Source organism: Calypte anna, chromosome Z (genome assembly GCF_003957555.1).
Source record: "Calypte anna isolate BGI_N300 chromosome Z, bCalAnn1_v1.p, whole genome shotgun sequence".
Taxonomy (NCBI): domain Eukaryota; kingdom Metazoa; phylum Chordata; class Aves; order Apodiformes; family Trochilidae; genus Calypte; species Calypte anna.
Window position 1 is genome coordinate 10,748,370 of NC_044274.1, and position 241,284 is coordinate 10,989,653.

A 241,284-nucleotide genomic window follows, 5' to 3' on the forward strand; every position below is an offset into this window, starting at 1 on the left:
GAGCTAGGCTCCTGTGGGTTCATAGGAGACCTCTAGACAAACTTGGCTGCCTTATGGGAAGGTGGATTCAGATAGGAATGTTTTCTTTGACATCTGTGTCAAAAGGGTTCTGGTGACAGAGTATCTGGCTTCTTGCAGTCAAGCTTGCCATGGATGCTGCAGGCTGTAATGAGATTAAGAACTGGGCTTTTTCCTGTGGATATGTCTGTCCAGGTTTGTTTTCAAGGAGCTCCTGGGTGCACAAGACAGCACCGGTGTCATCAGATGGGAACAGGAGGTGGTAGTTGGCTGGATGAGAGCTGCAGACTAGAGGGGAATGGCTGGGAAGGGGAAGAGGCAGACGATGGATAAAAGATCCTGTGATATGAGCAAAAATCTTTCTATCCAGTACCTTTGTGAACCTTCAGATATTTTGTGTGCGTGTGCATACATATCCCATGGGAGATAAATGGGTAGCAATTAAGGATCAAAAGCCAGTGCAAAATTATGGCATCGGCCTGACATTGCTTGCATTTTGGATGCCGACTTTTTCTAGATTTGTGCAGTTGACAGAATTCCATATTTTTCTAAGCAGAATTTTCTGTGTTAATGTGTGTAGCTCTGAACATGAAAGCAAACAGCATCTGGAAGCAAACAACTTGTAATGAGTGCCATTAAGAATTTCAGTCTGCAAACCACAAAATGATCCCTAGCGCATGTAAATGACTCTGCCAATCTGTTTCCTTCTGACCCACCAAGCATAACAATGACACTGGGTTCATTTTCCCTCTTGGGGGTGTCTTGCTGCTCACACCTCACCTCCATGAGCAGGTTCACATCAGCATCTCCTCAGGAGGTAGGAGGACCTTCGACCACCATAGGCAATATACAAGCCACTCAGGGAACAGCCATCTCACAGACAGGAGTCATTCCTCAAGCTCTGCCAGCATTTAGACAAGGGAAACAGCCTCCCTAATGACTAGAAATCCTGAAAGCATCAAATAATTTCAAGCCAGACTCCCAGGGGAAGAGGAATGGCATATACTGCACTGGGATTTGTCCTGGATGCTGGAACTAAGAGCAGTAACCTAAAGAAAGGGCTGTAGGGTCTCTGACAAGTGCATGTACATTCCACCTTGGCTTTATACACTTAGCAGGAAGTGTAAAGGGTCAGAATTTATGCCGGGTTCTGCCCTAAGACACTCTCGTTTAAGCAAATGTCATTTCAGGCAGGTTGCTTCTTCGTGGCCTCTTATTCCTCTAGAGAGCCCTCTGAGGACCAAAGAGGGAGGGCAGCAGCTGTCCTAGGGTGCTGTGGGCACTGCTCAGGATGGAGAGGGGGACTGGAGGTGTTGGTGGCACTTGCTCCTTCCCTTGGGGTGGGCTTGGACAGGCTTCCCAGGTGAGGTGAGGGATGGCTGTTGCATCAGGGTGTACTGCAAAGGGTGCAGGGTGTAACAACAAGGCTCAGGGCTGCTTGACCCTATAATAGCACTTGACAGCTATAATCCAGTAGCTGGGGACTCCTCACTCCTCAGCTTTTGCAGCTTGCTGCTGAGGCAAACCTCGACCATGGCAGGATCCTTGCAGGCCCTTTATCACAGGCCCAGTGTTTAAACAACCATATCTGTGCCAGGCTATTTCTCTCCAACATTTGCTGATTTTCCTAAGCAATTTTATGTAACCAGCTGGGCTGGATTTCCATTAGCATGGAGCAAAGGTTTATTGTCCTTTTTTTTTGCTTGTGATAGAAAAGAAAGGTAGGTGAACAGTATTTTTCTCTTTTTTGTTAATTCAAATTTTATTTATTTTTGCCATCAGCTCTTGGGAGAGGAGAAAAGAGCTTGTGAATGGTGTCTGTTTTGGCTGCAACACAAAATGATAATACCCAGCCCAAGAAACAGAGGATATATGGGACTGTTAGCTACAGTTTTGAATTTTGCTTTTCTATTTGCTTTTTCTCAATTTGTTCTATTCAAAGGAGCAGCAACCAGTATATAGAAATAGTCCCTAAATGTTAATAATCCTGTTCAGACAGTACTCCAGGCATTCCTGGGGAGGATTTCAAGGGGAGGTTTTCAAAACCTGCCCTCTCAGACCTGCCACCAGGGATAAAAGGTGAAGTTCAGCAACACATATATAAGTTATTGAGAGGTAGAGTTGATGAGAACAACAGCTTCTAGGTTGTAGTGCTAGGCATCACATGAGCATTTAAAGGACTAGATAAACTTCTCTTATCTTTGCATTTTAAATCACTTGGAAAAGGACTTTTCTAAATCTTTTGGGGAAAAAAGTGTCAAAGAGAGGAATAAAAATGGGACCTGGAGACCCCTGAGTGAAGCAGGGAGGACAGAACTGCAAAACGCTTGCTTACTGCTCAGCCCTTTTATGAAACTGGTGCAGAAAGTGTTCACAACCAGGCTTCAATTCTGCTGTTGCAGCTCTGGAAACTTGGTGTGTGTGACTGAGGGAGGGTGAGCCTGCCCTCCTGCTTTCCCCATTCTTCACATAGCAGGAGAGCACAATAAGAATGCATGTCATTTGGGCTCTGGCACCTATGGAACGACTGGGCTGAAAGGTTAAAGAGCCTGTTTGCATAGGAAATGTCAGTCATTTGGCCACTTCTAGAGGGCTAGTGGCTCTCAGAGACTGTAGGAGGTTGTCTTTTCCTTGCAAGGTACTTTGTTGCTTTAGAAAGTAATTTTACTAGAGTGTTATAAAAATTCTCTGACAAAACCCATGTTGCTCATAAATGCAGTTGAATGCCCTCCCATATTCTTCACGGCACTTACCAAGACATTTTTTTTTTCTTTTATGTAGAAGTCCCCCTTCTCTCAGATAACAGGTACACTGCAACACAAAATCACACTGGAAGGGAGAAACTCTGGCCAGCTGTACCACAGCAAAGCAAGAGGGTACCCTTGTGTGCCCAAGGGGTAACAAGGTTTTCCTTGTGCCTGAGATACTCCTTGCCAGAGGTTGACTGCCTCTGTGGCTTCTGGCTGTGCTCTCGGGATGGTGAAGCAGGTCAAACAGGCAGAAGAGCCCTTTGTGGTCCCATGGTGCTTCTTCCTCAGAGCCCATCACTTTGGCTCTGTTTGCCAACAACTTTAATTTTGACAAATAGCTCTTCTTTTATCTCCAACAAATGTTCTTATTCAATGAATAAGAGCTACCAAAGCAAGAGAAAAGTTATCCCCTCAGGCTTCTTTATTGAAGACTAACCTTTTGCACTCCTCAAAGGTCTGTTAATGCAAACAGAAGGAAAAATGAAGACACAGCTGTAAGGCAGGAAACTAGTCTGGCTGTGGTGAGGGGCTTTGTACCTTGCCAAATTAAAAATTAAAACCAAAATATCTGATTTCTCTAGAATAAAATTTATTCCCTCCATTTTTAAATGGGAACCCATAGCAAAGTGGAGTATGGAATGCCAGAATGGATGTGACATATTCCTATTAAATGAGAAGGTGACTATCCCACAGGACTGTGTCTATCTGTATATTTAATCTCCAGTCATCAACGTCAGGAAATACCAGCCCAATCTTGAAATGATCTGCTGTGCATAATGGGTGCCATTCATGCCTGAGAGGCGTTAACTCAAACAGAAAGAGCTCCAAAACAGAAATCATACAGTCGGAGCCAGTGATGTCTGGACCACTTCAGAAAGATGCCTATTTTAATTCTGGTAAATCAAAATTAGAGAGGGGTTTTGTTGGATCTCATGGCAAAATATTAGGAAGAGGAAAAACTATGTTTGAACTGAAAGGTGAAGTTGGAAGGAGGATTAAGAAAATGAGGAAGCTGGAAATAGGGGCTGCAAAGGGGTTCCTGTAAAGTACCACATCAAACTAGCAAGCTCAGTGTGAAAGGGACAGGGCTGGGAAAAAGGGGTAGTGTGGTTGTAGGGACAGGGCTTCTGACCCCAGAGATTTCTTTAGTCCTGTGTCTCCATGCCCCTATCTCCAGACTCTCAGATATCAGGGCGGTGTGACAAGGGAGTCAGAGATAAAACATAGCCAAGAATAACTATTGCTGAAAGGACAACTACTGCCAATCATAAAGATCACTTCAGTCTAAGGCAGAGGCTTTCAGAGAACCTGAACATCCTTCAGCTCATGCATATGTAATGGCACTTGCTTTTAAGGGAGCAACAATAGTGGCAGTGTCCATGCTGACCAAGTGAGGGGTCCCTAGCAGACAGACCCAGCCCCAGTATGCATGGTCAGATCCTGGGGGTCTGTACTTCACCCTGACCCTGTGCTTCTGGCTTTGCTGAGCACTGCTTAAACAGAGACCCCATGCTGCATGTGTGCAGTAGCTCTGGGTGCACCCTGCAGCACAATCCCACTGTACTGCTCAAGGACAAAGCACTGCAATATGAACAAGAAGTGCTGTGTTTGGGGTGCTTGGGATAATTGCATGAGAAATAGGTTCAGTTCTATCATCTCCAGCATGAGCGGTTGAAAGACTTTTCTACAGAGCAGCTGTAATTGAAAGGTCAGTTCCCATGGAAGCTGCCCTATTATGCAGAGGGGTTTTTACCCTGAGATGAACAGATGCTTCTCTCCTCTCCAGTCTTTTGAACATGGATTTGTAATGTAAAAAACTGGCAGATCTCTTTGTGCTATCTGTAGAAATGGTTATGTGGTGACAGTATCCAAGCATTGCATTGCTGCTAACATATTTATAATCACGATAGCCCTTGTCTTTACCACCTCCTTCCTGAAAGTATTGTCACAGCCTCCATTTTGTGGATGTAGTGAGAGAGACTACTAGACTTTAAACCCTGTTGTTTGAAGTCTAAACCCTACCCAAGTGCCCACGCTGTGCAGGGAGGAAAGCTAAATGGCTACAGAGAGTTCCTGAGCACAACAAAAGGAAAGACTCAGTACAGAGACTTCAATGGCGTGGTGCCAGGTTGAGAAGGACTGTTGAAGAATCTCTGATTCAAATGGAAATTCAAATGAGGCTGCTGGTTAATGCCTTAAATTGCAAGATCACTGTCACTCGCAGATGTCACCAATCCTTGTGAAAAGTCAGGACAGGCACAATGGAAAGAAGATGCTCAAAGTTACTGATCAGAGTGTGGCTGGCTGTTGGGCTGGGCTGCTGCCCCTCACTGCCCTGTTCACCTTGCTGCCCTGATGGTGTAGGAGTCCTATCCATTACCAGATCTTTAAAATTTCGTGGGTATCATCCTGTTTGAGCATTTTGGAGTGTTAAAACCAACATTTTGTTTTACCTATAACTGAGAGGACTGTAGGCTTCTTCCTTGCAGGTTTCAGTGCATGTATAGTGTTCCTCAGCTACTGCACTGAATATGAGCTGTGATAAACTCCAGAGAAAGTTGCATTTCAAGGTGCTATTGAAACGGGTCCCTCACACATGTAAGACACAATGCAGTGTTGTGAAAAAGGTCCTATGATACCCTAACTTTTCAGCAGATGTTACATTTTATTAGTAAGCAAATAAAGCAAAAATAGCAGTGAAAGAGATTTCAGAAGCCTGCTACCTTTACAGTCAAATCTGAGAGTTGCTCCCCAACATCAGGACATGAATCAACTGCTTAATCTACATTCAGCACCTAATTCCTACCAAATGTCATAGAGTAAATTAAAAGCTTTTTTTCCTTATCTTTAGAGCTTAGCCCCAAAAAACCAGGTCTGAGATGATTTTTTTTGTCAGTTGCATAACAGAAAAATGGTTTAGCAGATCTAAACCCTTTGATTTAAAATAAAGCCCACGTGCGTTTGCTACATGCCAAGTTTCAGCTTGAGCCATTCCTCAGGAGTAGAAATACGAAACTCAAAAATGCAGAGGAGCAAGAAGGGAGGAAGAAAACACAGTTTACTTAGACCGCAAATGTAGCCCCACTATTGCTCTATGAACAGGGAAACTAGCAAATGGGCAGATATAAAACAGCTGGGAAGCTGTGGTGATGGCAGTATCACCCATTTATTACTTTCCTATCCAGCAGCAGGTGAGCTGAGACTGATGGCTGGGGTCAGAGCTGCCGGAGAGAATTAACTCTTTCTTTGCAGGAAGTGTAAACTGGGAATCAATTCAGAGCTGGCAGTAATATCTGCTTCCTGAGTTTGGAGTGTACCTCGGTTTTGTTCAGAAAGTCACGTAGGTTTAAGGTGTATGAAGGATACCATAGTGTGCTTGACGTACTTTGTATTTCCTTTTTAATTCAGGAAGACTCTCCATTAAAAAGAAATACAGTGCTGACAGACTGTACTGCCTGTGCTACCAGAGCACGCTGTCAGCTGCGGAATTTAGATGCAGTCTGCTACAATGGGATTTGGAGCTTTGCTTATAGTTAAGTATTTGTGAATCTGGCACTCCCTTTTGTGGATTTGCAGAAACAGACCTGGACGAATCATTTATGTTCAAGAGACTGAGGACAGCACAAGAAGTAGTGGATGTTTTTTTCTCTTTCTGTTGCAGTGTTTTTTATCACTAAAGTACTTTTATGTTTATGTCAGGAAGAACTAGAAAAAATAACAGAGAAAGATGCATTTGGGGAGTGCCACTTGATCTGGAGAAACATAAGGAAATTGAATTCAAGGACCAAATACAATTTAGAAGAGAGTAGTTCTACCTTGCAAAAGTTTCAATAGTGGCTTGGTCCTTCTTCGAGCCTCTTGGAAGTGGAAAGGAGAAGAGAGGTAAAGGTAGGCAAACAGACAAGTAACCACTGTATTTGAGGACCAGAATTATACAAATCACATCTTTTGATTAGATAAAGACTGGTAAAACACTTGTGTCTAACTAGGCTGCAGAACTACAGGAAAATCATAAAACCTGTGATAATCCCAGCCTTCGCAGTTACTCCTGGTATTAAGATATCTCATCCTAGCTACAAGATGCTTGATTGCCGTACTTGCTAATAGCACATTACTATGATGTTAAAACACGTATGACATTATCAGACCTGTATAATTTATGGTATGATAGCATTTACAAGCTGTGGGCAAGATAGGGGCTTGCTGTACCAGGTGTTGTGTGACTCAGTGGGTGACAACGATGACCTCAAAGGCTTTAATTTTTAATTAGGCCAGGTAGTGCTATGGGGCTTGGTAGAGGGAGAAGAGCAGTGCTGACAGGATTGTGTGTGTCTATGTCAGAAATTAACTCATGCACTGTTTAAAAGTTTTTGTTTGGAGCAAGGCTGCAGAGGAAGACAGAAAAGGAAGGGCAGCAGAATAGCTCAGGGACCCCTGAGCAGATATTTTGTTGATTAAAAGCTCTGAGGCTCTGTTGAATGCAGAGGAGCATTTGAAAAGGCAGAGGGTCTGGCATTCTACCCTAAGTCACATGAGAGATAAATGACAAGGGCTTTTTTAGAGAAAAACACTAACATTCACTGAAGTTAACTGAAAAGGCAGTATTGTGCCCAGATCACAGGTGGGGCAGGCTCTGATGATGTATGGCCAAAACACAGAGGCTGGTGTTCTGGAGCCCCATACCTGTCTGCCACTGCTATGCTTGAGTAACAAACACCTAAAAAAGCAAACCAGAGTTCTGAGTTTAGCAGCATTTCAGCAGCATTTCAGCAGCACTGAGGCCAGTTCAGGAACAAGAAGAGGAGATTCCTTTCTCACCTGCCTCAGTGCTGGCATTAGCAGCTCCCTGCACAGACTGACCACATTCACACACCCCGTGGAAGTGTTCCCAGCCCCTCCAGGCTGCCCCTGGTAACGCTTTTAGCACACAGTCTGCTTTTTTTTTTTTTTTTTTCCCATTATGTTTTGCCCTTTCAAGTGGTCCCTTGGTATCTCAAGGTTTACATACATTTTTGATACATTTCCTTGATACACACTGTGCAGCAAACACAAGGCAGGAAAAAAGGCAGTAAAACACACTGTGATGGACACAGCAGAAAAATCTTTCCTGTCTAGGTATGAAGTTTGGGAAGGTTGGTGTCTTTTGAAACACCCAGCTAGAATTGTTTTTCTCTACCCTTAGTGTAGACTTTCGAGCTATTCTAAAGAATAAAACAATAGCAATCACATTTTATGACACTTTGCTGTTGATTTTCAATATCAGAAAGTATTTGTTTGTCTTTGGATCCTTTGTTTGGAACAAAAAGTATGTTCTGCAGTGTTAATGGTTATTTATAGGCTGGGATGAAGCAGCACTAAAAGCATTAGAAGCTAACAGAGGACATCACTGTGACTAGTCTCAGGGGAGCCCAGGGAGTGGTTCTCCCTGAAACAGGCAGCAGACCTGTGAAACACCTTACCAGATGAGGATACAAGGACTTTGCAGGGGTCTGAGAAAGTCTAGGCAAGCTGAGAGGTAGACTGGGGATCACCAGCATCATATCAGGCTCAGGAAACCCTCAGAGCTGGTCACACTTTGGAAGTGACAGGGTACTGAGGAAGAACTTAAGACACAACAACCATGCCTCCTTGTCCTGCTCCTGCACTTCCTAAAGTGGCTGCTACAGCTTTTTGCTACGGCAGGGGATATGGAGGGCTGCTGCTGTGCATCAGTTGAGCTTATGGTGATAGAGCATGGCCCAGGTGGTGTGTAAATGGTGGGGATTACTCTCCTGCATAGATGCAGGCAGCATACTCTATGTGCAGTAAGTTCTCTTACTTTGAAGGTGTAGAACAAAAATGAAAAAAATGAGAAAAAGGGGAAGAAAAACCAACAGCAGCAAAGTACCCAAAAGCCCCCAGCTAAGTACAGCTCTCTACCCTAAGCTGGGACATGTCCAAGCTTGGCTATGGAAAAGGACCAGGGTGCTGTACCCACTGGCTTGACCTGTGGTCTACTGGCACCCATGGGTGGTCCCCTGGCCTTTCCACCTGCACACAGCACCCGAGCAATGCTGGCTGCAGGTGGCAAACACATCCATCCCAATGAAGGCCATGCCAGTGTGCCCAGCTGTAGGTTCCAGCTGTGTTTTCATATAATCATGGAACTGTTTGGTCATATAATCATGGACCTTTAAGGTCAAGTCTAATCGTTAATGCAGCACTGCCAAACCATGTCTACCACCAAACCGTGTCCCTCAGCACCACATCTACATGTCTTTGAAATACCTCCAGGGATGGTGATTCAACCAGCTCCCTGAAACAGCCTGTTTCACTGTTTGATAACCTTTTCTGTGAAAAAGTTTATTCTAATATCCAATTTAAACCTCCCCTGGTAGAACTTGAGGTCATTTCATCTCATGTTATTGTCAATTGGGAGATCAACCCTGACTTGGCTCCAATCTCCTTGTTGTAAGAGCATAGTAATGTCTCCCTTCTACCTCCTTGTATGCAGACTAAACCATTCCAGTTATCTTCTGGGTAGACTGGATAGCATAAGACTTGCTCTCCAGACCCTTCACCAGCTTTGTTGCCCTTCCCTGGACACACTCCAGCCCCTCAATGTCCTTCTTGTAGTGAGAGGCCCAGAACTGAACACAGGATTTGCGATGTGGCCTCAGCAGTGCCTGGTACAGAGGGACAATCACTGCTCCAGTCCTGCTGGCCACACTGTTGCTGGTACAAGCCAGATGCTGTTGCCTTCCTGGCCACCTGGGCATATGCTGGCTCACATTCAGCCAACTGCTGACCAACACCTCTGGGTCCTTCTCCTCCAGGCAGCTTTCCAGTCACTCTTCCCCAAACCTGTAGTGTTGCCTGGGGCTGTTGTGACCCAGTGCAGGACTTGGCACTTGTTGAACCTCATATAACTGGTCTCAGCCCATCAATCCAGCCTGGCCACGTCCTTCCTACCCTCCATGCACAACTTGGGGTCATCTGCAGGGTGAGGGTGCGCTCGATCTCCTTGTCCAACGTTCATTGGTAAAGATACTAAAGAGAACAGGCCCCAATACAGAGTCCTGGTGAACACCTCTGGTGACCACCCACCAGCTGGATTTAACTCACAGAATGGTTTGGGTGGGAATGGACTCTAAAGATCAACAATGTCCAACTGTCCTGCCATGGACATGGACACCTCTCAGTAGACCAGGCTGCTCCAGGCCCCATCCAACCTGGCCTTGGACACATCCAGGGATAGGGCAGCCACAACTTCCATGGGCAGCCTGTGCCAGTGTCTCACCACCCTCACAGGGAAGAATCTCTCCCCAGTATCTGACCTAAGCCTCCCTTTTCCTGCTTTGGATTAATTCCCCCTTGTCCTACCACTTGTAAAAAGTCCCTCCCCAGCTTTCCTGTAGCCCCCCCAGGTACCAAGATATGTGTGTGTGTGTGTGTGTGTGTGTGTGTGCGTGTGTGGAGTGTGTGTAGAGACTGTGTGTGGGAGGGAGAGAGTGTGTGTGGAGCGTATTTGTGGAGTGTGTGTGTAGACAGTGTGTGGGAGGGAGGAGGGGAGGGGGGGAGTGTGTGTGTATGTGTAGGGAGGGAGGGAGCATGTGGACTCTATGTGTGTGCGTAGTGTGCGTTTCTGTGTGTGTGTCTGTGTGTGTGTGTCTGTGTGTAGAGTGTGTGAGTGGAATGTGTGTGTGTAGAGTGAGTGTGTGTGTATGTGGAGTGTGTGTGTCTGTGTGTGTGTGATTGTGATTTTGTGTGTGTGTGTGATTTTGTGTGTGTGATTGTGATTGTGATTGTGATTGTGTGTGTGTGTGTGTGTGTGTGAGAGAGAGTGTGCCCCGCCCTTCCCCGCCCCGCCCGGGCCGGTGCCGCCCCCACTCCCGCCCGTCCCGCCCTCCCGCCCTGTGGCAGCGGGGCGGCATGAGGAGAGCCGGGGGCGGCCGGTGGGGCCGTAGCTGAGGCGCGGCTGCCGCCGCCATGTCGCTGCTGTGTGTGCGAGGTGAGTCCGGTGGTCCTGAGGCAGCAGCGGGGTGGGGATGGGCTGGGCGGTGTCCGGTGCCGGGAGCGCTCGTCCCGGTGGCCTTCTGCCTCACTTGTGGGGAGAGAGGTGGAGCCGGGTCCTCAGAGGAGAGCCCGAGCCCGAACCCGTCCGCCCCGAGCAGCTGCCGCCACAGCGAGCTGTCAGCCGGGCACCCCGTTCCGGAGGGGGAGCGGTGCCGGGAGACCGAACGCGTGTGCGGGGAATGGGTGTCCTGCCTTAGAACAACTTCTGTCTCTCGGGGAGAGGAGACAAAGCGTCCCGGTGACTTCCCGGCTCAGTGGGGTGCCCGCCTTCCTGCCCATCCTCGGGCTGCCGGCACCAGGGCGGCTTGGGGAACCGGGAGAGGCGGGAGAGCAGGTGCGATGTTGGGGAGCAGCCATCCCGCCCGCGGCCGAAACCCCGGGGGAAGCCGTGTTTGACTTTCGTAGTTGGTTGGAACACGAGTTGAAACGCTGGTGCTGTGAGGGAAACCGTGCCCGGAGGAAGCGGGCTGCTGCCAGTGGCAGTTCTCACTCCCTGCCTGCTCATTATAACGCGTTATTGTTTCAGATACATTACCAGTTATCTTCTCATCCTGCCATCAAGCCGCGTTCCCTTGCTGAACAGGTTGCTGGAAGGTGGCACTTTCTCTGATGGGCTGGATTATAGTGCCAGCAGCTTGATTTTCTATCTCAGGTTTTCAATTTCTTGGTCTCTTGTATTAAAGAAAAAAAAAAAAAAAAGAAGAAAAAAAGGAAAAATAAAAATAAAAAAGAAAAATAAAACAAAAGAAAAGGAAAAAAATCCCTGGGGAAAACCATCTGCAAGGGCTCATGCTTCTGGGATGTGTCTGCTGTCAGTGTTCTGCGCTGAACGCTGTGGTCACAGGGTGTCCCCGGACCAGCCGTGCCCTGCGGCTTAGAAGTATGGTTTTAATGTTCTCAGCTCCTTTGCCAGGTGTGGTAAAAAAACAAAGTGGCACTGGTGTGCTGCTCTTTTGCCAGCTGTGGTAAAAAAAAAAAAAAAAAAAAAAAAGTGGCACTGGAGTGCTGCGGATAGTTGAGCTTTTCTTTCACTCACATCAGATGATTTGATAGGAGATCTTCATCCTGCTGTTTGCCACCTCTTTGAATCAAAATCCTTGTGTTGAGAGCGTTAATAAAGAGGTGCCAGGAGAGTATCTTGAGTGTGTGTTATTCTGGGGAGAGCGCTGTTCTTGCAGGAGAGTGGTTTTGAATTGAATTTCATCCCTTGTATTAAACGCTGGTGGTGTTTAAGGAGCTAGGGGAGGCACACAATTGTGAAGCATGTCTTAAAATTGGGGTTTTTTTGATGCAGTTCTGTCTAAACTGAAGCATGTGTAGTGTCTGGTAGACCTGTTTAGTTAATTTTGAGGGACTCTTATGTCCCATCTGCTAAGAGTTGTGAAAGAACCGAGATGGATAAATGAATTGATGAAAATATCTTGTCTCTCTCTTCAGGGTCTTAATTCTTGGTCTGAAGAGTCTTTGGGACAAAAAGAGACATTGGAAAAAGTTGCCAGGGAAGTTGTGGATGCCCCATCCTGGGAAGTGTTTTAAGGACAGGGTAGACAGAACTTTGAGCAACCTGAAGTGGAAGGTGTCCCTGCTAAAGCTGAAGAAGAAACTTGAAGTGGCTGGTGGCTGTGTGTGGAGATAGAGAGTTAGTGTGAAAATTTTGTCCTTCATTTCTATCTGTTTCCAGGTGTTAAAATAATAGAAAATACCAGCAGTAATTTAGGTAGATACTGAGTGACTTTATTATAAGAATGGAAATTCTGTCAGTTTACTAAACCTGAAGTAACATGTTTTCTGAAATGGCCATGACTGCAAGAGTGAGCTGGTGAGATCGCACAGGTATGACACATTGAACATAAAATGCAGGTATGCTGAGATAGAGCAGTCTGGAAGTGAAAACAGGTACCAAGAGCTGAGGTAAAAGAATAGTTTTCATGGCAAGGGGAAGAAAACTGTACTAACTGTCACTACTTTAAAAGAAGTGACACTTCTCTTGATTTTTTCTTTGCACTTAACTAATTTTGCTGAGAAAGTAGTGCAGCTGTTACTACGATGGAAAAGCTGTTTTTTCCCCCATTAAAGATGATGCACATACAAGACTGCATAGTAACATGGGGTTGGATGCTGCAGACCTGAGATTAAAAATGGAAGACAACAAAAAAACATGTGAAAGAATTGTAGGCGATTGGGACACTGTTAAGAGCCTCTGAACTGCAGTTTAACAGATAAAGGGAAATGTGGAAAAAACCCTAAGTGACAGTGTAACAAGAAGCCTGGCAGCCAGATAGATAGTGTTGTAATTCAATTATTATTTTTTCCCCCTTGAATTATGCACATTAATAATATCTTAATGAATGGCTGATCTAAAACAGTGCACACTGAACTTATCTGACTGCTGCCTTTGTTCTTGAAAGAGCAGCTAACATCTGTGGCTTCTTGTTCTTATGGTTTGTAGTGCATTTCTTTTACATTTTCTACTTAGATGTGAAAAATCAAGATTTTTTTTTTTTTTTTTTTTTTTAAATGTTGAAGTATGTCTTCTGTACAACAACCTGACAGAAAATCTAAGCTCAGGGGAATTTGGGGAATCTGGGCTCACCTGCCAGTCTTCAGAGCATGTGTGCAGTGAGCCAGCAGTAAGAGGCTGTTGTAGGAGTAAATTAAGGGATTCTTTTGGAGCAGGAAGGTGTGCAGAGGGTGTAAGTGAAGTGAAGCAAAAACCAAATCCTGAGTATTACATGAAAAAGGCTTTTAGAAGAGACTTCTTCATATTTTGATTCTGTTTCTTAAGTGCAAAAGAGATGCATGGGCTCCTTTTTAGAGCAGCTGTGTCTGGATTATGTCTGATAATCTTCTCTTGGCATAGTTTGCTTTATTAGTTTACGTTTAGTGTTGTATTTGTGGAAATAGCACATATAAAACTAATCCCAGTGAAGCAGTCTAGGTTTTCTCATCAGTCTTGTATTATTAACTTTCTTGGATGTCTCTTGAAAGTCTTGATCTTAGCTCAGATCTGAACTTAATGTTTTTTTCTTCTGATCTTTCATGTTTTCTGAGTTACAGATAGAAATAACTGTTCTCTCAACACAGCTTCCGTGGGCCATAGCAAAGGAGGACTCTGCTGAGGCTGGATCACCCTGTCACAGGTGCTCTGTTAGCATCATTGTCCTGAGACATACATCAGACCTTTTTACTTGCTTTATTACGTCTCCAACTTGTGGTATCTCAGGATGGTAATGGTTCTCTTCTAGTTTTCCTTCTCTCTGCTTTTTAACAGGTTATGCTGTGTCTTCAGTGCTCTTTCAGTGCCTGGTGTTTCAACCTGTCTTTTCCATCTGATAATGATAGTAAAAATCATGTCTCTGTCTCATGCTGTCCCTATCCTGTTTGGTCTATCAGTCTCTGACATTCTTTGCTATTGCAAGGACATTGGCAGTGGGCATCTTCCCTCCTCCCTGTGCACAGTACCTGGCTTAATCCCAGGAGGGCATAGTGCTTATGCCTGATGCACTTTTGTTTTGGGGCCAAATCCACAGAATCCATGTGAGATTTGGGTGCTTGGGGTATGGAGGAGATAGTCATAATCACTGAATGGTTTGGGTTGGAAGGTACCTTAAAGATCATCCAGTTCCAGCCCCCCTGCCATGGGCAGGGACACCTCCCACTGGACCAGGTTGCTCCAAGCCCCATCCAACCTGGCCTTGAACACTTCCAGGGATGGGGGAGCCACAGCTTTTTATGGCAATCTGTTCCACTGTCCCACCACCCTCAAATTGAAGAATTTATTCCTAATGTCTAACCTACATCTGTCATCTTCAAGTTTTAAACCATTTTCCCTTGCCCTCTCACTACACACCCGTGTAAAAAGCCTACCCCAGCTTTCTTGTAGGCCCCTTTCAGATACTGGAAGGTTGCTATAAAAGTTAGATCATCTTTCCTGATCTTGCACAATAAAATTTTAAGTTGTTGGCTGTTACGTGAAATGACAGCATGTGGAGGTTTGAAACATTTTTTTTTTCTCCTACCATTTATCTTGCTGCTGCTCTGAAGTGCTAAAAAGCTCCCTTATCTTGTGATGCTTTTGGTCTGTCAGAATAGCTGGTGTGTTGGAATACTACTTGGTGAACTTAACTGTGCATCCCTGTAGTGCCAGCAAAATTCATGTTCTGATGTCTATCCACCACACTGAACTCTGTTGAAATCCCAGTGAAAGAAGCAAACAGGGAAAATGAATGTTAGCAGTGGCAGAAATGAAAACATGTTCATCTTGTGTTGTAGTTAGAAATATCCATAACTAGAAGCCTGGAAGTCATATGTCAGGACTTCTTCTTCATGTTTAAAGGATTTTTTTTTCCCTTCTGATGTAATAACCTCGACTTTCAGTGTTCTCTGTAAGCCTGACTGCAGTGCTTCCAGCTCTTTCTGTCTCAAGGGTGAAGGTCTCTAGCTGGAGCTCCCTGTATTGCACATTGTACTTGTAAACAGTACTCTTAGCAGTAGGGTAGTTGTATTGCTGCGACAGTATTCTGAAATGCTTGCAGAATTGGAAAACCAACCGTACCTATCTCTCTGTAGATCAAAGTGGAAAAGAACAGAATTGGACTCTAATAGTGATAGAAAAAGAGGTTATAAAGATAGGGTAAGAAAAAAGGAAGTAATGCTTCATGAAGAGTATGCTGTGTAGGTATGTTCAACTCCTTTTCTTTGGTTGCAGTTAGGAAGGTACATGTCTACATAGTATTGGAACAAAATAAAATGCATTAGAAACTTGGATAAAAAGAATCTGCTACTAATGCAGCTTCTTTGAGTACTAAGTGCTGTGGTTATAAAGCTGTAATTGTTAGCTTAGTTGGAGAGAAAACTTTTAAGCTTTCCAGTTTCTTCTGCTGCTAAATAATAGGAGTGTTTAACCTGTAAACCACATTTGGCTTGTGATGCACAGAGAGCTATTAATGATTCAAACCTTCACCTCTTCAGCTTTGGGCAATGCAAATGCAAAATTTTCAACAGTGTGGTGTCTATTTTTTTTTTAGTTTTAAGGACTAAGAGCTACTTGTAACCTCTCTCTTGTAATATTCAGTGAGATGAAGAAAATGTGCAGAGCTGCTCTCTGACTCTCAGCAGCATCTGCTTTCTTCTTGCTAACTTGGTGTCCTCTTAGTTGACTCCTTCAGTTGGGGGTCTACCAGCTCAAATTTACTAAAGTTTTTATTAACTTATTGTTTTAATATACATCAGAGCCCTGGATTCAGTCGAAATGATGGAAGATCCTAACTTTGAACTGTAACATTCCAAGAGCTAGAACAGTTTACACAATGGCATATAAAGTCTAAGCAAACGAAACTGCTTTTTTAAATCCAGGACCTTACTTCAAATATTTGACTTGGAGGCATATAAAATGCATATGCCCAATGGCAAATGATCCTCCTATGGATGTCCTCCTGCATATTCTTTTTTGGTGCCCTGTGATCAAACTTTACTTGATGTTCTGAAAAAATGGTTTAGTCACTCAGTGACAGGTGTTCTCAGTGCTTTTCCAAGAGAGCTTAAACCAGAGTGATGAGTCCAGTAACTCTTGCATTTTCATTCTTATAATTCATTGCGTGGTCTTGCAAACAGATGAGGAGCTGCTGTGAGGGTGTGCACAGTCTTCCCTTATTCTGCCTCTTTGATAGACTGAAGTCTACTAGTGCCTGCCATTGTCTTGCTGTGAAATATGTGAAAATGTGTGAAATATGTGAAAGCAACTTGATATTCTTGTCTCTTGCTAGATAGAAAGACTTTCTGCTGTTTATAGTTTGAAAGGTTTCTTTTTAGCCTTTGAATTTGTTCTTCTTTGCAGTCTTTGTTTTCTTACTAGGCTTCTAAAGTTTCTACAGAAAAGCAATTTTTATTTAATATTCTTATGTTGATATAATCATCATTAAATGGAGAAAAAATCTGCTTCGTTCCTCTTGCCAGCTTGTGTTTCTGTGTGCATGCATTATCCATCTTTGCCAAATATTGCTGAAATAATGTCTTGCTTGTCTACTGTGACCTGTAGAATTTCACAGATGCTTTCTGCGATACGGGTTCACATCCTGTAGGTATATCCTGGGTGTTCAGATCAGATGTCTCTGCATTTAGCAGGATTTCAGATGGATTTGCTTTTCACTTAGACCCTTTTTATACTTGCCTCCGTTGCTGTGCAAAATTTCCCTCTTATTGGTTGCCACTTGCTGGATTTCCTGTCCTACATGGTTTGTGTAAGTGGAAAAGCCCAATCTAGGAGTGAAAATATTGAAGCAATACTGGTACTGGGGATACCTCACTAGTCATGACTGGTTTCACAAGTGGTTAACCATTACTCTGTTTTACTGGCTTTCCACCATATTACGTGATTTCCCACTTTACTGAGAATGTCTTGTGCTGGCAAATCATGTGCCTAAATTCTACATGTTAAGTCTTTTTTTTGTTTTGTTAAGTCTTCCCAAAACAATGTTGATCTGCACATACTGTTTCTTTTAACTCCTTACAGGTTGATTGCTGTGTTTGCTTTTTCATACATTTGTCTGAGATGCTCAGTGACCTAAAGGCACCTCTCCTCTTACAAGCATGCCCTAACCTTGGGTGTCATACTGTGCTCTCCTTGGAGCCTGCTTTCTGATTTCTCAGGATGCATTTAAAGCAAAAGTCAGTGGTCTGCAGAGCTCTTCACTGATGGCTGAGTGTTGGTTCTCTAGACCTTCTGAATTTCATCATTGGCATCTTAGATGTTTTACTGATGTGTGTTGTTGGGGCATGGATGGTGCCCTCCTGTTGCGGAAAGTGACAAGAAATTGAAGCATAGTACTTGCGGGTTTGCTGTCTCTCTGGCAGCTGTAAGAGGGCATCTTATGACTGAAAGGAAAATATGCCAGCTAATGGTTGTGACTCAGTTTATCTTCTTTCTAGCAGAGTGCTCCTGAGTGAGCTTATGAGATGAGTTAGGTTGGGATTTGGAAAGAATGGTAAAGGAGTTGAGTACCTGCACTCAATCTGGAAGCCCCTGTTTGGAGACCCAGTTTATGGAAATCCTATACTGAAAGAAAATTAAATTGAGGTGTTGACAGATATTTATATCCCTCAGCCTCTCTTCACAAGATTTACTTTTGCTGGTCAGGCTTAAATTTTTAAGAGCGTTAACATGGCCAGGCAGGGTTGCATGGGCAAGAACAGTGATTAATGGATTAAAAATCCTGATATTTTTTTTTTCTTTCCCCCTATCTTTCTTGCCTCTGTTTGGGTAGTTGGGACATTTAGAAACATAAAGGAATGATATTTCAACAGCCTTGTTCTGGCCTCAGGCCTCTGGTCCTCTTCCTAACAATTGAATATCACGTGTGATTGGAAAATGGATTGGACTGGGATGGCGTGTCTGAAAAGGAGGTGTCTTGTCTGAGATAATCTTGAACCTGTAGTTGCTGACAAGTCTTAGGAGTTTTGCTTCCATCCTTGATCATGTCCCTTTAAGGAATATTGGTTTTAACCTTATTACCTAAAGCTCCTGTGACTTAACTCTCTTAATTCTTTACAGCTAAATGCTCTGCTAAACAGACTGCAGCATTTCAACCATGGTTACTAGGTATAAAATAACTGCATAGTTATTCTTTTGAGTATTGGCACACTCAGTGCTTATTTTTGCAGCTCAGGCCAGTATATTAATACTCAGTTTATGAAACATCAATAAAACCAGATTACCTGCTAAAGGACTTCTCGGGTCATCCCTCTGTCCAGATGAAGTCTGCAGCGTATAACCAGCCTGCTGTTGCCTTTGCTGGCCTCTCCTGAAAAAAGAAGTTTGGGTCTGGAGCTACGTATGGTGGCCCTTTAAACCCTCATTCCTTTCAGCTTTTATGGCAGCACAGTGGTGCAGGCCCTGTGGCAGGGACACAGGTGTACTTGAATAAGGTAAAGTGAACTGATGAAGGAGCTGCATCACCTGAAACCTGTTCTGCAGAATGATGCAGGCTGCTGTAGTCCAGAGCCTGGGCTGGGAGGAGGATTGGTTGGCTTGGGAACAGACAAAGCTTACAGCTTGAACTTCTGTGATGTTTGTTATAGCCAGTCTGTCCTCTGTAGTTGTGCTGCCTATTATGTGTTTTTGTGTTTCCAGACATTCTCTCTGCTCAGCTGAAAAGGGCAGCACTTGAACCATGGAATGGGGTGGGTAGTGGTGCCATGCACAGAGAACAAACCCCAGGGTCAGATCCTGATTTGGAGCCTCATGGGCTGCTGAAAATGCTCCGTGCATCTAAAACTCCGTGTGACTGTTCCCTGGCCAGTTCTTTTGGCTTGGCATGATTTTTGGAGGTGTCGTAGATTTGTCTTAGTTTTTGTGCCACTGGGTGGCTGACTGGGGCCAGACAGCTGTATAAACCTGAAGCATGGGGAGCCATGTGCTCTACTGTACTGAGTATCAGCATCTTGAGGGTAACCAAAATGTAAGGCAGTTTTTCAGCACATCCTTGGCAAAACTGTTCAAAGACTGCTGTTCAAACTGAATTCTTTCAGAGTCTTGCAAGGTTTTTTAAAAATTGTTTTAAAATATATTCTAATGATACTTCAAAACAGTTCCATATAATCAAGAGGTCATGGAAAGGCTGGCATGAAGGACCTCTGGGTCAGATTTCCCTTAAGCTATGTTGTAAACTGAAAATCTCTGCTTAGCAAACAGGTTTCCAAGGAATGAATACATATATATATATATATATACACACACACATATATAAGAATATGTAGATATTTAAATTTCTAGAGAGAAATTCTTCTGGGCGGCTCATATAGAGCTTGAAACGTGCTTTTAGGAAAAGTCCACCAGACTTTCAGTACCTCTGGTGATTCACATTAGGTCAGCACAGAATCTTCTGTTTCAGCAACCTTTGCAAATGATGTCCCTGTGTAATATTATGTCTGCAAGTATTTGCTGGAGATCTACAAGTTTTTATTTGGAAGTCTTTAATAAATGTTTTTTCCCATAAGACTAGGAGTACTGGACACTAGTTGAGATGATGCCAGGGTAGCTTATCAGTTTTGGATGTGGAAGGAAACTGGCTAAACTGCTGCACACGCTTTAGAAAATTATGTGTCATTCTTATTTTGTTCACCTTTGTAGGTTTATGGATTATTCTTCATTATGAGGTTTCTTTAAAGGTAAGCATGTGCTGTTCTTAAGTTGATTGTTTGGCCTGTGTGAAAGACACACTTTATGTGGCTCCTCTTTGGACGTGTTGGGGTCTGTAAATTACTAGAAAACAGAGATTTCTGTTTATTTTGGGATTTGGGAGTTTTAATGATATCAAAATCTTAATGCCATTTCATATATCAATGAATTTGTGGTTTTCAACAAAATAAATTCTTATTCTGCTTCAAACATTCCCCAGCCTTGAACTTGTGATTTGAACCGACTTGACTTTGGCACTCAACGTGCATAGGGAATGAAGGGGAGGGAAAAATAGATGTGAAACAGTAATTTTACTCCAGCCTTTCCTGTCTGTTATAACTTGCTGCATGTGCAAAATTTTACTAGGTATTGACATATCAAATGAAGTAAGTGGAGTCTGTGTATCCTCCATTCTAGTAGGAGTTTTTTTGAGATTAACTGCTTAGAAACTTCGTAAGGCCAGAATGGATTGTTGTAATCACCTAATATGACCCTCTGTGGGACATAGTACTTTTTCGTGAAGTGAACTGGAGTCTTCTAGAAAAAGATCAGATTCTGAATCAGCAGCTGTGTGTTGAATACCATCCTATATGACAAATTTATGCTTTTTACACTGTCTTGAGCTTCAGCAGTTGTTGTGGGTTCCCTTAGAGGGAGGAGCTATTATGAAATTTGTACTCCCTGCCAATACTTAAGGACTGGGGAAAATGGAGTTTGGTAATGGGTGTTAGGAGTAGAGGTACCTGGCTGTTGTGTTAGGAGTAATCTGACTGCAATGGTGTTTTGCCTATTTTTCCATGGTTAGAAAGATCAAGATGTTCCATGACCTACTGGATTTCTGTATTCAATTAGTGTTTTGTTACACTTTGGCTACGTGGGAGGAGTGTGGTTTTAACAGAGCTCTACCAATAAACCTTTAGTTCAATTGTAAACTTTGCATTTGAAGTTACAGCTCTGTATATATCACACACTTCACTCAAAGATTACAGAGGTGTGCTCAGGCATTTTTGGAGCAGAGCAGCACATGGCAGAACTGAAGGAAGTGCTACAGCTCTATCAAGTGAACAGTGAAAAGCATTTTAGTTTGTGATTTTGAGTTTGTTTCAAAGAGAATGCAAATGCCCTAGTCTTGTAAAGCAAAGCTTGTGACCACAGTCATGAGAAGGGGGCTGCTGTGTAGGACCTGGAACCAGACCTCGTTGAGTTAGAAGGGGAATGGAGGTTATAAGGGGAACAGGGAAGTTGGAGGGGATGCCCTGTTTTCAAAAGAGAGTAATAAAGGTGACTGGGAAAATTCCACTCTGTGCTAGTGATGCAAAATTGTAAAGCAGCATTAGTGTGGATAAAAAAGAGAACCAGCTGGGATGAAATTGCTTTGGAAGAGCTGATAAGAGATTTTGCTGTGATAGCGCAAGAGATCTACTGCACGTAGTCCAGGATTTAAATGTGGGTAGAAATCTCATCATATGGTTAGAGAGAAGCATTTCTGGGTATTGTCAGTGCAAGAGACTAACTGCTACACCAGAGAATGAATGCTGTTGTTAATGGCTGGGGACAGAGACTTGTGTTATCTGGCAGTTTCATTATCAGATAATGACAGAAGCCATAAAATCGATGAAGTTAATTATAGGCGGTGCTGTAAGAATCACAGAATGTGCTTCAGGGAAGATGGACATAGGCACAAAGTTGGTTTGAGTGACCATAACTCAGCCTAGGTTAGCTTAAACAGATAAACCTGTAGACCAGCTACTGGTGGGCCTCTAGAAAACCTGAAGGAGCTTCTTGGTGAAATTAAGTGCTTGGATACAGAGGAAGGCATGAAATTCAGTGAAGCTACAGAGGTAAATATTAGCATCTCAAATAATAAGAAAAGGCTCCACCTAGAAAATGACCCCAGAGCTGGTGATTCACCTGATCATTGCGTCAGGATACAGTGAGCAAACACAGAACCTCTTGAGAGGTGTGGGTAAAAAAATCAGGCTGTAAAGGAAGGTGTATCTTGAGGATCTGAAAGCCCAGAGCTAAGGCAGGGGCTTCCACCTCCGCAGACAAGGTGACGTCTTGCAAAGGGTATTAGAACAGATAACAGAAGGTGCTTTGGTCACATGAAAAGGAGAAACAGCCAATCCCACAAAGGAAGGAATCCAACTGCTGTGCAGAGAGACAAGGAGTTGTGTAAGGATGAGCTGTGTATGATCCCTGAACTGCAGGAGTTTTCTTCGATGAGGGTAGCCCTGAAAATGGCACACACATATATGGAGTGGGAGCAAAACTTTTAGCACCTTGAATTTGAGTCGGGTATCTGTAGCCCAGAGTGCTAAAATGTGCAAACCTGAAATCTCTTTTCAGTTAGCAGAAGTTTGACTGCTGCTGTAAGCAAGCAGTGGCATCGTCTCCTAACTAGAGAAGAAGAAATGTGACTTCTGTGGGTTGGCAGGAAGACAAAGAGATGGGTGATAAATATAGGTAAGTATGGGTTCAAGGCTTCAAAAACAAGGTCAAGGCTGACATTGTGCAGGTTTTAAAATCAACTTGAAAGAGAGAATATTCCACTTTATAGTGGAAGCAGTGTGGAAAATCATCGGATATAAAATGTGGCATGGGTTTGCAAAAGGAATATTGTGCTTGCCTAACCTCTTGTTTCTAGATGAAAACATTTGGACTTTTGTAACATCTCACAAATCACCATAGTAGACTTTTATTTAAAAAAAAAAGTGGAATCGGCAAACAAAATGTCAAGTGTATAAGGAACTGGTTGTAGCAGAGCTAGCAAGTAACACTCAAAGACTGGTGGGAGAAGCAAGTAGATGTCATCCACTTGTGGTGTGGCAAGAAAAGTGGGCATGTGTGTGTCTAAGACTAGGCCTAATGGCATAATCAGTTTGGAAGTAGAAAAATATAACTTATGAAGGATTCTGTGATGTTGAGAACAGTGATAAAGTAAATGAGTCCATATTACATAGAAGAGGTATGCACTTACAGGCAAATCACAACAAGAATTTCTGAAAAAAATTGCAAATCTTGATAAAAGAAGAGGTGCTGGGGAATCCTTCTGATTCAGAACTGTGGTGTCAAACAGCACAGAGTAATTGTGAGAAGGTGACACCCAGCTGTGCTGGAGAAAGTATTCCTGACAGAAGGGGAAGGACAGAGGCGTGGGTAATTTGTCCTTGCATGCTGTGAGCTTGCTTAGAAAAGATGAACCAGCACTAGAGTTGGTGATCCCCAAAGGGCCTGTCCAGTCTTAGAATCCTCACAACACTAACTTCATTACTCTGTGAATTACTATGACAGCTACTTGCCATGGACACTGCAATTTTAAGGTAAAATTTTAGCATCTTGCTTAGTTATACACTTTAATAATAAATAGACCAAACTATGTGTGAGGGAACTTGCTTATACTCAATTGTTACCTAAGGCTGTTTATTTTAGTTAATGATTTTGATACTGAAGACTTTTAGCCTGATGGAATTTCAGTTTAGTTTTTAAGGAGGCCCAAGTGCAAACGAGGAGCATAGGCTACAGGAGAACAGTCATGGGCATAATCCTTGTCATTAGCACCTAGTTGTGGTTCTGTTTTTTTGTGTGCATGCTGTGTCAAAACAAAAGTATTTGCAGGTGAATGCTTATGTGTTTGCCAGACACAGCTCCTTCAGGTACTGTAAAACTTGTGTGGGAGCAGGTATGCTCTGCTTCTCCAAGGTGGAGTTACAATCATGTGCTCGCTTGGGTATCAGTCTCTAAGCTGAATTTTATAAAACATATTCTGTCTTTATCAACTTAAACATCCCCAAACTATCCTTTTCAGCTTCCTTCTGGGGGAATATTTTAAGTGATCCATGTCCCAAGACCTTAATTAAACAAACAAACAAAGCAAAAGCAAAGGCCTTGGTGTCAGTCTAACTTTTATTTTTCCTTAATTCGTAATCAGTTTATTTCTTGCTCCTAGATATTAATATTTTCTCTGGTTTGTGAACGCAAGTTGATATTTTAAGTAGTACAGTACTAATACTTCTTGTTTTAGAACTAGGCCAGTCCTGCTTTATTATTTGGTGCAGGGAAAAACAGGTGCTGTTTTTCCTGGGAGCTTATAATTTACTGTTGTATGGTGGAATGTTTTTCCTTTACAAAAAAAAAAAAAGTTACTAAATCTACCACAAGTGTACTGTTGCTGTAATTTTTAGTTTCTCTTTCAGTGAATATTCTTGACTTCTGCAAAGGAACAATAACATTTGTTAGGTTTTAGCTCTTTGTCTTTCAGGACAAGCTTGTGTTCATTCCTGCTTTACAAGTAGCTGTGTTCCAATTGGCTGACTGCTTGTAATCCTGCAGCTTAAATCAAACCCACCAGAAAACACACTAGGACTGTGATTAGGTGGTGATAACTTCTGGTGTGGTTAGTCAGAAAATCTTGCTCCAGGGCGCATCTCGTTTAAGCTAAATTTGAATGGAGAGTATGGAAACCCAAGACATTCAGGAGATTATGCAGCTGACTTCAGTGCTTTTGTTGACTGGGGAGGGAGGCACACGCCAGCCAGAAGGCAAACACACAAGTTGTTTTATTCTGTCTGTGTAATTCTTCCTCTTTCTTCTTCGTTTGGTACCAGAGTGGTTGTCTTCTAGCAGCTGTTTGCTCACTATGATCAGGCTGTGTGGTTTGACCTAGTAACTCTGGCAAGATGCTCCTCATTTAAGTGACCTTTACTTCTATGTACAGTGTATGAACAGCAGCTTTGGGTACTTTGTGTCTTGGAAGAAATTATTTTGTAAAGAGGTGTAACTTACTTTCAAAATAAAAATTAAAAGTCCTTCAGCTTGTCCTGGTTTTTGACTTAGTTTTCAGTTTTTCAAGGTTTTCTGGGTTTGTTTTGTGTTTCGTTTTGGTGTTTCAGCATTTTTGTTTGTTTGTTTGTTTGGTGTTTTGTGGGGGGGGTTTTGTTTGTTTGTTTGTTTGCTTTGGGTTTGGGTTGTTGGTTTTTTTTTTCACTAAAGCTTTTCTTATAAACTAGTTGAACTCTAGGTTTGTCAGCAAAGCCAGTTTACCAAAGCAGACTGGCTCCTAGCAGACTTAATACGTTATCTGTCTGTCTCTCTTCCTGCCTTCTGTTGCAAGGATATGGCTTTTATTATGCATCTCTCCTTAGTCTTTGACAGATGGGGCCATGTATGAGTTGCAGTCTGTTTTGCGTAAAATGGAGTAGTGTGGGTTTTGGTCCCTGATTCAATTAAGACATTTCCACTAATTTAAAATAACTTATTCTGAATTACAAAGAGCTGGAAAGAGTTCATGCCACTGAAAATTGGAACCCTCCTTTATTTCCTGCCCAGTAGCATTTATATATAGAATATCTATATCTAAAAGTTCTCTAAGATTTGATGGACTTTTTTGTTTGTTTGTTTTCTTTTGGTTTTTTTTGTGTGTGTGTTGTGGGTTTTTGGGTTTTTTTTTTGTTTGTTTGTTTGTTTGTTGGGTTTTTTTTAAGCATGCTCTAACAAAATACTTCTGAGAGAGTCACAAACACAGTAACTCACGCCAGAATATTGCATCCAAGCTGCTTTTTTATCAATAAAATAAAGGCTAGTGGGCTGTTGGAGAGAAGAGGCAGCCTGGATTACTGTACAGTTCACCTCTTCTATGTGGAACCAGGTCGCCTGACAGAGTTGTCGAGGTTGCCAGCATCAGGAGGATTAACCTCTCATAATCCCTCTGATTTGAATAAGAGATTTTGTTCCTGTCCTCACTGCTCAGTTCAGAGCAGATGCTGACCAGAAACTTCAGTGAATCTTCAGCAATGTGTCTGTGTTGGTCAGCCAAAACCAGAAGAAATAGGTGACAGAGGATTTCTCGTAGGTCTGCTTTTTAGCAACTGATTTTAGTGTCCGGATTGTGTGTGTAAGTGGAGCTCCTCTACAGACAGAATCCATGAATTTGGCTGCATATTCAGTTTTTCCATCACCACGCTCTGCTTCCCCACCTGCCCCTTGGAAAGCAAAATGTGGACAGAGGAATCATCTCTTGGTTTGTAGGAACAACATAACATAACTTCAGTTTGTGCTTGTTTTTCCCGTTCTCAAGAAAAATGTAATTAATCAAGGCCAGTCAGTCAGAGGTGATGCTCACCTGACTGTGCTGGGTCAAGCCACAGCTTGGAGGGATTATTCAGTCAACTAACAAATGTGTATCTACCCCTGAGGAATGGTGGTAATAGTTATAAGGGACTGTACTCTGCCTTGAGCCCCAGATCATTGGAGAAGGATTTTCTTTCGTGTTGTGTGGCTGTCGGGAGGTTGTTTGTTTTAGTATTAAACCACCCCCCCAAAAAAAACTCTGTTTGTCATGTCAAACATGCAGTGAATCATCTTGCTTCTCTTTGTGGGTAACAGTCCCCTCCCAATCAAGAGTGATACAGGTTTGCTTTGTTGCCTTCTTACTTAAAAATGATGCTAAACTGTGAAGTGAGGTCCCTTAAACAGCTGTCCCCCATTGCTATTGTAATACCAAAATGAAACTAATCTGAAATTAGATTATGTTTTGGCATGCTTGAGTCCTGGTTGTGCTGGGGATGAAGGAGATCTGGTGGTAGAACACAGTGTATGGAACTCTGCTTCCCAAAATGTCACCCCTATGCCTGGAAGGTAGGGAGCTGAGGGCATATTAATTTATAGGGTAAGTACTGCTGTATCACAACACCATGCTTTTCCCTAGGAGGCTTCTAGGAGTCCCTATGGACAAGATACCAGGCTGAACAGGTGTGTTCTTCAGCCTTTCCTGTCATCACATGAGTTTTCTTTGTTAGCTGTGGGGTTACTGTAAACTGTTGAAGGTGTGCAGATAGCCCCTTGGTCTGCAGGGCAGGAGATACCTCCTCTGAGAGTGTCAGAGGAGTGCCAGTGAAAGATGCCACTGTTGTCAGGGGGCTCTTGGGGAATTCCATCTGTCAGCTTGAGCATTGGAACTATCGGAGTCGTTCAGAAAACTGACAGAACTGACATTTTGGGAACACAGAATTACAAATTTGACTGTCTTTGTCATGGTGCTCGTGGGAGGAAAAGTAGTAACAACAAAGAAAACGTCTGCAAGATGTCACACAAAGGCTCTGTGGAGTATTAATTTGTGAATACTCTTGTGTGACTTGGTTGCAGTTCCAGGTAGAGACACAGGGCAGGAGACCTGATGCTTCAGAATCTTTCCTGGAGGAACATCATCATGTCAAGATAGCTTGAGTGCTCCTTGGGGGCACCACCAACGCTGCCTCAGGGCCCAGGTCTGTGGGTTTGAGTAGCAAATGGATGTTGAGGTAGCAGGTAGGAGTGAAGTTAAATTTCAGGTACATGCCAAAATACCTATGGAAGGGTCGTGAAGAGGCAAATCACAATTCTAAATAAGCATCTGAGTATTCTGGCCTCTTGCCTTGCTAGAATTTACTTGTCCATTTTCATTGAGGTTGTAATTGTTGTAAACTAAGTCGATGCACAGGTGAGTAGTGAGGAAAAGGGGTCTCTAGAGAGCAGCACACAAACTTGGTGTATCTTTGAGGCACCTTGTGTCCCAGCACAGGCTGTGGGACTCTTCAGAGGTGGAGCTAAAACTTTCTGCACAGCCTTTAGGGATGACAGTGAGACTGATTGTTAGAGAAAAGATGTTTGCTTACGGGCAGGCTGTCACTCCAGCATTCCTACAGCTGGCAGGAAATGGTTTATGATCCTCCGTTCATTCTAGTAAAAAAAAAAAGTGACTTGAACTTGGTGGGTTGATCTGGTTTGTGTTGGCTGGGCAAGTCTGAGATTGCCTGCCTGCCAGCTGAGCTGTGGCACCATGCAGACAGGAGAAAGGGAGATGGATCTCTCTGTAGTCTGAAAGAGTGTCTGCAGGGATATTGGGAATTCCAGTGTGAGATGGTCTCCTCTCCTCAAAGTGCTGCATCGTTCTCTATCCTGTGCAGCTTTTAGACACACAAACTGCCTGCACTAGGAGTTTCTGCACTTCTTCAATTTCCAAGTGTATTTCATGTAAAAACTGAAAAATATTTTATGGGCTGTTGGCAATCTGGATTCACTGGCAGTGCTAATTTGTCTCAGGGGGCTGCAGAGTTCAAGGGTTGCATGTTTCTAATTTACTGCTCCCCAGCATCTCTTTCCATCTTTTTTAGCTGTATCATTTGCTTTGATTATGCTTTTATTTTCCTCCTAGATGGAAGAGACAATATTGCCCAACTTAACTCAGGTGCTGCTTTATCTAAAATCAGTTGTATGCTTCCTCCTGCCATTCCAGAAGCTTTTTCTGGGATCAGCTGTAAGTAAACTTCTTGGAGCTTCCTTACAGCAAAGGAGACATTTGACTAAAGGCTAATGCTTAGTGCAATAATTATTTGAGTTGTGGTTTACAGGATAGCTCATCAATGTTTTAAGCATTTTATTGGTTAGATCTCCTGAGGCTTTTTGGCTAAAATGATCTGCATGTTTTAAAATGCTAGAATCCTTTTTGTGCTGTCTGACGGTCATGGAATATTGACTGTACTTTACCAGGGTAGTTCCTGTTCTGTGCTACCTTTTTAGTAAAAAAGCCTAACCTAACCCTAACCATATCCACAGACAACTTCAGAGATAAAGGGAGTTTTGGGGTTTTGGGACCTGCTGCTGTGTGAGTCTTCCTCTCTTCCTCCCTGTGAAACTATCCTGTCCTGGCTTTTCTACTTCAAATTATGTTTCCAAAACAACAAATAGTAGGATGGCCTTGCTACTTGTTACTATTTTCCAGGGAAGTTACTGGCGTAAGGATCCTGGAAAAGTGATCTGATGTGTACTTCAGGGAAGGAACCGGTTGCAGACCTCTTTAGTTTTCCCCTTGTATTTGTTCCCTGTCCCAGTTGCTTTCTACAAGTTGCATACATAGTTACAGTTCCCATTTTTGCTGTCCTGTATCTCCTGCTATCACAGAATGTCAGGGTTGGAAGGGACCTCTGAAGATCATCAAGTCCATCATCCCTGCCAGAGCAGGACCAGAACTAGGACAGGTCTCTAGTAAGGCACTGTTTCCAGTTGTGTTTCTTGAAGCTCCAGGTGGGTGTTTTTGTTTTGTTTTGCTTTTACCCAAGACACTATTCACAGCTGCAATCCCCGTGGTAAATCTTTTGCAGCACTATTTGTAGTTTTAAAAATTGCTGTTGCATTCACTCAGTGGTGAATTTTTGTTGCTGAAATAGTTCAAAGAATATTTCGCTGAGTTCTTGAGCTATGCAACAAACAAGAATGTATCTGAAACTTTTCATTTCAGGAGGCTGAAAATCTGCGTGAAGCTAAGTCAGTGTGTCAAATCAAATCTGGTAACAGATTAACCTGTAAACGAGACACAGATGTCTCTGGCTGTCTGAATCTATTTTGTCATTGAGAGTGTTTAGAAGCCTACTTACATTAACTGCCTACTACATTACACCATCATAGAAAGTAAATTGAGTTGTCACCTTTTCTGTTTCATTGAAATATCTTTTAGAGAAGTAGAGTCTTCTAAGAGAGGGCTATTTTTGCTGGTGAGGAGTGAGTTTTGTTTAAAAACAAAGCAACAAAAAACCCAAACAAACAACAATAAAAAAAGAAACAAAACCCACAAAACAAACCAAAGCCCCCCCCCCCCCCCCAAAAAAAAAAAAAACAAACAAAAAGACAGAATCCCCCAAGATAAACAGTCCTTGCCAGACTTTCTGCAAAGTTGCTTCTCTGTTCCAGGTATACCTTGAGAATGTGGTTTTGATTGGAGTGTTTGCAACTGCCTGTAAGGGTTTCCTACCAAGTTTTGAAATTTGTTCTAAGCTACCTGGTAACTTTGGTAATAATGGAAGAATTGGAGCACTGTGGAGCTCTGGTAAGCTCCAGGTGAGCTGTGCTGCCTGCATTTTCTAAGTTCTATGCCAAAGTTGAAATAAAAAGTAACAGTATCTGCAGGAGGTGTGAAATCACTTAGTTCCCAGAAGCAATCAAGACTGTATGGTTGAGCAAAACAGTCAGGTACATCTTTCATCTGGAAACTGGTTCAGCACAGATGTTAATTGCAAACTTGGTCAGTTCTGTGTAGCTTGACCATCATGTTGTCCTGCCAGCTCTCCCAGGTTTGTGTGAGTGGGATGATGGGGTATAGTCCAGGTATCCTTCTCCTGTGTTATGTCACTCTGGTGCCCCAGGGCTATGGCAGTAACATTGATTTAGACAACAATTTATAGCTCTAATGTATAAAAGCTAGCCTCTTTCTGGGTAAATTTCAGTACTTTCCTCACCAAAGTTTGGCTCGTTACAGCTGGTGGTACGCTGATCCTGGGGCTGTGAGATGTCTGGCAAGAAATGTTGGGGTGAAGCTTAGTAAACAGAACTTGGCAGTAGCTGCAGTGTTCCATTGGACTCCTTGTCAGCCCTGAGGGATGGGGGCTCTGGGGCTGTGGAGGGGAACAGGGTGGATGCATTCTGCCTTTCACAGACTTATTTCTGTCACATAAGTCTGTGACAGCTTTATGCTTGCAAGCCCTGAGTCTTAACTGTCCAGAGAACTTAGAGATGATCAGGAGAGCATCTGGTGAGGTTTGGCAGCATGGGGGATCGTTCTTTATCTAGTCCTTTCCTGAATTTTCTTGATTAAATGGTGCTGAAGTTAAACAGGGTTAATGTTGAGTGTGTCTCCTCTCACTGCAGGAATCTGGGAAGCCCTTCCAAGCAGTAGCACGTGTCCCAGCTGCTACCACTCACTGCCCAGTGAGCAGAAAGGCTTGAGTGACTGAGAGAGCTGTTTGCTGGAAATTGTATTGTAAATCAAATAAACTTAGTAGCTTTATGTGTCTCTGGACAGAGTAATGAATTTGTAGATCGTCTGAGCAGGAAGATGGTAATTCATGTGGATCCCATAGGAGGGGTTTTAATTCATTCTCAAGACATCTGGCAAAATGGAAATCCCTTTGGTAGAGAAATTTGCTACCACAAACAAGAGAATAGAATAGATTTTTTTTTTTTGGTTGTTTTTATTTTTTTTCTCTCCTTCCTGAGAAAAATCCTGGAGTGGCAGCAGTTGCTTTTTAGATATGGTTGGTTATGGAAGTGAGCATACCTTCCTTTTCTTTGATATGGTTCCCAAGGCCTTGATAAAGGAAAGCTAAGTTGTCCTGTGGGCATTTAGAGTGGTCAAATTGAGGAAAGCTCTTTGCTGCATGAATGGGAACTGCCATGCAAAAGTGGTTTGTTTTTTCATTTTGATTAACTATTAAAAATTAATAAGTTCCTATTGTGCTCATTCCATTTATTCTGTACTGCTCATCAATCAAGCAAATTGATCTCCCTGTTCAGTAAATTTATTGGTACAAATGGCTTGCTTTTGCATATGTATGGATTCCTTCAGAATTGTCTCAGTCAAACAAATGGTGAATTTTTTAAGGACTGTGTCAAGTCAGAAAAATTCAGCCCCTGGATGCAAGGTTGATTCTTCAAGTACTGATGGAAACCTGTGCTTTGTTCCTGTTCTCTGCTAGCTAAGAAGAATAGTGGCATTTTGCAGTGGCATTATTCCTTCTGGTGGCAGAGCAGTTCTCTAATCAGCCCTCCATTTACATCAAGCAATAACAAAATGTTTTCTTCTGTTTTCTGTGAATGCAGTCTCAGCTTTTATGTTGGTACATGGAGGTACCCACTGTGTTTCTGTCACACCATTCTTGAAGAGAATATGCTGGTGCATTTCCACTCAAGTGGAAATGTCTTTATGTGTAAGCCAGTGGGCTTTTTTTGCCCCGGCAGGAAGATAATAGCATAAAGGAGTAAATCTGTCTTAAATCTTCTATCTTTCAGTGGTCCTTGAGGCTGAAGGAATCTCTTGGCTCAGTAACCATCCCAGCTTTGCTGCAAGGAGATCTGCCCCAGCAGACCTGGCTCGGGGCTCTCTGCAGTTACAGCAGGGTGACAGTGGTCCCTGAGGCCTCCTGTGCAATTATTCTTTCTCTGAGATGGTTCAGGAAAATCTTTTCCTTCTGAGTGAAATTTAGTTCTGACTGTATGAGAACTGGATGGAGTTTTCTTTTTTTAACCTCAGAAAACCAAGGTAACCGTGACATGTCAAATCCTCATAACAAGCTCAGAAAACCTTTGAAGTGCTGTTTTAGCTAGCTCTTTCCCCCCTCTATTTTTTTTCTTCCTTTTTCCTTCCTTTTTCCTTCCTTTTTCCTTCCTTTTTCCTTCCTTTTTCCTTCCTTTTTCCTTCCTTTTTCCTTCCTTTTCCTTCCTTTTTCCTTCCTTTTTCCTTCCTTTTTCCTTCCTTTTCCTTCCTTTTTCCTTCCTTTTTCCTTCCTTTTCCTTCCTTTTCCTTCCTTTTCCTTCCTTTTCCTTCCTTTTCCTTCCTTTTCCTTCCTTTTCCTTCCTTTTCCTTCCTTTTCCTTCCTTTTCCCTTCCTTTCCCTTCCTTTCCCTTCCTTTTCCCTTCCTTTTCCCTTCCTTTTCCCTTCCTTTCCCTTCCTTTTCCCTTCCTTTTCCCTTCCTTTTCCCTTCCTTTTCCCTTCCTTTTCCTTCCTTTTTCCTTCCTTTTTCCTTCCTTTTTCCTTCCTTTTTCCTTCCTTTTTCCTTCCTTTTCCTTCCTTTTCCTTCCTTTTCCTTCCTTTTCCTTCCTTTTCCTTCCTTTTCCTTCCTTTTCCTTCCTTTTCCTTCCTTTTCCTTCCTTTTCCCTTTTTCCCTCCTTTCCTTCCTTTCCCTTCCTTTTCCTTCCTTTTTCCTTCCTTTTTCCTTCCTTTTTCCTTCCTTTTCCTTCCTTTTCCTCCTTTTTCCTTCCTTTTTCCTTCCTTTTCCCCCTTCTTTCCTTTTCCCCCTTCTTTCCTTTTCCCCCTTCTTTCCTTTTCCCCCTTCTTTCCTTTTCCCCCTTCTTTCCTTTTCCCCCTTCTTTCCTTTTCCCCCTTCTTTCCTTTTCCCCCTTCTTTCCTTTTCCCCTTCTTTCCTTTTCCCCCTTCTTTCCTTTTCCCCCTTCTTTCCTTTTCCCCCTTCTTTCCTTTTCCCCCTTCTTTCCTTTTCCCCCTTCTTTCCTTTTCCCCTTCTTTCCTTTTCCCCCTTCTTTCCTTTTCCCTCTTTTTTCCTTTTTTTTTATTCTTTTTTTTTTCCTTCCTTAGAGTTACAAGGGGATGAGAAGGGTTTCAAAGCACAGTCCATACTGATGTTCTGCTGTGGCATATGGCATTGCTTCTAACAGTGTACCACTGATGCTGCTGGGCTCCTACAGGGATCATGTGAAGCAAAACAGGAACTGAGTTAAAGTCAGGGGTGAGATCACTCTGCTTTGCCCATCCTGGAGTACCCTTTGGGCTCAGGTGGGGGGAATCATAGAATGTTAGGTTGGAAGGGACCTCAAGGATCATCTGGTCCAACCATTAAAGACAAGGGTTCCTTGCCCTCAGATGAGAGGTGTGGATATGCATGTACAATATTTTGTTTTCCAGGGAGGGCAAAGGTCAGGGTGGGATTCCCAGGAACTGAACAGTGCTTGTCCAGTGTGCCAGCCTCTCATGGATTTATACATAGCTTCCAAAATGTGAGTAGGAAGTGCCGAGTTTCTCAGTACGTGTGCTAGGGGTGTTGGTGTGGGGTTCAGACAGCACAGTTATTACCAAAGGCTCAGTTACAGGAAAAATAAGGGACTTGGGATGTGCTTCATCCCAAATGGGACCCCTTCCTCCTGCACGTGTGCTGCAGGGTGCACAGGCTGTGAATTTGGTGTGCTGAGGGTAGCATGAGCTGAGGTCTCTTATTTCTGTTGCTTAATGAACCTTTGCACCTGGTGCTGTGTGTCGTGGTGCACTGATGTCTCAGCACCTGGGAGAGGTGAAGTAAGCACAGAGTCAAGTGGAAGTATGTACTGATTCTGCTGTTCAGCTGGAGACAGCTACTATGGAAGTTGGAGTGCTCTTGAAAACACAGCACCACCACATCTGTGTTTCACAGGGGGGAGAGGAAGCTATTTGTCAATGAAAACCCATCTTGAATCTTCTGTTTTCAGCCTTGTATTTCTTTTTAAAAGCAGTAATTAAACTGCATCTTTTCATTCTTCTGCTTTCTCCCGTATCCTCTCCATGGCACTTCATCTGTAAGGACATAGATTTTGTTGTAGTGTGGGCTGTGACCAGCTCCTAAGTCATGTGCTGGATTTAGTTAGGATGTAATCTTTTGGCCATCTGCTCAGGCACTCCCTGTGTCTGCATCCCTCTCGTTTGCAAGCAAATGTTTAAGGTGATCCCAAATCTGCAAATGTTCAGAACATCCAACTTCCCTTTGACTGAGCACAACCATGTTCCTGGTTAGGAGGTGTGAGCAATGAGACGCCTGAACCTCACAGTAATTTGGTGTGCTTGATTTCAGTTCTCTGACTGGTTTCCTAGTCAGGAAAAGTTTCTCTTCCATGCTTACTGAAAAAGAAGTGAATAGCAAGGGTTTCTCTATAAAACTGATTAAGAATATTCTGATGTATGTTCTGCTGCTGTTTTTCCACCCACCCACAATGATTCTGGACTTTTTTTTTTTTTTTCAATCTCTGCCTTGTATGTTCTTTTCTGAGCCTTTCAAAGCCTGTCCTATTCCCCATCCTTTTGTAACTGGCAGCTGTAGCGCATCTGGAATCCTGTTGTGGCTTTTTGTTTCAGCTCAGCTCTCAGGATTTCTAATAAATAGCTCATCAGACTGAGGTGCAATAGCTGTGCTTTTGATATGCCCAAGTCTTTTTTTAGTGAATAAATGAATCTTTGCTTGCACAGCGAGATCAGCTCTGTCTGTCTGCATCTGTATCAGCACTAGCACAGGGCAGGGCAAAGCTCTAGTTCTCCCTTCCTAATTTTGCAGCCTTTCCATGCAGTTCCTCTGTCCTTCCGATACCAAGTTGCAGTAGGATTTCTGTTCAGCCTCCTCAGTGCTTGCCCCTGAATGGCTGGCCTTGCTGTGCCACCCAGTTTGCTGGAAGAAACCTTCTGAAACAGAGTGGGATTTAATGTTTCCACTTAGTTTGAAAAAGGTGCCTTCTACAGAGCCCAGAAGTTCCTGCAGGAGCGAGTCAGGAACTCTCTCATTTGGTGAGTTTTGACTTCAGGTTTCTACTTGGTGGCAACACAGAAGCAGCTTTAGCTCTGAAACTCAGTGTTGCTGAGTGCTCTCGAGAATGGTTTCCTTTTGTGGTACAAGTGTTCTTTCATAATATGTACTTCATATGTATTTCATAATATGTTTTGCGTGGCTTGATTTCAGCCTCCTGTCCTCTTGCCCCCGGAGTACCAATGAATTTTCATCCATGAAATGAATTTTTCACAGTGTTGCAACACTGTGAGTAATTGACTATTAATGCATCAGCCTTCTTCACGACTTGTTTGCTCCTTTGTGTCCTTCCTTGAGCTCTTGACTAGACAGAACAAGCAGGTGTGGGTACAAAGGTTTCCCCAGGAGAGCTGAGCTTGCTGTGCCTCTCTGAAGCTGCTGCCCTCCGGGGCTGGCATGGTGTGTTCTGTTCTGCACCAACCTCTGAGCTCCCTGGGCTGGTGAGAAGAATGGGGTTTGGCAGCATTCAGCAGCTCTTCCCAGCTCCTAGGAACTCACCCTGTTGTGTGAGGTACCCTGCAGCCTCACAGCCAGTCCTGGTTCTGAGATGTGGTGGGAGCTGCATCCTTGCAATTATTTGTAGACACACAGAGGAAGTGCTCCTCCGTGGGCTAACAACATAAGAACACGTCTTAGCCACTTTTCATGGCAACTTTTAAGACATGTTGCATACTTTTTTTTTTTTTTCCCCCTCTCTGTGTGTTACTGGTGATGTGAGACTCCCAGGTTTGGGACCCAGCTCTTATTTGTAAAACCTGCTTCTGCAGCTGAAGTTGTAATTTACTACATGTGGGTTGTCTAGGGACACAGGGGTTCATTCCTAGTAGATACTGAAAATACAAGGCTCCAGTTTTGTTGCTTAGGTCTGTAGCAGGCTTGTAATCTTCATTTAGCCTTGCTGCTGCCCCAGGATATCCCTGCTGCTTCAGCAAGAACTGTCCCAGGGCTTGCAGCCTCACATGGCCGCTGTTTTCTGCAGGGTTATAGCTGCCTTTAATTAAATGAACCTCTCAATATTTAGAGGCTGAGACCACAATGTACAGACAGCATCTGTCTCTTAGTTTACGTATCATTTGCTGCAGAGGCAGTGTATCATCTCTGTGTCTTGGAGCCACTGGCAGACTCTGATTTTTTTGACAAATAATTTCCACACTAGAGCTGCCTCTGCTTCCCTGCTAACAGCAGTAGCGTGAGTTACGAACAGGAAGAAAAATCAGCTGCATCTTACTGTGCCATCCTCTGCTTTCTTAGTCCTGTTTTTCCTTCCCTCAAGCACGTGCACTTCTTTCTTTGTCTCCTTTCTCTTTCAAAGGCAGGGGGGGAGGGATCTGGTGGGCTGGTGTCAGTCCAGGGCAGTATTTCATATAATTCCTGCATTGGTGAGGTATTCAGATGCACTTAGAAAATGGGTGGTTTGCTGTGCCTGTTTCTCAGTCCTTGAACAAATTGATTGATTTGGAGATTAAAATGGAATCTGCATCTTCAGTCAGCAGCAGCACTGGCTGCTGTTTTATTTGCAGAAAAACTGTATGTTTTTCTTGCATTAGGCTTAGCATTAGGGGTACTTCAGGCTCCATACCTGGGAGAAAAAGAATGTTTTTCATTTTGGACCTAAAAGCTCTTGGGACTTGGTACACTAGGTAAAAGCTACAGCTCTTCTAACCTATGTTTGAGATGTCTCAGGCTCATCCTGTACCTGGTACAGCACATCCTTCATTCAGACACCTGCCTGGACTGTAAATGCTTGAAAAGGTGAATTTTTCAAACAGCAAGGTTGTTCTCCAGCATCACTCTCCATTGCATCTCTGTGCATATCAACATGTAAGGGCTGTTATTTTATTTTTGCTTTTAGTGTTCTTTTCTAGAACATTTACCTCATAAGTTAGACTCAGGGAGCCTGTAATAAGTTCTGAGTGCTGTTTTCAGAAGAAAACTTCATTAAGGCAGTTTTAACATCTTTTTATTTGCAGGAGTATCTTGCTTCCTAGTTTAAATGTGTTTTCTTCTTAGTGTTAATTTTCTACTGGGGAAACCAGCTGGAGCCTAAAGATGTCTTCTCTTAGTGCTTATACTTAGCAATACCAGTGAGGATATGTAAAAGAGAAATGTAAATAAAATCTCCCCTATGTAGACATGGATCTTCTTCATCTGGTGAGACAAGAGCCAGTGCTGTTTTATGGTCTAACCATTTTTTTTTTTGATAAATCTTGTCCTTGAATTAAATAAAATGAGGAAAACTTGAAAAAAAATTATGTTTGAGTTTAGACTACTGGTTGTTAATAGCTGGTTAATTTGATTTACAGATGTCATACTACAGAGCTATTATTCAGGCTTGATTATTTACAAGTTGTAGTTGAAAGTCTGAGTTGTTTAGAGATTCTTTGTTTTTAAATAAATGTCTTCTGTAACTTTGTCATTGAGGTAGCATGCAATAACATCTTGATAAGCAGCAGTAAGTGCTGTCTGCAAAGGACTGGTTTTGAAATGGCTTTGAGTTATCCATATCATACTGCTTTATAATAGTTAAACCTATGATTATATTTTAAATGCATTGATTTAGAGAGGTGAGATGGAGTACAGAAGAGATTTTGCCTCCTATTCTGCTAAACTGTTGCAATCAGTGAGGATTTGCAGCTACCAGGCCTCTGCTGGAGAATATGGTCCAATCAATGTGATGCTCTATGTTGCTTTGATTCAAATGAACTGTTGCAGGACGAAATCACTAACAGCTTCTTTTTTTCTTTTTCTTTCTCTTTTTTTTTTTTTTTTTTTTCCTTTTCTCTTTGCAGTCAAAAAAGCTAAACTCCAAGGACCACCAGGTAAGCCATGCTCTGCTGTGTGTTTGCAGCATTGGTAGCAATGGTGATACCTGCTCTCTCACTCCTCCTCATGCTGCTCCCTCCAGTTTTCATCTACCTCTTCTCTGCTCCTCTGTGTTCTCATTAGAACTGACAAAGCTACCCTGAGAGTCCAGGCACCCTGGGTTAGAGAGCTTGTGGATGTGACCTGATGTCATAGTAGTGAAAAACCTCTACCTGCTTACCTGACCCAAGCAGATGATGGTTGAGGAAAGATATTCCTTTATTGTCGCCACTTTCCATCCCACCCTGCTCTTTCCTATTACTGTTTTTTTGTCCCTGTTAAAAATGGAATCTGAAAATGTCCACTGAGCAGAACTGGTGCATGCCTACCTGGACTCAGTGCCTTCTTGATCCTGATGAGTGTTGCTGCATGATACCACAGAACTTATTCATAATATTATGTAGCAGTCCATAATGGCTGTGCTTGGGATTGAAATCTTCTCTGCCAGGGTTTGTGTCTGCAAAATAAAATATATACAAAGAGCTGCTGACATACAGCATTTACAGTCTAGAAAACTATTTCACTGGGGTGCAGTAGCTAGCAAAGAGTTTATTAGCAGGTAAATAAATTTATTGAATGAAATTTGATGCACAGTTTACAAAAGAATAAGCAGGTTGCTACGGGAATAGTATGTATTCAGGCATTTAGATCTGAGCTGTTTGCACAGGTGTATTAATGACTTTTTCACCATTATTGTTTTGATTTAGTCATCCTCAAGTTACAGCTGAAAGCTTTCTATGTCTGCTTGTACATACTCCATGCCAGGTCAAGTTCTGTGTGTGCATTAACCTTGAATTACCAGGGCTGGAAAGTCTTGAGTATCAGACTTGGAAGGGACACTGCGTATAGTTTCACCAACAAGTCCAATATGTAGTTAGATATGAGGATGCAAATGTAGTTAGATATGAGGAGATTTGACTTTCAATGACTCCAGTTTCTTCCTGAGCTTCTGGATCACAACATCAATAGGCAAGGGAAGAGCAACAAATGTTATTTACCTGGGCCTGAGCAAAGCCATTGACACTGTCCCACACCACATCCTGGACTGCAAGATGGTAAAACATGGTTTTGATGGATGGACCACTCAGTGGGTAAAGAACTGGCTTGATGGCTACACCCAAAGAGTGGCCATCAATGGGTCCATGTCCAAGTGGAGGCCAGTGGCAAGTGGAGTCCCTCAAGAATCAGTACTGGGACCAGTCTTGTGTAACATCTTTGTCAGCAACATGAACGGTGGCATGGAGTGCACCCTCAGCAGGTTCACTGATGACCCCAAGCTGTGTGGTGCAGCTGACACACTGGAGGGAAGGGATGCCATCCAAAGGGACATTGACAGGCTGGAGAGGTGGGCCCATGCCAACCTCATGAAGTTCCACAAGACCAAGAGCAAGGTCCTGCATCTGGGTTGAGGCAATCCCAAGCACTGATACAGGCTGGGAAGTGACTGGATTGATAGCAGCCCTGAGGAAAAGGACTTGGGAGTGCTGGTGGATAAGTTGAACATGAGCTGTCAGTGTACACTTGCAGCCCAGAAAGCCAACCAGATCCTTGGCTCCATCAAGAGAAGTGTGGCCAGCAGGTCGAGGGAAGTGATTCTCCTCCTCTGCTCTTGTGAGACCCCACCTGGAGCACTGTGTCCAGTTCTGGAGCCCCTGTTACAAGAAAGACAGGAACATGGACTGGAGTGTGTCCAGAGAAGGGTCACAAGGATGATCAGAGGGCTGGAGCACATCTCCTGTGAAGACAGACTGAGAGAGTTGGGGTTATTCAGTCTGCAGAGGAGAAGGCTCTGAGGAGACCTCATTGTAGCCTTCTGGGCTACAGCCTTCCAGTCCCCCTTCAGTTTCTGAAGGGGACTGCAAGAAAGCTGGGGAGGGACTTCTTGGGATATCAGGTAGTGATAGGATTCTGAATGGATTCAAACTAGAGGAGGATCGGTTTAGATTAGATGTAGGAAGAAGTTCTTCACCGTGAGGGTGGTGAGATACTGGAGCAGGTTTCCCAGAGAGAGGGGGAAGCCCCATCCCTGGAAGTTTTTAAGGCCAGGCTGGACAGGGCTCTGATCAACCTGATCTAGTGGGAGGTGTCCCTGCCCATGGCTGAGGGGTTGAAACTAAAGTCCCTTCCAACCCTGAAAATTCTATGATCATGTAGTTTCCCTTTCTTCCCTTTCTGTTAGGATATTTGAAGCAGGATGCTGGGACATGCTGCAGTAGCCCACAGCAGTGATACGTGTGATTTTTAGCAGTATTAAAATCAATTGTGATCTAACCTATTCTGGGAATAGATGCAGCAGAACAATGAAGTATTAAAATGTGTACACAATTTTCCAGCTGTTTAGCATCTATTGTGCTCCAGGTTTGGTGAGACTGATGTATAAGTATGGTAACTGATCCTTATATCCCTTAAAAGGGGGTTTGTTCATTTTCAGATGCTGGTAATTGAACTTTGTATGTGTAGCAAAGAGAGAGCAGCAACTAGGAAAAAGGTTGTTCCAGTCTTTTTCTTCAAATTCAAATAGAAAGCAAAACATCTTAATGAAGCCTGTATTACTAAATTTGAGTGTTGTGTGGTTCTTTTAGGTTTAAGCAATACAGATCAGTTTTAGCTTTTCTGTCCCTGATGGGTCCAGTTTTTTATTCCACTTGTGGGTGGAAAACCAGGTTGGAACTAGGAGGAGAGTTGGGTCAAAAGGAAGAGACATGGTCAGCCCAATTGCTTCTTGCTTGTATGTTTTGCAAGTTTTTCTGCATGGTCTGGGTTGTGGGCCCTGTTCCCTCAGACTGCCTCTTCTTCCTCTCACCTGCATTTCAGTAATCTGTGTCTTACACACAAAGTGTCTCTGTTCTTCAGGATTTTACACTTCTGTTGTCCCTGACTTACTGGAAGTGCTTAGTTGCCTAAGCAACTATTGTTGCTTGTTTCTGCTTGAATTTCTGGGGAAAAAAAAAAAAAAAAAAAAAAAAAAAGAGAGAGAGAAGAAGATTGAAAATTTGATTAAGGTAAAAAAACATCTTGAGAATTTGGCTGCTTAATCCAGTGGTGTCTTCCCAAATGGGCTTCTTGTTTTGGGTCTCTTTGGGATGCAGTCTATTAACTGAAAACCTTTGAATGTTATCTTCACATGATGAAAAGCTACACTGAAGGAGATAACTTCTTGCCTCTTGTTCCCCAGATAAATTCAATACTTACGTGACACTGAAAGTTCAAAATGTCAAGAGCACAACAGTGGCTGTACGAGGTGACCAACCCTGCTGGGAACAGGACTTTATGTTGTAAGTATGGAGTTGTGCAGTGCTGAGATGCTTCTGGTTGAGTCCTTCCACAGCACTGACATTCATCTGGAGCTACTGTTGTGTTGCCCAAATTGGAGAACTTCAGGTGGTAAAGTGCACAAGCCTGGTGACAACCTAGATCTTTTCTCTAGTACACAATGAGCTGTGCTGAAAAAGGTGAGTGTTGGACAATTGTCTCTTCTGGTGCCACAGCCTCACTGGAGTAGCCTGTGTCCTTTAATAGTGTCAGGTTGCCTGGGCTCCTGTTCCTACACCTCTGTGCTGGAGTGCAGCAAGGTCTGGCTGCTGTCACAGGGCCAGGGAGACAGAAGCAGGGAGAGTTAGGAAGGGTAATAGGGCAGGGTCTTCTTCATCCAGGGCTCAGTCCCCCAGTGCCTGAGCAGTGCAGATGGAGCAGGCCTAAGGATCAGGCCAGTGTCTGCTGAGGGATTAGGTCATCAGAGAAGTCATGGAAATGAGGCAGACCCAAAGTCAAACAAGGAGTGCAAGTTAGCAAGTCAGGTTCAGGGTTCTGTCTGGCAGGGATGTGCTCTACCTTAACTTCAGTCAGGCTTTCAACACTGTGTCCCACAACACCTCCACAGCCAAACTTAGTGTGGATGGGATCATTGGACAGTGCGATAGAATGGGAACTGGCTGAAGAGCAGAGCTCAGAGAGTTGTGGTAAGTGGGGTGGAGTCCAGTTGGTGGCCCACGTTTACTGGTGTTCCCCAGGGGTTGGTGCAGGGTCCAGTCCTATTCAGTACCTTCATCAATGATGTGGATGAAGGGACAGAGTGTACCCTCAGCTTGTTTGCTGGTGACACAAAACTGGGAGCAGTGGCTGAAATGCCAGAAGGCTGTGCTTCTGTTCAGCATGACCTGGATAGGCTGAAGAGTTGGTTGGGAAAATTCCTAATGAAGTTCAACATGGGCAACTGTAGGGTACTGCATCTGGGGAAGAACAGTGCCATCTATCAGTAAAGGCTGGGGGCTGACCTGCTGGAGAGCAGCTCTGGAGAAAAGGGCCTTGGAGTCCTGGTGAACAAAGGTTGACAATGAGCCAGTAGCTTGCCCTGACTGCCAGAAAGGCCCATGGCATCCTGGGTTGCATTAAGAAGAATGTGTCCAGCTGGTCAAGTGAGGTTGTCCTTCCCCTCTACTCTGTCCTGGTGAGCCCACATCTGGAGTATTGTGTCCTGTTCTGGGCTCCCCAGTTCACCAAGGACAGGGAACTACTGGGGAGAGTCCAGCACAGAACCGCTAAGATGATTAGGAGAATGGAGCATCTACCATATGAGGAAAAGCTGTTGAGAGCTGGCACCTCTGACTTACTCTGATACTTATAGTCCTGACATACAGTCAGGGGTTTCCAGTTGTCTTTTAGAACGATGGTTTTCTAGGCAGTGGATGAGTGACTCATTGATACATTACCTCTGCTTCTGTTTCTATACTTTTTTTAGATAAAGTGAACTAAATTTACTAAATCCCATTCTTCCAAGTTCTTTTCTCTGAGCTTAACACAGACATTGCTGTTGTGGGAAATGATGTGCTTATCTTGTAGAGTCAGAGCCAGCGCTGCTGGTTTTGACTGGGTCTAAGGTGTTTGTATAGTAACCATAGCAAGAGAACCACACAGGATTTTTCTGAGTGTGTTTCCTGTCCATGAGCAGCTGGTTCTCTGCCAAAAGTGGGAAGGTTTTATCCCTTGCTGACAAGTTCACCTGGGTCGGCACAGTGTTACCAGCGTAGCTGTTCTCCCATCTCCCTAGTTTTGTCTTTTTGGAGCAGCCCATGAGGAGTGTGCATCTGTGTGGAGGGTCTGAGCCCATCACCCAGCATCTCCTGTGAAACCTGTGTGGTTCAGAATGCTTCCATCTTCTGAACTCTGTAGTTCCTGGTCAGGTAGAGGCCGTGTCTATCACTGACGTAAACCATGCAGGACTGGAGTAAGGTTGGGACAGGGAATTGTGTCTGTCTGCCAAATCACATGCCCATACCTGAACTACTAACTCATTCTTCCTGTGATTTGTGTTTAGCTTGTGAGCAGGAACTAGTTTTAAGCATGGCCAGCTACACAGGAGACTGCTCACCAGTGATTTGACAATGGGCATTTGTTTGTGTTGGATGGCGGCTCTCACGATTGCTCCTCCTCCTCCTTCCTCTCAAACCACTCCTGGAAGAGTTCCCTGTATCAGCTGGGAGTTTAGCTAGTATGCTGTAAGGGTCACTGTGTTGCTCAGTAATTAGTTGCTAGGGGATATCAAAGCAGAATATTAGCTGAACTACCTCGCTATTACCTTCCCAGCTTTACCCAAGCAACGGGCACAGTTCTGAGGTTCCTTTATAACAGAAGTGTTAGGTGTGACAGGGAACATGTTTTGCATAATCCTGTGTGCATTAAGTTGTCCCAGGAATTACAACACTAATATCTCACTGCTACTTTTCCCTGGTTTGCTCTTTTTCTTCCTGAAGTTGGGAAATGCTTTTGAACACAGTGGAGTTTTCTCCATGAGGGAAGGATGCTTTTACTGCTTGTGTTTACTTCTTTTAGGAGGCGTAGTAAAAGAATAGACTGCAATCAAGAAAATGCTTTCTACCTGTGTTTGTTGTTTTTAATTCCAATCTCCTTGTGAGACATAGCACTTCAGAATGTGGCCTCTGGAAATGTTTTTGGACACAAAAGTTTTAAGTTTTTGCACTTAAGTGTGTTTGGACACATTTTCTAATTTTGAAACTGCTTTGAAGTAGCTGCATATTTGCAGCAAGAACCTCTCAAATGAAAATGCTACCTGCTCTTTAGAACATGGTGATTAATCTGGTTTTGAAGTTGTTAGAAATGTCTTTCATTTAAAATTTGTGTGTGGGTTGAAAGAGAGGAGGGACATCAAATTCCAGCCTTGGTTCTTTTGTTCCTTGAAGATATTCTACATCTGACCAGAAGATGGAGAAAGGGAGACACAAAGGCAATGAAACCCACTGCACTGAAAATCTTTGGTTTTAATTTTTATCTAGTGACCCATCCTGTGGAGTTCTGTACAAAAGCCTGCTGGGTGTCTTTTGGTCTGTCCACCTATGCTGAAGCACAGAGCGTGCATTTACTGTATGCCTGAAAATAGAATATTACTTTCTTCCCTTTCTAGCCTCTCACTAACCTAGGCAACAGAAAATCAATAATTTTTGTTGTTATTGCACGCTTGTGCAGCCACTAATACCATCTCCCAAGAGTCAAGCAGTGGAAGGGCAGAGCAGTGATGGTGCAGGTGGATAGCTGTTAGCTTGGCCATCTTGTGTAGCCATATCCAAAGAGAGTCAGCTGGAAACTCAGTTTCAGGATGCTGGCAGTAAACTTATAGTAAGTCTGTGCAATAGCTTCGTTTTGAACTATGTAGACCCAGTCACCCATTAGGTGGTGGGTGACACTCCTGGTACTGGACCCTGGACCTCACTTCCTGTGTCTGTAAAAAAGAACAGAAGCACTTGGAATTAGAAAAGTTGTTAATGTGCCTTTCTGTTGGTTGTAAGGTTTGTCTTGAACCTTATTATTATGAGGATTATTTGTCTTGAACATTATTATTATGTAGAAATAATAAAGAGCCTAAAGCAGAATTAGACTGTGTTCTTCCTCACGTGTTGCCTTTTCTCGTACAGTGAGATCAGTCGCCTGGATCTGGGCCTAATTGTTGAAGTGTGGAACAAAGGACTGATCTGGGACACCCTGGTTGGGACCGTGTGGATTGCTCTGAAGGCCATTCACCAATCTGATGAGGTTAAACTGACATAAAACTTTATTTTGACAACTCGGATGTTGATAGTTAATGTGTTACAAATGTGGCCTGGTGCAGCTCAGGACCATAGTACTCAGCAAAACTTCCACTTGCAAAACCAAGCAGGCTGGGTGGAGGAAGAGGGCTGCTGGCATTGCACTGGGGTATTGTGGTTTTGTTGTTTTTTGTTTGTTTGTTTTGGTTTGTTTTGGGTTTTTTTAGGGGATACTGCCAATAGTGGTGCCAAAACTGAGCTTAAGTAGGTATCTCTGGTCTTATTCTATTCACGTGGACTCAGAGAACATGGCTTAGTCTATTAAGGAATATATATAATTGGCAGTTTTCTGAAGTCTAAAGGACTAACTCCTTAGTCTGATGGCCACATTTTTATAAATTTCTGGTAAAGGCAGAGGGTTTTCTGATATCAGACAACCTGAACGTCATGGTAGGCCCAGAGCACATATACACCATCCCGTTAGGGTTTTGGTTGCAGTGTTGTGAGGCATCTAGTAGTGCTCATATGAATTGAAAAAAAGTAGAAAATGGAATGTACCAATGCCTGCAGCTGGTGCTCAGTTCCTCTGACTATCTCAAAACTTCTTGCTGTCTGCCTGTGAGAAATTACCTTTTCAGTTCCACTGAGAAGGATCTGCTAGGAGGTGTTTGCTGCTTGCCTTGGTGAAGGCCTATGAGATTTGGAAGAAAATGGATGTAATTTTATGGTAAAATCAGGTATCAGGTTTTCTCAAAGGCTCTGCCTGGAGACTTTTACCTTAGCAGATGTGGGAGTCACTGTATAAGAACCTGCCAGACCTGAAGCTTTACTTGTTGCTTTTGATTCACAGGAAGGTCCTGGGGAGTGGTCAACGCTGGAGGCAGAAGTTGTAATGAAACATGATGAAATATGTGGAACCAAAAACCCGACCCCTCATAAAATTTTACTGGACACAAGATTTGAATTACCTTTTGGTGAGTGCATTTCTGTAACAATCTCTGTAACAGTCGCTGTTAGCGGAGAGAAAGTGTTCTGGAGCAACTTGAGTTTTATAATCAAATTGTGCTTGTTCAGTTTGGCCAAAATAGTTAAATGCTGATTAAATAACTGGTGTTCGTTTCTTGTTTGGCTTCTTTCTAATAAGATCAGAATAAATAAGAAAGACTTGATGCTCTCGGAGGGCGGAAATGTTTAGCCTATCAGTAGTTTAAAAAACTATTAATACTATTTCAGGACTGTGCAGTCAAATGTTTTGTTCCTCAGCAGAGAACATTCACTTCTTTCTATCTAGACAAATTTGGGTCTAGAAGAGGTCAAGTGAGTTTGAGCTGTTTTGTAGTAGGTGCACTTAAACCCTATTAGAAATGTGCAATTCAGTTAGTGAAACATTAATGCTTAGTGCTCCTGAACATTATCATTAGCTGAGTATATAAATAACTTGGGTGTTGTAGGAAGAACTGTCTCTCTGGCAATTACTTGTGCTTGGAAAGTACAGAATGTGGAAAAATAGCTAATTGGAGCAAACTTAAGTAAAGTTGTGTGTTTTGTTTGTGACTTTGTTTTTACTTAAATAAAAACCAACCAAACAGAAAAACCCAAAGCACAAAACAATCAAAATCCCAAAGGAAGGGTTTAACCACAATGCATCCAAGGCTAACATAGGTTCTCTTTCCAGCTCTTAGCTGAGTCTTGGGACCAAGAGCAAAGATTGTTTCTAGGGCTAGTGGTATTTTTATTCTGCAGTGGGCACTTAAGTGCTTCAAAGACCTCTGTCATTGCATGGCTTATCTCCCCCTCTCTGCCTGTTGCTTGCCCCTGGCTGTGTGAGCATTTTGCATCATGCTCTAAGCACTGGTGGAGCATTTGTGCACCCTCTGGCATTTGGCCAGCAACTGTCAGGAGTGGCCATCTGTTGTGGAAAAAAGTTAAGTCATCTCTTGGTCTCATACCCCACTTCCTGGTGCAAGGGGTGATGCAAGCTTTGGCCCTGCGGCACTAAAATCAATATAAATTGTATCTGGTGCTCTGGGAGCTCAGCTGGGTGTACAGCTGGGTGTTTTGCATGCACAATTGGCTGGGTTGTGCAATTCAGGGTGAACACGGTGTTTTATAAATATAACAGGTGATGCTTTGTAAAAGGGAATAAGGTACCTGACATCCCAGCTGTCTCGACAACTAAGCTGTCTGATGTTGGTCTGTAGCCATCCCTCTTCTTCATGAAAATGTCCTGGTGATTCACTGCTGTCACCCTGTCACTGGAACATGTATTACTGAAATTGCTTGTTATGTAAGGAGAGGAAAAACTCACTTTCCCTTATGAAGTGAAACACTGGATCTTTGGAGGAGGTGTTCAGGCTTCTGAGAGGAAAAGAGCACTGCACATGTAGCTGAAGGCAAGGCTTGCAGTTTTCTTATCAAAGTTCATTCTGAGATATTTACTTGTAGGATATAACTGCATTAAAAGAAAATGAAATTTTGATCTCTCCGTCTATATTCAAAAAGTATCTAGAAGAACATGTGCTTTCTTCTGCAATCCATGTTTTAGACTGCATTACACTTTCTGCTACACTAAAAAAATTTTTTTAAAAATTATCAAAATGGACTTAGTATAAACCATTACTTGTTAGAGCATCAAGATTTTAAAAATAATAAAAAAATTCAAGTAATACTGTATTTTCTTCCTACTACTATGCTCGAAACACAGGACTCTTCTGTTTTTTTTTTCTTTTTAACAACTATTTAAAAATGTACGATGTCATGTAGGATTCTGAGAAGTAGGATGCCATGAAGAAAAATGAAAACTCTAAATAAATAACAGTCTTTTTTTTGCTTTTCAGTTTTTAAAGCAACTGATAGCATAAAGCACATCTGTTACTTACTCCTTTGCTTACTGTGCCAAATATTGAACTAACCAGAACCTCCATACTGCTGTATTGAAGAGTTTTAATTTAGATTGTGAAAAGATGTCTGCCTGTCCAGTGTTTCATAATGTCCTGGATAAATGGGTGCACCAAGCTCTTCAAGGATTCTGTTCCTCCTTACCTTTAGAGTGCCTCAGTTTTTCCTGGATCCTCCTCCATTTTCAGTCTGTCCTGCTATGGCAAGGTCAGAAGCAGGTTAAAAAGTGGTAGGCACAGAGAGTGTGGGTTACTCCTCCAGAAGATAACACCTGCTCATACCAGCTTCTCTAGTGGTGCTTCCCTTCACACCATACCTGTTGTATGGGAGCTCCTGCCATTACACTTAGGATAGAGAAGGACCCTGTAAGATAGATTACTCTCCCTGTCTGTGGTGTAGTGAGACTTGAAGGGATGCAGGGAGTTTGCTCAGCTCACAGCACCATCTCTGCACCCCTCCTGATGGGTTTGCAGGTCAGTTTTCCCCTGAGCAGAGGGTAGCAGGATGGATTCATAGTGTCCCACTTGTTAGGACTGTGCTGTCCTGTGAGCTGGGAACTGCTGCTTTAAACCTACACAGGGAACTCTAACAGGGCATTGGTCTGCCATGGAAGTTCTTTAGTCAGTGACTCTGTTACTGTAGAGGTAATGTTTTAATAACAGCATGTTTGCAGTGACATTTAGGAACACTGTGTATCACATTTTGTTTCCCAGGTGAAGATGTGCTGGCTATTACGCATGAGAACTGGAGTGATGTAGGTGCTCATGCACAGCTTGTGCTGCTTTCCAAGCCTTGCAAAATACAGCTGTCTGGGATAGGAGCTTTGACAAAATAGGGATTTCTTCACTTCTGTGCTTTTATCATCGCTTCTGGCTGCTCTGTTTCATGTAGGTTAGATGCTGCGTGTGGACGCAGTACCACAGCGTACTCAGTTGGTATATTTAAAATGTTTCATTGTATTTAGGTGGAACTTGAGAAGTTTTTAGGGGGTTGTAAGAGGGAGAAGTAAATTTGAAAACCAGAAAAGCTAAAATCCTTGGTGTAAAACGTAACTGCGTATGCAAAGAGGTTTAGGAACCGTTTTGTTGCTTGCACTAGTACATTTACACCAGATTAATTTGCTGCTTCTACTTCTACCTGATATGTTCAGGATTCTTCCTCACTGGTATGTCTGCTCCTGGTACTCTACTAGCACCAACTAAAGCTGAAATAAATGCAGAAGGTGCTGATGCTGCTAGTGGTAATACATGATGAAGGCAACTAAGATTTTTTTTTTAAATATATATATATATATGAAGTTTATCTAAGTGTTTACTAGGCTTGGAATTGGAAAAACTTTCCTAACAGAGGCTGGTGCGAGTTGCATTTTCTCTTCCTCGTGATATAAAATAACCTTTCCTTAGTTCATCCAGGAGTTAAGCATTGTTAATGCCCAGATTTCTAATGGGACAGAAACCATCTGTAATGGCCTTGGTATATTACTCATGTGTCCCATTGCATGTTCCAGATGCAGCTCTGTCTTGGTGTTCAGTAGTGTTGTTAGTGTGACATTAGCTTGTGGTGTACAGGGGAATGGTCAGAGCTCTGGGCCCTTCTGCAATGAGCATCTGTGTGTGATGGACTGTGGAGCTGGACACCAGACTGTATTAACATTTTCTGCCAGCCCTGTGCTCTTAAGTGTTCAATCTTGCAGAAGCAGAATGACTGAAAATCTTCTTGTGTAACAGTTCAACAAAGCATGAGCATTTGAAATGTGAAGTGCTAGAGAGAGTGAGATACCAGCAAAGCATTTTTATGCTTGGTAGTCTTTTAAAAATGGGAATAAACTGCCTTCCCGATGGGAGGAAACAGTTGTTAGCAAAGTCATGCTGGACCAGCTTTCTCCACTGATCATTTCTGTTTCTTCTCAGGGCCAAGACAAATACAAAGAAAGGGAGACTGATTTTCTTTTTGGTTGTTCTATGAAATTTGGTTGGGAGAAGACAGTCTTGCTGTTATTCTCTTGATGTAGTGAATATGAACTGTCACAGACTTTCCAAGATGATGCTTTCCAAGTAGTAAATTCTACTGTTTAAAAGGTCTCCTTTTTAGAAGTGCAGTGGCTATGTGCAAGTCCGTCACAGTATGGAGTACTCAAAATTACATTTGGCTCACAAATTACACCAGTCTGGGTTTGTGCCAGGCTATTTCTAGTAGGTAATTGGACTGCAAATGCTTGTAGTGTTCTCACCACTCCTAGACTGGGAGCATGCTGATCTAAGTCTGGCCATCAGGTAGAGTAAATGTGCTTTGTTGTTCTATTGCCTTGGGAACCGTACAGAAAGAGGAATGCTCAGCTGTGCAAAGTTATTGCAGTGAGAACTTGTGAAGATTTCTGTACCTCTGGGAGTGGAAGAAATTTGGGCTGGGAATTGAGAAAGCCAAGTGAAGGCCTGTAGCAAAGTGGGGAGCAAAGGGATATAGCACTTATTTCCAGCTCTTGTTCTCAATAGTGCCTGCCTGAGGTATGCTCCAGCCAGGGACTCACTACCTGGAAAAAACTCAGGTGGCACAAGGTGCTGTGCAAGGAGTAGAGCAAGGATGACCAAGCCTGAGGTGAAGAAAAGCTTTTGGGCTGAAACTCCTGGTTGTTGCCAAGCTAGAGATCTTGAAGTGGGAATACTGTTGCATCTAGGTCTTAGTGTGAGTGAAGTGGTCTGTACAGATGCAGCAAATTCTGCTCTAATTCTTCCTCAGTCTTGTACGTCTCTGTACTCCTGTGTCCCCACTTCTCTGATGGTGCAGTGTATCCAGCAGTGTCCTGGGTGAACTTCTAAGTCTTAATTGCTCTGAGTAGCCTGCCTTGTCATCATGGGTCTGCCAGTCTCTGCTCCTGGTTGAACCTGTCCATGAACTCATTAATTCAGTCCCCTGCCCTGCCAGCTATGGGATCTCCTTTGCCAGTCCTGCCCTAGGGAGCAACCAGACCTCACTGCTCTATGACAGAAGGAGGCCAGAGAAGAAAATGATTTCAGCTTCCAGGTGAAGGCAGCAGTAGGAGCAAAGACAGTGAAACTTGCAGCCATTCCATGTTGCTGTCAAACTAAGAAAACCCCAAAGCTAGTGGACAGATCTGCCTTTCTCCTCTCTGATCTTGTTCAGCAGTTCTGTTTCATGGATGTATGGCCTTGCTCCTCTTGTTTACCAAGGATGGTGTCAGCAGAGTTGTCAGGTGGCATCAGATGGCCTCTGTTTAGACAAGTTCTGCTTCTTATCTTGTAAGCAAAAGTTAATGTAGCAGCCTAACTTGGACTTGAAATCAAAGCTGAGCAGTGATGTAAGTGGAAGTTGTCTTGCAAGCAGTCAGGTTGTGATCTCTGCCCTACAGATTTCCATTCTTGTGTTCTGAACAAGGAGTTTCAATAAGGCAGCTGAATGAGGCAAGACACAAGGTGGATGGTGAAACTAAAAAATTTTATAGACTCCTTCCTCAAAAAATCAAGAATTCAGCCTCATTGGACATTTACTCTTCTAAGAAGATAACTGAAGTTCATAGGTGATTTGCTTCATATTTAAGGTTTGCTGTGCAGTAGCTCCATTGTCATTAGTATTGATGACAAGGATTTCTCTGAGATCATGAAGATGTCCTTAAAGCCACCAATATTTAGGCAGTAGCAGATTTTTGACTTCCATGAGAAGCTGTTTCAATAGAATAGCATCTGCACTAAAAATGAGGTAGCTTCATTTATGAAATGGGCACCTTGGACAGAAGATAAAAACAACAAATCCAAGAGACACGTGGTGCTCCTTGGTGCCTAAGCAAGCTGCTAAGCTGTGGTCTAGGACAAAGCATTGAGACCTGTCCTGAGAGATCTGCAGTTTCTACAGTGTTTGTGGTAATCCATTGCTTCATCTCTCCTAGATCTCTTTGATCTTGGTTTCAGGCTCCAGGTGGGGTTGTTTTGACTCTGACCTTTAGTCCTCAGTTCATGAGTTTTTTTCGTCTTTTAGACAAGTAGTGGCTTTCAAGGACAAAAATCCATAGATTTGGTTCAATATTTGGATTGCCTCAGGTCTTTGTTGGCATTTGTTCTCCTAAAATCTTATCAGGTTGTATGCTGGTAACCCTTCAGTTAATCGATGTCCTCTTTATACATCAATTCTGTCCATATTTCCTTTGAATGTCATCCTTCATTTGTCTGAACCTCATCTAATAAACCTGTGCAGCTGTGATCCATAGCCTCAATGATCAAATACATGTATGGTTTTCTAGAGCTCCTGCAATTGCTGAAGACTCTCATATTTCTCCTGCTTTCTTCTAAAAGCATATAACAAAGCAATGTTCTGTACATCAGAAAGAGCAGGTTCTACCTATTATTAAAATAAATTACTTTGGTCTCTCTTCAAGTCAGGAGAAATAAGTTGTCTTTTTTTCTATTTTATGCAGGTTTTCTAAGGCCAGCTACTAAATTTCCAGTTCCCTAAAACTTCTTCAGGTGGGGCTCACTTGTCTGGGAGAGACTAGTTGAATAAACATATAGTACTGTGTCTGTTTCAAAGGTGTAGACTATTAATTTGTAGTCCAAGGAACTGACATGCTCTTTGTTCTTCTTGAAAGTGTGTTGTGTTTATTAGTACACTGGGCACTGGAATCTCCAGGTGTTTTGTGGTGACTGGCTTCATAAACTGACAGTTTATATGTCTGAGAAAGGACATACAGAGGACAGATAACCCGTTTAAGTATAAGAAGAAAGAAATACTTGGTGCTTTCTGAAAGTATCCTGAGTCCCAATGGAATGCTTACCTGCCAATAAATCTTGTTCTTGTTTCTCTCAAGAACAAGAGTGGACGTAACTTTTAGAACCACCTTGTCTTCAGGAGACCATCCCAGCTTCCTTCTCCCAGTCTTGTCAACACATAGCTTAGCATGTCATTGCAGCTGTGTTCCTGGGGTACAGTCCACTGCAGGAAAACCAGCTTGTTAAATGTAATCCTCATGGATCCTAGTGAGACTCCTGAGAGAGTGAAGAGCTACAGGAGATGGGAAAACTAGCTGAACTGCTGTTAAACTCATCCTTACTTGTCATCATTTGGCATGGTGAGTCCTGTGGGGCTCATGCTGTCCAGCTGGAGCAGTCAAAGCCTTTGTTTGCCACTTCCTTCCTGTGTGAGCTGTGAAGGTTCTGTGTTAGTGCAATTTCAGGCCATGAACAGCCGAATTTTAGAAGTCATTGCCCCTTCTTGGAGGCAAGAGTTACCAGCCCCTCCACGGTCAGGGGGATGTTGAGTGGCTACAAAAAAACCCCAAAAGAAACAAAACCCCAGAACTTTTTCTCCTCTTTCCAATGATGTTACACTCACCATCCCTAAATTATTTATCTAATTCTCCTGGGCTAAGAACCTGACTGATGTTTTGTATTCTTTCAGGGGGTTATTTCCCTTGTTTCCTTTCACCTCTTGCTCTGTTTCTTAACCACAGTTTGTACCTAACTTGCCTTGGGTTAGGCTGTCCACAGTTGTTCAGCTGCCCCTCCAACAGGGTACTTTGAAAGATGAAATTTTGGGTGCAGAAGTCTGTGTTCCCTTCAAACCATTAGAACACTATATACAGGACATCATTACCTCAACATGTAAAATACAAAATGGTTAACCAAATGTGATAATGCTTGCTATTTGCTATCAGTCATCCACTCAGTAAATCTTCTAGAAGTTAAAGGGGTTGTTGTGATACATTTCAAAGTGGTGTTCAGAGTGGTGTAAAAATAGGAGTTTGCTGTCATGTGAATATTACTGCCTGTAGCCCTGCTCATTATCTCAAAAAATTTGGCTTATTGACTGGGAAGAGGACACTATTTCTTTTAGATACTTAATTCGTATTATGTCAGGTATGTAAATAAGATGTGCTACTTAAAAGGAGCCCTTGTTCTTTTGAGGCTATAAAAGCCTCCAGAGTAGGTTCTTGACCTTCCTGTGTGTTATCAAGAATGTAGCAAATGTATTAATATAGTTGTGAAATGGCTCTTCATAAAACTAATGCCTGAATTAAATCTGAACCAGTCTGTCTTACTCTTTTCTACCTTTGTGCAGTGTGCATTTGGTTAATCAGCTTTAAACAAGAAAGCAATGTAAGCCCTTGAACCACCTTACCATTTACAATGTTTATTTTTAATCAGAGTGCTAAAATAAGATAGTCCTGTAGCTTCAAAACTATTTTTCTGATGCCAGCTTAGAATGCCCTCCCTGTTTTAGTGCTACTGTTGATTAATGTGAATTTACTTGATCAATAAAATGGTGTGACTTATTCTTTTGGTATAGATATCCCTGAAGAAGAGGCCAGATACTGGACCAGAAAATTAGAACAAATAAATTCACTTGGAGATGATGAGGTAAATATCTAACCTGAAAGATGAATGTAGCCCTGAATGCCTTGTGACTTGCTTTTGGCCTTTGTATTGGGTCCCTGTGATTACTCTAACTAGTCAAGGTTGATCCCTTACCAAGTCTTCTATTAACTGTTTAGAGAATTATTTTCTCACTGCTAGTGCTAAGGAGAGAAACATTTTTCTGCATGCTAGAAGTGCTCAAATAGAACTGTTCTGTTGATGTGCATGCAGGAACATTATGTTTTATCTCATAAGAATATTAAACTGTTTTTGACAAGCTGTGGTAGGTTCTCTTCATTTATGAAAGTTATAAAAAAAAAGTTATAAAAAGGACATTTTTGCCGTTAGCTGCTTCTGGTAAGAAGACAAAGCAAGGGACTGAATCTTCCTTGGAACTGAGTACTGTTAGCTAAACAGCTATAAACCAAGTTACAATATCTTTTTTAGCAAGACTAGAAGAGTTGAATGGTTAAATCTTGTCTTTACAGTTCATGCATTTTGCAAAGTAAGATTTGACATACTAATGCCTGTACCAGAAGTTTAGCATTTAAAAAAACCAAACACCTTTATGTGTTGATGTCAGCCTCATTAAGTAGGAATGTGATGCTTGCTTAAACCTTTATTCTTTCTAATGTAAGACAACTTGTAAAGTGTTCTGTGTGTGGCTGTAGTCGGCTTTTAGGGTTCATTAGTCTATTCTTTTCCAAGAATTCCATTATTCCATTCAAGTAATACTTATTCAAATGATTTGGTTTACTGTACAGATGGAGAAAAATAAGGTGGGTTTTCTTATTGGCTGAGGACAGATGAGTGTTTGGGTGGATGAAAATGTAACAGCTTCAGGGAAACCTCTTCTCCCTTCCTAGAAGTTTGAGAACCTGATGGAGTTGGCAACAAGCTCAGTCTGTTATTTGGCCTGTCAGTCATCCCGATGTGTGGACTGAGGCAGCAGCCTGTTCCAGGTACTTCAGTGAAGCAGAGGTGCCCTCTAGTGCTTCACTGAACTGATGCTTGCTGCTTTCTGAGGCTTGCTGTTCCCTCGAGTGTCATCCCTATGCACTGCCAAGTCCACGCTTTTACCAAACACTGTAGCAGAATCATCTCTCTTTGTTTGTGACCTAGTGATCTCAGATTTATTATGGATATTCACTCTGATAAAATAACAACATCTGTGCAGGGCCTGACCTAAGGTTCATCTTGTTCAAAGCCTGAGAGTGACCCAGAGTGGGGATGGTATCTTCCTTGCATATTTCTCTGATTTGCAGAGACTTGTAGCTCAGGAGCTTACAGAACCAGAGACAGTATCTATGTGTTTTAAGAACGTGTGAGATTTTTCTTCTGTGAAGGTCAGTGGCCTTTTGCTCACACCCAGCTCAGTTATGCTGTGGCAAAGGAGTTCAGCACCAGAGTTGTGTATTGCCTGAAGAAACAACTTAATTGTTCTGTGCCAACAAACCCTATGTTATGAAACCAGCTGAAAGCAGGCTTATCTGGACAAACTGAATCACTGATGCTTATTCATCCACTCTGTGACACTCATCTTTACATGGCTTTTGGGATGCAAAGTCCTAGTCTGCAAAGTGATATTTAGTGCAGGATAACTTTGTGCCTTCACCTTTTCTGTTTGTTCTATCTCCATTTGAGACAATGGATGAACAGACTAAACTTGCACAGTAGTATTCAAGAAGCAGGTTCACATGGAGTTTCTATGGTGTCAAAACAATGCCTTCCAGTCTTCATTCAAACAAACACGTAATATTCAGTTTTTTCCTTGGAACTGCTGTTAGATATTGTGCTGATACCTGAAAGAGAAGAAGCTACTGCCATTTTTGGATCTCTGTGTATAAGAACTCAGAACCCATTGGTGTCCTGTTCTGCTGAAATTCCTTCTCAACAGATTTGCTTTCACTGCTTTGTCATACAGTCAGTGCTGTGGGATCCAGCACTTCTTTTTTTCACAGTCCTGATTAACTCATCAGGTTGGCAGTTTGCTGATGTTAAGACTGATAACCACCTTTCAGGGTGCATTTTAAATAGCAGGGATCAGAAGATAGCCACAGGGGAGGTCTGTAGGTTTTCACCTTCCCTGTAAAGAGCTGGTCATTAATCCCTGTCAAATCCAAGGAGAGGCTGTCTTGTGGCCCTGCTTTCCACAGGTTGCAGCACTGGGCTGCTAAGTCACCACTTCCTTTGTCGTTGGGCCTTTTTTTCCTAAAAAAAGACTGTTCTTATTATTTAACTCATTTGTCCTAATTTTCTCACATCTCTATGTAATACGAGACAGAGGAGAGTAACAAAATAAAACCACTGGCATTCCCCTAGGGAGTGCTCTGATGCTGTAACAAACAGCTTTGTAAAAAGCCAGAGCTGGCTAATTGAAATGCCTCTGTGCCCTCTAATTTAGTACTTTATAAATGAGATGAAAAATTCTTAACTTTGGGAGTGCATACAGTGAATCATGGAAGAGTTTGTGTGTGTGTTAGCTGGACAAATGCTGTGTTACTGTCCTGCAGGCACACTAAAATCATCTGGCTGCTTCAGTCAGCTACTGCTGTGTTGCTGTGAGCCCACCAGAGTTCTGAACTGTTCAAGCTGTGCTTGAGTATCTGTCTGCAGATGGGTTTATCCTCAGTTCTGAGCTTCTCATCACAGTGACACTTTGGTGTGGAGAACCAGATCTCTTAGGTGTATAATTTGAGGTCTCAGAATTAAGAATAGGGCCTGTGCTTGTAGTAAAGCAGATTTCACCTTAACCACCTGTGGACTTTTTAATGCTTGATTTTGGAGTGAAAAAAGAGGAGACTTCTGAGAGTGTGATTGATAAAAGGAGAATATTTAATGCTTTGAGGATATGAGGGAGGTTTTATCTGTGGCATGCTGTACTTTCAAAGCTGTATCATAAAGCTACCATTTGTTTTCTTACCAGTCTGTGTTTCTTCTTTTTTTTTTTTTTGTCTCTTTAGTATTCCATTCAGGATAAAGTCCAGAAGCAACCATTGCCCAGTGCTGCCTCCCAGTGTTGTAAGTTAGATTTTATTTCTTTGAAACATTTTTTCCCTCTGTATGTACTCTACATTCTCTGGCTAGTTGTCACACAGTGGTTCATCTGAACAATATTTTCTTGTTAAAAAGTGCTGTGAAGCCAGTAACTTCTGTTAATTATGAAAACCTGTTCCTCAAAATGGTGGTCTACAGCTTCTGATGCTAGAAAGTGAAGTCGAAAATTGAGTGTTTACCCTGTTTCTGTGCTCAGGTGTGACAGAAACAAAAATGTGTTCAAAGTCACCTAGATTTTCAGACCCAATACCACAACAAGTAAGAAAATGCTGAGGTTTTTTCATATAACTTGGTCAGTCTTTGGTGTGTTTAAGCATCATGTGTTGAATATTATTTATATGACATTTTAAGAGGAAGAGAATATATGTGAGAAAAGTACTGCTGGTAGCCTTTTTAAGCATGTCAGAGGTCTGTGTACTTGATGCCTAATTTCTTTGATATCACTTTTAAATGCTGTGTTGATGGATGAAAAATAGTTTTACTAATTTCTGCTTATCTCATCTTGCATTTTTTTATGCTTCTGAAAGCCTGGATGGAAAAATAACCTAGGACATACTATATCTGATGGTCTGCAGAATTAGATTTCTGAAACACTGCTTTTAACCTACAGTAGATGAAAGCTCAATGATGTGTCTTATGAATGTCTTATCTACTTTTGGCAATAACAATAAAATTCAAGTCTCATAATTTAAAGAAATCTTTTATCTTCAAATCCTGTAAAATGTGCATATTACGCTTTTCAGGCTGTTTATTCATTAGGCTGATTACTGGATTTCTACAAAACTGTTACCATTAGGAAATGTTAATTAATGTTTACCTTTCTTGGTAGAGTTAATTTATCTGTGTATTGTTATTGTGTTATCTTAAACCTATGTTCCACAAAACATGGAAGTTAACCAACTGAGTGTGGTATTCAGCTGGAACGTGTACTAAGCCATGTGAAGCTATTGAGTAGTAATGCCTAGCTAAGACCAAATGATTTTAAAAGAGTGTATGTAAAAATAAAGCACTTTTTTGTTTGTTTTTAAATAGTTAGAAGGGTACAAGTGATTTGTAAAGCCTACACATAACAAGTGTTTTTGGAGAAACTAGTATTTGAGTAAATCATACCAGCATAGTATTCAGTATCCCTAAATGTAAAAAAAAAAAAATAAAAAAAATAAATAACAATCAGTCTGATACAAAGTGTCCAAGAAATAAATGTGTTATTTGCTGGAATGACTTTCCTGGCTATGTGCTCTGAAGTTTGCTTTTGTTAGAGGGAGGCTGGTTTGATTGACTCTTCTCAGTATTGGGATGTGTGGGTAGGAAGGGAGGAATGCCTCTGTGTAGGGTAAGTAGCTGCCCCTGTTCCCATAGCACGGTGCTTTCACATCCACAAGCTCTTGTAGCTTGTTTTTTCCCTGGGGAACCAATTCAGCTCTTGCAAAGAGACACAAAGTAAAGAGCAGAACTGCAGATACCCTTTTTGTGGCCTGTTAATGGACTGCATCTTGCTTGAAAGCAAACCTTTATACTAAATAATTTAAGAGCCTTGTGTTGAACAATTAATATCACTTAAGAATTAATTTAATCATTGATGGGATTAAACCAGTCATTAGAATTGGTGATGAATATTTAATAGAAATATGTGGTTAATGTTTTCAAGAATTTTCTAGCCATTCAATAAAGATTGTGGCATGATATGTACTTTTGCTTATCTCCTGCCTGCCTGCAAATATCAAACATCTATGAATATCTCTTTACACGGACAAATATAAAATAGGCATTTAATGTAGAAGTGCTTTTAAAAAATGGACTCTGCCTGCATCAATCTGTGTGTAAGAGTTCTAAGATTGCCTGAATGTAGCAGAGTCCTTGAGAACTCAATAATTCAATCCATGAGCTGCACTGATTATTTCTCTTTTGAAAGCTGACCTGACCTTTGCATGTGGCACAGGCCTTCAACCCCCTTTTACGTAGGAGCAGGGTGGGTGTTTTTTCCTCAGCTGAAACACATATGTCTGGAGTGTTCTTGCTTACATTGTGTTTAGATAATTGATAAGTATATTTTTGGAAATAATAAAAATAATCTCGGGAATATTTGTAAGACCATTGAATTTTCCATAATGGTGTGCTAGATGAGATGTGGTTGCTGGTGGGAGCAGGACACAATCGGCTGGACAACAGACTAGATATTTAGAAGGGGCAGAAAACCTCATGAGCATGAGTATTTTTTGCCTCATGTCTTACCAAATCCTAAGGAAAATACCAAGTTATCTTAGAATCTGCTGTGCTATAAAGCGAAGTGCAGCAAAATACTCCATATAGCTTGCATTCCAAGAAGTATATGGTATAACTGCACATCACTGGTGTCTCTTGCAGCTCTTCAGAAGATGCTTCCTTGTTCTAGATAGGCAAAATCCTACTTCAGCAGGCAAGTTCAGGTCCATTAAATGCAGAAATACATGTCCTTGCATTTTAAAATTAGATTATAATTCTGCTCTGTTCTGCTTCTGTGTTTTTCACTCATGTCTGTTCCCTTTCTCAAGCCCATCTTTTTGTACCATTATTTCCCCCTATCCTGCATGGGTGCAACTTGTTCTGTTATCTCCCGTGAGTGGGGAAAGGAAGAAGGATGGAGCAGGGTATGAGAGAAAAAAAGCTGAGCCATATCTGAAAGCCAGCATCTTATCTGTGAGGGTGAGTTTGATCATGTGTGAGCTTTGGCACTGTGCCATGGGAAATCTCAGCCCAGCCTAGGCACTCAGATTTCTACAGAGATTATGAAGCTTTCAAGGCCTCATTCACAGTATCAAATGGTGTTTTGTTCTTAGATGAGTATGAGCTGTGATTTCGTAGGTAGTGTGGAATTCTGGCTTCCTGTCTATTCTTAAGGGAGGCAGGTGGGTCTGTTCTTGTACACACAGTCATTTCTAAGCCCCACTAATTTTGGTACTTCCTGTCTCTTCCTTCATCATCTTTAACCATTTCACTTTACCTCACCACTTCTGTGCTTACTTATGTATTGTGCCCCAGAAAGATCACGTTTCCAGTTGATTTAACTTTCAGTGATGCCCAGCAGTAAGTAAAGCACTATAGTGCCCACTGATCCGATTCTTTTAGCATTTCTATTAGTTGTAGTCTTAATTCTTAATTTCCTGATACCTCATTGTTGGATAATCCCCATACTGGCTTTTACTCCTTACAACATGTAACTGAATGTAAATTAAAAAGGAAGCAAACCTTTGTTGTCTGGAAATTCACTTTAACGGAAGCAGAGTGAGGAAAAAAAAGTTACTTGATTATTTTGGCATTGAGTCAATAGCTCTTAAGTTATTTACTGTGGTAGCTATAGATTTATTTTCCTTCTATGCTCAAGATCATTTATGTCTGCATAAAAGTCTGTTCTGATCCATAAATGAATCACTGCCGGCATTTTAAAAGCATCTCTGACTTATGGTTGAAACTGTACAAACTGGGATGAGAAAGGTGTTCTGTATCTGTGCAGAAAGAAAAGATTTGTCAGTGTTCCTTAGTATCAGCTACTGTAAACACTGCCCTGTACCTCAGGGAGTTTACAGATCTGGAAGAGAGCAGGTTTGTTAAGTGTGATTCTCAGAAAAGATAATCCAAGTGCCGTTGAATCAGTCAGTTGATTATGTTTTGTCTGTCCTCTTATCTTTGACAGATAGTCTTTCTGAGAGGGCTTTATCCTCTCTGCTTGTATTTTTTTTTCTTCCACTTCCTAGAGTCTTGCTTCCTTGGTTTTGCTCTTTTCACATTAAGACCCTGACAGACCACAGCACACCACAGTTCAGTCATGCATGTTCTGTAAAAGCCCTGTCTACCAGGGCTTTGGGTTTGACTTTGTTTTTTTCATTTTGTGTTATTTGTGCGTTTTGCTGTATAATTTTTTGGTTTTGTGGGGTTTTTTGTTTTTGTTCAAGCATAAGGAGGTAGATATTTTCCTTGGCTCTGGATTGTGAGTTGATGCAATGAGGAAAGAAATTTTTTTTTTTTTTTTAATACACTGGTATACCAGCAAATATAATCAGAGCTATCTTGTGCTTGGTCTACCAGTAGATCAGGAAGAAAGGAGCAAGACAACATATCCAAGAGAGTATGAAGGAACCATACATGTTGCCTGGAGTGTGTGTGTGTGTGTGTATATGTGTTACATGCATGCAGGAGAAAATGCTACACGTTTGTTGTAGATGCATAAGCAGCTTTTTAGCTACTTGAAAATCGTCCAAATATATGCACATTATAGGAATGGGTGTAATTCTGTTTGTTGTATTGACCCTTATTTCCCAGCAATATTTGAAGAACTCTCATTTCCGCAAAATGTGTAAGGCAAAATTCTGTTAATATCTACACATTCATTTCAAAAGTACCAACAGCTGACTATAAGAGGTTTATTCCTAATGTCCATTAGGTCTCTTTTTAGGACCTCAGATTCCACTGGTGAATCTGAAAGGTTTGTGTGTTCCTCTGACTGACTGACTGACTGACACACAGACTGACACAGACTGACTCTAATCTGAAATGATGGTCCTGTCCATGGCACTGATGAGGAGCTTTGTCTACTAAAAAGCCAGGTGACTGCTTCCCCTGCACCTGACTCTTCAGCAAGCCCAGATGACATCTGCGCTGGTTCTGTGTTTAGGGTGCCACTCTGTGGATAGAAGCATCTCTGTGCTGCCATTAATGTGCCATTGGATGGGGCTCGTGAACCCTGCTGCTAGAATTTACAAAGTGTGGGTGGTTTGGTTCCAGCTGAGGTGTTGGCACTGAGTGCACAGATCTGGGAAGGCTTTGGGTCCAAGGCAGCTGAGTAAAGCTTTTGATTTAAAGAGCTGGGTTGGCAGGAGCTGCATTGTTTTCATGGAATGAAGTGATAGTCATCCAATGTTTGAGCATGTACACTTGCCTGACTGTCTTGTGCCCTGTGGTTTATTGTAGTCAAAGAAGATGGTGGCTGCTGTCCAACAGTGTTTAACAGGGAGAATTGACACGATGGCAGCAAATGTACTATTAAGAGAGATTTTTTTTTTTTCCCCCTCTTTGGTAACACTGTATAAAAAACCTATATGCTATATGAGATGCTGAAGGCTAGGCAGCATCAAAATTCTTTTAATCAGGCTGCAACTTGATGATTATAATTATTTACAGAGATGTATGGTCTGCAGCAGTGCACTGGCAGTCAGCAGAGTCGGCTGTGATTGCTGGGGGGGGGATGCTGATCTCCTTGTTATACAGCTGTAGGTCTAGATTCTTGCATTTTTTTTCTGGTTGCCAGCCTGGTTCTGCACTTCAAAGCAACAGAGGTCAGAAGAAACCTATGGAAGCTCTAGACCAGGCCATTTTGGGAAGAGTAAGAAAAAGGTGAATAATAAAGGATGGGTGACACTGAAGATGCTGCAGCAGTCATTGAAAAGCTGTGGTCTGGGAAGAGTAAAGCTACCAGCCATACTGCAAGCAGTGAGGCTTACAACAGTCCTCAGAAAATGTTCAGTGTAAGCATAACTCAAAACAGGACACATGAAGGACTTTCTTTTTCCTTTTTTAAATTTTTTTCCCCCTAATTAAGCTAAGCAGGGAAAAAGACTTCACTGTACAAATGAAACCATTGTACGAGCTGTTTTGTTTTAGTTTGCTGATGGGCTGGGAAAGCAAGTTCCCCAACCTCTCTGCTTCTGGATGACTGGCAGCTCCTGTTCCTCTTTGTCTAGGACAAATCTCACCTGAGGGACTTCTTTTTGTGTGGCTTTGAGGTACTTACTGCCTGGTCTGGCTGAAGGCATGATAGATCTGCTTGAAGGAACACAGATTCAAGGTCTTGCTCTAAAATGTCTGTCTGCATTTTAAGGATAAAGCTGCTACTACAGGATTGAAAAAGTACTCTGCAAATGGAAACTAAAAATAACAATACTGGCTATATGAAAAGATTAGGCAATAACAAAATTTGACTTGCTGCTGAGCTCTAGAGGAGAGCAGATCAGTGACGTTGCTACTAATCCTCTAAATGTCCTTTGTTAGCTGTTGTTTTCATACAGTATGAGTTGTATTCTGAAAGGTGTTGACAAGGAATTAAAGTTTTGATTTTTAAATAAGCCCCAAACCCAAACCTGTTCTTAATGCTGCTAATACTGACATGTTACTTTAAAAGCAGTGATAAAAAAAAGTGCTTGGTTTATCACTCTAGGTTTCATAATTTGATTAATGCTCTTTATGATTTTTTTTTTTTTCTGCTGAGGATATTTTTAAGGCCTCTGAAACTTCATTAGTCATCCCTTAATGTCATAGCATTAACAGAAAATTAATTTGAATTTGGTTACCGGAGTGGAATATAACCTTTTTAAAAATCAGATAATAAATTTTTAACTGAGAAAAATTATTGCTCAGCATTATACACAAGCCATAAATAGACGTCCTGGAGCACTGATGCTTCTACTGAAAGTCCACGTTTGAAAATCATAAGAAAAAAACGCACCACATCTTTTATCTCAGTTGCTGTACAACAGTATATTCCAGAAGCACATTTGTAATGTTAGGTGATCCGGTACAATCCAAGTATTTAATGAGGTGTAAATAAAACTTTTGTTAGTTCTTTTGTTTACATCTCTTATCAGAATAGTCAGTGTGACTCAGTGGCCCAGAAATTTGAAGATGAGATAGCTGCATTAGATATTACTGCAGTGATTAAAATGTTACTCTTTTTCTATTGAAGTGGAAATAAAGGGGCATTTGGCCTGATTGTTTTTGCTGTAGTTATTAGTGAGTTGTAATCGTGCATACTCTCAATGATGTAGAAGTGATCCAAGCCCTGCTTAAATTCTCAGCTCTCAGGCTGATGTTTTTTAGCCACAGTAAAGGTAGTCAGAAGGGTTATTTCATTTAGTGACCGAAGATACTCCAAAATGTCAGCGTAAACTGAGTGCTAGAGTAGGGAAAATGCTGTGAAGAAGAAGGAGTGATGAGGAAGGAGAGCACTTTACTGTCCTAGTCTAATACCTGTCCTTGTTTCTGTCAACTTCTAGCTTGATTCCCTCCTGTGCTTTCTGATCTCCTTTTGTGCAGAGCTCTTAGCTCTCATCTGTGGTGTTCCAAAATAGAATTAAAAAAAAAAAAAAAAAGCAAAAAAAAAGCTGGGGCACCTCTGCTATGAAGACAGGCTTCAGAGAGCTGGTTGGGGTTGTTCAGGCTGGAGAAGAGAAGCCTCTGGTGAGAACTTACAGCACCTTCCACTTTCTGAAGGGATTGCAGGAAATCTGGGGAGGGATTTTGACAAGGGAAGTGATAGGATGAGAAGGAATGGCTTTAAACAGAAAGGGGTGAGAGTTACATCAGTTATTAGGAAGAACATTTTAGCATGAAGCTGCTGCTACACTGGTCCAGTTTGTCCAGAGGAGTTGTGGATGGCCTCATCCCTGAGGTGTTCAAGGCCAGGTTGGATGGGGCTTGGAGCAACCTGGTCTTATGGGAGGTGTCCCTGCATTTGGCAGCAGAGGTGGAAATGGTAATCTCTGAGGTCCCTTCCAACCAAAACCAATCTGTGATTCTATGATTCTGTGATGAGCTGAAAGTGGTGATACTTGTTATAAATCCTTCTTGGTCATCCTGCTTACTGAAAACTTAACTTTGTTCTAAAAAACAATTCAATTTTTGTTTTGTGTTTTAGAAGTGTGTTCCAATAAAATTCCACGTGTTTAATTTAGGGAGGTACATTGAATACTAGAATTAGATACATTTTTATGAAATCTGTGACCTGTGTGCTATGTTGAGAGTTTAGAAACTAAAGGGAAAGGTTTAATGAACATAGAAGAATGAACTGACCAGGACCTTCCTAGATCTGTTCATGTTCAATAAACACTTTTTTATGGTAGCAAATATAGTGTAATTTCTGGAGCTCAGTTTTGCTTTTATATTGTTTAGATGCTCTCTGTCTTCACTCAGCATGGGATATAGCAGGAGGATTAAATAATTTATCATGACTGTAAGCAGTGGACAATAGTAAATGATAATGTTCTGGCAGGGATATTTGGTTTCAGCCAAGCTCAGACACTTGTAAACAGAAATAAAACAAAACAGCATGCGGGCAATTAAATTGGACTGCATTAAATACTTGGAATATTCTACTTTTCTGTAGTGTCCCTGATGATCCAAGCTTGACAGTGTGAAGTGAGGAGGAGGAGTTCCTCCTTGAATAGTTGCATAATTGAGACACAGAACAAGCATATGTTATGTTCAGCTGACTGGGAACTTAGATATGCTTTATAAAATGTGTTAACGACAAGAATGTTGTAGCTTCCAAATCACCAGGCTTCTGGCACCATTTAGTCCTTAATTGGAAGTTTATATGAAACCTCATTTTTTGAGTACTGAAACTTACGAATACAAAATAATGTGATAACCAAGACACACACTGTTAGTGTCTAAGAGCACATGGAGTAATTAGTCTGATTTATAATCCGTTCCAGTGTTAATGTATGTTATTGTTGTATGTTTTTAGACTTGTCACTTTGCATTTTCTACCTGTATGGACTTCTTGGTGTTCTCAAATCAAGTCTGTACATGCTTAGATTTGTTCCCAGGGGTGATCTGGAAGGGATTTTTTTTTTTCTTAACAATTTGAGGTTATACGTATTATTTTTATGAAGCAGAAAAACAACTTTAAAAGGCTAAAAAGAAATTTTGTCTTCATTAACCTTCAAAATACCAAGACTGTCAGTCCAGGTCTTTGGTGATTGCACTGAAGGACAAAGATGTATACTTTTAGTTTCTGAATCTTAAGTAAAGCAGCATATGTGTTGAATTTTTTAGTAAATTCATTTTTTATCCAAAATGTTAGACACTGAAGTCAAGTCGGTGTTAGTAAAAACAAACAAAGCAGAGTTTTGAGATTCTGGCTGAAAATCCTTTGCTGTTACTGCATCTCTTTCTGTTTGCTCCTGCAGCATTGCCTTCTCAGTTTAGTCTCCAGTTGTAGTGAGCCCCGGATAGCCAAAATGCAGCTTCTTGGTGTGAGAAAACCTGCAGAATAAGAAGCTGGTGTCTGAAGGCACCTGCTGCTTTTCTCTCCACCCTGCCCTGCTTGGGCTTTGACTGCTATTTGTCTTAGGCATGGAAATAATGGTTTCTAATTTACTTTTCAAAGACCATGGGGTTTTCATGATGTTTATGAGGAACTTTGCAGAATCATGTTAGATGGGTACAAAGCTGGCCCATGGGTATCACTGTCAGTTTGAGGACTCTGTCTATGGGTGTTGGTGATGTTTCTTCTCCAAAGGCAGACCTTGTATCTGTGAGGCTTTGGTTCTGGCACTTGGTGGTTTTTTCCTTGTTGCAGTTTGAAACCGTAAGTAGTGTTGCACCAACCATCAGACCATTTGTTGTAAAGGAATTAGGGGCTAGGAGCAGTCTGGGGTGGTTTCTGGGGTGAGGCTTTGTTTTTTTCCTCAAAGATCCACAGTGGTTTGCACTGAGGTTTGTGTAGAGGCTGTCATTCTGGGAGTTTTATCTTTGGGAAAAGGGAAAGGACAGGTAAGCTCCATTTCCTCTTTAGTTTTTTTTATTTGCCTTCTGTTTTTTGAAATTTATAGTATCTTCTCATATTTCTTCCCCTGTTGAATTGGGGTGTTACCTCTGCAGTTGTTTGTGAATAATGACATGAGTTTAACTAGCAGGTAGTCTGAGGGCAATAATGCTGTGGTACTGCAGTTTTTTCTGAATCTTTAATATTAATCCAGGCAGCAAATGCACTGAGTATTGACTTCCTTTGCTTCTTACTGTTTACCTGAGATAGGAACCTTTTTGATAGCAGGAAATGCTGAGGTTGCTATCTGTGTGTTAGTGGCTTGAGATTTTCAGGAATTAGATAGACATAGATGATTGTTTGAATTATACATTGGCAGGAAATTGTGTTCTCTTTAATGTGAACTACTTATTACCACAAGCAAAGCTCTTTCTTATCAGCCCTCTTGCCATGTTCCTCTCTGATGCTCCTGCTCTCCCTGCCTCGTTTCTGTACCTTTTCTTCTATTTGTCTCACCTGATTTCTCTTTGCTGCATGTGTTTTACTTTTCTTTGCCAGCTCGGTTGCTTGTTCCTCCTTCTCCTTTCCTTTTCTCTTGGAACAGACTCAGGCCTCTAAAACCTGATCATTAGGCAATACATGGATTGTTGTTCTTGTAAAAAATAAATCTGAGATAATAGTCCTGTGGTCAGGGCCATGTAAACAGTGGCTGGTGGATCCTGGCAGGCTTCTGATGCATCTGGGTACATCTTCCTTTTGCTAGCATGGCTGGTTCAGATGCATTGTCCAGGCTTGTCACACGTGCTGCTGTGGACCAGAGAAGCAGCATTTGTGATGTCTCAGGCTGTAGTCATCTTGTGCTTGGCTCTCTGGACTTCCATTTTTCTCACTGGTTAAGTTCTGTAAACAAGAGAAAAGCTTGTATTTGTTATGCCTGTAGACATTAGGGGAATAGCACTTTGATACTCCATGTATACTGCATGTATTCAGCAGTATGCCAGTTCAATATGTGGCTTTATCTAAATCAGTGCTATAAAAAATACTGAATTTTTCTGTGCACATACGTGGGCAGAGCTGCTTCATTTAATGACCAGGGCAAACATACATGGCTTACTTTTTTCCTCTGATTGCTTCTGTAGGAGTCAGAAGCAAACGACCTACCTTTAAAGCTCTACTAGATAATAGAAGTGTCATTTAAACTTGAGCCATGGTTGTGCCTGTGCAAAGCACCACATGTGTGTGAGATCCTGGAGTCCAGGAACCCTGCAAGTACTGAGATGTATCTGAGGAATTGCATTGCTTTATAAACATTTTATGTCTGTGAAAGAAGGAATTGCATTGCTTTATAAACATTTTATGTCTGTGAAAGAAGGAACAATCTGACTGTAGCTTTGATGCTTCATTAGTACTGAGATAAGGAGGGAGGACTAAACCTGGGCTTCCTTTTTTTCTCCCACTTTTTTTTTGTTTCCTGGGGTAGTCCACATTTTTATGGTTTGGTGGGTTTTTTTGTTTTTTTCTTCCTGCTCAACGTTTTCTCCCTTGAAAAGGCACCAGAGCCCTTCTGTAGTACTTGTGCACAGAGACTCTGGGCCTGGGGAAGCCAAGTTAATCACTAGAACCTGTCATGGTTTAGCTGGTCTTATGCCAAAGATTTGTTTTTTTCAGAACTATTTTTTGCTATTTTTAGCTAAAAGCAAGAACTGTCCTGTTCTAACTTTGTTAGTGAGGTCAGGGACAGGGATATATTGCATCCTCTGAGATATCCCCTTCCTGGAAATCTGTGGAACTAGAGATGAGGCTGGTAGTCAGGACAGAAAGCTCTTGGTTGTTCTCTGGATTTATTTATAATGGGTTGCTTGTAGATAGCAATACTTATGTAAGCTTCACTTTTCAAAGTGTTTTTACATAGTGTCTACTAGAAATGATGCTTCTGAACCTTTTCTTGGAATTGCAGTTTCATGGATGCTTCCAAGCAGCTCTGAGAGTTGTATGTAGTAGTTTGTTGCCTCTGTCATATCGAGTATGACCTTGGGTCAGAATATGGATATTAATAAATAATCATTTGGCCATCTTACCAACGTGCAGCTTAGCTTTAGTATGGGTTTATTGTTGCCTGTAATTTAAAATAGAGGGAATTGCTTGCTGTTGTAGAATGAACTTGTGACTACTTACATCCTTAAGATGCTGTGAAAACTCTTAAGCTTTTTGCCAGCTTATATCTAGCTATGAAGGTACTCTTTGCTTAATGCTGTTTTACACATACAAAGATTCTTCATGCTATTATTACTGGTGGTGCTTTCAACACAGAGTTACCTTATTTTTGGAATGGGGGCAGAAGTGTGGAGCAACTTTGACTGCTTGACTTGTACAGTTTAGCCTAGAATTTATTGTTCTTAACTGGACTTTGGTTTCTCGGTCATTCTGTCTGTAACCCTCATAATGTGTATACTAGGAAATACAGTGCTTAACTGTTCTTGCTACATAGTGTTCTGATTAATATTTTGTCTACTTGTGTTAATAAATACATAATCACTAAATTATTCTTAAAGCTTATAGTGATCTTAATCTTCAAAGTGTCTTATAAATAAGCAAATTGGACAGTGAAGAGGAAGCCTCAAAATAAATTTAATGTTGTATTTGTAAAGACAAGAAATCTATTACATTTTTAAGCTTATCTATAAGGCATTTTAAATACGTGAAAAGTATGGTTGTGATTTATTTCTCTAAGCTTTATTTTTCTATTCCCATTCTCTGCTGCCATTTGTGTTACATGCAGGCAACTGGAGTTATTTCGGATGGGGAGAGCAGCTGAGTACGTAACAGTTTGATTTCTTGCAAGTTTTCTGATCCTATAGTGATACGGCATTCTTCAGTACAAGGAAAGTGGAAATATTTATGCATATGGAAAATATGTTCCATTGTATTTTCTTTTACTGAGTCTTCATATTTGTGTGGATGGCTGTCCATTTTTTTAACTGTCTCGTTCTGTTTTCCCCATGTTTTACATTTGTTACTTGTGCCATTTACTGGAATTTGAGGATGAGACAGAACCAGGCTGTTCATGTTTTCCTCCTTTCAAGATAATTCCATTTTTTTGGGTGTAGCCTTCTTTTTTGTTGGTCTTCTTTCCCGTGTCACCTCAAGTCAATGTTGCCAGTAGCTGAAAAATACAAGGGAATAGATAGTAGCCGTTCTACTTAGGTGCAAAGAAATGCTGGTAGTGACCACAGAAATTCCAAATGCTACAAATATGAGCATTCTGAAAGCAGAACTGGCTGGTAAACACCAGGGTGGCAGAAGGTTTGTAGGTATTGTAGCATATTCAAGCTCAGATGGTACGGTACCATGGCAAAAAGTGGTAGAGCTTTGCTTTAGTGCTTACCAGGCTCAAAAAGGTAAAACTTGGGTACTGCTGCTGTCTCATATGTGGAGCTGATGGCCACACCTGAAGACTGGTGTGTGAACTATTGCAGAGGCCACACAGCCCAATGTTTTTATTTAATTTTTCTGCAAAATGTGCATGAAGGAAGTATCTTCCCTTTCTGGAAGTCTCACAAGTTCCAACAGACAAGGCTTCTGCTTAGCTACAGTGCATGGCTTCTACTGCATGTAAGACCTTGCTCTTAAAACAAATGTTTCTGTTCCTTGTGTCAAAAAAAAGCTGAGGGTGTTGCTGAGGTGCATGCAAAGAAGGGTGCCTGCGACCACTGCCAGGAGGGAGGAGATTCTGCCTGATACCTTTCCATTTTTGACATAATGCCATTTGAAAAGGATACTTACTGCTGCCAAGTAACTTAAGTCTATTGTCTGACTAATGTTACAGTGCATTTCAGATATGTACTTGTTTTAGATGTCTTCCACCACTGACTTTCCAATTTCTTCTCCCACAATGTGTTTTGTCCTCCTTGTTCTCTTGCTTGTGATCAGACCATAAGTTCTTTTGGCATCAGCAGTGTTGATCAATTTCCTCACATTGTCCGTGTTGGATGTCTTAATTGTTTGGTATTATTCTCAGAGGTGTGTTAAGATCACTGGGAATTAACTAAACTTTTGTATGCTATTAATACACACTGTCCTAAGTAGTTTTATTTTTTTGTCCAGTTTTGTTGTGTTTGGGAGGCAAATGGGGTGGCTAGACATCAGTCAGTCAGAGATGTGGGAGGGTTGTGCAGAGAGTGTTTCTCCTGTCTGTATGAAGTGTTGGTGCATGGTGTTTTGTTTTAAAAACTGTTTGTATTCGTGGTGCTCACTGTGTCCCTTTAGTTCATCCTTCCTGTACCGTCCTCTTTGAAATCATCTTAGCAATGTTATAAGCTGGCTTGGGACAGTGTTCATGATGTTTCTAAGTAAACACTGTGAGCCTGATGATGTGATGAAAAATACACCTTGACTTGTAAACTTTAAACAGCAACTGACAAGGAAGCATCAGGAACAGCTTATTGGTAGCTGTAAGTTTTTTTCCTGGTGGGAGTTTCTTGCAACAGGAGTGCTATAGCCCAGAGCAGTGCTAGTGGGGCAAGGGACACTTTAGAAAAGCTGTCTTGAGCTGCTGACCTGGTTTCATTTTAGGAAAGGGAAGGACTTAAAGCACTAGGGTAGGTGTTCAAGGCAACCTTTGCACTTCAGGTAGCCAGTCTGTTTCTTCACTGTTGAGTGTTTCAATAGCAGAAACTGTTTTTAAGTGGGAAAAACAAGGTTATCAAAACTTCTGAACTGAAGACTGACTATTGCTTAGTTGCTGTCTTAAAATTATGCAAATTTCTAATATATTTTTAAGTGGTGAGTTGAGGCCCATGGGATGGATCATTGGCCTGCAAAGTGATGCTTAAATAATTGCTCTAAAGTTTTTGATTTTTTTTAGCATGGAAAGCTACAGAAGAGCCTCAAATGTCCCTCTATCCTTTCAGGGTTTTTTTCCCTGCCTTGTTACTTCAGTAGTCTTCTTTAAACTTCTGTGCATTTTGATTATAAGATTTCAGAGAATACTTGATTGTCAGAAGTGACCATAGTTTGGTAGGTGGTGGAATGTTTGGTCTGAAACTTAGGACAATAAGTTGTTGGCTGCTCTTATGAAAAACTATTTAAATGGATGGAGGGTGGGATAGGTGAGGTGCAAAGGGCCTGGTGTGGAGGTGGCAAAATCTCTTCTGGCCTTGGACTGTAAGTCATTCCTTCAGCTAGTAAACTTCCTTCTCTTTTATGGTTTTAAAAACAGACAAAAGCTGTGAGAAGCTTACTGGCTTATTTTGCAAAAGTAGTGGGGGTTTTAGGATGCACTCACAGAAACTCACAGAAACCTCCTTCTTCCCGAGTGCCTGACTTTTGTGCACTTACTGCTCTTGTTCCAATTTTTGCTCAAGTTTGTGGAGGATAATTATTATCAGGGACTGGACCTCAGCTGCCAATAGCTGATGACAACTCAGTGGTAGAAAAGCAGGAGGCAATTTCAACTGAATGCAGTCTTTTGAGAGGAACACCTGCTGTGCATTCGGAGCTTAAAACAAAATTTTTGAAAGTGCATTCATCAAGCCAACTGTAATAATTTTGCTGTTAGCTTTCCTTCTTGTCCTGAAGCTTGATGTAAAGAAAGTTGCCAGAGGTTAGATGTGACTAATAGAGCGGGTGTGACAGGTCTGTGCAATATGCTGTTGAGATCAGTAAATTAAAAGCTGTTTGTGTTCTGCCCTATAGCAGTTGTGTAATTTCTGGAGGCAGGAGTGGGGAGGAGTAACAGGGTTTCCAGGAGGCAGTTTGCTTCAGAGGACCTATGTCCTTTCTTGATTTTCCCCACTCTTTATAAAATCCTGCTGTGTGATATGACTGTCCAATACTTTTTCTTCTTATGCTGCCTATATGCATGAATATTCAATTATTAACATATGAAGAGCATGCTTCTGCCCTTCCCTGCAGCCTTACTGTCCTACTCTCCACACAGTGGGTCCAGTGACAAAGAATCAGTTTTCATCCCTGGTGAGCTCTTAAGTACACGTGAATTTTCTCAAGCAGGGGTAAAACAATTCCTTTTCGTTTATTGTTATGGATCTTGTTACTAACCTACTGATCTTCAGGGACTGAGGCTAAGCTAAATGTTTCCTCATGGGAGATTTGGTGAATCATACAGTTGAAGAAGATAGGGCTTTAATTTATCACACCATATGTGTGTGAGGGTTATTTTGCTGAAGCATGGATTTAGGGCCCAACCACTTACCCTTTTGAAGAGATGCTGCATCTGTAAGTTCTTGTCAGTGTCTTCCTTAAATGAAATTTAAGTGTCCGGTATGTTAATGAAAGGGATCATCACAATGCACAGGCATTTCTTGGTTTACTTTCTTCCAAAAGAAATGTATGCTATAAGCCAAATTGTGGGCCAGGTTTTGGTCCTTTTCATCAGACTGAGCAATGTCTTTTTTTGTGAACACTTCTGTTAAATCAAATGAGATTGTTCTGCAACCTAGAATGATCAGGAGTTTCTGGAGCTGGCCCTTATTTATGAGTCAGATGAGGATTTCTGCCTGGTATTAACATCTATGGATGCTGTAGGTGCATGGCACACGCATCAGAGACACAACATGTTCATTTGACATTGATGGTAGCAGCTTCTTTTCAGCCTAGCAGCCCAGCTTCTTTTAAACATGTCATCAGGGGGGCATTATGTGTCATGACCTCTAAGAGACTTCCTCTTGCTAAACACCAGTAAGAACTGGGAGAAATTCTGGTGCCACATTTAATAAGCACATGTGCTGTAAATGTTTGATTAGCATTTATTCTAATTGGATAATTTTAGATGTTGCTTATAGATACTGTGGTTCATATGGGAAATCTGTGTTTGATAGTGCAGAAGTGAGGTCCATGACTGGTTAACAAATCCACACAGCTCTTCTGTGACAGTCTGATCAGGGATTTTGGAAATGTCTGGACCCACTGGCTCTGCAGAGTCACTGACCCAGAGAAGGCCTGTGCTGCTTCCTGATAACCATAACAGTAAATCTTTGCACACCCTGATATGGTTTAGCCCAATGTTAGTGAGTTACTGTGTTCCCTATTGTTTTGACCCAAAAAACTACCGCTGATTTGTATTTGTTTTTCTACTTTTCTGGTGGGATAAACTGTTTATCCAGTGTTTCTGATGGACTGGTATCTTTTACCAGAGCCTGTAACTCAGCTGGCCTACCTTAAGTCCATACAAGCAATTGTCCAAACAGTGATTATGCAGCCATCACTGGGAAAACTTTGCATCATACCAGAGCTTTAGTTAGAGTTTAACTTAAATGAGAGTTATGTCTGATGCAAAGAAGAAATTAGTCAAGCAGCAAAATGAGGCATGAAAAAAGCCTTTGAAACGCTGTTTACGTTCCAATAAAATTGCTGTGCATTAGACAGTAATGGCTCAAGTGTTCAGCAATGACATTGCTTGGATGACTAATAGCTTGTTACCCTTCTGTGGATGGTGTGTGCCTTGTGATCTACATACAGATCTTGCTCCATACACTGGAAGTTTGGTGCTTCTCAGAATGATCTGGCACTCTTGGCATACCAAATTGTTTTTATATAACATGCCTGGAGTGTTTCTCCTAAGCACTGAACTGTAATAGAATTGAAGGGCATTGTGCTTTTAATAAAGCATAATAAAGCAGTGTATGATTGCTTTTCATTTCTGTTCTATTGTGTAGAACCTGACAAGAACTATGCGGCATTTAGACTACTAAAAAGCTGAAGAGTTAACTGCATTTTCCATGTGGACAATAAAATTGAATTGATTATTCTTAAAAGAGTAGAGCCAGGATTTTTCAAGTGGTTTGTATTTTGCAGATGTGCTTTCTGCTGGGGTTCTTTTCTACTCATCCATCACTTTAGGAACTGAAAAAATGACTAAGAACAAACTTTACCCTAGATTAAAAAATGGAGATTGAATTGGAGATGTGGGAAGTGCCAGGGAAGTACAAGGTGTTCCCTGATGCTGCATTGCATCTCTTTGGAATCTCAGCAATTAAATTATGGTTTTTTTTGCTTGTTTGTTTGTTTTTAAAGATCTGGCTCGAGAACAGCACTTCCACTTGATTGTTCAGCTCATGGTGCATGTCTCTGTAGGACACATACTGTTGTATAAATTACCAGAGGGGCCTTAATCTGGTTGTTCTTTTTTAGACTGACTTTTGGTGGTGGAGTGAATGATGGCTGATCTTTATTTGCACTTGTTTCAAGCATATTAATGGTGCATTCCACTGCCAGGTGATGTGTGCATTTCACTTTAAGCTTGCAAAGATAACCTTGCATCCTGCACAGCCAGACATAGCCAGACACTAATATTGGTTTTTTTAGTACCTTTCATTGCTGTAACTCTGTGTTCTTTTTCTGAAGTGTTAGCAAGCCAAAGTGTTTCTACTAGGAGAGGGACTCATTGGGAAAAGAGCTTCTTTCTTTGTGAAAGCTATCATTAGTGTTGATTACTGAACTCAGACTGATGTACCTGTGTGTGTTTTGTTTGTTTGTTTGTTTCGTTTTATTGTTGTTGTTGTGGTTTGTTTTTGAGTTTTTTTGCTCTTGTTTTATTATTTTTTTTACCCCCTAACAACTAAATGTTCATTTTGACAGCAGCCAAAGAGACTGAATTTTGGCTGTCAGGGTGGTCTGCTCTGTGGGGTTTGTTTGTTTTTGGTTTTTTTTGTTTTTTTTTTTTTTTTTTTTTTTTTGTGGGCTTATTTTTTTTAATGAAAACATCTTAATTTAGCTATTAGGAGTGACTAAAGAGAAATAAACTCCTATGACTGAAAGTGGGAGAGAAGGGTTTGGAAGAGATCACTGGAATTCCTTGCTACCTACCTGAGAGAACTGAGGGTTATTACCAGCTGCCAGATGGAGAGACAGATCCATAGCAGAAATAGCATTTCCTACAGGGGCTCCACTGTCCCAGGGAGGCATCTTGGCAGAGCTGTGCCCTTAACTGCTTTTGTTTCTCAGCTTTTGAAGATGCTGACAGCGCTGTGGATGATCGGGACAGCGACTATCGCAGTGAGACCAGTAACAGCATCCCTCCTCCTTACCACACCACCGTGCAGCCCAATGCCTCCGTGCACCAGTTCCCTGTCCCATCACGCCTGCAGCAGCAAGGGGTCCTGCAGGAATCCTGCACCAGCTCCTTACGGAATCATGGTCTGGATTATCGAGAGCGTTTGGCCATCAGGTGGGTGCTGTCTGCTGGTGGGCAGCGCTTCTTTTCCTCTTGATTTTCCACGGGATACCCAGAGGGTTCCAGGCCAGCTCAAGGGCTTTGAAAGGCTTCTGACAGGAGGGTGTGATGTGTTGTGTTAATGCTGGCACTCTGCTCTGAACCAGGCAAAACAAAGATGTTACTTCAGAGCAAGAAGTTTAGTGAACTGCCTTTTACAGGTACACACACGACTCCGAGGTGATTCGTTCTTGGTTCTGCTTTCACCTCACCTTCAGATGGCCAGAGCACTGTGAAATTAGTTTTTTGGGTACCATGGCATGGATGGCCTCCCAAGCCAGCAAGAGAGGGCCTAGCAGAGGTACCCTGTTAGGTGTTTGTTTCTTGGGGCAGGTTTCTTTTCTGTTCTAGGTTAGTTTTTGTTCCTCTGCTAGCTCTGACAAAACAACATACTCAAGAAGAAAGTGCCAATTAGAATGGTATTTTAAATTTTTAAAAATCATGTTGAATAGTGTGTTTTCTGGTTTCCTTTGAGCTGTGTGGAAGGTATTTTACTTACTCTATATTAGCTTTTGGACGATAAATCAGTAGCTTTACAACTGCTTTTATCTTTAAATAGAAAGCACTAGACCATAACTTGCCAGGTTCAGTGGCTGTGAGCTGGAGCAGGGTGTGCTGGCAACTGCAGAAACTTTGCAAAACTGCTCTTTGAATAACAGATTGGTTAAGTGTGAGGGGGAAAGCAGAAGAGATTAGACAGTGCTGGTCAGCTTGGTGAGAGTGGGTGTGTAGAGTGTGGAAGAAAGAGGCAGTCGCTTAAACTTTGTTGCAGCATTTTATATGCATTAAATTGATTCTACCTCACCCCCCTTGGTAAGAATGTTCTTTATTTTGTATTTCCAAAAGCCTGAAGATGAATTCAATTGCCCTTGTGGCTGTATGACCAAGACTAAATTTTACCCTTTTTGCATTATGCTCTTCAATGGTAAAAGCTAAAGTTGATTTTTTCACATGCCCGGCAAGATTTTTTGGTAGATACTTAATCTTAAAACTTAGAAAATGCAAATATGCTTTCCTGAGAAGCTATATGGGATTGTCTTTCATACCAGAAAGGTATTATTAATGAGAGATGGATGAAAAGAAGCATTTAGGTAAATATCTTGTATATTTCCAAAACAGAGTTGTAGCTGAGTATTGCAAAACCAAATTGTGTTTGACTTTTGCTCCTAGCAGCTCCAAGTTCTGTGGACCAGGCAGTCACCTATGAAATTGATGTTCTTGGCAGACCGCATTTGGTGATTGCTGAGGAAATGACAGCATGTAGGAGGCTGTCCTGGGCAGACCCAGAGAAACCAGACAGAGTTCTGTCAGAGCCTGCCTTGAATTGGGCAAAACGTTGTCTGTGCCAAAATGCTTCAGTTGAAACTGGCTGTTTTTTGGTTTTGTGGGTTTTTCCCTGACACTTAGGTATTTCTGAAAGTGTTTATGATCCTCTTTGTGAGCTGTTACATGACTGTGTTCCTTTGATGGAAGTACATGAATGTTATTCCACCCCACCCCATCTCCTAAGGATATCAAGTATTATTCTTATATGCCCTTGGAGTGTATTTTGTGCCGAGAGCCAGTTTGACTTCAGAATCGCACACCTTCCCTTTCGGTTTTGTCTCTTTTAAGCACTGACTTTTCTCTGCAATGTTCATTTTGTGTAACCACGTCTCCTCCATGTCTCCCTGCTCTTGCTCTCTTTACTTCCAAGGCGATATGATAGCATAGATTCCACTGTGAGTGGCCGAGCTGACCTAGAGTCCACATCTGAATCTAGCCAAGTGACGAGTCGCCAGTGCTCAATAGAGAGCAGGCGCTCTCCAGATCTGTCTGATAGGTGGGTTAACCTCTTTGCAGCCTCTCTGCTTGCCTCGTGGCTGTTGCTGCTGTGAAGTGGTCTTGTGATCTGTTTCAGCTGATACTTGCTGTTTGCCTTGGCTCTGTTTCAGATCTGTGAGAGTTTAACGCTGAGCTGATGTCATAATCTTTTTTTCTCCTCTCAGGTGTCTGGCTTCTTGCTTTATTTCGAGTAAAAGGAATGCTCTGTAGAATAGCTGGGGAAACACTTATGGCAAGGAGGAGGTCTATTAGAAGGAAAAGTAATTTTCTTTATGCCTAAATTAGTCAATTGTTGGTTCAGCATTTACAGCTAATGGCTCTTCAGGCATTCATATAGCTCCCGTTGCTTTCAGATGAGATTTGGAAGGGCTTGATCCAGTAACTATGGTGGCCCCTGGGAGTGTTTTAAATTTCACTAGCTTTTTTAAGAAAATAATTTCAAATGCTTGCTTAAAATTGCAGGCAAGATGTGTGCTAAGTGTTCTGAACTGCATACAACAGTGTTCATTTAAAATAACAAGTATCTTTCCAGTTAGTGTAAGTTAGCTAATACTGGTTTAAGTGAAGCAATTAAACTGGCAGTAGTGGAAATGTGATGACCTATTTCTCTTTCAGGCCTAGCCCATCAGTATCTCATATTGGCTGAGGCAATTCTCAAGGTTAAGACTCTTGTGTTAGCAGTAGACGTAAAATGCCCATGTGCCCTTTGCCATTCCCTGTTTTTATAGGGTCAGGGTAAGTATGCCCTCGTGCTACTTAGTTCTCAGGTGAGACAAAACTGTAGTGCATCTTTCAGATGAGAATTTTAAATTTTTTTTACAACCACTTTCTGCGTGTTTATTTTTATGTAGGCTGGCAGGAATTCTATTTTTTTGTGAGATATAGATAGAGGAAGCTTTCTTGCTATTAGCTTTTGGATTGTTGAGCATCTGAGATAACCTTTCTAATCAAGGGCTAGGAGTTAATCCCAAAATCCCAAGGATCATTTCCTTGGGTTTCTGGGAGACTTCAGGTTGTTTGATAGCAAAGCACTACCTGTTTTAAGTCATTCTCCCACAGTGGACAACTGTAGATTGTTGGATCTGTTTAGGTACATTCTAAATGGGAAGTAAGGGATCATGGAAAGCACCTGAGGCTTAAGATGGTATAATATCCATTGTCAATGTTTTGTTTTGCCTTCTGATCCAGTAACAGCTCTGAGGATTTTAATTTTGTGTTGGCAGGAGCTCCCTGAGGGGCATAAGCTTCAGTGTCAGCCCTCACAGCAAAAAGAAGTGGTGGAGAAACTGGAACTCCTTTAGTCTCTGGTGTGCACAGTTTATGTTCTGTGCCCTGTTTCCACTTCCCTGGAGTCTTGCATCTTTGCAAGAGACTTCTGCAACCACTCTTGGGAGAAACAAAGTGCCTATGTGCTTTATGAATACCACTAAAACAAAAATCTGCAGTCTAGAGTGACCGAAATGCATGCATATCATAGTGGAATGGTGTGTGTGGGCACATCTCAAAGTAGCTCTGTTACTGTAATAAGTGACTTTTTTCAGTGTGCCTAAAAATGTAACAGCAGAGAACTGGTACATCCAAGGCTATGAGCCCTCACTTGATCACAAAAAGCTGTTTTCCTTCGAACATGCATTTCTAAATTCTGTGCAACAGTAACTGGTAGATTATCATAACTCATGCTGCTTTTTTTGAATATTTGATTGAAGTGTAATGGTGGTAGATTGGCAGGTTTTCACTTTTGTTATCTCTGGATGTTTCTGATTTTAATTTTCCTTTATTTAATGCATGGTTTTTCATTGCTTTTTTTCCTGTCCTTTCTAGAGCTTTTTTAAAAAAACTGTTATTTTCCTTTCCTATTTTTTCCTGCCTCTCTCCTTTTCCCTCCCACTCCTTTTATTTCTTATCTTAGACAAGAATCTCTAGCTAAAAATGAAAGAGTCAGGATCATTCCGTTTAACTCTGAAGACGGAGAAGAAGAACAGGAGAGTAACTATGAAGAGCTAGGAAAACTGCTAATAGAGGAATTCTTAGAAAAGAGTCATAAAAATAGAAGTTGGCAGGAGACAAGCATAAAAAAGATGCAAAATCTCTCAAAAAGAGAAAATTTCAACCACTGTGAAAGATCAAGGTGCTGCAAAAATGTGTGTGTGGAGTCAGTATCTGTAGATGTCCCTAGGTATCCTCAGGAATATGACACAATAGATAGGAGAAGGAAAAAGAAGCTGCGACACCATTTTGAAGAGACTGAACAAATAAGCCTCCAAAGTAATGAAGGTCCACAGTTTCCTAGGGAGAAAATTATTTATTTCAATGGTGTGGCAGGTGATGCTGAACCAAATGATGAATTCCCAGTATATGATAGAATTGGGAAATATGCCAGCAGCTTTGAAAATAAGGAAGGGTTGCCTGCCTATCCCATCCTGCGTCCATACAAAAATGGCTTAATGGTTAAAAGTGGCAAATTGCCCCACAGACAGGGTGTGAACCATGAGGGCTCACTCCACCTCAGTTGCAGTGAAGACATGAAACTCATGGGGATGCCAGATAACACTTTTGTGCCTGTGGATATCCTTGAAGAATTTGACAGCAGTGCTGATGAGCTCCAGTACTCGCCTGCTTCAGAAGATGAAATGGGGGAACCATCACAAACATGGTGTGATTCTGATATCAGCCATTTGAGAAACTTCACTGTTAATTACCCTGCAAATCTGGGTTTCCAGTTGAAGGACAGCTGTGATAAAAAACACAAGACTAAAGGGAGCAAGCATGGTCATCCTATGCAAGACTTAACGCTGTCTCCTGTTGAAGAACCCAGTGATGAGTACATAGACACGATGGATGAGCTACAGTGTCTTGTAGAATCAGTTTCAGAATACTTGGCTGAAAAGGAGGAAGAAATCAGCAAATTTGGTACATTGCCAGAGAGAAAAAACATTGAGAGTGTATCACTGAAGCAGGATAATGCTGGTAGTTCAGTAGAAGGCAGGAAGCCTGAGGAGACCAAATGTCCTGCTGCAGAGGAGAGTACCAAGGGCAAATCTGAGTCTCTCCCAGACTTGTCAGGTGTAAAGAATACAGTGAATTCCCTGTTTAGCTCTTTCACTGAAAAGGTGGGGTCAAGCACAAAACAGCTCACAGCCTCCGTTGAAAAGCTTGTTTCTTCCACTCCAGAGAAAACAGAAACCAGAAACTCACAAGAAAGTGGAATCTCAAATATATTTTCTAGTAAGCCCAAAAGTGAGAGTACATCTTCCGGAGTGACAGCAGATAACAAAACTGATAATAAAGACACCAAGTTCTCCATTCAGGCTTTGCTACCATCCCAGGTGGGTGGTGAGAAAACAGCCCAGAATGTGAATACCAACAAGCCAGAAACCACTGTGGTGGGCAGCAAGCCTTCTGCATCACATCATCCCCAGCAGTCACAAGGAGCTACTGCTGACAGCCAGCAGAACCAACAATCGGTTATGAATTCTGTTCTAGGCATTTTTAATCCTCTAAAGATCTTCTCTGAGAAGGAAGTGCCAAAACAGGAAGTCATGAAAGAGGAGCACACCAAAGAGGACAGCCGTGCTGTGAAAGTTGATGAGGTAAAGAAAAGTGAGAGACCATCTGAACAGACAGAAACCAGGACCAGCAGCGTTGTTCCAGAGACACGAATGAGCGAGACTCGAAGCGAGGCAGGGGTAAACGCAAATAGCACTTCTGTATCTTCAGTCTTTGGCAGGCTCACAAACTCAGTCAGTTCCTTCAGTCTGAAAACCACTTTTGATGGTCTCTTGGCTCCCAAGCAACAGGATGTGCCACAGAAGCAGCCAGACTTGCATCATGTTGCAAACCAGCCAGATGCCACTGTGAAAGAAGGTGCAACCACTGCCAGGGAGCAGCCTCCTGCAAATAGCTCAGGGAATCAGCATACAACAGGTCAGGAAGTGGGGAGCAAGCAAGACATGGAACCTACTGCACAGCCTCAAGATCAGGCTGCAGCATCTGAAAGTTTTTTCAGTCCACTCAAAAAGTCTTTCAGTCAATTACTGCTTCCTTCTGCTGGACAAGGACAGAAAGAAAGTACTCCTGGGCATTTTAAAGGCCATAAGTCTGAGGATGATGTAAAGCAGAATAGTTCTTCAAAGGAAGAACATACATTTCCTTTCACTGGAAAACTTCCTTTTTTCAGTGGTTTAGGTTTTTCAGAGAAGCAAGAACGTACAAATGAGAAAGGAAGCTTTATCCCTTCATTATTTAAATTTTCTTCTGCAGAAAATGTAGCACCTTCACAGGACCAAAGAATTAATCAGGGTTCTAGTGCTATTTCTTTGCCTGAAGACAGAAAGAGTAAATCAGAAAATTCCATTTCCTCAAAGTTCAGCTCTCTTCCAAATTTATCAGACCATAAGGAGGAACTTGTACAAACAAAAAACATTAATAAAGAAAGCTTATCTAGTGCTGAAGTAAATAGAAAAAAACACCAGGAGAGCGCTTCTGTTACCTTTAAGGCTGGAGAAGAGCAGCAGAGAACTAAAAGTACTCAGGAAGAAACTGGAAATGCAAAGGAAGGTTTAACAAGAGAAGGACTAGATGCACCAGGCTCAAATGAAAGCTCAGCTGAATCCATCTCTTCAGCCAGGAGGCCAGAAGCTGCAAGTACAGATGATACACAGAAGAAGCACACACCAGGTTTTCTTTCTGGGTTTCTTCAAATTTCTTCAAATGAAAAGGCAGCTCATAATCAAGATTTGCCTGCTAAAAGTGAGGCTGATGGTCAGAAAAGCTCTTCTCCTGGATTATTATCTGGCTTATTGAAATTTGCTTCAAGTGAAAACTTGTCTGAATGTAAGCAAGACAAGGTGAAAACAAACTCTCTAGGCTTCATGAAGCTTTTTGACAGAGGTGAGGATTCTAGCTCAGAGACAAAACCCAGCAACTCAGGAACAGCCTCTGAAACTCAAAGCAGCACTGAAGAAAAGCAGGAAGGTTCCAGCTTCTTAAAAAATTTCCTGCCCAAGCCAAAGGAGAAACTGGATAATGTGAAAACAATGGAATCTTCCAAAACTACTGACCACCTGTCCAGTGCAAGAGTAAATAAAACAACTGAGCCCCATCCTCCCCACTCCGAGCGTCCTGTGTGCCCTGATGCTCAAGACAAGGTACAAGACTTATCTGGAAAGCCTGTAAATGGTAGGCATATCCCTCATCGGGATGCAGAATCTAGAGTTTTTCCAGCTCTTTTAAACAAAGAATCAAATAAATTTCTCGGTTTGACTGATAAAAGCTATAACCTTACGGAGCAGTACTCAGCTTATCAGGAAACAAGAAGCCACTCTAGCTTTGAATGGGAATATGAAGTGGGGGAACTGGCTGATGCTCGTGAGATAGCAGTACCAGTTTACTATGTGTTAAACCAGAACTCAGTTCTGCCCCCTCAGTTCTTGGACTGGCCCGAAAACAATATGGTAATGAATCTCTGTAAAAAGGATGGAAATGCAAATGTGATGGACTGGCAGACTAATACCAGTTTTGATGGACAGAGTGTAGATTTAAGTATGATGTCGTATGAGTCATTTGACCAGTTAATGTTTCAAGATGTCTGGTCAGAAGAAAATGATGTATGGACTGCTAATTCTCTCAATGAAAGTTATAGTAACTTTACACCCTTTGAAAGAGATGGGAGTTACTCGTTTGAAGAGTTGCCCATGGACTTAAGCTACTCCTCTGGTTGTGATGGAACTATGTGGACTCTAATTGACCAAGAAACTTTAAGTATGGATGAAAGTTTTAGGTACTCATCCTATAGCCAGGAGTATCAGGAGTGGCTAATGATGCTTGAGCAGGGTATATGGTGGCCATCAGAAGATGGTGACTGTGGATACTACATGTACAGTGATAACCATTATGTGTATTCTCTGCTCACTGATCCTACTGGACAGTATGTATATGTGTGTGCTCCTGAAACATATCCATACCCAGACTGCTGGGACTACAATTTTCAGAGGGATTCCATTCCAAGAGCTGTACTAGAAGACAACACCATTGCTGTTTGTGGTTTTAAAGTCCCTCTTGGCAGTGAAGATGAGCTGTTTTGGTTTGCTGAAGAAGAACCTTTAGATGATTATACAACAAATAAGCCTCTGGATTTGTCAGTAGCTTTGCAGAGGAGTGATCAGCTAATGAACATGAATTTGGAGACTTTTTCACAAATGTTTGAAGAGTCTATTTATTATCAGAGAGAGCAGCCATTAGACTTCTCAGGCTATAAACTTCAAAAACTCAAAGTAGATTTCAGACCTGAGAAGGAAGTGCTGAATTATTCAGAGGAGTCTCCACAAACCCTTGATCTAAGAACATATTCCAGAGAAGATAAATCACTGAGTAAGGAAGTCCACAGCAAGGAAATGGATAAGGCTGTCCCAGTGACGACTGGCAGTGGGTCATCAGGATTCTTTGGTTTCCATCTGTTTCAGTCTGCTCCTAAGGCTGAAGAAACTGTGGCATCTACTGAAAAGGTAACAGAAGCAAAAAAGACTGAAGAAGATAAGAAAACTCCAGTGAACAAGGTTAGCTCTTTATTTTCTGCTTTGGGTGGACTAATTGGAAAGTCTCCGGGTCCTGAGCCTGAGACATCAGAAGACTCTGCCTTGAAGAAAACAGACACACAGTCAAAATCATCTGAAAACAAAACTGATGTTTTATCACTTTCATCAAATAAAAAATCAGATGAGACACGAGCGGGGCAAAAGGTTCCTGTTACATCGGAACCGAGAAGAAGTACTACATCAGAACTTAATTTGGAGGCTGCTAGAAGCATAAAGCCAGAATTAAACCAGAATGAAAACATCAGTGTAAAAAAACCAGGATTAAAAAGATCTCCTTCTCAATTGAGCCAAACTGCTCCAGATGGCAGGTCCATACGAGAAGAGACACCTGGTAAAGCAACACCAGTTTCCAGACATCTTGAAAGGCATGCAAGTATAAATGAACCCAGCCAGGCACAGCCAAATCAGAGCCACCAATCCACTGAACCTGAGGAGACATTATTTAAAAGTGCACTGAAATTGTTCAGTCTTGGAGAAGATTCTCCTGCAAGCTCAACTGCCAGCAAAACTCAAACTCCTGGATTTTTTGATTTCTTTAAAACACAAGTAGGCAAAACACCACAGGCATCACCAGATTTGGAAAAAAATCGAAGTGATAAACAAGAAAAGGTGATACAGCCAGAACAGAAAGAAACTTCTAGCATCTCATCATTATTTGGAACCCTCGGAGATATCTTCAAAGTGGAGGCTGTGTCTTCTCAACCAACCCCAAGTACTTCAACTCTGCCAAAAACCAATAGCAGAACTGTAGCTGAATCAAGACAACAAACTGAGAAGTCTGGGGGTCTCCACAGTGCCAGTATGCCCTGTCTATCCTCCACCCCTAAGGATGGGGTGAGAACAGATCACATGGACAGGCACATCTCCCCTAGTCCTGGGGTGCAAATGGAACAGCAAAGTAGAACAACTAAGGAGGAGTCTTCTGAGAGTAAAGAAGTGCCTCCTGGAGACAGTTCACAAAAGCCCATCACTATCAGTGCAGGTCCTGAAGTGAGCCAGGTGAGTCAGTCAGCTGTGGAGCAAATCAGTGAACCCTCGGTTACACCAAAGCAGCAAGGAGGAAGTAATTTAGGAGGCACAGTTAATCAGGCAAAACCAAAGCCAGATCAGACACAGAAAGAATCAGGTTTCAGTTTGCCATTCAGCCTTTCTAATATCACTGCTTCAATATCACAGCCAGCAAAACCAAAGCCAGATCAGACACCGAGCGAGTCAGGTTTCAGTTTGCCATTCAGCCTCTCTGGTATCACTGCTCCGAAACCACAGCCAGCAAAAACAAAGCCAGATCAGAAACCAAAAGAGTCTGGCTTCAGTTTGCCATTCAGCCTTCCTGATATCACTGCTCCAAAATCACAGCCAGCAAAACCAAAGCCAGATCAGGCACCGAAAGAGTCAGGTTTCAGTTTGCCATTCAGCCTCCCTGATATCACTGCTCCAAAATCACAGCCAGCAAAACCAAAGCCAGATCAGGCACCGAAAGAGTCAGGTTTCAGTTTGCCATTCAGCCTCCCTGATATCACTGCTCCAAAATCACAGCCAGCAAAACCAAAGCCAGATCAGGCACCGAAAGAGTCAGGTTTCAGTTTGCCATTCAGCCTCCCTGATATCACTGCTCCAAAATCACAGCCAGCACAGCCAGCCAGTAAGGGCATATTCTCCTTCTTCACTGGGCCAGATGAACCAAAGCCTTCAGCACCTGCTCCTGCTCCTGCTAGTGGGAAGCAGCAAGAAACAGAGGGTGTGTTTCGTCTGCCCTCCTTCTTTTCCAGTGGTCCAACTGCTGAGAAGAGATCAGAGATACCTCAAAGGAGTACAAGCTTTAGCTTCTTCAGTTTGACATCCTTTTTGGATGAAAAGCCCCAAACTGCTCCAGGACAGGCCAGTAGTGCAAAACCAGCCAAACCGGTGGACTCAGAGAAGCAAAATATTTCTGCTGACTCTGGTGTCAAAATGAGCAGTTCTGCCAGGCACCAAGATGCAGACAATAAAAAAGAAGCTGATGATATTATTGCAGCAGTGACTGGCAAACAAATGCCTGATAACCTCATGGTCCCAGAAAATGAATCGAAACTTCTGGCAGTGGAAAATGTAGAAAGTGTTGCTGAAGTGACTGGCTCACAAATGTCTGAAAACCTCATGATCCCAGAAGATAAATCAGAAATGTTGGGGGACGAAAATGTAGAATGTGCTGCTCTGGTAGCTGAAGAGCATGACTTAGAGAAGCCTCCACAGGTTGATGATGCTACAGAAACCAATTTGGCTTCTTCTGGTCTTTGCCTTGAGACTCCAAGTGTGCAGGAGGATTCTCAGGGCCCACAGACTGTTTGTTTAGGGGCAAAAAATGATACTTTGGGCAGCACAGAGAAAATGGACAGTATTGCATTTCCTATTGATAAAGAAGAGCCTTATTCTTCAAAAGAACAAGCTTCTGAAAATAAAGATTGTAGTGAAGCCTTAGGTCATGAGGTGGATTCTCAGAGTCTGAATGACTTAACAAGTGACATAAAAAATGAAGCAGGCTCTGAAGATGTATGTGAGTTGCCAGAACAGAAATTACCTGAACAAACTCCTGGTGACGGGTTACAAGAGGCACAAGTGCTGCACTCTCCTCCTAAAATGCCTGAGGCATCTAATTTGCAAAACAAACCTAGGGAACCTGACAGCGATAAATCAGTACTGGATTCTTCAGTTGAAATGTTTTCAAGTTTCGTGACAAAAATGAAACCGCCTAAAACATTATCTGGTTTCTTTTCCCAACCTCAAGCTACTGCACCTCCTACTGCACAGAAGAAAAGCTCCTCTTTCTTTGGCTTCTCATCCCTCCCAAGTGCCCCAGCACCAGCTTTCACAAATGATCTGTTTGGCATCTTCAAAGGTCCAAAAGAATCTCCAAAAGAGATGCCTCCAAAATCCACCCCTAAACCTCAAAACAGTAGTATGAAAGGTGCCGCTGGATCTGTTCCAGTAAAGGATTCCAAGGTGACACAAAATACAGGTGCAGCCAGAGAATCTGAAAGAGATGCCCCGACCTCCTTAGAGGCAGATACAGTACCTGTTTCAGCAGAGGAGAGCTCCACAAAAGAGTCTCCTATGAAAACAGAAATGGAGGGAAATAAGAAATCAGAAACATGTAATGAGGAACCCTTGAGTGTCACTCCAGAAACAGCAGGGTCTAGTGAAAATCAAGCCCTTGAGGTGCTGCAGTTAGATACTGACACACAGGCCTTTGAGATGGTGGATAATAAGCCAGGCCAGTTTGATTCCTGTAATGCAGTTGATCCAGTGCAGGCTGAGGTCACTGAACTGACTGATACAAACACATGCCAACCAGATGTGGGTTCTTCACATGGAACAGAGGAAGAACCTGCTTCTGCAGATAAGGCACCTGTTGGTAGCCTTCAGACTGGTTCTTCTGATAGGCTTGAACTGGAAATGGAAGCCTCAACTAATGAGGCAGACACAAACCTTTCCCACCAAGATGAGAGTGCTACACTTGAATCAGAGTCCGCTGTTACAGAGGATCAGGCCAAGGCTGTTTCTGATGAGCAGGACGTGATCAGTAGTGAAAACAGAGAACCCACAGCTCCAGCTGATGAGCCCAGTGTTCATCTGCTCCAGCTGAATGAAAAGAAGAAAAGTGAAGCAGAACAGCAAACTGCTGAACAGGAGAAACCTTTAGTAATTGATGAGGTGCCTGCAGAAGGGATTGATTCTAAATGTGACTTGAAGAAACCGGGTGAACCTGGTAATGTTCCTCCAGAAACAAACAGCAGTAAACCGGTCTTTGAAATACCAAACATACCTAGTTTGCCAAAATTCAGCTTTATGTCATCTGCGGATAGTGGAAAGCCATTTGGGTCATTCTTCTCTCAGCAGTCACCTTCTGTTAGTAAAGCAGGGGCAGATCAGGGCCTCATGTCCAGCTTTAAGAAACTTTCATCAACTCTCTTTGAAGGAGGTAGTGAAGAAAAGGTGAGTAAGCCAGAGAGTGCCCAAGGAGCAGTATTTGGGAAAAAGCTAGATTTCTCCTTTCCCTGGCAAAAAGAGAATAAGGAGACCTCTGCCAAAAGGGAACCACATGTAACACCACAGGCTTTGTCAAAACCAGATGACAAGGTGTTAGGAACAGTCAGTTCAGATGAAAACTCAAAATCAGCCTCAGATCAACTGACTGATGCAAATATAGAAGTAAACTTGTCTTCAAAGCAGCCCGATAGTATAGACAATGAACTTTCTGAAGAACCATCTGGTGCAAGTGCTGTTGATGATACACCCAACAAAGAGCTGGGAGAGAAGTTTGATAAGGAGTCAGAAGATCAGCAAAATGTGATTTCAGGTGAACCACAAAAAGAAGATGAGGCAGAAGGGCATGCACCAGATGAGCCTGAAAAGAAGGAAACTGAGCTTGATTCTGCTCCTAATGGAGCAACACTTCATCCTAGCTCACAGGCTGCAGATCTGAATAGCGTGGAACTACTGAATGAGAAAAGGCTAGTTACAAATGAGGCATCATAAATGGTTTCAAGTTTTTGACCATTTATAATGCAATACTGTAGCAGTAGATATTGGCCTCGAGTCTGATGTTTGTAGTTTTGTGTCACCCCTATTTGGTGTCAAGTGTTTGTAGTGGTACCGATAGCTGTCACAGAGGATGTGACAAGCTGTAGTGACTGGTAATATACAAGCCCTTAGATCATTTTCTCACCCTTTTCCACTCTTTTTTTCTCTAAGTGTAATTGGATTTCCCATGTTCTTATACTGAGTCCCACTGAACAAGATGCTTCTAGTGCAAATTCCATTAGCCTTGCACTCTCTGTCTTAACTTCGCTGCATTCAATTCACTTTGCTTTCTGTTTGGAGATAACTATGTTGTATTTGCTAAGAAAAAAGGTACTAGTAGGTAGAACATACTGGAAGGAATGAACAATTTGTTTTCAAAATGCAAGTTAAAGGCTTAATTTTAGAGAGAAATTTTACTTATTAATAATCTATTCTAGGAATAATTAGGTTCCTTTCACATGAGTGAAGATTTCGAAACATTAATTGATGCATCAGTGAAGATATTCTAATGCTTGCGCTTCCTAAAATCTGTGCAAAGGTTTTTTCATGCAGTTAGGAAAGCCACTAAAGAAAGGTATTTGTACTCCATGAGTATGTTTTCAGTCCTGTGCTTGTGTTGTTACAGGTTTTGTCAAAAAAACAAACCAAAACAAACCAGTGGCTTGCTAAACTTGTATCTCTGGGTGATGTGTGTCCTGGTTTGAGCCAGCCAAATGAAACTTGTGGCTCTGAACATCCAGTTCCAACACTGGAGACCCAGAACTTCCTATCTGGCTTCAGATTCTCTAATGTGAGCAAGAGAGAGCAACGTTAGTGCTCCTCAGTTCTCAGCTGCAGTTTTCCTGACTGCATGGTGAATTTCCAGCCATTGTATTTTGTGTGAGAATTCTAGGAATTCAGTTCTGGAAGTGGTGTCTTGAATTAGAGAGATCACACCCTCTTGGCATTGTGTTTTTATGTAAATTAAATTATTGAAAAAAACTGTTGGAGCAAGACATGGGCTCCCCATTGAACAATTGCTATGTTTTTGTCAAAGGTTTTAAGTTTATGGTCCTGACACCCTTAATCTTGACTTCAGTGTATTTTACCATAAGTGTTAAATAAGTAAATAAATAAATAAATAAATAAATTTATAATAATGAAAGTAATTGAAGAAATAGAATTAACAATAGCTTAAAGGAGCATGATAGAGACCTTAGCTGCAGTGAAGCTGCAGAAGACAGAAACACTTCCACTCTGAATTGCTATTTTTCCATCCTTGCTCCTGTTTGGTTATTAGAATATCTTCACTGGCAGTTTCTAGCTGATGCAAGGTGAAGAAATAGTCAGTTGGTACAAGAAAGACCATTGTCATATATGGTCTATATACTGGCAGGCTGTGTCTTAATTATTTCCACTGACTACCAAAATTTTGAGGTTCCAAAATCTAGACTTAGTTGTGTGAGTATAATAGTGAAGTCTGTCTGCACAATGTGTCTTTACAGTAATATTTAGTGTCCCACGGAGTTTGATAGCTGTGCAGATTGCTTTGTGTTTCTCTAAGCCATTGTTTTTTCTGATGGGCTTTCTTGTTCTCTCATAGTCCTGCTGACAGCAGTAGATATGACTCCTCTTGTAATGTCAGCCAGGGAAGCTCTCGCCTGAGTGAGCCGGATCATTCCCATGAAAGTGCCCATGGCTCTGAGCAAGATGATGATCACCAGGAAAGAGAGTTGAATCATTCCTACCACAGTCTGGGCAGCTACCAGAAGGATGGTCAGGCATGGCTCAAGGAGCAAGAGGAGCCTTGTGGCAAAGGGGAGGAGGAAAAGATCTGTGAGACAGAGGAGAAACTTGCAGACCATTCTGCCCCTAAATTGCCTCTGGAACCTGAGAAGCCCAAGGCTGTTGATGCAGGACCCCAAGTGAGGTAGGTGAAACTATTAATGAGTTCTTTCAACTAATTCAAAAATTAACTAATTCAGTTTCCTCTCTTTGCTGTTTCCCAGGGCAAATCATACATGCTCTGCCTACAGCATTCTCTAACAATTAACATGATGCTGCTGATCTGTGAGAGCTTTATGTGCTGAACCAGTTATTTATGAGACACAGGCTAAGCATAAATTGTGTTTATTCTCTGTATGTAAAGAGAAATGTCTGCTGGTGCCTTGAAGCTTGTTTGCTGTATTTTCCAGTTTTCATTTGTTGAGTGTAGTCTGGTCCACAGATCACTGCTGCCATTGCTCACATGTGGGAGCAACCACGAACTACATGTAGTCATGGCTAGAGGTACAGGAGTTCCTTTCTTGTGTTGTAGGCTACTGCAATCAGTTGCTGTTTATGTTTGTAGGTTGTAGAGCTGCAGTATGAATAGACATGTTGCTCTGACTCACTGTGGCAGCTTTTCTTGTCCTTGCACTTGGGCTTTCCAAGCTGTCACCAGTACTGAAAACAGTCAAAAGTATTTCAGCTAAGTTTTGGGGATTTTGTACAGTGGGTTTTGTACAGCTTCTACAGGAATTTTAAAATTCACTGTTTAACTTAAGAACTGTTGGGTTTTGGGTTTGTTTGCTTGTTTTCCCCTTGAGGTAATGAAGTCACTGCATCCCCTAGTGTGGATATGGTTATACTTTTGTGAGTGTGAGGGCTCATTTTTATCTGGTTCAGTTAGATCTGTGGAAAGCTGTCTGTCTGTACCCTTTGGGAAGGTGCAGATGGTGTCACAGTGATGTCTTCTGTAATGACAGAATTAACCACAGCAGTTCATGTGTAGGCAACCCTTACACTGAAGATATGAAAAAGGAAAGTAAGACTAGAAAAACTGTTAAACTGTTTTTAAGCTCTGACTCACTTTCCTCTTCTCCTTATAGAGCAGCAGGAGTCTTGTCCCAGAATGGCTGCCCTATATTTGCTCACAGGGAAGGTTGTTCACATAGTCTATTTCAGGCTAATAAGGGGATATAACTTGGATACTCCTGTATCACTGACTCCTTCCTTCTCCACTCTCTGGTACTGATTTTCTGTCTCCATGGAGGATGCATGGAACTGAACTCTGAATGTTGATCCTTAGAGTTGCACCTGGTAGATGTGTAGGATGGTTTCATGTTGCTCTCAGTTATATTTTTTTCTTTACTGTCAGCAGTGTGGGGTGCTTTGCTGGCAGAAGGATGTTTGTTTTGATAGTTTACACTTCAGCAACACAAAAAAGAAAGAATGCAACCAAAGACCCAGTGTATAATGAGTTTAGGGAGTGTAAAATGTCCCGTGGGGCATTGAGATGGGGCACTACTGCCAGATGCAGATGCCCTCTTGAAATACTGTAGAAAAAGGTGAAGTGAGAAAGGTGCAATGAAAGGGAAAAAACACAGTTGAGCCCTGTTGCCAGTATTTCCACTGAAGAGGGATGAACATTTCTAGCAGTAGGGAAGAGGCAGTGGTTAGAAAGGATCTGCAATGGGCATGGAAAACCTTTCATCTGCCTCTGTGTAGTGTGTACAGTTACAATACTAATGTGTTGAACTGACTTGATCAGGTAGCTGGAACTGCTTTCCTGGTATTTTGACCAACACCATCTTAATCCTGGGGCCAGATTGTATCCTAGCTTTTATCTTCAGTGACTCAGTTTCCAAAAGTGCCTGCGTATAAGGAAACCTTTGCTTTAAACCTCTTTACTCCCAGAGTAAGAGCACGGCTGTGCTGACCAAAGCCTGTTGGTTTGCTGAAGCTGTGATTGCACCGTGCAACATCGAATCTCCAGTGCTAACAGATGAGTGGTTTTCATTTAGTGATTTTGTTTTTCTCATCTTTAAGCTACGATGGTGACAAGGAGCCACCACCCTTTCCTCCAGCAAGAGCCCATTGGATTAGAGCCATTAACAAAGTTCGGCTGCAGCTTCAAGAGGTAGGATGTAATATTGCTGCCCACCTTCTTTCTGCTGTCCGTGTCTGGTTGAAGGTTTCATTTCTACTTCCTTGTAATACACCTCTTGCAGTTTTGGTATTGAACAGACTAAATATTTGATCAAATGTATTGTATTGGACTGCAGCATGTTGTGATGGTCTCAGAGCTACCTTCTTCTACCAAGTATTTTGAATGTTATTGTCTAAAGACAATTACTGATTAATATCAGTAAACATGCAGGAGAAGAGAAATTATCTCTGAATTAGAAATAGCTCTGTAAACAGTATTAATAATGTCTGTGACTAAATGGTTCATGTTAAATTGTTAAAAATGAAAGCTTTCTTTCAAGGCAACTTGAGGATAGCTTGTTAGCTTAGTAGGAGTTACTGATACTATTTGTCGTGTGAAAATGTTCCCTGGAAAACTTCACATCAAATATTTTTATATATATTAATTGAGAGTGGGGGTATAATTAGTCTTGGTATTTCCATCTCATGAAAGTATGATTTAAAAATAAATAATCTTGATTTGGGAAGTCAAAAAGAAAAGGTTGTGACATTTTCTTTAACAGTATAAACAGTCTTGTTGTAGAAAACAGCGATTAAGACCCAAAAAGTTGTTGTTTTTTTTTTAAAAACGTCTTATGCTTTCATCCATCTGTATGCCCACAGAAAGATAACATATGGTGTTCATATTCTATAGATGATAAACTATTGCCTACTATTCAAAATGCAGGGTTAATGTATTTCACTTAGAAATACTACTTTCTTCCATAGCTCTCTTGTTTTAATAAGAAATTATTTTACAGTGTCTATCTATCAGTATCAGGACTTTTCTTTCTTGTATGGATCTGTTGCAAATTTTAGGAAATTTTTTTTTTTTTTTTTATCTGGGGCATCTGATCTGCCATAGCAGAACTACTCTCCCTTGACTTACCTGGACTGTGAATTCTTTCTTATGTAACGATTACTTTGCTACTTCACTTCTGAGCAGAGTGATTCAGGTCAAAACTGTCAGCATGAAATGGAAATTAAATTTAAGAGATGTTAGTATCTAAGAAGAATGGGAATTTCTATTGTGGTTTTGTAGAGCATCAAAGCAATGGTTTGGTTCTGTGCCTTATGGAAAACAAGTGCACAAACATACCAGCAGGGACAAAAGATTCAATTATACCTGTCTCTGGATATCTTTTTTTTTTCTTCTTCTTTTTTTCCCTGTGAGAGCACACAGTGATTCAGTATCAATCTTTGTGTTCCTGCTGAATTTGAAGGAAGGACATGCTTTGAGATCACTGTTACAGAACTTTGGGTTGGTCATGTCATGATTTTTTATTTGCTGTGGCCACTCCTAACAACAAAATTCCATTAAAACAAAAACCAACTTTCCATCAGCCTGCTCCAGGGCTTAGCTTTCTTTGCTATCTAAAGGCTTTTCCTAACCTCTGATCTATCTTATAAATCTATTCCTCACTATTGGGACAAAAGGAAAAGGAGCAGAACCTATTCCCTTCCTCCCTGTAATAGTGAAGGGCTGCTTGCTCTTTTAGCCTTTTCTTGTGAGTTTTTCTTCTAGGCACTCCAACACTGGATGTAGAGACTGATCTGTCCAAAACTGTGAATGTAGAAACCCATCTGAGAGCCTGCTCATGTGCACTGCAGAGCAATGCAGACTTTGTTCTCCAGGCTGTGATCCTGGTATCCCAAGGTATCAGTTATCCTGCTGTGATGATGCCTTTTTATCTCAGGCTAACACTGTTGTATAGTTACCCTCTTATCATTTCCAGAGCTGAGGCTCCTTCTGAAAAACTGCTTTGTCAGTTGTTCCCTAGCCCAATTTGTGTTGGATTAGAGCTGAGTATGGCTTTGCACTTGTTTTTATAGAAGTGTTTTTTGTTTTCTTTTTTTCAACTTCTTAAGCACTTTGCTGTCTGTCTCTTCCTGTTATGCCTACAAATCCTTGAAGTTGTATGTGAATAAGTTGTGTAGCACCCAAGCTGCCAACTTCTGTGCTTCCAGAGCTGCCTGAGGGACTCTGCTTGATACTCTGAGTTTGACTGCCCTCAGTATAATTTTTTCCAGTGTGTTTGCATCTATTTCAGCAGTTTCATCCAGGCCTCGGGATATAAAACTTATACTGTTACTCTCCTACTCCTAAAAATAATTGTCTTAGAAGGAAATTAAATGAATTTGACACAGTTCTACTCTTGATGAAACCATGCTCACTGTTATTTCACTCCTTTTTATGTTGTAGAAGATTTGCAAATAATTTGATTATTTGTTCCAGTCTTAAGTTCCCAGGAGGGGAGGGAAAAAGTCAAGTTAGTGCTTTCATCATTATCCACATCCTCCTCTTCCTTTTTTTAAAGCATAAATGCTTGCTTTGCCCTTTTCAGATCTTCAAATGTCTTGCCTGTTTTTAAAGTTCTTAGCACTTTGCACTTGTCAGTGTTGCAACCTTGTACCTGAGGATGAAGATTTATCAGGTCAGCTGACTTAGAAATAACTACCTTTTCTGTTTGCTTTCAAATTTGTTCTCCTTTACTGAAGCCTGCTTTTTTAATGACTTGCTGAACTTTTTTCTTTTTCCCCAAAGAACTAGAATTCTGTCAGCTGCTTGACTGCAGTAGTCCCTGTCAGTGAGGACCTGAAGCAATTAAGGCATAAAATGTTCCAGTCATAATGACACCTGATTATAGCTGTTCTCTTCCTTTGAGTAGGAGCCATGATTTGTCATTTTGTGTGTTCACTGCTAGGTGTTTAATTTTGTGTATTGACCTTCTGATTTCTTTCCTGTGTAATCATGCTTGTCCTTAAAAACTTCATCAAGAAAATATCTGCATTTCAAAGTTCAAGCCCTCTGAAGAGCTTGTGATTTTTTTGACTGTTGTCTTATTGGATGTACTTTCCATCCTCTGCACTGGGATAGCTTGTGATTTTTTTTTCTGATAGTGCTGTTTCATTATCTGTTAACAGCTTCCTGAACTTATAGTCATTTAAGCCTGTTTCTCATGAGCTCTAGTTTTTCCAGGTTTTTATTGGATTGTGTTCTTGAATTGCCTTGTTTTTCTGGCTCATCTAATTCCTTTCTTTTCAAGCTATCAGGAAGACTGTCAGTTTTCTCATATGCATCCTCATTTCTCTCCATACTTTTGCTAAAATATAAAAGAGAGTCTATGCTAGTTGCTTTCTGCACCTTGTGCGTCATCAGCAGTTCATTCCTAAGTCTTGTTTTGAACTCCACTACGTGATACAAATACAGACTATCCAGATAAGTCTTAGGATTTGTAAGGTCTCTGGGATGATAGTTTAACTGGTTGGTAGTTAGAAAAGCTCCTGTCTCTTGCCTCTGGTTACCCCATTAACACCTCACCATCTTCAGTCATTGCCTAGAGGCTTTCAAGAGGATTTTCCTTCTGTTTTGTTCCAGTGCTTTTAACACAGCTGCTTACCTTCTTAATGTTCCAAGTGATCCCTCCAGCTCTCTTCAAAGTTCCCCTTCCTCAATGTACAGTTAAATTTCAGCAATACACGGTGAGTTCCATCTCACTGAGCTGAGCTACTGGATTCCTCTCACACAGACAACCAACATGGTTCTTATGACTCTTAATTGCTAATGATCTGGCTGAAATTTGAAAGAAATAAGAGATTTAAAAAAAAAAACTAAAAACATCCAAGAAGTTTCCATATGTGATGTGATTATAAATCCCCAAAGCAGTTCAGCCTCCTACCTGAGAAGGGATTAATATTCATGTGAATAATGTAAATACATCCTACAGGACCATGAGTCAGAAAAATGTAGTATTTTAATTAATACTTGACAGTTATGAAATGGCACAGAAATTTGTAACTGTGGATGTTAAAAGTTTTTGGTAGCATGCACAGTTTTTCCCTCACTTCTGCTGTTTTGCTTGTTCTCTTTCTGTGTTTGTGAGGAGGAAACTTAATTATGACTGAATTAAAGCAGGGTTTTCATCCTAGAGAGGAATGACTCAATAATTCTCACCTTCACACTTAGAACACAAAGCGGGATTAATTGATAGCTCGTTTCTGCAGTCCCTCTGTGAGAGCTTCGTTTGCAGAACAAACACATAGCTATTGCATCTTCAACTTTCATCCCTTCTGAACTGAAGTAGCCTTCAGCTAGTGACACAGCTGTGTGACTTTTAAATTTACACTAATTTGAATCTGAGTTTTCCATAACACATAAGAATTGGTGGACTAGAGAAGGAAAAAGAAATCAGTCAAGTCACCAAATTACCTTTCTTACCAGTTCTTTCAAGTACATTTGAGTATTACAAGCGTGTGGGGTCTGTGATTTCATCCACATGTATGTGTTTATGGGGGAGAAAGTCTTAGGCATAATTTTCCTCTTCTATCTGGAGATTAAATATATAAATTTGTTTGTTCTCATTTAAAACCCAAAGTCACTGGGGCAGTGTTTCCTTTTAGGTTTGCTTTCTTCTAGGTGTTATCGCATACCAGTTACTTTGACTTTAGTATTTTTCTTTCTCTGTTAAATGACAATAGTCTGTTCTTTTTCACTGTTATTGAAGTATATCATATGTCATGGTGGCAGATGTGGTTCAGGACATTGTTCTTCCAGGATACCATAAGCACTTGTAGCTGAAGGACTGAATTAGTGTTCTATAGTGCTACAGGTACCCAGCTGTAGCCCCAGTCTTATTTTTTGCATGTCCTTTAGTGATACAATTAGCACTTCTGATCCAGCACTTGCAAATATTTAAGAACCATCAGAGTCTCACTTTTAAAAGACGTTGTCTAGGGGACAGTATTATATTGCTGACTTTGGAGTGTGAAGCCCCAGTTTAATTTTGAAAATATGTTGAAAAAACACCACTATTGCCTTCTAATATAGCTGTGGGGTGCCCTGTGGAGTCCCTTATGGACTTTGCTATTATTGAGGAGATCAGCTGGGCACTAACTAGTGCCAGTTTCATTTGCTAGTTTAGTTATAAGTTACCTGCCTGCCCACACTCCCCACATGTGAATCCAGACCCTCTGATCAGTTAATCCATGTACCTGTGCTCCATCCCAGATGGGTAGTGGAGGACACACCTGCTTTGAGCTAGCCACCAACAGGTGAGGAACTGTTCCTTTCCACCTCTCATGAACTGTGCAGTCCATGCAATAGCTTTCTTTGGGCATTTTATTTCCCTTAAGCTTTGTTTCCTGTGTGCTTTTTCATCGGTCCCGTGAAGATGAGTAAGCTCTGCATTTTCAAAGCCTCCCACACAGTGGCAAAGAAGCAAACTGAAGCACTGTGACTCTATCAGGGAGTTACCAGAAACTTCTCTTCATATAGAAAAACTACATCCCCAGTGAAATGCCTTCATTCTTTTCTACCTGCTGTATTTATGAAGGCTATTTTTAACCTCCACCAAAATTCTATTACCGCTGACCAAATGTCACAGGGATCAAAGCAGGTGGGGATCTGTAGAAACTGTGCTTTTTGCTCATGCAATTGCTGCTCCCACGCTGGAGAGTAGGTCTGTATAGGTAAGATGAGATCCAAGGGTTGCTGCCAGCTGTAGGGCTGTTAAGTGTCTGTGCTCACACTGGCAGACAAGTGCTATCTGCATACCTTACCTAGAAAACGTGTGTGGCTTTCAGACCTCTCAGGGATTGCACAACAATAATTATTTAGAAAGTATTTAAATACAAATGCAGTGCAGGTGTTGTTATCTTCCCGTGCCATAATGTTATTTCCTTCTGCTGCATCTGCGTTTGCAGACTAGCAAGTCTTGTGGGATTCCCCAGAGCCCTTCATGGCTTTCCCAGAGAAGCTTTCAGTGTGGGGTAATGCCCCAGTGGTTAAATAACCTTTATCTGTGTGTCTTCTTGTCTCTCTGTGAGGGGATGTTCAGCTAACCTGCTGCACTCAGAGAAGGAAAAGCTTCTTTCATATCAGTGTCTTAAATAAGATATCTACATACCTGCATCTCTTTGGAATAAAATGTGTGTTTATTTATCCTTAATAATCCTTAATACCTGCATCCTTTTTCCTTAAATATCCTTTAATTATCCTTAATGAAATTCTCTGAGACCTACTATCAGTTTTTAACCTGCTCTACGTCGAGGTGTTATAAAATAACAAAGAGATAATTATTTCTGGGTACACACAAGAAAATAGTGTTGTATCTTTGTTACCTGCTGTTGTGATTTTTTTAGTCTAAGTTTGATAAACTTGTGTGAAAAATCAGCAGACTTTCTCTTTCCAGAGTAAATATGCTAAGATCAAGAGAAATGGTTTCGTGTGAGCAACATCCTGGTAAGAAATGCTTTTCATGATGACAACAGCAACTATGAACCTATTCAGCTGCTAACAAGCTTTTCTGCAAGCTTCTCTGAACACATCAGTGTACTGACATTAAACTTATATTCACCTTTTCTAGAAACCAGTTTTGGTGTTGATGATCTGTATTCCCCAGCACACAGTACCTCTGACCCTTTCACTGACAACAGAGTTCCTTCATACTATCCTGCTTCTGGCTAGAAAGATCTCAAATTCTTTCCAGAGGAGATTTCTTAGTCATAACAGAAGTTCGCAGTGTCCATACCTAACTGTCCTGTAATGCTATTTTACTTTTCCACTGCAAGCCTCCTGTAGGCCTTCGAGAGGAGAGGTTGCCTCCATGAGGACATGAAGAATATTGATTTTCTTTTCCCCATCCATATTAGTTTTGAGGACCATAGCTTTGTTTCTCTGTTTGTATTGTAAACTCTACACACCTGTGAGTCAAAATTCTTATAAATGGAAATGAGAATCCAAGTGTAGTATTTCTCCCACAGTTTATTCCATTGATATCCTTAAAAATAAAAGGGAGATGTTAATGCAACATCTGGGTTATAGTTTACAAACATGGGGTGTTCCACTATCAGATGAAGCTCCTACTCTGTGCCAGCTCCTACTCTGTGCACATTAAATTCAAGTAGTATAGCATGGCTGAAGTGAATCTGTCTGTCCTCTGACTTGTAAGGTCATAATGGCAGTACTAGGATGCATGTGAATAATCTGTTATTGCACCATTTTAATTTTTATTTTGCTTAAAACACTTTGTGTCTAATCGAGGCTTCCCATAGTTTAGAGAAGTATATTGGCTGGTGAACTCTAACACTCCTCCAGGGAATAGCTCTTCCTGGCACCCACTCCTGCTTGGACATCTTAGACCAGAGAAATATTGCTGTTCAAATTCATCATGGTACTGCAAAACAGATTTTAATTCTAACAGGCTGGTATTTTCTGAAGGAAAAGGCATCTTATTCACCTTCCTTCTGTCCATGGGAATTGTACTTCTGCTGATCAGAAACCAAGATGTGGGTGGCTGCAATTGGCTGGCAATGTGGATAGATGACCTTGTTTTGTTCAGCTCCTAGGTTCTGAATTAAACTACATACCCAAAATTGCTGCATTTTTGTCTCTAATATAATTTCTTTTAGGCAATCTGGTCACAAAAACTTCTGTGTTTATTGCCTGAATTGCGTTGAATATTGCAGGCTGAAGGGACTATCCATGTGCTCAGAGCTCCTCCGAACTGGAATGAGCTACAGTAAGCTATTTTCCCCTGCCTGGTACTGACCAGTTTGCATTCATGTTTCTACCAAAACTTTCTGAATACTGACTTGCACAACCTGCTGCAGCAATTGTCTGAAGCTTTCAGGAAAAATGGAACCCAGATCTGTTTGGAGAGTTGAGCAAGTCCTCTAAATAGTATATTCTAAAGGCTGGAGGAGAATACTAAAAATATGGGAGCTGAGGCAGCTGTTGCCACCTCATGCAAAGCTTCCCTCTTTGCACTTTGCTCTGGGGAGGTAATGGCAGAAAGAGTTACAGCCCTGTAGTCTGCAGATAGAGTCTGTTGTAGCTGATGAGGAGTGGAGTGCAGAATCCTGCAGTGTCTTGGCTGCCTTGACACACCATGGCACAAGGTGCTGATCAGCAGAAACTGCTTTATCAAGCACTGGAGTAAGTCAGTTCCTCCTGCTCAGAATAGGGGTGCAATGGGAGAGGTGGGTGGGGGGACTCCTACCTGCCACAATCACAGCACTTTAAAAATAGTGTTGGCTGTTGGGAGAAGCCAGACTTAGCACTCTTATTTTTAAGGCTCTGTGTGGGAGGAGGGGATATTTCCCAGTATTTCGTGTTACTGAAGCAATCTGTACAAGAAATGCTGCACCAGAGAGATAGCAGTGGGCCTTGGCTTATAAGGCACAAGACTTGAGGAAAAGATGAGCTAACCAGCACTGGCTGAGAGCATCATAAATGAAGTGTTAAATACTTGGGCAGTGTTAGCAGGCGGTTTGGATGTCATGACTTTTCAGAAAAAGACATTAGGTCAGAAAAAGGGGTTTGGTACATCATAATTTTGTCTTGTTGTTTTGCTTTTACTTGTTTCTTGTTTTCCAAGCTGCATAGTTACACAACTTGTTTAGATGTAGGGCAAGATCACCTTGTATGCTTCTGAGCTGATTGTTGGAATTGTTTAAGGGTTGTTATAACTGGAATCTTCTAGTACTCTGCATCTGGATTTAAGTAAGATGATGATTGCTTCCTCTCCCCCCTGCCCCCGCCTTGCCAATTGTATAAGTGGCATTTGGAAGTCAAAATGCTGTTAGTAACACATAATGTAATGCCTGAAGACAGCAGGACTCCAATGCTGGCTGCTGCTACATAGCATGTAAAACAGGGTAGAATTTTTATTTTTTTGCACATTTTAATGTCAGTGATTTATTGAATTCAAGCTACTTGAAGGTCTTGTGATTCAGGAAATGAATGCTGTTAGGAGGTAGTTCTTGCCAGGTGATATGATCACTTTCTTTCTATCCAGACTCCTTACTTGGTAACCAAGCAGAATTTATAAGTTATACTGTGGCCACCAGCAAGTTTTCTACTGGTCAGATGAGCCTGAATCAAGGATCTAGGTCAAGCTGTAGGTTCCTTCCCGTCCCTGTGATGGCTGATCGGTGGAACTTTCAAATGGACTTTTTGGTGGTTCCCTTTTGGCTTCATTTGAAGCATGCATGTACTTGTAAAGTTAGGTTGAGTTCTTGCTCTCCTCAGAATTGTCTTTCCTTGGAGACTATCATCTGGTTTTATAATGTGCATCCTCTGCTGAAAGGTGCTTGGGAACATCAAGGTATCTGACATCTGTTCTGGAGGGACCGCTAGCTGAATGCATTGACAGCTCTGTCCTTGGTGTGCTTTTTTTGTCATAAAACTGAGGTGAAATTCCACATGTAGCTTGAGATTTTCATCCATTACTCAAGTGTTCAGGTACCAGATACGAGAAGGGTTGTGGTTTGAGTGCTAATTGACTGGGAAACTGTAGGCAGTGAGTCTTGCTGTACAGGGTGGCTTGTGCCCTTGGGTTTGTGGGATGATGAGATACCAGGTGAGCAGCAGTGGTATCTGGACTGTGGGAGTGTCCTGTTAAAAACAGGAGGGTCCTGTTTAATCCACTCTTCCTAGACCAGGAAAAGAGCAGGAATAGCTCTACTGGGTACCTATAGGTTCATTTAGTCTGCCCTCTCTAGGGTGTGAGGCTGTACGAATAATTGGGAAAGGAAGCATCTCTGCCTGACAAATGGGAAACCACTGAAGACACCGCATGATGCTTTGTGCTATACTGTGACAGACCAGGTGGGCAGTCGGTCTCATCTGTCTGTGTTTCCATAATATTTCCAGCATGCCATGTAGGAAGCCAGGAAACAACTGGAGAAGATAAAGGCTATTGCAAAAATCAAAGGGTAGGTTGAAGAAGGGGGGCAGGGGTCAGTCCTGGGAGGACAGATGCTGAGGATTCATGAGATGAGACCTAGCAAGTATGGCTTAGCTAAGCAGACTGGAAGCTGAGAATGGATGTTTCTTCCGTGTACTAATAAAGCAGGAGAGTAAATACTGGCAAGCTTACAGCTATTTAAGCTAAAGGTTAATGTTAGTACAAGAACAGAAGGGTATAAGCTGGTTATGAACGAACCCAGGCTAGAAATCAGAAAGTGATATTTCTAATTGTTAATGAACAGCTTCCAAATGGGTTTCTTTGCCCTTTCTGTTTCTAATTAATCTAAAAATGGGTCTGTTTATGAAAGCAATTACATGACAGTTGCTTGTGGGAGCAAAGAATAGGACTTCAACACCCAGGAAGCCTCTAAGTAGGCTGTGAGAAATGTCTGTGGAACCACAGCCTCAGTAACTGCTTTTCATAGTGTGACCTCCCCATGTTCACCCTGCCCACCTTGCCTGCTTTTGCAGCTCATCTGTGCCATGTTACAGGACCCCTTGGGAACCAGAGTACAATCAGAGGTGTATAGGAGAGAGGTAATCACTACTTTGATGCTGCCACTGAAGTAGAATGGTGAAAATCATGTTGCAGCCCCTCTTGGGGGGTGGCTTTATCATGCACTTGCATAGTAGATGCTCAGGATGCTGCACTGTGTGAGGGGTTTGTTGGGGCATTGTGGTTATTGGTGACTCATTCCTGGTAAGGAATCTCAGATATCTTAGATACAATTTTGCTTTCTGACAAGTGTTCAAGTGGTAACAATTTCAGAAAACATGGTTTAGTTTGTAAACAGGTTTGTTCTTAAATGAGATATTCAAAATTCCCCGTGGCATTTCAAGTTGCTTAGATAGACAGTAAATTCCTACTGAAACTATACTCATCGAAAGTTTGTTTGGATGTTGGGTTTTTTGTTTGATTGGGGTTTTTTATTTGTTTTGTTCAATAAAAAAAACCTGAAAAATTCTTTTCTTGGAGAACTTGAAAAGAGAATATCAAGACAAAATCAATGATGTGTATTAGAAAGGAGACAATAGAGAAATCCAGCTAGAAGGGAATTTAGATTTAGCCTTGAATTGATTTCTCTATTTAGCCTTACTTTGGCCAGTGCTCTAAGTTGTGACTTACATAATTTAGGGGTTTTATATAGGAAATACAAATATTTGTATAGGAATGTAGGAAATACAAATGGGGATCGCTTTATGTAAAATACCAGTTTATTTTAACCAAGTCTCCACCTGTTTTTTATTTTTGTTAATGAGTCAGTATTCACCTTGTATTTTAAGATAACGCACAATTATGACAAACTGTTATTAAGAAACTGAGAGTGCTAAATTTTATTGCATTTTTTTCCTGCTTTTTTTCAGTGTATCATGTTAGTGCAGTAGGCTGAAATGGATGCAAGTATTTTTTTGCTCTCTCATGTAACAGGTACTTGAAGGATCCGGTTTTGCCTACACAAATATCTATAGACTGTCTGGTGTATTCACTCGGAATTATGCCTAATTTAAGGGAATTAATTTACAGCAAGTACAACTCTCCTTCATACCTGTGTGACACGGATACATGTTACTCATTCTAATTATTAAGTCACTCTATTTTTAGCTCTCAGCAGTAATAGCTAGTTAATATATAACTGTACAGCTGGTAGAATCACCTCTTTTTCATCCCATCTTTACATCCACTTCTCCCCAGTTTGAGTGAAGCTGGAATGGCTTCTGTGACCTGAGGGCAGAGAGGAGAGGCAGCAGCTGCTGGAGTGACCCCCTGCAATCTCTGCTGAATATTTGGGTGTGTTTGGTCACTCTGTGCTTGTCCATCACGTCACAGACTCCGCAAAGGGGCTAATTGACCTCTCAGTCACTTGACTTAGGTCAGCTATCTAATCAAACTCTGGTTTTTAGTGCAATTTTCATCCCCTTGCAGAGGCTTTCTAAATCCAGGTGTAGTCATTCTTGACATTAAATTAACGACCTGTCCCCCCTGATCAGTGGAGCAGGCTGAGTCGGTGTCTAGACCCAGTTAATTCAGGCCCATTTGTCAACTGCCTTTACTGAAGGTGTGAAAGCTGTGTCTGGGCTTACTAATATGGGTGAAATTGCTGAAGTCAGAGTCTTTGTCTACAAGTGTAGCTGTTGCCTCTTTTGTTTGTTCAGTGCCTACAATAACAGTGTCCTCAAAGACTGACAGAGGCTTATATGTGTTTCATAACAAGTATTTATGGAGTATTTTTATTCATTAATTGACTGCTGCCTTCTGCAGGGAACATAAATGTAGAAAGTTATTCCTATCTACAGAGAAAAACATATTTTTTCAGCCAGCAATCAGAAGGACAGAGGAAGGATAATAAAAAAGATCATTTCCCTGCCTGTAGAAAGTTGGTGCATCTGTAGGAAACAAGGAAGCAGGCACCAGGAGAGGAAGCAATCTGTCAGCAGAAGTAGCTGGGCATCAGGCCATATGGTTATTTGTTGATGTTCTTCTGCCACACCATTACATGCTGCTGGACAAAATAGTGGTGGTTTTTGAAAAGGGTTTTTGCAGTGCCTCTCCCTGGGATCCACGAATTGATTCCTAGTTCTCTGATTTAAGATTTTGGAAGTGATCCATCAGAGCATGAAGCAAAGTAGCTGGACGCTCCAAAATGAAAGTACCAAGGAAAGCTTTTGTTATCTTCAGATGGCTGTTTGAACACAGAAGGTCTTGGCCTGGCTCTGCCCTCATTCTTGACTTGTAATGGAAGCTTTTGCACTTCATGGATATGCTATGAAAACACTGATTAATGTTTGAATTACTTGAGTAATACAGTGAGGAGTGCAAAGAACTGTCCTTAGCCGACTGCTTGTGAGGGTGATATAACTGCATGCACTGATGGGGCCTGGATATGATAAAGTAATGCGTGTGGTTCTGCTTCAAAATAACATGAAGGAAACAATATTAAATACTTTATTTTTCAGGGAATAATAGGACATCCTCTCCTTTTCCTGAGAAAGGGGCTTACCTCCAACTGGAGAAGAAATTGTCTTCAAGTTCATAGTTGATGCTGCCTTTTAGGATTACGGCACTGAATTCCTGAAGCCAAATCCATTTCTGTTGTTTTTCCTTTCAGCAGAATGCACAGTTTTGTCAGAAACCATTTCCCTGTTCTCACTGTCAAGGCCAAGTACAAAAGTGCTGTCTTTGTGTTTGAACTAAGCCATTATGTTGTGGAAATCTGTGTTGCCATGCAGACCATCCGTGAGGGGTAATGCACCTTCATATTTTGTTCCTAGAGAAGTGAACCACAAGGGATGGTGGTTCTCAGATAGCACCAGGGTGCCTCATAGCATACCAAGATTCCATACAAAGTTGAAGCAGTCGTATTAAGACACATAGGCTGTCTGTGTGCCTTACTGTGTAGTTTCCTAAATGCTACAGATTCTGGAATGACACAGGTAGAGGAGCAATAAAACCTGGGATGTATCTGAAGAGATTAACTAGACCATCTATGTTCATTAATAGCATTGCCAAAAAATCCAGGTGCTCCCTCTTTCTTAAAACATTCTGGGATAGAGATTTTGTAGCTTTCTTGGACAGTTCATGCTCACTTATGTTTAGGAGCTTTTCCAGATACCTAACAGCTTTCCACTGCTGCAACTTAAACTGTTATTTCTTTATCTGTATTTACAATAGAAATGCTAGATAGTTTACTTCTTTTCTGTTTGCCTCTATGAGTTAATGTTTGAATGCTGTCATATCTGTCTGAGGTCTACATTTCACAGCATGTGCAATTTTTCCTTCCCAGATTTCTTGATCAAAAAAGCAATTACAGCTTTAACCAAGAGTATAATTTCAGGGTTTTCCACCCCTAGCTCATACATTTATGTAGATGCCTTTGCATTTTAGTGATGTTGATTATTTAATTAGATGTGCAATTAAGACATTGATTGTAATTCTCCAATTTAATGAACTATCAACTCCTTATGTGTTGGATGCCATTGGTAGGGAGAGAGATGTAATTTGAAGGAGAAAGCAGCAGAGGGAGAGTTTTCTCTGCAATAAATGCTTCCTCACTGCCTGTTGACCCAAGGTAGTCAAGCTAACTCTAATTTAAAAGCCAGTATAACAGTTGTTTCTGGAATGAGGGTGCCCAGCTGGTAAAATTGTTGAGTCATCTGAGTTGCAGAGGGAAGTGTAGGTTTGCTTAAAATCTACGTTTTTAACTTTTCAGTTAAAAATGGAGAATGACAGTTCAGCAAGAGAAGGGCTTTCACACTTTCAGATGGGTAGCCAAAACCCAGGACAAGAGTCCTGGAGGCATTTGTTTTTTTCCAGAAGCACATTTAAGGTAGGCTTTGTGGCTGTAATTGTTGGGGCACAAGGAGAGAACATGCTACTGCAGACTCTCTCACCTGAGGCAGCTTTGCTTTCACTGGTGTCTGGGAGACTGGAATTTTCTGGATGAGAAATAAAACAGTCTCTTCTGTGAAGTGTTGGTTACAGAGCTGATAGTATTAGGGTTTGCATCCCAGAAGTCAAGAGTGAAAATATCCATGTGAAAACAAGAGTGGACAAGCAGGCTCAGCCTGTGTGGTTAAAGGGCTTCCTCACATCTCTTAGGAAAGGTTTTGTCATTGTGAGTAGCACTGATGACTACAAACAAACCAAGTGGAGGATAATTGTAGTCTGAGCTTTTTCTAACCTTATGACCAGCACTTCCTGAAGGATTTGGCACCTTCAAAATTCCCATGTCAGACTAGAACTGTTCTGTCACCAGGAGGAGTTTTTGGCTGGTGTGGCAGCAGCAGCCTTGTAGGAAGGGAGATGGGAGGACTCAAGGCAGACAGCTGTAAAGTGTCTGATGAATCTCTGACCAATGGAGTTTCTCTTAAACTATGAAGTGTAAAGATGGCTCTGCAAAAACATGTGTTAGGTTAACTTTTTTTTTTTTTCATTACCCTTATAAAGATCCCACTCCTTGAATCTTACTAAAGTCTTGCCTGTGAAAATATCTTTTATTCTTAGCCTATGTGAAAGTCTCTCTGTCTATTAGTTCAGAAGTGTTCTTGTCTCAGAGCTCAGAAGACAACCTTACAGTCAGATAATGTTAATACACAGAGCATAATTATCTTCTGTATGAAGACAAGTCAGACAGTAGTTTCATCTCACCTATTCACATCAATTTGGCTTGTGTTGCCTGTCTTTGAACAATCCCAATACCTCCAAACTTTAGCAGTTTTTTGGACATGGCAGTGCTATTCTTGTTGTCTTTCTATAAATCAAAGCATTCAACTTTTTCTCTTTTGGGAGGAAAAAAACCCTTTTTATCAGGAGAGAAAACTTTCAGGCAAGATTGTCTCCTTTCTTTTATTCAAATGTTACAAGGCCAGTCTCTGGCCATTATCAGTTTCTAAGGTGTTTGGGGTGCTGTAGGAGGTACCTGTGTCTTTGTTCCCTCCCAAGCCTGCCAGTTTACCTTTGCACCTTACCTTACCCTTTCCTAAGGGTACAAGAAGGAATCAGTGCTTTGGATGACACCTTGCTTCAAGAAACTTATTCTTTCATCTGAAAGCAGTGTCTTAAGCATATGTTTTATACCTGTGTTCTGGAACGATTGTAATGGTGGAAACAGTGTTGTCTGGGTTGTTTTTAATGCCTTAAAATATACATTTTTGTCTCTTCCATGCATCTGTCTCAGCACCACTGCTTACTTAGGCTGTGGTGATGCACAACTCCTCAAAGCCTGATGTTCATTGAGGACTGCTGCCAAACACCAGGTGGTCTCTGCTTTTCCATTAGCACTTCAGTCCTTATACTGCTGATTGAGTTAATCTTCTTGTGCCTTTGAAGAAGATAATAAATAGCATTTTTTCTCTGCTGAATCAACCGGTAAACTTTAAACTGTGTATTTGAACTTAGAAGGTCTCCAAAACCTAGATCATCTTACTGAGAACTTGGTCTTGAGGGACATGTAGCAGTCAGTTTCACTGGGGAGAGATGGTTCTTATTTTTCTTTCAGTAAAACAAATAAAGTAATATGCTTAGAGAGCTCTTGGGTCAGGGATGTCTGAGGCTTTGAGGTGATTTAAACCTGAATGCAGGTAGGACAGAAGTTATCTGTTCCATGCAAGCTCTCTCCATTGACTTTTCTCTCTACTCTTTTAACTTTTCCCCACCCTTCTCCTTTGTTTAATATTTCTGTTACGTTCTTACCTCTAATTTACTTAGCCCTCCAGTTTTGTGCTTCCTCAAGAGCCAGGATGCTGGAATTGTCTTGATGGGTATTTCCTCAGGGAGAAGGGGTGAGAGTGTGGAAGATGGAGGAGTAGGACCTGTGCTCAAAGTGCACTTATTCTCCTTTGGTTAATTCACTTGTGCTCATGAAGGAATTGCTTACTTTTACAATTTTATCAGTAATTCAGTTCTTTACAGGAAGCTGGAATGAAATAGATAATGAGGATTAAGAAAGAAGAAAGAGTAATGTATACCTCACAGACATCAAAGCATTTGGCCTATATAGCTGAGCCTGGCTTTATCAGTTTTAATAATTTCCTGCTGGCTCAACCTAAAATTAAAATCTTTTGGTGAATTAAAAAGTCACAGTAAGAAGTATTTAAAATTTTAAGTGGAAGTTTATTTCTCCAGTAGAAGGCAAATAACTCAGTCCTCTGAGCCTCAAGGTAAAGCACACTCTTTTTCACAGGATTTTTTTACAGGCAAGTCGTGCCTATTTTTCCCAACTCCAAATTATTTTTGTTATTTCAATAAAAAACCACATCACTCAGAAGCAGAGCTTCTCTCAGCCTCCTGTGCATTAAGGGTTTCTAAATGTTTGAAAGGTGCAGTGTCCCTCACTTCTGAGGGCAGCTGTGTTTTGTATTTCTGTATCCACGTTTTCCTCTAGAGCTCCTTGTGAGCTGTCATGTGGGCCATGACATTTTCCAGCACTTCATTGCTCATGACCTTTTTTTTCTTTTTTCCCTATGTTTTTTTTTTTTTTTTCTGTGCTCTTGTTCTTATAAGGCAGCCATGGGAGTACTGAGATTTTATCTGACAGTGGCTGGAAAGCTACACAGGCTATTTGGATCTCAAGAGCTGTGGCTGGTGGGTTGTGTTTGGCCCCAGTGAATTTTATTACTTGCATGTGCTAATGTCTGATATTGATGGCTGCAGGGATGGGCAAATATGAGGAAGAAGTGTGAAGAGCAAAGGCAGTGATGGCATGATTACATTGACTCCAGTTACAGTAGATCTCTGTAAAAAAATAAAGCATGTAAAAAGCTGGGAGGCTGTCTTAAAGATGCTCCAGGTGTTATGGAGAGTTAATGTGAACAAGAGGGTGTTGTCTGACAGATGCTTAATATTTTTTAAAAGCTGTTTCTGTGGAAGAGACCCCTGGCAGGAGCTTTTTTTTGTTCTATTCATATGCAAAGCTTTGAAGACACTGAGTGTTGCACAAATCCTGTGTTGCACTTTTATGTTCTCAGTTGGGCAGTCTTAATCCTTATGTGGATGAATTTGTTACGGAGCTTTGGCTCTGAGCTCAAGTGCTTTAATTGGTGTATTTAGTAGCAATCATTTATATTGCAGTGGAACATGGTGACTTGGGTAGGAGTCCTGTTCTCCTGGCAAGGTGCAAACATATGAGACACGTGGGGTCAGGCCCTTAGAATTACTTAAAGCTAAAGCACTTCTGAATATCTAACATATGGTGCCCGCCTCTTCAGAAAGGGAAGGAGCAAAAAGAGGGAGGGTGTAGAGGCCTGAAATTAGTAAATTGTCTCAAATCATCTGCCCTGACAAACTGGACATTGTGCTTGGGTGGGGTTCTCTTCTTGCAAGGAGAGCCCCTCACTGGGTATCCAGCCTGATCATCAGGACACTGTCCCTGCCCATATGGAGTTGTGGCCAAGAGCCATGGCCCTGTGGAGGTGAGGTCCCTTCTTCTGGAAGTGCTGGGTAAGGCCACTGAAGAACATGCACGCACAGAAATAAGGATCATTGCTTGGTCAACCTGGCTGTAGGGACCAAGTGGCCACCTGGATCTCCATGCCCCACTGATTCATTTATGGAACACTTTAAAACTAAACACCAAGTCTGTGCAAGATATGACACTGAGCCCCACATCCTCCCCCTGCCCAAAGGTGGGGTCAGGTAGCATAAACAATACAGACTGGGGGTGTTTTGGGTGTGCCTGCCATCCAAGGACAACAACATCATGCATGCCAAGATCATCACTGGGTTGTGGTATCTTTTCTATCCCTTTTCTTCATCTCTCTCTGTTTCTAACCTTTTTCTTGGAACACGAGGGTAATATGACTTCTAACTTTGCTAAGTTACTGTAACCTTGAGTAAGTTTTGCTAGTTGTAGCCCATAGCTTTGAAAGTAATGTTTTGCTAAGTTCTGCTAGTTGTAATTCCTTGCTTTGAGAGTGTAGTGTGGTATGTTTTTTACAAGCTTCATAACCTTATTTAACTTTTAAGTAAAGTCATGTTTTGTATATGCCTCTTGAGTAATGGTATTTACTCTTAGAGAACTGCACAGGGAATCCAGGAGGTTAGTGTCACTGGAGTGGTTGTTAAAAGTGTTTAACCAAGAGAGAGCTGACCCTACCTCTGGGGAACTCCAGCCATACCCAGCTGGTGGGACATGACAAGAAGTTTTCTGGAAATTGTAGGACAGGAGTGACCACAGAGGAATGCCAGCCTTGCAGGGGGTCTGGAAGGAGGTTGGTGGCCTGGCTGCTGGGCCTGGCTGCACAGGGCAGTGCTGTGTCTGCACATGGAAAGATCAGAGAGGTACTGTTCATCAGTGGTGCTGCTGAGACAAAGTATTATGAGTCATGGCAGTAGTCCACCTTTATGCCAAACTTCTGTTTATGTCCATTAAACAAATGAGATGACTGTGACACCTGCATGGATGTTGCCAGCTGGTGCTTCAGAAAGGTGGTGGGATGGAGCTGTGGGACCAAAATGTGGAAAGTGCTGGGGGATATCCCATGCAGCAAGGGCAGGGCTGGGAGCACAGTGATGTTTGTGGAGACAGTGGTGAAGAAATTTGGTACTGGTGTAGGTAAGAGACTGGGGGGGAGGGGTAGGGAAGTATCATTCACAGCAAGGCTGGCTCACAAGGAGGTAGGAGGTATTTGAGCAGATGGGAGGACTGTGGCATTTCCACATCTAAGTCATATAGGCCTTTTCAAAATCCCACCTCATGCTGTAGAAGGACTGTTTTGAAAGATGCAGTGAGTTGTCCTTGAGCAAACCTAGGAAATGTGTACAGCTCCCATACAGTGCCTTTGGTGCTAAAGGCAGAGAAACAGCATTTGGAAAGGAGGTGGGTGCTTGTGTTGGGTGCATGAAGAAGGGAGACAGGATGAAGGGAGCATTTGTAAAAAGGAGGATGTGAATGTGTACCAGCTGGCCAGGAAGGTTTACTTAGCAGCAGTGTGTTGGATGCCCCTGAGGCAGCTTGTGGGGCAAATAAAAGGTGCCTTAAATTCAGGGACTTCTTGCAGGATGAGTGCCTGCTGCTGTTCACTCTCAGGAGAGAAGTGCTGGTACAACGTGAGTGGGTCTGATTCTGTGCACAACACTTCAGCAGTCATTCTTTTATGTAACAATGTGACTTTTATTTTTGGGAAACGTGAGATCAACCGGTGCTCAATCCCCCACACTCCTCTCAGAACTGGTACTAGTTTTTCCAGGGGGAAATTGGATACGATTCATTTCAGTGAGGACGTTGCTGAATCTTGAGGGTTAGTCTGGGGGTGAGCATGTGGTATAAAAATAAACATCTATATGAGAGTTGAGTGGAGAAGCCTTTTGGAGCTTTTTAATTATGTTGAGTCCTGGGCTTTTTCCCCCTGCTTTCCTGCTCCACAGTCCTGCACGATGCCAGGAGCCAGGCAGAGTGCTTTTGCTGCACAGATCTGCTTGCTGTGCTGTACTGCCTGCTCTCATAATGCCGAAGGACTGCATTTTGTCTTTAGTCAGATTGGCTCCATCATTTCGTATTTCCTTCTGAATGGATAATAAAGTGGGGAATCATTTTGAGGAGAGGAGTGTTGGTGCGCAAGTGAAGCGGGGAGGCTGCGTGTGTGAGGAGCTAGGCAGTAAGCAGCTGACGAGGAGGAGTAAAGTAGCAATAGCTGCACAGCTTTCTCTCTGCCTCTGAAGTACAATATTTTCTGTTGAGTCACAACTGAGGAGAAGGATGAAGTTTTAACTATACTTGGTACTGCCTGAGAAAGGGAAAAGATGCACTGTGGCAGTGAGCTAAAGAATCTCTGTTGAGGGATGCTCCTGGAAGCCAACGGGATTTCTGCATTTTTGGCTTTTCAATTCATTGGCTTCTGCTGGTTTTTTTTTTTTTGCTTTTTGGATTTTTAGTAGCTGTTTGCATTTCTCCCTCCCCCCTTCAAAACATGCCTTCAACTTTACCTGATTTCTCATCCTAGTGCTGCTATGGAATGGGATGTTCTCGGTGCCTTTTAACATTGCTTTCCCTGATACATGAAATGGGACATCAACAATATGTTGATAATCTCCATAGTGAAAGTTCATTATCTGGTGAACCTTTAACAAGATTAGGAATCCTTCAGGACTTGTCTTTTCTATGAGAACAAGCTGTTGTATCCTGTAGATTTCTATTAATTGTATAAATTTTCTTTAAATTTTAACCTTTTGTTTTGAAGCAGAAAGGTAAGTAAATGGTTGGAGAAATTAAATGGCTATGTGTAAAATGCTACCAGGAAGAATTGTTCTTTATTTCTAGAGTGGGCATAGTGTGTGTGTGTGTATTTAAGCAATACAATAGCTCCATAGCAAGCTGACTGGATTTAAACACGTGCTTTGTAAAAACAATTTACTCTTAGTATGTTCAATTGTATACTCTATTTCTTAGTTTTCTGTTCCCCTGTTAGACACTAATTGTAGATGTCTTATTATTGGTATAATTGAGGTTGTGTCTGTTTACTTCTTATACTTTTCAGTTTGGAGGGATTGTACCTCAGATGGAATTTGATATCAAAATGACTATTTGAGGAAGAATTGAAAGGAAAATGGGGTTTGGGGATAATTTAAATTTGATTACTTGAAATGCAAATATCTTGAGAGTAATTAAATTACTGGTTTGAGTCTTCCTTAAAATGTCATGTAAAACAGGCTTGCTTTTATCCTAGAGTATTTGTCATTGGCCTGATTTGCTGTGCTGAGAAGCTTGTGAGCTGATGAGATGAAATGACTGGCATGCAGGAGCAATGAGGATGCTGTACAGGCTTGTGAATCAGAGCAGATGGTGTGACTGTTTCAGATATCTTTTCAGTTTTCATTCCTTTTATACAGGCAGCTTTCTTTTGCTAATGGAGCAAGCCTTTGGGGGGTAAACGTCACGACTTAATACAGAATGCTAAGATTTTCTGTCCTCAAGATGAAAAGGAGGAAGCTTGTAGAAGTGAAGCTACAGTTTTAGCCCAGGAGGATTTTAGTTGCCGAGTGCTGCAGTTTAGCAGCGTGAGCTGGAAGACCCTAATTATTCCATCAACTTGCTTATGTTACCTTCACCAAGCCTGGCTGATTGCTGCTGAGTGTCTGCTCTGAAGGAGTGCAGGACAGGCTAGAAACAACAAGCAGGATTGTGTAGCAGTAGTCTGTGCTTCAGCTTTGCTAGCACTGTCCTAACAACAGAAATTGGATCTCCTAATTTATCTCCCTGGGTTGGTGAGTGCTGCCTTCCTTCCCTACCTGGGTGTCCCTGTGAGCTGAGACACTGTTATCTGGAAAACTAGCTCCAGACCTCCTCAGTGAGTAATCAGAGTTTTGAGAAAATTCTTAGGCATGAGTGTTTTCTGGTGGCTCTTGTCAGAAATACAGCCGTCAGAGTTCACACTATTGCTTCAGCACTGGTTTGTAAATTGGATTACAAGTAGAGGAAAGGTACAGCATGTTCTGTTTCTGTTTGTTCTAAGGCAGAGTTTTTAGCATCCTTGAGCACTTTCATAATGGTGCATGTTAACCTTATTTGAAGTAGAAGCAGTGGCTTTATTCTGGCAGTTCTGTCTTCTTTTCAGGGGTAGTGGAATACTCAGAAATATTTGCTCAAAGCTTAATAGACATTTCTACAGCACTGATCCAGCTAACTTGCCCACGTGCTTCAGTCCTTGTGCTTCAGTTTTTAGTGTTATTTCTTTTAAACAAAAAGTTGGTTCTTACTCCTGGCTCACCTCTCCAATGCAATACTTGGTCCTTAGAATGCTGATTTGGCAAAAATCTGTTTTAAGGAACATGTAGTGCTTTAGGTTGTTATAGGTAAACCATGTGCTGGTTGATTCAGCTGTGTACAAAACCCCCATGCTCTGGAAATAAGGGGGCTGAACTTAATTGCTTCTCGATTTGCTCTTAAACTGCTGGTAGCTACTGCTCAGGTTTTGTGTTTGCTGCCAAGGGGTGAAGTAACTTTACATAAGAGTGACAGCTGTGATTTCTCATCTTTTTTTAGCAGCCAGTTATCCTTTTTACCTTTTTCTCAGCACAGGCTGCTCTCAGAACTGGGCAGGTTCCTTAGACTTAGGTTGCTGCCGGCTAGGCACAAGCCTTGCACTTACACAGCCAACAGCTTCCAGCCTGTGCCTTCCTCTTCACTTGGGGACAACTGCTATTTTTGTCTTGCTGCCTTTTCTTGGCCACCAGGTAATGGCAGAACTAATTTGTTACTGAAATCAGTGCATCACTGTGCCAGCCACTGCTACTTTTAGCTTTCAGAAAAAGCTGTGATAAAAGGATGTGGCTGAATGAGGGAATGAGCACATTTTAGAGGATGGTGGGGCTTCCTGATGCTGAGGCACTCTCTGGGGGCTCCCAAGACAGCTGGACTTAAAAGGTCTGAACATCTCAGTCCTTTTAAGTCAGTGCTCACAGGAGTGATGCCGAGGGGACAGACAACGTTGGTGCCATTTTACAGAAAGCTGAGACAGACTTAGCAACTTTTGTAGTGTACCCTACATTTGTAGGGGGGTATAAAGATGTCAAGGGAGTCAGTGCTATCTCCTTACTCTAATACACAGCAATAGTCTTTAATTACATTAATTTCATTTTACGCTATTTTGCCAAAAATTGTTAAGCTGCAACACTTCCATGATTGTTTTACCCTCATACTTAGTGATTTTTACTGTCCCTTCGCTTTGTAGCCACACTGATAAACTTGCTGGTACAGAAAAATATTATTCAGTGGTGTTATTGCCTCAGTTTGCCTGTGTAAAAGCTAAGAATAACACCTGTGTGGGAGGTGCAGAACAGTGTAATTGATTCAGCCATTATGCAGTGTTCCCCAATCAGTTTTCCCCCATGAGAGTGACTGGCCAAATTTGACTTTTTTTTTTACATCTACCAAACTGCTTTGGAAAGGTTTCAAGTGTGTTTTTTCTGAAATGTGACGGGCAGGAGGGCTGGCTCTCACTGATCTCGTCGTTGAAGTGTTCTGACAGAGCTTTTGCTCAGCTTTATTAAAACAAAACTGTCAGAACAGTTGAAACCTGGCAAACCTCATTAGAAGTCCTTAAACATTTCAGAAAGTTACACAAGTGGGATGGAGTTTTGCAGCTCTTGTGGTAATTCCTGAACAAGAACCTAGGTTGAGGCTTGGCTGCAAAGGGACTGTGAAAGAGTTATGAAGGAACTGTATAGTAGTTTCTTTCTTCATGTTGTTTTATTTGAAAAATAATTTTCATCCTTTTTAACTGTCTTTTCAACAGCATGAATGTATTTCCTCTTTAAGCCAGTGTGAAATGCTATGTGTCTCTTCTGCACCTTATTCTTCACAGAAATGTCCTGAGGTGAACATATTTTTCAAGAGAACGTTTTACTCCCCAGTCCTGCTGTTCTTCACCCAGGATCACTCAGCTCCGTACCTTCTTTTTCTGATAATTCATGCCAGGACTCAAAAGTTAGAGTTTTATCAGGAGAAGGTGTGAAAAGACACATACTATTAAAACCAAGCAATAATGCCATGTTTATGTACGATCTAACCCAAAATTAGATCTAATCATGTTAATTAGAAAATTGCACGCTCACCTGCAGAAGTCATACATCAGCAAAGCTGGCGCTAACCCTTCATATCTCTGTCACACCTTGTTGTTAGGATTCTTTCAGCAATTAATGTGTTTAAAAGTGCTATAGTATTCACAGGAAGAGCCGATGTTTCAGCACACAGATTGCTGGGGCGATGTTGCTATGGCAGCCTTAGTCATGATTTCTTTCTCTTTTTAATGCCAAAATCTTGTTTTCTCAGAATGTCCTGCATTTTAGTTATTGGTATTCTTAATGTTTAAATGGTTCTTTATAAAATAGTAAAGCCATTTGTCAGTCTTTTTATTGTTTTCCCTATTGTAATTGTTAGGAGCAGTAATGCAATACTACGTTGTGTGTAAGATACTGTCAATACAATCAACTTCAAAAGACTCTACTGAGTGCCATGAGTTGATATCCAAAGAGACTGCTGTGAAGTGTTTTTTGATCACAGTTAATTTTTTTTACACCTCTTTGTTGGTGGCTCTGAACATCTTGTCTACCCAGGGGTACCTGCTCCTTCTGATGTGATGGTGTGGGGAAAAGGTGTCTCAGAATTTCCTTAGTGAAATGAAAACTATGATGAAAATCAGCCAGTAAAAAGATAAAGCAATCTCATTTTAGCAGAGGTTGTGCTCCCTCACCTTGTTCTTCCACTTAGCTGTAGCAGGCTTGCTGCTGTGTGGTGCAGGGTTGAAGGCACCACAAAGCTGCCTTTGATTTGAACCACATTTGTCCAGTGGGTCACACAAGTGAAGATGCAGCTCAAAGAGGGCTGCAACCAGCTCCCCTCTCTCTAGTTGAGAGCCTGACCGTTCCCAGAGTGCTGTAAAGATAAAGTATAGCCGATGCCCAGCAGATGAGCAGAGAGCTCATAATTGGAATGTATTCCTTCACAGGATTTCTCACATTCTTGTTTTTTACATCTTAGCATGCTATGTTTGTGTTCCTATTGTCATTGCAAATCCATATGTCGTGAGCAAACGTAACTGCTATTCATGTGATAGGAGGATGTTTCAGAAACATGGATGATGACATGGTAATAAGCTGTGCAGTGTTTGTGGTAGTTCGTTTGTTTCCCTCAATTAATATCCTAGTATGTCAGTTTTGTTCTCATGGGAATGGCGAAACAACCCCAAGTAAAGCCAGAGATATTTTTCTTTTAGTCATCTTGAGCCTGGCTTCCTTTTGGGAAGTTGGGGAATGTAGAAATGGTGGTACCTGTGCATGCTGCTCTTTAGCCTGCATACCCAGAGACAGCTGTGCTGAGCTGAGCATGGAATCCTCCTGGAGAGAAGTGCCTGCTAAAAAGGCAGTCAGAACAAAGTTTGTGTAGTCAGTGGGGGCTTTGAAGTATCTGGCAGGATACCAGGATGCAAATACTCTTTCTTTAAAGACTTGATTTCTTGTTATGTGTTAATGTGACTCCTGGAGTGATTCTGGAAGAGAAAAAGACTTCAGCAAGGATTTGCATCCAGATTAGATTTTTTTTTTTTTTCTATCTGAACCTAAGATAACTTTCATTGTCACTTTGCCAATCTGTGCTACAAAGAAACACGACTGCAACACAGGCAACATTAGAGGAGTAAGGGGAGATCTTTGTAGGGGAGAAGTGACTGCAGAGAACCTGGTCTGGAGGGGTGGAGAGGAAGAGGAGCACACGCACAGCCCTGAACGGGGAGGAGGAGAAACATGGACCCTGGCAGGAGGTGCAGAGGCACCGTGGGGTCAGTCCATAGGATGGAGGGGGTGAATACCCAGAGCTGTGTGGGTCTGGGGTGACAGAAGGTGTGGAATGAAGGGAGGAAGCCCGTGGGAGAGGTGCAAAGAGGGCAGTTCTCTTACCCACTTCTTAGCATTCATGTTAGTGGGCAGTGTTTTGTTCTTTGGTGGAAGTGGAGATTTCTGTTCAGTTCCAGCCACTCTAGGGAGAGGTAGAAAAGCTTCCTTCTGAGCCAGAACTTCTGTCCTCATGTTCTGCTCTGACATCGCTCCCATCCTGGGAGGAAAACAGTTTATATCCCTCATGGGGCAAGCTGGTATTACTGGTATTTGAAATTATTTTTTAAAAATCTCTAACAAAGTATTTATGTATCTCTCTATATACACATATACCAATAAAAATGACAGCATTGTAGTGTTTGCACCGAGCTGCTTGCTTAGGAATGGCTACAGTCCTGCAAGTACCAGTTCATCGGGAAGAAGTCATCCTCTGTAACAAGCTGCTGTTGTTGAGTGTTGCAAGAGACAAAGGAAATGAGAGCAAACTCCAGCCTGAATTGCTTTCTTTTTTGAAACTAAAATGGTCATTAAGTGGTGCCTTGAAAGCTGCATGCAGAGGGAAGCACTATGAACATTGATCTTTCTGAGGGAATCCTTGCATAAGCATGTGTAGGCTTTTCTCCTAGCACTTGCAGTTCGATGTGCTGGAAAATATTTAAAATTAGCATCTCTTTGTGTTACCCTCAAGCAACAGATGTAGGGAGCCACAGCTGTAGAGCTCTTCTTGGCTGCTGTTGAATTCAGGTGCTTGCTCTGTGAGGGTTCACTTCTTAATGTTGCTACAGAAGTGTTTTTCTGGTGTTAAACACAAGTTAGCCACTCAAGTGAAGGGTAAAATGTCTAAGTGGGGGAAGAAGAGAGTTTCAGCTCTGTTCCTTGAATGAGTATTTAGATAAGAAAGACATTAAAAAGAAAACTGAATTTTAATGGACCAGTGGTCTGAAAATTCTATAAAATGAAAACTTGTTTTCTCTGAGAAGCTGACAGTCAATCTAACAGCGAATTTGTTTAGCCAACATAGGTGCAAGTATTGACTTTGGTACGGAAGCTCAGATGAGATGCTTAATGATGGGGCTTAAACCTGAAGCACAGATGCAGCCTCTGTTATACAATATCAATTACCTCTGACTACAGAGGTTGGTTTTTGCAGATGATGCTTCCTCCAGACCAAAACCTGCTCTCTCCTTCCCTGTTCCCAAAGTGAAACAACAAAAATAAAACCAACATATTCATCAGGATGAAAATGTTCACTCACAGAAAAATGCTGGTGGTAGAGTAGATGGCTGTAAAGTGGCCTTGAAACAGCTAAGCAAGCAATGTTAGAAACCCTGAACCCTGATTCTGTTCCTTTCAGCACAGCAGTGAACCTTCCTGTGCAAAACTAGATGCACTTGGCACAATTTAAGTTAGACTGAAAGTTGCATGTGATGATTACATTTATGCATTTTAGAACCTTTTTCGTTTTTGGTTTTGGTTTTGGTTTTTTTTAGAACTATGTAATCATAAAAACAAACAGCAGTTACTTTAGATCTTAAACAAGAATGTGAGAAAGAATGTGTGGTTCAGCAGCACATCCAAATTTCCAAATTTATTAGTCAGAGGCACTGTTGTTTTCCAATCACCTTGGCTCCAGGAGGACCTTTGTATGGGTCTCTGTATGCCATACTGTCTGGAAGAAGAAGCTCCTTCTGTATTGCTTAGTAAGTACAGCATTGAAGACACATGCAAGTTTTAAGCACTAAACATAACATTTTTTTTTCTTTTGCTCTTTGCAGAGGGGATTTAAATCAGGAAAATGATCCACAGCAAAATCTTGAGGGTTGGAGTAGAAGTGACGTGCAGAATCTTCATGCTGTCAGCTCAGCCTGTTGGTGCATATGCCAAGTGTGGCATATTTAACTGCAGGTTAGCTTGGGAGCTTGAAAGCTTTGAGGTTTTTGAGGGTTTTTTTAGTATTTCATGGCAAAATACTAAGATAAAAATATTAAAATAGCAAAAAGGTTTTACACTTGAAATCTGTCATCCAGTCTTCCTGCCACTTCATATCACTATTTGTGATTCTTGTGGGATAGCTGGTACTGCACAAAGTTAAACTTGATTTCTGCTTTGGTTTGAAGCAAGAAAGGATGAAGATTGTGGCCTTGAAAGGAAATATGCAGGGATAAAATTCCTAATAATTTTAAGAATTCTGTGTTCAGAGGGGTGATTAATTCACAAAGGAGGACACCATTGCCAGAAGTTCAGCTTTTTTAAAAAAAATTCCTGGATAAAAGAGGGAATGAGATACACTTACTTTGGCAAAGAGGGACCTGATCTCGAGAGGTAGCCAAAATCAGGATGATGACTGAACACTTTAAATATCACTTCCTCTTTCTGTCTGCTTTTATGTGGATGCATTTTTCTTATTCTGCTGCTTAAGTTACTTTGGCTGTTTCTATCTGAACCAGAATGTAATGTTTTTTCCCCTCTTTTGGTAGCTGCTACGTGACAGAATAAAAGCTGGATGTGAGTTGTGCATTGAAAAGCGATTGATGTGTTCTTGTGCAGCTTGTAGCACTATGAGAAACACAGGTGCAGCTGCTGATGATGTTTGCTAGAAGTAGATTGAAAAAGCAAGAAAATGAAATTACACTTCTGCACAGACAAACTGTTGTAGAACTGTGGGGCAGGAAGCAATTCCGGAAGCAAAAACTCCATTTGTTTCTACGGGACAAAATGAAGAGACTCCTTCAAGGCCAGAGAGATGAGAATCCGAGCCATGCCCATCACTGCCAGCTCTCCCCAGTAGAGATTGAAACGGACATGTTTGTTTGTGGAATAAAGAGGAGCTCTGGGAGCACTGAGTTTTCCACTGCTGGAGGTGACTTTCATCAGGATGGAGGACATGATTCCAAGGCAGTGAGTGAAGTGTGTGTTGGTGAGGTGGAACTGAACTGGGATGGCTATGTGAAAATACCATGCTCTGTTCGACAGAACAAGAAGGATTTTCATGGAAACTCTTCTGATGGTACAATGCAGACCTCTTCTGAAAGCATGGGCAGAGTGTCTGAGGGGCAGGACCTTTCTTCCCTGAGCATTAGCATGAGCTGGAGGGAAGTAGCTGAAAGGCAAGGGTGCTTTCCCCAGGAAAAGCCCATTTCATACAAGAGCCGGAGGCGGCAGTCAAGAGATCGCTCGGCTGACGTGGTTGATTACATTGTTAAAGAGCTCCAGGGAATAAGTCGGATCCAGACAGAGATTGCAGAGCTCCGGCAGCACCTCACCTTGATAAAAGGCTCTGTGGATGAAGTCTCCAGCTGTGTGGATACAGTCTTAAGTGAGATAGAAGGCCTGCAAAGTGGCTCCACTGGCAAAACCCAGGGTACACACGCTCGAGAGCCAAGTAGGGAGGTGGAGGTACACAAGGAAGAACCAGTATTATATTTTTATGGCATCCCAGAAGAAGATGGTGAAAACACAGTAGAGCTTATCTGCAGCTTCTTGTCTGAGTATCACTGTTTCAATGGTATCCAGTGCAGTAAGTATATAAAAGATGCTTATAGATCAGATACTGGTACATGCAAATCACTAACACCGAGACCAGCAGTTGTGAAATTTGTCGGCTGTGAGCAGAGAGACTTTATTTTACAGAAGTCTGTCCTTCTGCAAAGCTCAGGGGTCCAGATTGTTACCAGTGAAGAGGAAATGCTGCAGAGCCACGAGAGGGGCAGCAAAACAGAGTCAGTCTCTTCACAGTCTGGCTTAAAGGAAAACAATCTCAACACAGTGAATCCGGAGTCAGCTCAGAGAACTGACGCATTTGGACACCTTCGAACAGACTCTTGCCAGGTTAAGTATAAAAGCAGGAAAGCACAGTGCCTGGGGGAAAGAGCTGACCCTGTGCAGAAGTCAACCTCGACTAAGAAAAGCAACTTGCTGCCTGAAACTGGGAAGGAAGCGCAAACAATCAGCTTCAGTGAGCAACCTTCGGATGACAGTCACATTAACCAGGCTCTTCATGAACCTCTACAAAATCTGCAGGTGGCCAATTCGGCCAAATCAAGTGATGGAAATTACTGCTGCTCACCTGACTTTTTAGACTGTGCAAGCCAGATACGTGCTTCAAGCAATGGCAGTGAGCACAAGCTTGACACTGAAAGTGTCACTGAGAATGGCTCTTCCCTTCTAGATAAAGATGAGGGGATAACCACAGGATCAATTGTAACAGACTGTGGTAGCTCATGCAAATTTACTAGTGTGGAGAAAGTTGATGTTCAAAGAGAAGATGTTTCTAGTGGGGTGACAACCACCAGCTATGATCATACAACAGATGACATGGCTTATAGTAGTGACAGTCTGAAAGATATGGTCCAAATGGACCTGAACGATCAAGATCCAACTGATCAGGTCTTTAGGGATGTCTTGGAAAATTCCCAGTACTTCCTTGACCATTCCCGGGATAACATTGATCTTGTGGACATGAAGTTTTACACTAATAAGCTTGGGAAAGCCATTAATCACTTCAGGTCAGCTCTGCAGGTGGTGTTTCACAAACTGGAGACAAGTGATTCTGAAATCCTTTTGGAAAATGATAGTGGCTTACAGATGGATGATGACAATACACTGATGCTGACCAGTTCAGGTCTGTGTGGCAGCTCTGACAACTTTGCAGAAACCCCTCCTAGTCAGTCCTCTGACAGCCAGGCAAACACCACTGCCAACAGTGAAGCAGCTGCTCAGGTGCAGTTTGTTCCTTCCAGTCTTTCCTCTGTTCCACATGGGTCTCCTGTTCCCAGTGTGATGCCAACATCTGACTATGAAATTGCTGGTGGGCAGTGCTTGCCTCCTGAGGAGCTCGGAGGAAATGTGAACTCTCTACCTGAGCAAGTAAAGGAGTGTAGACCCATGAGCCTTGACAAAGTGTGTGCAGAGACCATCTATCTGAACAAATGCATCAACAATTTCAAAAATGTGCTGAGGGAAAAGAGACAAATGCGTAGGAGACTCTTAAAAGAATTAGAGCAGGAAGGAAACGGAATTTCCACTGAGGAGTCAAACTCAGGTAAAATGAAAAATAATGTTTTTAAGGAGATGTCAAAATCTGATATTTGTGCAGCCAGTAGCTACCACCTCACTCTGTGAGTTAACAGTATATTAGAAGTTGTGAGCTAATAGTTATGAAGGAAAGTATTCTGTAGAACAGCATGGACAAAAAACCCCGCAGAATCTATTGTGTAACACACTGAAATGCAAGTTTGTGGTGTTTTTTTTTTTTTGTTTTTTTTTGTTTTTTTTTTTTTTTTTTTTTTTTTTTTTTTTTTTTTTTTTGTTCTGTTTTGTTTTGGGTTTTTAGGCAGGGAGAGATATGCAGTGCATCTTCAAAATAGCAGGTGTTAAGAGTTTCTCATCATAATTCGTGACTTGGTTTTTTGTTAAATATAATAGTTAAGACATGTGGTAACAAAATATGCATTTGAGCTATAAGTAGCCAGATTTGCAGTTTTGGTAACTGAGTGGATCCAAACTTCAAGTGGCTCCATCACAAAGTGGGAGTTCTCAGTGTTTAATCGCTACTAGATGTTATCCTAGTAGAGACCTTTAAGAATAAAAATAAAGTGATGAAACTGTATCAGTATCACCCCTGTCCAAATCATTAACAGTTAGGGGAAGAGACCTGAATGTTTTAAGAGTGATAGATATCGGAACTCCTTCTTTAAAGCTTCACACCCTTACTGTAAGCCTCCCTGTATGAAATATTTTGTACACTTTTCTCCTTGTGTTCATGAAAGATAGAGTAATCAGAGTGTTCTTTTTCCCATTAAAAGCGTTGTCTTGCTCCAAGTGTCTTTTCCAGTGACTGTGCTCTTGCTGTCAAGAGACAACCTATCAATCTATATATTGAGTTAAGTACCAATGACCTTCTCAGACATGCAGATCATAATGCTTGTAATCATCTCCTTGCTTTCTTATGTTGTATAAAGTTCTTAGTGTAGATTTGGTTCAAACAATAGGTTTTTAATCAGTGAAATGCTAGGATTTCTTAGGAGGCTTGGCACAGATACATGGATGATTTTGTCTTTCGAGGGATTGTTTAGATTACTGAAGTGCAGATAGTACAGATGAAACTGATTTTGGTTTTAATTCAGAAATCTATTTCTATTTGCTGTTAATTTTTTTCCTTTTTTTTTTTGGTAGTATTTGGGTATTGTGCAAGTCCAGACATATGTCCTAATTTTAGGACCTTGGTCAACAGTAAGTGGTTTAGATTAGAATTTGCCACAATATAACAGAAGTTTTGATGTACTGTATTTCTGAATGTGAGAGGAGGCTGTTATCTCATCAGAGTTTGAGTAGTACAGGCATGTTCACAAGGCAAAACTGTAAGGAGGAGATGGATGACAGCCAGATTTCTGTGCTTTAGTTATGGCTCCAGAGTGGACTGGCATTGGAGAGCTGTCGGGTTCAGTTCTCCTGAACACCTAGTGATGTGACCAACAGTGGATGCTTGTGTGACACTTGTGTAAAGGTGTATCCATATGGTAGACAGGACAACTGAAGTTACAACAGTAAGTATGGGATGAAATCATGACATGCTCTGAGAGACAGGAGGAATCTAAAGGAGCCAAAAGTAGTGGAAAACACTGGGTGAAGGATGAGAAATGGGAGAGAACTCAGAAAAAAAGCCCAGAAGACATGTCAGGGAGCAAAGCAGGCCAGACCATCACAGCAAGGCAGGGAAACTGAGAAGGGAAGAGCAGCAAGGAGTCAGGAGTGCAGCTCAAGGGACACAAGTCAAAGCATCAGTGCTTGCAGAGGACAGCCAAGGAAGCTGTGGGTGAATAACCAGCTGGCAGTAGCCAGAGTGAGAGAAGGGAGTGACAGTATTGCCAAGGGCTGTAGAGCAGGACAGAATTTGTCATGTACTCATTCAGTTTGAAATAAGGTTGTTTTGGTATGCATTTTCTGAGAAAATGAAGCAACTTCATGTGCTTCTTCACTGTACTCAAATTTGAACCGAGTTTATTTTCTTCCTTTGGAAAAGGTTTCATACTCAGAATGCAATAGGAGGTTGTTGGGTTTGCTTTTTTTTTCACAGCTGTGTGTGAGTGTATTTGTCTTACCTAAAAAACATAATTTGTTCTTATTAGGCTTCTAAGTTCCTGGGTTGTGTCTACTGAAAACCCAGTTCTGCCTGCTGTTGTTGGTTCTGAGCCTGAAACACTGTATTACTCATGTGTGCTTGGAAGTTCACGTCAAGATACCTTATTAAATATGCTTGGCAGCAGTCTGCAGCAAAGGAATGGATGATAACTTTGAAGGTTTTGATAAATGAGTGTGTTTTGTGAATAAGAGATGATGCACTGGCATAAAGGTTTAAATTATTTATAGTTGTACACAGATGCAAATTACAGGAACAATTCAGAACTTAGCAGATGCATGTAAATAATTATTGTGTTTAATTTGTAATGAAAAGAGAAAAAATAAAATGTCCCCTGAAAATTTGAGCAAGCTTTTAAAAGTTTTAAATTGAGAAAAAAAGAAAAAAAATTCATTACTGAAAATGAAAGTAATTTGTGTATGTCAAAAAAAGCCCTGAAATTGTGGTGATTTTTATAGATGTAAATTGACTGCTTAGGCACTGAATGGTGAAATAATTCTGTGATCGAGGTTTAAGCAAGTTAGTCACCATTGAAGATGGCTGTGAGCACACTTGCTATCACAAGACAAAACCAGAAGATTTTAAATCTTTGAAATTGCTCAGAGCTTTACCAAACTTTGCATATGGCTTGAAACTGTCCCTAGCTGCCTTAAATTGAAGGGAATCAGAAATCAAGGATATGTACGGAATTTAAGCCAAAATTATATCTTTTTCTTCAAAAAGTGAGTCTAATGCAGGATTTATTGCTTTTTGTTTGTATAAGATTAAGTTTGACCTATATTTGAGAAACTCTAGTGCCCTCAGGCCTTAAGATTAGGCAGTGCTAGTCTGTGTCAAGGATTTTTCTGTGGAAAATGAACCGCAAATGAGTGAAGTGAATAAGCTTTTGGAAACTGTGTAGTTTGCATATGCTTACTGCTAGCTTGTTGCTATAGTTGAGCTGTTGCACTGCCAGAGACTCCATCTGTCCTCACTGTTTTCCAGCCAGGGGCTAGAGCAGGGCTTTTCCTGCTCAGCATGACTGAGACCCATGGCAGGCCTGGGAAGGGGATGTGAGTCTACATCTTCTGCATCTTCTGCTCTCTGAGACTTCACAGGAGGAGACATCAGGCAGGAACCTGGTTACGTACAAAGGAGATAAAACCCAGGAATGGAAAATCTGAGTCTCCTTGGGACCCACTGAAACAAGACAGGAGAGACTGGGCTTGAGATTTAAGGTTTTGGAGTGACTGTGCAAAAAGAAGGAGAAAATCAGAGGACTTGAAGTAGAATTGGGGCTGTTTAGATGAGAGGGATTTGCTTAATGAAAAGGGACAGGCAGCGTGATGGCATAGAAAATTACTTCAGAGCAGAGCAGTCAGAAGTGTCTGTGCCCAGAAAATCATTTCCCCATCAGAGTCTGGACTCTTAGGTTTCTTCAGCCTCTCCAGGCTGGTAGGTCTGGGCAGAGCTGGATGGGGAAACACAGCACCCCTGCAGCACCACTGCTGTCCTGCAGAAGAGAGCAGTGTCCTGCTAGCTGGGTTTTCTTCTCCCTTAGCTGACATAGACCTGCAGGGTGGCCCAGAGGCCTTCTTTCAAGATGAGGATCCATGCAAGCATATCTTAAGTTAGAAAGTAGGGTTTTTATTTTAGCTATAACGCAGCACTTCATTTGCTAAAGTAATTTGACTTCTCCTTAGTGATTGAGTTAAAATAGCTTCTGTGTTTTTCTTAGTGATTGCATGTGTGTAATTACACCCATATAGACAGTAACTTCGAAAACTATTTTAGCTTTTCAACCAATTTGAGTGGCCCTTGTTGCCATGAAGATACTCGTTCCCCTCCATCCTTCATATGCAAATGAGCAATAAGATTTTTCTATGCAGATACAGAATTATCATATTGGAATACTTAAAAAATATCATGGCTGCACCGGAAGTTTTTAGAATGATTTTCATATAACTTTACTAGCCTTGAAATTGCCTATCCATAAACATGAGATTTAATGTAGGAGGCTTCTGGGTTTTTTGTGGTTTTGTTGGTTGGTTTTTGTTTTTTTTTTTCCTCAGAGGAGAATTGCCTAGATTTATAAAACCAGAAAATATCTCTGTGTTATGGTATTTGTGAAACCAAAACGTGTTCCATGGGAGCTACTGGTTTCCTCATAATGGGCATAATGTGCAAGGGGTGAAGATGGAAGGAAGGGGGATGCCTTGGATGCATGTAGTCTAGGGAGAGTGGCAACAAATTTGGCCTTCTCTGAAACAATTACAGGTTCTCATCTTTGTGTTGTAAATAGCAACTCTAAACTCTAATTCCATATTAAGATTACTTAAAATTCTTTCAAAATCAGCTCTCAAAAGTGGATGCTCTAATGCACGTGCAGTCACAGATAAAATTTGATTAAGATTAACTCAAGATTAATTAGTAGAGATTAATCCACTAGAGTATGTCGCAGGAAGCACACGGGAAAACTGCTGCACAAATGTTTTATCAATTTGTGGCAAATGTTTACCTCTCTTTCGGAAATCATTTTGCAGAGCTCATGGCAGAAATCTGGTCTATTAACTTTTGTTCCTCTCCTTCTTCTCTTTTTTTCTTCACAGAAGGAGGTAGAGGAGAGCTCCAGGTTGTACATGTTGTGCCTTGTAACCAGCATCTCTTTCTGAAACTCCTGTGTGTGCATGCCTTGTCTTCATGTAGCCAATTGCTCCCACTGAGGCACTGAGATTCAGTTTAGCATGTTATGATTGTCAGAGAAGTTGTTAACACTGTGTATGAGTTAAGAGTCTGTTCAGTGTGCATTACCTTGTACTAAAATGAAGACATGTATGCTTGGAGTGATCTCCTCCCTTTGGTGCTCGATGGGGTGTGTGTTGTGCTCAGGCATGACATAAGCGGAGCACAAATTATTTGTCTTGCCTTTTCCAGTCTTCCTCTTTATGAGTGTTGTTTAAACCTACTATGTCCTCATTTTTCCTCAGTTGCATTATTTCATTCCATCTCTACTTGGTTTGTACACTTACAGAAATTAAAGTGAAAAGTACCCCTGTGGGATCTAATACTGAGATTAAGCAGGACTAGGGTTGCTGGAAGGTGTCTGCAGCAGATCGTGTGCCATTTTAGCTAGGTACAGGCTGTACTTTGCTTTCAGCAGTGCTGTGTCCCGTGGTAAAGGCAGTACTTTTCCTCTAATACTTTGAGCTATTTCCTCTCTACCCATTGACAAGTCACCTCTCTGTTTATCTTTCTGTGGGCAACAGATAACTCTTTCTTTTTTGGAGGATTCACATAATTTTCTCGTCCTCTGCTGTGTAACATCTTAGTTTGTGTTTGCAACTGTACCTCATATAGAAAAATGTCTGGCTCTTGGATTCTCAGCTTACATATTTTCTTGAATCTATGCTGTGTGGATTCAATGCTTACTGTGCTTCTGCCTCTCCCTTAGCTGTATGAGTCAGGGTAAATCAGCTTCCTGGAGTAGGCTGAATATTACACTTTTGGCCTCTATGTAGTAGATCTCACCCTTGGAGTTTGACAGATTTACATGTCTGAACTTTCCTGGCTCATGTATTAGCAATTTTGTTTTGTTGTTATTACAGGTAAAAGTCTGTCCCTTGATGCTTTTACAGGAAGATTGAGATATCTGGTGTCAAATATTGGTGTCAGATTCTGTCCTCTCCTGGCTTCATTGCAAAAATACTGCAACCTCCTTTAAGCTGCTCATCTGGCAGCTGGAAAATTGATACTGGAAGATACATCAGGGCAAGGAGGTTCCTTTGGGAGTCTTCAGTCATTATTTAAGTTGACTCTGTAGAATACAGTGAATTTAAAATCATTGTTTGGCTTGTTGGAGCTTTGGGTTCCATGTTAAAATGCAGAATACTTGAGTCAGTGAAGACAAGATCAACTAGTTTAATGGGGATATCTTAGTTCCGTCTGATTCTGCTAATATCCTAAAAGAAATGGTCTAATTAGACATGACTGGAAGTTTAATACAGACGGTGAAACAGTTGCTCCTTCTTTTAGCCTGATTCAGGTTAATCTGTAACTAAACTGAGGTTTTCAAGGTTTAATGATGAAGAATGGTATTGAAAACAAGTTAGGATGATTTGCAAAACAAATAAAGATCACTGTTGATTTTTTCTTATCTGTTTAAATAAAGCAGCTTTCCATGTTTTACATCTGTTTTATCTGAGAGGATAATGTGCTAGACACAGTAGCAGCAGTAGACACAGTACTGAAGTGTGATGGAAAGGTACATTGTTAGAAAGCCTCTTATGTGGAGAGGTGAATTTATATTGAGAGGGCCATCAGATCTGGGAATGTTCTTCCTTTTCCTTGTGCTTCCTCAGGCTTGGTGATTTTCTCTTTTTTGATGCCTCTCCATCAATTTTATGGACTTTCTTTTCTACAGAAGTACAGAATTGTTTCTTCTGTCCAATGAAACATCATCTTGTTTATGAGATAAATAGCAAATTTTACAAAATGCAGCTTGGTAAAAAAACTTCTCAAATTACTTCTGAGTCTAGATGCTGCTTTTCGTGAATAAGCAAAATTCCTATTAATTTCCTTTGTTGTCTTCACTAAACATTCCCTTTCCCTATAACTGAATATTGCACCTTAAGCAGTCATGTTTTTACCTTGTTTAATGCAGATGTATTGAATTTATTGAAATCTCCCTCTCTACTCTGCTCTTGTTCACCCTCTACTCTGCTCTTGTGAAACCCCACCTGGAGCACTGTGTCCAGTTCTGGAGTCCCCAGCATAAGGAGGTCATAGAGCTCTTGAAACATGTCCAGAAGAGATCCCCTAAAATGATCAGAGGGCTGGAGCACCTCCCCTATGAGGACAGACTGAGGAAGTTGGGGTTTTTCAGCCTGGAGAAAAGGAGGCTCTGAGGTGACCTTATAGCAACCTTCCAATATCTGAAGGGGGCCTACAAGAAAGCTGGGGTAGGGCTTTTTACATGGGTGTGTAAAGATCAGGGGATCAGGGAATATTCTTTAAAACTTGAAGAGGGGAAATTTAGATTAGACATTAGGAAAAAATTCATTCCTGGGAGGCTGGTGAGACGCTGGCACAGGTTGCCCAAGGAAGCTGTGGCTGCCCCTTCCCTGGAAGTGTTCAAGGCCAGGTTGGATGGGGCTGGGAGCAACCTGGTCTGGTAGGGGGTGTCACTGCCCATGCTGGTGGGTTGGACCTAGATGATCTTTAAGGTCCTTTCCAACCCAAACTAATCTCTGAATCAGTGCTACTGTGTCACTGGCATTATGTTGCTAATTGGTTCTTGGTGGATAAGAAACCTTAATTACTTGTAGAAGGCCTTTCAGTAACTGATTTCAGAGTGGTTTACTGTGAGTGAATACAATGCATCACTAGACGTGACAGGCACTTCCCCAGCAGAAGGTATTTGTTGGACAGTGGGTTTAAAGATATTATCCCTCAGCATCAGAAAGCAAACAAACAAACAAAAAAAGAGACTTGCTGGACCGGATTTTTACATACTTGCTTCTCCATCTTTTCAGTGCTTCTTTATGTGCTTACTGGAGGCTAAAAAAAAAATTTAGATTCAGACTAGTCTGGCTACTTTTAAGGAGAAATCAAGTGGCAGAGCTGTGCAGGGAAGTGAGGCATAAGCCAGCAAAAGAATGTCTGTGACGTGCAGCATGTGGATATTGAGATGTTAAATGTGTCAACTTTCCTTTTGCCTTCCCACGTGTTTTAGGAAAGACAGTGCTTAAAAATGTCACAGAATCATCCAGGTTGGAAAGCACCTCTGAGATCATCAAGTCAAACCCTTGGTCCACTACCACCCTGGTGACCAGAGCATGGCACTGAGTGCCACATTTAGTCTCTTCTTAAAAACCTCCAGGGATGGAGAGTCCACCACATCTCTGGGCAGCCTGTTCCAGTGCCTGATTACCTGCTCTGTAAAGAATTTTTTCCTAATATCTAACCTAACTAAGCCCATGCCCTCTTGTTTTACTGAGAGCTTGTTTTACTGAGAGCTGCCCAAGAGAAGAGACCAACCCCCCCCTGGCTCCAACCTCCTTTCAGGGAGTTGTAGAGAGTGATGAGGTCTCCCCTGAGCCTCCTCTTCTCCAGGCTGAACACCCCCAGCCCCCTCAGCCCTTCCTCACAGGACTTGTGCTGGATCCCTTCACAGCCTCCTTGCTCTTCTCTGGACCTGCTCCAGCACCTCAGTCTCCTTCCTGAACTGAGGGGCCCAGAACTGGACACAGGACCCAAGGTGTGGCCTCCCCAGGGCTGAGTACAAGGGAAGAATCCCTTCCCTGGGCCTGCTGGCCACTCTGTTCCTCATAGGGGCCAGGATGCCATTGGCCTTCTTGGCCACCTGAGCACACAGTTGTTTCAGTGTACCTGTCATCTGCCCTTTATTTCTGCTGCTTGCCTTAGCTATTCAGTTGTCATAGCTGAACTTGAGCAGATTCATAGCTGGTGACAAGATCCACAAGAGCTACTGGAGCCCTCCAGTGTCCTGGTGCAAATGCTGCTTCAGAGCACTTCAGAAACTCCCCAGCTGCAGTAGATCCATCAAGACAGCAATGTCTTCTTGAAATGAAGAGGAGTATATGAAGCATTCCTGCCCACAATGGTGGAGTAAACTGTGGATTGCTTTGCTTAATAGGCACTCTCAGAGATGTCTGAAGCTTGTTAATTCTCATGCCAATGCTTGTAGGTAGTGCAGCCTCTGGTTCTTTGGCTGTGTATGCCATTGCACCAGGGGATCTCAGATGCCCTCTTGGTGACTGCCATCCCTCTGTCACTAGGTGATATGGTGCCATTGCCTCTTATGTGAACTGCCCAGTTTCCTTCTTTAAAGCTGGATAGGTTTGGTACCTACTTCTCCCTCTGAAAGGTTACTGCACGTTTTAGTTTTCACCCCACATTTATACTCACCTGCTGTTCTTCTTCCATGCAGTATGTTCTTCTGTCTATTGAGTAAGCATAAAAGAAGACTCTTATTGCTAAAGTAAGGAAGCTATCTTGTTTTTCTTGCATCATAATATATTTACATTCTCATGCTGCTTTTGCCTTTTTCCGATGTTAATTCTTCTATTTTTATACAGAATAAAAAGATTGTTTCCTTCTTTCAGAAGGAGTCTTGCCAGTACAGTACAACGGTATTTATGCTTTTATTTCTAGAAAGACATTTCTCTGGACATATTCTGTGGATGGTGTTTCCTCTCTACATGCCTGTATGATAGTGGCTTGTGGTCAGGGTGATGACTAGAGCTCAAGTCCAAAATAAAGGTGTCACATGTTTTTATGCACCAAGAAACACTTTCTGTGCAGTCGAATTCTCAGCAGGGTTTGAGACTCAGACCTTGCCATTTGTACAATGTTTAATCCTCAGTTGTTGCAGTCTTTGTTGATGGCAGTTCTTTCCATAGACCATCTGAGTTCTCTTTCAATGATTCTCTGGTGTTTGTCATGAGGGGATTTTATGAGCAGATCCTGCTCACTCCCACTAGCTTCCTTATTGCGTTGTCCATGGCTGGCTCTGTTACAGTTACTTGTTTACCCACCTTAAAGCTTCCTGCTCCTTCTCAGCTTATCTGGCCTTATTAGTGTTACATGGCATTGCATCAAAAGTTTTTTGTCAAAATAACTCAGTTGATAAATTCATTCTACAGTCTAAAGAAAAGTGGTTGCTTTGTCATAAAAAAAAAAGAAAATGCTTTTAAAACCTGGTGTACCCTATATGATATTTTTCTTGTTTTCCAGTTGCTTCCATGTTAAATCTTTCTTTCATGTTTGTTTTGAAGCCTTTCAAGCTGTTGAAGCCAATAATGAGCCTACACTAGTAGGGATCACATATCTCTCTTTCACCCACACACATTAGCTGTGGGTACTGTGTTGACTCTTCCACAGTCTTAAAGCATCAGTCCTTGTTTGATGGATGTCAGGTGCTGGTTCTCTTGGCGTTTTTCCAGGAAGAATGTAGCCTGGAGCGAATTACCTCTTTACTTTTCTTTCAGCAGGTGATAACTCCTATTTCCACACAGGCATCACCTGCCTTGCCCCTCCATGGATACTGTCACTTACTGAAAGCTCATCCTTTTGTTTCGTGCTGTTGGTCCAAGATGAGTTGTGAATTCAACTCTGGAGAAGTTCTCTTCTCTTCTCTTCTCTTCTCTTCTCTTCTCTTCTCTTCTCTTCTCTTCTCTTCTCTTCTCTTCTCTTCTCTTCTCTTCTCTTCTCTTCTCTTCTCTTCTCTTCTCTTCTCTTCTCTTCTCTTCTCTTCTCTTCCTCTTCTCTTCCTCTTCTCTTCCTCTTCTCTTCCTCTTCTCTTCCTCTTCTCTTCCTCTTCTCTTCCTCTTCTCTTCCTCTTCTCTTCCTCTTCTCTTCCTCTTCTCTTCCTCTTCTCTTCCTCTTCTCTTCCTCTTCTCTTCCTCTTCTCTTCCTCTCTTCCTCTTCTCCTCCTCTTCTCTTCCTCTTCTCTTCCTCTTCTCTTCCTCTTCTCTTCCTCTTCTCTTCCTCTTCTCTTCCTCTTCTCTTCCTCTTCTCTTCCTCTTCTCTTCCTCTTCTCTTCCTCTCTTCCTCTTCTCTTCCTCTTCTCTTCCTCTTCTCTTCCTCTTCTCTTCCTCTTCTCTTCCTCTTCTCTTCCTCTTCTCTTCCTCTTCTCTTCCTCTTCTCTTCCTCTTCTCTTCCTCTTCTCTTCCTCTTCTCTTCCTCTTCTCTTCCTCTTCTCTTCCTCTTCTCTTCCTCTTCTCTTCCTCTTCTCTTCCTCTTCTCTTCCTCTTCTCTTCCTCTTCTCTTCCTCTTCTCTTCCTCTTCTCTTCCTCTTCTCTTCCTCTTCTCTTCCTCTTCTCTTCCTCTTCTCTTCCTCTTCTCTTCCTCTTCTCTTCTCTCTCTGTTGCACTAACTCCTTTTACCAGTAAATGTTGCCGTGTTTGTCATTCTGTGCCATTCTGTACAGCAGAACTGACCCAGGTCACACTCAGTCAAGTAAAGCATTGTTCTAAGGTTACTTTCTGGCTACAGCTATTCCAGGAGCTCAGGGGTGAAGGTGGAGATGTCCTCCGTTGTGGGATCTGAAGGGTCTGGTTGCATTTCCTTCATGAAATCTACTGTCTTGACCAGGACTTGATTCAAATCCCTCCAAAGGAAATGCAAATTTTGGGATGAATGTTTTTGGAAGCACAGCTTGGAGTGGAGATGCTTGGAGTGGAGATGCATAGAGCACTGTCCTTCCTGCAGAAGCCTGGATTCTTCTATGCTGCTCTGGATGTGGAGAAAGCATAGAGCTGTGCTGGACCATGGGCCTCTGAGGGCCTGTGTGATCATGTAGGAAACAAGGACTGTCCATTCAATTACAGATAAGGTCTTGCTGGTTTTTGCCTGTTTAAAAATAAAATGAAATTTTTAATGCAGTTTTTGGATCTGCCTAGCCACAGTGTTGTAAGACTAGATAATAAAGTTTGTACTATTGCTCTGTATGGACTGAGACTTCAAGTAGAAGCTTATTTTCCATGGTTATTTCTTCTCTTCGTGGCAGACATCATCTGCCACCTGTGAATAGTACATCCAGAGGTTGCACAGCTCATCCAAAGCACAGGACAGAGTAAATTAGTCTTTCTTTAGAGGTTTTGTTCTTTTATCTTTATTTTCTGACATATTCCTTCACTTTGTGATGATTCTCAGGTTGTAAGTCCCATGTCTGGAAATAATTTGTTTTCCACTGTGTGCAAATTGCAGTCTCTTTATACTGTTGGCAGACATGGCTGTCCGAGCTTGAAGTATTAGCTAATTAGTAGTGTGTCTCACTTAGTCTTTTTTGGAACAAGCTTTTCTTTGAGACAGTGCAGGAAGATATACAAACTATACAAACTGGAAAGCCTGGAACAAAGAGGCTTTCAGTTATTGTGCTCTTATCCAAAACGTTTTTCCCCAGGTACATAGTAAGTCTTTAAGCAATTCTCAGCTTTAATCAGCCCACTAAAGATTGTCCAAACAATGAAACATTGCTCTGTAGAATACACTTCTAATATGAATATAAGAAGATGGTTTGAATTAATGATTATGAATCCCCATATTTGCAGCCCGTGATGTTTTCCATCATACCCTGAGATCCCAGTTGACCTGCAGTCATCTTGCATGTGATGGCCCTTGTTTTACATCTGTTGGGAATTAAATACTTGCATATGAATGGGTGAAGCTGCAATAGGACCTCCTTGCTGAAGGGGCTAAGGAGCCTTTGCATTTGAGCATGAACAAATTTCACAAGTGTTTGTACAAAGTTTCATGCTGATCAGTTGTTTGTGCATTTAATTTCTAACATCTTCATTCTGGCCACGTTTCTGTAAATGATAACAGGACCTCTCCAGTAAGTTGTGTGGTTTTTGGGGTTGGGAAAAAAAAAAAAATCATACCAGTTGGTCTTCAAGATGGTCTTTTGAAAGAGGAGTTGCACTGAACAGGCTCTTCAGGTTTCAGTCCTAGGTGTTCAATGAGATTGCATAGCCTGTTTGTGTCTGTATCACTTGTCCTGACATGTTGGTTATTGGATGAGTTTCTGTATGCATTTGCCTGCATGCAGTGCGGTCTGTTATCCTTTCATCAGAATATAACCTGAATATTTTTTTCTGGTGGTATTGGAAACTAATTTCATAATGTTATTCTTCTTCTCTCCATCTAAGGGTCAAGATGAGGCTGATCCATCAAAACCACCCTGGCTTAAAGGAGGGTAAGTGGTATTTTGAAACCTTATTTTCCTGTTTTTATAATTACAGTGTACTTTGAGGTCTGCAGTTTAGCCCTAAGTATAAGCAGCACTTCTGATGTTTTTAATGGCTCTTATCAACAATGATCAAGTGGTCATGTCTCATGTAGTGCCAGGCTGCTGCTGCTATATTTCAGAATCTGCTCTTAAGCAGCTGGAGGTGGGCTGTGCAGCTTTTCAAGAGATCTGTGGTTAAGAACAGAGTTATAGTTGCAGCATGTAATCTATAACATTAGAGCAGCAAGTGTTTATGGCACTTAAAGCAGTGTTAAATAAACTTTACAGAGCACAACGGAGTGGTCCAGATGAAATTCCTTTTCCTGAATCAGTAACTGATAGCATCAGAGAAGGGAAAGTGGAGCTCAGAAAGATTGCTGCCTTTTGGTCTTGGAATTAAAAAGTAGCTTTGAGCAAGTCTCCTGTCACAGAAGTCTCGGTGACTTCTGTGGTCATTGTAGCAGTCAAAACTGCAGTAACTCTGGAGGTCATTGCAGTTTGTTATTTTTAAAGCAGTCAGTCATCAAGCCTATTTTGTACAGGTAAGACTGTTCTCTCCACCACACGCTACTCACAGCAAATGAAGCAGACAAATTGTAATTGTGTGTAATTTCAGCACGACATTCTTCATAATAGGTGCCAGCATGGTAGCTTCCCTACGATCCCCTGTGGAAAAAAAAAAAAGACGATGCATTTTACAAGCTGCTCCATTATGTGCTTTGTACACCACCAGGGCCATGTGGTTTGGTGGTGATGCACTCATTAAGAGCTGACATAGCAGCAGGTTTGCCCTGGAATCTCAGCAAGAGGTTGGGTTGGCTTGTTACACTTCTAACTTAATTCTCATACTACTGAAGGACATGAAGTTAAATTGGAGGCTTCGTTATACGGCTTTCTGCTTCTGGAGTAATTTTTCTGCTGTTAGTGTCCCTGCAAAGCATGCTCAACACCTGCAGATGCCTGGAGATGCCTAGCAACTCTGTGCTTTGCTAAGGAGCCTGGGACTTTGCTGAGCAGGAGAACTGGCAATTAGCAGAAGCAGAAGACAGTGATTTATTCTAACTATAAACAGCACCTTCGTGTGCTTTAACCAGGAGACAATGTACTGAGTTTATTGGTTCATGCACAGAAAATTATTTCAAAGCCTGAAAGAGGAATACACCTACAGTCCTGAAATACCTAAAAATGTGTTTTGTCAATTCAAGGCAATATTTGCTCTAGTCTGTAATTTTTCCCTTTCAGTGTGAGCTCTAACAAAATAGACTGGTAAATGCAGTTTTGAAAAACGTTTGGCATATTCACTGTGTTGCTGCATACAAGCGATTTCCAGAAAAGGAAGTTGTGAGTGATGAACCTTTAATTCCACTATTAGCCACGTTGTGGCTTATTAGCCACAAAATATGTTAAAGTACTTATGGTTAGAGTACTTCTTTCATATGGAGATTAGAGAAGCGGTGTCCTTTGAAGGAAGTAATCATCTGTCATTGCAAACCATCTTTGCTTACTTAAATTTTCAAGATTTAAGTAAGGGTCTGTGTGAAAAAACTTGTATTAAAAGATGAATTCTTGCTTCAAGCTATTTGCACTTCTAGCATAACGCAACAGCAGCTCCCTGTCTCTAATCATGGTCTTAGGAGAAAGCTTTAAAAAAAAATTACAATTGGTATTATGGGTCAGTGTCTTGAGTGTAATTTCTCATATCTATATATTTCATTTATCAGTGCAAATCATCTTCTCACACAGAAATCCTTTTCACTCCTCAATACAGCCCTCTATAATAAGGCTATAAATATTACATGCATTGCAGAGGAGAGTTACCCTATTATACATAAAGCTACAGTATGCATATTTGAGGCACTGTCAGTAGTTCTGTCTGTGCAAACACTGATTTAGGTAAGCAAAATAAGGAGTTTGCTTAAATGAAAGGTTGAGGTAGGTGAAAGCACAACGAGTTATTTTGAAAATTAAGAATTGTTCCTGAATTATTGTTATTTAAACATTAACAAGCTCAAAGTGACTCAGATATCTGAGTCTATCTATATCCTAGGACACCTCCCTTGGTTATTGAATACAAGCACTTTTCAAATATGTTTGTTCTCTGTCAGCCCAGCTTGCAACTGTTTCCATCCTAAACCTCAGACTATCATAAATATTTTGCAAAAAACCAGGTGGCAACTAGACATGTTTCTCAAGCACAGTAATTTAAGCTCATCTTGAATTTATAAAACATGCAATTTTAATGTTTTTCTTTCCTAGGAAATGTCAGGAAAATAGAAAAGGAAAATCAGAAAAGGAATAAAATCATTACAAAGTATGTTGAAAAGAAGAATAAATTCACAGCTGTACCATTGTCTCTTAGGAGCGCTTAATCTGGATTTTTGCTTGTGACCATTTTTTTGCATCTTTTCTGGTTACAGGCTCTCCTTTTCTATTTTGCATATACTTTCCTGATTCAAGTAATTGGACACAAATTTTTGACCCAAAACTTACCGACAAGCTGTATTGTGATTTAAATAATGCTGGAATTCTTGGTGTCAGCTGGTTACTGTTCTGTGACACCTATTTTATCCCAGTTCAGTACTGCTAGTTGGTACTGGAAAGGATTTCTAGCACTGGAGTAGTAGACAAAATTCCATATTTGGTCCCAGGGCTGGTCTTAGTGCTGTCAATATTGACAGTATGCGGATATATCTTATTTCTTGATGTGGGTCAGATTTTTCTATTATAAGCCAGAAAGAAATATTGCAGTGTAGCTCGGGCAAAATTTTTTTTCTGGAAATTCTCTGTTGTAAATGAGGGTAGCCTCGTTTGGTGAAAATGAGTGAAAACATGGTGAAAACACCATATAGCCTCACTGCAAGGATTTCCAGCACTGTCAGACAGTTACCATTCTTGTCCAGAGATTCCAGTGGTTTTAATTAACTGCTGTAAATCTCCACCTTTCTCCTGTCTGTGTTTGTCTCCCATTCCCAGCTGTGAGGTTAAGCTGTCACAGCTGCTGTGGGTGGGTTGCAGCCCTGGTGTGGGAAGGCTGAGACTCGCAGGATGCTGCGGTGCAGGATGTGACTCATGCTCCATGCAGAGCTGATGCACTTGGTGCTGTTACACGTGGCTGCCCAGCTTCCCACCAGCCAGTTCCCACCTGGCAACTTGGACATGTCACCCTCATACACCCCATCAAAAACATCAATTTTACCATCGCAGAGCTGTGGTTTGTTTCTGTATACACCTGCTGCTCTCTTTGGAACAGCCTTGTGCAAGGTTGTGTCGTGACATATTTGTCCATCCTGGAGCACAGACTGCTGTTGGTTGGTTTTTTCCTGGAAGTTTTTTTTTTTTCTTTTTTTACTACTGGCTGTATTAAAAGGGGGTTTGATTGGGTGCTGCTTTAAGGGTGCAGTTGCCTTCTGTCATCTATGAGCCTTGTAGTTTTCATGGCATGTGTAAATTTGTACTGGCATTTTGGTTTCCTAGATTACCTTAAAGGGAAGCTCCATGTGTGTCTTTTATTTCAGTAATAACCATTTGACCCATACTCCTCTTCCCTGCAGCTGTGATCTAAAGCCTTTTAGCTAGATGTGATGTACCAAATCAGCAAAATACACGTTTAAAGTGCTAGCCAGTTTGTCATGCAGGTAGCTGCAAGAAGGTGTAAGCCAGCATGGTATGGAGTGGAAATGGATGGCTAAGGATTGAGAGGCAGAAGTCTCTGCCCCTACAGTCTCTGTTACCAGAGAAGGCTGCCTCAGAAACCATATTCTTCATATTCTCAGTGACACCAAGCCATGAGAAAAGTGTGGAGCTGGGGAGGTTAAGTGAGACAGTGAGAGGAGCGGAGGGTTTGGCTGGCAGGTGGGTGTTCATTGCAAGGAGGGAGTCACATTGCAGGTCCCTTTTTCAGTTCAGGGTGAATACAGTAGGTGCAACAGCAGAGGAATGGGTGCTCAGGTCCAAAAAACCAACCAACCAAACAAAAAACCCTCACAAAAACATTATCTCAAGGACTTACAGACCTGTGCCGTTGATTTACTTTGCTCCTTCAGGCTGAATTAAGAGACCTTCTTCAACCACAGGCATACATCCATGCATGGCAGGTTCCAGATACTATTATTCAGGCTGGTCTCATCAGGAAGGAAGGAGACTGTCATGTTTTATTTCTGCAGGCTCCAGGTGTTGCTGGGGTAATGCCACTTTTGCCACTGTTGCCACCTCTGCAAGTGAATGGCAGCCCTTGTGTACAGAGGTCTGTATGGCTTGAAAGGCTGAGCACCAAATAAACATAATCTTCTTTCTTCTCGGATGTGATATTTTTTTCTCTAATAATTGTATGGACCCTGAGGCCCCGGATTAAATGTATTCTAGCATAGAATCAGATGATGAGTAGCATCATCCTGGCCTGCAGCTCACAGACTTTGTCATGCTCCCCCCCGTCAGTGGCACTGGGTAGGAACAACTGGATTGTTTTGCATGAAGAAGATACACAATCATTTTTAACATTATCTTTACATTTCTAAAAAATACAGTCTTCTGACTGATTTTGCTTCCTCCAGTAAAAAGCTTTCCCACCCCAGCCCAACCCAGAATTACTGAAATGAAAGGGAAGAGGATGGAGAAAAACTTTAGACACAGTGTTTCCAAGTTTCCGAAGTCTTTCCTGCCATGGTGCTCATTACCAGTAGTAAACTACAAACGTGAGCTCTCCCTAAGGAATAAAAGGTACTTCTGAAAGCAGAGGTGTGTGGCTCAGTTACCCCAGCTGAAGCCACATATTTATTACTGCCATTAGGTGAGTATTTTTGCCAAAAAAATGCCCCAAAGAAGCAGCAGGGATAAGGCTGCATTAACTTGCTGTGCTGGCAGCAGTGGCTCTGAAGCACTGGATGCTCTGCAAACACAGGTCCAGCCTATTCTGAGCTAGATCAGACCCTCAAGCTCTGAGAATGAGAAAATTACCTTTTTTTTAGTGTGAATGGCTTTGGTTTATTATTAAGTTGCATTTACAGTGAACTGATTCTTCTTTTTCTCATTAACTATGATATTAGCAAGGGGACTGGTATTTTAAGGAAGCTTTTTGATCATCTGTTTACTGTCTGTCGCTGCTGGTGAGATTTTTAATCTTTTTTTTTTTTTCTTCTTTCCTTCCTTCTGAACTTCCAGGCCTGCAGGTGGTCTCTATGGCATTGACAGCATGCCCGATTTACGCAAAAAAAAGCCAATTCCACTTGTCAGTGATCTGGTAAGGGTTTTTTCTTAAGTAACAAAATCATTGGTGCAAGTGACTTTGCTTTTTGGTGTATGGTAACACTCATTGTCACATGAAAAAGTTGAAGGTTTCCTACTTAGTTAAATTAATAATTACAGTAAGAGATTAGGGGCTATGCTTGGAAAAATATCTGTAAGAATGTGCTACTGTTCACAGACTGTTTCTTTCATTTGGAAGAATTAAGGTATTTTCATGTTTTTAATGTTTTTTTTTTTCCTACACAGACTATCTGGATATTTTTGGGCCTGCATTATTTTAAAATGTTTTCCTAAAATCATGTACTCTGGGGAAAGATACAATGTCCATGTGAGGTTTGGCAGCTTACCAGAAGTTTGGAATTTCAGAGGATAGATAAATGAGCATGTGTGCTTGGATTTTCACAGTAATTTCAATATTGCCAGTAGGCTTCTTCACTGAGGAAGCACAAGAACCAAGCGAGTAATGAGGACAAGTTTCATATGCTTGTGTGATATGGTGAAATAAGGCTTTTGCAGGACAAATGTTTTTCTCTTGGCTTTCTTCAGTACACATAACGATTTCATACTTGGGAGGAATGCTGTAACAGCTGAAAGACCAAAGTTTCCATATCCTATAATTCCTGTGAAAAGATGCATCCATTTCTCTCTGCCAGCTTATGCATGGGAAGCTTAATACGTGTCTTACTAACTGCTTGTATCTTTGCAATAATGGCATTAACTCATGTTACTTCTTTTGTATGCTTTCATTCTCTCTCTCTACAGGCCATGGTAAGTGGAGATAAAGAATATCAACTAAGTCTTCAACAGAAACAAAACTTATTTGGCCTTTTTTTTGTGCGTGTGTTTTTATTTTAAACCTGCAGTATTGCAGTGCATATGTATCCAGCACTCTGTCCTGCTCCATCACTGATGCAATGAACTTTTTCAGTCTGCCTTCATACAGGATATATCACAGCATAAATGGACATTTCTGATAGGATTTAATGTTTTTGAAGCAGATGATGCTAACTTTAATTTCCATTTCTGCCTTCTAACTGGAGTGGCTTGCTGAAGACATCCTTTGTATGCCAGTATGAGGTTCTGCAAAGGGCTGTCCAAGGCTGCAGAACTTAGTGCTGGTTTGATGCTCAGGGGGCAGTTTTGAGAGGAAAATGCTGTTCATTGTATTCAGCGATGGCCAATGAATGTGATACACCAGCACATTCAGACCTGCACTCCCAACCTAGTGTGTCCCTATTTAAACCTGTTTATTTGAGCCCCTTTCACTGTGGTGATTTAAGGGGTGGTGTGTGTGTTGTAAAACTGATAAAATAACCTCCTTTTGGCTATGAATAAACTTAGGTGTGAAAGACTTGAGTGCTACGTAGTGACCTTAGGCAATAGTAGGAATTACCATTGCTACCAGAACACAGAAGTGGAACCCAGGTTATGCTGATAGTTCTTACCAGAGAAACAAATAAAAATTTACCCGTATGAGACTGTTGGTCAGATGGGAACAACTCAAAGACCTTTCAGAGTGTGCATTTTACTCTTCTGAGATGAAAATTACCATTTAAGAAGCCGACTCAAATGTAACAGACTTCTGATTTGGTGGCAGAGTCCACTTGGTCACATCTCAGAGCATGTAGGGTCAATGCATTTCTGATTATGATGGTGAATAACAAACTTTCTTCCTTCTTAGTCACTGGTTCAGTCCCGGAAAGCCGGAATTACCTCAGCAATGGCCACTAGAACATCTCTCAAAGATGAAGAGCTGGTAAGTGGGAGGGTTGCTTGGCTCCTATTGACTTTTAGTCAGCAAATTAAGCAAATTTGGCTCTCTTGGATGCACAGCCAGCTTCACAGATGTCTAAAAATATATATACAAGGGTTCTTGTATAATTTGTTTGAAGAAACCAAACACGAAAAATAACATTTTAAGTGTCAATATGATCCTGAAAAATGTAATTTTACGCTTTCCTTCTGTGCTATCTACCATGAGAGCATTGAAACTTGCTTTATGCAAGATATCCCTCATCCACAAACCTTAATTCTTTTCTTTCATCTTTTCCACTTTTTAAGTGCTTGGAAGAAACCCTTTTGAAAGGGTTTCTACTGTTGACTGGAGAAGTTTGAAGAATTTGGCTATGTCAGATGTGTAGATTTATTGTGCTGCTCATTCCCTTTCCCTTAAAACTCATAGGTTAACCATCCAAAATAGGTTCAGTCACCTTCCTGGATGTTAATGTGCGCTCTTGCCTTTCAGAAATCTCACGTCTACAAGAAGACCTTGCAAGCCTTAATTTACCCCATCTCTTGTACAACCCCACACAACTTCGAAGTGTGGACAGCCACAACTCCCACCTACTGCTATGAATGTGAGGGTCTGCTGTGGGGTATTGCACGGCAGGGAATGCGCTGCGGTGAATGTGGAGTCAAGTGCCATGAGAAGTGCCAAGACTTGCTCAATGCTGACTGCTTACAGAGTGAGTAGTGACCCCTGGGATGCACCTGCTCTAAAGGTATTACCAGAGCTTTCCTAAACTTACAGGCCATCCCTCAATGATCAGTGAAACTGGGTTTATTAAAAAAACTGCTCAGTTTTCCTCAAAGTCCTAAATTGTGCTAAACTGACCCCTACCACCCTGTAGGTGCAGACAGATCTACTGACAAGGAAGAACTTTGCAAGAGTGTGTTTGATGTGCTTTAAAAGAAGGTTTAATTCTTGACTCTTTCACATCTGTTAGGTTCTAAGCCAGGTACTGTTTAATCTCTCTGTGTCAGCTCAAGTGGTGTATGGAAGCATGAGACATATGCAAGGAACTCATCCCACATGGACGAGAGGCTGTGAGCTGGGTGAATAAGTTACTGGGCTGGATATTCTGACTTGTTCAGTCCCTCCTGCCTTGCTATCCCAGTCAGGTTGCTTGTTCCAACCATCAGCACATTTTACTCTTGTAAGCTCTTCAGAGAAGCACTGGGTTCTCTGTGCCCCAGTCCATGGACTTAGCTCACATTCTTTGTACTACATGCATATTGGCAAGGCATTTTGTCTTTTCAGTGGTAGATGCTTATGGATGAATTGCTCTAGAGAGACCTGGGGTTAAGCCTGTGCCCGGGGCACACATGATGAGGTCACGTAGGAAGGTGTTGTTTAAGTATATGGGCAGTATTGCATCCTCCTATTAGCATTTCTTTATATTTTGTTGTTTTTTTCTGCATTGTTCAAAAGCTAAATCCTTTCTTGGAAGAAGATAGATGATCTTGCAGAATGAATGAGGCTTTACACAAATAATGAAGAAGTTTTAAAAAAATTTGAATAAAGGTGGGAGGAAGAGGGTGGTAAGCACTGACTTGGACTTCTGGCTTGATGAGGTTATTTTTGTTTGCTTGTAAAACTGTTTCTTGAATTGCTCGCGAATTTATGTTCTTGCTTGAGAGTGAAATATCATAATCTAAATGGAAAAGAAATTGCTGCTGTGTATGTTAAGTCTTGAGTAGGAAGGGGGGGATTTTTCTGTTCATGCAGCATGATAGGTGAAGTCTTGAGTAATCAGAAAAGTTTGTGATATATAAACAGACTTTTTGCAAATCCACACCAATTACAGGAATACAGAGTTAAATCATGAATCTGCCGGAGACTCCAATTGTTTGGGAAAACCAGATTGGATCATCCAGCAAGGGATACCAGTAAATCCTAGATAATTTGTTTTTTCTTATGGCTTATCTTGAGACCTCAGATGGACATTGTTTAGGCTTGTATTTTTGATATGTGCAGTTTTACATAAGTCATAGTTAGGACTTGGGATATTTGCAGTCGGAACTGGCAAAATAACTCTGGTCCTCCTCAGTTGCTTAGTATTCCTATATTTATCTTTGTGAGTTGCAAGGTAATTGTTAAAATGTATAGCTTTTGAGCAGCTGTTTCACTTTCTCCTTGGCTTAGTTGCAATTGTATTGTGGCTAAACATAGGGCTGCTGTGTTGCTGTTGGTTCAGGATAAGGTAGTTAAGCCATAACTCTGTTTTCTTTCATAATCTGATATAGAGGGACAGTTAGATTCAGGAGTTTGTTTCTGGAGTTTATTTGTGGTTTCCAGTATTTGAGATGGAAAGCTGCTGATACATACATATGCAGATGTGTGCCTAAGATGCTCTAGGTTTGCCATGGAGTTGTGGTATCTCATTATGGGGGAAATACTATGGAGAGCAAAGGAAGACTTAAGTTCCTACCAGCAGCAGTGAGGAAATGGGCACAGAGCTGTTTTACAGAGCAGAGATCATGGAGTCAAAACCAAGGGAAATAAAAACTAAATTTAAGAAATAGGTAATGACTAAGAGGGAGTATGTTCCTGCAGAGGACAGGTCTGGCTGTCCTTGTTCAAGGAGGGAGACTTCAGACTCTGTTGATGGGTACTGGAGAGAGGTTAGTGGGGACAGCATAAGAATGTCTCAAGAGAAGATAATATGAGTTTGTTGGTTTTTCAAAAGAGGGGCCTGGCAATGTGGGGCAGAAGAAGAACAGGAATGATGCTGTTTCCAAAAAGTAAAAATAGCTGTACTAGGTCTCTGCCAATAGAATGTTTCTAAAGGGATGTTATGGAGTCCAAGGCAGATGTGTAAGATGTGGATGTCGAGCTATGATTCTGGTTTACTTTGCAGTTATCCATGGCTTGAAGCTTTTCTGAACAGTAGATGCTATATTTAATAGCTGGCAGTGATGGCTCTGTGTTTTGCTCTAATTCTTGTTTGAACCTGTTTGTACCTTAACTGTGCTGGGGAAGAGAGAGATAAGCAGAAAGGGGCAGTTGGTCTGTTTAAGCTTAATTTTTACAAAAGAAACTTGAATTAATTTGCTGTTAGAAAATTGAAGGTGGAAGTAGAAGGCAACTTCAATGGTGAGAACAAGGAATCTCTCAAACAGCCTTTGAAGAAGAAATATGCAGGCAGGTTTCTTAATCACTGGTTGAAATTAAATTTATTTACAATTAATTACATTACACATATGTGTATTATGTATCTGAATATATATATAATATATAAATATATATGAAAAATAATGCATTAAATTACACAATGTGCTGTGGGTTGTGATGTTGGCAATATTCAACACTTTTCTATGGAAAAAACCTGGAAACAACTCTATGCTTCATATAGCAAAGCATTAGACAAGGACTTGTTATTTTATTCACGGGACTGCAGATGTTTGCTTTGCACATTTCCATTCAAAATGTAAACAGAAGATACTTTAGCATGCAGAGTTAAAGAAACAGAGAGGAAAAAACTGAGACTGCCCTGGGCTCAAAACTTGTGAGCCATGTAAGAAAGGTAAAACCCAACTAAAAAAAACCAACTTTACTTACTGAGTTACTTGAAAGCTGCCCAGCATCTGAACAGCCAAGATGCAAAGATTGTGAGACATGTTTTTAAGGATACCCAATGTGCATGTGGTGGGTATCATTCTCTGGGGAAAAATGAAAGGTGTCAGCTGTGTGATTAAGAGAGAGAAGAGGCAGAAGAAGATAGTGCTGGGAGATAGACAGTGATGAGGCCAGTATGTGGATATTCTGCTGGGTAGGGAAATAAAAGTTATTGATGCTAAAAATCTCTTTAAAGGCTTTTTCATGCAACTGTGTTCTTTGCTTTGACATGTTCATGCTAAAATCCTTCTAAAAGGAACCCACCAAGCAAGAAAACAATGGAAAAATTAATCCTTATATATGTTTGAAGAACATAGGCTGTGCATGAGGAATGAGAAAGGGGCTTTCTGAGGGATGAGCAACAGTTCAGAGATCCAATAAATTCAAGACTGAACTTTGTGTACTGTACTCGGGAGGGGTTTCTTCCCAACAGCTTTATTGTTGCTATTCATAAAAAATCCCTAGCTTTCTCACCATTCCAGAAAATGTTACATAGGAATAAAATTAATTTTCAGGCTGGTCACAAATAGTTACATTGCCCAAGCCTTGAAATTTTGGGTAGAAACCTGTGCTTTTAATAATTAGAATTAACATGTGCTGTTTAGCCATCTTCTATCCTTCAGTGCCTTTCTGCAGGAAATAAAAAGATCTCTTTTCCTAAGAGTGTTAGAATTAAGTTTGGTTATTTCTTCTGTGGGTGTTTTTCTTACCCTATATAATTTTAAGGAACTGAGCATCTGATGCAGCCAGCAAACGTGTAGGATTGCAGTGACAAAATGCTCAAATTCAGCAACATTTTCTTGCAATTTCAAACAAAATCTATTTGCAGACTGGTTGGGCAGGGCTGTTCCATGAATTGGCAATGTCTGAAGTGCAGTAAACTGGAATCAGTTGTGGTATATATACTGCAGCCATCTGGTTTATGTGTCTGTTGGCACCAGGTTGTTTTCTCTGAGAGGATGTTTCTCTATTGTAAGTACTTAGAAGATAATATCCCGATGATGGGACACTTACCTTTTTATCATAAGCTCATACATACTTGGTCAGGGGAAGATGCTCTCTTTTAAGTCTTCCATTGTTCTTAGAAGTACTTGAAATATCAGCTGCATGGGTACTCTTCCTTTCTTATTCAGCTGAAAATGGATGGAAGGATGTTCTTTAAAAGCCCCATAGCATGCAAAGTGTTTGTAAAAAGCTTTTGCCATGAGCACTGCTGTAGTATTAACAAAAATGCAAGGGGCTGGGCAGTGTTGATATCAGAGGAAGACCAGTGAGGATGTATGTGAAGGATACCAAGAAACAGATGCAGACAAGTAGACAGAATTTTGAAGTGAGTGGAAGGGAAGGACATAATGATAGCAAGATCCTAACAAAAGAAGGGAGCCTGTACAGCTCTGGGCTAGCTATTTGAAAAGCCATAGTAATCTGCTTCTTCAAGGATGTCTTGGGTTTTGGTTGAGGGTTGTTTATTTATTTTTTTTACAGTGATGCTAATCTAGTCCTCTGGTGTGAGGACTGAACATTAGAATTAAGCCTGTGAAAAGAAATGGCCATGGGATATCAGAATCTGGTGCTCTGGAAACCTTGAAAATGAGAAAATGAGATCTCAAGCTTCATACTACTGCTGAACATGAAATCTATTGTGTGCTTATACATACCCCTTTATGAGAGCTTGTGCTGGAGCAACAGACCTTGGAAAACTTCACATGAGCTATCAGGCTGCATTACTGAATGCCCTCATTTTGGTCCTGGTATCTGGCTTCTTTTCTGGAGTGGTTTAGTGCTTCTTGACTCAGGAATGGAAATCATTCTTTTTGGATGAGAAACTTGCATTCTGAATTCAGAGACTGCAGTCCAGAGACTATCTCAGTGAGCAGACTGTTAGTGAGACCCATAAAGTCACTTGTGATAAAAATCATGGCTTCTGGGTTGAATGGTGATAAGGCACAATTGTGACTAACACTTATTTCCTTCCAGAATCCTATGTAAGAAAATATTTGCACAGAAGGAGGAAGGATACCTTTATTTGAAACTTGAATATCTATTTTAAGTTTCAGGAATATATAATTTCTAAGCATTATCCGCCTACTGAACAGCTGTCTTCTACCCTGCCAGTGTTGATTTCTTGACTTTTTTCCATGTTAAAGCATAAGATAACAGCACTGACGGTTTACTAATAGCTGTATCAATACAATTCTTGATATAGACTTATTTGTTTTCTGTTTCCAGTCATAAATTGACTCATAATTCAGTTCTAGAGAAGAAGAGAGAAGGAAAACCCAGTACCATTTGTATGATACTACTACACAGTACTTGTGTATTTCTTTGCCTGTCTAATGCCATTTACAGAATTACTTGAAAAATGATCCACTGGACAAAGCCTTCTTTTTGCAACTGAATAAATACTATCCAAGTCCAAGAGCAGGAAAGCTACCTTCTACCAGTATAGAGTCATGATTTGGGTTTATATCACATATATTAGGGGCAGTTACTCCCCCAGTGCTTGTTTTGGAAACTCTGGTGGTATTGTACCAACCAGCAGATGTTAAGAAAGAGAGCATGTTGTGGAGGCAGAGTGTTTGTCCATTTTTTATTAATCTGTATTGCTAAATAGGGTGTATGTCCAATTCTGACTTTTGCCCTGCAGTTCAGGTGCAGTGTCTGCAGGGAGAGAGAGTATTTCTTCCTTTCACAAGGAAGAAATAATGTAGCCTTCTTACCTGGGTGAATTATCTGGGCAGAGTTAGGAAGCAGAATGAATGGAAATGGGTGATTTTCTCTGGAAGTTAGGAGAAAGAGACAACCTTTGAGGTGACTAAAGAGAGGGCTCTCAGAGGGTCTATGAGACTTGGCTTCCACTTCCTACAACTCAGTGTGCCCCAGACTGCTGCTAGCCTTGCAGAAGGTTAAATGCACTATGTAAGCTCTCTGGAGGTGGTAGGGTTGTTAAACACTCATTTTATCTGGAATTTGTCAAACTTTGAATGTTCAAGCATCAGTTGATGCTTCTGGAGTGCATGTATTAAGACAGCAACGCAGACCATGCCACCCCAGAACTGTAATAAATTCTTGTTCCATCTCAGTGATAAACAGTGAAACATTTAGATTTTCAAGCTGTTGGACTCGTAATTTATTTAGAGGATGGTTCTGAAGCAGAGTACTCTGCTTATGTATTCTTAATGGTCTCTTGATGTTTTAATTTGGTTCTTAACTTATATAGGTAGAAAAGGCAAAATGTTCAGTTTGGCCTTTGCTGATTTTCCAATAATTTTCTGTAGCTCTGCATATACTGTGTGGAGTCCACCTTCATCCCCAGAAGACCTAGTTCTGCTGAAGATGAATAGCACTTATTACCTGAAGTTCAAAGTATAGCCCCTGGTATCATTTTGGTTTCATATTACTGTAATAAATGTTGAGTCTACAGCTGCATGATTGCCTGATCCAAGACATCACTTTGGGTGGTGCTAGTTCTTCAGCACTGGTGAGTAGGCAGCAGGGACCGTGTAATTAATTCCAGTATTTTGATTTAATTTCATCTTAAGCCAATAATAGGAAACTTTGGGCCAGATACATTTTATTATACTAAGTGAAATACTGAACATCGAGCCTCTAGCAAGTAAAATGAAAAAATAATTATCAGGTAATGCAAAGTCATGGCTTGTCTTATACCCAGGTCTCCAATAGCATGCCTTTTAATGCAGTGTCCTTAATGAACTTCTGAAACTTCAGTGGCCACAGTCTATTCCAAATGGCCTTTTTATTCTCCCTGTTTTGGATGGTGGAAGTTGTGAGTTTTGTTTCTGTATTGAAGTGAGGTTAGTAACAGTGAAAGGTGTTAGATTGAAGGCCCTAGAAGAGGATGTCTCCAGGAAGCGTTAGGCACTTGGCACCCTGTTGAGCCTGTTAACAAGGTTGTCTGCTATACTGTATTGCTGAGGGTCCTTTATGTCTTTGTATTCATAGTACCTTATTCATATTTGGTCACTACCTGCTGAAATTGTTTCATATGCAAAGCTGTAATGCCTCCTATTAAGGGTGCTCCCAATACATTTCCCAGAAGAAAAGAGTTTTATGTAACTTTGTGATTAATGGCTTCCTTTGCACATTCTTGCACCTGATTTAATATGTATTTTTAAGGTAATTCAATATTTGGTGAACTCCTGGATAAAGATACTTTTTCTAGGACAAAGCTTGCTTAATTATACCAACCCAGGGAGGAAAACCAAGCAAAAGCTTATTGAACTACACAGAAATACTAGGATTGAATGTGTTAACAGGTTTAACTTAATCTGATTTAAGATCATAACTTGAAATTGCTGCAGACTGCATATAGAGAGATGGTGCACTCTTGAGTTCCTGCTTTTATAATTTGAAAGAGTTAAGCAAGGGACTATAGGCCTTTCATACTAAAGGCCTGTATCTTTTTCCATGTACAGATACATGTCTGTGTGGTACAGACCATATGCCTGACTCCTGTGCTTCCAGCTGCTGTATATTGTACTACCTTATGCTTATGATGGCACAACTTTTTAAATAATGAATTTTCTACCTCATAGGTAGTTGTTATAGTTACCATGCCTTTGTGATTCTAAAGATGGATTATTTGAGTTGTCTCTTTCCAGACTGATGAAATAGAGTGGGATCCAGGGAGTCACTTTGGATGCCTGCAGTTTCATGCCAGACCCAAGCAGGGTGGTTCCAGGCAGGAGAACAAGAATGTAGTTGCACTGAATGGGGAGTTGTGTGAGCACACATCAGTGGGAACTGCTGTCTGTGTTGTGTTGACCCATCTGAATTTCTGCTCTTCCATGGTGCTGAGGTGCAGCATTGAGATAAGCTCATACATAGTGTTCGTAGTGGAGGTCCTGTGTTCTGTTCTTTGCACCTGCCCACTCAAGGATTTAGCAAGGTGAATGAGAGGAAGAGGTATGCTGACATCTACTGTTAAAGTTGGAACCTAATTTCTGGAACTTTCTCAAGGGTATTGAAAATCAGTCCTGTGGTCATCAGAGCAAGCTGGTTCCAGGTTATAGAGAAATCTGGGCATTCCCCTTCCATTATGCCCTTCCACTACCTCCTCCCAGGTCTAAGTGGTTTTGATTCTCTTGTGTATAGGTTGAAATAAGAGCCAACATATGGAGGTTAACTCATGGCTTTGATCCTGCTGTCCAGATTTAGTGAAACATGACTTTGTCTCTGGTGAACACTTTGTTCTTTCTGGTGCACAGGAGCAGCAGAGAAGAGCTCAAAGCATGGAGCTGAAGACCGAACCCAGAATTTCATCATGGCCATGAAGGATCGTATGAAAATCCGGGAGCGGAACAAGCCAGAGATCTTTGACTTGATCAGAGATGTGTTCTGTGAGAGCAAAATGACACACGCTCAGCAGATGAAGACAGTGAAGCAGAGTGTGCTTGATGGCACCTCAAAATGGTCAGCAAAGATCACCATCACAGGTGAGTGATAGAGTGTCTTGGCCTCTCTTGTGACCCTAAGGTAAGAGAGAGTTGATGTGAACCTTGAGAGAACAGAGAAAAATGCTGCTTTGACCTGTACCTCTTTCTGCTCAGCGTACAGGTATTTGGTGGAGATTCTTCTACCCCAGGCACTGCAGTGCACCAATGACTCATCAGAAAAGCTCTCATGACTGTGGTGTTCCTGTTTCTCTGGCCATTCCGAACTGTGGCTTCATGTGGTGTGTGAAAACATTGTCTCACTGCATGGTGGTGGTAACCCATCTCTTTTTCTTCCAGTGGTGTGTGCTCAGGGTCTTCAGGCCAAAGACAAGACTGGGTCCAGTGATCCGTATGTAACCGTTCAAGTGGGTAAAACAAAGAAGAGGACAAAAACGATTTTTGGGAATCTGAACCCTGTTTGGGAAGAGAAGTTTTACTTGTAAGTGCTCTTATAAGGACTTGTTTATATGATCTGTGTTTCAACAGCTGTGTCTTTCTGTCAGTGTTCCCATACCACCTGTAAAGTATGGTGGTTTTATTTCTACTCAGCATTGAGTATGTGTGTTTGTCTGGAGGGTTGATGTCTTTAACAATGTACCTAGTGCACACCTCTCCATTTAGTCTCTTGTGTATATATAGATTGTCTGCTCTGTGAACACTTACATTGGTGTTTCTAGAGAAAACTAAAGAGAAAGAAAAATCTTTAACTCAGGTATTTCTGTTCTGATTTAACAGACTTACTTTCAAAATTTTTTTTATAATAAAATAGTTTGTATAAAAGACTATTCAGACTTCCTGTGACCTATTGCTGTGACCTGCTACTGGTCTTTGATCAGCCAAAGGTAGTTAGCTCTCTGTCACTTGTTGGTGACACTACCGGTCTTCCCTTCCCTCTTCCCAGTTTGATTCTGGAAAATCAATGTAACAATCACTGAAGGGATTATCTGCTTTCAAGGACAACAGTGTATACGTGTCTGAATTGAAAGCAAAGGCTGGAGGCATAATTCTTTAGACAGCAACTACTCTCAGAAGGCTGAAGAATGTATTGTTCTGTCATGCTTTTGTTGAATAAGTAAACAACTTCAATTTATCATGGAATCATAGAATGGTTTAGATTGGAAGGGGCCTTTAAAGCTCAGCCAGTCCAGCCTCCCCAGCAATGTGCCCTTGTGGCTGAGAAGACCAGTGGCATCCTGGGGTACATTAGAAAGGGGGTGGTTAGTAGGTCAAGAGAGGTTCTCCTGCCCCTCTGCCCTGGTGAGAGCACATCTGGGATGTTGTGTCCAGTTCTGGCCCCTCCGTTCCAGAAGGACAGGAATCTGCTTGGAAGAGTTCAGCACAGAGCCACAAAAATAATTGAAGGAGTGGAACATCTCCCTTATGAGGAAAGACTGAGGGAGCTGGGGCTCTTCAGCTTGGAGAAGAGGAGGCTGAGGAGCAACCTCAATAAAGTAAAGGGCCAGTTTCAGGACGATGGAGCCAGGCTCTTTTCAGTGATGTTCAGTGATAGGACAAGGGGCTACAGGTGCAAGCTGAAGTGTAAGAGGTTCCGTGTAAACATAAGGGAAAGTTTTTTTCACTGTGAGGGTGACAGAGTAATAGAAAAAGCTGCCCAAGTGAGATTGTGGAGTTTCTTTCTCTGGAGACATTCAAAACCTGGATGGGTTCCTGTGTGACCTACCTTAAGTGAACCTGCTCTGGCAGGGGGGTTGGACTAGATGATCTTTCAAGATCCCCTTCCAACCCCTTACATTCTGTAATTCTTGTAGACCCCTGAAATACTGAAAGACTGCTGTAAGGTCTTCCCAGAGCCTTCTCCAGGCTGAACAACCGCAGCTATCTCTGCCTTTCCTCACAGAAGTTGTGCTTTATCCCTCTGATTATCTTCATGGCCCACCTCTGGACTTGCTGCAATAGGTCCATGTCTTCCATTGAACAAGTTATAAAACAAAAGGAAGACATGAAATCCAGACAGTAGGTGGATCTGAAGATTTTGAATGAGGTCATTCAACCTCAGACATCTTTATTTCCTTTAATGTGTAAACTCTTCCCTTGTTTCTTCCTTTTATTTCCTTTTTTTTTTCCTCACATCTTTTTTCCCTCAACTATGTAGTGGGAGCTCTCATTGTGTTTTAAACTCAGTTTATATGAGCCCAGCTTTGCCTTTATAATGCACAGTACAAAAAAATGGTTTTTAAAGTGGTTTTGAGCTCCTCATTTAACATCAGAAGAATCTTGGTGCTATTTTGAGTGAGTAAGCCCTTGACTTTATTCTTAATTTAATCCAAGGTAACATTCTTGCTTGGTAAGTAGTAAGGATGCAAAGGTGCTGTTTGGATAACTCTAGTTACAAAAGCAACAAGTCTGTTGCTTAAGGACCTTGGTTTACCATGCCAAGTAGTTACCATGGTAGTTGCAGTGTGTTCCCTTCTAAATTTAGGAGCTTCAGCAAATACTGTGTTTAAAGATAGATAGTGCAATGTGATAAATGTCACAGTTCTAACGGTGCCACTGTTTAAATTTTATCGCCATGTTTGTGATTCAGCAGATAACATGCTTCTGGGCATTAAGAGTTGATGCTACTTTTATGTTGCCTGTGTCTAGGTGGCTGTTTCAGCTGCCTTAGAATAGCAGGAGGAGATGAAAGAAATGGGCACAGTGTCCAGATTGATGTCATGAGAACATTCGCCACTGGAATCAATGTGTCATTTCATTGCTAAATGTCAAAGCTCACCTTATACTGGGTGTACTGGATGAGAAGTCATTTAGAAGTGTAGGCAGCACTGGTCTTTTACAAGCCCATCAAGCCCATTTTTTTTTTTTTTTTTTTTTTTTTTTTTTTTTTTTTTTTTTTTTCATTTATAGATCTTTTTCAGCTTATAGCTCTTAAAATTTTGTGAAATTTTTTACTACATAATCAAGTGGAAATTTAAATCAATATATGCAGGCCCAAAATACCCATTACATACCAAGTTTTTTTAGAAGAGATTATTAGGAAGATCAATGGATTGTCAAATTTAAAGGGTTGCAGGAGAGGATGTGTGTTTCTAAGAATGAAACCAGTTTGTATCAATGGTAGAAAGGTATGCTGCTAGTTGTTGAAAGCCTACATTGCAGCAGATGAATGAAAAGTTTGTTGTTCTAAACACCAAAATTTTTTAGGTCTGGAGTAACATATTTAAATTAATTTTTCTGTGCTTATTTACAGTGATGGATGGAAAAGTATGTTAATTTATATGCCTCTCTGTAAATATGGATTTGTTCCTTTTCTGTGTGTTTTCTGAAAAAAAAAATGTGATAGGCTTGACCCTATTTGAAAGGTAGGATTTAGAACCATGTTTTAGAAAAGACTGGATTTGAAAACACTTCAGGTTTCCATTATAAATACTATTTAGGTCACTATAGGCATCTATTTAGATTAATAACCAGTTCTTGAGACATGTTCACATTGTCTGAGCAAGTGATTGAAGGTTTTGTTTCTTTCTGAAGATTATCTCTTTGTATATTTGCATCTTTAGCTTTAGCAAATGTGTTATAGAGAGATATTTGTGTGAGAGAAGTAAAGAGAAATGTGTGTTATAGAGAGATATTTGTATTTTTCATTAGAGTTTGAAGACCTGTAAAAATACAAAGAATGGATCTTTCTGCTCAGTTCAGAGTTTTGCAGGCTTGATACAGTATGTGGTGCTGGGCAAGAGAAAGTTCGACTGGGGATGCAAGCTATTGCTGCAATACAGATATGTTCTGTGTGTAAGGGATCCTGCTTCCCTTGCTGTACATCCCATTTGCCTTCTGCAGTAGTAATACTGGATCCCTTTCCTATAGCTCTGATGAGCAGGTTTGTTGGTAGCCTTCTTGGTTTACCTTGTAGATTTCTCCTCTGTGCCCTCTGGTCTTTTTCATTGTCCTTAATTCTGGCTGGAAAGAAGGCAGCATATTCTGATCTCCATTTGTTTCTGAGCTGTCTGGATTAGTTGGCACATGAGAGCCAGGTGGTTGCAGACTATTCAGGGATGACAGCTGGTATGGATTTCTCATCTCTGTTTAGCTGTATATTTTTCAGAGAACGTGTTGGGATGTAGAAGCTTTGATAGCGTGTCAGTGCAACTCTCATTTCCTTAGTAAACAGCCCAGTAATATTTGAGGGAAGATATTTATGCACTATTCAGTGAAGTTACAATATTTGTTTCCAATTTAGACATAGTTTAGACTATCAGTAGAAAGTACAGGCTTTCTAGAATCCTTTTTTAAAAGGCTGAAGCTGAACATCCATTTCAACAGGTTACAATGGCAGTATTTAGGAGAATAAACTTCTGACTGCAAGGCAGAGTTTCTGTTTTAAGTGGAGAGTCCAGGAGGCTGCTCGTCCATACCTTTTTCTTCAGGAAGCACCCTAGTCTTCGATGAGCACTGGAAGTTACTGGATTGAAGCAGGACTCTGCTGTTATTCTTGACCTAGGCACAAAATTACTTGTTCATTTGACAGTAATACCCCCTTTAGGTTGACAAGTCTCCATACAGCCGTGTCTGAAGCTTTGAATGGTGGGTGTGAAGTCGAAGTCATTGCCTGGAACAGATTACTTTGTCACTGAACAGTTTTGAAGAGGTATGTTTATTCTCTGTCACTGCAGAAGAGTGACTGAGTTATAATAAATGCAGTGACTCCTGATAGCAGATGAGATTTTGCTAGGGCATTCAAAAGCCCCACATAATGTACATGTCTGTTCATCCTTTGGGAAGAGTTCTGTTGTATAGCTAAGCACTGGGTTTTCACCCAGAACCTTATATTCAGTTCCTCAGTTTTTCTTTTAGCTGCTGAGCGTGTTATCAAACTCAGCATCTTTCAGTTACCTCTGTGATTACATGTGACTGTTCCAGAGGTGTAGTTCAGACTTCTGAGTACACTGTGTTTATAAATGTCACCGTAAGAAACTCTGCAACCTCAGCCTCCTTTCACTGCATGGCAGGGGCCATTCAGTTTGTCTTGTTTTCTTTAGTCTCCAGATACTGCAGATAATGAAACTGATACTCTACTAAAATCCTGCTCGTTTCCCTGCTCAGTTTCCAATGTTAAATTTAAACACAGAGTTGATGCCTTGTGGCAAGCATCTGTTGGGAAGCTGAGTTAATGGAGCTAAGGATGTAATGCTCAGAATCACTTTATCTGTAGTTAGGAGAGCCGCACCATTAATTTGTCAGTCGGTGTTGTAGCATTGGGTAACAGCAAAATGATTGTACTTGTTCCCTGAAGAAAAGAGTTTCATGCTAGTAAGAACAGAAAACTCATTTCTTTGTTCTTAGACAGCAGCAGCTGCATCTCAGGGCATATTATTGTTCTGTCATGCTTAACTTTTAAGCTGCTAAGCATTTTAGCTTCGTTCTTCTACCAATCTGATTTTGCCTTGGGTGTTCTCTACACTGTCCTTTTTTCTCTCTAATAAAGGATACTTGGCATTCTAAGGAGACTTAGAAGTTTTCTGCCTTCCATTCCCAGAGAGGTTGGCCACAATAGAGCTGTCAGTTGTACCCTGCCCTGTCAAGACATTTCATTTAAACCACATCCAAATCTTCCTGTTTTTTCAGCTAGACCATTCGCCGTAGACAACTCTTTTTCTTCTCCTTCTGTGTATGTTGTTATAACTCCTTACCAGGCTTTCTCATACTAATTGCTACATTGTCTTCTCATTTTCCAGGAAATTTCTGTTTTTTTAAGTTTTGCTCCTCAGAGCAAGACTTTACTTCTAAAATGATCACAGGTCTTCCATTGTTTGTTCTTGCTACATCTACTACTTGCTTTTTGTCTTTTTAGCCTCTCAGCTTTACAAGACAGGGACTTTTCTTTCATTTTGGGGGCCTCTGGTTTCTCCTGTTCTTCAGGCAGAAAACACAAGAAAACAGCATAATTTAAGTAAAGAGCTGTGTATAAAACAGGCATGTTGAGTGATGGAGTTGTGTTGGCATCCTACCTCTCCAGTCTACCCAGTGAATTTTAGAGATTCACAGGCTATGGTCTCATGCAGCATTAGTGATAAGAAACAGAAGGCTGTGTCCTGCAGAGGTAATGTATTGATAACACCTCTCTTGAGGTGAGAAATTGTTTGGGAAGAATCATTTATGCAGATGTGATTTCATAGGACCATAGAATAGAATCATCCATGGTTGGAAAAGACCTTCAAGATCATTGAGTCCATCTGTCAGTTCTTTACCACCTTAACCACTAAGTCATCTCCCAAAGCACCACATCTCCCTGTTTTTTTAATACCTCCTGGAATGGCAACTTCACTGTCTCCTTGGGCAACCTCTTCCAATGCTTCACCACTCTTGCAGTGAATAATTTTTTCCTAATATCTAATCTGAACCTCCCCTGGTGCAACTTCAACCCATTAGCTCCTGTCCTGTCACTAGTAAACTGGGAGAAGAGGCCAACACTTGCCTCATACAGCCTCTTTTCAGGTAGGTGTAGAGAGCAATAAGGTCTCTCCTGAGACTCCTCCAGGCTGAACAGCCCCAGCTCCTTCAGCCTCTCCTCGTCAGACCTGTTCTCCAGACCCCCAGTCAGTTGCCCTTCTCTGCACCCTCTCCAATACCTCAATGTCCTTCCTATGCTGCAGTGCCCAGAACTGCACACAGTACTCGAGGTGCAGCCTCACCAAGGCTGAGTGCAAGGGCAAGATCACCTCCCTGGTCCTGCTGTTCACAGTGTTCCTGATACAGACCAGGATGCCATTTGCCTTCTTGGCCACCTGGGCACACTGCTGGCTCATGTTCAGCTGCTGTCAGTCAATACCCCCAGGTCCCTCTCTGCTGGGCAGCTCTCCAAGCACTCCTCTCGAAGCCTGCAGCACTGCTGGGGGTTGTTGTGGCCAAAGTGCAGGACCCAGCATTTGGCCTTGGTGAAGCTCATACTAGTGGCCTTGGCCCATCAATCAAGCCTGTCTGGATCCCTCTGCAGAACCTCCATGGTCTCAAAGGGAATATGGTACAAAGGGACCTTCTTCCACCCTTATGGGTATTTATTAGATTCTATCTTCATGACTGTAGGTTCAGCAACATGATTTAATGGTATTAGAAAGTTATAGGTTTTCAGTTTGGCACTCTACATCCTTTAAATTTATGTGGGTAGAGATAATTTTAGAATTTCCGGACACACTGTTTCATAGGTATACCTTTGTATTTCTCCTAGCAGAGCTTTTGCAAATGTTCAGTGTTGCCACTACTTAACAAGGCTTAGGACTTTGGCTTTTAGTGTTCCTGTGGAGGTTAAGTAACAGTCCTGCAAATGTTGTTAGCACAAGCAGCAAACACAGCACAAATGCAGTTGGGATTTTTGCTTCAGTGTATGACTCACTGGCTCAAAAGTAGTGTTCTGTTCATTTTTAGACCCTTGTCCTTTTTCTTTGTCTCCACTTTTTGAGAAGAGGAAGATGCAATGCACAGTCCGACCCCTGATATCATCTGAGCCAATTTGCACCAGCCTTTACAGATGGACATCAGTCTCAGAACCAAGAACCACTTCTGGCAATTTTTTTTGGTAGAAATTTGAGCTAGGATACAAATTAATAACTTCGTTGTGGGAAGCACTTGCAGCCTAAGTTCAGCCTGTTCTGTTTAACCACTTATCTACCAGTTAGTGTGTGTGGGCATGCCCAATGATGTGTGAAGATGAAAATTAACTACAGCTTTGTGTGCTCATGTGCTTTGCCTCTGCCTGGCTGGGAAGAGTTCAGATGCAGATGGCACAAGGGGCATGTGTGGGGAATATGGCTGGGTAAGGCCAAAGGGGAATGTGGCAGAAGAGATGGAGGTAGAGAGTGGGATAGATAGCAGGTCAACAAAACCAGGCTCATCTGCTTTCACTGCTTCTGCAACCACTGACTTCAGGCAGAGAACCTTAGGACAAAAAAAATCAAAGATTCATTTGTTTTTAATTTTTTTAATTTATTTTTTTAAGGATTTGGTGTGCTTTTTCCTGAAAATGTTATTTTATTTGATAGCTTGAAGTATAAAATTAAGTTCTTTATAACAAAAGGTACCACTGCATACATCAAGATACCATATAGATATATAGATGTATAGATAAAAGAAAGAGACTTTCTGAGCCACATACAAAGGAAACCTGGTTTTCAATCCCTTGTACTCTGAAATGTGCCTGAATGCATTCAGTATTTTCTTCCTTGCAATGAGGCCACGGAGTGTTTCTTCTCTCTTCATCCTCTTGGGAAAGCTGTGGGAGATCAGCTGTGGGAAACTGGACGGATATCTGTATGCACACAGTGAAGTCAATCTTCACAAAAATGTAGGAAGAAGTGGGGCAGGCATCTTTAGAAATGTACCAGCTTCTGTATTAATGAAGGGAAAAGTTTCCAGCAGCAGAGCTTGTTAGCCACAGTCTTACAGAGTTGTGATGCAGCCACAAATTGGAAGCTATTTCTCATTAGTCAGAAAGCCTATTATCAGTTAACAAGACCAAATTTTCCTGTATGCATGGGTCTATTTTGGGGTGCTGTCTCTGGAAGGTGAGCTAGTGTTGACACAGCTGTCTTGCTTCACCAAAAGCAAGGGCTGTGATTCCTATAGACTTAGATGATGATGTTTTATAGGTACACCACCAGCCTAAGGTTTGCATCTGCTGTGATCAAGTGATAAGGCTCACTGTCTGGCAGAGGAGCAGTATAATGAATAAGAAGTGACCAGTCTCTTAAAAACAACAGAGCAAGGTGGGGTAAAATAGAAGCTTCAGTAGCTCAGTAATGCTACTGCAAAGTTTCCTGTAGCACTTGGCAGTGACATATGCTGCTGTAGCTGAGTAAAGGATGACAGCCAGTCACTCTAGCATAGGATGATGGGTGTGGGACCACCTAAAGTGTAAACAGTGAATGTTTTCCTGAAGGAAGGAGCAATTTCTGACTGTAGGTAGCAAAGAAACAACATCAAAGTGTTTCTAACTGAGAACTGGAATGCCAGAAGATAAGGTCTGAGGAATTCAGGAGCTAACTTGCTGGTGCTTTGTAAATGGCAGTGTGTACCAGTCTGTGTTTTTAGGTACCCATGGACTTCTGAACACTTAGCCTCTATGGTCCTGCCAGGATATACACTAGTGCACCGTATCAGGAACAGAAGATTTCTTTTACATGCTTATGCTGTGTTGCTGGTGATATGGCAGTGCACTCAGATCAATTTAATAGCTATAAAGAGAGCTATCCAAGCATTCTCTGCTTGTGAACACTTGCTGCATAGTTATGTTAAAGGAAAGTAGACTTGGCGTGGTGGAGGAGGAAGGGAGAATAAAGGCTGGAGGGACTACTGAACCTTTTCTTCTGAATACAGCTCTGCTTACACAGCAAAAGTGGAGACCAGTGATTTGAGTTGCCTCAGACTTTATCCATCTAATTCCCAGCTATTCCTCTGTGCTGGAGAAATTGGTAGGAGCTACATGGCTGTCTGCTAAGCAGTCCTGAATCACAATAGTGGCAACAGGAGCCCAAGTGATTTGTTGGGAGGGAGAATGCAAATACCAGTCATTGCTGCATCTTATTGACTGGGCTTAGCAGATCTCTTCTGACCCATTTCGTTCTTCTCCAGGTTGCTTAGCAACAGATACAGCATTTTAAAGTTAAAAAGGGTGGAAAACGGGCCTTTAGCAGAAGTTGCCTATTTTCATAGGTTTTATTTCCTTGAGGGCAGACATTTGTAGTGGTTATGGTGAGTAATCACCCTTGTCATGGTCTCATATGAGCGCTCAAATTGCTTTATTGTATTGCATACTCTGTAAATGAGCAGAGCTCTTATAAAAAGGTTCTTCTACCCCCTTCTGACATCCAGGAGCCTGTTTGTATCAAAAAAAGGTATCTGAACACCTGAAAAAGGGGAAGCTGCAAATTCTGCCTATGCATTAACCTGAAGGGTGCTAATTCAGCAAAGAGTAAACTGTTTTTTTTTGTTGTTGTTGTGTTTTTTGGGTTTTTTGTTTTTAATGGAAATGTCTCTACTGATCTGCCCAGGGCACAAAGTATCAGTATGAACTGTGAATAATAGACAGAACCAATTCTAGTAATGAAGTACCAACTTTGTATCTGCCTTTGTAACCTTCTACCCCACACACTGTATTTCACCCCTTCATCCTACAGTACATCATCCAATTTGTATCATCCCATTAAAACATATTGTACATTAATATGACACTGCTTTGTGACTTCTTTGAAATAAGAGAGCTAGCTCTACCTGAGCTGCTTGTCTTCTATTAGACAACAGCATGAAGGCTGTCATAATCCTTGATTGTGCTACCCTAGATGCTGCATGTGCATAAGTACAAGTGGCCTCTAACACCTATAGTTGTGCAGAAGATCATTAATGAGGAGAGCTATCAGAAACCAGTGAGATGCTCACAGGCATCTTTGGGGTGCATAGGCTGAGTGTACCAGCCTAGCTAGGCTTTTGTGAGTTTCACAGCAAAAGCAATGACAGTGATGAATATTCCCAAGTTTAGGGAGCTGCTGTGGAGAATGACAACAAGCAGGAGAGTTGCAGCCATTTCATAAATCTGGTTGGTGGCTACAGTCAGGGCAGGGCAGGACAGTCCTTTAGCATGTGTCTGTAGTACTGTGTATATCTTGTCACAGAGTGTACACCAAAAGGTTGTTGTGTAGTTCCTATCAGAAGCTCCACTTTTAAATAAAGAGGCTTCTGTTTATGCATCCCTCTACTGTTGGATGAGTGGGTGAAGAGGAGAGCGAAGCATATAAATGTTGGATGCATTATGTGCTCTTCACCATTTTATTTGTCTTGTTTGCAGTGAGTGCCATAATTCCTCTGACCGGATCAAGGTGCGAGTGTGGGATGAAGATGATGACATCAAGTCTCGCGTCAAGCAGCGGCTGAAACGCGAGTCGGATGATTTCCTGGGGCAGACAATCATTGAAGTCCGTACTTTGAGTGGAGAAATGGATGTGTGGTACAACCTTGGTAAGCAGGGCTTTGGGACTGCAAGTGTGTCACGTTAGTCTGTGAATGTACAAGAACACTTGGATGATCAGTGTTCAGTAGCTCAGTAATGCTGCTGCAAAGTTTCCTGTAGCACTTGGCAGTGACATACGCTGCTGTAGCAAGAAAGAAAAAAAGCAATCCAAACCCCACATAATTTCAAGGGGTGTATGATGGTGCTGTGCAGCAGCTGCCAGGCTTTCATCTCAGTTAAAATGAAGAGGAGGAGTGTAACATGTCAGAAGGGTTATGGGTTTTCTCTGTCAGGCATTGGAAAGTAAAATGGGCCAATACTTGGAATGGGATTGGGATTCTCTCTATGCTGGAAATACGCTCCCTGTCCTATGCCCTTTTTTTGCTGACACAAGCCTTTTACCAGTCTCTGAAGAACTTCAAGTGCACTGCACTGGATTGGGTAGTTGAAGAGACCTTTCCAAGTGACCAAAATAGAATGTTGTAGAAGGTACTGACAAGTAACCAGGTGATTCTGAGTTGGCAGAGATAGTAATAATCCTACATGGTCCAAAACCAGCAGGTCCCAGGAGCTCAGGACTAAATTCCTGACATCAGTCAGCCTTGTTCTCAGAAAAAGTATGTCTTTGGTAGTTGTAGTTCAGCCAACTGAATCCAAGGCCAAGGGCCTTATAGTATATTTGCTGTAAGAAAACCTGGCTTACAGTCAGTCTTTCATAGTTTTGAAAGAAAAAAGTTAGATGTTTTCTCCATGGTGACTCTTGATCACAAGGTCAGCCTGAGCTTCTGGTAGCTTCTTTTCTAAAGTTATTACCCCAAGATGGCTGTGCTCTGAAGATGAAAAATGAATGTGATTGCTGGTAAATTTTCCTTCTAGAGAAGCGTACAGATAAGTCTGCAGTGTCTGGGGCTATTCGCCTGCAGATCAGTGTGGAGATCAAAGGAGAGGAGAAGGTGGCTCCATACCATGTACAGTACACTTGCCTTCATGAGGTAAGAAACTGTTTCAGATTGGTCATCACCATGCCCAGTCTGTCTCTTGAAGAAGCAATTTTCTGACCTTTGTTGCCTTGAAATGTTCCTGCTTGTCATACATGGGCTTTCTTTTCCCTGCACTGCAGGCCTGGATACACAATGAATCATCAAACCTACATTTGTCAGGAAGGCAAAGAAGGCTTTAGGCTTTACCCCCTCACTGAGAGCTGGCTGGGGCAGTCTGTCTCACTGTCACAGCTGCACTGCTGTCAGGCAGAGATCAGGCATTGCTCCAACTGAGAACCCCCCAGTAGGTTTAATGTGCAGAAACCTCTGAATTTCCTTGAGGCATGTGCTGAAACTATATCCTTCTTTAGAGAAACCATACTGAAATGCTTTATGAGTAAATTCTGATCTGGCAGAGCTTCAGATCTGGCTGTTGAATGATGCAGATCCTGGTGTTTTAAATTCCTTTGTGCTCCTGAACTAGTGTATAGCTATGAAATACTGGGGAACAGAAGCTAAGCTGATGTTACAAGGCCTGTGTCAGAATGGAATAAACTGGGCTGGCAGAGCTGCAGAAGACGGGAGAAACCCAAAGATAATATGTCAGAAACTCTGAAAGGCAAAACTCTGTCTTGGAGAGATGTGTGGTGCCCAGTCTATTTACTGAAGGCAAGGCAGGTCGCAGGGTCAGTCTTAAGTGCCCAAAGAAGGAAGAGCAGTCAGAGCCCCTTTCAGCTGACATACAAGAATGTCATGAGATCTAGTGGTGTTTAAACAGATTTAGGTTTAGTAAAGAAGGACAGCTACAGGAACAACATGTTTATCTAGACTCTGGGCTACATGAGTACTATCTGACCAGTTTTCTGGCTGGAACAGATAGATACAAAGCTTAGAAAAACCTCAGTAGGCTTCCTTTAATAGGCTTTGTTCTGTCCTCCAGTACACATTTACTGTTCTTTATTTCAGTAATGGCTTCTGTTTGGTGAGCTATTTTGTTTTTTCCTTCTAAACATGCATGATCACTTGCTGCTGCCCTTCTTTTTTGCCAATTTGTCTCTTCTTCTTTCATTTGTGTATCATATAATGAAGATGATTTACAGCTGGAATAATTTAATCACAAAATATAGTAGTGTAAAGCAGAGTCCTCTAGCTTCTGATGAGATCATTAGACTTCTGTAGACCTTACTACAGGGAGCCAGCAGTCTGAAAGGCTGATGAATCTGTGATGTGAATTTGAGGATTACTGAGAAACCCACTGAACCGAATTTGCGATGTCTGCACAGCAATGATAACTGAAAGCCTTCGCAGTGTTAGATAAAGTGAAAGATTATATTGAATAATAATGCAAGTGTCTAGTTGTTAGGGGTGATCCTAAGAAGTTCTTTTCAGAAAAAAAAAAATAAATCCGTTTGGACCGTTTTGCTGCATAATAATAATTACAAAGCTGATACAGAGCCGTTATATCCGGTAGCTATGTTAAGGCATTTCATTCCGAGGACAGAAATGTGTAGGTTTCAGGAAACTAATTAGTCTGTAGTTTAACTGCACTGAAACACTCGTGTATCATTCACAGTGTCTGCTGGGTGAAGTTGCAGATATGCATGCAAAAAAAATCAGCTAGGAGCACCAAAGAAGCAAAGAATATAAAAGCAGAAAAATACATAGTGGGTAGAGGAAAAGAAAGGGAGGAGAGCAAAGAAATTTGTCCTAGTGTCACCTTCTCAGTAGTTCCAAGGTTTTCATGAACCTCACTTGGAGGCTTTAGCAACCTCACATATAATATCACCCCTGTTTTGTATTTCAGAACCTCTTTCACCATCTCACAGATGTGCAAGGGACTGGGGTGGTGAAGATCCCTGATGCCAAAGGAGATGATGCCTGGAAGGTGTATTTTGATGAGACAGCTCAAGAGATCGTGGATGAATTTGCAATGCGTTACGGCATTGAATCAATATACCAGGCCATGACGTAAGATGCCTCTCATGAGATTTTTAGTGCAGATAATTGGTGTAACTAATTGATGTGACTATTAATATTTAGAAGATGAAATGTGTTGTTAATGGAAGGCTTGGCAGTGACAGCTGCCCCTTATGGGGCTTACTGTGAGCAAAAAGAGACTTCCTGTTTCTGAATCATTGGTTTCCTCAAGGCCTAGGAATAAATGACTGACTAAGCACTGGAATTAAGCATCCATGTGAACAGTTTGTTTGAGCACATTTGAAACTGAATACAAGGAATAGTACCAACTTTGGTTGTTTAAATGACCATAACTCTAAAATCTGTATTTGAGCAGTCCTCTCTTAAAAAGATCTTGCCCAAGGAACGCACTGATAATATGAGAAGGGATGAGGTTTCCTGAAAGTGTTTGTCCTATATATTTTCTCTGGTAATTTGTACAGTCCTTTGAAGTCACTAATTTCCCATGTGCTGCAGATTGCATTTATAGGAAGTTTGAGTAATGGAGCCACTGATTTGTCTTCTTTGGAGCTAGGCTAATGCAGGTCTTGGTCTTCAAAGAGCATTTTCATTGTCACTATACTTCTGCTTGGATTTGGGATTAGCTGCTCTTCTTAAAGACAGTGCTATGCTTAGTCCATTACTTATTTCAAATGTAATATTAAATATAGCATACAAAAGTGAACTTTTTCATGTTAGAAGCTGAAAGTTTTGGAATCTGGGTCCTTGGATGAGTTAGGATTTGTACTTATGTCACCTTGCAAGCACCTTTTGTGATACAGATTTAAACCAAAGTGGAGAAGAATTTTCAGATACCTCCAGAGGTATAGTCCCTGCTTATAGCAGGGCTAAGTTTGACCAGATTCAGGCCCAAGGTGTCTTACAGTTTATTGAAAACATTCAAGGATAGAGATCAACTACCTCTCTGGACTCGTGTAGAGTATTACTCTGGGGAAAAAATTCCTAGTTGAAATCCAAATTGGAAAATTCTGCTTTGAATTTCTTATGCTATAGCTGCTGCATGTTGCTGCTTATCTTTCAGTCTTCCCTCTTAAATGATTCTGGCCTGGCTCAATCTTCTCAGTAACCTCCTCCCTCTGCTAAATAGTCAAGACATTGATTAGATCCCCACTCCTCACTATGTCTCTTCTGCAAGCTAAACAAAGCCATTTTATGTGTCTATCTGTATTTACCAAGTGCCTAACTGACCGTTTGGTACATGGGTACTGTGTAGCAAGCAAGTTAAGATTCAGGCATTGGTATTATATTTGTCTGAAGAACCAACTTGTGAATTCCTGTGAAATTCTCTCACTGGAGGATCTTTGGTGATAATCATTTGAATGTAGGCTAACTAGCACAGAAGCTAATGTCTGTGATGAGTCCCTTAGGGAGAGAGCTACATTTAGAAAATAGTTCCCAAATATAGTTTGCGAGCTCAGTGAGGATTCCTGTTTAAAAAGGGCTGTTTAAAAATAGTTCAGCTCTCCTATGTGTTGGAATTAACTTCGCTTGCCATGTCCCCCAATATCAGACCTCTTAAGCTCTGATTTTAATTTTCCCCTGCATGTCTAACAGTTTTTCTTTGTTTAATCATTTCACAAGCCTGGGTGCTTCTGGCATAATTTTAAGATTTCCTGCAGGAGGGTTCGTTACGTTTTAATGAGAGCAGTTAAATAGGAAAATGCAAATGAGCATGCAGGCTTCCTGCAGGCTGGAAGAGTTACCCCTAGGGAACCACATATCAGTGCAGCACAGAAAATACTAGCGTGTGATCTTGCTGTGCTTGAATGCTTTCCAGTTGCTTCTGCCTTGTGTCAGGCAGAACTTGTGGCTGCCTCAAGTGGCAGCAAATTATATTATTATATATATATGTATTTCTGTGTGCCAGTCTTGGTTCTAGGAAGTGGCATCAGGACTCAGGGTATCACCTGAGTCACAAGCTGTCCGTAACAAATAGTTGAGAGGGTATTTCATGATGTGGAAGGGGCTGTAATGAAGTAATTTTGTTTTGAGCATATCTGTTGTCTAGATGGCATTTTTCTGAAAAAGAATTCCTTTATTGTGAGGGTGTTGACATGCTGGCACAGGTTGCTGGCACAGGAAGCTGTGCATGCCACATCCCTGTGAGTATCAAGGCCAGGCTGGATCCAGGCTGGATCCAGAGGGACATCTCAAGGCCCTCTGGATGGGGCTGAGAGCAACCTGGTCCAGTGTGTGTCCCTGCCTATGGCAAGGGGATTGAACAAGATGATCTTTAAGGCCCCTTCCATCTCAAACTGTTCTGTGATTTACAGAAGGAATGAAATCATAGGTTTCATCTGTTCATGGCGCCAGCCAGAGTAAGGGGGATGTTAAAGGGACGGAGTCGAGTTGTGCTACACAAGAAACCAGAATTACTTACAGAGCTGTCCTTTTTCAGGCATTTTGCATGTCTCTCCTCTAAATACATGTGTCCAGGCGTGCCAGCTGTGATGAGCACCTTACTTGCCAATATCAATGCTTATTATGCGCACACCACTGCCTCCACAAATGTGTCTGCTTCGGACCGCTTTGCAGCCTCCAATTTTGGGGTATGTTTGTGTGTTTGGTGATTTTTCCATTGGACTTCTGTAATTTGCCTGCGAGTGTTCTGGCCCTTAAATAAATAAATTATTTTGCTTAGGGAACATTAAATCTGTGAGGAGCTGGAAGCTGGAGCTCTTCTAGAGCAGACAAAGAGAACAATTTTTATTGTTACCATCACACGTTTTAGACATTCATTAGTGTAATGCATTGTGATGTTTATTCTTCATGTGGAAATTGCACTGGAGCACAGATGGTATGGCAGTGAGCAAATAATATAAGACTCTTCATGGTGATGTTGTTGATAAATATACCATGCGACCTGATAATTTCAGAATTTTGTTTTTCAAAAAGAGCAATTGCTTTAAGAAAAAACAAAACAAATAAGTCTACCCCCCTAATTGTTAAAATATTTTTCGTATAACGTATGATGGAGTTGAGCATGCTGGAAAAGTATTTGGAAAATCTCGTTCTTCTCATTGGACTGAAAATCTATGGTTTGAAAGAGAAGGTGTTTGCAAAGCCAAAATGGACTCAAGAAGATGGCCATAAGAAGCCTGCAATACTTGTCATTGAACTAATAGATAAAATCTTGGGTCTGTGTCATTGGTCTGAATTAGAACCTTTTCTGCCAATTTCTTATTTATCTCTGAATAAATTCTTATTCTTAAATACAATTTTGGTTGTAAGACAAATTGGAGACTAGAAATCTGGATTTTAGTTCTGCCTCCACTTCAGAGTGATAATTGAGTATTCTTCTGACAATTCTAGTGGTAAGCAGACTTCAGAAATAGTTACAGTGTAAGAGTAAATCCAAGATTCAAAAGTTTGCCCAGTACCATGTATCCACATTCCTCTTGCTCTCCTGAGATTTGACACTAATTCTCTAATATCCTGTTGCTTATTCTGAACATAGATTGGAAATTGATGATATGATATATTTATTGGTGTATTCTGCTCCACAGAAAGAACGATTCGTGAAACTTCTGGACCAACTTCATAATTCACTTCGGATTGATCTCTCAATGTACAGGGTGAGTGGGAATAAACAGAATCCTTTCAGGCATTCTGGTGGACAGAGGGGAAACATGGCATTTGGTTTTCTCTTATCTTTCTAACCTTTTAGGTAGCTTGTATCTTACAGAATTGTCATGAGAATCTTGTTGCTCTTTTAGACAGATTTGTTTTCCTCATGGATAGAATTTATACCATGTTTTTTTATTTCCACTAAGACATCGAGACATCTGAAATAATTTAAGTATTGTGAACTATGCTGAGCTCTGATAATTGCCCAGAAATGCAAGTTTGATTGGATTAATTAATTTGAATTAATTAATTAGTTCTTATCAGCTACTTCGGGTATTGTCTACAAAGAGAAAACCAACTTTTTCTCCCCTAGTCTTTTATAAGACTGGCAACCATGCTGTCAATCATTTTAAGTCTGGCAAACTTGGACCACTGCCTCTAACTTGGGATCTGCAAGATGTGCTCTCATGTTGATATCCCCTCCTCTTCAGCATAGGGGGAAGAGATGAGTCCAAATGTGAGCACAGGTCCATCAGAATTCTTAAAACCTATAGTTTCCCCCTTTGCTATTCCAGAGTCAAAAAGTCAACATAATGGTATCATGTGAATTGGCTTTATTAATTCTTTACTATGTATTATATTAATTAGTGATTAATTCACTGAAAAATTAAAAGTGGTGGCAAAATGTGAGCTTCTGTTTTATTTATTTATTGAAAAGTAGATCCTCTTCTGGTTAGTGCATTTACCTGTAACATGATAGGACATACAGAGGAGAGAAACATGAGCAGATTAAAAGGAGAAGTACATTAGGAAGGCAAACTAAAGGGACAAGGAACAAGGGAGATAAAAGGAATGCTGTGTAGAGAGCTGTTCTAAAACTACATTACTGGTAAGAGAAGATGTACAGAGAGCAATGTTACACTATGTAGTGGAAGGAAAATTATCAGCACATGGCAATAAGAAGCTGTAGTGTAATGCCTTTTTTGTTTGCTTGGTGTTTAATAAAACCTACTTTCCGGTGGCTAAAGCAACTGAATCTTGGACAAGATCTAAGGTAAAGGACCAGTGAAGGTTTGTGTTGTTTAAAGAATCTAGATGTTATATATGGCAGTGTTTTTAGAGAAGTGGCTGAAGTCATTTGGGAGCTATTAGTAATTATTTTAAGACTCCTTAAGGGCAGGTTAAATTCTGGAAGGAGTTAGTTTCCAGATTTGAAGAAAGGATAAGTCAATTTACAAGTTAAATTAGCCAAATTAAACCTCCCCCTCTCCTAATTTAACCCAGCTATTTGTAAGCACTTAAACTAATGAATAACCAGCAGTGTGAATTGTCCAAAAAAAGTGTCAAACCAATGCATGTTCCTTCCTGGGCATCATGGCAGACTCTGGGAGTGGGAGAGGAGACATGGAACCCACTCAAGTAGCTCCAATCATCTTCTGAGTAATTATTTTAGAAAGTCTTTTGTGAGTAAATGCAGTTATGCATGTCAGCTGTGCCTTTTGTTGGCTGGTTGCTGGCTAATACAAGTATAAAGGAGGTTGAATTCCAGTGTAGATAGTGTTATATTTTTCTGATTGTTGTTCCTAATTAAGAACATGCATTCAGTCCCCAACATTCACCCAGTTGTTTGTGTTTGAATCATGACCCACAGAAGTCTTTGATTTTGGTAAGTAACCTGAGTCCATGTATGGACAATTTAACTTGAAAAGGAGAGTTGTCTAGGAATGAGCATCTACAAATGACTGTAAAGAGCATTGAATCGTAGAATCATAGGATCATAGAATTGCTTTCAACTAGTTAGCTGAACTGTAGCAATACTCAGTTGCTGCCAAGAGACAGCATATTATTCTCTAGGTCCCTAGTAATAAATTAAAACTTGTTCCCCTCTACCCTTTTGACCTTTGTCTGTAATAATTTTTAAATGTGCAAATATGGAGAGAGTGTCTGGGTGAAGGTTGCCTTTGCAATTTTACTTGCAGAAAAATCTATCACATCTGATTGAATGTAAGAACATGCTGAGGAACATCAACACTGCTAAAGGGCACAGGAAGGAAAGAATAGAAATGTAGAAAAGGGCAAAGCACCTGAGATCAGAAAGGCAACCATCTCTTGCTAGAAGCAAAGCTTGCTGCACTCAGCAAATGCCATTTACATACACATGTATGCATATAGCCATATATGTATCCTGTCTGGAAGGGACAATGGGACCTCCAGTTTCAGTGAAGTCCTGAGATTGGAAGAGAAAACCGTGGCTATGGACAGCAGGGTGGTGGGCACAGCATGTGGCATAAATGCTCGGGAGTGAAGGAGGCACTGCAGGATAAATGCTTATCTTGGCAGATTGGATTTTGCAGGGGACGGAGAGGTTATGAGGACTTCTTACGTGGGAACATTGTACTTTTCCCCTTCTCAGTTCAGTTTAATTCTCTGTAGAGGTTGCTAATATACCACACCTCTTGAGGGCTCAGAAGCCAAAGAACAAATGGTGAGTGCAGAAGGGAAAGGGCCCACACAAGCAACCTGGAGCAAGAGGCCAGGGCTGCCAGTGGTGAGGCATTGCTCATTGCCTGCTCCTTCTACAGCCAAAGCAAGATCTCATGCTGCCAAGGGTTGTCAGTCTCTTGTCATTCGCAGACTTTACGTTCATATGAGGAGCTTCTTAATTAAGCAAACATAATCCCCTGCAGCAAAAAGGCCTTATTTATTGAGCATTGTTTTGACTGGTACAAGCTTGTTGAGCAGGAAATGTTTCCAAGACACATTCCTTATTTAGCACATGCTTGAAGCCTTGTATGGATCTGAGTTTTCCAGCATGATTTCCTTTTTTTTTTTTTTTTTTGACAGAATAACTTCCCAGCCAGCAGCCGTGAACGGCTGCAGGACCTGAAGTCTACAGTGGATTTGCTGACCAGCATCACTTTTTTCAGGATGAAGGTAGTATTATGGGAGGGGATGATAATGGGGCCTCTGCAATTTTTGATAAAGGAGTTAATTTCCCATTTGTGAACCATTGTTTCATGTTGTTGCTCTTTAAACACTTAAGGAAAGTTAAAGTCATCTGCTGACCATATGGTAAACATCCACATTTTATCTCTACTTTACTGTTTTTCATCATGAAGATGAAAGCTGTTTTTTCCCTTGGGTTCCTTTGGTCCTAGATATTGCACAAATAATTAAAAAAAAATGGGAAAAGAGAAAATTGTTTGGTTTTCAGATGAGAACTTACTTTTATTAATATTATTAGGACACTTTTCCTCTAAAACTTTTTATAACATTTATCAGTCACTGACATCTCTTCACCATCTTTTATCTAGTAAACATTTTAAAAAATATTTTTTGCAGGGTAAGATACTGAAACAGGGTAGTAGAAATCTGTGGTACTTGTTATGAATGCTTATTTTCTGCTCTGTAGTTAGGTTTGTTGATCTAGCAATGTGTAATGATATTCTCTTTAATGCCCGATTTTTCATTTCTACACTTTAAGAAAAAATACTCTTGCAGTCATGTCATTTAGTAATTTTTATATTATAAAAAATAAGTCATAGAATCATAGAATATGCTGAGTTGGAAGGGACCCATCAGGATTATCAAGTCCAACTCCTGTCCCTGTGTCAGGCACCCCCAGACTCACACCATGGGCCTCAGAGCATCATCCAAACCCTTCTTGAACTCAGGCAGGTTTGGTGCTGTGACCACTCAACTGCTCCCTGGGTGAAAAACATTTTCCTAATATCTATCCTAAATGTCCCCTGATTTAGAACTTTATTTTGAAAGTGTTCAGACTATGTCTGTATTGAAAGTTTACTTTATAGAAATACAGTCTGAAAAGTTTAGAGGTGATGACAATATCAGAATTATCTCAGATTATGGTTTGACTTACTTATCTGCATATCTGTGTAGTTTAAAGTAACCCTGTAGTGTTTTTCTAAAGACGTGTAGCAATGAAATAATGAAAAGAGCTGCTGTTGATGCTGGTGTGCTTTAAAATTCAGTAAAGCTTGTGAAGAAATATATCCTTAAAGAAAGTCATCTCATTTAAAAGCATGCGAGAGTTAACCCTTCAGCAACCTTCCCGATCAGATGTAATGCCCTCAGCTAGTCTGTTGCATGGTCTTCTGGCACTTGAAAAGATTGCTTGCTGGCTTCGTAGCAGAGTCCTATAAATTTAGCAGAAACTGTGTGTGCTTGGCTTGACATACCAAGTCACATCATTTATTTATTCTGAAGAATCTTCCTTGGTACTTCAGAATCTCTTCAGTGTGCCAAATGCTCCTTCAGGGGCATAAGCAATTGTCACTGCCAGTTGATGCTTGGGATGAGTAACCTGTTCATGGTTTCATGACACTGATAGCACTGAAAGGAGCTCCACCAGGTCCTGGGTAGCTCCAAAACTCCGGTGACATGGTTTTCCACTCTTTGATGTATGGAAAGTGCTTTGTTTGATTCTCTTTGTTGTCTTTTTGCCAGGTCCAAGAGCTGCAGAGTCCACCCCGAGCCAGCCAGGTAGTGAAGGACTGTGTAAAAGCTTGCCTCAACTCCACCTATGAGTACATTTTCAACAACTGTCACGAGCTGTACAGTCGCGAGTACCAGACAGATCCAGTGAGTAACTGATAAACAGGCAGAAACCCAAGTTTCTGATTTTCTTCAGCTAATAACCAGAATACTAATTGATATAAAAAGACCACACAAACAATATTATGTCACTTGTTATCTTCTAAGTGCAGAAAACTTGTAATCAATTAGTGAGCCCGAATTAGTAGGTGGAGGATGGTAATTGTTTTACAATAACTAATTACAATTTGTTTTTCCAGCTTCAGCTGTTTCATTTCATGAGCGGTTATTTGTGAAGAGGTTGAAGGCAGCTTTGAGTGAGCAAAAGCCAATTAGCGCAAATGTAGAGCAATAAAGAAAACTGTCTTTTAGTATAGATAAACCTCAAGCAGTGAAATTTTATCTTTTTTTCTGGCATCCAGAGTCCTGCACTGAGCTTAGGAGGTACCTCTAGACAGGTTTTTTCTGAAAAACCTCTAGTGTTTTTCAGATCCTTGAGAGCTCTGCTGGCCGCTCATCAGTGTGTCAGAGTGGATATAGTCACCAACCTAGGTGCCAAAAATGCAAGAATTTATACCAGGCTTACAGAAAGTGACACCTTAGCAGGTCTTCTGGAGCCTCTTCTGGTTTTGGTGAGAAAAGGGAAATTATTTGGGTTTGAGGTCACTGAAAAGCAACATGGTCGCCAGGAGATATTAATCATATTAAGTTGTCCAGAAGACAAGTTCCACAGATACTTAGTGTTTAGTTTTTACCATTATCTGCACTTCTCAGTTTTTTCTTTTCTCTTTAAATTTACACTGGTTTTCCAATGGCTTCATTCCCAGAACAAAAATCAAGACCTTCCTCCGGAGGAGCAGGGTCCCAGCATCAGGAACCTGGATTTCTGGCCCAAGCTCATCACTTTGATAGTTTCCATCATAGAGGAGGACAAAAATTCTTACACCCCAGTCCTCAATCAGTAAGAATCTTCCATGTTCTGTATGGCTAATGCTGGTCTCTGTGTGCTCTGTTTTTTTGTTTAACTGCTTCCTATCTCTTCTGTCACTTGTGTATTTATAGAAGTAGTTATCCTGTCTGTCTTTCTGTCTTATCTGTCTCTGTCTATATAAATAACTCTTTTTGATTGGGATGGACGAGTTTCAAAAAGTTCAGTTAATGATGGCGTTCGAGCACAAACACCCTGATTATTACTATCCTGAACTCAGGGAAGCACCTGAAGATGGGGTGAGAGTTCTTTTTTTTTTTTTTCTGATGCTGAGCAGTTCTGGTATGCACATTAATGCACACAGTGGTGCCGTGTGCCAATACCTTAATGCTGTGATTCAGTAACTGTGCAACACTAGGAGATTGAATTGGGTGGGGTTGTCACAGCACTGAAAAGGAACCTGAAGCTGGTCTGTTTAGCTGGTACATCTCCAAGAATCCCCACAGGGTTGGAGAGAGGGAGGTGTCCAGGAGCTGGCTTACTGTGCTGCAGTGATCATTGATCTAACATGTCAGAGACAATTGACTAGTGTTCATCTGTCAACCTAGAAAAAAAAAGGGGGGGGGTAGGGGAAATAAAAAGAAATTAATACAGACAAGAAAGGGGGAAAAGGCATTGAGGTCACATTCCCAGAATTATTGTCTGCATCTCTTCTGGGAGAGATAATCCAGGGCCTGGTTTTTTGAGTTAAAATTAGTCTCAAAGGAGTGTTGTTTTCAGGTTATTTAATCTATGCCACAGAGTCCAGTCAGTGATCTGCATTTTCCACCTAGCTATTTATGAGGAAGGAAGGAAGCATCTGCAGTGTTGAGCTTTCCAGCTTGTAGTTTAGTTCACAGCTGAATAAAGATGAGTCCTTTGCTCTGACAGATGCCAAACCCTTTCCCAAATGTCCCCTCAGGTTTCCTCAGGAGCTTGCTGTTGGGAAGATCAGCGCAGAGGTGATGTGGAGTCTTTTTGCCCAGGATATGAAATATGCTATGGAAGGTAAGAGAACTCCTCACTGCTGCCAGCTGACTTGTTGCTGATCTCTTGTTCTCAATCTATTTGGTGTAAATGAGGCTTAAGCACATTAGTAACACCACCATTTGGAGCCTGGGTTTCAAATGGTTGGTTTGTGGACATCTGCCTTATAAATGAGAATTGTAGTTGAGATCTGCATGAGCCCTTGACCTGAGGGTTAGGCTTTCTCAAAAGCTCTTTATTGTTATTCCAGCTAATCTGAAATAAGATCACTTTGGTCTGAGGTCATTATTAGGCTAGCATCCACTGCTTTATGCAATGTACAATGGTAGAAGTGGCTGGAGATGTAGATGGATGCTGGGTTGTGGCTTGGCTGTAACTGCACAAATGAGACAGTCTAGACTAATCCAGTGGTAGAAGCATGGTGTTAGAACAAGTCCTGCTACAGATAGATTCATTCTGAATGAATCTTTACATAATTCCACTAGATTCCTAGTAAAAGAGAAGCTTTTCTGTTTCCTAATGTGAGTTAGGCATGCAGAATCCAGGCAAGGAATTCTTCCACTTGTGGTACTCTTCTGATGGTTTATGAGTTTCTGAACTTGGTGCTAGTTCTATAAATTCATTTGCACAATGTAATCAGTTTCTTACAAGGTTCAGAGAGCATCCAGCTCCCACCACATCTGCACCTGCAGTAGCAGTTTTACCAGTGTTTTGTGGGGTCAGACTTCATGATCATCTATAAGGTTATATTGTGATAAACCAGAAGTGACAGTGCTGTCTATGGGTTCTTGCCTGTATTCATATTACAAAACAAAGTCCAGTTACTGCTTTTAGTCACTCATAAAACTATGCTCAGTCCTTTTCCCCCAGTTTGATCTAAGTCATGTATAGAAGTGACAGCCCATTAGTCTCTTACTTCAGGGTGCTAGAACTACTGGCAGAAAAGAGAGTTTCTGCATTTTTTTCTTTGGGAACAGTCTGTAGGGTTGCTCTCAAAGTGAAGAAGTTCTACTTCATCTGTTTTTCGGTCTTTGTCAACACAACAGAGGTAGAGACCATGCTAGGGGTGGAGTTGGAGCACCCTTTTCCAACGCTAGGCTTGAATTCAGCAGGCTGCTGGTCTGGGTTAAATATTCTCACTTTTGTGTCAGGAACTTTTGGTATACACTGGTACCCAAAAGTGCTTTTGTCTTTGTGGTTGTCTTGATGTGAGAACAGGCACTGGAAAGAAGCACTAAGACCTACTAGCTATGTTGAAGAGTGTTGAAGAGTCTGTTTTATAGTAACTGTCACTACTTGCTCATTTGTTACAGATAAGGCAACTACAATAACTTTGACCTTTTTTTTTTTTTTTTTTTTAATTTTTTTTGCATGACTCTATTTGTTTTCCCGTGCCCAAGTCAACTTAACCTCCCAAGTTTTCTCTGTTCACATGTCATAGCATGTCCCCTTTCACTCTGTCTTCCCTGGTGTATCTGTGCTTATTTAATTTTTCCTGACATCCTTCTGGTCACTTGTGCACTTCATAAGACAAGAATTGCCATAATGGCAAAATCCACCCATGAGATCATAAGTGCATAAAAAGCACTTGCTGAAAGTGTATCCCTCGTCAAAGTATTTCTTGCATAGAAAAGTTGATACAAAAGCAGCACACGAAGCAGGAGGTGTCTGCATTTTGAATGAGAGCTGGAAAACTGCATGGTATATGTACCTGTACTCTAGTGGTACAAGTCCTGCGGGAGGATTTAACAATGACAGAGTCTCTGTTGGTGTGTTGCTCTTTTCCAAATATACCTTCGAGAAATCCTCAGGGTGCAAAACTCTTTATTTGAGGCAAGTGTGACTCCCTACTGCTTTGCTCTCCAGAAACTTCTGAAGATAACATTTGTAAAAAGCTCCACAATAATTCAATTATGGCCCTTATTACATGTATTTTAAATACAGATGATTGGATTAGCTCACTGCATTTTTTTTAGATGAGAAGAAGGATGAAAGGAAACAGATTAAGTGACGTGAAGGATGATGATTAGATTTGCTGTCCTCAGCTCGTGGCTCTGTCATTTCTCAGTTTGAGTTGCTAATTTCTCTAGCAGTTTAACTACACCAAGAGCTTAATCTTTCAGTCTTTGTCAGTTTGTGGAGTACTCACTGGATACAATTCTGGTGTGCTCCAAGCTCTGTATGTCTCAGGAGCTCTCTGAAACAAAAGCTGATCTACTTTTTGGAGATACACACGTGTAATCCCAGAGTATAATACTTGCTCCTAACTTTCTTCATGGTGTTTTCCCTTATGTTCTGTTCCCAAGTTCTGGATAACATGAGTTCGTTCACCTCACCAAGTGGTAAGTTCATGCTCCTTAGTAGGGTTTATAGTTGTAAGCAGGCAAAGACTTTAATCTGCTACCTGTAGTTTTAGCACTTCAGATGTCATTGATAATACTAGCTCTAGTGTCCTGTAGTTTTATGCCAGTGATGAGTGGGTCTGCAAAGAAGATGTAAAGACCATACCACTGCTGCAGAAGTTGAGGTTGTGTGCTGCTTAGGAGAATCCTGCTCTGACTAGTCACAGCCATTGTTTTTTGATGTTACCCAACACATTGAGCGGTTCTGGGTGAGAGCCCTTTTGCTGGGTCCCAGACATTGAGCTGTAGATAACAGCTGATTGAGAAGAACTGGTGAGGTTAGGGTTCCAGTTCATGTGTGTCTCCATTCCTTCCCTTCTGGATGGGGTGACAATTGGTGATCTCTGGTCCTTTTATTCTGCAGTAGGGGTAGATTTCCTTATGGTCTGAAGACCATGCAGAGGCTTTGGTGTAGAAAATGTGTCAGTCTGGCTGCATCTAACTGCCTCTTCCTTCATCACAGAATTATTGTAGAATGGCTAAGGTGGGAAGGGACCTTAAATATCACCTAGTTCCAAGCCCCATGCCATGGGCAGGGACACCTTCTGCTAGACCAGGTTGCTTAAGGCCCCATCTAACCTGGCCTTGAACACTCAGAGAGGGGGCAGCCCCAACTTCCTTGGGCAACCTTCCCTTGTACCAGCCTAATGCTTCCATATTGCTCTCTAATATGCACTGCAGAGAGGGTTGGGAGGCTCAGGTGGGAGAGAGCTTCTCTGAGTTGGAGAGCAGTGCCTAGCTGCATGAATTTTCTTTTATCTCCTTAAATGGTAGCTGACCATGCCTCTTCCAGCTGGAGCTTACCCCCATGTGCACTGTGTAGCCTGTGCAGGGCAGTGTAAAAATACTAATTTATGCCTAGAATGCAGTGTCTAGGAGCTTCAGAACCAGAAACCTTGCTAGCCTGTGGATATTGTGGTGTGTGTTCTTCAGGCACTTTCTGAAGAGTTAGATTGCTAATGTGTAAAATGTTCAAGTCATAAAAATGAAACGCTTGTTTTCTATTTAAAATACATTCAGCAACTGGCAGCAATAGTTATGGCAGCAGCGTGTTTGACTGATGGAGAGTAAGTGCCCTGCAGCCCTGTCTTTTGCCTTTGTTTCCCCTAAGGAGGCCTAGATGCTGAGACACAAGCGGAATCTCCAGGATCTGTCTCTCTTGTTCTGTTTTCTCCTCCAAAGCAGTGACAGCTCAGGACACCATGAGCAGCAGACCTGGGCCTTCTCTCCTCACTGGTGAAGGCAGTACAGGATGAGGCACTGAGAAGCATACATCATGCCCTGTTAACTCAAGAGTAAACCAGATTGGGTAGATATGTCATGTTGCCTAGGCATGACTGGCAAGATCATGCTACCCTGGAGCCACTGCAGTGCTAAGATGATTTTTCCAAGTCACACAGTTAGCTGCACAAACCCTCCAAGTGAAAAGGGCTTCTGGTCTTCCTTTACTGGGAAGACATTAAAAGCCAGTAATAGAAAAGCAATGCCATCCTTGACAGCAATGGTTCATCTTATTTTGGATGCATCAGCATTATGAGAGTTGTAAATTGAGAGCATCTCTAGTAGGAAGAGAGACTAAGAAGACTCGGCGGGCAGGATTGAAATAAATCATTCTGCCACATTCTCACTTCCAATAAGGGAAGGGGAATCAGATGTAGACACAGATGCCAGCTGTCTGAAGTGTTAATGCTTCAGCAGCCTCACAACCTATTAGTTTCTTTGCAGAAATTCAATGCTATTCGCTAGAAACTAACCCATGGAAAGCAAGCTGACTGTCAAGATTGGATTAAGGATGTGATGGAAAACCTGTTCCCTGCCTGAAAAATAGAACTGAGCATGACACAAGAAACTGTTCTGCTAGGAAGTAGTTCCCTATTAATACCTTAATAATATGGCCTTGGTGACCCTGAAAGCTCTTCTCTGGAGCAGACTGTTTGCAGATGAAATCTGCTGAGGAAATGTGAGATACTTAAAAAACTCTGTGGTCTTTTCAGGATAAAACACAGCAGTTGCTGCAAAATATCTGTGCACTCTTCCACTGTTGCTGCCACTAGGCTCTTTAAAAGTCAGGTTATAAAGCAGAATAGAAATATGCTAAGACTGTTGGCACCCACACCCTTTGGTTTACTTTTTCTAAAATAGATTTTCAAAGCATGCCTCTGACTGATGTGTTCCCATGTCACCTTGAAGTGCTCTTAAACATTTTCCCTTACAAAGAAAGCAGATGATCAGAAGCACACTGGGTCCATTGAAGGAGGGAAGGCTGTTAGTAGGACCTGTTGGGAATGAGGGGTTTTGGGGTCTTTGTTTTTCTTTCTCTTCCAGCATGTTTGAACCATTATCATTCACTTTTGTCTTCTCTCTGTCACAAGCCCCACCCTTGTTTCGCATACGTAAAGTTATCTTTTACGGTGGTAAGACCTCTCTTTCTTCCTTTTAATTTTCTTTAGTTTTATCCCCTTGCTACCCCTCCTTTACTGCTTAGATGTCTCGGTAGTCATATTAGCAGTCCTTGGGCTTACGGTTCTGTGGCTGCTCTGTGTCATTCTCTCCTGCAACTTAGTAATGTTTCAAATGTCCTAAAAAACAGGAAAGGCTCTGATTACTGCTTTTAGTGCACTGGTTAATTTTGAGGAAATAAATCTGATTTGAGTCCTTTTTACCTCCAAGTCAGACCTTTCCTCTGCAGGAACAGCTCTTTTCCTGTGTGGTAGCGGCACCCGGGTGGCAGTGCAGATCAAATTTAATGAAGTTATAGCTATCCATTGATTCCCTCACTCCCACGGGGAGCTAAGTGGGCACCATTATTGCTGTGTTTGTTTTCAGTTTTACATTTGTGGAAACAGCTTTGCATTTGCTTCTGCAGTTGTTCTTGAGGGAGGTCAGCAGTTCATACACTGAGTATACTTAGGTTTTCTTAGCACTGAAGAAAGATACTGGATTTATTGATGTAAAATATGAATGAACTTTCCTTGGCTTCAGTACAAGCAGATTCACTGTGGAGAAAAGTGGATCATAGTACCTGAGAAACAGTATTAGATGTGTAGTATTTTGTCCATTGACTGTGACCCCTGAGGACTAAGTGTCTCAGATATTGGGCATTTTAATTTCTTTAAAACAAAAGTTTCTTCTCCCTTCTCCCTTCTCCCTTCTCCCTTCTCCCTTCTCCCTTCTCCCTTCTCCCTTCTCCCCTCACCCCTCTCCCTCTTTTTTCTCATTATATCTGTATGAATATGCTAAATGTGAATTAGAAGGAAATCTGTATTATGCTGCTACAGAGTCTTGCAAACAACTGACTGGAGTGTCCCACTTCTTGGGAGTTGACAAGACTTATGAAGAATTATGCATTAAAAGTTATTTAGGTTTTGTGTTTTCAGTCAGATAATCCATAATTTACGAAAGCTTTCTTCTGTGTATTGTTGAAGCTTCAAGGGAAATGTGGAATTTTCTTAACATTTTGAAATAGTTGCAGGAATTCACATGAAAATAGGTGATGGTACTGTAAGATAAGTTGTCAGGTAGACGATTAGAAAGCTGTGGCCATTTTACATAGTTGAGACATATCTTCTGCTGGTGAATATTTGATTTATTGCTCATGCATGCATGTATCTACTCAGTTACCAGAAACTTGCAACTGAAGTCTTAGATAAAGCCATTCTAAGTTTAGAGAAAGACTTCTTTTTAACATAGTTAGATCCTGGCTACACAAGGAACTGCGTTGTTCCAGCATAGCCTGAATACAAAACAAAATTTGGAAGGGCAAAGAAGCTCAGCAGTAGCTCACCATGAGTCACTTCAGTGGACTGTGCTCAGGAAGACAGTGTAAATAAGAAAACAGTTGCCTTCTGAACGAGGATGGTAATGAATTTCTTCAAACCTGGTATCAGGGAAGGCTCCATCTCCAGTGTAGATTGTTTGGCATTGCTTGTGACTCACACTGTCAAACTCTAAAGACTTTGATTCTTTCTTGTCTTGTCTATTAGGGGATGTAGTGTACCATGGTGGTATTGCATTTGTTTATATCCAAGAAAGGATTTGCTCACCTTGATTTGCTTCCTGCAAAGATGAAATCTGACCTGTCATATTAAATGGAAATGCCTTAAGAGATTGCTCAATTTTTGTTGGTTTTGTTGCTTTGCAAAAAGTCTTTAACAAACTGAAGTATTACTTGGATCAGCAGAAATAAATAAACGCCATAGTCCCAATGGTCAATGACTAAGAACCCCTGCCTGCTGCCAAAATCCTCTGTTGTGAGGATTTTGTCACTCTGTAGGTGCTTCATACTCGAAACCATTGCATACTGTGGTTATCCTTTATAAGATCCCCCATGCCTGATGAAGTGATAATGTTAAATTTGAATCTAACTGCTTTTTTTCCTTCCTTACAGAGCATGAGAAACACAGACTGTGTAAAAGTGCAGACTATATGAATCTACACTTCAAAGTGAAGTGGCTGTACAACGAATATGTTCGTGATCTACCTGCCTTCATGGGAAAAGTGCCTGAGTATCCAGCGTGAGTCTTATGTCTTCTTTAGTAAATCCCCACTATGTATCTCCTTGTGTTACCTTAAAGGTTAGTCACTTAGTTGTCCTGAGGCTGCCTTCATGACACACCATTTCAGCACTCCTAATTCTCTGTTCTTACGTGGATGTTTGTGCCCTCTGGTGTTCTATGCCACCAGACACAATCCAATTCCTTATTGTACAGTGTATCCCAAGATCTCAAGAGGTTTAGCAGTGACACAGTGTTTAATCCACTTTGGGACTGCAGTGTGGGCTTTGGCCAGCTCTTGAACAGCAGACTCATGGATGTTTGCTTACTTTTTTGTATTAACAGACACAGCTTTATGTATGCTCTGTGTATGTCTGTATGTTTGTGAAGGAATATTTGTAAGTAAGACAGTATTTTCTTTTTTTGAGTAAGACCAGGTGTTTTAGTTGGAAACATCAGATAAGCATTCTCTCTTAAGATCTAATCAACTGTTTGTAAGTTTTCTTAAACTTTAAAAGAGCAGCAGTAGATTTGAGACCTGAAGAAGGTTTATGAGCCCGAGAAGTTGTCTGAGCAACCTGGAGACAATACATGAAAAAAAAAAAGCAAAAAAAAAAAAGCTCAAGTCCTGCACTTTGCCTAAGGGAAGGGTCTTTTGTTTCAGACTAGTATTTAACTGTTTTGCAGAGTCTTTCAGTGATTAAAAGCTCCACATTTCAATGGTGAGAGGCTTCATGTCTCCTTTACACAGCCTTTCCCCCCTGTGACTGACTGTTACCTTTCCAATGGGTTTGGGGGGGCTTAACACATTCTCCCTTTTCCTCCTCCAAATCTTTCTTGCTTCAATATGAGCTTGTTTCACCCTGTCCTGCCAGCTTAGGGACAAACTAAAAATTGTTCCTTGTTTTCAAGAATAAAATGCTTTTCTCGTTTGTCTCCCCTGTTTTCTGCTGGTTCCTGTTTGGTCACAGCTTTCCTTGTAATTGAGATTTACTTGCTCCTCTCCAGCTGATCTCTGTATGGCTGGACATACAACATGTAGACTTAAATAATGATGTTTCCTTGCCTTGCATTGCCTTGGCATTGCCTTCTACATACAGAATTATTAATTGGATCAATTAATACTGTGTATGCAGTGATGATAGCAGACCTTTTATTTTTGTTTTTTTCTTCAGTGGGGTTATTGACTAGTGCTTCCCGTGGGCCACAAGCCACTCCCCAGGCACCCTCAGCAGTGTCCTATTCTTGCCATACTATAAATGACTGTTCACTGCTGTTTAAATGCAGCACTTTGCACTTTCCCCTCTTGAAAAAAAAAACATCTTGCTTGGACTATGCTTCCAGCATGGCATTTTGAATTCTTTTCCCATCCTGCAGTGAATGCAGTCCCTCCAGCCTGGTGTTAGCCGCATACTAATAAGCCCATAGGCAGTTTGTATAATTGCTCAGCTTAGGCTATGGGCCTTGCTTAACAAATCAGGTCAGCAAGAGGCATTAACTCAGGGAATGAGGTGCTGGAGTGGCAGTCTCAGAAGCTCTGGTTTTTTTGCTGTGCCTCTGAGTCAGTGCAGTCTCAAGAAAGTCACCAGATAATCTTACTCTTTCTTTTTCTCCTTGTAATCAAGGTAACTATGATGAGTTTTGTTCTGCAGTCCAGGAGGGCTGTTCTGTTCTGCTGACCTTTGTGGCAGAGCTTCAGTGCTCATGTGCCTTTGGGTCCACTGTCTTTGTACTCCACGAGAATACTTTTGCACAGTAGTTACATTATTGGACGCAGGTGGTGTGTATTTCAACCATAGCCTTCACCTGTCACAAAATATCCCTCCCCTTGGTATCAGCTACAGCAATGTGCTCACCCTTTGATTTTCTTCATTGCAAGTATTTGAAATCCTGAATCTCCCTTAAATGAAGGAGTTCACACATTAGGTGTGTTCATACAGACTGTGCTAGTTATGGGCTGAGTTTGCAAAGAGTATAAAAGCATGTGGCAGAGCATCAGTAAACTCTTTAGGTGAAACTAAATTGTAAGAACAGAAGAATTCAGAGAAAAGCTGAGTTATCCATCTACTCATCAGACAAGAGGCCATCCACAACCTTGTTTTCATGTTGAAACTATTAGAAGCCATGTTTCTGATAGCTTTGAGGTATGATTGAATAAAGGGAAGGCTCCAAAGTGTTGAAGCTGAGGTTTTGATGCTTCTCCATTTTCTGAAATGTAGGAGCTGTTTCTGACACTGAAATAGCAAGATAGCTGGAAGTGGATCTTCCAGACTTTCTTCACTTCTAGCTGCCAGCTAAAAGCTGTGAAATGTCAGTTTCCCTAGCTTTGTTGGAGGTGTAAAGAAATGTTTTATGTTTTGTTTTAATATTGATGTTAACATGCAGCTAGTATTGCAGCTGTACTAGAGATTACCTCCTCTCCAGTGATGGAAGGCATTCCTTCCTTTAAAATCCTCTTCTGGCTTACTTCATCAAACAAGCTATTTATTCTTTTACTCCTTGAATTCCTGCCTGCTGCTTGCCTCTGCACAAACCAAGGTCCACATTCATCAACACAGCAAATGACTAAGATTAATTAATTTGCCTGTAAGACCTGAGACCACAGGAGCCAGGCTCATGGCCAAGCTGAAATTGCAGTCTTTTGAATTATGTTACTGTTGTACAACCAACAGAGGTAAACTTTCATTTAGTCACCACTCCCCAGGCAGGACTGAAGCATCTTTTGTGTAGACTGAGTTTGTAGAGATTGGCTGTGCCACCCCAAGTCAGGCTTTGCTGACCCACTGCAAGCAGAGAATGTGAGCCCCTCCCTTGGGTGCTGCTGCATAAATCATTACAGTGCTTACTTCTAGATCAATATTTAAAGCAGATGAGGAAGAAGCTATTTGCCATATAACAACACTTTAAAGCTATTTCTGCCTGAAATCATAGAATTTGTATTAGTCTCTGCACTAGATAATTTTGAATATTGTTTTGGATCTGTTGCCCTTGGAATCCTTTGAGTCTTCAGTCATTTGCTTAGCAGCCCAAGTCCTGATAATAAAACCCTTAAAGAGGTTTTTGGCCTAAGATAACTCTAAGGCTTGTATTAGGCCTTAGAGCACATTTTGGTCCTGAATGTGCTCAGGGTCTGGAAGTATTTGTAGATTAATACATCTTTCTTCTGTTTTCCTGGAAGCAAATAAGGGACAAAGTTGAGGATGGCTATGCAAATTTAGTTACAGAATTTTCTGACATGGTCTAAGTAATTATCTTTGAGCTTAAACATTCATAATAAACCTCTCTCCTCTGGAGGTTTCTTTAATTTGGGGCTGTGGTGGTGGCCCCCTTCCACAGCCTCCCTAGAAGTGCCTTTTTCCTTCCTACTTTTTTTTTTTAAGCAATTTGGTAAGACAGTTGACTTCCTATATTAATATACGGTAGCCATGAAAGTGGGCAATTACTGTTCTCAATAGCCAGTTGCCTTTTCTTATGGATAAAGTGAATGATAATCAGGAAGTAGTACTTTGCAGAGTGAAAATTACGCCTTTTGGCTAAAAAAAAAAAAAGTAATCCTGCCTGTATGTATGACCTGTGAAGCATGTGAAGCAACTTGCAGTCTGGGACCTGTGAAAGAGGTGGGAGATGTGTAGTAGCTTCCTTGTAAATTGGTCAAGTTCTCCTCTAAGGATTCATCCACCACTTGAAAATATGCTATTGTAATGAATAGCAACATTTTGAGAGCTCAAGAAACTTGCAGCAGAATCTGAAATATACTGGCTTTCAGGAGGCCACTGTGCCACTCAAAGGGAGTTTCTTCAGAACACAGGAAGTCCACATGCCGGTGACAATGTCCCACTGCTGCTGTCTGTGTTAAATAGGGCTGCACAGGCAGGCTACTCTTGGCATTTAACACTTTGTCAGTTACAATTTCCAATATTAGCACTGATGTGCTTTGTATTTCAAAGTGTAAAGAGTATTTAAGGCTATCTAGTATGCTCTGTCTGTGAATTTGCTGTTGATGTCTCTCTGATATCTGCCACATGCTTTCATATTCTTTGCAAACTCAGCCCATAATTAGCACAGTCTGTGTGAACACAGCTGCCTGTTTTGGAGGGAGCTGTACTTTGTGAAGCTCTTAATAATCTTTTGTATGGACTGAAATTACACATGGGCACTTTTCCCCCTTATTTGTGAATACTGTTTAGTAATATTTGAAATTAAGATTTGCTTCAGCTGTGGTATCTTGGCACTTGCACACAGCAAATCCTAGACAGACATTTAAACAAAACTCTAAGTGCTGTGTTGTTGCTTAAACACAGACACACATACACCCCCCTGCTTTTATACTATGTAAATGTTTCACAGAGTGGAGGACAGAATGATGTCTAGTTGTAGGATACCATCACTGAAGCTGTTTCTTACCTTGCCCATTTGGCCAAGGTGGGTTTGTGTAGAAACCTTTTGTTCAGTGCAGTAGGTATCTCTGGCCACCACCTCATGTATCTGCCTGAGATACAGAAGTGGTTGTTTTGACAGCTTCTTGGATTCTAGCTTACCCTCTTAAGTGACCAAAAGAAACATAATCAAACTTTGCTGACCTTCTTCAAGGACATGCCTGGTTTGGGGACATGACAACGCTCCGAAGCTGTTGGTCCAGCACTTAACATGAATTAAGTTGGTTCTTCTTTAAAAGAAAACAATGAAAAACTACTTACAAGGCTGGCAAGCTTCTTGCAAGCCCCAGCAGCTGTGTTTTGCTATCACCAGATGTTAATGTTACACAGACTTCTTCACAGTGAAATCATCAGTCCATAGAAATAAGAAGGTGTTCTAGAGAAGTTCTGGGGCAAGGGAGAGCAGGATTAAAGTGGAGAAAGTGGAGACAGTCTTGATTGCCTCCTAGCATTCTAGAAATATGCCTGCTTTTGCAGATAAAGTGGCTGGCTGGAAGATACTGGAAAAAAGGTACTTCTCTTCCTCGCTTTTGCAGCTGTCATGTGAAAGTTGGTAGACCCAAATGGGCAGTAAGATTGTATACCATTTCTCTTAGCATTCAGAGATAGTGACACTGTCCTCCCTTGTCCTATCTGGCAAATGAGCAGAAAGGAGACAGAAGAAAAATTGAATGAGATGATGCAGAGTTAAAGGTTGTGCTTAAGGGGAATAAAGGGAAAGGTAGGAAGAAAGAAGGACAGGGGAAATAACAAAGCCAGCTCAGGACCAACGATCTGCAAAGTCTTGGCTGGACTGTGTTCTCCTTGTCCATCTCAAGTGATGGTATAGCCCCTGCTCACTGGTGGCTTATGTACAGGTAGGAGTATTTTTGGGAACATTGGCTGTACACAGAGATTACAGCATTCAGAAATCTAGCAGTGGCAAGTTTCAAAAGGCTTCCTGAAACAGCATCGCTCTCTGAGTTTGGTTGGAGTGCTCTACTTCTTGCTGTAACTTGCTGTTTTTCCTGTCCCTCTTGCAGGTGGTTTGAGCAGTTTGTGATGCAGTGGCTGGATGAAAATGAGGATGTTTCCTTAGAATTCCTGCATGGTGCTCTGGAGAGAGATAAAAAAGATGGGGTATGTAGGTCACTCTGAGTGGAGGACTTTGCACTTCATCCTTCAGTGCCCAGAACCAAACAACAACCCTGTAGATACAGCTGTCAGTACAAATGGAGAATGCAGCCCTTGTTGCTTGTTAAACAACTAGGGAACTTGTTTATTTTAGGACTTTTCTCTAGAGGTCACAGAGTTGTTTAATATCAAGGTGCATATATTTCATTTGTCTGTTCCACTGCTGTTAACCTGTCAGCCAGGAGCTTGGTGCTCTCTCATCTCTCTGTTTGTGAGACATAATTGAAATAGAGGGCATTTTGTGTGTACTTAGTCATGCTGTGAGAATGTGACCTTAATCCATTGACAGAATAATCTTACTCCTAATTTGCTGAATATTCATGATGGAGAGCAAAAGTCTTCCCATTTGTTCAGTGACTGTTGGCACTGTAATCTGGGTGCTAATGTAAGCATTCTCTTTCGTATCTATATTTTAAGAAAAATTCAAAAGAACTTCTTTGCTCTCTTCTCCTTTCCTTATAAACTGACAGGCAAGCCATGCATTTCATTAAGGGTCTCAGCATCATGGTGCATTTACTTGGTGCATGTGTCAGTGAAGGACAGTAAGCCTGTAACTCCACAGAATTGGCTGTTTAGATCCACTGTGCCTTTTGGAGAGCTTTTGACTAATTCTAAGGAAGACATAAGTTTTGGTAAAGTTGGCCTGCCTCCAACACAGCAGATGATGGATGTGCCATGAAATGGGTGTATTTCAGCTCTTTTCATTAGAGAATGACTCTCTGTACTTCTGTTTTAGTTCCAGCAAACATCCGAGCATGCCCTGTTCTCTTGCTCAGTGGTGGATGTCTTCACTCAACTCAATCAGAGCTTTGAGATCATTAAGAAGCTGGAGTGCCCAGACCCTGTAATTGTTTCTCATTACAATAGGAGGTTTGCTAAGGTAATATCCTCAGCATCCAGCTGTTTACCTTCCTTTGGGTTTTATTGCCTTGAGGGTCTCCTGGAGTGATAGAGGATGAATAACAGTGCTCATGTCTTATCTTCACAGACTATTGGGAAAGTGCTGATGCAGTATGCTGACATCCTCTCCAAGAGCTTTGAGTCCTACTGTTCCAAGGAGAAACTGGTGAGTCATGCTGAGTTTCCTTTCTGCCCTGAGGTATCACATAATGGCCCTTGTAAAATCGAGTTTATTGTCTTGCACCTGATCATGTTGATGGTGCACATCTTTTCAGTGTTGTTTTTTTGTCAATATTCCTAAAATTTTCTGGATTGAATTCTGTCTTGGCCATGGAACAAAGTGAGGTCCTGAGGGTAATTTGCAGGGCTTGGATGCTATCAAGTGACATTAACTTCCACTCTGCCTGTCTGGGTTGTGTGTCACAGAGGTGATTTAAAAAAAAACAGAACAAAATGAAACTAAAATGTGGGCACAAGTGGCTCTGCAGACCTTATACTATGCTGCACTCTTGGTTTACTATTATATCAATCTGATTATCTTGCTCTTTAATCTAACTTAAGTAAAATTCTGTATATTAAATAAAAGAGACTATTAGATATTTGAACTCTGGGTCTGTCCCATGTTGTTTTTGCTGTCTCCTGCACCTGTACTGGAGATGTAACTGCAGAGGAAAGAGTCTATTTCTTAGGCTTGCCCTTACCTGATGCTTCCAAGTGTGACCTGGCAGGACCCAGATGTGTCTCTGAATGCAGCTTTGGCTGGCAGTTCCCCTTCTGATTTGGGCTGTACACCATTCACACATTGCAGCATTAAGAAGCTGAAGGTGACACAGCTTGGACACTTGCAGGGCATGGCAGGAGCTGCAAAGACTTGGGCCTTGTCCTGACACTGACTTCTTGCCATCTCATTCTCTGTGTTAAAGCTGAGGAGAAAAATACAACACCAGAGATCTCCCTCCTCTGGGGTTTCTAGAACTGGCCATCCTATTTCAAGTTGAAGACAGGCTTGTCTTTTTTAGGTTTGAGTGCTGAAATCTGTGAATGCCCTATCTCTATTGGACTGTCAGATGTGGCAGTACTTGGGAAAGGGTGCTGAGGCACACACTGTACCACTGGTGAAAATGCCTTTTCATCCTGAGCAGTAACAGGCACCTGCTTTTGTCCCTTCAGCCCTGCATCCTGATGAATAACATCCAACAGCTGAGAGTACAGCTAGAGAAGATGTTTGAAGCCATGGGTGGCAAAGAGGTAAGAGCTCTAAGAGATTGCCTATTGCACTGTCATTAGGTTACTTGCATCATACTAGTACTTGCAGACTGCAGTCATAAGGAGAGCCCCATAACACTGGCACTGTAAGAAGTCTGAGGTGGCAGCCACACCTGGGGATTTTTTGGCAAAATTATCATAAGGTGCAGGAGCAGATGTTGCAAGGGATAGACTAGCATAGGGGAGGAAACAGAAGAATATGTACTGTGCTCTTGTAGGCATGAGTGGTGATTTCACAGCTCTGAAGAAGGACAAATTGATCTGGAAACTGTTGACTGTCAATTTGTATGGCATATAAACATGGGACAGTACACTTGGCATTGAATGTCCATTATCCAATGTATTGCAGTCCTGAAAATGTGTTCTGTACTCATGTTTTGCTGGATTCTCAGATATCTCCATGAATTTAAATATCTGTGCTCTGAGGTGGCCATTTTTACAGAAGTAAGGCTTTTCTCCCCCAGATCACTGTGTCTGATATAATCCATGTATCTCTTTTTCTCTTCTTTTTTCATTGCTTTTCAAGATTCAAGAAGATGAAGAAAAGGCTGCTGATGCTGATGTTAGGAAAAAATTATATTCAAAGCCTAAGTGCATTTTTTTGGTTGTGTTGTGATAGAACTTGTGCTATGACCTGTACGCCAAGAGGAAAGTCAGCTTTGCTGATGGGCAGCTCAGTTTTTTGCCTGTACTGCTGTATCAAATCTTTCTTGTGCTCAGTGGCAGAATTCTGCAAAGTGGCTAAAATCTCAACACGTACATTATCCCATGGGGCAAGGAAAACTGCTGTCATTCTTTTGCATGTGATCTCAACAACCCTGATTTCTGAGTCCTGCATCAAGAACTAGAATTATGTGCTCCAAACTATAGTAGCAGTGGTAGCTAAATGCTCATTTTTCAGGAATAAAAACAGACTTATGAAGACATGTTTGTGCATTAGTTTATAAAGTTTTAATCCATGTACACTTATTTTCCCTTAAGGGATTTATTTGCTACTTTTTTTCCATAGCAGTGGCCACTAGGTAAGGTTTCCTTATATTTCAAGTTGAAAATACCACCTGCAAATTCAAAATGCCACCTGATAATGTTTTAACTTGGGGTAGAAAAAAAGTGTTAATTAAAACTGCCAGGTACTTTACCTAGCCCAGAGCTCTTCTCTGCATTCTCCCCTTTAAAACCTTCCTCAGGAAATGCAGGTAAGGTAGAACAGAGGTGATGAATCCATTATTTCTTCTGCACTGTGGGAAAAAAAAAAAAAGAGGGCGGAAGGAAGAGAAATCGAGACTGTGAGCAATAAAACACACACGAAAAAAACTAGAGAGCTTTCTAGGGAACTTGTTTTTCAAAGTAATTTTTTTTCCCTTTCTTTTCAAGTGCTGTATGGCCACTTCATTAGGCTGCCACTGATCACTAGAAATAAATTGTGTTGTGTTAGGTGCCTGCATTACTTGCACACAGTCACTCATAGGGGACTGTGACTATGTAGTACTTTGCTTCTTGACTTGAAACCTGCCAAGTTCTTTGTTTTTCTAGAGTATACAAGCTCTTGTCCTAGTTTTAGTAGTCCTTTTTCTGATGTGGATTGAACCTGGCTGACAAGTAACAGTTGGTGAGACAACAGCTTTGAAACTAGAACGTGCAGACAAATATGCTGCTGAAAATTCATCTACAGGTTTTATCCTCTTCTTCAGGGAGGGATACTTACTTTCTGAGACAGATTTGATTTATATTAATCTATATATCACACAGTACCTTGCACAAACATAAGCAATGTCCTGGTTTCCTTACCCAAGAAAGAACTGTTCCTCGGGGGAATAAAGATGTAGCATGTCCCAGTTGTCTTGAATTGCTCACCATTTTCTGGTCTCAGATACGTTGTTGAGAACTAGGTACCAAATATTCCATTGTTGCTGTGGCAGCTATGTTAGACCTACTATGTGAAGCCAGAACTTGGCAATTTGTTTTGGTTATGGTGTACTAGTGGCTTCATCTGCTTCTGGTTCAGAGATCCAGCTCCCATCTACAGCTGTAGCACCACACAACTCTTGAAAGCTTTGTAATACTCCTGTACCTGGTGCTCTTTGCCAATGAATGGCTCCAGTACACCCTCCTATGGAAATCCATAACAATATTTCCCTTTTGCAGCAAGGGAAGCAAAAGAATAGGGCTCGCCTATAGTCTCACTGCAATGTAGTGGCATAACATGGAATACAAGTGCTTGTCCAGCACTATTTCTTGAGTCTGGGGTCCTTGATACATTGCCTTCCTTTAATTTTTTTTAAAAATCTGAACGAGGAGTGGTACCTTTGCTCCTACTTCAGGTCCTCTGGGGCCTGAAGTCCTTCCTATGTCCTCCTTGGACATAGGAAGATGTGCTGTGGGAAGTTTAGGTTAGATATAAGGATAAAGCTTTTCATCCAGAGGGCAGTTGAGCAGTGGAACAGGCTCCCCAGGGAAGTAGTTATGGCACCAAACCTGCCTGAGTTGAAGAAGCATTTGGATGATGCTCTCAGGCACATGGTGTGATTATAGGGGTGCCCTTCACAGGGACAGGAATTGGACTTGATGATTCTGATGGGTCCCTTCCAACTTGGCAGAATCTATGATTCTTTTATTCTTTTTCCAACTGCAGTACTCAGGAGTATTTGGAAGATACAAAATAAGAGAAAAATTGCCCAGCATCTCTGGTTTTACTGTGTTGATATCATGTGGTCTGTGAACATTACTAGTCAGGAACAAAAAAGACAGCTGAAGAGCTTTAGAGAGGAATTCTCTTGAGGTCTATGCTTGAGTTCTATCAAGACATATATATAGAGAAGTAAACATGCACACACGTAAAGAAGCATATTAAGAGATTTTGAGGATTTGTAAATAATACTTCCATTTCCATTCTGAGCTGTGTTGATCTCACGGGATTAAAGCACATCTACTGTGGCTCAGTAGCATTCTCAGACATTCCTGAAGCATCCTTTGGAAAGGCAGCATTCATGAAGTGGCAGGTAGTGTTAAAAGCATAATGAACAGTGAAATCAGAACATGCATCTTAGACAGAAATGGAGTACATGAATGCTTTTTGAAACCTTTGATTCCTCTGAATCATCTCTAGCACACCCACAGGATGTAGATTGCAGTTTAGCTCTATGCTAATGTGGGCTATATGGATTCATTGCTATTGTTTGCCTCAATTTTGCCACATTTATTTAATTATTCATACATTATCCAATAAAGCCTAGTGTGACCTGCATTTCCTACCCACCTCTGAAGATTTCAGCCTGCTCTGTGTGCTGTCCCTGACACCAGAATAATCTTTCCTCATTTTGCTTGTGAGAGATGGCTTTCTGCAGTCCATTATTGTGCTTAGCTTTTCATGAGTTGTGAACTCATGGTGCTGATATTAGGTGCTGTACTGCATTGCCCACTGCTGGAGTGTAAATGTGCTGTGGAAGCCTAGTTTAAAGCATTTACACACTTGTTTTTTTCCAAGGTCAATCATGTGGGGTGAGTATCAGAGATAAGCACTGCCTAGGGAACTCAGAGAATTAGCTGCTGAGTAGCAACAGATTGTCATCGTACAATTTTCATGCTGTTGGTTTCAAGCTAATCTGTACAATTAATGCTTCAGGAAACTCTCCTCCTAATGCTCAGCCAGGGTTAGCCCATTTTAAATGCTAAGTTAGCCACCTGAATAACAAATTGCAAGACAGCTTAGAAACAGCCAAGATTTGATAAGAAAGTTCTCAACGGATTTGCGGTATCTACTGATAGGTCTTCTGTAGCATCCCATGTGCTGTAGCTAAGGCCACCCTGGTAGGTGTTGTTTGGATTCAGTGCTCCAGGTTCCTTACTCTTGAATCCTAAAGTTAAGTGGAGAACATTCAGTGCAAGCAAGTTCTTAAGGGGAAGCTGGATTTGTGGAGCTTCCTGTCTCAGAGTCACCTCTGCAGAGGGAAGATCCCAGGGGCTAGTGGAGGGAGGCAAAACAAAAATCAGCAACTTCAGGTTGGAGCTAGATAAACTCTCTAACTGGAATAAAGCTAATGTAGGATAGCAGGGAAGAATTCTGCAACTGCTTATATGTAAGAATAGACCTCATGATTTCACAGGTTCTCCTAGTTTAGGATGAACTGATTAACATCTTCAGTCTTCTAGAAGGCAAGAGCTGTGTTTCTCCAGTTACAGAGGAGCCTTCAAGTTCTGGTTGCTCATACTTGACCAGTGTGTATACAAACCAATAAAGAACTAATGAAGTCTCTTGGAAGATTATAAAACTCATCACTACAAATTCTTATACTTGTGAGTTCCATTTCATCCGTGAGAGACGCAGGAGAAGATCAATCTAAATTAAAGTTTCGGGGTCTATGCCATAAGTGACACCATTCAGATTATCAAAGAACTTGAGGTTCCAGCCCCAAAAGTGTGCTTTGATGGGACTTCGAAGCCTGAATTCTTTGAAGTGCCAAATCCCGTGTTTTTAAAGGAAATTAAGAGGACCCTGCTTTCTTCCCTGGAATGTAAATGTAGGGCTCTGTTTACCCTCTGTGGCCATCTCAGTTTTCTGTATCATACATTTAGTCTCCACTACAGAACTGTGGCCATGCCAGCCACTATTTCCATGGGAACTGCAGCACTTGTTCAGAGATCAGAAGCCACTGTGCTCTGGGTGCTGTCCTGTTTTGGACAGATAACTTTTCATAAGCTTTCTCCCTCGAGTCATCTCTGGTATACCTAGAGAATGGGGATCATAAGCCTGCTGAACTCCAGCTTCCAAATGAAGTGGTCTGGACATGACATCTGGGAGTGACCCAACTGCCTAACACTGCTTTCTGCTTTACTCTAGCAGCCAGGTTTCTCATGCAGTCCAAGTAGTATTTCCTGCTATCAGTGATAGCTCCTGACCTTAGCATTCACTGGCTGAGCGGCAACAGCCAAGCATACATGGTCTCATTGAGCACTGTTACCAGTGCTGCATGATACTGGCAAAGAATAGTTTGCAATTATACCACATATTTCAGAGACTCTGTAACCGATGCATAATTTATATATGTTAAGCAGTGGTATACACCTACTGGCATATTCCTAATGGACTCAAGTCACACTTGGGTAATACCCTGAAATTTGCTTTCAAGCCAAGGCATGCCAATACTTAAGCATTAGCAATCAGAACTGTATTATGTGGACTCTTCCTTCCATAGCAGCAGCTGCTCAGAACACAGCATCCTTTCTAGGATGACAGAGGGCTTGATGGATACTGAACCACAATGCATACAGGTTTGGCTTTCAGAATGGGAGGCTGTGCATCTCAGAGGTAATGGGCAGCTGTCTTGCCAGTTGCACCCAGAGACCTGTGAACTCATGTTCTAGATGGGAGGGAGTTCTTCACCACAGATAATGAGCCTCATCCCCTTGGCAAAACATTGCTCCAAGCGTCCCTTCTTGCAGTACAGAGCTGCCAATCAGTCATTCTTCTGCTTCTCTAAGAAAATCAGTTTGTAGTCAACAAGTACAATAGCAAGGAGAAGCTTGAAGAGTTCTCCATGTCACCTCACAGTAAATCAAGGCATTAATTGCATGATTCATTTACCAGGGTAATAAGTTGTTAGTTTTGACATAACATCCTCTAGTCCTGTAACACATGGATCTGGTAGATTAAGAAGTAGTAGAAGTAAACAGTAAAGAATAGATATCTTGTGCCAAATTATTCTCTTTTTTCAACCAGAAAAGCAGTTACTTGAAATATTTTGATGAATCATGAACAGATCTTGCCTCAAATCTACTTTAAATGGCCAAAATCAGAGACTGCTATTAATTGTAGACAGCAAACCAAACAGCCTGTGACTCATTGCCCCTTTACACAGTAGGAGAAGAAGAGGGTTAATGTAAGGACAAGACCATCCACCACCAACAGATGCTGGTTTAGGTTTTTTTACCTACATGTTTGGCTAAAATAACTGCTGATGAGCATGACATTAGCTGTCTTCTGCCCTCATAGCAATGAAGTTAAAATGGGAATATCAATTCTCTTTACTAAAGCAAAAATTATCAGAGCTAGCAATGCCTGAAGTTATTAAGGCTTATGTAATCATCATTTACTTGGGTTTTTTAAAAAAAAAAAAATAAAATTTTGATCCAGGCATTTGATTAGCACAGGTTCCAATGCATAATGGAGTCAGTTTTCTGTGCCAGCTTACAACAGGAAAGTGAATGTATCAGATTCCAAACACCCCTAGGGCTTGGCTTTCTCTGACAGATGCTGAGGAATACAAAAAGGGTTTCAACACTGTAGAAGTGGGAACTCCTGTCCTGTCCTGTCCTGTCCTGTCCTGTCCTGTCCAGAATATGAAGAGGGTTTCAGCACAAATAGAAGCAGGAACTCCTGTCCTGTTCAAGTCTCATATAGCTGCATGCATGGATATCCTGTAGTGATCTAAACTGTTTTTTAACCACTGTACTGCCATTTGGCTCATTAAGTTTGTAAATAGATACTCTGCCTTCGAGGTAAGGACTGAAGCTTTGAATTCCAAATGCAAACATTTCTGGAAGGCTTTTGTTTTACAAACAGCTTGCCTTCCTGCATACAGAGGCAAATCTGTTTTACAACTAACTTTTTCAGAGAGAATGATCTCAAAGCATTCAATGTGTGTTGTTATGCCACAGACAGGTTGCTCAGAAGTGGCTCTTTTGAGGCTGAAGGGATGTCTACAGCTGGCATACAGGGCATTGTTGATTGTAAAAAAAAAAAAACAAAAATGGGTGGCTTTGGACTTAAAGTAGTGGAGCAAGAACACTCCTACTGTATGTGTCAATGTGTCAGCAGTGTCTGTGTAGTGCTTAGGGCAGTTTTTTATTTGTTTGTTTTGTGAAGTCTCCTCTGAACAGCTGTATACAAAAAGCTACCTAAGCTGTCTGGCTGCATGTGAGAGCAGAGGTAGTTGTGCTCAGTAGCCGCAGCTGAGATGATGCTTTCCAAAAGTATCATTGCACAACAGTCCTTGTCATGATATTGTGAGCAGATTTTGACAATTGCTCTCAGTCTTCTGAGAGGAGTGACTAGGTCAGCTTTCAGGTTGTATACTGACAGCAGGGTGGAAGGTGAAATAACATCTTTCAAGACCATGCATGGAGAAATGTTCGAGTAAATAACATCCAGTCTGAAAAGCCCTTTCTCCTGGACTTGGAGGGGTGAAATGACCGTGAACCCAAGGCAATGCACCGTGCTTGGTGATTTCTCAGCCTGCTTATTCTGTTGGCCACAGGGAGTTCACATTCTCTTTCTTTCTCAACTTCGCAAGAATCAGGAAGAGCATTAGAGGGTACTGGAGCCTGAGGAAATCAATTCCTGCTCTTTAGGCAAATATCTGTGGATGATTTGACAGCTTCAGTCACAGCAGCAGGCAGTGGAGGAGAGCAGCCTAGCTGGCTGTTCAGTGGTGATAGTTCACCTGCTTACTAACAGTAGTCTTGACAGTGAAGACCAGTACTGTGAAGGACAGCAGATTGCTTTCTGGGTTCAGACTAAGTGCTGTTATTTCTCCCACAGTTGGATGCAGAAGCAAGTGACCATCTCAAAGAGCTCCAGGTGAAGCTGAACAATGTTTTGGATGAGCTGAGTGCTGTGTTTGGTAACAGGTGAGTATAACAAGGTCCCCATCCTTGAAGCATTCCTTTCTTTGTCTAATCTCTTTCAGTCAGGTTAAGAAGAGAAAAGACATTCATGTACTATTATGGGTAATATTTTTCTTTTTGTCATAAATCATAGTCTTTCAAATACTGAGACCATCTAAAGAACTGAGAAATGTTTTTAAAGTCTCTTTTCTATACTGCTCTGCTTAGAAGTGTAACATGGAGATCTCTCAACTGTGAAATGTACTTGAATTACATAGAGTAATTTTTTTCTGTAAGTAGTGCTTGTCACTAGCAGAATTGCCTGCTCCTTTATTGCTCAGAAAGCTGCTTCCTTTTTATGATTTATGAAGCAACATTCTTGTTTAAATGCTGTGCTCTGAAAGTATGAGAGCTGACTGATTTCTGATTGTTAAGTAAATATTGGAATAAAAAGGAAACAGGTCTAGAATTTGAGATTGACTTGTTCTAATGTTGTAGTGAATGGTGTGTTCTAATGTTTCAAGAGGGAGCTCTGTTGATGGCAATTAGGTTTATTGCAAATCATGTCATCATTTACCTGAGGATAAAAATGTGCTCGACTTCATAATAGTTTTGTAGAGAACCATAAAAGATGTCAATTAAGCAAAATCTAGAAATACAGGGTTCCCAATTGGTTTTCAAAAACACAATCTTCTCATGATAAATGCCATTCATTTCATGTTGTGCTTTAGAAGAAGATTAATGCAGGCATGAACTATAGCGTAGATGAACCATGGCCAAGGGGAGTTGAGCAAATTGTACCAACTTGGCCTCCTGCAGTCTACAGTTTTGCAGTATTTATGACCAAATAATCATGGTGGGGTTTGTCAGTGATTTCAGCACACAGAGTTAAGTGGGGAGATCAGTGAGGAATTACCATTGCCTGTAATGGATGCTATAGCAAGAAATGGAGATATTCAAACTGTCACTCAATTGACTCGATAAAGCTCATGATTAGATGGAGGACAAGTGAGAAATCGCGATTAAGGGGTGAATTTTGTCATCTGAAACCTGTCTCCGTGGTGTCACTGCTACAAGACAATTAGAGTACAATCTTGACACTTGCAAATGTGATTTAAAGAGATTATTCTGTACCAGGGAGTGTTTTTGAGAGATGTGCCAGAAAGAGATTCAGCCAGTTGGACAGCTCATTACTTTGCAGTAATAGGGAATGAAAAGCAGAGCTGCAGCTTATGTTACAAACAAGATCTTCCAAAGGATGCAAAGATGGGAGGTCAGGCAGACATACAAAGTATTCAGTGTGGACTCTGTAAACAGCTGCTCTAACAACACTGTGCACACCTATCACTGCAGATCCTAATTTTTGTTTGTCAGAGTGAGCTCGTTGTGCCTGCAGAGAAGGTAGCACATGTCCAGAGAGCCTTACCAAGAGGAGATTGTGTCTGGACACAGAAGTATTTTTGGTTTTAAAAAATGTCATAGGGAAGAGGAGCCTTTAAAGGATTTATACTTCACTCAAGGCTACCTGTTTTTTTATTCTTGGAGGCTGTAGGAATGAAGGAAGGGACTCCTGGGGGAATTAGGAGCAGAGGGCCCTGTCTGACAGTATAGGTAGGCTGTGTTTAAACTTGCTGCTGCCAAGGGCTTCTGTTAAGCTTCAGCTTCAAGTGAACCTGTTGCCACAGTAACTGATTTATGAATTTTCATTATTCCTGATATTTTTTTCCTCATATTAGTTTTTACTTTTTTAAGGGATTCTGTTATTTTAGTACCCCACCTGGGGATTTAAGCATCTTGGAGCAAGGTCCTACAACTGTTGGAATATTTAGGAGAACAGTGGGGTGATACAAGCCTGCAACAGAACAGGAACTGTCAGCAATACAAGAAATGCTTGGTAATACAGCATTTGATGTGTTTTATGTTGCTGGTTAAGCTGTCATTGTAGCCACAACTGACTGCTGCAAGCCACTCTCCTATAAACAGGGAAAGTGGAAGTGGAGGCTACATGGAGGGAGAGCTCTGGCATTTCTCTAGGATGAGGCAGGTTAAAAGTGAGCAAGTGAGACCGTGAGGCTGAAAGTCACAGTGTAGGAGAGGAAAGAGGTGACACAATGGAGAAAGAAGGTGAAAGCCAGAGGGTAGAGCAGTGGACTAGTATCAATCCCAGTGGTGTCCTAGGGTGGCTCACAAGCAGAAGCTCTGGCCACTTATGCAGGTATAAGGATGACTTTCAAACGTGTTCCAGCTCATAAATCTTTGCCTTAGCTCCTAGCAGTGACTTCTCTTCCTGGCTTCAAACCTCTGTACTGTCAGTGGATAGCTAACTGTGTCTTGTAATGTTGTTAGTAGCTGTTCTTTCAAATGTCAAAGCATTTTCCTTTATTCACTGAGTTGATATGCTGACAGCCCTGTTCATGATTTTTAACCATTGTATTACTTAGTTTTGAACCTCCTCTAAGCAGTTGAAGATGAGAAAGTAACTGTGCTTTAATGGTTTGGTTAGCACTTTATTACAATGACATTGGTCATTTCACAGCTGAGCCATGTTGGCACTTTGATGCAGCATGGACTGGATGGCAGTGGATGGCTTCCAGCTGGCACCTGGCTCCAGACTGTTTCTGTTATTTTGAAGACTTATTCTGTGATGGGTCATAACCAAACTACAGCCAAGGGACTCCTGGATGCTCAGGGCTGTGTGTGCATTGTGCCATTTGTCTATGCTATGTCCCAGTCTCTGTGGTATGACACCCTGTGTAGAAAATAAAAGGTACATCAGGCAGCTTTGAGCTAAGAAAAAGTGCTTCTTGAAATTAGGTAAAGATAATTTGGTTTTACAGGGTGAATAAACAAACTCCTCTCAAATGTGATTGGTTTTTTTTTGTTCAGAAGTAGTAGGCTGTCTGTGAACAATGTGCATAAGGAATTGGGTAGTGTACCTGTTAGTAGCAAACACAGGAAATGAGCAGATAATCTCAAGGAGGAGTATTGTGCAACTGAGTGCATGGTTTATGCACTCGTAGTATTTTACCTGGTGTACTAGAGCTGAGATCTCTGCCACTGATAATCTTGTTTTTGCCTCTTCTCTATCTGTTCAGCTTTCAGGCTCGTATTGATGAGTGTGTCAAGCAAATGTCTGATATCCTCTGTCAAGTGAAAGGGACAGGAAATGTTGCTGCTAATGCCAGAAACACAGTTGCACAAGATGCAGATAATGTCCTGAGGCCACTGATGGATTTCCTGGATGGAAAGTAAGCAAGTGTTCAAATATATGTTACCCATACAATGTATTGAATTGGGAATAACACTGGGAAAGAAGAAATACCTCCATGTTCTTGAGTTGTTCTTGAGACATCCAATATCTGATTTTTCAGCAAGAATTGATGGCTTTTTTCCCCAGATCTTCCTCTTTTCTCAAGTCCTGTGTCATCTCTGCAGCCTTCATTCAGAGCACACTCTCAGTTCTCCTTTCTCCCTCTGGCAGTTGTAGCAGTCAGGAAAACACACTGCTGATCAGGTCATGGGAAAGATGAAAGTTCTAAATTTACTAGCTATGCTTTTTTTCCTGTACATACCTACATGCTTGGTACATGTACAACTCAGTATCCCAGACATGTTAGGGATGTGTGTTTTGGTGATGTGCTGTGCTATTCTACATAGAAAATAAATATCTGAGCTCTGTGATATACATAAGATTGATCCATTGCTTTAATTAGCTGTTGCCATTTACTCCGTGCAGCATGATTTAACTGTATGGGGACATTTTGTGGCTAACTGCACATAATTCTTATCAGCTAAGCCCTGATCTACAAAGAGAAAGAGTTCTTAATCATTAAAGAAGTTAAACTTCTTGCTGATCCACAGCAGGTCTTTATTTTGAAATGGGCGACTGCCAATTTTCATAATAAATGCTGCAAGAGATATAATGCTTTAAAAGTTTAAAATGTAGTTTCTTTGTTGGTATTTGTATTGCTTCTCCCATTTTTCTTTTGGGTCAGCATGTACTAAGTGACTCTCTGCAGCAATTATTACATCTGGCAGCCCTCTCCTTTGAACATTTTTATGGATACCTTCAGAAATCCCAGCTACCTTCCTTTGTATCACTGATAGTTTGGTAAGCTATAGATTTTATTGTCCAGTTGTGGAGCAAGTAATTTTGGTTATGATAATCCAAGCCAGGATTATTTTCTTTCCCTCTGTACGAAGGCGAGTTCTTTTTCATGTATTCTGCACTCTACCCGTATCAGTCTTGTCCATCTTCAGTTTTGATCATTTACTGTCTGACAAGCTCTGGGAAGAAGGGAAATCTGGGAGATGATGTTACACAATGTAGAAGAGTCAGGTTTTGCCCGTGCACTGCTACTGGCTGCAGAATTACTGTTTTGTAGCTCCCCCAGTGTGATCAGTAAATGTCAAAGTCCAACAGTCATTTCAAATTAAAATGTTAACACTTCTTGGAACTTTTGATAGCCCGTGCCATAATGAAATAGGAATAAATAGGGTGATAATGCAGAACTTCTTTATGTAAAAGGAAATAAACATATGGCAGGTGATTGGTGGTGAATGCAATTGCAGCAAAAAGCAGAGGGGTCCAAGGAATACTTCAAGGTGGTTATAAAGCTGGGAGAGTTAGAGACTTCAGCAGCTATGAGAAACTTTGCAGGAACTTCTGTGTAACAGTCTCAGACTTATCAATTTAGGTATACAACACAAATCTTTATAACAACTCCTTAAAATTTAAAGTTTAAAATAAAAAAAAATAATTGAATTAATTAAATTATTTAAATTTAAAGATTTAAAATTTAGTCAAGGTTTCTTTGTAATTTTTTGCCTGGCTACTCTGTGAACGTAATATAGCAGGAAGTAACTTTTTAAAGGGAAGCAGCTCAATGATACCTGCTCTTACTTGAACTATTCCCAATCACCATAACATAGTTATATCTTTTGTAATCCCCAGGTCAATAAATTGAAATGATTGAGGTCAGAAATTTCAATAATCCATTTTAAGCACATATCTTTAGTGCTAGAACTCCAAGGGTAACGACCAGATGTACTTTATGAAAAGGGAAGAGTTATATCCTTAAAACAATTGTTACAGCAAACTGCTTTGGATCAGAAACTGATTGTTACATATACATCTACTTTTTCCTTGCAAACTGCATCCTTTGAACTTACTCAGTTCTTGCTATCTCCATGCAGCCTGACACTGTTTGCAACTGTGTGTGAAAAGACAGTATTGAAAAGGGTGCTGAAAGAGCTCTGGAGGGTGGTAATGAACACCATGGAGAAGCTGATTGTGCTGCCTCCTCTTACAGACCAAACGGTAAAGCATTTTCTCCTTTCTGACTCATAGCTGAAAGTGTTGCCATTGCATGTGTAACTCTTCTCCTTGACATAGTGAGTCATCTGCCCAGGTAAATTTGTCTGCATGCAGCCTGCTAGAGGATGGAAAAATATGTCTGTAACCATTAGAGAGCATCTCTATTTATAGTAGGGTTGCAAGATGCAATCACACTCTAGATAAAAAACAATTCAAAATCCATCATCCAAAGGGAGTTGCCATCAAGTATATCAAATTGCACTGACTAGGGGTTTAATCCTTTAAAGACAGCTGTATATAAAGGTTTATCAGGCAGTTAGTGTTGTATTCATGGTATTAATCAACACCTGTAAACACTGTTTTCTAATTATTGTAAGCTATTAGATGTCTTCTATGTAGAAGTGTCCTCTTTGGACTTGCTTTTTAATGACACCACAGTCCTCCTTTTTACCCCCTGAAAGCCTTTAACATCAGTATGGGCTGACATGATTTCTGTGTCCATAATGTTGAGGAGCTGGAAGCATTTCCAGATAGTTTGCCTTCAAAGGCAGTCTTTTATATAATGGTCCAGCTGAATGGATGTGCTGAATTAATGTGTGTCATGAATGTAGTGGTATTTTTAACAATGGAAGATTAATTTATTTCCCAATTTTGAGAAACCATGGAAACTGATTGAATGCCATTCACACATATGCCCAACTGCTCTGGGGGGTGACTCAGTTGGAGGCAGTGTGAAGTTCAGGCTATAACCTCATTATTTGGAGGTGATCCAGAACTTCTTTTCATCTCTGTTTTGGAGTAAACTTGTGGTCTGTGGTTAATTTATGCTGATTGTTTTTTGGTTTTTTATTCTCAGTAGTGGATAGAACAATAGTGTTTTTCACTATTCAGCTGTTGCCTATGTATTTTGAGCAGACTTCTTGAGAACTTATCCAAACCTGCATCTTGCACAAGTTTCTTTCTCTAAGAGGGAAGACTTTTACCTCTGGCCTTGATGATGACAATTTTAAACAAAACTGCTGACATGCAGTGTTGTCCCATACATACCAAGCACAAAATGGGGTATGTATTTGCTAAGGACTGGTTGCCCTGAGCCTGGATTTGGACTAATCATTTCTTCTTGCCTTTTTCATTTAGAAAGGAGTGTGAAATTTATTTTTCTCTATTAAATTGTTTTAGAAAGGCATTTTTGTGGACAGGTGCTGAAGTCATAATGTTAGAACAGGATTAACAGGACCCCTGCAGGATGGAAGCAGAAAGATCAGGGGACTTGGGCAGAACAAGGGAAGAGCTGCTTGGGTTTTATACCTGTATAGCTAGTTTTGAATCTCAAAGGCTGAGTAGGAGAGTGATTCAGTGCTTCTATCATGAGAAAGACAGTAACTGTGATCAGCCAATTCTTCCAACCTGCAGAATGTTTTTTTTTATATAGTGTTTTCTTGTTGCCATCAATTTGGTTTTAAATTGAGGCTTTTTTTGTGCAATGAAGTGCATCCTCATTTTTCTGAAGTAATGCAAAACATTTGTAGGTGGATTTTTAGTTGTCTAATCAATTCTGTTGTGGTGAGGAGGCTGAACTAATCCAATCTGGAAGAGTCACTGTTACAGAAGGGCAGTTGTGAACAATGCAATGAATAAAGTTCCCTCCCTTGAGTGGGGAACCTATGGTGATGTTAGATGGATGGCAGGGGCAAAGAGCTGCTTCCACTCTGCCCTGGGACACAGTGATTCTTTTTCTGTTACCACCAAATTTTCATCATCCTAGTGGTGTAGTCTGGGAGGGCAAGGCAATACAAGGCAAAACTCATGGTTAGTAGTGTGGACAGAAGTAGTACTCTCTTTTCGGTATTCTGATTCTCTTCCATTCACCCCTTATCTAATGTTGCTTTCTCTTAAGAGCAGCAGACTAAGAAGCCCCAGCCACTGTAACTCTCTGTCCTTCCTGCCTTCAGCAATAGAAAACCCTAGTGCTTTCTCTCCATGTCTGAAGGACCATAGAATGAGGGTTTTAACTCCTAAAAGTCCTCATTAGCCCTTAGCAGGTAGGAGATATTCATAGTAGAAAAGAGACCCCTTGATGGAATATTTTCCTACTTGTTGCAAAATTCCTGAGAGGTACAACAGTGGTTTGGGTGGTGGTTGTGGAAAGCATACTCAGGTAAAAGATTCTTCTCACACTACTGTGTGTCTCACTTGTTTCTCACATGACCCTGTTACTCCACAATGCTTTAATGCCTATTACTCTCCTTCTGATCTATTCCATTTAAATTAGCTCAGCCTGTATTACACAGGAAATAATATCTAACCCGTGCTTTTCCCTTCTCTGTTGCTTCTGGAAGGTTTTGTGTAGGGTGGGGCTCAGATGAAAAAGCAGTCAGCCCAAGCCTGTGAGGGATGCCACGGGGATGGGGTATCCTTGCAGCCTCCCACTCTGATGACCTGAACTGCCAGTGCCTTAATGACTTCCAGGTGACTGGCTTCTATCTGAGAATTCACTGCCCAAAGGTTGTGAGATTAATAGCAACATGATCTCTGGTAACTCACCAAGCAGTTCACACCTCACTAGTTTTAGGTAAAGATCACCACTTAATTAAACATTCTCTGTCTTAGATGAGTGGATATGGAAACACAGCTCTCTGGGAGCCCTTATTTTGGGGTTCAGTGCACAATGCTTGGGGATATTAGCAGATAAGTTGTATATTTCTTTCTCCTTCACTGCTTAGGACAGAACTATAGCATGCCACCTGTGACTAATCAGGTCAATGAAGAGTTGTTTAATTTACACTCAGATGATTCCTCTGGAGCCTCTCTTTATTTCACACAGTAAGATGCAGCCATTCACATGGGGCTCCATTTGTTCTTGCTCCTGCAGTGCTTTTTTCTACTCATCAGGTTTCTCTTCACTAAGTGGGAATGCAGTCCAGAATAAGGACAAATTTTCTTTAAGCTGTTGTCAGATTTTACATGTGACTTCCCAGCTGGCTGTTTTTCAAGCTTGGCTGAAAGCAGCACTGCTCCAAAGCTATTCTGTGGTAGAGATTGTGGCTTTAAGAGATTTTCTGAAACCTTCCTTAGCTTGTGTTAGTTTAAATTAATCCTCTTCCTTGTGCTAGCTCAGAGCATAAAAGTCCAAGGCTGCCTCTGTGATGAGGAGGAAAAGCTTTTTTAACCTTGAATGAAATGATGGTCTGTGAACTGCTCTTGTGCCCAGGTCTCTGCAAATGGGTAATGATTTCCCCTTTTTCATCCCCACTTTCAAGCTTATTCTCTCAATGTTTCATACATCACACCAGCTAAAAATATTCTCAATTTTTATGGAATAGTAGTGAGCATTGCTTGATGACTAAGTTTTTAAAATGAGAACAACATTCTCATTGCTGTTGAATGTAAGAATTATAAAAAGTGGGAAAGGAATGTACAATGCCAGTTGAAACATCCTTGCACTGGTATGTCTCAGAAAATAAGCCCGAATAATAATGTCTTCCAAAAAAGGACTGGAATTCAAAAGACTTGCAGTAGGCTTTTATTTCATAACTTTGTTAACTGAGCAGTAGAACAGCTAAGCTGTGAGACTTTGACCATCTTGGAGCAGAAATCACTGCAGTTCTGTTGGCTTCTAGCAATTAGACTTGAATCACTTGATGAACCTTCTCTGAATGTTTTCACTGAGGGAAAAAACAGTCAGACCATTAAGAAGGAATTTAAAATCTTCATGTTGCAGGCCATAGACATCTTTCATCTTTTTAGAAAGTTTAGGAAGGTAAAACTGATTTAATGGGAAGAACCAGGAAAACCAGCTCTAAGGTCTGACCCCTTTCCACCTACCTTCCCCATAGTGTTAGGCAGAAACCGTTCATTAAAAGGACCTAATTTTCCCTCATCTTCCATCCCTGACCACAGAATCACAGAACTGTCGTGGTTGAAAAAGACCTCTAAGATCGCTGTGTCCAAACCATCAGCATCCCCCCTCAATAAAAAAAAATAATTATATTTATCTGTATCCCCATGGCCACTAGAGCATGTCCTGAAGGGCTTCTGTAGTTACCAGCCTGTCACTGACCCTCATGTCTTTGCTGCCACAAGGATCACCACCCCTCCCCTCCACTGAGACAACTGAGCTTGCTGGCACATTTACCCACAAGTGCTGGCATGCTGCTCCCAGGCTCCTCTCTAGTTAAAGCCTGATTTCATCATCCCCCTCCCCCTTCAAATCTACTTTAAAGCTCTTCCAGTGAGCCCTGCGCCATCAGTAGAATTGATGTTTTAATCAATTCTGTTCTGAGCAGCTTCTCTCAAAACTACCCGATATTTAAGTTTAGGGTTTTTTTTATTTCCTAGAGGCTCGTCTGGAATAAGTGCTTTGAATATGTTTTCCATTAATAAATAACTTCTTTTGAGGAGGTGTAGCATCTTCACAAGAATACCGCTTGGGACAGAAATGAGCTGTCCAGATTTTCATTAGGTGTTATCAGTGTTGATGAAAACCCTCAGTGTTAACAGTAAAATAACTTTACCTTGCAAGATGCGTTAAAATGGATTGGCACCAATTGATGAGGATTTTCTTAGTGGGCAAGAACTAAAGAGTAGTTATCTGAGCAGCTTTGTTCCTTGAAGTATATCAAGTCACAGGGTCTTGCTCATTGTTACCAACTTGCTCTCCTTAGAAGTCTGCAGCACAGAGACTATGTGCCTAGTTAATGCTGTTCTAATTTATATTTTTTTAAAAAAAGGAAAAAAAAAAGAAAAAAATATGTCCAATGAAGACTGAAAATACTTGGTCAAGAAATGCTAATGTTTAGTGTAACTCGAGACTGCTCACTTTGTCAATATTTTCATGTTATAAAAATGTTACCTTTTTTTTCCTGCTTGATCAACAGGCATGAAAACCCAGACTTTTAAGACCCAGAAGTCAAACTCTGTGACCAGTCATACAGAACAGCAGGCATATCAGTTGGATACCAGAGCACTGGCTGAAGCTGTGTCCCTGGGTGGATTATTTGGTGTGACTCACGTTGCTTCTGGTGTGCAGTCATATAATACCACACAGAGAATGTTGTACTCTTTGAGCTGAAAGTTGTATTCTATACTGCACATTAGATGCTGGCATCAGGGGAGGCTCCAAGAGTCACCCAAACATTACTCAGATCCATTTCTGTTTCTGATCTGATCTATGTTTTCCCCACCCCTGCTGAGCAGGTCTTGCTCTTACAGAGAGACCTTCCTCACTTGTGTGATCTTTTGCTCTGGCTGGTGTTGTGCTGTCTCCATGTGTGTTTAGATTTGAAATCTAGAGCAGGACTTGGAGATGGAGTCAGTGCAGTGCCATCCCCCCCCCCAGCCTGTGCAATCCATTTGAAGGTGCATCCTGTTTAAATAGGTGGCTGCTGTAAGCAAGAGTGAACCAGTTAACAGAATATTGTTCTCCAAAATAGCTCTTGATATGGTACCCACAGAAATGGCAGGTTTTGTATTAGGCAATAAACCAGCTCAGGGTCAGGTGGTTAAGTTCTAGCTATGAACTGACATAACTGGCTCAAAGGAAAAACACGCAAAGCTTGTTTTTAACATTTTTCCCCTCCTTTCTTTTCTAACTTCTTGCAAACATAGGGTACACAGTTGATTTTCAGTGCTGCTAAGGAACTGGGACACTTGTCAAAGCTGAAGGTATTGTTCTGCATGGCTTGTGTTAATGTTTGTGTGTGTCAGCCTGAAGTGTAGTGGCACCTATCGTGTCTTGTGCTTCCAGTGGTTTTTTGCTTAATGCAGTTGTAGAGAAATGCTTTAAAATGCATTAAATGCACTTTAAAATGCATTGTGCTAACAGTAGTATTGTGTTCAAATTAACTGTTAAGTTTTATTTTGGGTTTACTAATCGGAATAGTTTCTTCTGTAGGTACAGTGATCATTTTGGTATATCGATTTACAACTAAAAGAGAAGAAGTCTCAGTATCTGGCTCTCTGTATCCCACATGTAAAAGGGAGTCCCCTATGTGATCCTGAAAATGAAGTATCAGTGGGAAAGATGATTGTGCCTAGCTATTGATGAATTATATGAACTGTTACAAAATTAGCTGCTGCATATGGAAGAGAGCCTGTGTCTGTAAATTCCTTCTGCGTGGGCTCTCTTCGCAGGCAAGCTGGCATTTAGCATGAAGGTTGTGTTGATGTATTTTGACACTGCATGATGTGACAGTGCATGACATGAGCATTACTAAGTGCACCACACGTCATCATAAGCCAATCAAGCATTAATTCAGTGGTCACAATGGGAATGGGATGAAAATAGTGACACTTTGCAACATTCAAATTGCACTCTGTTGTGGTCTGACTTGTGCTACAAATTGGGTATTGTGGAAGAGACAGATGCAATCTGAAGCATCACAGTGCACAAATATTGCTACAAGGAAGATAGATGCAGAGCTCATGTTCAGCTCTGAGTGTAATAGAGGAAATCTTCCCACAAAAAAAGGGCACTCACCTAAGTGACTGGTGCAATTTCAAAATGTATTTGTCTTTTCCCATAATTTTGTTGTCTTGCTTCCTTAATACAGTTGCCTTTACGCGACTGTTTCCCTTCCCTAGCGAACCCTTTTTACATGCACATGTTTATGAGCCAGGACAGGGCACAATTCCTTTAAGGTATTGCTTATTTGCAATCTTAGTAAGTGATCTGGATGTGCAGGTGTGTCATTAGATGTACATGCTTTTCTCCAGCTCCATTTTGAGCCTGTTAGCAGATAACTGTGACATAACATAAAACCCTCAAGTGTGGCTCCCCAGGGGAATAGCTGTCACTTGTGCTGGGGGATGGCCCCATGAACTCCCACAGCCAGACTGTCCTCCCTGGTGGCATGATGGCTCTTGAAGATTCCACTACCTCCACTGTTTGCTGTGCTTTCAATGATCCTCGTTGCTTCCATGTCAGAAGAGGGCAAAGAGGAGCTTTGTAGCCAGCTTGGAAGAATGAGAGCTGGATCACAGCCTCTAAATGTGACTCCCTTTTCCTTTGAGTATCCCCTTCTTTCAAAACCAGTGGGGAGTGCCCAGCATCTGGAAGAAGAGAACCTCCCCTCCGCCCCCCAGCTCCTTGCCCTCCTGGTGTTAAAGCGGCAGAGCTCTGAATTTGCTTCCTTTCTGCTCCCAGGTCACAAGAATAGGTTTGTGCACAGATGACTGCAAGTTCTTGTGGCTTGCTTGCATTTTGAGGCATAATCTGGGACATTCACTGTTACATTTTCTCTATAGTTTCCCCTTTCTGGAATTTCACAGTATATACAAGGTGTCTTTCGTCAGGAATGAGTTGGAAGCATTGCCAGTTTCCATTCAGATCAGATGAAGGCCATCCGTCAGGAACAGCCTGTCTTCAGTTACTGTAAAGCTTAAGTTTGCTAACTCTGGATTGCATTTTTAGAAATGCAAGTAATCGTGCAAATTAGGCAAGCCTGAGTGTGTGTTCAGGCCTTTATTTGCATATCTACATGTAGGATTACAGCAACACAGGTACACAGGGCTTTATAGCTGGCAAGAGAGCTGTACACAAGTGTGAATGCATTCTGCCACCTGAATTCTGGAGACTTTTAGTTCAGGCAGATGGTGTGCACCAACACTGCATCCAGAAATTCCAGAAGAGTAAAGGTAGTGCAAAAATGTAAATTGAATCTATGTAAGCATCATGGTTATGTTTGGGTTTTTTCCTTCTTTTTTTTATGGACACATACGAGCTAATAGGGAAGCAGGAGTAAATAGCTCTTCAGAACCTCTTCCCTCTGCATTTCGCAGTTTCACTAGAAGTCTGGGGAAATTATGGGATGGATTTCAAGCTTTGTTTGTCTAATATAGAACAGAGAGAACGGACCCCTAGTGAATCAGATAACTCAGCTGAAAACTGACAAACCTGACAAGCACAGGCTCTCATCCTGATAACAAATCAATTTCACAGTGTGTTCTAAAATGCTCAGAAAACCAACCATAAAACTGTTTCCTTGGTGCCACGTATCTGCCTCCCATTTATTATCAAACCCTTTCTGCTCTGTGTAAGGGCCAGCAGCTGGAGCAGGGAGCAGCAGCCCCCTCTTCCCTATGCTGCCCTGGGGGTAACCAGACTAACTCTGACTGCAGAAGTTCTTCTGAAATACTTGTGGAGAATACAATGATGAGTATGAGAGACCAGGAACAGATTATTTTTTTTTCCAATTCGTTTTTTACTTCTTCGGCTACAGGTTGCATAATTATTTGATGTAAATATTTGTGGCTTGCTCTTGACTGAAAAGATGGGAAATGCAAGGTAGCACTTTGTGTAGTTCTTTACAGGAACAGAGTGGGATTTGCAAAGGGCAGGTACAGAGGGGAATGAGTTCTGGGCTCATCTATGTGCAAATGCAAGCATTACCAGTCCAGTCACTGGGTTATGTTTACATAATGTGTTGAAGTAAATGGCACTGGGAAGGTCTCTTGGAAAGCAGTGACATGTTGCTGTGCAGTGACAGCATGGGCAACAGTGGGGCAGGGCTGAATGAGCTTTTTAGGTGTTCATGTGAAAAATGCTTTCCACCTGGTCTCTGTCACAGTGCAGGGATTGTGGCAGGAAGACCTTGAAAGTCATTTCAACAGACATGAAAGTCACTCTGCCTTGGGGACACAGCTACCCTGACTAAATTGGCCTCTCCCACGAACATGGCCTTGGTCTCAAGCTAACTGTGCACTTAATATGACTGTCAGACACAGGAAGGTTGTTTTCTCCTCTGTGTACTGAAGTGCAAAGCCACGTCATCCTTAATTGAATTACTCCTAGCTCCTGAAGAAGAGGGAGGAGAGCTATTGCTCCCCTGAGGACAGCTTGTCACCACAGAAGATACCTGGCAGCTTGTGGAGTACTGTGCCACTGCACTTAGCTTTGCAGACCAGGAGCAGCCTGCATGGGGAAAAGAGGGAAGAGTTGAGACATGTCTCTAGTACTCAAGAAAGGGCAATGCAAACTTGTTTGAGGCACTGGTGACCTGAGAGGCATCTTCTGTACAGCCGAGCAGAGCACTGTGCAAGTGCTTGGATGTATGTGGGAAGCCTGGCAAATGCCTAGCACTGTGCCCAGGCTGCTGTGAGCCCTTCTCTCTCCATCAGGCAGATGAATTGTGGTGAAAAATGAATGCCATTCACACCAGGCAATGTGAAGAGTCACCAGTCTGCAAGATAGCCAACACATGATGCCACATACTAGGCTTGCCTTACTCAAAGAATTAGTAGATGTGTCTCCTGGAAAGTGTCTGTTATCAAAGACTTAAGGAAGGGATAAGTAGCCTTTACCTGCATCTTTTCCATGAATGCTTCAGCACCCAGCCTGACCCTCCAGCAGCTCAGACATCTAGAATTAGGTTTTTGTGCAAAGCTTTCATTTCCTAGAATGTGCTGCTGCTTTTCCCAGAGAGAAAGAACTTAGCTGAATGCCAAAGGATGACACGTCCTCATAGTCAGGCAAGAGACTAATAGGGTTGTGCTCCCACTGTAGTAAAGGGAATCCCTTCACAAGACATTTGTGACCCTTTGCTATTGCAGATGTTGGGTCTTAACAGAAACAGCTTCTTTTAACAAAGATGTTTTCTAGAGCATGTTGCTTGTTTTTTTGGTTTTTTGTTCCCCTCCATACCAATAATATGATGAATGAGTAACCTTTGTAGATTGAAGACTTAAAAGTATACACAACCAATGTCTAATAACTTTGCCCAATATCTAGTTCTCAGAATTCCATGATTTAGGTGTGTTTGAGAATTTTGTTATGGCTTCTCTAGAATGACAAGGGTTAGGGTTAGGGTTAGGGTTAGAGAAAGGGAGTTTATTTTCAAGTTAAGCTGTAATAAATGGCTCAGAAAGAGTCCATTAAGTGTTTCTTAAACAGCTGAATTAATGCTGTGGCCATGTAGCCACAGCATGAATCCAGATAAAGAAGTAATACTGGAGACTCCTTTTCCTTTAGTCTCTGACAGCATACTTATGTCAAATATAATGGTTATTTGCAGGATCATATGGTGAAAGAAGAAACTAGAAATCTTACTCCAAAGCAGTGTGCTGTTTTAGATCTGGCACTGGATACCATCAAAGTAAGTGATTCCATTTCTCTCTCTGTCATCTTCTTATGCCATCCCCAAGTATTATTCGGGAAGATAGTGTCTGTCCCAGATCAGACAAGTCAGGAGACTGCTATTGCTATTATGGTGACAAAGACACTGAGTGATACTGCCATCAGTGTGTAAACCTGAGTAGGTTCAGGTGACTGGCATGTGCTGAGAGCCAGCATATTTATATTTAAGTACTTTGGAAGAGGAGAGCCAAGAGTGGTTGGTATGAGCTGGTCTAAGAGATGGATTTGCAGTACAAAAGCTGGTCTGGGAATTTTTCCAGCTCTTTTCCATCCACACAGACGATGGCCTGTAAATGTTGGTTGCTATTTGCAAGTCTTCCTCAGCATTTTTCCTCTCTCTTTTTACTCTTAGCAATATTTCCATGCTGGTGGAAATGGTCTGAAGAAAACCTTCTTGGAGAAGAGTCCAGATCTGCAGTCACTTCGATATGCTCTCTCTCTGTACACTCAGACCACAGACACTCTCATAAAAACCTTTGTCCAGACTCAGACAGCTCAGGGTAAGACTTTTGTGTTGTTGGCAAAGTTGGATGGAGCCAGCTCCTCCGTTCATAGTTGCTCTGTCTTGTACTGCCAGTTTCTCGTGTGCTTTTGCCAGTAACATTTCTGGAAATGCAGCGGGTCAGAGCTTTTGAAACTGGGATGGAGGGAAGGGAGGCTGTTTTCCACTCTAATAATTACATTCTGAGAGAGCAAAACCACCTGAAATGAAAGTCCTAGAATGTGTGCTTTTTTTCTGCAATCCTCATTTAACAGTCACGTTTTACGAATTAAACGGGGTGGGTGACTTAAAAGAATTATATTATACTTTTATAACATATAATGTTGTATTTGCACGGTGGTGAGAGAGACCATTTCAGGAAGACACCACACAGAAAATAGTCAGTGCCTGTATCAGAGGCCAGCTGCCAGCAGTCCCTGTAAGTCTGACTAAGGCTGATTGACAGCACTGTGGTGAGTCACAGAGCTGCACTCTGCCTGTGTAGGGAAAAGTCTTTTGGGAGAGTAGCAAAAGCCCTCTTTTCTCTGCAGCCATTACAGGATACAGGCAAGCCTGATGACTGCAAATCACCACAATTTATTAGTAAGCTGATGGGTTGCATCACTGGAGTTCCTTGGTAGCTCTCCAGGAAGGCACGTTAGTGATGCTATTTAATTGATTTGGAAGGGGTAAACACTTAATTGTCTCTCTCTCATTGATTTCATGTAAACATCTCCAGGTTGTTGTACAGATTAATTTGGTCTACAGTCAGGGACCTTCACTGGCTGACTACTAATCTCAGTAGGGAGGGGAGAGATGCTCTTAGAGATTAGGTCAAAACTGAAACTGATGTTTTAAGTTTTCAGGCTGTTTAAATACTAGCCTTGGCACTGGACTACAGTAATGCAACTCCATGGGGTTGTCTTTCTGTCACCTTTCTGCTTGGGGTCCTTTTTCCTTTAATTCTTCTAAGCCTATGAGGGCTGGCAACCCGTCAGACTGTACTAACTCCATCAGCCTACTTGGCACACAGAGCCCTGAAATCAAGGGGAAAGCACTTCATAGCCAACATTCTTTTCCTTGGTGTGCAAATGAGACTGCTTGATACTGGCATTCCCCATCCAGTGGAGAAAGTACTGAGAATTCTTGAGGAGAACAAGGTTTGTTTTAAAAGTTTTCAAGTGAAAAGTTGAGAGCAGTTTTGGGGGACTGAACTATACCTGTGTCCCAGCAGAGCAACGATGACATCCAGTGGCCAGACAGGTCAAAGACTGCTACATCCACAAGGGATTGGGAACTTGGCTATTGCCATTAGAGCTGTTGTGTTCTACAAACAATTTTTAACCAGGAACATGTGTGTTTAATGTGCACAATCTTTGCTGTTCGTTGGCAAATGTTTCCTGTTATATATCCAGACCATGAACTGAAGGTATTTTTTTCTGTGGATCCTGTTTATGTTGTCATGTGGAGCCAAGATAGAAGGATATGTGCAGCACTGCTGGGCTACATTCTGTGCTACAGTCAGGGTTGTTCAAAATTATATGAAGAAGATTCTCTGCTGATGTTGCAAAGGGGGCAAATCCAAAACTTGTATGAAGAAGCAGCTTCATGCAATGCATTATTTGACTGTAAAACTCTACTGTAGGGTCTGAGTGTTTAGCAGGTCCAAAAAGAGAATTGAACATAATCAGAGATTTGCAGGAGTATACAGAGTTGCCATGGAAGTATGTGTGTTTGGTTAGGGGGGATTTTTTTAAAGAAGCTTAGAAAAAATTAAGCTCTAGTTTTAGGACATATGATGCACTTGTTGCAAGGTAATAATTGACTGATGACATTTCTTGATGGCTGGTCTGAGCCAGTTCAGGAAACAGGTGCTGGGCATGGTGAGCCACTGAACAAGTCCAAATCAGCATCTGCTGCATTAGTAGGATTGACAGTTTTGGACTCTAGGGAACAAAAGACATGAGCTGCACCATCTAATACCTGTAGGATCAATGATGGAGTATCTCCAAGAAAGGCATGATGTGCTCCTGAAACTGGGACTAGAAAAGGATATTGCTTGCAGACATTTCTCAGTAACCACTTTTGGTAGATGAGTTTGGAGAGCTGCACAAGTGTTGGAAGGACAGAAGGGATAGCACTGGGATTGATAGCTGGCACTGGGTTACCAGTGTTCTGACTGATGTTTCCCTTTGCATAAATCAAGCTTCCCACAAGTCTATGGGCTGCATGAAGAACTCTTTAAATGCTGACTGTTTGCCTTTTTTACTTCACTGCTTAATGCTTGCATCTTCTAGTTTGTGAGGCATCTGCTGCCCTCAGTTTTTTACTGACCAGGCTCCTATAGCACTATACCATACTATGCCATTAAATATTTGCTCTGCGAATCTGGATCCGGGCTTGCAGTTTAGTTATGCTAGCACAAATTGTTCTTGTTTTAACCCAGGCAGTCCCTTACTCGCAGACAGCCTTGCTACCCAAAGCCTGTGTTAGTGCAGAAGATCTAAAAGGGTGCTTTGTCTATTAGGAGCTAGAATATTTGTCTTGTATGTGTTTAAGTGACATCGCTAATTGGATTGTAATTCACGTTCTTCTCTCTTTATCCTGCTTGCTTCTTGCCTTTTGAATTCATGTCACAGTGCATGATGGGAAAGGTATTAGGTTTACAGCTAACGAGGATGTTCTTCCTGATAAGGGTATGTTCAAGACTAATGTTGTTACCATAACAACATTAGCCAAGTGCCTTGCTTTTCAAGTTGTCTTGCCCCCCCATGCTCACCTTTTCCAGAGACCTGTTCTCCTTAGCTCCCTGTAGAATGAACTTTCACTGAATGCTTGCATCCCACAAATGAAGCCACGGGTTGTGCAGTGTAGAAGTCTTACCTCCTGCCTGAGAGCCTGTCCCCAAGCTTGAGATCTATTAATGGGATGTGAAAGCTGTCTCAGAAAAGCTGCTTTTGAGAGATGCTACAGACTTTTTCTCCTACACTTTACCATGGGCTATGTGTTGCTGCTTAAAGTCCTAGACTTGCACGTGTGTGGTCTGCTGAGACAGGCTACTGCAATAGATGGCAATGTCTGATATGTACTCAAGGTTATGGCCCTAAAAAAATTATCTTGTTCTGTTTCATCTCTCAATTTATTATCTTCTGTCCAAAGTCTTTTTGTTATCTTAGGTGAAACATAACTGTTAGCATTGCATGAGCTCAATTATGCAGTTTCACTTTCCAATATGTTAAGACCAATGATATATTCATGTCAAGATTTAAATCTATTTGTCACTAAATGTGAAAGTTTGTGTATAAACACAGTTGTGCATGATCCAATGTCCTTCACTGGCCATCTACAAAGTTTTTTTTTTTCTCTGAACATTTTGGTCAATAGAACAAGATTTTTGCATGAAAAAACAAGCATGAAGGTAGAAAAAAAAATGAAATCTTGTCTCCTTCAAAAGTAATGGGATGATTCTGCTCTCATTCCTCTGAAGCATAAGCATCTGCTTTTTTTAACCTCTTAATTATACTAACGATAGTAAAATGAAGACCTCAGTGTTCAGTGGTTGATGTTTCTGCAGATGTGGTCTGATCAAGTTGATAAAGTTCCTATGGAAAATGCTGACAGTATCAGTGGCAAACCTGAACCATCAGATGGGTCAAGTCAATAATTAAAGCTCTTTGCTTATATGCAGAAAAGAAGGAACACTGTCCTTCAAAGTGGGAAGGAAACAGTACATTCAAGATCTTGTACAAATGTTACAGCCTAGAGGCTGTTTGCTCTACTCAGGTCAAAACCAAGAATCTAACCTAAGATAATAATCTGAAGTTTTGATGTTTGCTCAGATACTTTTACTTGTATATTAATGTGACTTTCACTACATACAGTTCTTTGTCAGATAATTTTCTTTAGAAAATTGCTCAGATTAGCTCTCAACCTCTTGAATGAACGTTTTTGCTGCCTTCAGACTGATCTTGTGAAAGGTGATGCTTTAGATCTATCTAACCAAAATGTTTGTTTAATGATATCCTTCAAGCTCCTTATCTTGAATTTCAAACACAACAATTCACTTAGTAATGTGTCTTAGCCTCAAAACTGACAAAATCACTGCTGTTCATAGGTACTCAATTACGCAGTAGGTATCTTGATTACAACAGCATTGCTAATTGTCAGCCTAAGATCAGACAGTTATCAAAGAGAAAATAAAATCAGTCTCACTATCTTATCAAAGACTTCATCTTAGTTTTGGAAAACAGTCTTTTCCTGTAATTTACATCACATCTTTCCTACCCAGAAAAATGTCATTTCTACGCATTCATAATAATTATGATTAGAAGTTTAAAAGTTGAAAACATCATATTACACAAATTTTAAGTTTCATGAGAACTTCTCCCTCTGTTATGACATGTTATCTTTTCCTCTTTGAAGCTCAATCTCTCTAGTTGATGAAGGGAATTAAGTATGCAAGTTTTGAGTGTTTCCCTCTCATCATTTTTGGTACACAGCAGTGAAGGGGTTCTCATTATCTGCCAAGGCAGATGAAAGTTGTCATACAGACTATCTGATGTACAAAATAGAAAAAGCTTCTTGAAGGGTGAGACTGCACTGTGGCTCAGTGAAAATGACTAACATGTTTATCTTTTTCTTTCCTAAACTCCCTCTGATGTGTTTTGTTTTGTTTTATTGGGTTCTTTGCCCTTCCTTCTTCCCTGGGTGGAGAGGAATGCTGATGCCCACCAGTGGAATGCCTGCATGTGCACAAAATAGCTTGGCAGGAATCTCTGAAAAAATCTTTGATCTTTGTGAGGGATCAAGCTTCAGGTCTCTTGAATTCTTTTAAAATTCATGCTAGTATTCTCAATAGGACACGATCTTATGGTGGAGTGCCAAAAATGTTGGTGCTTATGTGTACTGGGCATGCAAGCCTGATGTTGTTTTGCATTAATGTTACATTATCAATGTTAACTGAAAAGCTAGGTATGGAAGGTGTACTGGGAAAATGCTTTTGACTTGCTGAGGCAAGTCAAAAGGTGAAGAACCAAAGGTGGCTGCTAATGAACACTGATCTGTGTGTGCATGGGGGGTGTCAATTCTCTTCCAACAGGCTCTGGTGTGGATGACCCAGTGGGTGAAGTGTCCATACAGATCGACCTGTATACCCACCCAGGCACTGGTGAACACAAGGTCACAGTGAAAGGTATGGCAAAGCATGTGTTACTGCTCAGGCTGTCTCTGTGTCAAGGCAAGGCTCCAGTTGGCAGTTCTTATATTTCTGTCTTAGGTCATGGGATCTGAATCCAGAATGTTTTTCTCTGTTTCACATCAGGAACTTGGAGAGAAATGGCAAATGAGCTTGTCCAGTCCCGACAGTGATGTGGCAATGTACAGTTCTGTTTTTTATTGGCAATGATACACAAAGCAAACAAAAATCAGATGATAGCCCTAGCCAGGCACCAGCGTAGCCTGTGCTGCAAAGAACAGGGCAGAACTGCAAAATTACTCAGTGTAAACAGAGAGATTGCAGAGCCAGTAAGGGGTCAGAGGCTCCTCTCCCCCATCCTGAAGGCCACGTTGGTCCCTGAGGAGCTGCTCTGAAAATAGCCAAAGCAGTGATTCATCTTAGACTTCCTCTTTCTCCTTCATCTCCTTTGCTTGAATACAGGATATTTAACTACTTTAATTTCCTCTAAAGATTTATATAAACAGCTTTTCAGACCTCTCTTCTCCTGCAAAAGCAGATTTTCCAGAGCTATTTCCTGTGCTTCAGTCTGCTCCCTGCAGTGACCCAAGAGGCAATGAGAATTAAAGAATTCAGGGTTCTGGAACCACCCACAGCTCATGGGCTTTGTTTATCTTACCTGTAGTCTCATTTTCCTTTTCAACTGAGACCTTTACATTGGTCCCTCAGATGCCCCTTCTTTTTCTCATCTCACGTGTAATACAGAGTTAAGCACTGAGCTGTCAGGCCAGCCTGTCCAGAGCTGCGTGACTGGCTGGTTTTTTTGGACAAATTTATTTATTATGCATGTAGCAAAAGCTAAGTGCTATTCCAAGAATTAAATTCCCTTTACAGCACACAAACTAGAGCACGAGAGCCTCTCTCTATATTACAAGAAGTCCTGCTCACATGTGTCAGGACATTTACATGTTTTGAGTTGGACTTTGTTCTCTGAAAGAAGAAAATGAAAGCAGATCAGAGTGAAGAGGTGTCCAGAGGAATGGGAATAAGTGAGTATTTACTGTAAAACAGATTGTGTCTCTCTTTTTCAGTTGTGGCTGCCAATGACCTGAAGTGGCAGACATCTGGTATGTTCCGTCCATTTGTGGAAATCACCATGATTGGGCCCCATCAGAGTGATAAGAAGAGGAAGTTCACAACAAAGTCAAAGAGCAACAACTGGGCTCCCAAATACAATGAAACTTTTCACTTGTAAGTGAAAAATAGCCTGGGGATCAGAGGTGACAAGTGTAAATGCAGGGGGCAGATAGGGGTTTCTGCTCAGTGCCCAAAACCTTTAACCATTAGCTTGGCCAAATGTTTGCTGTCTTGGCAGGAAAAGCTAGATTATGGGAAGTTTTGCTGTGGGTGGGATGCTGAGGTCTCTTCTTTACCAGCATTGTCCTTTGGCTACCTTCTGAAGTACTGTGTTCGTCCTATCAACATATTTTACTGTGCTCCATCATATTAATGAACTTTGTGTCTTTAGTAAGTAGAGTTGAGGCTAAAAGTTCATTATGTATTTTTAGTTCTTTCAATCTTGATGTGTGTTTTTATCCCAACTTAACCTGTGGGACATGGCTTCTGAACTTGTTTCCTTGGAACCAGTAGTAAGTTGCACTGCTAAAATTGCTGTCTTTCTCTACAGCAAGTATTGATCTCTTTTATTTGGCTTTTGTTATTATAAAGGCATCTTCCTTCTTGGGAGGCTCAACAAAGGGAGCTACAGACTAGTGCTCTTCCTGCTGTACAGTAAGAATGAGAGGAGAAGAAGTGACCAGTGAAAGACTGTAAAACATCATGGGGGAGAGGGACTGTTCATAGAATATTTCATTGATGTGAGGAAAGGCAGGCTTCTGATGAATTAAAACCTCGTTTAGAAAGACCAGAAAGGTTGGATATGTATTTTTATTAGCTTTTGATTTAATGGAAGGTTCTGAATCCTTAAAAAGACTTTATCTGATTAAAATAATAATTACTGAAATGAAGCTACCCTAAACAGAAGCAGAAATGAGTTGAAAATCTACTAGTATGGCTTTGATGTTCCTCACTTTTCTCATTCCACAGTTTAACACACCCACTTGCAAAGGCAACTCTATTAGGGTTGTTTGTTTTCTCTTTTTAAGTAGCCAGGTTGTCTTTTCCAGCTGTAAATCAGCAGAAATGCCTGTATGCCTTAGATTTTACTTCTCCCTCTCTGACCAGGGTTTTCTCTAGGGAGGAGTCTCCTGTTGCTTATCAAAGCACCCGAGTCAGCTTCTGACAGCTTTACTTTGCAGAGGGAACTTGTGCATTCTGATAAACTTCTCTGCATTTTTCAGCATCCTGGGGAATGAAGATGGCCCTGATGCCTACGAGCTCCAAGTCTGTGTGAAGGATTACTGCTTTGCTCGGGAGGACCGAGTGCTGGGGATAGCAGTAATGCAGCTCAGAGACATAGCAGACAAGGGGAGCTGTGCTTGCTGGTGCCCCCTCGGGCGCAGGATTCACATGGATGAGACTGGACTTACAGTCCTGAGGATTCTCTCTCAAAGAACCAACGACGAAGTTGCCAGAGAATTTGTGAAACTGAAGTCTGAGTCTCGCTCCACTGAGGAGGGCACCTGAGCTAAGCTGAGCTGTGTAATGTTTCCTTTTCTCTTCTGCCTTGTGCCAATATGTGCAAGTGTTCAACAATTCTCTTTTATTAATTACAAAAGGTTTTTTCATGTTGTCTTTGTCGGGTCCGATAGCGCACGTGTGCTGTACTGGAAACAAATCCATCAATCTGATGTGAATTATTTATTTTTTAGTAGTTGAGTAAGGCACCATAGAGAATGAGACAATCTCTTGTTATTTACGATGCAAATTCTGCTTTGTGTGTATAAATAATTTTATATTGGAGGCTGGGTATGCTGGGTTTTGTTGATATGCAGCACTGTGATTTTATCCTCTGAAGCTGGCAGACATTAAAAAGGTTCTACATAATCACACTACAATACAAACACACAACTGTGTGGAAATGGGGAGAAGAATGATGATTTGGAGTTTTGGCAAGGCACAGATGTCTCATTGAATCCGTGTACTGTGGAACTGCCAGGGGATGATTTGGCACAAATTATGCCAATGTCCCAGCATGATATGCAGACACCTCAACATCTGCTTAAAAAAGAAGTTTCAAATTGCTCTAAAGATGCACACCAAATGAATGTATGACCATGCGTGTGCTGCTGTGAGCACAGATAAGGCCAGTGGGACATGTGCAGAAGGCTCTAAGATCTCATAGCCAAAAGCTGCAAAGACAACACACCAGGAGGAGACTGCAGGTGCCCTGCCATTGTAATTAGATGGTGTGTCCTGGAGAATATAAATCTGTGTGTGCTGCTGGGAATCCTGCATCACCATGGGGATGCTGCAAGCTGCTGAACTCCACAGGTCACACTTTAGTTACCGTGACCACACAGTAGAGAAGGGAACAAGATTAGAGCCATGACAAATAGCATGGCTGCTATATGCTTTTTCCACTTCAGTTTTCTTTTGGTAGTTTTTTGATGTAGGACTGGATACTTTAATACTTGTAGGCTTTCTGTAGCATTTTGTTACCCTGGAGTAGCTGAGACCATTCCTCACTTTGAACCCAGAAGTGATGGCTCGCTGGTGAGAGAGCAAGATGATGCTCTCCTCTCTGCAAGCACTCAGTCTGGAGTGCTGGTCAAGGGGCAGCAGGTCCATTCAGTTCCAATCTTGAAGTCACTGTTGACCATGCTGCAGTTGATCCATGCTGATTGTCATTAATCTGTGGTTAAGCGATACCATTGAAAATATTTTTGCACTGTCTTAAAGAAGCATCCTGGTTTGGTTTTCTTGTGAAAAGTAACACTGTCCTGAGCAAAATGACTGCAGGGAGGTCAGAAATTCTGACTGAAAAGTCATAAGCAGGAACGTCTGGAGTAGTGATAGCACTTGAGGTATGGTTGATGGAGGCTTTTTCTCATTTTGGGGATTTTTTGCTATTTCCAGTTGCCTTTGTGCTCTGGAAACTGCAGCTGGAACAAGCCAGTCCTTGCCCATAAAGTACTGTAATACTGTCAATAAATTCAAGGACTGCATATTGAGTGACTTTTTTTTTCTATTTTCTCTGACACTTGTATAGCTATATGATATGACTACTGTATTTCATAGGCCTGCTTGTAGAGTTCTGAAACAGCACATCTGCTCTGTTCTTGTCCATGGTGTGCTATAGTAATGCTCTTTAAAACTCCACACTATTTGTCATGATTTTGAATCATTGTACGTGCCATTGTTATGAGAACTGTTAGTACAGTCTTTAATAAACTCTTTTAGCATCGTCTGGAGTTGTCTGTTGAACTGTTGAACTAATTTTGTTTCCTAAATCACCTAGTACAGAATTGCTACTGCATCTTTGCAGACTGCTCTCATTGGTATTTAGGTATTTCTTTGGTGCTGTAGATGCCCAGCAAGGGGCATGAGTCAGACAACTGCCCCTTCCACCATGGTGCCTCCATCCTCAACCTCTTTCCCTGAAGTTCTTGGCTTCTGGTAACACACTGAGAATCACAGGGGACCACAGAGAGTACTTGCTGTTCTCCTCTCTAGCCTTTAAGTCTATCTTCATTTGTACACAGGAAGACCCTGAAGGTGCTGAATGGAACGACTCAGGCAGGCAGCACAATACTTTGCAGGTAATACATGAAGAAAAGGACTTATGTGCCAAACTTGATTCATAGCTTTCAGTCTGATACAAGCCCTAAAACCCAGTAGATGGTACAGAGAGAATAAACTTTCTTGTTGTCAAATAAGCTACTCCCCCTCCTCATTTTTTGGGGATGCTGCCAAATTCCAGCAGGCAAGCTCATATAACTCAGAGATTCATATTTCATGATAATGTGTGTCACTGAATTTTTGTGCTATGAGGTGGAATTTTTTCCTTAGGTAATGTACCCTCAGCAGTGTTTGATAGTGTATCCCATGTGATGTGTTGTTAAAAGCATGACTTTAAAGCCCCAGTTTAGTACCAAGGTAGATGCTGTGCAGCTTTCTGACTCATCAGTATTCTTGCTTGTCATTGCTTCAGTGAGTGCTGCAGTGGAGAGAAACCAATAAAGAGCTATTCAAAGGAGAAGCATCATCTGTGACCAGAGGGAAGAGGCCTGGGCAGGGCAAGAGGTTTGGCTGATACTGTAACAGAGGCAGGAACCCAAGGCTCCCTATATATTGCTTATCCACCAATCTAGTTCTTCTCCTGCAAAACAAGTTTGTGAACTCCTTAATCTTAGAATTGGTTTCCATACGTGTTTATTTGGAACATTTTTGTCTAAAACTGCCCGTCTTGCCTCATTCCTTGGGTTTGTACTCACTGTGGCACTTTCAGTTTTTCTTTCCTGCCTGAAGAATAACTCAGACTTGAGCTACAAACATGCAGACTTTTTATTTTACCTTTGGCAAGTGCATATATGCTCTCTCCACTCCCTTAACACTTCTCATAGTGACAACTGAGTACAGGATATACTCTGTATCAAATATATATACAGATATAATAATAAATATAATAAGTAACCAGAATACATACTTATTGCATGTGTTCACACACACACAGACACACACACACACACACACGTATGCTGGTGGAAACATCTATTCTGAGTTGTAAAAGACTGTTTCAAGGACATCATGCTAAAGATGGGAAGCTGCAGGGAGTACTGAGTTGCCTGGCATCCCATCCAGGAGTCTGTGTAGTGGACTGACACTGCCTTCAGGAGGGACAGGAGGCAGGTGAGAGATGCCCTGGGTGCTGGAGGCTGGCAGGTGAGTTTCACTGATAGTCTGACTGTTCTTGCCTGGGGCCTTCCTGCTGGATCAGTGGGAACACCAGACTTGTTTCAGACCAAGAATCCCATCTTGTGCAAATCGTGCCTTCAAGACCAGCTACAAGCAGAGATGTGTAACAACAATCTAAATTAAAGATGTTTACTTCTGATCTACTTTATGGTGCTGAAAGTTTTTAACTAGCGATGGTCCTGACTCCATGATTTCTCTTTAGTAAATCCTAAGCTATCCTTCTGCCCTGCTTAAACCCCCAGAGAAAAGAGTTCTGTGGATTTACAAGCTGTTTCACAAAGATTTAGGAGGGGTTTTTTTGTTGTTGTTTCAAACTTACTTCCAACTGATTTAGTTTGTTGCCCTTTGTTCTTTTCAGGAAGATGCTGAAGTGCTGTTCCTGCCTGCTCTTACCTAAACAATGGACATCTTGTAAACCTCTGTCATATCCCACACAAGTTACTGCTTTTGAGTCTGAAATGTCTTCATTTATTCAGTTATCAAAAATCTTGAGTAATCTTCACCATTCTTTGAAGCTATTCGGTTTATGTGGATCATTTCTGAACCTGGATGATAAACATGAGAACTATAACAGCATCCAGCATTCAAAATATAGGCCAGCTTCCAGGAGGTAGCCTTCTGAAGGTAGAACTTTACTCCTAATCTTAAGAGCAATAGCCAGTATTTCACAAAGTCTTCCAAACTGCTGGCAGAAGATACTGGCAGGCTGCTGCTGGGAGGAGCAGGCACATTGCCAGACCTCCCAGTTGACAGAGAGATTTTTCATTGGAACCTAAAAAGGCAAGTTCAAGAGGTTGCTGCAGCTTGGGAACTCTGTGTTACTCAGAGGAGACCTGAGAAAGAATAAACTCACCCTGCTGAGATTTGATAGATGTTAGAGGACTGTTAACAAAGCTTTTATTTCTAGCCTGTATTTGAAGAGATGAGATAAAACTTCTAAGAATAGAGAGAAAGCAAGCAAGCCTGGCTTTTGGACTTAGGCTTCCTGACCTTTGGGAAATTCCCTCCTAAAGCTGTGGACAATTTGGGGGCCAAAATGAGTTGAGGGAGAGAGATATCAGGACTTGAAGGAGTGACAGATGGTTGTGAGGATGTGATGGGAATAAAGGGGCCCTTTGGGACAGGGCGTTGTGATTCTGGGTGTGTGATGGGAGAGTGTAGAGACCCAAGGGCAGAGGTGGAGAAAGTGGCTTCCTGGAAGAGATCAGCAAGTCAGTGGAGGGACAGAAGACATGAAGGAGAATAAGAGGGTTTGGGAAGTGACTAGGACAGACTGAAAAGGCAGCTGGCACACGGGTTTCAGTTTCCCCGTTTCTGGGTGGCAGCAGGGAGGGAGGAGGCAGTGTAGTGGCAGCAGAGGAGGTCAGGCTGCTCATGGGATTTCCTCCAGACACATCATCTTCCTCCTTTTCTACTCTAATGCTCTCATTTCCTCTCTTCCAAGGAAAATTCTGGACATAAGTCTGTGAACGTGTGCAGTATCACTAATGAGGCTGGTGATGTCCCCTAGTGCTTGGTGGAACATGCACTGTGGGTCTGAGTCCTTGGGACCTGTGGGGTAATCCCCCAAACTTCTCTTTTAAGTGAGGAATGTGGACACCTGAGGATTTTTTTTTCAGTACCTGTTGCCAAATACTCAAAACTGTTTTCTCCATTGCTACTTGTGGTTTATGGCCTATCTAAAAATACTTGTTCTTCCACACAGTGGTGTTGGTCATGATGAAGGATCTTTAAGCTCAAGATCCTTGGATAACATTGCCACCTCCACTAAACTTTGTTCTGCTAGAACAGGCAAAAGCTGGCTTTCTGCTCATAGGAGCTCTCTATTTCCAGTTATCTGTGCATGTTTTCTTTGCATCCACTCTAACATGCAGCCCTTCCAGCATCACTTTTCAGAGGGGTTTGAGCCCTCAGAAACTCCAATGACTAAAGTACAGTATTTTCTGTTTCCCCACTTTCAGGCTATTTCTTTCTCTATGGGTGATCCCACTGAGGCAAAGTTATTTTGTAGGATTTCTTTTTTTCACCTGCCTGTCCTTGACCACCTTCTTCCCCCCCCAAAAAAAAAAAACACATGACAGAAGGGATTCCAGGGTCCTTTAGACCATGAAACAGAATTCAGACTCAAAAAAGTCCCTAGGAAACATCTGCTCTGATCCCCCTCAGACCAGAACACCAAGGAAGTCCTCCAGCATTGTATTAGCAGCCTCAACATTTGAACAAACCGTGATGATCTACAAGAAGAGAGCAAGTCAGAACAACAGCTCTGCATCTACCTTGCCAAATTCTTCATTCCTAAACGTGTCCAAGTCAAACACAGCCAGACGAGCAGGGCTGGTGAACTCCGTCTGTAATCCCAGACCCCAGTGACATCTCTCTGTCTGACTCAAGGACCTCCATACCCAGAATCCCACCTGTACAGGTGCTCACACTGAGCAAAAGCAAGATCGTGAGGGCTTGAGCTGATTTCTTAGCATCTTTCATGCCTGGCAAAATACTGTGAAAATTAGAGCAGAGATGCATTGTGAAAGAAGAGCGATGGTTCCTGGCAGCCCACAGATGACAAGCGGAGTAACTCTGGAAGTGTAGCATTAGTTATTTCAGTACCATGTACTGCTCTGTGATGAATAATGCAAACATACTGAAAGTTCAAGTGATACCATATAGGATTCTGAATTCTTGGACACTAAAGCTTTTATCAGATGCTGATCTTGCCCCCCAGCACTCAGGATGGTGGCAGGTGGGCAGCAGCTGTCACAAACTGTTGAAGAATTCTTCCAGCCCAGTAAAAATTTCACTGGGACGCCAAAGCACCAGCTCCAAGTTCTGCCACAGTGAAGTACATGGTACTCTGTACTCTCCATTTCTGTACCTCAAAGAACCCTTACATTTTCTCTGTTCCTTTGATTGATTCAGATGATCTTGAACCAGTTTTGTTTTGGGTTTTTTCCCCCTTGATTTTCAATATATGTGGGATTTTGGGTTTTGTAGGGTTTTTTTTTGTTTGTTTGTTTGGTTGGTTTTTTTTGTTTTCAGAAACTAAAGACCTTTTACTTATCCTTGCATTTAAAGTGCAAATAACTAAATAACTATTCACGGGATAACATCACGCTTATGAGCTGCTCTTTTTAGTAGTTTCACTGCTTATTGAAAGAAAACACAGAATAGCATCTCTTTTTCTTATCTTTGTGATTATGTGGTGACAAAATCTGTCAGCTGTCACATCTGGTCGTGCCATTATTAATAGCATCTATTCACCAGTTGCTGAGATGCTCGTTTCCTGCAATGACAACTGTCAGCCAAAAGGTTTTCCATATATTGGCTGTAATTCAGATAATGTGAGAATATCAACCCTGTGAACCAACCTATGGGGAAGTACCTTTGAGTTTTGTGAATTTTGCAAAGAAGCACAGTGCCTGCTGGATTTTTATTTTTTTTTACCATCCCTTGAGATGCTGTTTCCCAAGGCTCTCTTTCCCTCTTATTACCCACTAGTGTGTGGCAAACTGAGGACCATAAACCTTGTGTGCAGCAAATATGATTTACTGTGATTTACCTCCTTCCTACTCACAGGTAGAGGTGCAGAGAACTGTATTACTTTGGCAGCTGCAGAGGCCATGAGGTCAAAAGGCCTCCTGTAATTAAAGTTGCTGATAAAGATAGTCAGTTTATCCTTCTTTTGAGGACAGCAGCTTGTCTGGCTGCAGATCCTTATTTGGAATTATTTTCATGTGCCTGGCATCAAGCCTAGGTCAGGTGATCTGTTTCATGAAAGGAGGAAATTTCTTGAGGATGACCATCACGGATGCAATAAACCCACACAATGGTGACCAAGGTTTTCTCCAGAAGCTTGGCAGCAGCTGTAGCTTATTCCCCTGTGTGTGTGCATGTTGAGAAGGGTAGGGCAGGGCTCTGGGGATGGTGAGTTTGAAGATGAAAACGTTCACTGTGTTTCAGGGAAGCTTCTTGATCATTTTTGAAACATCTTTCAACAAAAACACCTTAGAGATGCCCTCAACTTCCACATGCTGCGTACGTGGAGTCTTTGGGGCATTTTCTTCTTTTCTCCTTTTCTCTCCATTAGAAGCAGCAAAACAGCAGCAAGGTCAGTGTTTGATGTGCAGTTACAGTATCACAGCTGCTTTCTCCAAACCACCCTTCCTTGCACCTGATAAAGAGCAACTCCAGCACATTTTTCTGCAGGGGGAGCTTGTGGTCCACTCTGGACTCTGGGTGTAGAAAAAACAGCTGGAGAACATCTGGTTTGCTCAGCAGGAACCCAGATGAACTAAACTCCTGGCATTACTCCCCACATGAAGGAGGTTTAAGGACTTCAGTCACCTGTCCAGTGCTGCATACTATCAAATCCATTCTCTAAAAGTGACAAGTTATGAAAGGAGTGAAAGCAAAACCTCTGCCAGGGGAAGTTTTAGTTTGAAGATTTCTGGGGCAGTGACTTTTTTTTCTTTAGGGGCACGCTTGAAAAAGGAGAAACCTGAAGGCAACAACCCTAGAGCTACAAGTCAGATCTCTTCCACTGGAAGACCCACAAGCTCACACATTAAACCTGGTTTCTACATGTTATAGAATCATGGAATTTCCAGGGTTGGAAGGGACCTTCAAGATCATCTAGTTCCAACACCCCTGCCATGGGACACAATCCTTCATTCAGTCTTTTATTTCTGGCATTTAGAAACCCTGTGGGATTCACCTGTGTTACCTGGAGTAACTCTATCAATCAGACATTTTGCCAAATGTTGAAAATTGTCAGCAAATGTGTGTGAGATTTGAACCAAAGGGAAATAGAGGAGGGACAGGAAGGGAATGTGGCTTGAGAGTACCCCATGTGCAGTTTTCTTTGCACAGTGTGGGATGATGAAACTGGAGATAAAGAAACATAGTTTTGCTCACTAGTGTTCAGTTTCCAGTGACTGTCTGGTGCTATCCCAAAACCAGCAATAGCTCACCTTTGGTAAGCACTGTTCTTACATTATCATGAGCATCAATAAAACAAGTGCTAATGCTGTATCCAATTTTGTCCATGCTGTGGGTTTCATCTGAATCACGCAGTGTGATTTTAAAGGATTGACAGAAAAGCGTGACTTGGCAGAAAGCATTGCTAACACGAGTTTTAAAAGTAATGCTCTCAAGTAATTAAAGGACACCAACTTCTGTGACAGAAGAACCCACCAGTTCTGTCATGGTTTGCCACCCCACCATCTGTTCAATTCACAACAGACTATCATGGCACAGCAATGATGTGTGACATCCATAGAATCATAGGAAAGGACCAGTAAATCATTTACCTCATCTACTGCATTGCCCAGGCCATAGTGCATCACCCAAATAACCCTGCATGGAGCTCAGAGGCTTTGAATATGTCTGACACCTCTCCCAGAAATACAATCTTCACCTCGATGCTAAAAGAAAAAGAAATAGAGATTGGCTGCTGGTGTTTTCTCTGTTGTTTAATGGCTTGGAAGTGTTTATCTTTCTAACACCTGTTCACTTGGTTTGAGGCTTCCAGACAGGAGTTTTTACTTTTACACATTCATGACAGGTTGCAAGAGAAGATGAGAGGCTTGACTGGGGTTGTCCAGCTGCAGGTTTACCAGAAAAAACTTGAGCTGGAAGTGGGTCCAGAATTAAAAATAGGTAACAAATCACGACTAGGTTGCACGCTTAGAATAATAGAATGCATTGGGCTGAAAGTGACCTTTAAAGCTCCAAAAGCACTCTGCAGTGAGCAAGGTCATCCTTACCTAGGTCAGTTTGCTCAGAGGCCCATCACTCCTGGTCTTGAAGGTTTCAAGGATAAAGCCTCCACCGCCTCTTTGCACAACCTGTTCCAGTGTTTTACCACTCTCATAATAATGAACTTCTTTAGTAAATCTAGTAAAGAATTATAGTCTAAAAGTCTACCCTTCTCTAGTTTAAGACCATTGCCCCTCATTCTATTGCTACATGCCCTTGTAAACAGCCCCTCCCCAGCTTTCTTGTAGTCCCCAGGTACGCTTCAGTACTCCACAAATCTTCCAGAAGGATCAGGCAGTATTGCCCCCTCTCCATCCCACTGGTTAGAAATAAGCTTAAACTAAACACATCTATTTCATTCTCTCACCTCTCCCATGAAGCACCCGAGATTATGGATAGCACAAAGCTTTCCCTTTTCAAACAGACAGATGTCTGTTTGGTACATCTTGCTCATATCACAGAATCACAGAATGGTTCAAGTTGGAAGGGACCTTAACAACCGTCTGGTTCCAGCCCCTCTGCCATGGGCAGGGACACCTCCCACCAGACCAGGTTGCTTCAAGCCCCATCCAACCTGGTCTTGAACACTTCCAGGGATGGGGCAGCCACAACTTCCTTGGGCAACCTGGGCCAGTGTCTCACCACCCTCAAAGGAAAGAATTTCTTCCTATTATCCAATCTAAACCTATCCTCTGTCCGTTTGAAACTGCTCCCCTCATCTCTGTATCACTCCATGCCCTTGCAAGGAATCCCTCTTCAGCTTTCCTGTAGCCCCTTCAGGTACTGGAAGGTTCTATAGAATCTCCTGGAGATCCCCAGCTCTCTTAGCCTGCTTCCATAGGAGAGGAGCTGAAACCCCCTGATCCTCCTCTGGACTCGCTCTGACAACTCCATCACCTTCCTCTGCTGGGAGTTCCAGAACTTGACACAGCCCTGCAGGTGAGGTCTCACTAGAGCTGAGTAAAGGGACAGAATCACCTTTGCTCTGCTGGCCATGTTGGTTTTGATGCATCCTAGGATACAGAATGCTAGAGGTCACACTAGCTTATGGATTTAGGATCAAGAAGTATTCCTTCAGGTCTTGTGCTGCAGAGGGTTTCCACCCAGCTCTTCCTCATAGCTGCAAACAGATTTCCAAGTTCCTTTGGCATGTGTGTCCCAAACAAAGCTTTTTCAATGAAAGGACCTCCCCTGTGGAGGCCTATCAATTAATCTTGTTACCTGCTTATGTTAAATATTTGGTCAGACCTCTGAGGACTGAGATATGTGTGTCAATCAGTGATTTGTGTTCTTACCACCTTCTCTTCTATACCTAGAGAGTTCCTCAGAGCACCTAATCTAACTATATAGGTTTGTAGAGCAGGAATCCTAGGCAGAAATTGGGCTTTTTTCTCCCTCAATTAAAAACAAGCTCTCTGAATCTCCAGCAATTTATTTCTTTGTGACTAACACAGCAAATAACAAAGAAAATAAATATCTAGCTCTAGCACTGTTACAAAGTGAACAGAGCTTGTCTTCATATCAGAAGCAATGATAGGTGACTTGTGTTGCTTTTGGTTGGATTTCTTAGCCAGGCTACACAGACTAAGGGCTCTAGTAGCCCTTCAGGTTCTGTACCCCTCATGTTTGCCATTTGCATGGAGTGGGTGTTTTGCAGTTACAAAATGAACCATCTTGCAGAACTATAAACACAGTAAAATATTGACATGGGGTATTTGGTGAAGATAAAATAATTTTCTTGTCAAATCTTTTGGAAGGAAACTTCCTGTTCTCCACAGCCTGGCAGCACAAGCAGCTTTCCCACATGCCTGCTACTCCAACATGCCTGGGTCCTGGTCTGTATGAGGAGCTCCAGTAGCACATCCCTCACTCCTTGTGTACAGCCTGACATCCATTAGGATCCTACCTAGTGTAGGGTGACACTGCACAATGCAGTACTGGTCAGAAATACTAGGGTGAGTTCCTGCAAGTGTTGTGGTTTTCCTGGCCCAGTGCCACTCCTACCAACCACAGGGCTCTCCCTGCTGGGTTAATTGGGTTGTTTTCCTTTGGAGCTGCGCCTGGCAGGGGTGTTCCTCTGATCTGCTACAATGAGTCCATTATAGAGAATTTGGAACAAAGGCTCATGAGGCATGGCAAAAATCATGAGAAGTCATGATCAACTGGGAAAAGCATTTTAAATAGGATAGCAGAGCCTATACAAGGTCATTGTTAAAACAGCACTAAGGCTGGATAACAGCTCAGACTTTGTTTGTCATGCAAGCTGACTTTTCTTGCCTCTTCATGAACGTGTGCAGTGGTGGCATGGGCTGTGGGATCATAGCGTGTGTCCGTGTGCTGGATGCTTGGCATTAAATCAACCCCCCAGAGTGCAGGTGTAACTGGAGGGGTATCCCAGGCTCCCATCCATTCCCCTGTGCATGGTGGTGGATGTGGAAGACCCCATCTTCCATTGCCCAGATCAATGGGGTAGGCACAAGTGTGCCACTTGGAGTGTCCCCCGTGGGAAATGCTCTTTGCTCAGTTTTCCTCCCAGCAGAAAGCAGAGCATGATGCCCAGTGGAGAGGGATGACACGAGGGCAAAACCCAGCCATGCAGGAATAGCTACACAGCCACGGTTTATGTTTGGAGACATGGAAAGGCTCCAAGGTCACCAGAGAAGGTGTAACTTTTGGGGAGTGGTCACTGCAATTAAATTAGAGAGACAGAATCCCAGCCCCTGAAATACTGTCCATGCCCTGCCAAGCTCTGAGCACTCACTTCGTGGGGTTGCAGGAGAGCCCTGGTTGGCTTGCCCACTGCTTCAGGTAGCTGTTTGAGACAGGTAAAGTACATATATATATATGTGTGTGTGTGTGTGTGTGTGTGTACAAACATCTGAAGTATAGGCAAGCACCTCTGATGGGCTGTATTTCACACTCCAGCTCCTGCAAGGAAAGCAAAGGCCACTCACAAGCCTATTTCTCCTTGGATGTGATTCATAGAAGCTCAGCGTAGAGGCTGTCCTGAGTAACATCACATCTTGTAGGGCTGAAAGCATCCAGAGGCAGCGGAGAGGGAATCTGGAGAGGTAAGTATAAAATAACTTTCCTCTCTCCTTTGAAGTCCTGCAGATGCAGTGCTGCAGCCATCCCTCTCGGGAAGCACAGGGTCTGGCTGGGCTGTAAATTGATGTACACTGGGGCTCCTTCAGAAATCATTTTCAGCTTCTGTGAGCAGAGAGCTGTGAGACATCAAAGCCTTAGGTAAGTAGGGCACCTATTATAAGGAGCCTTTCTTTTTTCTTGAGAGGAGATGGGAGATGGCAGGAAGTTTGATGATTGTGCAGAAGTTTATTTCAGTAGCTGGGGGATATCACAGGCATCTTCACAGCAGTTTTGATTTTGCATATTTAAATATCTTATGTCCCCAGTTTGCAAAGAACACACTCAGGCATTCTATAAACATGTTGAGAAAAGGGGAAACGATGCTAACAGGATATCATCCTTGTTTAACTTGTTCTCCTGTGAATTTAAACTGTGCTTGGGGGTGTCGTTGTTGAAATTATTTCTCTTATCCTTATTTGTCAGATGCCTAAATATTATAGCTGAGGAAAACAGAAGTTTTTGGGTATGTCTGTGGTGTTGTCTTAACTCATACTTTCCCCAGAGTAGATGGAAAACTATTCATGTGCTTGGAAGAACATAGAAAAGTGTGAAAAATACTAGAAAAATATAATTCCTGCCTTATTTTTCCTTTCCTAACCTATTCCAGAGTGTCATCAGCCTCAGGTGCATCCTGAGGTACGCTAAACGAAAAAAAAAACGAAAAACCAAAACCTGAGTAATATCCAACCATTCAAAAAGGTGGATTTGAGCAGGCCAGGTGTCACCTGGGTGCCCACGCTACTGCTTCCTTCCTAAGGCAGGGGGTAAGTAATTAACAGCTCCTTTTTAAAATAGACTCCAGTGGGATCTCTGCTGTAAAATGGGATGTGCCAAGGAGGGAGATCCCTCTCATAGTGAAGGGGTAGCATCTGAGGTTGAGAACTGAATCATCCAAAGCTATGGAAATGGACTCCTGATGTGAATATTTGAGCAGTGGGATCTCTTCTCATCCACTGGACACTGCAGAGCAGTTTTGCTAAGGAACCTTGGCACTGACTGCTTGATGCTGCAGGTTGGAAACATCCACCTCACCTGGAAAATTCAAAAACCCAGGACCATCCTTGGCTAGCACACAGTATTGTAGCTCCATTTCTGACTTACACTGGGCCAGTAAATGGCCTTCATATCTTCTTCAACGGGGGAAAATTGTTTCTCTTGTAGTCTGCCTTGCCTGACCTGCTGAGTGAGTATTTTAACATCAATCTTTTGTTGAAAACATGTCTATCCTTATTTTTCTATACGTCCTTACCCAAAAATTCTCCTCTGCTAGAACAGGTGTTGTTGTCTCTTAGTCTGCCTGGATGGAATAGCTGAACTCTTTTTTGCATTGTTTCTCCTGATCAACCTTATTTTAATTAATATAGTATGTTCAATAAAAGTATTTTGTAACATTTTAGAGCTCACTGACCAATTCAGGATGGATGATGCTAGACAGAGGTCACTGAACACTTCCAGTAAAATTTTAAATGTTTCCAGTTATGGATGTTTGTGTGTGTGTGTGTTAGAGAACTGTAAGTTTAATATATGTTTTGTCATCTTTCACTTGTTTGCACAGAGTTAGGTGTGTGAGGTCAAATTCTAATTTATGGTCCTGTTGTAAGCTCGAAGTCCTGTAACGTTAATTATATTAACTTCCTGATGATAACTTCAATCACTGAAAAAGTGATCTGAACCTGAGCCTTGACATGCCTCTAATGACACAAGCTCTGAGCATACCTTCCATGCCCACCTGAGGATGAGTCTCACCTTCATCAGGACCATATTTTATTCTGTTACTGTTCTTTAGCTGGTATTTTATAAATGTGTCTCTCCTGCCTTTTGATGTACTTTTCTTGTAATGCCCTTTATATTTAAGCACTGATAAGGTAGTTCAGAGAGCTGATTTGTTTTGGGGCATTCAGCCACAACTGAAACTTCTCCATTTCTCTAGAAGCCTCAGAAATTATTTTGAATACCATTGTCACTGGTATTCTAACATGCCACTGGGAGAATGAGAGTTTTCACAGCAGCCATAGGGAAGCAAGTGCATGAATCTTCCCAGCATTCACTGGCAGGTGACAACAACTACACTATTGCAAAAGTTAGAATGGAAACTCTGTTTGCAGAAAAGTTTGTACCAAACAGGTGTGAGCTGAGGTATTCTTAACTCAAAGTGCCTCTTTCTTTTTACACTCAACCAGTATGTGATCTTAGACAGCCATTTATGTATGGCTGATAACCTGTATGGTGTTTGTAGCCTGCATGGCAAGTCCTGGAAAATGAAGTAGTGCTGATCATATGCCTGAAAAGCACATGATTTGGGACCAATCTTCTGTTAGAGTGGTTTAGTGCTTACATTTTCATCTGCAGGAGAACAAAATCCCAGTATCTTCTACTTCATCCATCAGTGTCATGCTAAACTTGCTTATTCCAGGATGGCTTGTGTGTTACTTGCTGGGGAGATAATAATCCACAAGAGATCATAAAAGATTTCTCCATTTCCATGTCTCTTTCCAAATGCATTACAGATATAGGAGAAGTCTTGAAACTTCGGAATATTTCTAAAGCATAAGGCAGGAATGAAGAAACACACACAGACCAAATTCACAGATGATGAGGAAAATAGGTTATTGGTCCCATGCACAGCCTGGAAGTTGGAGACAAGTAGAAGATGGAAGAGATGGAAAATGCTGCCCAGAACATTGTATTTCGTAAAGGGGAAAACAATTTGTGAAAGAACCCCTCTGAAAGGAATCTTCCAGGAAAGAGCTGGGAGGATTTAAGGGAAGAGATAGAATCATAGAATTCTTTGGGTTGGAAGACACCTTTGAAGCTCATTTACTCCAACACCCCATGCCATGGGAAAGGAGACCTTCCAGGAGATTAGATTGCTCAAGGTCTCATCTAACCTGGCCTTGGATGTTTCCAGGATTGGGGCATTTACCATCTCTCTGGGTAACCCATACCAGTTTCTCACAACCCTCATTGTAAAAAATTTTTTCCTTATATGTAGCCTGATTCTACCCTCTTTTATTTTAAAATTATCACCCCTTGTCTTATCACAACAGGCCCTACTAAAAAGTCTGTCCACATGCTCTCTTTAAGCACTCAATGACTGTAGTAAAGCCTGCCCAGAACCTTCTCCTCTCCAGGCTGAGCAACATCAGCTCCCAGCACGTCTTCACAGGTGATGTGCTCCAGCCCTCAGATAATTTTTGTGGCCCTCCTTTGGACTCATTCCTACAGGGTCTTTCCTGTGCTGAGGACCCCAGAACTGGACACAGATGAGGTCTCACCAGAGCAGAGCAGAGGGTCAGGATCACCTTCCTTCACCAGCTGGCCATGCTGCTTTTGATGCAGCCCAGCACACTGGTGGCTTTCTGGGCTGTGAGTGCACTATGTCAGCTCTCATCCAGATTTTCATCCACCAGAACCCCCAAGTCCTTCTCAGCAGGGATGCTCTTTATCCCCCAGCCTGTGTTGATAGTGGGAGTTGCTACAACCCAGATGCAGGACTTTGCATTTGTCCTTGATGAACATCATGAGGTTTACATGGGCCCACTTCTCAGACTTGTCCAGGTCTCTCTGAACAGCATCATCCCCCCTTGCTGAGGATGTGCTCAATCACTCTCTGTTTCGTTGATGAAAATATTAAACAGACCCTTGAGAGACACCACTCATTACTGCTATTTCACCTGGACACTGAGCCATAGACTACTCCTCTCTGGATGTGACCATCCAGCCAGTTCTGCATCCACCAAACAGTCCACCCATCAAATCTGCATCTCTCCATTTTAGAGTGGAGGATGTTGTGGGGGACCATGTCAAAGACCTTACAGCAGACCAGAAAGTTGACAACTGTAGCTCTTCCCCAGTCCACTGATGTAGCCACTCCATTGCAGAAGGCACTCTGTTGGTCAAGATCTGCCCCTGGTGAAGCCATGCAAGCTGTCTCACTTGTCCCTGTTCTCCCTGTGCTTTAGAATAGATCCTAGGAGGATCTGTTCTATGATCTCTCCAGGCACAGAGGTGAAGGTGAAAGGTCTGTAGTGCCCATTATCCTCCTTTGTACTCTTTTAAAAAGAGTGTGTAATGTTTCCTTTTTTCCAGTCACCAGGGACATCACCCAACTGCCATGACTTCAAATATCATAGAGAGCAGCTTGGCACATACATCATCCAGTTCCCTCAGGACTTTGGATGCATGTTGTCAGGCCCCATAGTACTTATGTATATTTGTAGTAGTCACAAACCTGATCTTGTCTTACAGAGGGATCTTGCTCCTCCAAGCCTTGTCCTGCAGTCCAGCTACTTGAGAGGTGTGTGAAGAGATATTGCCAAGTTAGACTGAGGCAAAAATGTCGAGTAGCTCAGCCTTCTCCTCATCTGTTGTCACCAGTTTTCCAATTGTGCTCAGTGGGAGGTGGGTACACTTTCTTTGACCTTGCTTTTATGGCTGACATAGTTACAGAAGCCTTATGTCTCTTGGCATCTCTTGCCAAGTTCAGCTTCATCCATACCATGGGCTTCTGGACCCTCTCCCTACACAACTAGGTAGTGTCCCTGTACTCTTCCCAGGACACCTGCTCATGCTTCCACCACCTGTGCATTTGCTTCTAACCCTGCAGTTTGGCCAGCAGGTCTCAACTCAGCCATGCAGCTCTTTTGTTCTCCTTGTCTGACTTCTTATACATTAGAAATGAGAATTTTTGCACTCCGTGGAAAGCGTCCTTGAAGATCTGCCTGCTTTCCAGCCTTTCAACAGCTGGAAGTCTGCTTTCCTAAAATTTGGAAACCTGGTTTAACTTTTTGCCTGACCCCTGTCCCTCAGGACTGTGAACTCCACCAGTTCATGATGACTGCAGGCCAGGCTGCTTCCAGTCTTGGTGTTGGTAACTAACTGGTCACAGCCCCTCAGGCCGGGCTCTCTATCACCTGGCTTGGTGATAGCTTGGCCTGCATCTCTCCATGCTACTTTTTCAGAAGATGTCAGGTGGCTGAAGTCCTCCAGCAGAAGAAGAGCCTGTGAGCATGATGCCTCCTACAGCTGCAGCAAGAAGGCTTCATCTCTATAGGCTTCCCTTGACTGGGTGGCCTGTAATAGACACCAGCTACAAGGTTCCCTTTGTTGGCTCAGTCTCTAATTGCAAGCAGCAAGCAATGAGCAGTTCTTGCAAAATGACTTTCCTTTAGGCAGCAGCATGGCTTTCAATCTCCCTTAAATATTGCACCATTCTTACACAGCAGCTTTTCAACTCCAGACAAAGGGAGTTCTCATGCTGCGAAGCCTTTAATCTCAGGCTGTACTCCTAGTTCCAAATTGTTAGCCATTGTTGATTTGAAGGTATTTTTAATTTAGTGACCAACATAGCAAAGACAGGAAAGAACAGTAATTTTGTGTATCCTCTAAGACGAATCCTGAATGCTGTGTAGAAGTCTTCCTGTCAGCTCACTGACTCCTAGCTGTCAAGTGCTTGGCAAAGAAATGCTTGGAGCAGAGGATGTCACTATACTATTGTTATTAAATCTGAAACCTGCATTGTGTGGCACATTTTCCTTAAGAAGACATTCTTCTATATTAAGTAATGTTGTCATGAACTAATACAAGGATTGGGAAGTGAGCAGAAAAAAGGTTTATTCATTTGTGTCCCCCAGAAAAGCAAGTATTCCCATTTAAATAAAACAAAACTGGGTTTACTGGGAGTTTGGGATAGCCTGTTCTTCTGCTACATGACAGTGAGCAGTTCTTACATACTGAGATGTCAGTGGTGTGTTTTTAAACACCTTGCAGTCCCTGAAACCTCCTACTTGGTCTCTGGAGGAAGTGAAGAATTATTATTCCCTTTTGTGAATAAGAAAACAGAAGTACAGCAGCATTAACTGACTCACCCAGAGTCTGACACAGAGGCAAGAAGAGATTTCACTCTCATTTCAGTCTTGTTCATTCTGCTACCCTTCCTTCTGTAAGTGCCCACATGATCCCATTAGTCATAACAATGGCCAGTTACCTATGGGGAGAACTTTAAATAACGTGCTAAGCTTTCATGGCTGTGTTTGCAATCTCATCTCCCAGCACCATAAACCAAAGAACAGATCTGATTTGAAAAAGGCTGCAGATAACAGTTGAGTTGAGTACTGGTGCGTTTCTTTTCTTTAGCAGAGAACTAACAGCACAAAAGCAAAACAAATGGACATGATGTTTAGGGAGATGTGAATTACCTTCTAAAATGCCCTCCACTTCAATAACTAAGCATATTGCAAGGAATGAAAAAAAAATTGATTTAGTCTCTTTGGAAAAAAAAATCCTTTATTTATTTAAAGCTGATAGTAATTCTGATTTTTTTTCAGGCAGAAGGTGTCTATTAACCTAAAAGGAGATGTCAAAAAGACCCACAGGACCAAATCGAATTCTGTGAATGAGCACTGCAAGTTGGCATTATTGAACTGTAGGAAAATCTGCAGTGCTTGTGTGGCTCAGTAAGTGCCACTATTTAGATTTTTATTTTTTTAATTTTAAATTTTCATAGTACACCCTATCACAGTTGTGCTCAGGTGACTGTTTTTAGATTAGCTCTGTCTCTTCTCTATCACAGACTTATCTTTGTAAACTTTGTTTTAGGCTGAGGAGGGCATTGAAACAAGGAACAGTGTCAAAAGCTGGACCAAGATGCTTTGTTCACATAA

General features: G+C 41.5%; 1 protein-coding gene across 1 annotated transcript; it reads left to right on the plus strand.

Annotated features, from left to right (window-relative positions):
* The first annotated feature begins 10,658 nt into the window (after window positions 1–10,658).
* On the plus strand, window positions 10,659–222,523 carry UNC13B (unc-13 homolog B). Its single transcript, XM_030467074.1, has 40 exons — window positions 10,659–10,758; window positions 37,871–37,900; window positions 41,119–41,218; window positions 44,870–44,987; window positions 45,831–45,954; window positions 54,173–54,243; window positions 57,204–57,261; window positions 69,594–69,629; window positions 75,776–75,998; window positions 90,603–90,929; window positions 92,810–92,900; window positions 136,309–136,355; window positions 141,546–141,624; window positions 143,311–143,385; window positions 143,875–144,094; window positions 152,256–152,483; window positions 152,781–152,922; window positions 163,276–163,445; window positions 164,314–164,429; window positions 166,222–166,385; window positions 168,793–168,943; window positions 169,901–169,969; window positions 172,806–172,895; window positions 174,429–174,563; window positions 175,343–175,476; window positions 176,405–176,490; window positions 183,259–183,385; window positions 188,823–188,919; window positions 189,710–189,853; window positions 189,962–190,039; window positions 191,044–191,121; window positions 198,677–198,765; window positions 201,837–201,989; window positions 203,938–204,061; window positions 209,666–209,722; window positions 214,069–214,149; window positions 214,543–214,690; window positions 219,770–219,862; window positions 220,936–221,095; window positions 222,205–222,523. The coding sequence occupies exons 1-40, from the start codon at window positions 10,737–10,739 to the stop codon at window positions 222,488–222,490; spliced, it is 4,821 nt and encodes a 1,606-aa protein (XP_030322934.1). The 5' UTR covers window positions 10,659–10,736; the 3' UTR covers window positions 222,491–222,523.
* The last annotated feature ends 18,761 nt before the right edge of the window (window positions 222,524–241,284 follow it).

Bases quoted from the DNA above. Each gene is read 5' to 3' on its own strand.
- UNC13B (XM_030467074.1), top strand. From the start codon at position 10,737: ATGTCGCTGCTGTGTGTGCGAG. The intron at 166,386-168,792 runs GTAAGATGCCTC...GTCCTTTTTCAG, and splicing joins TCAATATACCAGGCCATGAC to GCATTTTGCATGTCTCTCCT. The intron at 209,723-214,068 runs GTATTGTTCTGC...GGTTATTTGCAG, and splicing joins GACACTTGTCAAAGCTGAAG to GATCATATGGTGAAAGAAGA.